Below are 244634 nucleotides of genomic sequence, written 5' to 3' on the forward strand. Positions count from 1 at the left end.
GAGAAATTGCAAGATGGAACCTGTTCCAGATATTTGGATCCAAATGATCCTGACAAATATGGAAAAATTGCTCACAATGAGAAGACAGCAGTTGAGTCGGTCTTTGCAGGTTCAAGCCAGTTTAGAGACTCTTTCCCATCAGATGGATGTGCGCAAGGAGCAATTGGAAGATGTGCAGAAACAAGCAGAAGATAAACAATATAAACAAGGGAGTGAGAAAGCGGAAAGGATGCTGGTGAGGAACGAAACCAGAAGATTGGACACAGGAAGAAGTGAACAGGATGGGGAAGAAGTGCAGATGGAGATCAAGATAGGTAAGATAAACAGAGTAACATGGGTGCACAAAATACAAAATTTGTTGGAACAAGAAGGAGAAAATATATTCCAGTTAACTGGAAGAATGAACACATCTTATATAAGAAAGTGTGAACCTATTAGATTTTGTTATAGAGATAAACAATTAAAGATATTACAGGACAAAAAATGGAAAGTAAGAAAGAAAAAGAAACTTGAGGGTTAACCTGAAGGTTAAAAGAAAATTGGAGGATCTTCTTTAGTCAACAATAATGATCAAAATCTATTTAAAAAAACATACAAAATTGATATATATGAATTAGAATGTATTAAAAAATAGTTGGAAATGTTAACGTGTAGATGAATTGTTTTATATGTGGCTATTATGTCAAAGAAAAAGTAATGTAATTAGATTGGAGAATTAGATTGGAGAATGGTAAAGAATATATTATAAGACCAACTATTATGGTTGGTCCCATAATAGTTTTGAAATTAGATTATTTTTATTTGATATTAATGAGTAACTGATAGAAAGTGAATATTTAAAAAATATATTATAGGGAATTAGGAAAAAATTATATATAAGAATATATAAATTAGAAGAGTTAGAAATAAATGGAAGAATTGTTTTATATGTTGTTATATTTTGCTAACTAGATTATTTTGTTTTAATATTAATGAGCAATTGAAGTTAGTTTATGCTTGATAGAAAGTGAATATTTAGAAAATATAGTATAGGGCATTAGGAAAAATTATATATCATATAAATAAATGGATAAATAAAAGCTAGAAGTAGATGAATAGTAGATTAGGAGATATGGTATGATTAATTAGTAATGGTATATGGTATTTAGCACTCCTAAATGCATATTATGTTTGTATGTCTGTGTGTGTGTGTGCGTGTGTGTGTGTATGTCAATTAAAATAAATAAATAAATAAATAAATAAATAAATAAATAAAAAGTGGCACATGGCATGCTGCAGATTGGCCACAGCTGGAATAAGCCATGGACATGTGGCAGTAGGGGTGCTGCCTTGCTGCACATGTTTTCAGAATTGTCCTTTGTTTTGTGACAATGGATTGGTAGTAAATGGAAGACAAGACAGGTTAAGCTCTTCACCCTTTGGGGTATTTCTAACATGAGGAAGAGCTGCTCGAAAACTACCAGAAGCTAAGTAGGCACAACCTGGGACGTGTTTGGAGGAAAGATCAGAAAAGTTGCTGATAAGCTGTCATGGTTCTCAGTGACAGAGAGGAGGCAAAGGTTGAGAATGTTGGTGACGAAAAGGATAACAGCTGGAAAACACTCCTGCCCACATAATCTGTGTGGCTTTCCTGCAAAAAGCACAGTGTTCCTGCAGCTAAGAGAAAGGTCACTGAACCATTGAAGGACAATAGCTGGAATACATAGAAAAACATTTCTAAAGACCCGGGCAGCCCAATCAGGCCTGCACTGTATCCAATGCAGGGTTGGGACTGCCTGCAGCGCAACTCAGAATAAGGGGAATCCGTTCCCTTTATCCCATGTCACGTGAGCTGCCCCAGTGAGGCTACTCGGTGGCACAGATCTGACCAGGTTGGTGTAAGGTTAGGATCTGGACTAAGTGCTGGAATCTGGCACCACCCCACTTTCAGGCCCAGTACATGCACCACCAACTCTCCCTTCCCCCCACCTTAGAGCACCTCCGTTCCACCCTCCCCCCCCTCCCCAGACCCCTGCATTGGCAGCCTGCTGCCGGCATGAACTTCCTTTTGGCTGGCACCGCAGAGGCTGGATTTGGCCTCTGGAGACTGGCACACATCCATGCACTGGCCTACTAGCTCCTGAGTCATCAGAGACATGCCTTATGGAACGTTTCCGACACCACCGGGCAAGCACAAGTCCTAAATGGGGGTTAGGATTGGGCCCTTATCGGATCTAGGAAGCCTGCCTTGAGCATTATTCAAAGCATTATCCAAAGACCACTCTGATGAGAAGGAAAGGCAGTATATAAACATAGTAATAAACAAACTTGTTTGTTGTTTTAAGGTTTAGAGTAGGCAGAATGACAGCTGCTCAAGCTTGAGCAAAAAAAATCAAGAGAGTTACTTTATTGATGACAAAAAGTGAAGCACTACTTCACTTTTAAGTGAAGATACCAGTTATTATATAGAAGTGTCCTTTAAATTCTTTTATCACCTTATATGAAAGGTCAGTTAGAAATCTCTTCATAGAATTTATTATGACAGGCTTGTTTCATTAGAAGAGCTTTTTTAGGGCCAGTCCACATGAGTTAGGCTGCAATCCTAAACTGTAATTTCAAAGACTTGCCTGTGGGCAAAAGCACAACTTGTGTGTCCACTGGGTCAAACCAATTGTGACACAGAAAGGTGCTGTCATACAAAAGTTCCCTTGGTCTTAACTTTTAGTCACATCAATCATAATTGTATAATCATAATAGACTTTTCCTCACACAATATTAATGTTCTCCTTTACTTCATAATATCTCAGTTGTGTCTAGTCAGTCTTGTCCAGAATGCTTCCTTTAACTTCTTCCTTCTGCCTCCAGCAATCTCCAGATTTTCAGCGTTACTGAGCTGTTTTTCTCTGTTGTCACAGCAAGGGATTGCTTTTTCCAAAGTTACTGAACTGCTCTCCATGCAGCTTTCCAGATTTCTTTTGTCAGTGCCTTCACAGCTGTACACACTTCAAAGCCCCAACCAACTCAAACATCTGACCATAACTCAAAAAGTCTGTAAAGTTGGGGGCCTTCTGTACACATTTACATGGGGTCTCAGTGGGGCTTATAGTTGAGTAGACATGCATAGGATTGCACTATAAGTAGCCATTGAATTAGACATTTAATATTAGAAACGTAGCCTCATACTAATAAAACATTTTTACAGACAATGAAGTGATAGCTACTAATACTGCATAAATAAAGTCATATGCATGGTCCAGAGTGACCGAATCCCTTTCCATACATGTGATATTTAAAATAGACTGATACAAACATTCTACAGTATTTTTTTCCTGCACTTATGAGATCCACACTGACAGGCAGTCTCTGCTTCAGGCATACTTCCAGCTTCATAACCATAATCCCATGTAAGTTCAGTTCCAGCTTTTACATGCCTATAAAGCAAACAGAAAGCAAACTCAGTAAATATAATAATAAGCAGCTCTGCTTACTTTTCATACCTGCTTTCTCATGGTTCTACAGCCCAATCCTGAGCTGCCTGGTACCCAGGGCTAAAGCAGTGCCAAAATGGCTGCTGCAGTATCCTGAGCATGCCAGGTAGCTACTAGCAGCTTCTCAGGGGAAGGGAACATTCATCCCCTTCCCCTGAGTAAGGGAAGTGGCACTGCAATGGGGTTACTTGATTCTGCGCTGGCTATTTAGAGAGTGCAGAGTAAAGTAGTTTAGTGAGAAGGGGGATGGTGAGGGAGGGAAAGGGGAGATAAAAGGAGACTTAGAGATGGTAGAGAAATTAAATGAGTTCTTTGTCACGGCAGAAGACCTCACGCAGATACCGCTGCCCAAACGGCTCCTCCTGACCGAGGAATTAAGTCAGATAGAGGTTAAAAGAGAAGATGTTTCAGATCTCATTGATAAATTAAAGATCAATAAGTCACCGGGCCCTGATGGTATCCACCCAAGGGTTATTAAGGAATTGAAGAATGAAGTTGCAGATCTCTTGACTAAGGTATGCAACTTGTCCCTCAAAATGGCCACGGTGCCAGAGGTTTGGAGGATAGCAAATGTCACACCGATCTTTAAAAAGGGAATGAGAGGGGACCCAGGAAACTATAGGCCAGTCAGCCTAATATCTATTCCAGGTAAGGTGGTGGAATGCCTCATCAAAGATAAAATCTCAAAACACATAGATGAACAAGCCTTGCTGAGGGAGAATCAACATCGCTTCTGTAAGGGTAAGTCTTGCCTCACAAACCTTATAGAATTCTTTGAAAACGTCAACAGGCATGTGGATGTGGGAGAAGCCGTGGACATTATATATCTGGACTTTCAGAAGGCGTCTGACATGGTTCCTAACCAAAGGCTACTGAAAAAATTCCATAGTCAGGGAATTAGAGGGCAGGTCCTCTCATGGATTGAGAACTGGTTGAAGACCAGGAAACAGAGAGTTGGTGTCAATGAGCAATTTTCACAATGGAGAGAGGTGAAAAGCGGTGTGCCCCAAGGATCTGTCCTGGGACCGGTGCTTTTCAACCTCTTCATAAATGACCTGGTGACAGGAGTGAGCAGTGAGGTGGCTAAGTTTGCAGACGACACCAAACTTTTCCGAGTGGTGAAGACCAGAAGTGATTGTGAGGAGCTCCAGAAGGATCTCTCCAAACTGGCAGAATGGGCAGCAAAATGGCAGATGCGTTTCAATGTAAGTAAGTGCAAAGTCATGCACATTGGGGCAAAAAATCAAAACTTCACATATAGGTTGATGGCTTCTGAGCTGTCTGTGAGTGATCAGGGGAGAGATCTTGGGGTGGTGGTGGACAGGTCGATGGAAGTGTCGACCCAATGTGCAGCGGCAGTGAAGAAGGCCAATTCTATGCTTGGATCATTAAAAAAGGTATTGAGAACAAAATAGCTAATATTGTAATGCCGTTGTACAAATTGATGGTAAGGCCACACCTGGATTATTGCATCCAGTTCTGGTTACCACATCTCAGAATGGACATAGTGGAAATGGAAAAGGTGCAAAAGAGAGCGACTAAGATGATTACTGGGCTGGGGCACCTTCCTTATGAGGAAAGGCTATGGCGTTTGGGCCTCTTCAGCATAAAAAAGACGCCTGAGGTGGGACATGATTGAGACATACAAAATTATGCATGGAAAGGATAGAGTGGATAGAGAGATGCTCTTTACACTCTCACATAACACCAGAACCAGGGGACATCCACTGAAATTGACTGTTGGGAGAGTTAGGACAGACAAATATTTATTTACTCAGCGTGTGCTTGGTCTGTGGAACTCCTTGCCACAGGATGTGGTGATGGCATCTGGCCTGGATGTCTTTAAAAGGGGATTGGACAAGTTTCTGGAGGAAAAATCCATTTCGGGTTACAAGCCCTGATGCATATGTGCAACCTCCTGATTTTGGAGGTGGGCTGTGTCAGAATGCCAGATGCAAGGGAGGGCACCAGGATGAGGTCTCTTGTTATCTGGTGTGCTCTCTGGGGCATTTGGTGGGCTGCTGTGAGATACAGGAAGCTGGACTAGATGGGCCTATGGCCTGATCCAGTGAGGCTGTTCTCATGTTCTTACCACTGTGTGTCTTGTCCTTGCATCTCAAAATGCCAAACGCCTTTCTTTATAGAAATGTAACCTCAAGTCTATCTTTTAAATCGGAGATTCCCAAACTGGGGCATTGAAAGCATTATTTCTGCCCCCTTAAGGGGCGGGATGATGACAATGGCAGCAACGTGATCACCATGATTGTGCCACTGCCAGGGATAACAGGGTTTTTTGGGGGGAGCATGTGAACCCCTCTTCAGGGCTCCCCAAGTCTCAGAATAGCTAAAAATAGCTATCACAATCCACTTCGCCTATTTTTAGCTGTTTTTAGCTGAGGCTTGGGGAGCCCTGCAGAGGGGTCCACAGGCTCCCTGCATCCCCTGAAAGGCCAGCACTGTCAGAGGTAAGTGGGGAAAAAAACCCTGTTGTCCCTGGCAGCAGAGTGATAGTGTTGTTGCCTTTGCCCCTCCCCTTCAAGCACTTACTCCCTGAGAGTCTGGAAACTGATGCTTTAAATAAACCATTCATATTACAGGCTTCTGTCTGTTGTCAGTACTGGCTCACATGAACTGGCTTCATCTGAATCTGGCCTTGCCACTCAAGTCTGCTACTGGACATTTTGTGTCTACCCACAATCTTGAGACTTGAGCACTGGAATTGGAAGCGGTCTCAGAGCCTTCAAGAGCTGGGAGTAGCTCAAAAGATTTCAGCTTTCCTTGTAGCTTGAGGATTGGCTGTAATCAGAGTGGTGGCAGCCTACTGAGGGGCTATAGGCCCTAAAAGAAACATGTGCTCATCTGGTAACAGGTGTTTGAGCCACCCAGGTGGATATGTGCTAAGAACTTAGTGATTGGTGTATTTGTTTAACAACTGTACCTTGCTGTCTCTGGTGTATTTAAGCCCTTGAGATAGCCAGGGACAACAGAAACAAAACTAAGAACAGTAGATTTCTCTCTCCAGCTAATTGTAAAAGCCCTGAGAGTACAGTTTACTTGAAAATGAATTAGGAACACGAACTCCTTACTTGCTTGGAGTATTTAGACAGTGGGCCAGGCATGCATAAGAACAGATTGGTCCTGGGAATGAGACGGACTCTGGACCATTGCAATGATATATGCAGAGTTTCAGATATTTGTTTAGACAATAAAGTTTTAGACTTGTGATGTATGATTTACGTGTGACATTTTTCTGTGATTAGTTGATTATCAGATATATGTCAAGTTGTATGGATGCCAAGTTACACTACCATCTGTGTCAAAAATCTTAACACACTGTACTGGAGTTTAAGGGCCAAATCCTATCCAATTTTCCAGCACTGGTGCAGCTGTGCCAACCAGACATGTAGGTGCATCCTGCAGTAAGGGAGTAGTCACAGAGGCCTTCTCCTGGTAAGGGAACAGGGCTACATAATGGCTGCACCGGCACTGGAAAGTTGGATAGGATTGGGCATAATGACCTGGTCACTGATGTCCAGGTACACTCAGCTAAGAGAGAGTCCATGAAATGTTCTCAATAATATCTTGCTTATTTGAAAACAGGTTCGGTAAAATTTTGATACTATACAAAAGCTTTGACCTCAATTTACAAATGTGCAAAACTGTGCATCTGGGTGAGATTACCATATCCATAGCACTTTTCAGGGAAATGTATTTCAGATTCAGACACCTTTATTAGGCATTATTAAGCATACAACAAAAAAAAAAATACAGAAGTGCACAAGCATAACATAGCAAACTACAAATAACACCTATAACCAAACACTTCAGAGAGTAGGGGCACGCTTCAGATTAGTCGCCACGAATATATTCATTAATATATTCATTAGAAATACTAATATTTTTAAGTACATTAGAAAAATAGTACTTAAAAACAACCCTAATATGCAACTGGAATGACAATTGAGGATTGAGGTGGAAGAATTAAGTTTTTAGTTATTGCTGCTAATAATAAAACAGATTTTAAAAGTGCTCTCAGTAAGGTAGGGAATAATTGCAATTTCCAATAGTTGATACTGAAAACCTAAAAACTAAGAAGCTGATTGGAAATATTATCCAGACTTTTTTTTAAAGACTAGATGCCGTTTAGATTAGCTCTAATTTTTAATGAAACTGAAACCATGGTTTCATTTGCTGCACAAGATTCCCTTGATGCCAATGAGCAACAAAATAGAGGAGTTTGGAGAAAGAGGGAAACTGCCTTAACATCTGCATCAAACACTTCAAATTGGTTTGTGGCCAATTTTTAACTATTCTGATAAAATACTTAATCATGGTGAGGGAAAACAGTATTTGAACATGGAAGACATAAAATTCTTCCATGTAAAAGTCTTCATACGAGTCCTTTGATGTTCACATTAAAGCATCAAGAAAGTTCAAAGATATGGTGGGAGTCACTTTACGCATAGTGATGCAGTATCTATGCTGCAAAAATGACACATCTATTTGTTTTGCCTTTTTAAATAAGAACACTTGCTGAAGTTTTAGTAGTACAATATTGTGCTGGTGCCAAAGGAGGCAAAACTTTTCTAACAACCTTTAGGATGGTCACCAGCAATGACCACCATCCTCTTTGCATTGAATCCTGTGCTCCAAAAATAAAACAATTGGGAGTCGAGCCTGACTTACTTGGCCATCTGTCACAAGATGAGGCATTTAGGCTCATTAAAGGGAGACTCCTGGACATTCATACTTCCAAAATTCTATCTGCTGCTAATAAAATACCAATACACTTTCACTTACCGGTTAAAGTAGGGGAAATCCCCAACTATTTATACATTTTGGAATGCCCAAAAATCAGAAGAGCCTTTTCTATGGCCCGTTGCAATTCTATTCCATCTGCTGTTCTCTGGGGCAGATTTAATGGTACTCCTCCCCAGGAAAGAATTTGTCCCTGCTCCCAGCGAGTGGTAGAAACGTTAGACCACCTCTTTTCCATTGTCCGCTCCACAATGAGGCCAGGAGGAAATGCTTAGTTCTTCAACCCCATCTTAATTCCCTTTCTGAGGACTCTGTCATACTGCAATACCTATTAGCTACCACTGACCCTAATACCATTTTTCAGATTGCTACATTCATCTCACAAATTGTGGCGTCCAACTTGAAGCGTGCCCCTATTTCTTGAAGTCCTTGGTTTCTAGGAGTTAATTGTAGCTTGGTATGTTTTTAGTAAATGAACCATTAGTTAGCTCTTTTAAGCTTTTTTTTTTTTTTGTTATGTATGAAAGTGTTCAATGTTTTTTGTAATTGTATGCCAATAAAGGTACTGAAACTGAAACTGAATCCTGTGCTCCACAATACAAGATCAGGGGTTACATTTGGTAAACTTTTCCTTATTGAGGAAATATGTTTTTTGTTATAAGAGTATTTATAATGATTCCAAAGCCAGAAAAATGTTTCAAACCTGTTTGTAAAGAATGCCACCCAAGGGAAATTTCTGTTGTGGGTCTCTACAAAGACACTCTGCACGAACAGATTTGGACAGCAGCTGTGCTATAAACAAATGAATGAAAGTTAAACACAGAAGGATTGACTTTTGCCTTATGCAAAATTATAAAACATTTAAATATATACTCCAGTTTGTGAATTGACATTTTCAGGAAATAGAACTCTGTTCTAATAAGATATTCTCTTTAATCTAAAAACAGGTATCTAATAGGAGGAACAGTATACAATACAAGAAGGAAAGGCACCATCACTGTCACATGATGTGGCATTATGGAATTACAAAAGTGCCAGGACAAAACAATTTCACTTTGTAGAAGCAACACTTCCTCTCCCAATATCAAGATACATAGAGTAACTTTACTTGAACACCCAAATCCAAGGAGTAAAGTAGGTGAATATCAGCTTTAGAAATCAGCCGATACCTTGATTATAAAGGCCAAGGGCTTGAGCTCCTCTTTCCATGCAAAGAGCCAACAGTATGCTGCAAGTCTGTGTTTGAACCACAAAACCCAATGCAAACAAAATATATTCATAGGAGATGGAAGATGGTATATGTGTCAAGCCTACCTGCCACCCTCTTAGCCCTTGGGCAGGCTGCAACCTCCACTGTCGCAGGGAGTGGTGAACTATAGACCATGCTCTAGGCCAATGTTTCTCAACATTTGTCCTCCACAGTACCACTTCACATGTCCTTCACAGTACCACTTCACTTCACCTATTCAAAGTACCACCAGAAGTAACTGGTGATGACATCGTCAGTTACTTCTGGAGTGGGAGGCCAGATGTGATGCAACCAACACCAATAAGAGGATCAGGGTGAAGAGGAGGGCTTTTTCAAGCATGGAAAAGCTTTGGAGCTCTGCCTGCCGAGCCAAGCCTCCTACCACCGTTTGTTGTGTCACATTCCTGGTCTTGCTGCAAGGTGGCCAGTGTCCAGGGGTCTTGCAAGTACCACCAGACACCAACTCAAGTACCACTGGTGGTACCTGCACCATTCGTTAAGAAACACTGTTCTAGGCACCAGTTCACTATTAAGTCTGGACTGCCTCCCAAGAATAAACTGGTGGTTTTCCCTTGACATGCTACAATCTCTTTTCAAAGTGGTTCTCTCTGGTGCAAGACAGAGGCAAGCCCAGCAGAAAGCAGCAGAGACTGTCAGCTGGTATGTCTCCACCACCCACAGGAAAGGAGCCCTTGTCTTAAACTGATGTGGTGGCTGAACAGGAGAAGGGCAGGAATCTTTCATTCTCCCCCATGAGAACATTGCTGCAACTAATATAGTGTCAATGTGACAGTTTGAATTGGAGTCAATGTTTCACTCTCTCTCACACACACCCCCACACACCCCTTCGAGTATTAAGGGCACAATTCTAACCAACTTTCCAGCACCAAGGTAAGGGCAATGCAGCTCCAAGGTGAAGGAACAAACATTTCCTTACCTTGAGGAGGCCTCCATGACTGCCACCCAACTGCAGATTGCAGCACATGCCCCACTGGCACAGCTGTGTCAGTGTGGGAAAGTTGGTTACGATGCTACCACAGTAGCATCAAGTCTAATATTAAAAACAAAATACTGAAATGAACGGGAACCCACCTGAAATGGGCTTGCGACCCACCTAGTGGGTCCCGGCCCACAGTTTGAGAAACACTGTCTTAAAGCATTAAAAAGTCACTTCTGATTTCCTGGAGAAACCATATGTGACATTTTTTCAGCAATAGGGGTCAGTCTGAGTCCGGCAGAGTCCATGGATGGACATCCACGGCCTCTGTTGGGCTTAGAGGACCCTCTGGAGGTGAGGGAAACAGAAGGGGCCATGGACCAGATCTACTGAATCCACAGATATGGAATCTGCAGATACCTGTGACCCCCTGTACTTATCCCCAGAGCTGACACACTCTGCAAACCACCACATGGCAAGATCATGCCCCAACTTAAAAAAAAAATGAAATGTGATTGTAACTTACATTAAGAAATCTGCCCACATTGCCTTCCCTACTGGCATCCAGCAAACAGAGATTCTCTTTATTAAAATTTCTTTGGCACGCCTCAGCAACATCTTCAGTCTTCTTAGAATGATCAAGTTCTTGTCTGCCCGTCCTGATATTGTCCTTGCATTGTTTTCTAGTCCATCTATCATCTTGAACTGATTTACTGGACAAAGTGGTTTTCTTTTCATGGTGGTTTGTATCAACTTCAGATGGTGCAGTGTTCACTAGTTCCTTGGGCTCTCTTTGTAGGCTTGGTTCTGTTGACAAATATTTCAAGAAAACACATGATACATGAGCATCAAGTTAAACTCATTCCCAGGGATTTTCCGATGCTCTCCACCTTGAATTTTCTGAACACTTCCCCATGCCAGCACTTGGAAAGAATACTCATGAATAGAGCCATGAGAATGCTCAAGAATAGAGGTCTAAGGGTGCAGTCCTAACCCCTTATGTCAGTGCTTTCCAGCACTGGCATAGCGGTGCCATTGGGACATGTGCTGCATCCTGCAGTTGGGGGTCACTCACGGAGGCCTCCTCAAAGTAAGGGAATGTTTGTTCCCCTACCTCAGAGCTGCATTGCCCTTATGTCAGTGCTAGAAAGCACTGACATAAGGGGTTAGGATTGCTCTCTAAAACTGTTTTATTTTTTCGTGGATGGCGGTGTTAGCCTAAAAAGGGGGGGTTTGAAAGCAGTGTTATAGCAGTGTTATGTGTTTTTTTTCCAAATCAATTTTTTAATCAATTTAAAAACATTTTTATCCAGTAAAATCACTATCATGTGGGTAGAGGCAGTCTAAAATGTTTTTATTTTGGGGGGTATTTCGGTGTTATAAAAAAAATAAAAATTACTGAAAGTGGTGTTGTGTTTTTATTCAAAAATTACATTTTAATCCATTTTAAAGGCACTTCTATCAATTCTAATCACTGTCATGTAGGTAGTATACTGTCAGCAGACATAGCCACAGGCATAACAAACATAAAATCCTCCCCCATCCAGAATAATGACACAAGACAGATGTGTAGGTAAAAAGGGCCTCTTTACTTAAGGTTCAAAGCAGCTGGCTAACCATTCTATAGTGACCAATTTCACGATATAGCATGCCAATTAAGCCTAACTTAAACAGAATTGAACATTGCATTGAATTGCTTAAAAAAAGGTTTTGAAGTACAGAGGAAAAAAAACCATAGCAATTTAAAGCAACAGAATTGAATATTGCATTGAATTGCTAAAAAAAAAAACAGGTTTGAAACTGCAGAGAAGCATTTGAATTTTTAGAAACCTTCCAAAACAGCAGCAAAACTCCAGAACCAGAGCTCAAAGAATCTCAGTTCTGGCTCTCCAGCTTTCCTCAACAGCCTTCCTGCTACTCCCACCCCAAACACCTTTACTTAGCCCAGTGGCAGAGGAGAGCTTCTTCCTCCTCTGTTGGCAGAGACCACATAGCAAATTTAAACTCTGGCATATCCACCTAATGCAACAGAACTGAACATAGTAGTGAATTGGTTTTGAAAGAAAAAAAACTGCAGACCAAAAAATTTGCACTTTAAGTACCTTCTAACATTAACACAGAACCACTGTAAACCAGCTTCTGTTCTGGTTCTGTTCTGTTCACTGCAGTCTAAGGTTTCAACAGGCTCCTCAGGTTTGGGAATTGATGAGCATGCTCACATGAGCATGCTGTGTAGGTAGCAGTACAGTTCCAGCAGCACAGTTTTGTGCTGCCCAGGAGTGACAGAGAAATGGAGAACAAAGTGTGTTAATTAGTTGCTGGAAAATTCCTGTAAGCACTCAAAATGCTCTGCAGATGCTTTGCAGAAGATTAGCAGGCACTTTAAAAAGTCAGTTTCAGGTTACCCTGTTTCGTGGCTTGAAGAGCTGAATTTTGCATTACATTGATGTATTTCGCAATAACCATTTTGGATTGCCCCTACTCATGAGTTACCATACATGATGCAAAATATATACATACACAGACAGGAGGAACTAACTGTGCGGTACAAAGATTGGGTAGTAACTTATAACAATACATTGGCATGAAATAGGGGGCAGGGAATGTGGCCAGGAGGTCGAACTGTCACTTTGCCTGAAAAAGCAAAGAACTGCTTGGAAGGTTACCAATTTTTGAAACACCATTGAAAAAATTGGGTTTATGTTCAGAAGATGGAACATGTCAAGCCTATATGTCACCCTCTTAGCCCTTGGTGGAGGGCTATAACCCTTGGAAAAGCTGTCTATGAGGCCTGTTGAATCCCTTTCCTTGGAGGTATTCAAGAGGCAGCAGGCTAGATGCCTATAAAGGATGTTTCAATATACTTGTCTCAGAGCAGGAAGGGTACATGATCCAATGGTACATGACCCATTGGGTAATTATTCACAGAATGCTTTGGGGGTCCAGATTCACTGGTCTGACAGTGGACCATTTTAATAGGTCCCTAACCCATTTAACCCAATACAAACACACCAGATCAAGAATATGCCTGCTGAATATACCAGTGGAAGCATGCCCATAGTTGTCATGGCAGTTCCAAGTCATATCAGATATGGGGGCCCTCACATGAATACTGAAGTGCCCAATAATAGGGACCAATATCTTCAATATCATCTCTGTTGACTGAAGCAAGAGACTCACCTGCTATAGTAACATAGTAGGTGGCATACCAAAAAAATCCTTATACAGTGAGCCTGTGTCACCTGCGGATTCTGAACCCACAGATCACTCTGACATGAACCCTTGGGAGGTAATGGGAGCTATGCTCCTGTCACCTCCGGACGGTGTTCTGAGGTCCCAGAGGGTGTTCCTGGGCCTCAGAAGCCTTATAAGAGACTAAAAGGTCACTTCCAGTTTTTCCCTGAAAACCAGAAGTGACCTTCTAAGGCCTCCTAAACAACTTAGAAGGTGTTCTGAGGGCCATGGAGGCTGCATGTGATCTCCACAGGCCTCAGAACACTCTCTGGAGACAATGGGTGCACTGTTTCTATCGCCTCCGGAGGATTAGAGGGCCTCAAGACCTGTAGATTTCATCATCCATGGGTTTCCTTATCTGCAAGGGGTTTTGGAACAGAACCTGCACAGATAATACGGGACACCTTGTATTGTCTTTAAAACCCAGCACCCAATACCAGATACACACCTGAACAGATCTGCTGAGCAGCAGTTGTGGAAAAGAAGATGAATCACAATTGTCATCTCCAGTGGTTTTAACTGCTCCCAGCAGACACAGCTGAGAGAAATTAATTGTACTCCCTTCATCCACCGCAACCACATTTCACCCCAAGCACACTGGACTGGCTTCTGTGTTTCAAGTAACAATGTCCAATACATTTTAGTGTAATCTCTATTCAATCAAATTATTATTGTCCTACGTTTACAGTCCTTCTATGTATCAATTAGGCTTTAACCCAGAGCTGCAAATTTACTTTCATCACCTTTCTTGGCTGCAGTGGTCACTCTTCTGGCCAACTTGCGGCATACAGAACTTTCCTTTCCCTCTGAGCTGGCATGAGAGATTACCTTAAAAGGAAAAAAAAAATCAATCTACATATTCGTCAAATGCTTCTACCTCTTCTAAATGAGTTCTTTCAATCTTCCCCTTAGGGCAGTGCTTCCCAAACCTACCTAGCTTGCGAAGCCCTTCACACTGCAGGTGCAGCACTCAGAACCCAGAAGTGAGTGGCGATGCTGCAAAATGCTTCATGCAATGATGTCTTGAGGTCTCCCCTATCTATCTCTGTGCCTATTGCCATTCAGCTGATGCAACTAATCTTCCCTTCCCACACATGGGTTGCAAGAAAAGATTCCATTACCTGCTGCTTCTGCCACTGTACTAGAAGCCCAATTCCATGACCAATTAGCCAGAAGCTTTAGGCATGTTCAATGTGAAACTGGGATGCAGTTCTCAAATATCAGCCACTCCCTTTCAGCCTCTGCTCCCCAGCTGCAATATGAGGGTGATGCTACTTACTCCACTGACTTGGTTGTTGTATACATGTTACCGCTTTGCATTTTTAAGTAATTCTTTGAGTATTTTAGGGTGGATCTAGTGCCAGTAGTAAAGTTAAAGCAACTAATACCCACCTAAATCAGTATACCTAGTGACCCTCTGGGTGCCACCATCAGGATTCTCCAAAGGGGAGTGATGTTACAATGTTTGAATAGCCTAACAAAGTACACAGGTTCATTCACTTTTTCTATCATGATACTGAGGCTAGTCAAAACAATGCAAGTTTCCTTTGCTACCTAAGGGTGCTGACACTGTTTGGTGGATAACCCTAGCCCTGTGAGAGGCAAATGCATCTCTTACCCTCTTAGTACCCTCTATTTCCTCCTAGGTCAAATGGCAATTATTTGCCTCTTTTCTCCTCAACAAGGGTTAACTGGAATATACAGGTATAACCTAATTATTCATGGATTTTTTGACTGCAGTCTTATCTCAATGCCATGGGAAGGGCACTTTAAATCAAAGGAAAAAATACATTTAACAATAGCCGCAATAATGGGGAAGAGGGCAGCCAGTGGACAATCCATGAATCACTCTCTCTCCAGGCACTTAGAACAGCCTGGATCAGAAGCAAGCAACCCCTCCCTAGCCCCTGAGTATGTGAAAGAATGCAAGTCATTATCACCTCCTCCATTCTTTTCCTGCACTGGGCTGGAAGGGGGGGAAGGGAGGGGTTGAAGACAGAATTTCTAAGAGCCTGGAGAGAGACTGATTGCCTCTGTGTGCACTACAAAAAGTCAGCAAGGCTGTTCTTAAATTGCTGAGGACATTGTTTTTTTAAATGGATTTGCTTTAGCTGGATTTTTGCCATCCGCCAGAGTTCTGTGAATGGAAACCTCCCAAATAACAATGCAACCTGTATTCTCTAACTGTTCTGTTGCCACTGTCTGTCTATAACAATTCTTCCCTGAGATCAGGACAGGAGTTGGATGGCTAGGCTGCAAAAGTGCTACAGAACTCATTACCATACAGCATACAGAGAGGAAGAGAGTAGAAGTAGCAGTCTGAAGGTTTTATGAACACTGAGTAGAGATTTAGGGTTCAATCCTATCTAATTTTCCAGCACTGATGCAGCCATGCCAATGGTGCGTGTGCAGCATCCTCTGGTGGTTGGTGGGGTAGCCATGGAGGCCTCCTCAAGCTAAGAGAATATTTGTTCCTTTACGTCATTGCTGCATCACCACTGGAAAGTTGAATAGGATTAGGACCTTAACTGTCTGTACCCTGCAATGAGAGAAGATATCACAGCTACAAGAATACAATTTCACCAAGTACGTACACATTGTACACGGGGTAAAAGAAGGAAGGGTGTATTATCTTTGTGCAAGCAACAGATTGACTTATACCCCAAATCTATTTGATACCAGATATATAGAATAGCTTTGAAGAAAAGAGGAATGTACACTGAAATTCAAAGATACAAAGTAGAACAAAAATTCTCAATTTTTACTGGTTGCTGATGACTCTGAAGGACAGGTGCTCTGGTTTCTGGCATCATGCTAGCTTGATTATTCCAACTTCTGTTATGACTGTAGCTTTGAATTCTGATAAGAAATGGAAAGAGGGATTTTATCCAACAATAACACCTTTTCTTAGAAGTGTTCTAATTTCTAAAGCACAGACATTTTATGAAGCTTTGCAAGGTCAAGACCCCAGAATTAAGCTGCCTATTTAAACCTGTGCTTTGCTGGAATTGAGAATTGCACTTACACTAAAATATTTTACAGCCCAAACCTATCCTTCCCCAGTTCCCAGGGCTGCAGCAGTGTGGATATGGCGACCGCTGCATCCAACAAAGCAGATAGTAATAATAATAACAGTAATAATACAGGTATTTATATACCACATTTCTTGGTCGTCAGATTTCTCCTCAGACTTTAATTCAAGGCAGTTTACAAAGGCAGGCTGTTCTAAATCCCCGTAGGGATTTTTACAATTGAAGAAGGTTCTGTCTTTCAAAAACCACATTTCAGATAGATCTTTTATGATCTGGTATCACATTCTGGACTCCAGTTTCCTCCCACGCAGGCTGACAAGCAGCTCCTTCATATCTCACTTGAAGGGCGGCCAAAGAGCAGGTGGAATAACTCAGCTAGGCTTGTCAGCTGCTTCAAGGTCTCGCCGTTCACGGTGCCGGTGGCCTCGAACTGGCGACTTTCGGATGTTATCTTCAGGCAAACAGAGGCTCTACCCTCTAGACCAGACCTCCTGCCCAGGTGAGCAGTGCCAGTTCTCCTTGGGGTAAGGGAACAAATGTTCCCTTACCCCATGTAGCAGCCAGGTGGCCCCAATGGGTCTCCTCAGATCTGCGCTCGCTACTGAGTGAGTGCAGAATTGAGGAAACCTGTGTCAGGTTTTCTGGTACAGGAGTGGGGTTAGGAATATGGTGGCAGAGCCTGCTGCCATCTCTGCCTCTTCCTGAGCCTGCTTCTTACCTCCCCCGTCCTCCCCCCATCCAGTTCTGCCCCTCCCCACCCTCCCCCAACCCGAAAAGACCTGCCACCGGCTGGTACTAGCGCTTACCACACGGAGCCCTCAGCGTTCTTCCTCTGGCATTGCAATGACTGCCACTGGGCCCAGCACTGATGGTGTGCCAGTAATGCTGTCATGAAAGTGTCTTATGGCAGCAGTGCCAGTGGAGCACCAGCACTGTGGCCCATAAGATTGGGCTCTTAATCTCTTTGGCTTTTTAAAAGCTTTTTGGGCTTTTTAAAAAATCATGCATAATTTGACCACAGATAAAAGAGGGGCTTACGACCAAGCCTTCTAAATACTTTCGATTTCAGAAAAATCCAAAGGATTAAAGAGGGTGTAAAATGAAACTATTTTCCATCAATTTTTGTTTTAAATACAAGTTAACCCAACATACCGTTTGGTTTCTTTTGCCTAGTTACTCAGGGGATGCCTCCTACTGGGAGACACAAGTGTGTGCTTGCATTTTTAATTGCTTGTTATCGAGAGTGTTGATAATATGGGAGGTATCTTGTAAGCCCTGCACTGCGACGTTATTTTCTGAGACTTCATTGGAGATCCAAAAGACTGTCTACAAAACTGGTCCAATGAAAGACAGAAGCATACAAATTGTGGACTATTGCTATTAGCATTTTCTTGTCAACAACAGGATGGAAACACATGTAGCACAGAAGCAATCCTGCCTCAGAGTGGTGATCATTATGTTAGACAAGACAGGAATGGTTACCGTGTGAGGGAATGATCTCTGCAGCAAAGAGCACACATCACTTCTGTGAGTGAAAAATTTGGGAAGAAGGAAGAAAAGAAAGATGCCACTGACAATAAAAATCACAGGAAATGCTGAAAAAGAAGAGTGCCCTGGGCTCATAGTATCTACTATGTTCATAGTATCTACTTAGTTCATCATTAATGAACTAAGCTGCCTATCGTTAATTTGTGTTCACAGGTCCTGGTGGAGCTTCAATGGTTCTGGTGAGCCTCTTCAAGAGTGGAGAAATTTTAACATTGTTACTATAACTGGTTACTTCTAACTTACACACTTGGTTGAGCTTCATTTTTTATAGGTAAAGATTTCCCTTTCCCGGGGGTACTGTCTTTATTGGTTTGGGTGAATTCAAAATCAGAACAGGTTGTGTCCACTTTTCTCTTCCTTGAATATAAAGTGCAACTTCTGTCACTATTGTTTTCAACCTCATAGTCATCATCATCAGTAAGCCTAGATTCATCTCTGCTCACCAGCCTGCCTAAAACAAAAAGCAGAATGTTAGTTTATCATTAGCAACCCCACAGCTGAATTTGTAAACTCCCACAGCTTATCACTGCAACCCAACAGCTTGTAAACTCCCAAGCAGAATTTTACTTTCAGTAAGTAAAGGTGGTAGGTGTGGCACAAGGTATTCCAAAATTCAGTACTGTACAATATTCTTTAGCAGGGGTGTCAAACTTATTCCACACCGAGGGCCGAACAGCATTCATGATGCCTGCTGAGGGCCAGAAGTGATATCATCAGGCAGGAAGTGATGTCATTAAACAGTTCATATCCAAAAATAAACACTTTTTCTCACTTAGGAACTCATTAGCTGCAAATAACAGAAGAGAAAATACACAAGTATTGATTATATTTCAAGATATAAGAGAGCCCAATTTTCATGTGGGTTGCCCTTGCAGCAGTAACACCTCAGCACTGCTCAGCAGCTGAGAGCCTGAGGTTCAGATAAAAAGCTTCCGTGGGTCGCATTTGGCCCCCGGGCCTTATGTTTAACACCCCTGCTTTAGAGGATTGTTTAACAAAATGTGCCAGTTAAGATAATATTCCCCTGACCCCAAGCTCATAACATGTAATTATGGAAGTGTAGAAACCCCTTGCTTCTGGGCAAGGTTCTGTAATTATGTAAGGATATGGTTTGCTAGACCTGCCCCTCTATGTGTGCTGCTACATGCAGCACAACGTGTAGAAAGATATGCAACTGACTACAGTAACTAACTAAAAAGGGAAGGAAGCAAGATGCATGAGGCCCACAGCAAGAAATGAACATAACAAGTTAAATGAAAACTGGATAATGTTCAGTTTATAAAGGAACATATGTGATGAAGTGCAACTCCCCCACCCCATTATCTTTACTATTATGTCACAGTATTGCAATTATGGTTTTTACTTTCTTAAATTTATAAAATTAAAGACACAAGTTTTCCACATTCTCTTTCAGGACGACTTTCCTAACCTGAATAAGTACAAACAAATGTTCCTTTGTCAATGTCATCAAGGCAACGAACACCCCAGCCCTTCTTTCCAGTGTGGAAGACCTGTAGCCGAACTTGAAGGCCATGCTGCACTAGTCTGTTCTGGCACATCATCTTGTCACAACTGCACGACAAGTTGCATTCATAAATTCTGCCACAGAGAAAAACATAATTTTATCAATTTAACTTTTAGAGGGCAAGAGAAGCTGACTGAAAAAAAGATGGCGAGACATCTGGAAACCAAGTACTTTGAAGAACCATTAAAAGAGCTTGGTATGTTTAGTGTGCGGAACATAAGGAGTGAATATGGTATAACAGCCACCTTCAAGTATCTGAAGGTTTGGTAGGCAACCTTCAGTCTCAAAAGACTATGGTATAAGCCTACAGCACCCGGTATTCCCAAGTGGTCTCCCATCCAAGTACTAACCAGGCCTGACCCTGCTTAGCTTCTGAGATCAGACAAGATTGGGCATGTGCAGGGTAACACTATCTGAAGGGCTCTCATGCAAAAGGTGGGGAGACTTGCTTTCTGTGGCGCCTGATGGCAGAACTAGAACCTAGGAGTTCTACAAGCAAGCAGACAACTTTGGAAACTGTCCAGCAGTTGGAAACAACTAGCTGTCCAGCACCAGAACAGTTTTTCTTGGGCAGATATAGAATCCCCCTCATTAAAGATCTTCAAGCAGAGGCTGGACAGTCACTTCCCAGGGATTCTGTAGTTGTTTGCATTGAACACTGTTGGACTAGATGACTTTCATAGAACCTTCCAAAACTAATATTCTATGATTTCATATTTCTAGGGGATCTTTCCCAAAAGTCAGCTATAGGGCACTTCCTCTGACAGAGTGTCTGGAATACCCTCTGGAAGCTAGATATTATTAGAAGAGTAGGCCAGGACTATGGCAATGCTGGACTAGATTGGTTTTTGTCCTGGTCCAGCAGGGCTTCTCTTTTTTTTTGTTTTTTGTATCAGCATTTAAAAAAAAATTTTTTTTAATTGATGTTTAATTTTAAAGTCAGCAGGACTTCTCTTATGACATACTGCAGGTCCAGAATGGCTTGAAACACTCCATTTTTCTTTTGAAAGTAAATAATACTAAGAAAACCTCAGAATGTCTCTGCAACAAGGAGACAGGCTTGATTTCTGACAGATGAGAGATGGTTCTCAAAATGCTTTGATGGACTCTAGGTATAACTATTTGAAAAAAACCTGTCCCTGAAACTTGACAAATTCCAGGACATATCTGCATCCAGAATTGATCAACTTCAAAAAAAGGAAGACAATAGTAGTACAGAAACTGCCTTGTCAGCATGATAGCTTATTGGACTGAAACTTTTGTTGCTGCTTCTGTCTGGGCTTGGAATGTCTGTGAAGAAGAATTGGAGAAGATCTAGAGCAGGGGTGCCCAAACCCCGGCCCGGGGGCCACTTGCGGCCCTCGAGGGAGCCTCCAGTCTCCAATGAGCCTCTGGCCCTCCTGAGATTTGTTGGAGCCCACACTGGCCCGATGCAACTGCTCTCAGCATGACGGCCAACTGTTCGACCTTTCACATGAGCTGTGGTATGAGGGCTCCCTCCATTGCTTGTTGTTTCACATCTGTGATGCAGCAGTGGCAGCAAAGGAAAGGCAAGCCTTGCTTTGTGCAAGGCCTTTTATAAGCCTTGAGCTATTGCAAGACCTTCATTCATTCATATAAGTTCATCTTTAATAAATTGATTTATGTAAACTTATGTAAATTTATTCAAATTTTAAATGTAAATTAATTCTTTTTTTCCCCCGGCCCCCGACACAGTGTCAGAGAGACGATGTGGCCCTCCTGCCAAAAACTTTGGACACCCCTGATCTAGAGCAATAAAAATCTTTTTGACTAATGGGATTAGGTAAGGTTTTTTTTTTCTTGTCTTTGGTCTCCATTGACAGCTTTCAGTGGATTTTTAAAGAGCTGCTTATTGAATTTAGCTTATGTCTCTATCCCTCCAAAGATTTCTTCTAGCTACAACACTAGATGCCATGAATGTGGTTTCCAAATGAAGGGCATAAAAGGAAACATCAGCCAGAAATCTGGAAAAAAGAAGACTTCCTTGAGTATGCCTCTAACCTCATTACAGATTAAGATTTCTTTGCCCTAAATGAGAACAGTGCTAGCTGTAGAAGTCTCCAGAAAACATTAGCTTCATGAAGTTGCAGATCTCTTCCTAGACAAGGCAGACAAGACTGTCTGCACCTCTTTGAGGGAAGTGGTGTGGAGATCAGGTTGACTGGTTGGCCACTTGGCAGGGCAGTAAGGAAAGCAGCAGCATTGACTATGAAGTAGCCTTCTTGCTGCCTATCCTGAGCAACCTTTGCAGATGTTCGGGTGTTATAGACAGATGGAGGAAAACATTCCTACTAGAAAAGCAGATTTTCATCTTGCCAAGGAGGGTTTTCCTTCAGCCTTGAACTTTGCTGATTAGAAAGGAACCTCAATAAAATCTTATATGAGGCCTAAAATGTAAAGAAACTCAAGGTTTCTTACCCACTGGAAATGGGTCCATCCAGTCTTTTATAACTATATCCATGAGGTGCTTCTTTCCCTGGGGACACAGACGCTTCATTGCAGTTTCTTTCAGTCAGACGTAAACATGCACATTTTGTCCTAGAAAGCATAGAGGAAATCTAGTGGAAATAAGGATATAAATAAAGCAACATACATCCCATTTACCCTGGATGCTGGGTTAGATCATGCATGTTCAAAAGAGGTGAATATCTTGTTCAATCACTTTCCCAAGCACTTATTTATGTTTCATGCGCATTATGAAAGTTATGGTGGATTACTGTTCAATTTAATAATAATGCTATTAAACACATACCATAATCCAGTTCCCCCCCCGACTGATAGGTAGCATGGCAAGCCTATTACCTCTGCCAGAGAGACAGCTTAAGAAACAGCTACATGGATTCTTATGGTCCCTCCCAAATACCAAAACAGACTCTTTGAATACACCCATTCCTTCCCCCAGATCTGAGTGATTCATGCATGCTGCAAGGAGGGTAAGATAATATAGGCAGTACACTGCATATGCTGGTAGAGTCCAAGAAAGTTTGTATTGGTCTAGGCAAGGAACCAGCAACCTTTTTCCACATAAGGGTCAGACATTGGGTCCATCAAGAACATATGTGTTTGATACACATGTGTACCTCCCAAATAGACCACAGAGCTACGAAAAAAAGATGAACACAGCACGGTGAGATGCATGTCCAGAAAGAGAATAATACTCAAGGACGCTTCTGCCATTGGACTGCTTACACTGTACACCTTACAGTGATAGCTTTACAAATTAGGACTACCACAGGTGAGGTGGATTTATCTTTTTGGGACTATGGGCTGGATGATTTCAGGTGACATGTCAGATCCAGCTGATGGATCACAGGTTGTCTACCACTGATCTAGGCTTTTTATAAAATCAAAGCCATTAGATATAATGGGTATCCTCCAGTTATCCATAGACACCACAAAGTGGCATCCATAGTTGTCCTGAAATAAGGGAAAATGTGCAGGCCACCCAATATACATTCTTCACTTTTAACAATGAAGATTGTGACTCACCCTTTGCAATCTCCAGACTGCGTCACCCTGCTTCAGCATTTAACAATCTAAGACTATACATTTTGAGGAATTTTCAGTGCTATACAATAAGGTGCAGTGCAATCCTATATTGTGCTGGAACAAGCAGGCCAGGAGGCCTGCACTGTATCCAGCACAAGATAGGGCCCCAAAGTGGCTCAGCCAAAGGTAAGGGAAAACTCTTCCCCTTATCCTCGCGTAAGCCACTGCACCTCCTATGGGTCTCCTCGGACTTGTGCCACCTCAAGAAGTGGCATAAGTTTGAGGAGAGTGGAGCAGCTTGAAGGTGCTCTGCGCTTGCTCAGGGAACAGGGTTGGGATCCAGCATTACTGCCAGGTCCCAGTCCTGCCTCCCACCCCCTGCCCACCTGCCTGCCCCTGGGGAACACCTACCTCCCACCTCTTTGCCACCTTCTCCCAGCCCACCCCAGAGCCTTGCATTGGCCGAGCTCAGCTTATGCAAGGCTGCCTCCCCATGTTGGCGCAGAGGCTGGATTCAGCCTCCACAGGCCAGCGCGCATCTGTGTGCCTGCCCAGCCAACTCCTGAGGAGGGACTTGAGCCAGTCCAGGGAGCTGATAGGATTACACTCTTAATTACCTGTCAGTGCAGCCATCTGTGCAACTGCATGAATCAAGAAACATGCCAGATAAATTGTTCAAGAAGTATCCGCGTGGCCAAGAAGTCTTTCGATATTTGAAGGAAGGCAGTTGATCATGATCTATGTCATTGCAGAAGGAAATTGGTCTAGTCTCGACTCCTTTACTAATATCAAAATCAAATACACACTCCTGATGACTAGGACTGTTTCTGAACACTTGTACGTAGGTATTGAAAGAAAAGTGATCCAAAAATAAAAAGTTGCACTTTGTTTGAAACAAATAATTTTGAACATCTAGGAAATTTCTCAAACTCCTTCCACAGGGCGCTTTGTAAAACACATCATGTGACTTTGATAGCAAGTTTGCTTTTGCATGCCGCCTCTGGAAGCTATATAATATTGGCAGATGAAGAGGGTTTTCATTTTTGTATGCATTCCATGGCCCTTTTGCAAGACACTCTTTAGAGCAGATATGGTTCCGGTATGGAAACTTGGAAGGTACCGCTGACATTTCTGCAGACTCTCCATTATTCCTTAAATTCATCATCTCCTTTATTGCCATTTTTCTGTTTAGAATCACAAACACAAGAATTAGGAACAAAAAATTGTCAGGCAACCAGGAACATGTGCATATGTAGGAACATAGTTAGGATTTAGTCAAAAATACAATTGTTTGTTCTCCCAAGTTTCAGGGTGCTTCTGTGGCCTTAACTATACAACATGACACACAAACAAGCAGTCTGATACTTTTCACTCTGCATCTAACCTCAGTCAAAATTAATGGGAGATTATGTGTGGCAATTGCCTACATTGGCAATGGCTGTTTTCCCTGTAAATATTCAACTGTGCATGAATAGGAATTCTGTTGGAAGAGGGAGAAGGGTTTCAACCAGCCTGTTCAAATTACTTCTACTTAAAAACTGTCCACATGTGCAAAATTTAATTCCAGGATGGGAAAAGGAAAGTATAAGGAAGATCTGAGCTATATTGGGAGTTGGAACCATATTGGGAGTTGGCTGAGAATAGGAAAGAGAGAGAGAGATATTTATTGGTGCCCTGCTTTTCTCTTCAGGTGGTTAAAAATGCCTCTAGATTTTGCCAGAGGTACAAGACTTTAAACACAAACTGATCTCAGGCTCCTATCTTTGAGCTAAGAGCCCTTTGACTCTTGCCATCAAGGTCCTTAGCTTGAAGATGGGAGCCTGAGATGAGCACCAAGCCTCTTCCCATCTGGATAACTGCAGAGGGCTCCGCCCATCAACCCTCTATTTGCAGAGTGGGGAAAGATGGATATGGAGAAGAATGCTGTGGCAACCCTGCAAAGTTCTATCTACCAGGACCCAAGCATTTCTCTAGGCTCACCTAAGGGCCCCACGAGTGGCGCCAGACAGAAACATCGGGAGCTTCTGCACTCACTGCAGCTTTTTTTGGGCATCTAAGCCCTTGCTGTCTCCAAATGTCCCAGTGAAAAAGGGTCATTTGCATTACTTGGGCTGTTGTGCTGAAAAAAAGAGGGCCATTTGCGTGATAACCCAGCAGTTATCACCAGCAAAGGGGCTGTGCAGGTGTACCCCAGAACCTGCCCCACTGGAGTCATCCACTGCTGTTCAGGAATCCCCAGCAATATGAAGAAATATTGTTGTGAGCTTTAGTTTGCCCAGTTCAAAGACCATTCATATATGCTTTCTTTTAGCTGGGGGTTTTCTGTACATAGGCTCTCACATCTGTATATCAATAAATCTTATTCTTTTCTATTCTCTTTAGCTACCTTCTGAACCTGGGAAAAGCATAATCTGGTTGGACCAGCCACTGGATTTTAAGACCACACTTTCACCCAAGGAGTCACTTGGTTATTGGGAGAAAACAAATACATATAATCATAGAGTTGGAAAGTACCTAGAAGGTCATCTAGTCCAACCGCCTGTACCAGGAAATTCTCCTAAATCAAGGTCGCTCAAATTGCAGCCTGGGGGCTGGATCCGGCATTTGGGCAGATCCGTCTGCCCAGTAAGCGGACCTTTTGGTTCTGCCCAGGCACCGTGCGAAGCCTCCTTCAAACAGGGATGCTCTGGGCAAGTCGTGTCTGCCTGGATGTCCTGTCGTGTGGCTTTCTGGGACACTGGGCAGACAACATGACTGCCCTATCCTCCAAATGAGGAGGACTTTGTGAGGCGCCTAGGTGGAACACTTGAATGCAGTCCACAAGGGAACCGTATTCCAAGTGCACAGTGGTTGCTAGTTTGAGCGCCACTGTCCTAGAGCATCTCCAGCAGCTGTTTGTCGAGCCTCTGCTTGAAGATTTCCAGTGAGGGAGCCCGAAAAGTGCTGGACATCCATGCACATACATGTTTCGCTACCAGTAGCACAACAGCCAAAGTAACGCAAATGGCCCTCTTTTTTTCAGAACAACATCCCAAGTAATGCAAATGACCCTCTTTTTCACTGGGACATTTGGGGACAGCAAGGGTTGAGATGCCCAAAAAAAGCTGCAGTGAGTGCAGAAGCTCCAGATGTTTCTGTGCTTCGTTACATATTACAGCAAGAAGGGTGCATGCAACACAACAGTGAATGTTTATGCCTGGGAACATGCATCCTGCTGCTCCCTATACTGATCTACTATAGCCTAGGTCAGTGGTTCTCAAACTGGTGGGTCACAACCCATCCGTTCGTGTAAAGGGTCCTCCGCTCCTTTAACGGGCAGGGGAAGGGGAGAAGCTGTGATGCGATCCCAAGGATCAGGGCACTAAGGGGGGTGGGGGTGCTTTCATTTACTTAGGCAGGGCTGCTGGAGGCTATAGGAGATGTGGGGAGCCCGCTGCAACCTTCTGCAAGGTACCCCAATGTTTGGAACACTGTGAAATAAGCTAGCACAAAGCACTTCCTAGTTGCGACACAAAGAGGAAGTGCTGTGCACTCTTATTTTGCAACATTCCAAGCATTTGGGAACCCTGCGGAGGGCTGCACAGGGCTCCCCGCACTTCCTGGAGCCTCAGCAGCCCTGCCAAAGTGAAAGCACTCCACCTTGCCCCTATTAGCAACACGATCCTAGGGATCGTGTTGCTGCCCCAGCCCCTCCGCTGCAAATACTTAGTTAGGGAGTAAATGTCCCTAAACATCTGAGAACCACTGGCCTAGATCCTGACACGTGTCCGTTTTTTTAAAGGCTCCCTTTCTAAGGCTGCAATCCTAACCTCACTTTCCTGGGAATAAGTCCCATTGAACACAATAGAACTTACTTCTGAGTAGACCTGGTTAGGATTGTACCCTAAGATAGCTGAAGACTAACATAAAAGCAACCAACACTATATTTTTTTCTTGAACCTGCATTATTTTATTCTGCCAGGCTATACAGGTTGAGACTAATTATACACATGGGTTCCATTGCAAGCATCCACACTTTTGTGGATGGCAAAAAATGCACTATAGCAAATCAATTTAAAAGACAAAGTTTCTTTGCTCGGGTGATTTAAAAACAGCCTTTCTGACCTTTTGACTCTAAGATAAGAGTAATTAAAAAGACAATCCATCAACCAGTCCTCCTCCAAGAACTTAGAAAGTTTCACTCAGCCCCTCCCTTCACCCATGCAAAGCCATCACCTTTCTTTCACCTTTCTCAGGGGGGGTCCTCTGGCGAGAGAAGGACTGATGGATTGTCAGACAGCTGCCCCCCACCTCATTACGGAGGCTGTTGTTAAAGGACTGTTCGGTTTTTTAAATTGATATTAAAGGGGTGCATTTTCCCCTTCTCCAGGGATCAGCACATTCCTTCTCATTTGCAGGGGCCATTCGTGTTGAGTCAAATCCGTGCACTAAAAAACCGTGTATAAATAAGCTAAACCTGTACAGGAATTTATTAAACTGCTAAATTCAATCTCTTATGCTGACCATGAAAAACTGACTGGTTAGCTAAAGGAGTCTACCATTTTATACTTTACATAGAAGTTGAATAACTTAAGAGACTTGGTGATCATGCTGAAGCAACAGCAACTGGCTGAGTTGCTGCCAATCTGCCAATATTGCAGAGCTGAGACAAGGCCAATTGCTATTAAAAATGCTGCTCATATCCTAGACAGGCAGGCCTGGCAAAAAAGAGGTGGCAGCAGGAAAGCATTGTGGGGATGAAGTGGGAGAAAGTCTAGCAAAGAAGGGCTGCAATTGAGAATGGTCCACAGATCAAGAGAAAGTCAGAGGGAAGACACACTGGAGATAGAAAGAGCAGCAAGGAAAGGAATGCATTGCCTGGAGCTACAGTTGAGGAAGGCAAACCAAATCTCTGATTTTTGTTTCATTGATTCTAACGTTTAGGTTAAGGGTCCAAACTATTGAGAGATAACAAAGGAAACAAAAAGATAGTCTAAACCTGTGGTTCCCAAACTTTTTAGAGGCCCTAAGGACTGCTGCCTGATTTATAAATGCCAAGGGATGTGGCTATAATGGTGATTGGGCAGCAGTGCTCCTCCCAAGAACAGTTTGTTTAACACTTGATGCACATAGCCTAATCTGCCCTTTCACAAACCCACCAAAAATTGGGTCACAACCTACTGGTGAGTCCCAGACCCACAGTTTGGGAACCACTGATCTAAACATTATTCACAGACTTCTACTCACAAAGAAAAACCGTCTCCAGTGTTTCCTGTAGTTTCACTTGATGCAGGAGGATGCAAATCGGGTTTGTATTTCTGCATTTCTCCCTCAACAGTAACATGATTTACTTTAAAGAGTAAAATACAAATTCTAGTAATGCACATTTAAAGTTACAATTAAGAATGATCACATTTAAGTTTTGAATTATCAACTTTGAATTCCACAATTGAAACCTATAACCCACAATCACTCTAATACAGGGGTGTCCAAACTTTTCAGCACAAGGGCCACATCACGTATCTGACACAATGTCAGGGGCCAGAAAATAAGTAATATATACATGGAGAACTGATGTCCTGAGAGTTTGATTGAATATAATAAGTAGGTAGGGGTGGAAGGAGAAGGGGAGCAGAGGGCAAAATTGTTTTGCACAGGAAAAGGGGAGATGGATTTTGAAAAAGCATCAAGCAACCTACAACACAGATCTCAAACTTTTGTCTCGGTTTCTGCTCCATTCTCAGTTTAACAAACATTATAATTATATTCCAGGTCTTTCAGCATCGGTATATATCTCATTCAGCCACTAGAGGTGCTGAATGTAATACAATGTAATGAAATAATTTCTTTCCATTACACTGCATTACATTCTGGACCTCTAGTGGCTAAATGTGGTATATACCCTGAAGTGCATCTTCTGAGTTATTTTTAGCCCTGAGAGGCTGGGCAACTGCCCGGCGGGACAAAAACCTCCCAAAGGCCAGATCTTCCTCCTGGGCTGGGGTTTGGACACCCCTGCTCTAATACATAAAAAATAAAATAATCACAGAATTCTTTTAATTTAAGCAAATGCTATTTTTAAGTTGGAGTTATGTAAAATTCCCCCATGTCTTGTGCCAGAAAAGGGGGAGAGAAGAGAGAGACACACACACAAGTGTCAATTTCACCCTGTATCATTTTAGAGGCTCATATGTGGAGTATGACAACAACAGAGTGCTGATCCAAAGGAATATTGGTGATTTTTGAACAAATTTTATTTATTTCTACCCTACTTTTCCTCTGCAGAAGCAGATGCCCAAGGCAGCTTACAGTTTTTAGCTAAAATATATATGATATACAATGGAATATAAATATACAGTATAAAAACAATAAAATCACAAAAGATAAAAAAATTGGAAAGGGCAAAAACTATTTATACTGAAGGAATTGCTACAGAGGTACAAGAGGCGAACAACGCATCACTCAAATGCCAACCGAAACAAAAATGTTTTAAGCCCTTGTCAAAATGCCATGAGAGGGGCAGCTCTTAATTCCTCTGGTAGGGAATTCCCCCCATGCTGCCATCCCCCTAATTTGGGAGAAAGGCAGCACTTGCAGAAAAGCCCCCTCAGATGACCTAAGAGGGTGGGGCAGAATATATAGGAGAAGGCGGTCCCTCAAATAATCTGGCCCCAAACCATGAAGGGCTTTAAGGTCAATACCAGCACCTTGAATTGGGCCCAGAAATGAATGAGCAACCAGTGCAGTTGCCGAAGCAGCAGTCCAACAGAATCAAAACGCCTAGCTCCAGTAATTACCCTGGCTGCCTAATTCTGCATTAGTTGCAGCTTTTGAATTGTCTTCAAGGGCAACCCCACACAGAGTACGTTACAGTAATCCAATCTTGAAGTCACTAGGACATGGACCACTGTGGTCAGGTCTGATCGACTGAATAAAACCACTACTTTTGTCAAAACTCAGGAACTAGTATGATGAGTCAGTATGATTATGAAAAAGATATTGCAGTGCCCCTCTTGACTTAAAGATGCCAATTAAGAATGGAAAGTAGTGGCTTTCTCCATCAAAGATCGCAAACTTGCTGACTTTCAACACTTCTAGAACTGGTTTGGATAATGCTGCCCACTTATTCTACCAGTCATTTTAGTAATATTTCAACAGCATGGTGAGGAGTGATTGGACATTCTGCTTCTCTCCAAATGATTATACAGAAGCTGGATGTTGTGCTGGTGAGAAGATGTGTGCATATACACACACTCCTTCTTAAGTGATGGATGGGCCAATTGGATGTATTGTCCGAACTGACCCCTAAAGTTTCAAGGTTAGGGCCAAAACAGATGCCAAGGATCTGTACCCAATGTATTGGCAAGTGCAAACTTTATCCTGTATAAATGAGATCCAATGCACAAAATTGCAGCTTTAGTCATTAAGGAAACATTTGCCACAAGCAGCTTTCTACAGCATGTGTTAAGATCTCTAGAGAACTGAGAATCACCAAACATGAGAAAAAATAGAGTCCTTATTTCTTTCTAACACAGGATTTCTCAACCTTTGTTCCATGTCGTACCACGTCTCATGTTCAAATTATCTTAAGTACCACCAGTACCTAAAATTCTGAAGGATATCAGGGGTAAGTCAGAGCCTGAGGGGGGACATGACTGAGACGTACAAAATTATGCATGGGATAGATAGAGTGATAGAGGGATGCTCTTTCCTCCCACAAAACACCAATACCAGGGGACATCCACTAAATTGAGAGTGGGGAGAGTTAGAACAAAGAAAATATTTCTTTTTACCCAGTGTGTGATTTCTTTACCCAGTGTGTGTGAACTCCCTGCCACAGGATGTGGTGATGGCGACTGGCCTAGATGTCTTTAAAAGGGGATTGGACAGATTTCTGGAGGAAAGGTCCATCACAGGTTACAAGCCATGACGAGCACATATGATTTGCATTGAGATCTTCCCATGTTTCCATCTTTACTCTTGAAATGTAAAGCTATAATGTAAAATGACCTGTTTGAGGTTGACTCCAAACTGCTCAGGGTGGTCAAGGCTGATCCAGGAGAATGGGAACAAAAGACAAAAGCACACATGAGGAGCAGGGCACGCAAGTGCACATTTGAGGATTCTGCCCATTTCAGCCAAGCAGCAAAAAAATTGCTGAGGCAAAAAAATTGCTGAGGCAAGTGCCAGCAAAGCATGTAGGAAAGACCTGAATGCAGTGGCAGTCACTGGGTTGGAAAGCCTGCCTCAATCAAACCAATCCAAATTCCACTTTGTTAGAAATTAGCTGCATTTTCTCCATCAAATGATGATTACTATTGGCTGGACAGGAATACAGCATGAAGTAATACAAATGCGAGTTTGATGCAGAAAACTCAGACAATTCCTTACAAACAAGGACTGCTATTGGTTGGTTGCTATTTTTCCGCCATCAGCTGTAGGGGAAAACGATGAGACTCTGTTCTGGCCAGCAAATGTTCAGGCATGGGAGCTCTCATCAATGACAGCAACATGATCCCCAGGATTGTGCCGCTGTTGGGGAAAGAAGGAGGGTATACTCGTTTTTACTCACAAAGTGAGCACTGGCCTCCAGGGAGGGGGTACAGGGAACACCGCAAAAGCCTCCACAGGAGGCTCCTGAAGCCTCAGATTAAGTAAAAATAGTGATTAGATATCACTTCCATTTTCACAATCAAAAAACAGAAGTGGTTTACAATTGCTATTTTTACTTAATCAGAGGCTTGGGGAGCCCTGCGCATGCTTCTGTGGTACTCTCTGCACTGTCTGGAGTCCAGTGCTCACTTTCATGAGTATAAAAAAGTATAAAAATACTCATAAAAATGAGTATTCTTTTGCCGGCAGTGGCACAATCCTGGAGATCATGTTGCTGTCATCCCCCCACTCCCGTAAAGACTTACAAAGTCTAAGTAGGACTTTGAGAACTGCTGCCTTAGACCAGTGTTTCTCGACCAGTAGTATGGGTGCCACCAGGGGTACTTGAGGTGATGTCTGATAGTACTTGCAGGACCCTTGCACATCTGTCTTCCAGCAGTGAGACCAGGAACATGATCAGGAAATTTGAATAGGTGGACCATGTGAAGTGGTATGGCAGAGGACAAACCTTGAAAAACACTGCCTTAGACCCATTTCCTCTGCCACTGCTTTTCTACACGCCTCCATCTCTTTTTAAGTTCAGTCCTTGTCTTTCAATCCATTGCCCACTGTGGTCCCTTCTTCAGCCAAACTACTGATGTGCTTCCTGCCTCATAATTCAGTTACATTCTTGGAACTATTCCTATTGACCTTTCTTCAGTATTCCCATCTTGCTCACAGAGCTTTTACCATCCTAAGACACATGCGAATGTTTCTCAGTCAAAGTGACCTCTATGGAAACTGCTGCAACTAACCTATTGCTTACAATACACCTATGGCTGATACACCAACCCCCACACAAACATTCTGTGGTACATTCAACTCGTGTGAGCCGGGGTGGCTTACATTACCCCAAGAAAAATCTTTCATTGTCTTACAATATAGGTAGAATAATCATACTTAATCTGTAAACTTTAAATGCAGCAACTGCCCTCTTTCCATTGTCTTACTGCTTTGATGGAAGTTAGCCAGAAATTATGATCCTCAAACGTCCTCTAAAAGTATAATGTCACTTCCCTTCAGCCGGGGTTCACAGACTAGAAAGAATAGCTAAGCAAATCAAGTAAATGCTGGGCAGCTTATGAGCTACAAGAGAAAACATTAGCAAGCATTCTATTTCATAGTATTCCCTTCATTCAAGACAGGATGCTGGCATAACCTACTAAGATACAATGTATCACATAGGTTTCATCATAGGGACTTATGCCCAAAGAGCTCAGCATGTGAAGATCTGATTCTCTTTAAAAATCAGAAAGAAACAATGGCAACAAATCAGGTCCCCACATAAAGGTGAATGTTGCAAATTGCACTGCATGAAAAGGTTGAGACGAGCATAAACCCAACCTTGAGCACCATTTCTGAACCACATTCCTGTAATATTTAGCAAGGGAAGAGCAACTGTCCTTCATTATCTTTTTAACTGTATATTATCTTTTTAAGTGACTGTTGCTGGTGTCTCTTCTGCATCTATTTTAGATCGTGAGCCCTTTTGAGAGAGAGAACCATTAATGAATGTATTTTTGCGATGTAAACCACTTTGTGAACTTTTTAAAAAATGATAAATATTCTTAATAAATACTATTGTAATTTTCTTGCTCAGCAAGAGGCTAAACACACCACAGCACAGAGTACAGAAGTTTCATACCATGTGTCAGTGATAGGAGGTCAGCCGTATCTACTTGATTCAGAAATGCCAAAGCTTGACAGCATTCTGTTAAAACAATTACAATAAGTAAAAAAGCTGTTTACAAATGATTATATTTAACAAAAATAAAATCACAACACACACACAACCAGGATATTAGAATTCACACACTGGTACTGCAGTCTTTCCTACAGACTTCAACAAAAGTTTCTACAAAGTACAAGCCAATCTGAGAATTGTGTTCCAAGATTAGTTACATAGATGTATGTGCTTTACACGTAAAAAAAAAAAAAATCAAAACTGTGAAAGTAACAAGCTCCTGTTCTATGCAATCTCCTCTTCAACGGCTTTTCCTAACGAAATGACAGTTCCAAGGCATCCTGGAACAAGTTCTCCCTACAAGTTCATTTTCTAGACACAACTCCGCTAGTTCTGGAGGCACAGTTACATCATAGTGTGTATGATGTACAGGTGTACATCATTTTAAGCTGTACAGACATCCCCCACTCATTTGGCAGGTTAGGAACCAGAGCAATGTTGAAAAGTGGAAATGGTTGAAAAGTAGGACCCAGTCTTTTTTTTAGTTTACAAATGTTGCTTCCAATACTTTTTTAGTTAGCAAACTGCAAATGCCTTTTTTATCTTGCAAATTCCTGCTGTCACACAAAGATTTCTGCAAATGGAATCTCATTAATGCCTTTGGGAATGGGAATAGACCCAGAGCTAAAGCACATTCTCTCTCTCTCATACAAGCCCACACAAATCAAAACAGTTTGAATAACCAGGTCATATGCAAATCAACTTGGGGAGGGTAATTTTACCCTTTAGAACAGCAAAGAGAAGTTGAAAGAGTAGAGTACGCAAAACTGACACATGTTGAAAGAGCAATTCATCAGAAAATGAACCATCAGAAAGCAGGGGATACCTAAAGACACTGGGCCAATTCAGACAATAAGGAACATGGCAATATACTGACAAGGCCCAGGGCCCTGACGGCAATCTGCTGCACCTTCCCATTGGCTGAGCTGCCACCCCCTCCCACCAGCTGAGCTGACACCCCCCCTGCCTCCCTTCCAGATGCCTAGGGAGGCTGTGCGCAACCTCCCCCACCCCTTGAAGTCCTTGTAAAACCCTAGGAGGAGGGCTGAAAATATCACTTTCGGTTTCAAAGAAACCCAAAAATGACGTTTAAGCCCTTAGAAAGCATTCAGAAGGTGTTCTAAGTGCTTAAAAATGTCTCTTCCGATTTCCTCTGTGAAATCAGAAGTGATTTTTTTTTGGCCCTCCTAGGGGTTTACAAGGTCTTTGGAGTGTCTGGGAGGCAGCACGTTGCTTCCCTAACCTTTAGAATGCCTCTGGGCCTCCTCAGAAAGCCCTCAGATGTGCCAACAGAGTGCCACGGGGGGCGGGGCGGATAGTGGTGTGGCAGTGCCACTCCCCCAAGCCTGGCGTCTGGGGCATTTGTCAGATGAGGCACTCATCTCTTTTTTTTTCCATCAAATTCAGGGAAAGTTAATGAAAGTAATTAATTGTTGCCTGTGACTGATGATGAATATGGTTGGGAACAAAAAAAAAAATCAAAGCTCAATCCAGACAGGACAGAGGTATGCATAGCTTGAAATGTTTTCCCACTCCTTTTTTCTACATAAACAGACTCTGGGTTTACAATAGTCCGCTTCTGAAAACATGAAGCTGCCGACTGAGTCAGACAATTGCTTCATTCAGCTCAGTACTGTTGATATGGACTGGCAGCAGTTCTCCAGGGTTGAGGGAGGAGTCTTTTCCAGCCACACCTGCAGATGCTGGGACTGAACTTGGAGCCTCCTGCATGCAAAACAGGTGCTTTAAACTGAGCTACACCCCTCCGAAATACTTGATGTGGCCCCTTCTCTTCTGGGGGGAGTGCCACTGCTTACCTCAAACGCTATACCTTACATCTTTCTTTAATCTCACCTCTATTTTCCACTACATAGCAAAAAGTTATGGGTTTATAAAACACTTCAGTTTGCTCATGTTATTATTTACTACCTCTGTGCTACTGCTCGTTACCACACTAATTCACCAGTTCATTTAGAATTAGAAGACAACCTGCATTACTGAAAGAAAAATCAGTGTTGCTAGAGGTGCCAATTTAATTTCACCAAAAGACTCTGCCCCGCTGATGTAGCATCACTATATTTGGATCTGATACACTGCAGGGGAATTAAAAACAGTAGTATCACCATGTTTCCTTTAAAAATATTGCCTCTCCTGCCCCATTGCCTTGGATTTAAGACACCAATGTCTTTCCTTTTAAACATCTCCACTAATTTAGTTAAATAGAATTTATCCTATTTTGATGAATGGTAGAAGGGCAGCAAGGAGAAACACAGTGCCAAAGAAGCATCAGCAGTGCCTGCCTCCATTTAAGGACTGTACAAAATGAGGCCTTGCTGCTGGTCAGCACAAGGACTACCAACCCTAGGTCCTGTTCCTCCTCTCCTTATTTTCAAATGGCTCACCAGGAAAAAATTTCTCCTGGAGAAACACAACTGGAGCAGAGGGGAAACCTCACTAACCCTCAGAAGAACTATCTGCATGCCTGGTGTTTATTATTGAGCCAGTTCCCACTCTTTGTGTTTAGGTGGCTCAGATTTGGTTCAGGTTCAAAACAAAGATTTGGGGGGGGGGAACCCCACTATATGAACCTGCTTTTGGATTCAGCTTTGAGTCTGGTTCAACTTCTTGTTTAAAAGGAAAACCAGTGGCCAACAAAAGTGACAAATTGTGCTTGTTTAGTCTAGATGCTGTGTGGGCTTGACCTTAGCCTGTTTCCACCATCTGAGATAACAAGAATTAATATCCAGGGGCTGTGAGCTCTTCCAATAGCATGTAAGGTAATCTCCTGGCACATTTGGAAGTAGAAAAAAAGAGCTGGTCACTAGAAAAATGTTATCGGTGCTGCCAAAATCACTGCCACCCATTAAAGTATAGAATATTTTTAAAAGGCAAATGCCTCACTAGAAAAGACTAACAGAACTTAGTCTTTTCTAAGCCAGTGCTACCCACACAGTAAAAGAATAGGATTTTTTTTAAAGCAAGAGAAAAGCCCTCCTGCCAAAAACAAGGGTAAGTACTCCTCTTCCCCAGCAGGCAACCAAGAATTTTTGCAGCGGCATAATTATAAGGCTATCATACTACATCATGCACATTTTATGTGTTTGGACAGATTAATTTACAACATTATATTTGCAACTCCATAAAAACGTTGGTATTTTGTTTGAATGCACTTCACTAATTTCTGACAATGAATTAGGAACAGATAAAAAGCAAAACTAGATTAGATTTTGGTTCTGACTGCTTGTAAACCATTACAGATTTCCAAACCTTCACTTGTTGCAGTTCCATTCTTGATCTTCTGCTTCAGAGACAACAGTATCTCCTGTAGGTGTTCAAATACCAAGTCCACTTGACTGTCTTCCATCTGCTTCCAGAAAATTTTTGCATTGTCTGTATGTGTGGGGAGAACATTTTTGTTTACAAAAGTTCTTCCTCTTTAGAAAAAGTGAGGTAGAGAAAGACACACTCACTCACCTACCCAGTACATAGTTGGGGAATAGATTTTAGATCTCCCTTTCAGTCCCTGTCTTTTAACAAAAGAATACATTAATACAGAATATTTATTTTTCTGTGGTTTTCTGTCCATGAGAAATCCCCACAGAAACAAAAATTTGATTGTGAACTTGTTTCCTCCAGTTATCTGGGCACAGCATCCACAAATGGTGCAACCAATGTCTGCACAAGCCTGCAGTGATGGCTTCTTTCTTTCTACTGCCCTGCCCTGCCCTGCAACAGCTCTGCCATGAAAACCCTGGGAGGACTCAAGTAAACTGCCCACAACAACTTCTCTGACCTGCAGCATGGGAGTAATTGAGTGCAGTCCAGCCCACGGAGTCATTGTGAGGATGACTGAGACACCAACACGGAGGAGGACGCCAGGCTGTGTCTGAGTGCCAAAGGAGTCCGATCCCACCCTGATCCCAGGAGTGCCAGGGCACACTCTTCTCCCAAACCTTCCCAAATACACAGTACTGGGCTAGGTGGATTGACAGACAGTGGGCCCAACGCTGACCAGGTCTACTCAGAAGTGCTATTTTGTTCAATGGGGCTTACTCTCAGGAAAGCGTGGTTAAGGACTGCAGCCCGACTCGTTCACACGTTCAATGCAAACGGAGCCAGGGGAGTCTTGGGACCAGAGCCACGCTGACAGCAGCACACCCGGGCTCGTGTCAAACGGGCGGTATTCCCACAACCCTCAGCCTGAGCCCCGCCACCGTGGGGTCTGGGGCGGGAAGACACGCTGCTTTGGAAGTCAAGACGCCCGAAGCCCTTCCCCGGAGGAAGCCTCCGGGCCGCCCCGATAAGGCCACGCTCCCCGCTCCAGGGCACGGGAAAGGGGCTGCCCGGCCGACGCCAGACTCCGCCGCCCCCCGAGAGGGCCAGGTCCCCTCCCCGCCTCGCCTCCGAAGACGCGCTGCGCTCCACCTTCGCTCACTCGCTGCTCGCCCATCACCAGGAGCTGCTCCGACGCGGCGCCCCCCAAGCGCGCGAGCGCAGATGCCGGCTTCGACGCGCAGACTCCCGGGCCGCCCACCCTGCGGGTCTCCACCCTGTCGAGGTGGAGCGCGCGCGCAAGGAAGCAGCCCGCCCCGTAGCAGAAGCGCCGAGCAGCTTCAGCCGGCGGGAGGCGGCGGCATCGCCCGCCCTGGAAGGGCCCCAGGGCGTGCCTGCGCCTTCTCCCGCGTTCAGGAGGAGAGCCTGGAAACAAACGCGGCTTCTCAGCGTGCAGCCCAAGAGGACAGGAGCGCGACTCAATCCTGGACTGGTGCCGAAGGGTCATTAAGTCCAATGCCTTTGCAGGGACCGGGGTTCTCCCACATTTAGCACCGGGACCCACTTTTTAGAAGGAGAATGTCAGGACCCACCGGAAGTGACATCATCAAGCAGGAACATTTTTCACAATCCTAGGCTGCGCAGGGTTTCCCCAGATGCAGTCACATCCCCTGGCAGCATCAAGCCTAATAAATTAGAAATAAAATATTGGAATGAATGAGGACCCGCCTGGAATGGGCTCACGACCCACAGTCTGAGAAACACTGGCATAGACCTTCTGCAGCACTGTACGTGTGGGATTTTGACTGAAAAGCCGAACTAGCAGCAGGCCTGCCTTGAACCTGCAACATCGACAGTGCAGAACTGTCAGCCGTCACCCCCCCAGGTGGAAATTACTGAATGAATTCACATTTTCAAATGTCTAGTATATCATGTTTGAAAACATTTAAAATCATATTTTTCATATGTCATAAGATTTAAGATTTTGTGCTCCTAACTTATCGCTGCTCTCTGCCTTTTGTTATGGTGGGCAACAGGAAGATGGCTGCCCAAATACAGCTAAATTCCTGGCTGTCTTCATTATTTCCTAAGAGCAGATCTCACGCCCGCAGGGGGTGCAGGTTTAAGGGAACTCAGAAGTTCCACACAATGGAATGAGTTACTCTAGTCATGCTCTAACTCTACAGTCTGTTCCCTAGGAAGAACAGGAGAAAAGAAAGAAAAAACTGAATCACACACATCTGGATCTTTTTGACACTTCTTCAACTTTGATAGAAGCAACAGCCACCAAGGGAAAAATCTAGAACCCCCCAATGATGCAGTAGTTTTTTTTCCATAAGTTGTGATTCTTCCCCCCTCCATACACACACAAATTATTTAAAAAGTTAGCTGCCAACAAAACTGCAGAGTCCATTGTCATTATTTGCATATTACCATGGATCCTGGGCTGCTGGCAATGCTCCCTTGAAGAGCAACTGAAGCAGGGACTGGCTGAGCTCACCAGCCATGACTCCAAAGCTGGTGGCAGCAGCACCACCTGATATAGCACCATCACTAGAACCTACTTTGCCACCAGCAGCAGCAGCAGCAGCACTTGGGTCTTGGGAAGGAGCTGGACGATGAACCCCCTTTCCTGCCACATTCCTAAGGCACTTGGCCATGCCTGCCACTTGCAGTTAGCCACCTTGTGGAGCCTCATACAGCAGGCTTGAGTGGTGAGTGGCCAACCTTGGCAGCAGGAAAAGAATGCATCACAGAAGGGGTATATCCAGCTGCTAGAGATGTTGGGGAGCAGTGAAGCAGATGTGCTTGTCATGGAGCAGCAGCAGGTTGACCTACTGGCAGCCATGACAGCAGTGTAGGCACTGGCACTGCTTCATTACATGAAGTGATGCCGGTTGCACCAGTGGCAGATTCAGGATATCAGATTCAGCCTTCAACCCTTCCTCTAGCTTGCTGTGGATTCAGCCTGCACTGATCCACTTTCCATCAGCTAAAAGCAAATGATAAGTGGATCACCTGCCTCCTTACCTTGCTCTAGGTACATTTTCTTCAAGCAGAGAAGTCAGTGGTGGTCCTGATGGTTCCCCCCATGCCTCCCATTCACTGCCCCAACCCGGAAGTAACTGTAGAGACATAATCATTACCACAATTACTTCTGTGCTGCTGACTCCTCCATTCCCTCTTTGAAAAAAGGGGGGAGGGAGGAGGTACTCCAGACTCCATCGGAGCCATATCGTGCTGCTGGAAAGTACCCAGGAGGTGAATGCCACCCACCTGGAAGCAGTGCTCTCCTCCTGGGTGCTACTTCTAGCAGAGCGAAAAAGCAAAATCAGAGGAGACGTGCAACCTTTCTGGTTGGTTACCCAGCAGTTCTGATGCCTGCCCTCTTCTGCTCCCCCTTTCTTTAAAGAGGAAGAGGGTGGCCCTCAGAAGCGGTCAGGTACTATGCATAATAATAATAATAATAATAATAATAATAAAACTTTATTTTTATCCCGCCCTTCTCCCTAACGGGACCCAGGGCGGCTAACAACATATTAAAAAACAATAGAATTTAAAAAACATTAATACAAAGTGGAATTTAAAAAACATTAATACAAACATTAATACAAATATGCATAGAGTGGTTGCAGGAGCGCAGCCATGCTAGGCGCAGTTCTCTGCAGATCTGAGGGCCACCTTCTTCGTCTCCCCTTTAAAGAAAGGGGGGTGGAGAAGAGGGCAGCCCTCAGATCGGTGTGGAACCATGCCAAGAGCGCAAACACTGTCCCAACTGCACAGAAAAACTGGTGGGGGGAGCAGGTCATGTTGCCGCCCTCTCAAGCACCTGAGGCATTTGTACCCCTTGCCCCCCTGTGTATGCCACTGACAGAAGTGCAGGGCTTCTGGCCTGATTTACAGAGACCATGCAAACAAAGGAACTCCTTCATTTGCATGATTCTGTCATGAAACTGTAAAATCAGATGGTGCCTGAGACAATATAGGAGCACTCAGGAATCCATCTTGGAAGAGAGAAGCTGCATCTCTCTGTACTAGGTGGATACTAAGAGCGCAATCCTAACCCATTTTTCAGCACCAACATAAAAGCAATGCAACTCCTAGGTAACAAACATTCCCTTACTTTGAGGAGGCCTCCATGAGTGCCCCCTAACTGCAGGATGCAGCATACATCCCATTGGCACAGCTGTGCCGGTGCTGGAAAGTGGGTTAGGATTTGGGCCTAAATAGGAATGCACTCTTGAGACAACACCTTGTTATCAGGCTATATCAAAATCCCAAGGCAAAGCAGGTAGTTGGGCCTGCTAATTAAAAATTGGCTGCACCTATGCGTTTAGGAAGGGAGGAGGCAAGTTGCTCCTGGATAGGCATTTTGTCATGTAGGCATTTTGTCTGTTCATTTAGAACAGGGGTGTCCAAACTTTTTGGCAGGAGGGTCACATCATCTCTCTGACACTGTGTTGGGGGCCAGAAAAAAAAATTAATTTACATTTCAAATTTACATACATGAATATATTAAAAGATGGAACTTATATGAATGAATGAAGAGCTTGCAACAGCTCAAGACCTATAAAAGGCCTTGTACAAAGCAAGGCTGGCCCTTCCTTCGCTGTCACTGCTGCATCACAGATGTGAAACAGCAAGCAGTGGAGGGAGTCCATGTCCCACAGCTCACATGAGATGTTGAACAGTCACCCTCACGCTGAGAGCAGTTGTATTGGGCCAGTGTGGGCTCCAACAAATCTCCAGAGGCTCCCCTCTTTGGGCTGGATTGGAAGTCTCGGAGGATTGCAAATGGCCCCCTGGGGGCCAGGATTTGACCACACCAATCTATAAGGTTCTGGGGTCCAAGGCCTGTGATATTCTCACCTTTCTCCCTTCCCAAACATATATTCAACCATATACTCTGCTTTTCACTTTATCAGAATATATTGCACATATATCTCATATGCACAGGTTAACAGCCCAATCCTATCCACACTTTCCTGGGAGTGAGCCCCATTGACTCTAATGGGACTTACTTCTGAATAGACATGCATAGGATTGGGCTGTAAATCATTTCCTGAGAGGGTGACTAGATACAATGAAGGAGAATAGCTTTAACCATTGCATAGAAGAGAGAATTTTGGCAGGTGCAGCTCAACATTGTTTAATATTGAAGCTGCACCTGCCAAAATTTCCTCTTCTATACAATGGTATAGGTACTCTGTCCCCCAATGTATCTGGTCACCCTGCTCCCTCTTCAATCTCTACTTGTGGTAGAATGAAGTGAGAAAAATACCAGTCACTGACCAAGAGCAAAACCACCCATTCACTCCACTCTCACTGAAGCCTGAGAAAAGGAACAGATGGGGGCAGCATGCCCTTATGCCTGCCCAAAGTGAATGGGGCTGCAATCCTAACCACAATTTCCTGAGAGTAAGCCCCATTGAACAAAATAGGACTTCTGAGTAGACCTGAGTAGGATTGTGCCCTCAGAGAAGTACAGTGGCGGTGGTGATTGTGTTCAAACTGGAAACGTTCAGGCAGAGGCAAGTCACAGAATTGCTCAGAGATAGCAAGGAAGCATGGAAAAGGAAAATATGAAATGACAGGTTCTTGGATGTCATAATTTAGCAAAACAGATTTAAAAAAATTGTTTGCCTAACAATTTAGCTTCAGTGTTTCCCTTATTGCCTTGCTTGCAAAAGGACAATTCAGGTTTCCCTGGTCAAGTGCATAAATCTCTCCTTTTCCTGACATGGATCCTCCAAAAGGTACTACTCAGATTGTGCTCACTCTGGCAGCCTGACCCTATTGGGCCTCAGCGCTGATATTGGGTGTTGCAGATGTGCCATAAGGCATGTTTGCAAGATCCCAGGAGTAAACTGCGCCAGAGAGGAGGCCTGTGGCACCCTGCCAATGCAGCAGAGGAACCCCTGGCCTCCTGTGAAGAGAAGGTGAGTGCTGTGGGAGAGGGTGTTGAGAAGGTGTTTCGGTGGGAGAGGGAGAGGCCTGGGAGGGGTGGGACCTGTGGAAGCCTCCTCCACTGAATCCTTGGCCAGCTTCCAAGTCCAACGTGAGCATTCTCAAGTCCGTGCCAGTGATTCAGAAGCCCCACTGAGCAGGCTGGGGCTTTACTTGGGGTGAAATATCCCCCCCCCCCGACCTGCAGCCTGCTTGGATTCAGAGCCACCGCTCCTGTGCTGGCCAGCACTGGCCCTCGATCTTCCTTCCAAGCAAAAGATGGGAAGAGGAGCAGGGCGAGCCTCTGTGTGTCTACTCAGGGCTGCGCTTGCTCCTTGGAACGTGCCCGGGATTGCGGCCTGCGGCCACCCTCCGCTCGTTCCTTTCATCTGCAACGGGTTTGCCTTCTGACATGATTTGCTGCACACAGGCCGGCCCGTCCACGAAGCTCAGACCGCTCCTCCTCGCACAACTGGACTGGAAGGGGAGGCGAGTGACAGGACCAGGAGCGCGGAAGCGCTGGCAGAGTTCTGGAGAGTGGGAGGCGCAGCGGCGGCCGCACCCCCCGGTGAGGAGGGGCCCGCTCTGGCCGCGCGGGAGGGGAAGCTCCTGAGCGGAGAGCTCCCAGCACGCCAGCTGCGGAGTCCACGGCCACGCTTCCTCTTTCGCTTTCTCCTTCCGCTCTCCTCCGCCCCTTCCCGGGCAGCCGAAGGGCGGAGTTTAGGGGAGGGCCGCCCTCTGCGGCGCAGACGCACTAAAGCTCTTCCATAAAACTGGTCGGCAGAGCCGCGAAGGCTTCTTCTTTTCCGCCCAACAGTAAGTACAGGGGGGGTGAGACCGTTGGGCCGCCTCTGCCGGGTGCTCCTCTGCTCCACCGGGCGCTCCTCTGGGCTTGGCGGCGGGCGCTGGTGGCCTCGTGCCCCGCTCCCCCGCGCCTGGAGGTCTTCGCGCCGCTCTGCCTCCCCCCGTATCCTGGCAGAGATTGGCGCTCTGCCCGCCGCCCCGCCCCGCGCCCTTGGGGCAGAACCCGGCGCGGTCTCCTCTCGCGGCCGCGGCTGCTTTGCACAGCCTCCGCGCTGGTGGCCGCCGCCGCCAGTCTGGGGCTCTGTACCCCAGAGCGAGGGGCCTCCTTGGCCCGCGTTCCGGCAGAGCAGCGCCTTCGCTTCAGGGGAGAAGTGGGAATGGCTGCTCTGCCTGCGGCCCACCACGTGCCTCAGGGAGCACACAAGACAACAAACACAACCTGCGTCCTAGTGCCCTCCCCTGCATTTGGCATTCCAGCGCATTTCTAAAACTAGGAGGTTGCACATGCACATAATGGATTTTTCTCCAGAAACTTGTCCAATCCCCTTTTAAAGGCATCCAGGCCAGATGCCTTCACCGCATTCTGTGGCAAGGAGTTCCACAGACCAACCGCACGCTGAGTTAAGAAATATTTCTTTTGTCTGTCCTAAACCTCCTAACACTCGATTTTAGTGGATGTCCCCTGGTTCTGGTGTTATGTGAGAGTGTAAAGAGCATCTCTCTATCTACTCTGTCCATCCCCTGCATAATTTTGTATGTTTCAATCATGTCCCCCCTCAGGCGCCTCTTTTCTAGGCGGAAGAGGCCCAAACGTAGCCTTTCCTCCTAAGGAAGGTGCCCCAGCCCAGTAATCATCTTAGTTGCTCTCTTTTGCACCTTTTTTCATTTCCACTATGTCTTTTTTGAGATGTGGTGACCAGAACTGGACACAATACTCCAGGTGTGGCCTTACCATCGATTTGTACAACAGCATTATAATATTAGCCATTTTATTCTCAATTCCTTTTCTAATGATGCCAAGCATAGAATTGGCCTTCTTCACTGCTGCCACATACTGGGTCGACACTTTCATCAACCTGTCCACCACCACCCCAAGATCTCCCTCCTGATCTGTCACAGACAGCTCAGAACCCATCAACCTATATGTGAAGTTTTGACTTTTTTGCCCCAATGTGCATGACTTTACACTTACTTACACTGAAATGCATCTGCCATTTTGCTGCCCATTCTGCCAGTTTGGAGAGATCCTTCTGGAGCTCCTCACTTTTAGATTGTTTAGAAATTTTTAGCTCTGCTTTACTTATAGTCAATAGTCTAGAATACATTGTGCTAATAAGGAATTTCAGATGTAAACTGATTCTTTGAAACTCTTATTTGTCTTCTAGTATCCCATTTAATATATCTTCTTTATATGACTGCTGGCAGCACTAGCCCTTCCATGCAGCCATCAGCAGGGGCAGACTGTGAGGATTTGGGGTGTCTTTCACGCACATCTGCTGTTGCCACCTTCTTCCAACGTGCTGCCAACAACAAACTGCATTGATCAGCTTCCCGCTCACTTGAATGGGAAGGACATTTGCTCTCCTTACACTGTTCCTTATGTGCTATCATGAAACTTGGAAGTGCATTTTGTCAAGTCATCATCTTGAACAGGGGTGGCCAACCTTTCAACTTGGAATTTCTTCGTTGTGCAGCACAATTCTACCTTGCATGGAACAAGCAGGCCAGGAGGACTGCACTGTATCAAGTGCAAGATTGGGGTCAGAAGTGGCTCAGCTGGAGGCAAGGGGAAACTCTTCCCCTTACCCCTTGGTAAGCCATCACAGCCCCAGTGGGTCTCCTCAGACTAGCACCACCTCAGGAGGTGGCATACGTCCAAGGAGAATGAAGCAACTTCATGCTGCTCGGGGAACAGGGTTGGGATCCAGCATAATACTGGGTCCCAGCCTTGCCTCCTGCTACCCACCCACCTGCCCCTGGGACTGCCCTCCCCCTGCCCTGGAACACCTCCCTCCCACCTCCTCCCCATACTGCTGCATTGGCCAAGTTAGGCTGATGCAACCCTCCCTTCCCAAGGTGGCACAGAGGTGGGATACAGCCTCTGTGGGCTGGTACACATCCCTACTCCGGTCAAGCCAATTCCCAAGGAGGAGCTAATGTTCTTTATGGCACAGGGACTTGCACAGGCCTAACCCTAGTGTATCAACTGGATACCCCTTAGTGTATCAAATTTATTATGCTATAATTGGCACATGTACTAGAATACACACATATGGTGTTAATTAATGAATTAGATTTGTGCTTGGAGTCAGTTTTGGGTAAGGGCAAACTGATGCTAAATACAGAAGATAGTGGTTAGGAAATTCCAGTGCTATGGGTGGAGGAGCCTGACCTGTTTTGGATATTGTGTTCTTCCTGAAAGAGCAAGTGTGTGACTTGGTGGGGGTATTGTTGGATCTGGCATTATCTTTGGGTGCCCGGATGTCTTCAAGTGAAGTAGATACAAGTGGAGCCTTCTATCTACTTCACTTGAAGACACCTAGGCATCCTTCTATCTACTTCAAATCTTTGAATTATTAGCAGATTCTGCCTTAGCATTGTTTAGCTCTTATTTACAAACTGAAACAGTATAACTTTCTCTTATATAGAGAGCTAATCAGCTTTCTTTTGGTAATATAGAGGTTGATAATTGCAAAACAGTGGAAGCTGTTAAGCAGAGCTCCACATTAAAAAGTGGTATCAAAGTCTGGGCTATAGTCTCAAATGGAAAAACTGTTGTGTTGCTTGTATGCCTCAGGTGATTTTTATTTTATATGGATGTTTTATTGAATTTATGAATGTCAGATTCTGCTATTCTACCCCAAGTACTCAAGTGTCAATCTGGAAAGATCTTCTGGGATAACTGCTGCTTTAAAGTAAGGTTGGATGCTTTAAAGTGAATTGGTGTAATTCATAACTAAGCAGAGATGCCATTATGAGTTAAATAAGCTTAATTCTTGACTTCCTGTTTTCTGTCGCTTTTAAACCAGGTATCATTAAAATTGCACCTTTAAATTACAATGTCATACACAAAGTCTAAATGCAGTGGCATTGCTAGGGTTGGTTTAACCCAGCTGTTTTCAAGGCAGCCTCAGGTGTCCTCAGGTGGGTCAGAGGACAGCAAGCAGCAGCCACTGGGCTGCTTTGGGCTGCTTTGACCCTCAGGCGGCAGCAAAAAAGGAGCAGCTGCTTTGCATCTCCTGCTGCTGAGCTAGAGGAAGGCTGCAACCCGATCCTCATTTACCTGGAAGTAAGCCCTGTTGACTATTATGGGGCTTACTTCTGAGTAGACAGGCATATGGATCCCTTGTCTGCCCTGTGTGCTGATTGGGCACACAGTTTGGAGGAGGTCTGGGGGGGGGTGTGAGTGAGTGAGGGAGCTAGGGGCAGGCAAACAGGTAGGAAGCCAGGGAGTCTGCTGAGGCCACCAACCTAAGAATGGGCTGGCTGAGGGTCCAAGAAAGTCCCTTTTCCTTGCCACAATTACCTTCAGCTCCCCAAAGCAACCCTTCCTGCCTTGCCTTTGCCTTTCAGAGGACAGTGTGGATAGGAAAGTGTGGATAGGATTGCGGCCCAGCACCTTTCAGAGGAAGGGTGCTGGGCCGCAATCCTATCCACACTTTCCTGGGAGTAAGCCCCATTGACTATAATGGGACTTATTTCTGAGTAGACATGCCTAGGATTGGGCTTTTGGTCACACTTTTTTCTGAAATAGGGGGCAGGCAATGGGGGGAGGGGAGAATGTGAGGCAAGTGATTCTGGACCTTTGGAAGGTGCAGACAAGTGAGGGGAGGGACAATAGGAGAGGTGCTAACTGCAATTATGAGATTGGGGGTGTGTGCCTGTGGGAGGGGGTGGGGTGGGGTGGGGGAGAGGAGGAGAGAGGAGTGCCAATTGCCTGCTCGTGTATTTGAGAAAAAAGAGTGCAACCAAAAACCCAATCCTAGGCATGTCTACTCAGAAGTAAGTCCCACAGGCACATTCCCCCCATGCCCCCCCAGACTTTGGTTGCAATCCTAACCACACTTTCCTGAGAGTAAGCCCCATTGAACAAAATAGGACTTACTTCTGAGTAGACCTGGTTAGGATTGTGCCCTTTGTCATGCAATGATTTAATTGTATTAATTATATTAATTAAAAATTAATTGTAATGTAGGAATTTAATGTAAGTAAAAAACTGGGAGTGTGCCATGACAATTTTAGTGGCTTGACAGTGAAAAAGGTTGAAAATGGCTGGTTTAACCCATATTCAATCCCCAAGGGGGTGAAAAGGGGTAAAATGTGTTTTCACAGATTCCTTGATATCTTTTAGGCCTGATGAGATATCAACTTGGTTTTTGCATAAAAAGGTTACCCATACAAATGCTTAAAAAGATAATTCAGGACTTTGCCCCAATAAACCCCTAAAGGGGTGAATCTAAATTTGGGGGTGAATTATAGAACCCTTTCTTTTACTTAGGCCTGGCTGACCCCCCCCCCCCGTGTTTCTGCCTGAGAGAGGCCTGTGGCCTACATGGCAACTGAGACCAGGTTGGCCCTTTTAACTTAACCCTTTTTAAGTTGGTATGGTAAGGTGTAGTAACTGTAAAATAACAGAATAAGTCATTTTAGTGTTTGCTCTGAATAGTAAAATGAAATGTAATTCTACATCAGTGTGAAGTTCTGCTACCCTAAGATTTTGACCAGCCTTTCTTCTGAGAGCTTGTGCTCTCACCAGCCCTTACTCTGCTTATCCCTTTTTTCCGTTGAGAGGAGAGTTGAGGAGGGGCACTGCTCAAGAATTGTGTGGTGCAATCTAGCTTCCCTCACGGGAGGCATTTTCTCTTGACTGTACTTGCTGTAAATAACAGCTGAGGATCCCTCAATTTTAGTCAGTATGGCAACTGAGTATTTAAATGTTGATGGGGGGATGGTGTCTCACACTATTGTTCCCATCACAGGAGACAGAGCCTGCCTTTTCCAGTCCCTCTCCTGTTTCATGTATGACACTCTGAGCTCATAGTGGGGCAAGTGGTGAACAACTGGGAGGAGTTCTCCATCATGTTCCGCAACAGTGAGGGCGACAACTATAACTACACCAACTCAGCTGAGTACTTTGCTTGCATGTCCAAACCCTTTACTTATGGTGGTTTATGCAAGCTGTTGGTGGCTGGGTGGGCAAATATTTGAGTTAGTCTTTGAGCTTTACCACAGTGGGGAACTCTGTGAGTACTGAAGGTCATCCAGTGAGGATGTTACACTTTATGCAGGACCAAAATGTAGGGACCATTTTGATTTGTATCTGCCATGTAAACCTGAAGAAGTGTTCACCACACCACCCCTCCTTCCTCCCGACTGCAGCTTGCACATCTCGCAGCCATATCCTCTTCCTGTCCCCAAGAAGGCTCCTGGCAAATGTTATGCCAGATATAACAATGCTAAAAGGAGGAAGCAACTTAAAGATGTGGCAAGGAAATATGCACAAAGTATTCCTGTGGTGCTGTGGTGGCCAAGGACCAGCAAAGTTACCCCAGGGTCCACAGAGTGGCAAAATCTTGGTATGAGTTTAGGAATTCAGACATGTGCTAAATTTCAGTTGTTTTTTGCAATCAAAGGAATGTTTATTGGAATCAAAGTGGATTTAAAGTAGTTAAATACTGTAACAAAGCACAGGTATTGCTCTAATGTTGAGATAAAGTTGCAATGCGTCTGCTATGTCTGAAACAGCTAGGCAGTAAACCTGAAGTTTGGGAAGGGAGGGATGAAGGAAAGAAAGGTCAGTATTGATCCCCAAGCAAATACATGAGTCATTTGAGGATCAAAGATGTGGATCAATCTGCACTCACCCACTGGTTTCTCTTAGTACAAACATACTGTCTGTATGCATCCTAATTTCTTAAGGTGTCCTGTCCACTGGTATTATTAAGTCAACATGAAAATCCTCTTAGGCCCACTGAGTTCATTAATAACATTTCTCATAAGTAGGCTGCTTGCTTTAATTGTCGTCATTGTCTGACAGAAGTGCCAAACTAAAACTACACTAACATCCTGAACCAGATTTGCAGATTCTCCCAGGAGTCTCGTTCATTGAAGATTGAAAATTCAGCTACACCAGGTTTCCCTGTATTTCAGTTGATGCTTCTGCTGTAGAAGTCAACCTTTTAAGGGACCAATCCTATCCAATTTTCCAGTGCCGGTGCTGTTGTGCCAATGGGGCATGTGCTGCATCTTGTAGTGGGGAGGCAGTCACAGAGGCCTCATCAAGGTAAGGGAATATTTGTTCCCTTACCTCAGGGCTGCATTGTGGCTGCACCGGTGCTGGAAAGTTGGATAGGATTGGGTCCTAAGTTAGCTATTTTGTTATAAGAGTTGTTTGTGGCCAAAAACAGAAATTCTGCCTTAAAATCTTAAAGAGACGCAAACAACAAACACCAATTTGGCTTTGAATATCTGATTTCCCTTCATGAGATGTGTCCCAGATATTCAGTACCAGCAAGTAGAGTTTGCCTCCTAAATTTTGTCTCATTATTTCTGGAAAACCATTTATATGATCCAGTAGGTTTGTTATCAGTGGTGTCACAGCTCACCATATGTTTGGACTGGGTCTTTCGGGTGCTCACTAGTTTTAATATATAGGTAACCTAGCACATCAGTAACTATCCAAAAACCTGTAACCAACTTGATGACACTAATACAACTGAATAAGAGTTCTAGTATTAACTCTGATACATGGAAATGAGAGCTGACTGATACACCTTATTGGTTCCCTGCTGTGTCATAATGGCACCTCATTGGCTCTTGGAACAATCAGTCTCATTGGTCAGTTTTTTGAAAAAATCTCTTTTTGTTACATAAGGCAGTTGAGTTTTTCTTTTCTGGTTTTTTTGCTATAACTTTTGATAGGATAGGGCTATTTCAGCATGGTTTGTTTCATTGCATTCTGCATTAAATTCCACATCTAATGATTTAATGGTATTGTTCAAAAATACCAAGATTTTACAATTTTGGCCAGCAGTGGTGTCATTTAATGCAGCCTTCAACCCCTCCCCCCATGACACCACTGTGGTGCATTCAGGCCTTGAGATAGCCAGGGACATTAGAAACAACTTTGTGAACAGTAGCCTTGTCTCTTTGGCTAATTACGAAAGACTTAAGAGATGGAATTACCTGAGCACCATTTGGGAACAAGCACCCTTGACTCACTGTGACTGTTCAGGCTGTGAGCTAGGGTGGAAGAACAGACTAGTCCAGGGGGACTTGGTAGGACTCCTGTGACTTTGACAACAACCTAAAACCAAGCTGACTTTAGGACTGCCTATTCTCATATCAGCTGTCCTGGCCACTGAGATCTGTTAACCACACCTTGCTCTCTGGACCATCATTAAAGATCCATTTGACACGTACCAATGGTACTACTTTTGAGAGTATACCCACAGTTGTGGAACTCCTTCCTAGGTATATTTGAGTGGCCCACTCTTTTGCTGTTTTTAAAAAGAACTTCATTTTCTCTCTTTATAAATAGTATTTTAGATATCTGTATCTTGAGCTGCTTGTCTCTGTTTTACTATTGGCTGTAATCTGCTTTTTGCAGTATTTCATCTTGTGTTAATAAGCTTATTGGGGTCAATGTTGACCAGTTATTGAGAACTTTGTTTAATCTAGAAGATCACTGCTTCCCAAACTCCTACAAGAGTGTTGGGAGCACTGTAAGTGTATGTGGGGGATGGCAACAATGAGATCCTCCAAATCAGGCTTCTGCCATGGATGGGAGCGGGGTTTTTTACTCATTGACCTCCAGCGCTAGAGTCCTAGGGGTTCGGGGGGGGGGGTTCCAGGGATGGTTCCTCCTCCTCCACAGGGCTTCCTGCATCTCCAAACATGTTAAAAATAGCAGATTCTAGTTTCACAACAAAAACTAGAAGTGCCAATTTTTTCCTATTTTTAACATGTTTGGAGGTGTGGGGAGCCCTGCGGGGTCTCCCCAGACCCCCCGTCCCCTGCCACGGAACCCTCAGGTCTCTGGCACTGGAGTCTGGTGAGTTAAAAAATAATGCCCATCCCCAGCAGCAGTGCGATCCTGGAGGTCATGTTGCTGCCTTCCCTGCTCCCCACCCCTTAAGGGGGCAGGGACAAGTGCTTCCGTGGCTGGTGGCTCATTACCCACCAGTTTGAGATCCACTGCTCTTGATCAGTGTTTCTTAATGTTTGTCCCCTACTGTACCACTTCACATGGTCCACCTATTCAAAGTGCTACCGAACATAACCGGAGATGACATCTCCAGTTACTTCTGGATTGGGAGACCAGATGCAATGCATTAAACACCAATAAGAGGCTCAGGGTGGACCAGAGGTGTTTTTCGAACATGGAAGAGCATGTTTTGGAACTTTGCCAACCAAGCTGAGCTTCTTGCCACTGTTTGTTGTTTCACCAACAGTCAGGATGTAATCAAGCCTCATATTTCTTAAAATTATTAGGGAAAAAATTATAAACATACATTTGTAGGAGACTCCTCTAACAATAGCTTCCCCAGCCATTAGTTTATAGAGAATAGTTGATTGTGACTTCTGCATCTGCTTCAAGATGTCAAGAATTAAATTGAGGTTCTTCCCATTGAACCTATGATAGATACTCATCTATAAGGCAAGAAATTTTTATCAAAAAACCAGCATACATAGTCTCCTTGTCCTATCTGTGGGTCACTCAGGTGTCAGGGCAGTTCAGGGATGTTGCAGCTGCCAGGAGAAGCCCAGAGGAGCAGCAGGCACAAGCTCACCCTGTGCAATTTCATGCTGTGGCTGGCCATGCTTTACCTCTCCCAATTGCTCCTTCCTGCAGTTCTTTGCAACTAGCAAGGTGTGACTCGGCAGGCAGGCTGCGGCAGGGTCTACTATCTACAAACACAGTACAACTGCAGATTGAAAAAATTCCCCTCACTTCCTCTCTCCTTTTTTCCTTCTCTCCCCCTTGATGCCAGCAAAGTTCACCCTGCACAGTTTCATACTCTGGCTGGCCATGCTTTCCTGTTTGTCTCTCCCAACAGCTTCCTCCTGCAGGGTGACACTTTGCAAACCAGCCAGCAGGTCAATCAGGCAGGCAGCTGCTGGGTCTTAGAGCCTGCCATGTACAACACAGTACTATGCCATTTTAGTATAGGGACCTGAGAACCTCTGTGTTTTGGTGTCAGTTGGGATTCCCAGAATTATAGTCAGACACCCCCCTAAGTTTTACCCCTGACTTATCTGAGGATCAAAACCTGCCCTTGACATCTGTGTTGATTGACTTATACTTGGGTATCTGGTGTGTTAAGCTGGCTTAGCTATTGGAATATAGTATTGAGAAATGAAATCTGCCATGCATTATGAACTTAAATAGAACTTAAAGCACCTTGTTTTCCTTGAACTTTCTTTTTTACAAAAAACACCCTTTTTGTTCTCTTACTAAGTTTAAAAGTTTAAGCCCATCAATCCTAATAGTTTCACAAAAATGTTGTCCCTCTGGATTTGGAGGTGTCCCGAGTTGTAAAATGGGCTCAGAAACTAGGGTGGTCAATGACTCTAGTATCTCTCTTCTTGTGGTGCATTTCCTGAAGGGAGATGTTGTCTGGGTTAGCTGTTTGAATTATGTTCACCTTCTGACATTTAAACTTTCATAGTGAGCATTTGTAGTGTATTAGATTTACCTTTATTTACTCCAACCAAAGTGCCATAATCTGGATGCATAGCTTAAGTTGCTAGCCATGTACGGCATCTCCTCTCATTTTTGGGCTATGTTTGTGGTTTGCTTTGTTTTTTTACATCAAAAACAACTTATATAACTGTCAGGTGAGGAGGGGAATTTTACACATTCCCTTCCAGTTTGCACTTGGGGAGCCAGTTAAACAAAGACAGCAAGGTAGGGAAATAATCCAAGGCATGGTTGCCTTCTCGTAAGTAAATGTGCCCATGTGGCTCAGTTTTGTTTTCCATAGGGCTCAATACACTTCCCTTGTTTGCTATTGGCTTGTCTGTTTTACGACCCACCAACTATTGAGTCTTAACACAGTGGATCACAGTTTGAGAAGCACTGTTTGGAAAAGACTGACCTAATAGGATGAGGAAAAAGTTGTGTGATGCAGTAAAACAGAATAAATAACATTATTTAGCATTAATAAAATGCTGAACAACTATCAACATGTTGCAAGAGTTCTAGCATTGGATAATGAGGTTTAGCCTGTCAAGCTTTACTTGCAAATTATGGACAACATTTCACCTGTTTTGCTGTTGCAAGGTGTTGATGCTGTGTCCGCAGCAAACTTCAAGCAAGTTCAAAATTGAGCTTCAAAAGCAAAGTTGAAAACAAACTCAAAATAGACTCTGTAAGCAAGCATGGTGATATTAGCAAGCTTTATTCATTGCCAGCAATGGGCTTCTCTTGGTGGTTCAAAATGGGAGCACAGAGAGCTGTGTTCCCTCAGTGTCTCCAGAGAAAAAGCAGCCTTTCAATAGGTGTCCATTGCTTAAATAGTATTTTGGCTCCTTTGTTTGAAAATCTCACATTGTAATTGGCTGGAATTATGACATCAGAGATCAAGAAAACAGAAATTTGCATTGAAACATGTGTCAATAGGTGGCACTGTTTACCCAATTATTACTGTCTTTGCCTATCTCTGCCTATTCCTTTATTGGCCTGACCTTGACTTTTATCTCCAACATTCTTTGTACCAGGCTTCATGGGGCTGTGTGCCAGCATTGTTTAAACTAAGTTTTCTCTTATATGTGTACTTTAGGGGATGTTAGTAAGGTATAGTAGTAAACATATATTCATTCTGTACAGGGAAACTTCTAAATAAAGATTTTCTTTTAGAACTCTTTTCTTATTTATTTTAATTAAATTCAACTTTCTATTAACTTTTAGAGGCTCTAATAAGGTTTTGCTGATCAGTGGACTTTTCCAGGAATGTTTGCCAATTAGACAATCTCATAGACAATTTATTACTCTGTCTAGCTGTTTTCTACTATCTGTCCAGTTAATTTGCAAGTGTCCTCATTAAAGTGTCTATGACCAGTACATGAACTCATAGTTATTCTCAAATAATTGGTGCAGGTGTTCTTCTATCTTTCTTGTTAGACAAGATTAGTGGCTGCCTAACCATGACTTACGCTTCTTGGTGCCAAGAGATAAGTTTTTCCCAATTATCCCGTATCCTGGCACTCCCTAGTATCTTTGATTCATGTTACTGAGCTGTCTTCCTGAAATATTATTGCAGGTGCATCTTTTGACCTTTCATTTTTTTTAAATCTCCCTATGAGTTGTGTTCCAATTAAAAACATCAGACAGGACTTCTGAGTCTACAGAGTTGGAATGTATTCCAATTAACTTCAGCCTTTTCAAGGTTACATTGGCTTTAAACCAGTGGCTTTTAAGTCAATTCTCACCTCTCTGTGTATTCTTATAATGTTACTAACTTTCAAACTATCAAAATTTACTCTAAACTACTATACCTGCATTAACTACACTTTAAAGAATAATTTTAATATTTATTATAGCTATTGGCATTTCTAAAAGCCTATTCTTTATTTCCACATAGAGGCTTAGCAGCAGGATGTGTGTTCTCCCTCTCTGACAGGTTGCCAGTGGCACATTCCCCTGCCATCTCAGTGAAAACTTCCTACATCAGACTAAGATCAGAGAAATGTCCTTCTTTATATTGTTTTAACCTAAATAGCCACAAACGTTTGGCTCAAAAGGGAAAACCTGTTGAATCACATTCTAACATGAAGCTTTTTGGTGTAGCTTAGCCTTTAAACAGATCTCCCATTGCATATTGTAGAAAGAAAAGCCTAAATGTTTAAAATGAAATTTCCTTTCTTTGTTCATTCATATATCATGTCAATTTAGCCAAGCAATTTGACATCCCAGCTCCTTTTGGCAGGTTGCCCAGACATTCTTTAAAACTGATTCACCACCTGCTTGAAGCAGGGACAGTGAAATAAAATGCTTAACATGTGAGACGAACATTTGATTTTGATATAACCAATAACTAATTTATTGGTGTATTTTGGTTCTAAGAAGCCTAAATGAATATTGCTTAAAACAACTTAAAAGTGGAGTTTTGTTTCTCTATTTAGAGACCATTAATTTGCTTCCACAGAAATTGGCAGAAGTTACTCCCTAACTAGACATTGGCTTCAAAGGGGCTTTCTAACAGCTCATTAAAAATATTCCCTGATTTACGACCTACTGGCCTGCAAGTCTGCTGGAAGCAAAAACAGAGACCAAGAATGCTTTTTGGTACTGAACATACAAGCATGGTAAACATATGAACATGGAATATTTTGGTTTCAGCATAATGGCTTCACATACATTATGACATGTGGCTTTCACTAGCTTCTGTCATTTCCACTTTTCCCATGTGTTCCTTTTCCCATTTTCTTCTGGACCCTTGTTCATAGTAATGCTGTCGAAACAGAGCAAAAAGATATTCCCTTTTACGGTGTAGGTAATGCATGTGCCTTAATAGCATGGGGACGCTACCCATCAGGCAGTGCATCTCTTTTCATCAGTACAGTTTGAGAGAAAATGTTGAGGTTCTATTGTTGAGGTTTTAAAAAAAGTTCTTAGTCCTCAGCGTGACATCAAGTCCTTTCCTGAGAGCTAACTGAACACTTTTTTCCAGATACGAATAGGTACCCTTATTTAGTGTATATTAGAATTTCAGGATTACATTCCAAACAACGATCAAGTCAAAGTGGTTGGCTCTCAGTAGTACAGTTCTGTTTTTTATACTTGTCCCATATTCATGGATATAACATCTGTCTGGTCCTGAACCATGCTTGGGCATTTATGGAACAATAAGCTGTCAAGATGCTTGTGTGGGACTTCATATATGCTGTTCATTTGCATACTCTTTTTCTTTCTCTAAGTTTCTGTACGTTTATGATTAGCATATTTGTAATTGAATTCGGTTCACTGAGGTATCAAGCAAAATTTTAAAACCATTTTTATGACATGCAGTATAGGCAGCTACTCTTCAGGGTCTCAGTCATGGATTTTTCCCAGCATTGCTTCTTGAGAACTGTTTAATCAGAGATGCCCATAAACGAACATAAGACCTCCTACAGGCAAAGCATGTTCCCAGTCTCTGAACTACAGCCCTTCCCTTGGTCTATGAAGCTCTCTTGTATTGAATCGGATCATTGAAGCAGACTACTTTTTAAACTGAGGGGGCTTTTAACATTTGTTAGCAATATGGCAGGAAGGTTAGGGTTTAAGAAGACTGTCAGTGGGCCTTTTGCAAATTTGACCCAAATTATGGGAAAGCTGAAACTGACCATTGCCTCAAAAATATAATGCAAGGATTTTCAAGTCACCGCAGCCACCCGAGCATAAGCAGCCCTCACAGATAAGCCAAGGGCAGGTTTTGAGCCAAAACAATGGAATTCTGTGACCCTCGTATAAGTCTGTAGGGTTTAAAAAAAAACCACGAAAACTTAGGGTGGTGTCTAACTATAGTTTTGTTTGATTTTACCAAAGGCCAGATCCTGGAAAATAATCTACCAGTAATTGTTACCTAAGAACAATTAACCTCTAATTAAAAATATAGATATTTAAGATAACATTTTTATTCATTAACGTTTAAAGTTCTGGTCTTCACAGCCTTTTTGTAAACACTATCAGAGTAAGTGCACTATAAACAACATACCAGCAGAATCATTAATCAAATCCTCCTTTGAGGTGCCTGCCAAAATATAACACATAACTGGGAGTGTGCAATTGAATTCACAGCAGAGAGACAAGCAACAAGGACGATCAGTGAGTAAGCACAGCTACATATAGTTGCAACCCGATTTACTCAGAAGTAGGCCCATTGCTTTCCATGGGTGTTATTCTTAAGTAATGGTGCACTGAATTGTAGCCTGGGACTTTGTTTCAGATGGAAATGAGGATTACATCCTGATGTTTTAAAACTGGACTTCAGCCAAACATTTGCAAAATGAAATGAGGGTGCAGAAGGGTTGGGTATGATCCTGCTGGAAAGAAGCAGGCTTGCTTGATTTAAATGGAAGTGTTGAACCTTGGCTTGCTTTTTTCTCAGATAGGACTGAAAGGGTTAACATGGGCTGCAGCTTGCAGAGGCTAATGACCTGGTTGTCCTGGAGAGTAATAGACCTTAATTATCTCTACACTGTCCTCTTGCTTTCCTCTGGTCTCCTGGCTGCCTGAACAGCCTTGACCCCTGAGTGACCCGCAGATAAGGGATGATTTACACTTGTTTTACTGGCAAAAATTTCTTGACATAGGCGACTATCTATGGTGAGCAAGATTTTACTGGTGAAATTTGAGCATGTTTTAGTTATTAATTTATTTAAACTGGTTGTTACCCTTGTGAAGCCAAAGGGATGTGTTGTGATAATCTTTAAAATCTCGTTCTAAGGTGACGTTGCTAAGCTGACTGTGATAATGGCGAAGATGGTAAGAAGACAATGTGCATTTTGCCCAGAGGATGAAGAGTGTGCCGTTATGTATGTTGCTGAAGGACAGAATCTTGCAGTTCATCCAGATTGTTTGGTGAGGTTTGCAATGGCATTCTAACTGAACACAATAATTGGTTGGCAAATTGGATAAGAGTCAAAGAGCTCTTTTAGGAAAATTTGTAACTATTGCATCTAATTGCAGACCATTGTGTGCACTATAGTTTCATGGTTAGAGATTTGAACATGGGGAACAAATAAAATACAACCTTGCTTCTGTTAGATTAATGATAAGATTAAATTATAAGAACTTTTATTGATGACTGATTCAATAAGGTGATCTAAGAGGCCACTCTGTTGCTACAACACTTTCACAGCTGTTGAAATGGTTTAGATCAATGGTTCTCAAACTGTGGGTCTGTTACCCACCAGTGAGTCACCACACAATTTTAGGTGGTTAGCAAAACTCAGAGAAGATTAGTCTATCAAAGGTTATCAATTTGCTACTTGGTAGTGGCACTGCTGCCCAATCACCATTATAGCCACAGGCTTGAGCGGCTGATAAAGTAAAACTTTTTCTTGATGCTAAAACGTTTGAGAACCACTGGTTTATAGACAGTTTATGTCATAGTGGGAGTTTTTCCAATGTCTCAGATTTCATTGTTAATCCCAAAATTACATCAGATATATACTCGGCAGTGAGAGATTTAAAAAGTTTTTCTTATAACTTTTATCTGTTGGGAAAAGGCACTTAAAGTGTGCTTGGCAACAGGGCAGTCTCTAAAAAATGGTAATTGCCTTAGTGCGGTGTTTCTCAACTCGTGGTACGGGTACCACCAGTGGTTCTTGTGGTGGTGTCTGATGGAATCTGTGGGACCCCTGGCAGCGAGACTAGGTCCAGTTAGGGTCCAAAAGAAGCATTGGAGAGTTGTGGGAAACGAAGCCTTTGTCTTGCCAACCTATAAGACTACAACTTAAATGTCTGATAAGATTTTGGGAGCTGGCAGGTGATAGCAGACACCAACATAAGAGTGTGGGGTAACTGACCAAAAGCATTTCAGCAATACTTGATTCCTGCAAGAAAAAATGATACTTTAATCTTGCCAGCTCTCCAAGAGTGAATTTTTTTCAGTCAACTTTAAATTACTTTTGTATAAAAGTATAACTATAGCAAAAAACCTTTTTCTGTAGGTTGACAGGGAAACTGTTTACTGTATATCTCACTGAGAAATAAATATCCATTGCACCAGTATAAATGATTACCTGAGGTGATTTTTGCACTAATTACCAAAGAGGTGATCACTCTTTGGTAAATTACCAAAGTGGTTTAGTTCACTTTTGATTCTCTCTTCTCAATCACATTTGCTTGCTACCTCTTCTCTTGACCTGTCCCTGTGTTGTGGGTGTGCAGTGTGTACATTCTGGTTGCTGTTGGTGAACTGTGATGGGAAGAGTTAGTTTGCCTTTTTCTAAGGATATCACTTGGAGATTGAGGGGTAAATGTGAACCAAATGGTACAGATGCTAGAACATGGCATCTGAAAAGTGGCTGATAGTACCCATTATGATGACATCCTCCTCTTCCTCTGAATGCTGTATTGTAACATCTTGACCATGCTCTGTCTTGACCTACTCTATTGTTGCTCTTTAGTAATTGATTGGTTTTTTCCTTTTTCTCTTCTATCCCACCCCCATTTACTGCTCCACAGCAGTGGACAAGCAGGGCTGTATGTACACGTGCACATGCATGCACCTTTGAAGTGGAGATCAAGGCAAATTTTATTGTTTTAACTTTTTTCCCTTTGACTGGGAACAGCCAAGTGAAGTGGTAGCAAATATTGTCAGTATCGTGATTGATGAGTTTGCCTTAGAGAGCCAGAAGCTCCTGCTCAAGTCTGAAAGGAGGAAAGATGCATGTAAATCCTGACCTGGTGGCCTTGAGCAGACTCATTCTCTCTAAGGCTAGAACAGAATCTGCCACAAATCAGGCTCTCATAACTATGCTACGTGATAACAGGTGAGTGAAAAATTCCTTGGATTCCTGCTTACCTTTTATTTAATGAATTTTTATCCCTCCTTTCTACCACCCAATGGGGCACACTAGGTGGTTTCTTTCCAGATTGCAACTTTGTTTATCCAGTTTCATAAAAGGTTTATTAGTCTCTTGGTCATTTATTTATTTAACTATAATAAACATAAAATAGAAAAACAAATACATACATAAACAAAATTCTAATAAAGCAGCCTGAGTGAAGCCAAAACATTCCCATACTTATAATCCGAATACATACAGTCCAAACATTAACAAATATTAATCTATACCACTACTACTTCAAAATCAATCTTCAAATCCAAAATACCTCAAATCCCCATCCTCTCTCTGATTCAAAAAATCAATAACTGGACTCCAATTCTTCAAAAAGTTTTCTGTTGAATTCTCCCTAAGCAAAATTGTTAATTTATTCATCTCTGCATAATCCATAAGTCTTATCCACCATTCCTCCACCGAAGGTATATTCATAGTCTTCCAATTTTGAGCATAAAGTATTCTGGCAGCGCTTATCATATACAAAAATAAAACTTCATTTTTTCTTTCCACATACTCATCTGTCATACCTAATAAAAATACTTCTGGCTTCAATTGTATATTTGTTTTTAAGATCAACTGTATCTGTGCATGAATTTGTGACCAATATTTTTTAACTTTTGAACACGTCCACCACATATGGTAAAATGTTCCCTCTTGTTTCTTACATTTCCAACATAGTTGGAAACCATTGGACATAGTTGGAAACCATAGTTGGAAACCATTGGACATAGTTTCATACATTTTGGCTAATTTACTTGGTGTCACATACCAAAAAAAAAGGTTTATTAGTCTCTTGGATTTAACATACTGTATAGAATATGTGTTCCCAAAATATATCAAGAGATTATATTTTGCATTGTTATTGAGTGCTCAGTTCAATCCATTTAGCACCCATTGAACAATATCCCATTCTTACATGCTGAATGTTGGGATAATTGTTTGTGGATCCACATTGTGGATTGCCCATTGACACCCACTCTCTGTTTCCTGGCCTTCATAAGAACAGCCCCACTGAAAATCTTCCTTAAACAGGGCGCTGTAAGCAGTTAACCTTACAGCATGATGCAATCCAGCTCCTAGCAGTGTGAATCCCTTGATTAAACTAACTGAAGCTAGACAGGAAAGGGTTAACTGCCACTTCCTGTGTAGCATCAGAGCTTATTTAAACAAGGATTCATGCTGCTTAGAGCTGGATTGCATCATACAGGTAGAGCCTATTTATACCTGCGATTTCCATTCCTATTAAGAAAAAAGACCCGATTAAGAAAGAATGCCTTGTGATAAATTCCATAGAGTTAAACAAATATGCTGCAGCCTGACACTTGGGGCTGGAAGGAAACTAAGGCAGCTGTTATCAATCCATCCCCCTCCTCTGATCCGTACTCAGCCCTGCCTGTTCTGCCCCTGCTTCTTTCACAGGTGGGATGCTGAGCTTCTAAGAGTCCAGTCCTATGCATTTCTACTCAGAAGTAAGCTCCATTGTAGTCAATGGGGCTTACTCTCAGGAAAGTGTGGATCGGATTGTAGCCTGAGAGCCCAGTCCTATGCTTGCTACTCAGAAGTAAGTCCCATTCTAGTCAATGCTTTGGCTTGCTGGGAAGACTTGCTTGCTGGGCTGTTTTGTTTCTGTAGGCAGGAGCATGGGGAGCCTTCGGTATCTCAGTCTGAAGGGGGGGAAATTCAGCAAACACTCCCTGGGTTTTTTAAAGGAATCCCCTCTGCTACTACTGCACCTGCCCTGTGTGTGTATGTGTGAGAGAGAGCGCGTGGGCGGGCGCCCCACCTTGCTGCACGTGTTCTGGTTACACAGGGTTTTCTTCCCCACCCTTCCCCTCTTCAGCCTTTTTGCTGGCTCAGGGGCTCCAAGAGTGTTACTGTTCCTTCGCAAGGAGAACCTCCTCCATGGCTGTTTCCCTGCCTGTGCCAGGTGAAGCCTTTTTGCAGTGTTTTGGGCTGCCTTGAAAAGGAGCAGAAGACTTCCATAGAAGGCAAAGGTGTGTGCAACTTTCAGTTCCCCCCACCCAATTGTCTTTAACTCACCACTAAGTTACTTGTGCAGCCATCCTGGTTTTTTGAGGTGTCTTCCCCTTTTTCATAGGAAATGTTTCTGAGTACATCTGTAGAAGCTGCTTCTTAAGGAGTTCCACCCATCTTGAACCCCTTTTAATTCATCAACCCATGGGATTCCACCTACCATTTCTCTGAGCTTGCTAAAATCTGCCTTCCTGAAATCAAGTGTACAGGTTTTACTGCGTATTCCGTTTGTTTCCTACAAGATTAAGAATTCCAGCAGTTCGTAATCACTTTGCCCTAAGTTTCCTCCTAATCAACCAATTCCTCCTTTTCGGTTAAGATCAGGATGGCCCCTTCCCTCATTCCTTCTTCCACTTCTTGGAAAATGAAGTTATCCTCCAGGCACAACAGGAAGTTATTGGAGTGCCCATGCTTGGCCAAATTAGTCTCCCAACAGATATCTGGATAGTTAAGTCTCCCATTACAACTACCTCATGCTTCCTTGCAATGTCTGCCAATTGTTTCAAGAAAACACTGTCCACACCCACCACAGTGTTGTGCTTGTTGTTGCTCTCCCCCCTCCTAACATTCACCCAGATGCTCTCCATGGGGGTGCCTGGACTGGTTTCTTGTATGTCTTCACTGTGCAAGAGGTGTGTGGCAAACAATTCATAATTCTCATATGGTTCTAAATGCATGTAATATATTTCTCATGTATATTATAAATAAACTATGTAAAATTCATTCATTCCTGTAAGTTCTGTCTCTAGTGTATTCATTTATGTGAATTTATTCAAATTCTTTTTTCCCAGCCCCCAACACAGTGTCAGAGAGATGTTATGACCCTTCTGCCAAAATGTTTGCCCATGCCTGATCTAGTTGTAACGCCTGCTTAGTACAGGCAACTAATGTTTTATAGCATGGTATGAAGTGGGCCTAGTTACCAAGAGTTGGGGGTGGGGCAAGAAAATCCTAGTACAGAAAATTGAAAAGTCTGTGTGCTTCTGGACCAAATACTGTAGCTACAAAATTGAATTTGGTAAACATGTTCATTAGAAAGTAGAGATGTGGCATTAATCTTGTAATTACTATTTTCCAAGATAGTTGACATGTGAATATGGAGATGTAAAAGTTCATTTTGGTGGCAATACATACTGATTAAGGAATGTCAAAAAAATAGTACTTCCAGGTATCCTATGTGTGCTATACTTGTGCAAATTCATACATACTGTATGGTGACAACAAAAAAGGAGAAAAGGTTTCCCCATTCACCAGGTATGCGCTCTTGAGTTAGCACGAGATGGAAGAATGAAACTATGCTGCTGCAGGTCTTGCCAGTAATGCCCCCAAGATCCATAGGAACCCTGCTACAGCCTGTTGTCCATGGAGCAGTGTCCTGATGCCAGTGTGATGTTGGTCTGACATCCAAAGAGCAGTTTGTGTCCACCTTGCCCAATGGTGGCCAGAGAGGCACCAGCAGTGTGAGCAGAGTAGGGGCTGGGGGCTGGCACAACCAAAGAGCAACCACTGGAACAATTAACCCCCCCTCCCGGCGGCCCTTGGGAATGAACAGGAGCAACAGTCAGCACCACAAACTATGGGAGATGCCCCAAGGAAACTACACTTAGTTGTGCATGTCTGCACACAGTTCCCCCCTCCCCCACAACGATGCTACAGTGCCCCTATCCTGTGTTAAGAAAGCTTGGAGCTTGCAAAGCCACAGAGACCTGATTAGAATGAGTAGGTCATCAACCTTGCTGAGCAGCAGGTAGTCTCGCACTGATCACTGCAAGCAGACGGGTTGTAAGCTTCCCTTGGGGTCTGTGGTATCTTTGGGGTACAGCTGCCTGTGGGAAGCAAGGAGAAGCACAAAGTAACAAGATCTTGACAACAGCATCAGTAGTGCATGTTCTCTGCATTGAGTTGCATATTTGATATTTGTTGTTGGCATCCTTCAGTCTCGGAAGACTATGGTGTCGCGCTCTGAATGATGGTTCTGGAACAGAGTGTCCTCTCCAGTGCGCGAAGCCTGGGTAAAGTAGGTATGGAGGATAGGCTGTTACCCATGCAGCAAATCCCCCCTCTCCACGTCGCTGAAATGGTCCAATGGAAAGGCAGAGGCCAATATGGTTTGTTCCAGCGGCGTCGCAGGAGTTTCCAGAATGTGACTGTGTTCAGCCATGAACTGCCTCAGGGACTCCGGCTCCGGATTTTACCTCGAGGTTGACTCCTGAAGCCTTTTCCATAATTGGATGTAGCCATAAGGCAGTGGAGGTTTGGGATCAGAGTTTTCCTTCTCTCAGATGAGCTGCCTTCCCAGGCTGACGAGTCCCATTAGTGCATGCTGATCTTCCTCATCTCTCGATCGGTAGGCTCAAATCCAGGAAGACTTCTCTGGCACTCGCACAACATCTGGGTCAGCTTCGTTTGTAGATCCTCATTTACCTAAGAGGCCACATGGTCCTGGTGGGCAGGATGTGCATCCACCACCTCTCTTGATATTTGTAAGGGAGAATGATACCACCAGAGTGTATATGCTGTTGGGGGCAAGCATATTGTGGCTTGGAAATGACCTTTCCTTCTCCTGGGAATGGGCTGCAATGGAACTTTGTGGAAAATAACTGTTCTGTCCCATGTGGCAGTGATGCAGTCCTGGAAAACAGGAGGGATTCAGTTGAGTGCTTGGTCAGCGGTACCAATGGCGGCAGCCTATGGCATTTACCAAGGGACAGAAAATACTCTCTGCTCTGCAAAAGGAAAGGATGAAAGGAAAGGATGGTTAGGCAACTCAGGACCCGATGTCCAGTGCTGATACAGGTGTGCACTGCATCCTGCAGTGGGGAAGCAGTCACAGAAGCCCTCTCCTTGAAGCTGCATTGCAGCTGTGTTGGCACTGGAAAGTTGGATAGGTTTGGGCCCACAGTTTGCATTGAAGTCATATTTAACAGTCCTGAATGTCAGTGGAGGGGAGATAGAGACATGGAACGGACATGCAGCATTAATACATTATGACATGGAATTTCCTCCCCTCCTTTACCTGTGTGGGGTGCATCATGCTGGCTTCCCCTGTTGAAATGGTGAGTTAGCAGTTCCACTTGATTGTTTGTGTTGAGACCTTCTGGGGTAGAATATCTACAATAAGAATTTTGAGAGGGCAAATGTTAACATTTTGCCATACATGTGAGGGACAGGAAGTTTTCTGGAAGAGAAAAAGGTGAAGGGCCAAAGAAGGGGGCACTGAAGAAAGACATGAAGCAGTGGAGGAAGGAGAAGATGAGGAGTGGGAAGGAAAAAAAGAGTGAAAGGAGAAAGAAACTTAGTAAGCTATCTTAGCTGGTGATGTGACATTTGCCAACAGGTCATGGGTATGCTCTGGGGCAGAGTGAAAAGATAATTGCAGCCTCCCTTCTCCCAGGAGGTTCACCCAGGCTCTAGAAATTCAGAGGGACTGGCAGGACCTCAGGCCAGCCTCAGGGTTTTTGTTGGGTCCAGAAACTCCCATCATCACTGTGCTCAATAAAGGGACAAAGGAACTCGCTCTGAAGGGGCTTCAGTGAAGTCACTAGGTACTCTTGTGAACTGTGGGAGGCTGGTGGGCTGAAGACACATTCAGATTCATCCATACCTGTCTATAATACAGATTTATTATTTATAGATAATATATTTATTTATATTTATAAATAATATAGATTTATTATTTATAGAGAAGATTTTGTTGGTTGAGACTGCAGTGGTCTCTTCCTTCTCTGGTGGTCCATGGGAGAGTATCTCCTGAGCAAGCATTGCCCCATGGACTACCAGAGATGGTGGAGAACAGACTGCCCACAGCTGACACTTCAGCCCTCTTTGATGATCCATGGGGGAATGCTAACTCAGTGAGAAACTGGAAGTGATCAAAGGTGATCTTGTTTTTCTGACCACAGGTTGGGAACCAGTGATGTAGACCCTGGGAAGAAGTGCAGCAGAAGTTGCCTGCTACAAGAATATGCCAGTGGCATACGCCACTGGTCCCCAAGCTTTTTCAACTGGCGGCTCCCTTGACCTACTGAGCGCCATGGACCATGGCCCCATGAGCCATTGGCCATGTATCCCCATTAGGGCTACAATCCTATATATCAGTGGTTCTCAAACTATGGATCGGGACCCACTTGGTGAGTTGCGATCTGATTTCTGGTGGGTTGTCGGAAGCTGACGGCAGCCATCTTGGAAGATGGCAAAAGACCTGGGCGGCGCCACTTTGGAAGTGGGCAAAGCCTGGGCATTGCCATTTTAAGCTTCCCGAAATGAGATGTAACTAAGAGCGGCTTGCACATGCGTAAAGAAAGCAGCGTGCCGCTTTTCCCCAGAAAGTGTGCTGCTGCCTTCCAGCTGGACCTCCCTCTGCACTCAGAGGCTTCCCTCAGGGGGGCCAATTGTGGAGTGCAGGCTTGCATTGCAGGCAAATAAGGACCTGGAGAGATGTGGACGAGCCAGCCAGGCTTCTCCCCACCAACCTTTGTCTGCTTGGCTGCCTTGATGGGATGGGCTGCCTTGGGGTTGCAAGATAGAGCAGCTCCCCCCCCCCCCATAGCTGGGCTGGGCTGGAGAGTGTAGGCAGAGACCTGAACACAGGCCTTGCATGAGTAGAGGCAGACCTGCGTGATCTCCCCTCTTGTGAGCCTGACTTGGAAGCAGCATCACCACCGCCACCGCCCCACTGCCGTTCTCGTCTTCTGCATCACAGTCTCTCTCCCTCTCTGAAATCACCTGGAAGCCACAATCCTTTCCTTCCCTGGCTAGCACGTCCTCTCTTTATATCTTAGCTGGGGTGAGGGGGGATTCCTGGTTCCCTGGTTGCCAAGAGAGCAGCCGGGAGGGGGGCAAACATGGCATGGGGGGAGCACCTAGGGAGAGTGCTGCTCCCCCAGCCGATTCTCTGATGTGCACACTTCCCCTCTTCTTACTTCTCTCTTAGGCTGCAATTCTGTCTACTCTTACCTGGGAGTAAGCCCCATTGCCAATAATGGGAGTCAATTCTGAGTAGATGTGCTTGGGCTAGGGGGAGATGAGGGGAAGCATCCCTGCTTGTCCTCCTTCTGAGGGGGATACTACTTTTTTATTTCCTTTATTTACAAAAACTCAAGCTACTTCTTGTATTGAGGTGCATGAGTAGGGTGCACTTGTTTCTGGCTAATGCTGTGCACAGTATCAATAGCCACATCAATGTTTGTTAGTTTCAAGCGCAATACAAGAAGTAGCCTGAGATTTGGAAATAAAGACAGAAATAAAAACTGTACTAAATAAATATACAAATATTTTGTTCCATATGTTTTATTTTTTGCTTGATAGCAATGGAAGGGAGAATTGGAAGAAGCTTCTGAGTTGGAATACTGTCTCTTGTCATTTACAGTTTGAGTTTCTAGGCAGGAACTTTCTGCTTGGTGACATCACTTTCGCCTCTGACACCACCGTGATGTCACTTCCTGTTTGATGATGTCATTTCTGGCTATGACATCACTTCCAGGTTGCTGACATCACTTCCGGTGGGCCCCAGACAGATTGGGTCCTGGGCTAAAAAGGGTGAGAACCACTGGACTAAGGGAATGAAGGAGTGTGCAACTGTGAATTGTAAAACTAGTTTTTTTAAAAAGCAAGTATCTAAAAACACGGACAAACTGTGAAATGTTAATACCCATCTACAATACAAACTTAACCAAGATATCAGTATAGTTTTTCCTAAAGATTCTATACTCTAAGCGAGCCTCCAAGGAAATTAAAAGCTACAGTAAAAGAACATCCAAGAAGGAATGCCTTTGTTGTATGGAATCTGTGCAGAGATGCTACAGCTAAAGAATGTAGTGGATGGAACTCAGAAGTAAGGGCAGTCCCTAAAGACTGCAGGGTGCAATGACCAACCCCAGAAAAGGGACGGATACTGATTCCTACCTAGGCCGTTTTGGTCCAGAAAAAAGGTCTCAGCCAGCATATATTCTGGGGCAGTGTTTCTCAAACTGTGGGTCAGGAGCAACTAGGTGGGTCGCAAACCAATTTCAGGTGGGTCCCCATTCATTTCAATATTTTATTTTTAGTATATTAGACTTGATGCTATCATGGGTATGGGACTGCATTTGGGGAAATGTTACAGACCTGAACATTTAATAAGCTACCGTATATGTTAACAATAATAGTAAATGGGACTTACTCCTGGGTAAGTGTGGGAAAAATTGCAGTCTAGGATTGTTAAAAGTCTTCCTGCTTGATGTCGCTTCTGGCCATGACATCACTTCCGGTGGGTCCTGACAGATTTTGACAGATAAAAAGTGGGCCCCAGTGCTAAATGTGTGAGAACCACTGCTATATATTGTAGGATGGCAGGTTTTTCAAGAGGATTCCACATCTCCCCTGGGAGCCACATCTCACAGTTTGGAAACCACTGGCATATGCCAACTCATCCTCATCCCTCCCATGTTGTGGCACAATTTCCTCCCCGTTCTGACTTCTATTAGTCAAGTTGTGCTGGCATCTAAGTTTTATCCAAGGCATCCAAGTTGGTGCTGCATCATGTTGCTGTTGTTGCTGGTGCATTCACCAGCAGTTGTCCTTCCTAGCTGGTGGGGCTGTTGTGTGGTGTACATGGAAATATACTGGTATCTCAAGGGTAAGATTGTACTGTAAGTCTATTGGTGTCTTATTTTTCTTCAGGATGGAAGCTTGGCACATTAATAACCTGTTAACTTGGGTTGGCCCGACCAACATGGCTGCAAGTGAGACCTGTTCAGCCCTCAAAGCCCCACCACAGCCACCTGCTTCAACAGCTTTTCAGTCTCCCTACCGCACTGTTCTGGCTTCTCCTGAAAGGAAAAACCCCTCTGCCTCCTGAACCTGCTGAGTGACTTTGACAGCTCAAAACCAGGAAATAATTGGCGATGATGTCATCACATCACCAACAATTACTTCCGCATTGGGGGTGATGCTGGGGTTGGACTGCACTGTGTTAACTACTAACAGGTATAAAGTAAGTAATTAAACATATTTATTTTTTTCAGGGTGACTTGCAGAAGAACCAAGCTGCTAAAAGGATGAAGAATCTGGAAGCATTTTTGACATGGAAAGGTTATTTTGTTGAATACAAGGCTTACAGATATTTTCAAGAAAAAATAGTGCATTTTATGTCATCAAACATAAGCAAATATATAATTGATGACTGAAAACAAATGAGAAAAGCAAAAGAAATAAGGCAGGAATACGTGTTTAACAGAATTGAAGTTTTTGAATGACAGAAAACATTTACTATTGGGTGCATAACATGGTATGAAAAGTATGCTATAAAGAAAATACTGGGTGCAACATGTGATCATGATACAGTTGCAATCATATGAGAAGCTAGAACTAGTGAACTCTTAAGTTATACATGTATATGTCAACCACATGTTCTTCACTTTGTGTAAAGCAACACAATTATTATCTACCATGTATCATATATATTATCATGATTATCATGATAATATATTATCATATATATGATACCATGTATCATATATATTATCTACCATTATTATCTACCATGTATCATATATAGCAAAACCAGAACAATTGATGAATATGCTCAGAAAAGGAAACTAAAAATGCTGGAATCTGGTCAGAGTATGGATAATATCTGTAGAAGCAATATTTTTAAAGAGCAGAGCCTTGCTGCATACAGACACTTAGCTGATTTGGTGTTGTAGCTTGGTAGCTTCACAGGACACATCCAAAGAACACTCTGCTGGCAGCAGCCACTCACCTTACTGAACCATATATAATCTAGTAGACTACAGCGAGTAAGAAATGGACAGTGTTCTGCCATCATCAAAATGCCTTACATCTTTACTAGAAGAATTAGTGACCATGTAGCATGCAAATCACAAAATCTTGTATGTAAATACAAGAAGTTCACAATAACTTGCTGCATTTTTATGTAAGTGAGAAAAGCTGTGTCACAATGCATCTTAAGTAGTCCACATTAACATGCTCCTATTCATAGTGGAATTGCTTTTAACTCTTGACCTCATTTCCAAATTTAATGCCTTAAGAGCCATTTACTGAAAAAGATTAAAACTCTGAATGAGAATCAGGAATGTAGCTAGGAACTAGCTGGAGCAAGCATGTGCCTTGAATTCTCTTTCAAACATAGAAATTCTGATTCCTTGAATTAGGACTAGCTTGTAATGGTTCTTAAAATCCTTAAGACTACAAAAGAAACAACAGCCTCAGGAGATGCTGGTCCCCTTGGAATTTGCTCATCTGCTGAAACACCTTCACAATTCTTCCTAAAAATGGATTATCAGCCAATGTATCTGGCACAATAGTAGGATCATAAAATCTCAGGATTTGGCACTGGTCAGTTATCATGACAGCCACATTTGCACTAAGTGCAGTTGCAGAACAGTCTTCAAGGGCAGCCCCACACTGAGTATAGAAATCAACATTCATTCTCTCAATAGTGCAATGCTTCAGAACTCTGGTGGCTAAACCTTCACATCAGACTCATTTACTGAACAGTTAATTAAACCAAACTCTTTATTTGACATGGTTTCCCTTAATCTTTGTTGTTTGCCTACCATTTCATCACAGGAATTTCAGAAAGATCAGCTTGGTTGTTCTCATTTAGTTATTTTGAGTTCCATTTCAGTCATTTCAATATGATGAGATGTACCTTTGTACACATGACATGTACATGTGACATGTACACAATTTCCTTGTCTTGTTCTTAAGTAAATTTTTTTGTGAAAGCTTCTTGTATTTTGTTGATGTAATCTAAATAAAAAATTTTTATATTTGCACTTACCAGGCTGTAATTTGTTGGTGGTTGTTTCTGGGTTCTATTTCTATTAATTATAAAATTGTGATTGTGGTTTTGGCCGTCTTTCTTTGGCATGTACATTTGGTTGCCAAAAGGAACTTTCTGTATACACTCATGGGTTCCTGTGCATCTGCCATTTTTGAAAAAGATAGCTACAGAATTAATGCCACACAATAAACATACCTGCTTATAGGTCAAGTTTGGTATCTTCCTGTTCCAGAAGCACACACGAATTTCTAAGTTATCCGTACAGCTATTTTGTAAATGAGACTTTTGGTGTGGGACCAGGATTAGTAATTGAACCATTTCATGTTACGTCATCTTAGTGAGTTAGCTGGTTCTTGGCATTACGCAAACCCACTAAGATTAAAATTGTGTGCCTGCAGTCATGCATTGTTCCCTATCTTCTCAACAGGAGATTCTACAGAGTGTCAGTGGGTCATACATTCTGTGACCCGCCTGGCTCATATGTCCTGTGACAGTCAATAGTCGGAATTGAGTGGGAAGGTGCTCTGCTTATAGGAGGGGCACAGGGAGCCAGCATGAGTTTTGTAGGGCAGTGTTTCTCAAACTTCGAGGGAGCTTTACTCCCTTAGTAAGTTCTTGCAGGGGAGAGGCTTAGGGTAACGACACGATGCCAAGGATCAAGTTGCCAAGGGGGGTACTTTCCACTTATTTTGTAGGGCTGCAGGAAGTGCAAGGAGCTCTGCACAGCCCTCCACAGCGCTCCCCGAAGCTTGGAATATTCAGTAATAGCGGTCGCAAAGCACCTCCTGCAAAATGGAAGTGCTGTGGGCCTGCTTTTATTGCAGATTCCAAGAGTTAGGGAGCACTGAGGAGGGCTGTGCAGGGCTCCCTGAACCTGCTGCAGCCCTACATGGTTCAAAGTAAGTGGAAAGCACCCCCTTTAGATTGCGTCACTGCCTCCCTCTCCTTCTCCAGTCCCTTAAAGGGGCAGAGGAAGCATTACACGAACTGGTGGGTGTTGACCCACCAGTTTGAGAACCACCGTTCTAGGGCATATAGAATGACTCATTTGGGTCTATGTGTGGTACATTAAATATAGGCTTATGTGGCTTCATAAATACAGCAAAGTGTTTCTCAAATGGTGGTACATTGAATGACATAACCTTGGGGATGGGTGGATTTTTTTTTAATGTAATATTGGAGTACTCCTGAAAGAATTTTGAAAAATACTGTGTACTTCCCTAAGCAGTATGAAATGTTAGGGGCACTTTATTTGTGAAGAAAGAGCACTGCAGGATAGGTTTCAGGAGAAATGGCATTTTCCCCTGTTGAAACTGTTTTCTCTCTCTCCACCCTCATTCAGCAGTACAAAAACTGTGCCTTCAGTTCCTTTCCCCTGTTAAGAAAGATGTGACAAATTTGAGAGGTTATATTAGTAGTCAAAGACCAAGTAAAGCAGGGGTGTCATTTCATACAGTGGGCCAAATAGCATTCATGGTGTTTGCTGATGGCCAGAAGTGAAATTGTTAAGAAGTGATGTCAGTAAGCAGAGGATGGTCAGAAATAAGCACTTTTTCCTCACATTGAAACTAGCTGCAAATGACAGAAGAGAAAGTGTGAAAATTTTGATTATATTTTCAAAATTTGAGAGAGCCCAATTATCATGCAGGCTGCCCTTTCAGCAGCGTCTCTTCTGCCACAATGTCAATTTGCAGCTCAGCAACTGGGAGAATCTGAAGTGATGAGGGGCAAAAGTGATGCTGCTGAAAGGGCAGCCTATGTAATGATAAGGCTCACCCAGCACCTTGGAGGCATCTCCTTTTCTCACCCCTCTTGGACTGCAACTTACCTTGTAGTGGTCCTTGACTTCTGAGGCCTCCTTCCATCTTTCTCTCTCAGAGCCTCAGCAGAAGAGGCACTGAAAGGGCAGCTCTGGGATAGTCTAATTAGAATGGAGGGGGGTTAAAGAGCTTCTGACCGCATCGGGCCTTATGTTTGACACCTCTGATTTAACCTATATTACATCACTTTATGCAAATAATGGGGATGGCGGTTTGCTAAACTAAAGAGCAAGCTTTTAATGAGATAACTAGTTAAAGTGACTCAGGCAAGGGGACAGGGCATTGTCTCTATCAGTAGTGATAGATGTGATAATGTACTAGCCAATAGATGCTAATGGTACTTTCATAACCAGTCTATGCAGTGGTAGTGAATGTGTTGAGTAAGGGCAAAATTGTATTTTCTCAGATATTCCTTAGAATCCCAGGACTATTTGAATCTGCCATATGGTTTTAAAAGAAAGGAAGGAAGGAGGGGCAGTGAGTTGCTGAAAGCAAATTGTTTACCCTTATCTTCCTATCATGCTCCGAGGAATAACTAAGAAAGGAGTCCAGAAAGGAATGACCAAATACAAGGTGGCTCCTCATACCCTTACATTGACAAACTAGATATAGGAGCTGGTTTGATGATTCTCTTCTGTTACCTTAGTTCTTCATGTTCAATTTTGAGTGGGTGGGTTCATGAATAAACTAGGGGCAATGAGCAGGCATGAGCTTAATATGGAACAATGGTTGTTGCATTTTATTTTTAAGACAGTGCATAATCTAGGGTGGTTATTTATGGCTCCGTAAACCTGCCAAAGAAATTTCTAACAGTGAATGTTGAGACTGCACTGAAATGAATCTCACTAATGCTGCTGTTCTTTTAGCACCACTGATTATTTTAATGTTTCTTATTTTTATTTCTAGTTATATTCCTCAGGATTTGTGGAATCTGAAGAAAATAATCCTGAGAATCTGGATATAAGGTTCGATGTGGCCTCAGTAGTGAGTGAAATAAAGAGAGGAAAGAGGCTGGTGAGACACCTGTTCTTAACCTTTTATAGTTAGATGTCCATAACAGCAGATTATATAGAATGAATAAAAATTATATTTAATGTTAAAGATCTTTTATTAAGAAACATGAAATAGTAATTATTCAGGGAAAAGAACACCTGAATATGTAACATTTTTCCAAAAATTAACATAAAAATGAATCTGCTAATTTTCCAGGAATGAAGTCTGAACCCTTTTGAACCTGTGTGTTCCCTTCTTGCCTTATCTTAGAACCAATGCAGGGCTGTGGATTTTGGGTGGCTTGTAAAATCTCACAAAGGCTTACCATTCTTAGAATATTGACATGGAGGCTAAATTCCATAGTACTCTAAAATAAATCTATATGGGATATAGTCAGTAAGAGAATTCAGTTAATTCAGCCTTGCCCCTGATTTGCCATCTACAGTGGTATGGGATGCCATGAAAACTGTAGTCAGAGGTTGTTTAAAGTATATAAATGCAACAAAACGAATAGAAATGAGGAGAAGTTGAACCAAGCATTTAGCTGACTTGGAACAACATAAAAAAATCTGGATGATAACTCCTCTGCTGTAAAATAAATAATTACTTGAATTAATATTTCCTCAATATATATAAAGCCCCAAAGGACTTTCTTTATACAAACGCAATACTTGTGAAGCCAGGATAAAAGTACTATAAAAGAAACGTAAGAAACAAAACAAGTATGGGGCTATATCTTTTCAGTCAAAGGCTATTCAAATTATACACTAGGTGCCTGAAGCAGTTAATAACCAATTCAGAAACTTCTGTTAAAAACCATATTCCTCAGACAAACTTTGTGTTGGACTGTTATCCTTTGTGCAGCAAAATGGCAGATGCGCTTCAATGTCAGTAAGTGTAAAGTCATGTACATTGGGGCAAAAAATCAAAACTTTAGATATAGGCTGATGGGTTCTGAGCTGTCTGTGACAGATCAGGAGAGAGATCTTGGGGTGGTGGTGGACATGTCGATGAAAGTGTCGACCCAATGTGCAGCGGCAGTGAAGAAGGCCAATTCTGTGCTTGGGATCATTAGGAAGGGTATTGAGAACAAAACAGCTAGTATTATAATGCCGTTGTACAAATTGATGGTAAGGCCACACCTGGAGTATTGTGTCCAGTTCTGGTCGCCGCATCTCAAAAAAGACATAGTGGAAATGGAAAAGGTGCAAAAGAGAGCGACTAAGATGATTACGGGGCTGGGGCACCTTCCTTATGAGGAAAGGCTATGGCGTTTGGGCCTCTTCAGCCTAGAAAAGAGACGCTTGAGGGGGGACATGATTGAGACATAAAAAATTATGCAGGGAATGGACAGAGTGGATAGGGAGATGCTCTTTACACTCTCACATAATACCAGAACCAGGGGACATCCACTAAAATTGAGTGTTGGGCGGGTTAGGACAGACAAAAGAAAATATTTCTTTACTCAGCGTGTGGTCGGTCTGTGGAACTCCTTGCCACAGGATGTGGTGCTGGCATCTAGCCTAGACGCCTTTAAAAGGGGATTGGACGAGTTTCTGGAGGAAAAATCCATTATGGGGTACAAGCCATGATGTGTATGCGCAACCTCCTGATTTTAGAAATGGGTTAAGTCAGAATGCCAGATGTAGGGGAGGGAACCAGGATGAGGTCTCTTGTTATCTGGTGTGCTCCCTGGGGCATTTGGTGGGCCGCTGTGAGATACAGGAAGCTGGACTAGATGGGCCTATGGCCTGATCCAGTGGGGCTGTTCTTATGTTCTTATCTTCTTATGTTATCGTGTGAAGTTCTTTGTTAGAAAAGTCTGTAACAGAAGAAGAGGTAAAATTAGTATTCTGAAATGTGTTGATTGGGGTCATTGGAAGAAGGTTTCAGGAGGGAGAAGGAAAAGTACACTCTCTCTCCCTTTCTACCTTCCTTGCATAAAGGGCTTTCAACCTGAAGGTTTCATATGATCGCCCGGGGGTGGGGGTGAGGGGCAGAATCCTCTTGTCATCCACTTTGTGTACCCAGTGTTCCAAGGGTATGTGATTGGAACAGAAGGCAAGCTGCCTCCTTTTCCCCCCCCTAATACCATTCTATAGCTTGCAAACATGTTGATTCAGCATATCTCTCTCTCCACTTGTGTACTCTAATCACTATTGATATGCTTTTCCTCCTAAGATAAATCCATGCACAAGAGAGAACATGAAATGTCTAGTAGTGTTTCAAATGATATTTGGGTTATTAACATCTGAGATTCAGCACCTATGCCAACTATCTAAGCTAAGGCGCTGTTGTCAGCATGACACAACATGCAGATAAAACTACTCAGAAGCATGACCTGCACCAGCAGTGGCCAAACTTGCCACTGTTGCACAACAGAAAAGGGGTCCCCATTTGGACTGCATCTTTATATTCCACCTGAGAGCCGTATGCAGTCCTCCACAGTCGGGGGACAGGGACATTCTGGGCAGTTTGCTGCCCAGCATCCCAGAAGGCTGCGCGACAGGACATCTGGGCAGACGTGATTGCCCAGAGCGTCCCTGTCCCCCTATCAAGGAGGTCTGCATGTGGCGCCCAGGTGGAACAGAAAGGTCCGCTCACTGGGTGGACGGATTCATCCAAACCCAAGATCCAGCCCCTGGGCTGGGGTTTGAGCAGCTCTGACCTACACTATAATTCATTTTTTAGTTCATCAGTTGCAGTTGTTGCTTTGCCATGATTCTCATGATGGAGGAGAAAGGTTGGCTATAGGGAGTGTTAGGTGAAATTGCTATTCCTTTTGAATTTCCGTCTGTGTTGTCTTTATTTCTGCCTTACTCTATTCTGAGAATACAGTGATTAAATTTTTCTTTGATTAGTAGTTTTACTTGTGTGTTCAACCATGCTGGCAGCACTGCTTCAGTTGAGTTTCTTGTCTGTAACTAAATGGTATGAAAATTTTCTTAAAGCCTCTGATTCCTTTTATTGCAGGTGTGCAGTTTCTGTCGAAAGAAAGGGGCTACTGTTGGCTGTGAGATAAAAACCTGTCGCAGAAGTTATCATTATTTCTGTGCGTTGTGTGACGATGCTGCAATAGAAACAAATGAAATTCAAGGCATTTACAGGTATTTTTATAAAAGTATTCTAAATTCTGTATTATCTTGGTTATTTTATCTGGGGAACCACCTTCTGTTTAACTGGTTTTTGGAATAATTGAATGTTTATTGAAAAATAGTCACTGCAGTGTGGTGGAACAAATCTGAACACCCACATATCTGGGTGGATAATTTCTGTGAATCTAAATGATCTCAAAAGGAAAACTGAGCTGAGAATCAGCAAAATAAAGTTTTGGTTGTCTTGTAGTTGTCTTGTAGTGGCTAACCACTTCTTGCCAAGTTTTATGCACTGTTCCCATTGACTGTAAAATCATGGATAAAAGATAGAAGAATCCAGGAGCTGGTACTGGCTTTGTAGTGTGGAAACAGCTGCTGAGATCTTAGCAGTGCTTATGATAAAATGACCAATTTAACCTAGGGTTAGAAATTGTAGGGAAATATGGTAGAGCTGGAAAAAAATTAGCTGAAGCAACCTGGGAAAAATGTTAATCCATGATATAGCTAGGTAACTTATAAATAAAACTTTGCAAATCCAGATCTTAGAATGTCCTCCGCTCATTTGGAGTCATTGGGATGGCTGTGGATACAAAGGCTGCTAATGGCCAATGCCAGTGTTCTGAAGTGGTAACCACAGTTACTTGTTGACTATATTCACCCAATAGGTCTTCATCTAGTATAGTACAGTGTTTTTCAAACTGTGGGTTGGGACACACTAAGTAGGTCCCCATTCGTTTCAATATGTATTTTATTTCTAATATATTTGACTTGACACTACTATGGTATGTGACTGCATTTGGGGAAATGTTACAGATCTGTACTTTTAAGAGGCTACTATGTATATGCTTTTAACAATGATTGTCAATGGGGATTACTCCTGGAATAATGTAGATAGGATTGCAGCCTTTGGGATGCTTGAGGAACTTTTTTAAAACAGATCAGCTTGGGAGGGTTAGGAGGATTCTTCTTTATTTTAAATAAATTTTTAAACTTATTGTAAACTTTTAATTTACTTGATTGATTGATTGATTTGCTATTGTTGAATTGGAGGGGTTGTTAAAAAAATTTCCTGCTTGATGATGTCACTTCTGACCATGACATCACTTCCTAGTTAATGGCATCACTTCCAGTGAGTCCCGACAGATTGTCATTCTGAAAAGTGGGTCTCAGTGCTTAAAAGTTCAAGAACCAGTGATCTAGCACAATGGAAAGGGTCAACAAAAGCACCCTCTCTTTCCCAAGCAGATCTTACCGTTCCACTGCTCTGCTACTTTGTTCTTCACCGATTTGAGCATAGACACGCTCTGGGCAGTTGCATCTATGGGCATCCTGGTGCAAAGCCTGCTGGGACGTCAGGCTATAGACACAACTGCCCAGAGCATCCCTATACCCACATGGGTGAAGAACAGAGCAGTGGAATGGTAAAAGCTGCTCACAGAGTGGAGGGATTTGGGCGAATGCTGGATCTGGCCTGTGGGCCAGGGTTTGGCAAACCCTGGTGTGGATGGTTGGATATAATTTTAGAACTCTTAAGCTAGTTTTCCTTGCTAGTCAACTTTGAACAAACTTATTCTTAGGAGAATTATGGTCCAATCCTAACCAACTTTCCAATGTCAATGTAACCTCAATCCAGCCCTGAGGTAAAAAAACAAACGTTTTCTTACCTTAAGGAGGTCTCTGTGACTGCCACAGTGCCACAGAATGCAGCACATACCCTGTTGGCTCGGCTGCATTGGCACTGGAGGGTTGGTTAGGATTGGGCTGATAGCTAGTGTGACAAAGATTTTGGAATAACTCAAAATATCTTGTACACAGGGGTGTCCCAACTATGCATTCTCTTTGCCAGCCATTAGAGGCAACAGTGTTGACACTGGACATAAAGAGGAGGATGGGGAGAACTTACCTCTCTCCCTCAGCATACAGCACCAGTGCTGCTGCTTCCTTTATTGGCCCTGGAGAGAATGCTGGACCATTAGAGGAGGAGGCAACACCAGTGGCCCTCAACACTAAGGGAGAGAGAGGTAAGCCCTTCCTGCTTTCCTCTCACATGCTGCATCTCAAAAAGAGAACTAGTTTGAACTCGATGGAAGCAGCAGGCTGGGGAATGCTGTGCACAGAATACTCCCATCAACTTGCTGCCTCTGCCAACTCACTGCTTGACACAAAATTCTCAATTTACATCGAAGTCAGGCTACCCCAGCAAGGGGCTTGCTGGTTTATACACGTTCAGGACTGCATGCTGCTCTCTACATTCTGTATCCCAACCTTATTTTGTGTTTCTTACACGAGGAAGTTCTCTCTTTATGTCTAATGAAGGGCATGGATGCATGTACTATCTCCATTAACCCCTATTTACATTATTTCTTTTGGAGAAAACTTCCCCTTTATTATTATTATTATTATTATTATTATTATTATTATTATTATTATTAACAGTATTTATATACCGCTTTTCAACTAAAAGTTCACAAAGCGGTTTACAGAGAAAAATCAAATAACTAAATAAACAACTTTACAAGTTGTTTTGCTATAAGTCCAAGCTTTGCAATCTCTAAACCACACTGGAAAGCTTGGACTTATAGCAAAATAACTTATAAATGGGAATTTTTCTCTTAAGAAAGGGACCTCCACTTAAGAACGGGACCTCCTGTAATAGAAATTTTAAATTCAATATTCACATTACTAGTCAAAATCTGATGTAGACTTTTGTAATGAATGAAGATCCTCAAGAGCAAAATGGTGGCAGTAGTCTGGACAATTTGTTAGTATGAACTGTTTCCTCCTTAGTCAACCACTCTTTCAGCTGTACCATATTGACCTTTATTTGTTTTATTAACAATGAATAGTTATGTTAATGCAATCATTTTTCCCCAAAATTTATTCAATATGCTAGAATATTCTGTCCAAATCATGACCCAGTCAAGAAGACAAGTCTTTATGGTGAGTTTCTTTATGGTTTTTTTATGGTGAGTTTCTTATGTTTATGTACATTTATTTCTAGTTGTAGCACTGAATCATTTGGATCAGTAACCTGGTATAAATAGTGTAGTTTTATAATTAAGAAACGTTTATATACAATTTTTCAACCAAAAAAAAAAGTTCACAAAGCAGTTTATAGAGAACAGTACTTAAATAGTGGTTCTCTGTTCCAAAAGGGCTCACAATCTTAAAAAAAATGCTGAAGAAACACCAACAAGGAGCCGCTAGAAAGATATTCTGCTGGGGTGAATAGGAACAGTTTCCCCTGCTAAAAAGTTTAAGGGCACAATCCTAACCCCTTATGTCAGTACTTTCCTGCACAGTGCTTTCCAGCAGTGACATAAGGGCAGTGCAGCTCTGAGGTAAGGGAACAAACATTCCCTTTGAGGAGGCCTCCGTGAGTGACATCCAACTGCAGGATGCAGCACACGTCCCGTTGGCTGGAAAGTACTGACATAAGGGTACATAACAAATTATGTTATAGACATCATAATTTTCCTTTGTAAAAGGTCAAAATTTTATCAGCATACACATGTCTGTTTTGTTCTGCATGTTCTTGAATCACATTTGCAACTTGGAATACACACATGTTTTTATAATTGTGTTATCACTTTCTCTGACCTCTTTTGCACCAACAAAATATTTCTGTGCAGAATTTTTGAATGTGAAGAGTTTTGGAATGACATTAATAGCCACAGGTTTTTATACTCCTTTGTCTTAATATCCACCCCATGCTTCAAGGCATGGAATGGCAAGGATTGGCTTACAACAAAATCTTAGTTATGTCTATTCAAGTAGCCCCAGTGAACACAATGGAATCTTACTCCAAGGAGCTTATGTAGAGTCTGCAGCATTAGGCTGCAATCCTATTCACACTTTCCTGAGAGTGACCCCCTTGAACACAGTAGGACTTACTTTTGAGTGGACGTGCATAGGATTGTGCCATTAGTTTTAAAGATGCTGATGAAAGGCATTCTGTATAGGTGGCATTAATTCCATGGTGTTGTAAACCTCCTACAGTGAATCTGATTGATGAACAGCAAGTTATGATTGACATACAAATTACATAAGAACAGCCCCACTGGATCAGGCCATAGGCCCATCTAGTCCAGCTTCCTGTATCTCACAGCGGCCCACCAAATGCCCCAGGGAGCACACCAGATAACAAGAGACCTTATCCTGGTGCCCTCCCTTGCATCTGGCATTCTGACATAGCCCATTTCTAAAATCAGGAGGTTGCACATACACATCATGGCTTGTAACCCATAATGGATTTTTCCTCCAGAAACTTGTCCAATTCCCTTTTAAAGGCATCCAGGCCAGATGCCATCACCACATCCTGTGGCAAGGAGTTCCACAGACCAACCACGCACTGAGTAAAGAAATATTTTCTTTTTTCTGTTCTAACTCTCCCAACACTTAATTTTAGTGGATGTCCCCTGGTTCTGGTGTTATGTGAGAGTGTAAAGAGCATCTCCCTATCCACTCTGTCCATCCCCGGCATAATTTTTTATGTCTCAATCATGTCCCCCCTCAGGCATCTCTTTTCTAGGCTGAAGAGACCCAAACGCCGTAGCCTTTCCTCATAAGGAAGGTGCCCCAGCTCAGTAATCATCTTAGTCGCTCTATTTTGTACCTTTTCAATTTCCACTATGTCTTTTTTGAGATGTGGTGACCAGAACTGGACACAATACTCCAGGTGTGGCTTTACCATCGATTTGTACAACGGCATTATAATATTAGCCGTTTTGTTTTCAATACCTTTTCTAATGATCCCAAGCTTTTTTATCTAGAATGAGTTCACTTTCTCCCAAATCCTCCAATAGATTATAGTCAGTACAGTAGTACTTTCCATGCTAAACCTTCTGTGGTTGTTGACATGGGAACTTATTTTACTTTCCTGTTGTTTGATAAACCCTCCTGAAATTTGTGAAGTGGTATTCTAATATGTTTTCTAGAATGCCTATGCTAACTTACTGAAGTATTTATAAGAAATGATCTTGTACAGTATAATCATGGTATTACCTTTTGACTTTGATTTCTAGATGAAGACAATAAGAGGGAAATTACCCCGATCATAATGAAATCTTCCTCCAGGAGAAAGAAAATGGTAATGTAGTGCTAAAACATTTCTGCATTTTAGGACCTTACTTCCCCAATAAGGCATCTCCAAGACTCTTACAGTACAATCCTATGCATGTCTACTCCGAAGGAAGTGTGTTCATTGTGTGGAACTTGCTCCCAGGTATACGTGTATAGGGCTGCAGCTTCAGACGGCTATGTTCTGCATCACTTTGTTCACTGCATGGAATGACCTCAAGTGTGAAAAATTCAGAGTTCTAAATTATGTTCTTAGGGTACCTAATATACAGGAGTGCCACTATATATGCGGGGGATCCGTTCTATAGACCCCCTGTGGATACAGGAACTGTGAATACAGGGGATGCTTGTATTAATGGTGGCCATTGCACGCTCATTAACATTGTTTGAAAGCTTACCAGGGCGAAGGTTTCTTGTTATAACACATTGCTATAAGCATTTAAGATTATTGCACCATGAGAGCAGGCTGCCGGCAGCCTATATACTTGATGAAACTAGAGCTAACACTAAATGGGAAGCTTAAGAATGTAAGAATAGCCCTGCTGGATCAGGCCATAGGCCCATCTAGTCCAGCTTCCTGTATCTAGCAGTGGCCCACCAAATGCCCCAGGGAGCACACAAGACAACAAGAGACCCACATTCCAGTGCCATCCCTTGCATCTGGCATACTGAGGTAACCTAAAATCAGGAGATTGCACCTACACACCATGGCTTGTAACCCTTGGTGGACTTTGTCCAGAAATTTGTCCATTCCCCTTTTAAAGGCATCTAGGCCATCACCACATCCTGTGGAAAGGAGTTCCGCAAACTAACTACTATTTAGTGTTGGATCTATTTTCATCAAGCATTCAGGCTTCCGGCAGCCTGCTCGCATGTTGCTATAAGCTTAAATTCAATCTGTTGTAACAAGAAAACCTCACCCTGGTAAGCTTTAACAGGTTATGTTCCAGGGAAAGAGAGAGTCTGGAACTTACAGCTCAATCCTGAGCTGTGTGGGGCTGCAGCAGCACAGAAAATGGCTGCTGCCACATCCTGCACCCTTAACCTAATTAATGGGTATGGGAAGGCATGTGGACCCCACCCCCAATCCTTAGATAACTAAATCCATGGATGCCAGGACCCATCTGTGGGCCCACCTATTTTATTGAATGTTATTTCTTGCTGTAAATCTGCTACTATTGGTTTGTATCATTTTATTAAAACACTAGCAATGAACTAAGTGCTGAATCTTTAGAAATAAAGAGTAGCAAACTATACCAATACTTCTTATGGCTGAGTTTGCACGCCCATGCTATCTGGCCCATGCTATCCGGCTTATCAGCGCCTGGTGGTGATCACACTCACACAGTGGGACTTAGGGACCACAAAGTGCTAGAAGATTCTTTGTTATTTTTACTGCAACAGACTAAGAGCCCAATTCTGAGCTCAGCATGCCGGCTTATTGCCGGCATGCACTGTCGCAAATGTGCCATAAGGCACAGGCCCTAGTGCCGGGCGAGTGTCGGTGGTAGCCCAGCTCAGCAGTCACATGGACCGCTGAGCAGCGGAGAGGTAAGTGGAGGTGTGGGGGGTGAGTGGAGGGTGGGGAGAGGGCAGGGAGGAGACATACCGGGGGCAGGGAGGGAAGGAGGCAGAATCAGTGGTGCTGGATCCAAACCCCAAAGTGTGGGGTTTACCACCTGACACAGAGGCACTTGATTCACTGCCAACCTTTTGGTTGGCGGTGAATCAAGTAGCCCCATTGCGGGGCTACTCAGTTTACCCAGGGGAAGGAGATGAAAGTCCCCTTCTCCCGAGGATCCCCCAGCGGCTGCTTGGAGTGCACAGGATGTGGCGGCAGCCATTTTCTGTGCCGCCACAGCCCTGTGCCCCAGGCAGCTCAGGATTGAGCTGTAAGTTCCAGACTCTCTCCCTGGAACTTTTTTCACTGGTGGAGCTTCAGCTGTTCCCCTTTAGCTTTCTATTCCTGAGCTGACACTCTCAGAAGTGTCAACCTCAAACTGAAAGGAGCTCCGTTTGCTCAACAATATTCAATTCTTAGCTTCCTTCCAATACGCTGGGGCAGGATGATTCAGTTAGGAGCAAATGCTGTCATCACCAAACATTACATGAAGAAGTGGGCACAACATTTCAATCATTATGTATATTGTTTATAGCCCTATGGGAATGGTGCCTCAGCCACAAGATTTCACCTGTAGCAATTCAAGTAGCAAGTCAGAGCAGCGTGAAATGACAGATAAGTCCTCAAGCAGAGCTGGAAATGTTGATCACTCACCTTGTCTAACCCCTGGGGGCTGGGGGATAAGAATAGGCCCTCAGTTCAGCTGTACTTGTCATAAGAGGTGACTAAACAGCCACTGGGTAGATGGGACTCGTCAGCCTGGGAAGGCAGCTCATCGGAGAGAAGGAAAACTCTGATCCCAAACCTCCACTGCCTTGTGGCTACATCCAGTTATGGAAAAGGCTCCAGGAGACAACCTCGAGGCAAAATCCAGAGCCGCAGTCCCTGAGGCAGTTCATGGCTGAACACAGTCACGTTCTGGCAACTCCTGCGACGCTGCTGGAACCAACCGTATTGGCATCTGCCTTTCCACTGGACCATTTCAGCGATGTGGAGAGGGAGGATTTGCAACGTGGAGAGCGACATGGAGAGGGAGGATTTGCTGCATGGGAAACAGTCTATCCTCCATATCTACTTTACCCAGGCTTCATGCACTGGAGAGGACACTCTGTTCCAGAAGCACCATTCAGAGCGCGATATCATAGTCTTCCGAGACTGAAGGATGCCAACACCTTGTCTAAGTTTTGCTACCTGTCTCCCGTTTTCAATTAATGGAGCTGTCTCCAGTTGTTCATGATAACTTTCCATAGTTTGTGAATGCCAACTACCAACTGTTCTGTATCAGGCAGACCAGGACTTGGAGAACACTTTGATGAAGTTAAGGATAGACCCGCATGTATTTCCCCTCTTTAAGATGCTGCCCATGTCATCCATAACATGTCATCCATAACAGTTGCATCCTTTCATAGTACCATGGTAGTCTTAGTAATCTTGGTTTGCCTGAATTTTAATGTGTGAATTGATACTTGATTCACTAAGCTAGAGACTTCCTCTAGCTTAGGGAAATTTCTTTTCTGTGCCTCCAGCTAGCATGGCATCTGGTTTCCTTAATTGCTGGACCTCCACTGCATTGCCCAAAAATTGACTCTGAAACACATGCAGGACCTTAGGAAAACTTCAGGAGTTTCTCCTTGGTGCCAAAAGTCCTCCCAGAGAGAATCCTTATGGTGAAATGTTTCTTTAAGGATTAGTATCCTGCATAAACAACCTTTATTTATTTGACAGGGATGGGCAAGTCAGGTGTAGTTTGACTCACACTCCCCCATGACTCAACTCAAAAACGAGTCGTAACAGGCATTTTCTGAGTCGACCTTTCACGACTCTAAGGGACTTGAGTTGAGTTGCCCCCTTTTAAAACCCAGCCATGGAAAAACAGGTCTACTGCCAAGGTGTGTGTGTGTATGTGTGTATCAGAGATCACTTTAAACACTCCCCTGATGTGCCTGCCCATCTATAAACAAGGCGGGAGGAGGTTTATGTTATAACCACCACTATTGTAGTTTATAGCAGCCATAACTACCTCCGCTACCTTTTCCAGGAGCAGAAAGTGAAATCTTTTCCCTTGAGGTGAGGGGGCTGGAGTGCCTGCTTCTTGACTCTGAGCACTAGAATGTTCTTGACATTTGCTCTCTGCAGGCACAGAGCATGTAATGGTACAAATGACCACTCATGAAACTGCCTTGCTTGCACTTGTCATGCTTTCTTTTCTTGTATCTATACTTTGGAGTTACGGGCCCAATCCTGTAGAATGTGCGCTGACTCACTGCCAGTGTTCACTGTTGCAAATGTGCTGTAAGGCACACTTGTGAATACAGGTTGAGACTAATTATTCTCATGGGTTCCATTCCAAGCACTCACATGGATGGCAAAAAACTATAGCAAATCAATTTAAAAAACAAAGTTTCCTTACTCCAGTGATTTAAAAACAGCCTTGCTGACCTTTGTGATGTAAGATAAGAGTCATTAAGAGGACAATCCAACAATCAGTCTCAAAGTGCTTAGAAGGGCTTCACTCCGACCCCTCCCTTCACCAATGCAAAGTATCTTTCTTTCAGGGGGAAGGGAGGGGTCAGCTGTAGAGAGAAGGATTGATGGATTGTCAGCCAGCTGCCCTCTCTCTCTCTCTCTCTCTCTCTCTCTCTCTCTCATTAAGGAGGCTATTGTTAAAGGACTGTTCAGTTTTTTAAACTGATTTTAAAGGGGTGCATTTTTCCCCTTCCCCAGGGATCAGCACATTCCTTCTCATTTGCAGGGGCCATTCGTGTTGAGTCAAATCCGTGTATAAATAGGCTGGACCTGTATTAATGCTGGCTGGCTTGAGTCTGCACTGGGCCACCGCTTGTCGGAGGCTGGCGGACCACCACCCTGTGAGAAGCACCGGGTAGCAAAAAAGTGAGTGGAGGTGTTCCGGGGCGGAGAGAGGCTGGAAAGACTGGATGAAGACGTGATGAGGGAAGCAGTGGGGCGGGCGGGGTGGACAGAACTCTGCTCTGCCGGATCCAGAGCTCCATGTCGGGCCTCACGGTCCAACACAAGGTGTCCTTACTCTGCGCCAGCTAAATAGCAGATGAAGAGTTGAGTACCCCCATTGTGGAGTTACTTTCTTTACCTGGGGGAAGTGGTTGAATGTCCCCCAAGGAGCTGCTGGTGGCTTCTGGTGCCATTTTTGGTGCTGCTGCAGCCTTTCGCACCATGTAGCTTAGGATTGGGCTGCCTGTCTTCCAAGTAATTTCTGCTTGCCCATTCTTTTGGTTGTGGAACTTGCTTCTGAATAAACATGCATAGGACTGGATTCTAAGTTCATTAAAAACAAAGACAGGTTTTGTGGCATTAGAGCTGGAAAACTTGAGCATTAGTATTCTGATCCTCCTCAGCCAAGTTGGGTGAATAATATTGAAAACATGCACACTTAAAAGAAAACTCTTTTTTACAGTATGATAAGGAGACACTTGCAGAAGAAAGCTTACAAGTCCTTAGAAGAAAACATGACCAACATAAAGGTATGATTTTATTAAACTTGATTGTTATCCTTTTCAGTAGCTATATATTAAGTTTTTTATTGTTGACAATGTCCCTTCCGTTAAAAAAAAGTTATCTCCTTTCCTTTACTAGTATGTTGTATGTAGAGCTTCTGGCTTAACACACCAGACACCTTAAAGGTGGATTTGATTCATGGTTCTCCTGCAGTGGTTCCCAACCTTTTTCACTTGCATATCCCTTGGCAGCCCGTTTACAAAATTGTACCCTTCAAATTAGCAAAATGTTTGTAATATTACAAGCCCTCATCTCCTCTCTATGAAAACCCAGACTTCCTGTATTCATCACATACTTTCTCTTTTTATCTGTTTGAAGAACAGAAGACTCTGCCTTTGCACTGTTTTGCACCAGAAGTGTCCTGAGAAATTTTGGGTGGTTGATCACTTTCCATATTATGTTTCAGCTTTTTTACTGTACTGGTACTGTACTGTACTGGTTTTCAATCACTGGTTCATAGATGAATTGATGACCAAAAACTAGCTATTGGTGGGGCTTTCACAGCTACCTTCCTTCCTGCCCTGCTGGCCCTGCAAAGCATTCTGGAGCACAACCTGCTTTTTTCTGCCATTATGCCATTCTTTTTCAAGTACCCCTAAAGGTCCTGTTGAGTGTCCCTGGGAGTACATGAATACCAGGTTGGGAACCACTGTTTTACTGGTATGTTGTTTACAGTGCACTTACTCTGATAGTGTTTACAAAAGGTGGTGAAAGTCAGAATTTAAAAAGAATAATATGATCTTTTACTGTGATTTTAATAAATTAGAGACTACAGTTCTTCGGTAACAATTAGTGGTAGGTTATTTTTCAGTATCTAGCCTCCGGTAAAATCAGACAAAATTATAGTCAGACACCCCCCTGTTTAATCCCCAACAGGGAACAGCTGAGGTAAAAAATGGCACCCACTGAGATAAAAAACTGAGCTGATGCTTGTGAGTGTTGGACAGGCTCTGGGCGCACTGATGAAGAGTCCTGCCTGATCACCCCTGAAAACTGCAAGAGTGCTGCATCGATTGAGCGGTCTGCCGCTTTCCATCAAACCTTCTGCCACCTCAGAGAGGCACAGATCAGGTGCTCCCAGCCAAACAACAAGTTCCCTCACAGTGGGAAAAGCTAGCGCAAGCGCTACCTTCCCGATAGGTGAAAAAAGTGTCAATTTTTGTACGGTGAAGATAGCAGGGATCTCAGCTGTGTCCACGAGCAGATAAATAAATGCTCCTTTCTCCACAAAACTCAATTAACCTGACTTGGCTAAGGAGGGTAGTTGAGACAGGCTGAAGAGAACAATTTTCCTTTCACTTTTGAAATCACTGAAGAGGAGCTCCAAAAGAGATGACCAAACTCCAGCAAGGCAGGGACTGTCTGGGGACTGGATCCCTGTGTTCGTGGACCTCTGCCCATGTTTCTGTTGGCCCTGCCTCCAGCAGTAGCGAGGGACAATCCCGCTCCTGCCTCCACCAGGGAAATGGAGGAGGGAGAATGGAGCAGAAAAGGAAGGGAAAGAGAATGGAGTGGAGGCCTAGAGCATCTTCCAGGAGACTGTTTTGACCACCACTCTCATCTCCTTAACACTTTTCCTCTGTTCTCTTCCTTTTCAAATGCAGTAAGCATGGGAGGAACATAGTGCATGCTGCTGCTGAGGAAGGGGAGGGCAGCAGGTGAGGCAATGGCAGTCCTGGAATGCAGGGATTTGGTGAGGATTTGGCAGTCCTGGAATGCAGGGAATTCCAAAGGTCTTGGAATGCTATTGCTGATGCTGACCGTGCAGTCTTCTCTGATGTGCTTTGCTTGACATTGGTTTCCATGTGGAAACAGCTGGAAAACAAATGTTTCAAATAAAAGTGTGTGCTTCTCTCTTAATAGTAAGAATAGACTTTGTGAGAAAGTGCAAGCAGGCTGGGCTCCTGGATGAAATTTTTCAGGAAATGCTAGACACTCTTCACCTGGCACAGGAGAAGCTGATGGATGACAACACTTCAGAAGCAGGTACAGTACTTCATTTAGCTGTGCTGTTTGTTGAAAGTCTCACCCTGGACTGCTTGGAACTGTTTACTGCAGAGAATGTATGTTGCTGAGCCAAACCTTATTGCATTTCAAGTAATATTCCCCCCCCCCCCGAACATTGGAGCACATTTATGCTGGTGGAGCATATTTATACTCGTGAGTTCCGTTCAGTGATCCTGCACTGGGTTGTGCTAAATTCTATAGAGTTACACAAATACGCTGCAGCCTGACACTTGGGGCTGGAAGGAAATTAAGGCAGCTGTTATCAATCTCCTCCCCTCTGCTCCTTCGCCTCCCCTGCTCTGTACTCAGCCCTCCCCATTGCCAGCTGTCCCCGCTTCTTTCACAGGTGGGATGCTGAGCTTTTAAGAATCCAGTCCTATGCATTTCTATTCAGAAGTAAGCCCCATTGTAGTCTCTCAGAAAAGTGTGGATCGGATTGTAGCCTGAGAGCCCAATCGTATGCTTGCCTACTCAGAAGTAAGTCCCATTCTAGTCAATGGGGGTTACTCCCAGGAAAGTGTGGATCGGATCATAGCCTAAATCTCATGCTTTGGCTTGCTGGGAAGACTTGCTTTCTTCCTGTTTTTTTTCCTTGGAGCAAGGAGAGCCTCCAGTATCTCAGTCTGAAGGGGAGGGGAATTCAGCAAACACTCCCTGGGTTTTTTAAAGCAATCCCCTCTGTTGCTACCGCACCTGCCTCTGTGTGTGTGTGTGTGTGTGTGTGTGTGTGAGAGAGAGAGAGTGTGCTCCACCTCTCTGCACGTGTTCTGGCTACAGAGGTTTTCCGTCTCCCCTTCTCCTCTTCAGTCTTGGCTGGCTGATATCTTATCTGCCTCAATCTGCTTCCCAGGTCCACTTGGACTTATGTCCTGGAGTAGTTGGTGCAGATCTGAGTAGACCCATGCAGGTAGTGGTTGCTTATCCCCAGGCAAGAGAACTAATGTTCCCTTACACAGAGGAGATCTCTCTTGAAACTCCCCTGTGGGATTCAGCACGTGCCTGAGGTCCCATTCTAGTCAAGTGTGGATCAGATTGTAGCCTAAATCTCATGCTTTGGCTTGCTGGGAAGACTTGCTTGCTGGGCTGTTTTGTTTTATGTAGGCTGGAGCACGGGGAGCCTGCACCATCTCAGTCTGAAGGGGGGGGGAAATGCACCAAACACTCCCTGGGTTTTTTTAAAGCAATCCCCTCTGTTACTACCTGCCCCTGTGTGTGTGTGTGTGTGAGAGAGAGAGAGAGAGAGAGAGAGCTCCACCTTGCTGCACATGTTCTGGTTACACAGGGTTTTCTGCCCCCCCCCTTCAGCCTCTTTGCTGACTCAGGGGCTCCAAGAGTGTTACTGTTCCTTCACAAGGGGAACCTCTTCCATGGCTCCAGGGCTATTTCCCTGCCTGTGCAAGCCTTTTTGCAGTGTTTTGGGCTGCCTTGAAACAGAGTGAGATACCAGCACAGGGCAAAGGAGGCAAAGGTGTGTCTGACTTTCAATCCTCCCCACCCCATTCAAATTGAGACAAATCCAAAGATAAAAAATCCGTGGATAAATAGGTTGCACCTGTAGTATGCTCCATGGCCCATTGTGCTCCAGTGTACACTTGCAGTGTAGAGAACCCAAAGACAAGACTTAGTACAACTGTAGACCCTGCTTACTGAGGGATGGAGTGGTGATTTTAGAAGCGTACATCTTCTCATATTTTGTTTTATAGAAAAACAGTTACTCTCTCTTGATCACAAGTTTTTAATCCACTTTCCAATCTTATTCAGAGTAACCATCACCACAAGGGCCTTTTCTGGAAATCTATTTAAACCATTGTTTCTCAACTAGTGGTACTAGTTCCACCGGGATACTTGAGGTGGTGTCCGTGGTATTAACAGGACCTACAAACCCCTGCTGCCTGTCAGCAAGACCAGCAATGCAACCTGACAAGCAGCTGTAGGAGGTTCTGCTTGGCAAGCAGAGCTGCAGTATGTGCTTATGAGCTCAGAAAAGCCCTCTCATCTGCCCTGGCCTCTTACTGGTGTTTGTCATGTTGCATCTGGCCTTCCAATCAGGAAGGAAATGGTGATTGCCAGTTACTTCTGGTGGTACTTCCAATAAGTACACCATGTGAAGTGGTATGGTTGGGGGACAAATTTTGAGAAACACTGATTTAAACAATATTTTAATAAACAAGAATGTTTGCTGATGGTATGTAGGACGGTTGGTGTTGTCACATTCTGGAATTTGGCTGTTCCACTAGATAGCAACTACTAATTTATAAGTAAACTTTCTGTTAATTTGTTGAACATTTTGGAACCTGAGGTAGAACCAAAGGATACTCCCCACCCAGTACTAAAATATTTAACAATCAACTGAACAGATGACAATGATATTTAAGACAACTAGCATTACTGAGTTGTCCATCAATGTGACACTGATGGTACAGCTTGTTGGTGCAGCAAGTCTTAAGACAAGGTCAGAGAGCATGCAGTTATACAGAAGTTGCAATATCAATCATCAATGCAGCTATACAGAAGTTACACAGCTATACAGAAGTTGCAAAAATCAATCATGCCTGCATTGGGGTGTGTATGGAGGGGCATGTTCTTGCAGACTGAAGGGATAGTTTAGCCACAGATGGGAAGCTGTCATGAGTTGGGTTGGGGTTACTTGAGGGCTACATTCAACCTCCGGAACTTATTTTGCCCAATTCTAGTATGTATTGTTTCCCTTTTATTGGCAACACAAAATCTGTGTTTGTGAAAAGGTACCAGCATTTTTCTGTTCACCCTTAGAATATGAAGAAACAGTAATATCACTTTTTGACTGCAACCTGTTTGAAAACATACTTACAACTGCTCGCTTTGGTATGTATTTTATTTATTTTAAAAATGTACACCCCACCTCCTCATTATTGGGCACCCAAATGGGCTTATAAAAAAATTATAATACAAAAAATTATAGAACATTAAAAACAGCAAGCACAGGATAATAAAACAAGCAGTATAACGCAGTGCAGTGCATTTATTCACAATTAAGCGTTTAAAGACCCTATAAAATCCACCACCAATAATTCAACCTACTAAACTGAATAACAAACCACAATATGGCTGGCAAAGAGAAATATAGCTGGATGTCATCCCGAATATTAGTGGCACCCAATTCAAAACCTTCAGATTATCTCTTCCAGTGGTTTCATGTATATGTTAAACAGCATTAGGGATACAGTACTGTGAAACCCCATGTACCAAAGGCCAGGGTGTGAAATGGGTGTCCCCCAGTAACAACTTCTGGGACCTGTTAGTCAGAAGGACCAGAGGAGAAGATCAAGCCTGGGAGGGGGGGCAGAGATGGCAGCAGAGTGTGCCACTGTATCCTGTTTTCCCTCCCTGGCCGGGAGGCCTGATATGGTGGTCCTCGAGTCTGCGCCCCCTCAGTAGCAGGCACAGATTCGAGGAGACCCATTGGGGCTGCGGCACTATTATCAAGGATAAGGGAACAAACATTCCCTTACCCTGAGACTCTGAGGATGCCTTGGTGCCCATCGGATACAGTGGCAGTCATTTCTGTGCCACTGTTCCTATGGGCACCGAGCACCATAGAATTGGGCTGCCCTTTAGCAAAGATTGTGTAATCACCCACTGCTTCTGTGAATCATCACTGTGCTTATCTTATATAGTTTAACCTTTACATATAGGTAATTGTTGCAATTATTTGCTTTTTGTCCTGATTTCTTAACTTTTTTTTGTAAAAAAAAAAGTCATACTTCATGCATTTGATGAAGTAGGCTTTGTTGCTTTTACTGTGAAAAGGAAGCTTTTGCTACAGTGTCTTTAATGTACTTCAACACTTTTTTGTGTCTTGATAGGGTTTTTTTCTTTGTCAACTCATGAATGGTATTTAGATAACTCTTGCTTTGCTATTGAGTTTTTTGAGAATATATTTGTTGCATTTGTAGTTTATACTAAATATCTGTGTTAATTTTTACAGACGCAGAGGAAAAGATTCAGAAACTACTGGACACAAGGAAAAAACTAGATACTCAGATTGAACTTCTAAAAAATTTGAAAGAAATAGTACTCCCTGCCCCAGAAGGTAGACCTAGTGCCTCTAAATAACCCGCATTCACTTGTTCAGTGGACTCTCATCAAATTCTTGTATAAAACTGTTTTGAGATAGAAAAGCAAAAATTTGTTGTCTTAATTGTTTCTATTCATTCTTTTATAATACATACTCTTTTTCTAATCATCACAGCCTTTGTTCCAGCCATGACACTTTTAACTTTTTGTTCCTTCAGTGATCATGGCAGGAAGGGAAAGCACAAAGCCATGTGTGACTTGAAGCCTATACCCATGATCTCCAGCATTACGGTTGGCATCTGTCCCATCTTTGCTAGAATTGAGTAGAACAGTGTTTCTCAAATTGTGGGTTGTGACTCACCCCCTGACTTTTTGGAGGATTGTGGGCCTGCCACAATCACTATGAAGCTGCTACTTTAAAATGGTGTGCAAACTGGAAGTGGCTTCTGGGTTGTGCTGGTGCACAACCTGCTTCATTGGCTGTGGTGTGCCACTTCCTGGTCCAAAAATTAGGTCGTGACTCTGCTGGTAGGTTGTGACAGTCTAAGAACTGTGGCATGCCCCAGAAGCAAATTCCTGGTTACATGCATTTTAGGTTGCATCCTCCTGGCCTCAGTGGACCACAGATCCTTCAGATGATGCAGTGGGTTATCCAAGATAAGGAGTTTGAGAACCCTGGAGTAAAAGAAACCTGATGATATCAAATATTCCCTCTTGAAGAAGGCATGCAACTTTGGGAAATGGTTTGTCCTGAATATTCTTCACGTTTGTAAAAGAATTTCCATTTCTGACACTTGCAACTGAGCCCTTGGCAAAATTACCAGATGATAGTTCTTTATAGTTGTCAGAATTTTAAACCAGTGGCTACACTTCATAAATGTTTGCTGCTTCAAGACCATTTTAAACTGATATGAATCATACTGGTTTAACTTTCCAAAAAGAACTTGGCAAACCCTGCACTTTCTACTTACAGTTTTATAGAATGGGCTTTATTGTGAGTAAATGTTCACATAGTTGTAACTGCATGGTAGAGCAGAAATCCCAAGATGTTGTCATCCTATGAAAATGTTTATTAAGAGAATCTGCTACAACTATAGGCACTTGTGTATTTATGATTACAGCCTGCTCACATCTTATTGGAGGGTTACATTTTGAGGTTGCTGCATAAAGCCAACATTGCATATACTGTAGTTGAAACTCCTTTAAAGCCAACAAATACATTTTATGTTCTTTAACATTCAAAATCACTGTACAAGAGACATAGGGGAAGTGGGAGAACTGAAGAAACAGCAGCTTCATTCTTTCATTCTCTCATTTCTAGGGCCCAAGTAAGTTGAATGGCAGGTGGAATTGCCTACACTACTTATTTTTCTCTTTTGGGAGGGCTGCTTTAATTTGCATGCAAGATGTATTGTATGCAAGATGAGGGCCAACTGTTTATTCACAATTGTTTGAATACTGAAGCATTTATTTACAGAATTGTAAAATGAATTTAATAAAAGGGTGTTTGTATACAATATGGTGACTTATGTATCCACTGACTTCAACAAGAGATGACGGCTCTGTGGAAGAGTGAAACTAAAAAGATAAGGTAAAAATATTTAGGTTTCTCTAGCATACTTCCTACTGTCTGGAACACATACCTGTCTGGATTTGGTCACAAATGGACCTAATCCAGTTATCAACAACTGCAGAGCCAATCTTGAGGGATCTGTGGTGAGGAGTTACAAACATCTAGTGCACAGATAAACTTTTTGATGGTCTCTCCAGTAGATCTTGATTCTCTCCAGTTCCAATTATGTCAGGTACTGGAACAGTAGATACAAACATGTGCACAGAATCCTCTTCCTTCCCTCATTTTGATAGCTGCTGACATTGATGCAGTTAATTTGTGCATTACAGGTCCTAAAGAAATGTTTCAGTATTATGTACTTCAGTGAAGATTTTCTCAATCCTATTTGGTGCTAGGTTGAAAGGCTGTACCGTACATACAGTACATGGATTTCTTGAGAATTTTTCCTACAGGTTGTATTCCTAGACCTTTGTTTATAGCTAGTATCAGTCACTGAATGGTTCTCATAAGAAAGGTGCTGTAGCATAGTTCAGTTGGGCCTTCACTGGTTCATAGTTTGCCTCAGCCATGAACTTGCCAGGTGGACTTGGGAGAGTCATGCCATGCCCTGCAACAGGGGAAATAATATCTTAAGGGCTGTTGTCACATTAAGTTAGTGCGTACGAAGTGCTATACAGCATGTTAAGTATTTTATGATCACTAGTATAATGCACTTTGAGCAGGACAACCTGGATTCAAATCACCATGAAGCTCCTTTGACCATGACTTAAATCTTCTTGAAGCCTAACTCGACGTCAGAGGATTGCTGTGAGGAGAAAATCAGATAAGCTATATCTGTGGAAGTCACCATGAACTCAAAGGAGAAAGGGTAGCATACAACAGTAACATATTTTGCAGCTGTAGTAATGGCCTCTATAATTGTTTTTAAAGAGGTTTTTGCTAGCCTTTTGGCAAGGCAAAGAAGTCAGATGTGTCCTTTTGCAAGTTAAGCTACTTACACTGGCACTGAATTCACCAAGCCGGACAAATACATAGTCTGAAAACTAACCCCCTCCATTTAAGTGAATAGGCACTCTCCTTTTGCTGTTTTTCCCTTTTGGCAGGCCTAATGAGGCTCTGTGAAGTCTAGAAAATGCTTAATCTGCCCCATGTGACAGTGATTCAACTGAGAACAGGAGGTAGTTGAGAGAGACAACTATTTTGCACCAGGGAACTCCAGCAGCAGTTTGAAACGCCAGATGTGAATACCCCCCCAAGACAGGCATAGTGATCACTGCTTCCACTGCAGGGGGTCTAGACAGGCTCAGTGCAATGTGGCCACCCCTCCCCATGCCTCTTCTGTCTGGACAAACAAATCAGACCTTGGCACAGTGGCACAAAGAATTTACTTGAGTCATTGAGATGGTTTATTTTACATTAACTGAGGTGAGGGTTCTCTGTTCCTTCACACTTTAACAGGAGTTACACCTTTCTTCCCACTGTGAGAGTTCCCCCAAGGGATTTGAATGGCTGTTGGTCACTGGCTTGGATGGGCTGTGCTAAAAGACTGGACAGAAGCTGCAGAAATGTTGTTCCTGGCCTTCCACATCTCAGGTACCTGGGCTTTGAGGCTTGGCCCTATTGCTCTGCAGCTGCTGCTACTGGACCTTTTACCATTTCGAGAGCCCTGTCAGTGATCTAGAGCTGGTGGGTGTGATGCCCAAGGCAGGCTGGCCAGGACCCTCTTCAAGGTGGCAGGTTCTCCCTCCTTTCCCTTGCTCTGTAAGTGACCACTCAGTTGGGTGCCTGTTCTAACCCATTTTAAAACAGTACAGTGTTACTGATTTTATTACTTCACTCCACTCCATTACTTTCTACAGGGGAAAAGAACTGTCAGAACAAACTGAGTAGTTGAGGATAGTATTGCCCAAACAGCTGTCTCCCTAAACACCAGTGGCGAGAGAAGTTATATACCATCCTGTCTATAACAACTGCAGCATTTGGCAATGGATAAAAAGACAAAGCACACACTTTGCAAAATCCATTTTATTATAATTTTAATTCAGAGTATTTTTAGACATTTGTTTCTAACAATTTTATTTACACTTCTCTCCGCATCATATAATTTGACAGTAAAGCAACAATTCCAATTAAAACTGTTCTTTGAGTCTTTTCTTTCTTTGTTTCATACTCCCATAGACTTGGTACATTTTTTCCCTCACACAGACTGATGTACAAGAGTCCTTGCCTGCTAGCTTGTGATGAAAGCTTCCATCAAAATATATATTTGAAATAGGTATAGTTACATATTTTTATACAAAAGCAAAGTATTTAAACTTTGTCCTTCTTTCATTCTACAAAGAATGAATGACGACAGCTGGCATTTAGTGCCAGCAAGTCTTAAACCTCCTAAAACCAGCGGACTGTTTTCTAACAAAAGATACTTGTGATGGGGGGGGGGGGGGAATGGTAGCATATGCAGGTTTTAATGATCTTCTTTCTTGGCAGCCCCCAAATGACATTCCATCCTATTCTGGAGTGGCACCAATCCTCAGAATTATATTCCCAAGAGATGAGGATTGAGATAAAACGCAGTAAAGCCAAGAGGTCTTACACTGATCATACCAGATAATAGGCCATTCCTGGGGAAATAACTTCTGCCATGAGAAGAATTCTGCCATTAGATTCTGCCTAATCTTTATCTAGGACTTTCCCCACTGGTATCCTTTTCCCTCCCACCATGTTCAATACAGTAGACGTGTCCAGTTATCTAGAGCTGTCAAATCCAAATTGATCTTCACTGCTCGATTTGGAACTCTTAACAGCACAACTATAGGACAAAATGTTTTTCTATGGTATGCAGTTTACCTCACTGACAAACATGAGCCAGAGATGCATGAAAACTTCACTTCAGCTATGGCTGCACCATCCAAAACAGACTGTTACATCCTTCAGTTCTTAAAGGCACCACATCTACTTGCTTTAGCAATGAACTCCTTTAGCAGAGAACCATCCATTTGCCAAAAGGCTGTAGTCTGGGTGGCTTCTGTCAAATGATTGACACAAAACTTAAAGCAGAATTCTTCTAAATCCTAGACACAAAACAAAAAGTCTTTTTGTTAGTTTCAAAGAAGGATCACCAATTGTGAAATCAAGACAGCATTGAAGTATACATATTGGATTAAATGATTAGTTTTCAATCATGCATATTGTTTCTTGCTCTGAATGCAAATCACCCAGTATGGGAATCATTTCCCATTGTTATATCATGAAAGCTTCCTTCACATATGTGCAAGTATGGCTAAGTTCCATTGGTGGAGTTGCATTTTTTCCACAAAGCCATATTATAAAGTTTACTTTATGACACCAAGTGATTATGGGACAATGTTTAACTTCAGATTCTATTTGATGCACAGTTTAGAGACCAATGTTAAATATTTAACAAGTTGAGCAGTAAATAAAACTACAGCAAACTTGTATTACAAATTATTTTATTCCAAGTTATAAGAGAAAAATACAGCAAATGAATGTCTAAGTATGAAACTAGTTTTGTTAATTCAGAATTCCAAAGGAAAACAAAGCCATATTTTAGAGATCAAGCACCACTCATGGTCTCCTGTAAAATAAACACCAAGTTGTCACCATCTCATAGTATGAAAATTGCTAAATTTGTCAAATAGTTGTTAAATTCTCCAAGACAGATACACCTGCATTAAAACACACCTTGCAAAAAAAGACACAAAGTCTACATGAAAAGGTTTGTTTTAGGTAATATTCTATGAGGGTACTTTAATCCCTTGGTCCAAAAGGGGAGGGGCATGGCAAGGTCCAATACTCCTGAGGTATATGGAGATGGGGATGTGCTAGTATGCTGCTTATCAAGTCACAAAAATCAGAGTTTCAACTTCTCTGCCTTGGCTTGGACTAACCCTGGCCTGGGGCCCAAGAATCAACCCCTAAGAATGCCTCTCCTGGGGGTCAGTCACTCACCCTTGGCAATTGAGATCCAGGTGGGGAACCCAAGCTGGTACAGGGGCCGGGGCCTGCAGAAGCTTAAGACCCCTTGAGAAGGGCTTTGGAGCCTCCAGTTTGCTTCAGGTGTTCCCATTTCTTTCATTTGGAGCCTTGTACCATTTAGCTTTTTCCACCTGCCTCCCCGTATGTCCCAGTATCCTCCTCTTCTTGCTCTCCTTTTCCATAGCCTCCACACTACTGCTTGCCAGCTCTCTTCTTCCCCTGTCCCCAGGCATATCTCTCTGTTCACACTCTGCATCTGCCTCCAGATTGCTCTCATCCATCCTTTCCTTCTCCTGTTTTTGTTTCCACCCTTACCCACCCATAACAAACTCTTGCCTCTCCATTTACACTTCCCTCTCTGCTAGTCTCATCTCAATCAGTACAAGCATTTTCTGTCCCAGCAATGACATTAGTGCTGGGCTAGGTACCAGGAAGCCCTGTTCTGCAATGGCACTCTGAAGGGCTGGGGGTCATAAATACAGTTAAGGTATCAGAGACCAGAGGTTCAAGAATTAGCCCTTCTACTCATACATTATTCATCCTGGCAACCCTATTTTCTTATTCTTTGTTCATTCTCCAGGACATCATTATATACTGTCAGTGGTGTAGCTACTGGTTGTCAGTGGCTAAGGAGTGCAAGGGGTAGCAGATGCAGCAGGCTACAGGCTTAGGGGGCAACACCTACACATGACTTTGGCCTGCGGTAGCCTTGCTGGTACACGGGGGGGGGGGAACAGTCGCTCGCTGACATTGCTGCACACAAGCCTGGCAGTTGTGGTGGCAGTAGCAGCAGAATCTCCATGGGGGCATGACCTTCACCCTAGCCAGGTGCTGGTCCAAGGTGGTGCCATAGGATGCTGATTCATCTGCTTGCTCCTCAGGGTCAGGAGTCACCCTCAGATGGGTGTAGTGAGTTGGGCAGTGCCAACACCAGGGACCATCACCAGCAGCAGTGCGTCTGGGGTAGGTAGCTCTCCCTGGCCACAGCCTGACAGCTGTGGCAGGGGATGGCGGGGAGGGCTGTCCGGGGAGTATGTGTCTGGCCCAGACAGGGAGGTCCTTCCTCAGCGCAACCACCCTGCCCAGGCTGGGGAACTGCGGGACTCAGCGCCACATGGGGTGGCGGCAGCAGCGAGGAGGAGGAATGGAGGAAGAAGGCTCCCCTGAGTGCCTCGTCTGGACTGCACGGAGGCAACATGTACACTCCTCTCAGGCCCCTGCCAGCCGCCATATGAGTCTCTTAGGCACCCTGGCCAGGCTCTGGGCATGAGTGGGGAGGGGGCGTGCTCGAGCAGGGGTATGTGAGCAAAGGGTGCCCTTGTCAGCCAGATGCCCTCCCCCTGTGGTGGCAGCAGCGGATGCGCAGTGCTTACCGTCTTCTGTGCGCCATGAAGGGGCTACGCTGTGGTGCACTGGGGCAAAGGGTACGCGCACCGGCACTGGGGTGGAGGTGGTGGCCCCTGGCTCTGCTGTGCCCAGGCTGGCTCCAAATGGCAACAGCTGGGAGCGAGCAGGGGGCTGAGGCTGGCGGGCAATGCTTGTCACTGCTCAGGGAGTCCTATATGCACTTTCCTAGAAGTAAGCCTCATTGAACACAATGGGACTTATTTCTAAGTAGACAGTCATAGGATTGGGTTCTAAATTACATATGCCTTTTAGATTTGTGGTCACTTATAGAAGTGGTGGTGGTATGAAAGAGAGCCCCTTCTGTTTCCTCCTTTTTTAGAAGCCTTTGTTCTTTGTGCTTTTTTAGAGCACAAAGAACATTTCTATTTCTATTCTATTTCTAAAATCAGCAGGCCCTCTGATTTTAGTCTTTAGCACCTGACACCTGCTGGTTTTATTGATGCTTTGATTATTTATTAATTATTATATTTTATGTGCTTGTGTGTTCATCCATTATACCACTGATTGATTGCTGCTTTTTAACACTGCATTTTGCAGTTTTATTCGCATATATATTTTTATTGTTGTAAGCCACTTTGGATGACCCTTAGGAGAAAAGTGGGATACAAAATTAAATAGGCAATTAAATAAATAAATAAATAAACACAACTTCATTTCAATTCATAGAACTTATGGCCCAATTCCAACAAGTGCTTGCTTTTTCAAAATATTAACGAACATTTCTAAATCACTTTAACAAATAAAGAGACTCAATTTAATTAATCAAATTTGATGTGATTGCGGGGGAGGGGCTACAAAATCTTTGCACCAGGTAACAAATGGCTTAGCTACGCCACTGCTGATTGTGCTTCATTTAGAACAATCCAAGAGCCACCGTCATTTTCCTTTTCATCATAAGACATAAGCAATGTTCATGAAAAATAAGTATATTAGCATTCAACGGTCATTATATCTAGCTTATAATTATGTGCAGGGGAAACAAGAGATGAGAACTTGGCACAATGCCAGTAGCCTAGTCAAAATCTTCTCCATTTGATGTTTTTTCCATCATCTACATCATTTATACCCAAATGTTCAGATTGTGCAAGTACTTCCAATGAAAGAATTCTTTTATCCATGAAGGAGGAGATTTTTACTGTTCCTAAAAGCATCCTTAAGGAAAAATAAAATACAATGCTACTCCCTAATCTTCAGTGAACAGGTTTAAGCTCTAGTTTACCTCTGCATCATAGCGGACTGCTGCAGAGAGCAAGGAGAACGCATTCTCCACAGTGATCCCTCTTTTGATGAGATGTTGACACAGTTTTTTCAATCTGTTTTCACAATATGACGTAGCCAAATCCAGAAGCCCTAAAAAAGATCTCACAATAAAATTCTCCATTTGTCTGCTCTTGTAACACCAAAGTGAAGATTGTTACACTAATCATGTTATGTATGAAGCTGACCTGCAAGACTAAAGGCTACAATATACTCATACATATGGATGTATAGTAGGGTTTTCTTCCAAGATAATGGTATTTTTGTTTGTTTTCCAAAAGCACTCTACATAGGAGCGGTTTTGATTGGCATAAAGATGCCGTGTCTTAATATATTGGCATGGAAATTCAGCAAAATCATGGTGTTGTAGTGTAAGATTTTTTCCCTTGCAGTCAAACTGACATTTTTCTAGCAAATTCCAATTGACATTTTTCTAGCAAAAACATTTTAAACAATGTATCAGAATGAAGCAAACTGATCTACTCCTGTCAACTAAAGTCAAATTCACCAGAGACCACTGGACTGAAAGGATTAATAAGACATCAGTAGCACCAAGACCTGCTAAGGTATTTGCAGTGTGCCTTGTTCTTCTTTCCAAACTAGCTTGTGAGACACAGTAAGTAAACCTTAAACATTTACAACTATGACATACGATTATAAAAGGCTTAACTATCCCCAGAGCAGACTGCCACTGAGAATCTGACCATACTTCTACTCCCTGTTCCCCTTCTCCGAGAAGAATTAATTCTCCAGGACACACCATTTAATTTGACCAAAGGCCCCGGCCTACCTATAGCATCTTCAGGTGGCAGATCAACACTGTCTGTATACAGGTACTCAAGAAAGGCACGATATACTGGATAGGAAAATTGGTCTATTTCTATCACCTCTTTCATGTCTTCATTCCAATATGACTGGAACATAGTGCGAAAATGCTCACATCTGGAACAAGAAAGCATGAAATATTTGGGAATGCTACATTCAAACTACTTCCCTCCAAATATACAACAAAACCACAGGAAGTTCATCAAGGGATGGCTATAAATTCATCTCTGTTAGGGGGGGGCGATATCAGCTTGCTTAAACTAGCCATTGTCTTAAATAGTTCTCCCTGGAGCCCACAGTACTGGAATCATTACTGGTCAGTCTCATACCTCAAGTGGTGGCATCCCAACTCCATGTTTCCTAGATGAAACTGATTATCTGGAGCCCTTTCAATGAGCTGAAAGCTCTGGCCACCCTGCTGTATAGATCTATGCTGGGGTCTGATCAGCAGCTGACACAAGGTTGCCCTTGATGGCTCTCCAGAAACTACAACTAGTGCAAATGTAGCTGCATGTGTAGTGACAAGGGTCAGGCAATATGACTCAAGGGCGCTAGACGTCAGTCTGTTTCTGGGTGCAATTCAAGGTGCTGTTGTTCACCTTTAAATTCCTTTGCAACTTGGAGTCAGATTACATGGAGGCCTACCTCCCCCATACCAGTGGTACTCAAACTGGTGGGTTGCGACACATCAGTTCATGTAACGATGCCCTGTTCCCTTTAAGAGGCGGGGGCAGGGTGAAGCAATGAAGCGATCCCTAGGATCCCGCCCCTGCAGGGGAAGGGGAGCTATTTTTAAACTAAACATACGTGCTCTCGGGGGTGTGCCAACTAAGCCAGAAGTGGAATTTCTGGTATCATCACGCTTGCGACGTTCACTATTTAGAAGCCATGTGGAACCCTGCAAGCGCTCCGCAGGGCTCCACACACCCTTCAGACTCCGAGAGCATGTATGCTTAGTTTTAAAAAGGCCCCCCTTCCCCCGCAGGGGCATGATCCTGGGGATTGCTTTGCTGCCCCATCCCTGCCCACACAAAGACTTATCCTGGGAGTAAAGCTCCCGGGAAGTTTGAGAACCACTGCCCTATACAAAAAGACCTGTCCTTGTGGGCGCCTTCACTATCTAAAGTTTGCCTGGCAGTGATACAAGAGAGTCAATCCTCTCCATGATTGGAAAAACTCCTTTCCTCCCTAGTTGAGGCTGACTCCATCTTTCCTGGCTTTCTGGAAGCACCTAGACTCCTTTGTTCCATTCTGCACCCACAAATATGGACTGTTTTTTTGTTTTGGTGATGGTTTTTGTTTTACAGTGTGTGTAATTTCTTTTAACATAGCATGTCACCTTAGGTATCTCTTCTCTTGAGGGAAAAAGTGGGGTATAGATAACTGAATAATTGCAAAAAGACAACCTGGGAAACATTTTTATATTTTAAGACAGTAATTTTCTATTCTCTCCATCTTACTAAATTTGTAATTGACTCATTAGTTAACTGCCATAAGCTGCAAAGTTAAAAATATAACTCTATTTGGTAGCAGTGGACAGCAGACACCATGTGGTATACTGACGAAGAAAGATAGAGCTAGGCAGAGAGGGAAAGGGGCAACAGTTTTAAGAGAATAAAACTGACTAACCAAGTTAATATGATGCTCTAAATGTTAGGTGAAGACTCATCCACAGGCTATTAGATACAAAGATTACCTGATTTTCAAAACAGCTTTATGTACATAAATGAATTTGCCATCTACTCTAAATTTTAGATCCGACGTTTCAGGATTATCGAACTCTCTCTTCAGAGACTCTGCCACTGTTAAGAAGTCCTCATGTTCTGCAAAGATTAAACACCATCCTCTTAAAAATAATAATGCTCTACAGCAGCACCCCTGAATTTAGCTTGTGCCCAACAAACTGAAAGGCAAATAAATGATTGAAATATGTATATAATGGGAGGAGAGAGGTGCTACAGTTTTACACCAAATGCTTCAAGGGAAGTAAACATAGCAGCAGCAGGATTTATATAATGCATTTCTCAATATGCAAAACACAATTTATTATTGGTATATCCCCCTGGAAGATGAACCATCTACAATCCTATGCATGTTTACTCAGAAGTAAGTTCCAAGTAAATTTTATTCAATGGAGCTTACTTCCAGGTAAGTGTGCTTAGGACTGCAGCCTGAGAGTATAGCTCAGGTTAGATTAGAGCTTCAGTTTTCAAACTCTCAGGGAGTTTGAAATCTGCAGTAAGTCTTGGCAGGGAGGCAGCAGGGGCAGGGAAGAAGCATCCCCAGGATTGCTCAGGGGGATGCAGGGGCTCTGCTTTCAGTACCTTTTGAGTTAATTTCTACAGGGCTTCTTCCTCTTTCAAAGGGAGAGAAGAACATGCACATTCATCTCTTCCGAGTGTCATGAATAAGACCAGCTCCCCAAGAATTAGTTGCAGCAACAGTTACCTCTCCTTTTCCATCATGATCTGTACTGGGCTTAGCTGATTGCTTTTGTTGCCAGTCCCCAGCTCCGGGAAAGTGAGAGTGGAGAGATCACACTCCGCTTCTGGTTTTGCTCTCACTTTCCCTGACCTGGGGAGCCCTGTAGGTGCTTGCGCCCGGCTCCCTGCAAGCAGAGACGGCTGCTGCAGGGACTGCAGGGTGCACCCAAGTCCCTGCAGTCCCATCAGAAGGGAAAGTGCAGCGATCATGCTCCACTTCCATGCTCCACAATCAGCCCGCTTTCACTTTCCTTGACCTGGGGAGCCCTGCCCGAAGGTCACGCAGGGCTCCCTGCACCCCCGGGAGGCTGCAGGAGGCTTGGGCAAGTGTACCCAAGCCCCTGCAGCCCCCCTGAGCAGCGCAATCCTGGGGATTGCGCCGCTGCCTCCGCCCCTTAAGGGGAAAGGGACCAGGGCCCTCAGGCTGGGGCGTCATGATGCCCCAGTTTGAATACCACTGGATTAGAGTCAGGAACAGCTTTCTAGGCTAAGACACAACTCTCAGTAACAACTGTTCTAATGTATATCCATGTCAAACATTTGGATTTTATGAACATGAACAATATAGTAAAAGGCAAATACATGATGGCAAAAGCAACAATAGGAACAAACTGAACTGTGTCATTCTGGCACCTGGGATCCTCACTCAGCGTTCTATTTTTTTTTTATCCTTTGGTAAACAGCTTGTTGTAAGAATGTGCTACAGCCACAAGAACTAGAAATCTGGTCTTATTATTTTGCACTAAATTTTTCTCACCTACTGAGAGGAGACGCCACATCACTGCAGGAGTGGAAAAGCAAGCAAACACATCATCGGTGCAAGAAAAGTGGGTGACGTGAGGAAGAACCACCGATTGCCCCCGGCACTGACCCCACATATACACCTGGCCACTCTGTGTCTTAGCAGCAGAAGTATGAGTAGAGTGGCAAGCAGCAATCTCTACAATCCTGGAAGGAAAGAATCACAAGTCAGTTGCCGACACCAGATATCTACAATGTACCATCTACAGATATCCCTACACAAATAATTAGATGCTCTATTTCTTGTACAGATCATGGAAAAAAAGGGAACTTTCATGGTGAATAGGCTCCTGTCTCACAGTGTCTGCCAGAGTTCTGAGGTCCACAAACTTGTGCAGGATTGGGGGAAGGAGAGGCAGGATGAAACCAGATTCAAAATAGAGACCAAGAGTAAATTGTGTGAGAATGATCCAGAGGTGTTCCTGGGGGTCCCTGCGCTCGGGGCAACCCCTAGTTTTTGGCCACCCACACCCTGTTTTGCCCCCCTTCTCCGCCCTCCCCCACACCTGACCCGGAAGTAATTGCGGTGACGTCATTGCCCCGTTTAACCCCCTCTAGGACTGCCAGTGGAATGATCATGGTGCCTCTGAGCATATGCTCCCAAATTTGTTTTGTGACAGAACTGAACACACAGCCTTTCACACACAAATTCTCTCCTGGTTTTCCCCAACGCAAGCTTGTTCCTCCCTGCCTCCTCCCAAAATTTTATGGTTATTCTGTATATTTTTTTACATTATCTGTATTTTCTCTCAACATAATATCCCACACACACAAATCTGCAAGGAGGGGTGAATGCTTCTTTTCCCCCCAAATTGTACATGGGTGGATGAAAGCTAATTTATTCAACTTTCATTCAAGAATAATTTGTCCTCGGAGCTTTCACTGGCAGTTGATTCCCAGGGTGACCAGATGTCCTCTTTTTTCTAGGACATGTCCTCTTTTTTAGCTTTGTGTCCTGGAAATGGACTTGAATGTCCTCCTTTTCCCTGTAAGCAGCCCTTGCAGGCAGCACATAACGTTCTTGTAATTAATAAATTTTATGTAATAAATTATATGTAATGTAGTTTTAAATTTAATAATAAGTAATATAGTGTTTAAAATAACCACATGAAATCAATATATCAGTGTTTTTAGCTTTTATTTTATCATGTCCATTTTTCTTCAATGTCCTTCACTTTGGGGTGCCTTGTCCTCTTTTGTAGTTATGACATCTGGTCACCCTGAGTGGTTCCAAAACATTCTGTATTGGTGGCTCCCTTGGGCCATTGGCCACAGCTCCCCAATAGGGCTATAATCCTGTACACTGTATAGGGTGGGTAGGTTTTTTGTGAAGATTCCACAGCTCCCCTGGCTAGTTTCCATGGCTCCCTGGGGAGCCACAGCTCAGTTTGGGAACCAATGCACTAAGGGATGGGGGGGCTTGGCTTGGGTTAAGAATGTGTTTGAACTCTGTCTCTTTAGGTGTGGATAGGAGGACTGTTACAAAAATTCCTAAGCCCCAGCAGGAATTTGTCACTGCACTAGAGAGAGAAAGACCTAGCCGGTCTGACCAGGAAAAAATGGTAAACAGTCTGAGCAGTTGAAACATAAAACAATATTTATTGTGCCAACTAAAACAAGGAACTAGGAGAAAGGCAAAAAGAAGATCAGAAAAGGTAGGTACATAGGAAAGTAATTTTAAAAACCCTTCCTTGACAGCAACAAACCTCCTCCTCCTCCCCAGGACCCAGTAACTCTCTCCCTGGTTGACCAACTGATTCTTCCAATTACTCTTTGAACATTCCAAAAGCAGCCCCCCTTTAGGAACATAATGGAATGAAGTTCTCTCCACTGTCAAAGCAACGGGGAGGAATTGGACTTGGATCAACTGTGTCAATGGCTGCACTTTGTCTGAACTTAATTCCCTATGCCAACAAATCTGCAACCTGCCATCTGCTACCAGCAATATTTCCTGATTGCAAAGAAATGTTACAAATGTTCCTGGTTACAAACCCAATGAACTCTGTCTCTTAATTTCCAATCCTACAGAACCCCAACTCCACCCCTGCCCCATTTCAGGCCAGCAGCATTTGCATGAGGACAAATGTGCAAGTTGAGAAAAGTATATAATCAAAACAATCATCACTTGAATGTTCAATGTGCTTTACAACTATTATCTTCTTGTAATCCTCCAACAATCCTGAAAGGTAAATATTACATCCAAAGCATAGCAGGGGAGCTGTCCTTATCCAGAAGCAGTCAGAATGGAGGGCAATGGCATGGATAGTTACCCCAAGCTACAGTGCGTGAGGGAGCATTTATCATTTGCTCCCAGTGCCAAAAGGCAGCAGCTGGGTCTGCCCTTTTACCATGTCTACTTTGTTTGCAAACCTGGAATGAAGAAGTGACTTCTTTAAGGAGTTTTATTCTCCCCCCCCCCATCTTTCTTTCTGTAGGGAGGACAGAGGGAAAAGCAAGTCAAAAGACCTAGTAAGAAAGGGGAAAAAAGAGCAGAGGCATGCTGATTGGAGGCTCTACTAAAGGAAAGCTACAGAGCTGTAAAGAAAAGAAAATGCCCATAATATTCTGCCAAAGACATGACAAGGGCTGAGAGGGAACCAGGAAAGCCAGAAGACATTTAAACTCTGCTTTCAGTACCTTTTGAGTTAATTTCTACAGGGCATCTTCCTCTTTCAAAGGGAGAGAAGAACATGCACATTCATCTCTTCCGAGTGTCATGAATAAGACCAGCTCCCCAAAAATTAGTTGCAGCAACAGTTACCTCTCCTTTTCCATCATGATCTGTACTGGGCTTAGCTGATTGCTTTTGTTGCCAGTCCCCAGCTGCCCATAAGTGTTGGCACCCCAGGCATAAAGCAAGCCTTCATCTGTTAGTGCGAGCGTGTGTGCATATCCACAGACAATCTGCAAGTAAGTTTACAATGAAAGAGACACATGTACATCATAACATTTCACTCCAGGATAGAAATGAAGGCAAGAAAAATTCCACACCTGGAATAAAAGCTTTGTTAATGGTTTTATATTCAGCAACTGAGAAATCTGTATATAAACTATGAAGGTTTTTTGCCTGTAAAGTATCAGTATGTAATTAATATATGCAACTACTACTTTTTCTCTTAGCTCCGTGAGCCACTAAATATTTGCTGCTGGATCCTTTGTGATGTTTGTTTACAGATTACACAGGCCTACAAAATTGAGGGTCAGAAAAGTTTTCCCAAACTTTATGGTGGTTTATATGAATTTGGATTCCAAAAATGGCATCCATTTTGCCCTATCACGTCTAGTTTTGGAGATATAGTATAGCCTCATTAGTGAATGGTTCAAGCAGCTTCCTTATGAGGAAGCCATGGTGTCGGCTTCCTCATGAGGAAGCAGCTTGAACCGTCCACTAAAGAGGCTATACTATATCTCCAAAACTAGACGTGATAGGGCAAAACGGATGCCATTTTTGGAATCAGCACCCCAAATATACCCAGGAATTGGTGTAACATTTAAGGAAGCAAAATGTGTGTCGGCCTGTATTATTTTATTCTACCCTGAATAATCTAGACACGTTGAAATCGAAAATACACAAAAATATTTCTTACTATTAAGCAAAACTCACTGAACAAAGGTTGCAGCCCACATTGGGGCCTACTCTGGATAAATCTTACTTCTCCACCACTGCTACCACAGCTCCACAGTTGCCCAAACCGCATGGGACAGCAGAGAGGTAAGTGAGGGCATGGGGAGGAGGCGTTCTGGGGTGGGGAGAGGCAGGAAGAGGGCAGGGAGGAGGCAGAACCAGAGGAGCTCTGCTTCTCCGCATCCAGAGCCTCTGAGTTGGGCTGCCAGCCCAACACGGAGGCTCTTGATTCTACGGCAGTCCAAGGGCTGGCCCAGAATCAAGTAGCCCCATTGTGGGGCTACTTGCCTTACCCAGGGGAAGGGGATGAAAGTTTTGGTGCCGCAGCAGTCCCGGCACAATGGGCAGCTCAGGATTGGGCTGTAAGTCATTCACATTCTTTTCTTTTTTTCTCCTCTTTAGGAACAGGGATTGTGGATATGACCCAGTTTTGTTATGGACTTTGTTCTGGCTGAGAATGCAGACAAGTGGCTGGAAAACATAACTTGTTCTCCTGATCAGCGCCTATCCTAGCTAATTAGAGATGAGGTGGCAGCAGTATTGGCAATTTGGATGGCAGAAATTACAAACAGAAGGTAAAGTACTATGTATTTTGAAGGTGGTAATAACAGAACTATTTTTAAAAACCCTCTTTGAAAGGAGATTTTCCCCCCCCTTAATTTCAGGATTCAGTGTGTTGTCAGCAGTTTCTCAGTTGAATACTTACAGAAAAAATTGTTTTTGTTTTAAATGTTTCATACCAGTATCTGAATTTTTCATTAATTTTTTAATCTTGGATTGAAACTGGAAATGCTTCCCACTGGCTGACAGGATCACGATATTCAGTTCTTCCAGGATTACGTACTACTGAAAGGTTTTGGATTCAAGTTTTTACATCCTTTTTCTCTCTGTAAATGTGCCTTATGTGTGTGTGATTTATAGCTCTGCTGTCACCTGCCAGGCACTGTTCCCTTTAAGCTGTGTGCAGCTCAAAGCCCTGGGAAGCCAAGCTCTATGCAGCTTGGAGCTTGGCATTCCTGGAAATACAGCGATGACATTTGACGTCAACACTCCATGTCTGAAAATGGTGCCAAGCCATCATGCAGTGGTGCAGACCCATTTGAGGGAAAATTGCTTCTGGGCCCAGGGCCTATGAGAGGAATTTTATTGGGGGGTATGAAGTTTCTTTTGGGCCCCTTCCCAAAGGGGGACAATGGGGGCAGACAGAATGGAGGAGGCAAAATAGGGCAGGGGGGGTGCTAACAGCCACAATAGTCTTTGGAGCCCAGGTCTACTAGGCTTCTTGATGCAGAGCCCAGGTCTACCCAACCATGCAACACTGGCAGCTAGATAAATATGTAAAACCAAACGCACTCCTAAGTCTCTCTAAAATCTTTGAAATATATAAAATCCATTGCAGAAAATTAGCATCATGGTATTTAGGCTCACACTAGAATGGACCAAAATGAACTTCTGCTGCAGCTGTAGCCCTGCAGCTGGGTCCCCGAGATCCTATATACTCCTTCATGGTTATGGGATCCGCAAGCCAAAGAGCTACTGAGGCAGGTTAGTTTCTTCCCAGATTTGACATTGTGTTAAGAAGGGTCATGGATGCATTCCTGAGCCCAATGTGTATGGCTTGCAGCAGCAGTTAACACGGCATGCACATGGTTGTGCCCCAGCATCATGCACTGGCAGCGAGTTCAGATGAGACAGGAAAATGTCAGATCCCAGGAACTTTCTGGGCCCCCTCCTTTGGCTCCTGGGCCCCCTTTCCGACCCTGGCCCCAGGTGCAAATTACCCCCTTTACCCCCCTCTCCTAGGCCCTGTCTAGGTCCCAAAGTCAGAACTTTTAAGGTGAACAAATTACTGTGTTTTAGGTTAAGCAGGAGGAAGACAGGGGCTCTGTTCTCCTTGAGCTACTGTGACTGAGCTGGGCACTGCTGCCTCTCTTATTGATAGGGATATCAACCAGACTAGGGATATTTCAACCTTGTATTTTGGCCCCTGCAAGAGTGCCAAAGACCACTTACAAACTCAATTAACACACAAGGCAAGAAACAATAATCCCCAACAGTCATCAATAAGCTACCATCTGTCAGGACCTGATCTAGCCCAAGCATTTGCAGACTAGGATTATATTGGAAGCTCATAACTGTTGCTTGTTGGTCAAGGGTAACAGTAAACCAAATAATCTTTACACTCACCTGCATTATGCACACACCCTGGAGTGCTGCCACTCGGCATGGAGTCAACTGATTGCCATTATTTCCCAGACCTAGCTGGCCATTGCCGTTATAACCCCAGCCATAAACCTTGATTTAAAAAAAAAAAAGCAGCATAATCTGGTTTTACACAACTGAGCAGTGAGAATGGAAGCTGATGAACTAGCAAAACTTCAAGAAGCTGAAAGTACACCGGGGGAGGCAGATGCAAGACAGCACATAACCCTAAATCAGACTTTCACCATGTCTTCCACCTCCATGCACATTTCTTGTGTTTGTACTTACATTTCAGAAGAGAGATCTTCTGTGCCTCTGTGGCCCTTTATTTTGTCAAGACACAGACATATATAGCTACATTTGAAATACTGCTTGCTGGTACAATCACCACCTCTCCAAAGGTAAAATTGCAGAACTGGAAAAGGTACAGAGGAGAGCAACCAAAACAGTTGGCTGCATGATTGTCCTTATGAGGAAAGCTTCACACATGTGGGGGGTTTTTCCATTTAAAAAAATAGACAAACTCAGGGGCGAGTGAGACAGAAGTTTGTAGAATTTTGCACAGTGTGGAGAGAGAATTTTACTTTCCCACAACACTAGAAGCAAGTGATATGTGCTGAAAAAGACTGTCAAGAGTTGAAATTACTTCACCCAACATAAAACTAATGTGTGGAATTTGCTACTACATGTCGAGGCAATGGCCACTAGCCATGGTTAGATCAGTGGTTCTCAAACTGGTGGGTCATGACTCAGCCTTGCGCAGCCCTCCCAGAGGCTTGGAATGTTCAGAAAAAGCACCTCCTGCAAAACATAAATGCTTTGCACCCGCTTTTTCTGAACATTGCAAGTCTCGGGGAGCGCTGCGGAGGGCTGCGCAGGGCTCCCCGCACCTCCTGCAGACTCCAGCAGTGCTATCTAGTTAAACGTAAGTACAAAGCACCCCCTCGCCCCCCCCCTTAGCAAAGCAATCCTGGGAATCGCTTCGCTGCCCTAGCCTCTCCCCCGCAAGGATTTACTGAAGACGTAAAGCTCTCTTGAAGTTTGAGGAATGCTGGTTTAGATGCCTCTAAGAGCGGATTAGATAAATTCCCAGAAGCCTATCTACAACTACTAGTCATAAATGGCTACATGCTATTTGTAGGTTCAGAGGATATATGCGTCTGAATATCAGCTACAGGGAAGCAACAGAGGGAGGTGGGTGCCTTCACCTCTTGCTTGTGAACTACCCAGAGGCATCTGGTTGGCTATTGTTGCAAGCCTCACTGGGAACAACCTTCAGGACTAAATGGGTCTTTGGACTGATCCAGCAGACCTTCTATGACCCGATTCATATTCATTTTCCAGATGTGCTTTATAATGGCAATATCACTATCAGACAATGCACTTTCCCCAGGAAGTGTGATGTCCCCTCACTCCCCCCTACCACGGCCAGTCTTAGTACCTACATAGGATAAAATCTGCATTAAGTTATTCCTTTTATCCTTCTAATCAAACTCTGGCTGAATAGGATACTGACAGCTGGCAAATATGTTTAGCTTCCCGCAGCTTCAAAGTTAGCAACACTAATGTTGCTTCCCATTTTCAACCGCTGGACCTTGAGATTTAAGTCTTGAAGAACTCTTTCCAAATGTTTTCACTTGATCATTACTGAAGCCTCAGACCATAAATTTCACTTATGTTTTGCATCACAAATAAGCTTTGCTCCCATAGATGCTCCAGTATCATTTCCAGAAATAAATTCGAGAAACTAAAGAGAGAATAATTGTGCCAGAACATATACTTTTTTTGTTTGTGAACATCAGCCATCTGCAATGAACAGCCAATAGATGTCTGGTTTATCACAGCTAGAGCAGTCAGTTTGACAGGGGGTTCTGGTGCATCTTCTAAGAACAGCATGTAACTATTTTTTGATGGAAAACAGATCCAAAATGCAGGTGGGCTACAGAATGCTTACCTCTCCATTGTCTACTACAGCTATGGAAGAGGTCTGACCACATGCAATGCTGACCACCACTTTAGTCTGTAAACAGTTAGAAACCTTGCGAGGAGTTGGCTGATTTGCTGTAGATCCCGAACCAACTTGGCCACAGTTGTTATAGCCCCAGGCATATACCTATCCACAAGAGAAGAAGATTGAAATAAAGACTTAATGCAATACACTTCAAACGTTTGGAAGAAGAACAACGAATTTTCCCAAAAAGTATCTACTGTCGATACTAACCTATAAGGCAAGAAATCTCTGCCAATAAATAAAGTGTAAATCATCTCCTCGCCTTATCTGCAAGTCACTCAGGAGTCAGGGCTGTTCAGGCACATTCCAAAAGCCAGGAGAAGTCCAGAAGAGAACAAGAGGACAATGCAGAGATAATTACAGGGCAGTTAATCTCCAGTGCAACGGACGTTGCAAGCTGCAACCAAAGTTAACCTTTTCACTCCTCCTGAGAAAAAAGTAGACAGTGCTCAACACTTCCATTTAAATCAAGCAAGCCTTGTTCTCTTCGGCAGGATCACATCTGACCCTTTTGCACCGTCGTTCCATTTTGTAAATGTTTAGCAGAAGTCTGATTTTTAATACACCAGGATATAATCCTCATTTCCATCTGAAATGAAGTCTGAGGCTATAATTCAGAGCACCATTACTCAAGAATAACACCCGTGGAAAGCAATGGATACAGTTCTGAGTAAATCAGGTTGCAGCTATGTGCGGCTGTGCTTGCTCACACTCATTCCTTGTTGTTTGCCTCTCCACTGTGAATTGAATTGCACATTCCCAGTTATGTGTTATAAGTTGTACGTTATATGTTGAGCCTCTGGCTTAGCACACCAGACACCAAGAATTTGATTAATGGTTCTACTGGTACATTGTTTATAGTGCACTTGCTCTGATAGGTTTTACAAAAAGTTTATGAAGACCAGAATTTAAAGGTTAATGAATAAAAATATATCATGATCTTTTACTATATTTTCAGACCTCTGCCAAACATTTGCAAAATGGAACGAGGGTGCAAAGGCTTCTCTTGGCTACCGAGATGTGCCTGAACAGTCTTGACCCAAGTGACCTGCAGATAAGGCGAGAGATTTACACTTGGTTTATTGGCAGAAATTTCTTGTCTTACAGGTGAGTATCTACGATACTTGCTTCAATTCATAGAACAAAAATAGATTTACTATACATTTTTTAGAAGTTCCAGGGTCTTTGACTCCTAAGAATAACTTCTTCTGGTAACGAGGCAGGGCCATCAACAGAAATACATGCCACAGAGAAGAGAGAGAGAGAGAGAGAGAGAGAGAGAGAGAGAGAGAGAGAGAGAGAGAGAGACTTCCTGTCAGCTCCCAGATGAACCCCAGAGTCAAAAAGCAAGACCCCTGACTGAAAACTACCATGTAAAAAGGACAGATACCACTCTGGTAACATTGTAAGGAAAAACACCCAAATAGAAATTAGGTAAGCCTACTAGATTGAATTATTCATACAATGGTGTGGTGTTCAAAAGCACCTCAAGAAAGAGGACCCCTGGTTTTTCCACCCATTTAATTTTAGAAAACATAGCTGAAGGGCTTGGAAGACTGTCCCACTCCAGAACCCCTGAGAAAGAAAAATTTGGAACTTTCCATAAACTTTCATTCTCTGGAGATTTCAGACAGTTTTGAACTCTTGAGACTTAGAGAAGAACTCAAAGGAAAGAGAAGAACTCTATGGAATGGAAAGACAAAACTTTAAACAGAAACTACCTTCCGCAGAACACATCTCTCAGAGAATGCATCTGCTAAGGAGAAAGCATCAATGCAGTAATGATGAGTAAAGGAGTGCAAACTGTTCTTGTGGTTGACTGACATACACAAGAAGAACAGAATACAGTGGTGCCTTGCATAACGAAATTAATCCGTTCCGCGAGTCCTTTCATTATGCGAGTTTTTTGTTTTGCAAAGCGCGTTTTCCCATAGGAATGCATTGAAATTTAATTAATGCGTTCCTATGGGCAAGAAGAGTCAGAACAAAGTCAAAGTTGGTTTACAAAGTGCTTATTAAGTGCTCTTTAAAGGCATACATACTGTACAGAGGATTTCAAAAAGGGGGGGATGCTGAGTGGGGAGCTTGAAGGCTGTAATCCTGTGCACACTTTCCTGGGAGTAAGCACAATGGGACTTACTTCTGAGGAGACACGCACAGGATTGTGCTCTAAGCTTGGGAGGACAGAGCAGCTGCACTCAATTGCTTGCTTTTGCCGTGATGGGGGGGGACGTGAAGGAAATGGGGCAGTGAGAGGGTGAATGAGCGATGGGGGGGATGCTGAGTGGGGAGTTTGAAGGCTGTAATCCTGTGCAAACTTTCCTGGGAACAAGCACAATGGGACTTACTTACATAAAGATCTGCCCCTTACTAGGGTGGACGGGATCATAAACTGACATGAAGATCCTCCCCTTACTAGGGTGAACGGGATCATAAACTGACATGAAGATCCGCCCCTTACTAGGGTGAACGGGATCATAAACTGACATGAAGATCCCCCCCTTACTAGGGTGAACGGGATCATAAACTGACATGAAGATCCCCCCCTTACTAGGGTGAACGGGATCATGAAGATCCCCCCTTAATTCAAACCAAAACAAAACAAAACAAAAATTCATCTTGCGAAGCACGGGTCATAAATATTCGTTCTGCAAGTTTTTCGCTGCGCGGGGCATTCGTTATGCGAGGTACCACTGTATTGGCTGCTGAGGTGGCAGAACCCTTGAGTGAATGAGAAAAAGAATGGCCTGTAGCTGTGCAGACCCAAAATATACAGCCTATACGGCCAGTGGTGGATTGTCATTAAGACAAACAGGGATTCTGATTTTCACAGCTCCTGAGGCACAGAAGTGTGGCATCCAATGGCTCCCTTAATGTCAAGGTATGCCACACTTTTTCGTTTGGGTTGACAGACTAGGGCAGAAGAAACACAGAATTCACCCTGAGGATGAACACAGAATCCAGCTTGAGGACCACTTTGTGGAGGGGGAAACTACCCTTGCTGACAGCTAGTGCATTTTATACAGAGGCTGATAACCAGAAATAATTCCAACCAGGAATATCGCCTTTTAAGAGCACTGGTTCTCAAAACTTTTCTAAGGCCCTTAAAAAAAATCCCAGGAGTCAAATTCAGCTCACAGCAAATCAACGGCACTCACCCACCCATACCAAAACCTGCAAGCAAACATCTGCTGGGTACTGTAAAATACATACTTCATAAATAATTTGTCCAGGGCAGTCCTCACCACTGGCCCCCACAGGCCGTTTCTAGAGCCCCTGACAGTCTTTGCCATGTCCTGAATCGGCTATTGCAGTGTGGCCTGGGCACAGCATTCCGCCAGAACAGCAACACAGTCGCTGCTGGACCTGCTGGGGCGAGTCCAGTCAGCTAACATGATTGGTGCACAACACGACAACCATCCCACCCTCTCCTCACTCCACTCTGCTGCAGAGTGGACAAGAATGTAGTAACCTTTTAATGGTTGGTGGGGATGCCTCAGGGCTGGTCCAAGACTTTCTGCTGCTGAAGCAAAGGATGAGATGACGCCCTTCTCCCACATACAAAGATGATATAAAATTGTGAATGACTGCATTGGTCTACAAGAAGAACTATCCACCAGTCAAAAAAGGATTATACTGCAAGTCCAAAATAACCTAGTTATCACATTAACTATTAGAGAGAGGCAAAACACCCTGGTGAATCCAGCGTTCCACTCTCCAAAACACAACCAAGGCTAGGAGAAGATCCACAGCCCTTGCCAAAAGTTCTGACACTTTCACACTGTGGTATTTTCAAGCATAAGTTGTTAGACTGCAAGGCTTTGCTTTGCATTCAGGCAAATTCATCTATGGCACTGCTAGCGCTCTGTGAAAGAGCTTCATATAATCACTTCTCTTAATCTGTTTTCCAGCTTAGAAATAGCTATTGACTTATCACCTTCCAACCAACGTATCTCCTTGAATTGGTCCAGTTTTAACTCCACTGCTTGCATGTGACACATTAATGATGTTTTCAAATACATTAATCACCTTATCAACTATTTAATCATATGCCTGCTGCTTTTGTAAATATGTTTGACTTACAGCTAGCATGTCCTTGTATGTTTCATTACTGGCAGCATCACATTCATCTTTTAAAGACGGCCTCCAAATATATAATTATTGCACAGGTGTGCCCCTGTATCCACAGGAGCTCTGTTACGGAACCCTGTATAGTTATGTGAAACCACTGATAAGGATGAACACTTCCCCCCATCCTCCAGAGATGAGGGGAGCTCTTACCTTTGGAGGGTCCTCTGAGCCCAGCAGCCTCTGCCAGGCTCAGATCGAGCCCAATACTAAAAAAAGTGATTTCCAGTTTCACTGAGAAACCAGAAGTGACTTTTTAATGCCTTATAAGGCATTAGGAGGCCTGGGGAAGCCCATGAGGGCTTCAAAGAAATCAGAAGTCGCTTTTTTTTTTTAGTGCAGGACTCAGAGGACCCTTCGGAGGCAGAGGTAGGGGGTGGGTTGCGGACCTGATCTGCGAATAAGTGAATCCATGGATATGGGATCCACAGATACTGGAGCCTCCCTGTTTTCAGCAAATATTAAGTAGTGCTTTTAAACAAGACACTCTCACAGCAATTTACATAGCAAAGGACTGATAAGATTGGGCTAAGGAACAAAGAGGCTCATAAGAACATTCTCAGCAGCAGGGGGCAGAGTTAACACTCAGTGAAGTAGCAGGGAACCTTGGAGGGCTCCAGGGGAAACTGCTAAATAGATGTGTTTTCCAAGGACCTCAACAATGAGATACTCTTCGTTGCCAAAAAGAAGGAACGAAGGCTGAGAGCTTGAATGGGGCAGTCTCTTGAAATGGCGTTTCAGAGATATTTCCCCGATTGTTCTGTGCTGAATCACATCGTATCCCAGACGCCATCTTCGGAGACGATTCGGACAGCTGAGGACTCCCCCCCCACGGCCTAGATAAAACATGAAAGCGAACAAAGCCTTTAACTGTGAGTAACCAGTTCATTAAAAGGCTATAAAAAGAATTGCAATCAAGAGATTGGAAGGAGGGAAAGACAACTTGAAGATTATTTATGTTGGCTTGCAGCCACCCAGAGGGGAAAAAGAGCGAATGTGGATTTAAAAAGGCCCTGCTGGAGCAGTTTTGTTTTTTTTCTTCTTATTTGTAACAAGGATGATTGGAAGAAAAGAGATAAAGGATCACCCTGTTGGAATGGTATGCATGAAAAAGAAATTAACAATTAATCTTTAAAGTATGGAACAATTTTCACTTTCGTTTTTGCCGCAAAAGGCTTGACTCAGACCTGAACAATTAAATGTATACTAACTTAATTTGACAGTGTTATTAACTTGAATTGGATTACTGACCTACCCCTTTTGGATATAAAAACTTAAAGACTATCTTTGACAAGAAGGGATGCAAGACAATAAGAATTGGATGACTCTTTAACTGTGGGAATCGGTTTGATTTGATACTGATAAGAATGATATCAAAAAATTTAAAGGATGTTAGCGAAAGCCAGACCTCATTAATGGAAATGTTGAGAGAATTCAGAAATGATCTGAAGCAAGAGGTTGGAAAACTATCTGAACAAATGAGGCAAATAAATTCTTCCCTGACAAACAGACAAACAAAGTATGGAGGGGATGGAAAAAGAATGGACCAAATGTCAGATGAAATGAAAGAATTGGAGATTTTTGTAACGAGACAGGAGATGGAAAAAGCAGCATTTATGATTAGAAGAATTTTCAGGAAGAAAAAAGAGGGAACTCTCAGAGAAAGAGAGCGCGTCCTTTCAAGAAGAAGAAGAAGAATTTTTGGATTAAATTCAAAAAGAATAAAATGGGGAAAACGGAAGAAAAGAGAGGGATCAAGAAATATAAGGGAGTTAAGAGGAAGAAGAAGGAGTGGAAGGAGCAGTGGGAGAAGCAAGAAGGAAAATATCAACAAGACAGAGGATAAAGAAAATACTAAGACAGGAAGGGGAAATGGCTGAACAACAAGTGGAAATTTTTTTTGTAGATATGTACCCTGGATCAAATATTTGTTAGATATGCAAAGAGAATGAGGGAACCAAATGTGTTGGTTATGTGGAAAGTAAAGAAATATTGGAAAATGATATATATTGTTACAAGAGATATTGAATTGTGTAGTACCATTCAAACCAGAAATATTCCTTTTAAATGTGATATCAGAAATTGAAGACCAATATAAGAAACATTTTATTGTACACATCAGTATAGCAGCAAGAATATTCTATGTGCAAAATTTGAAGCCTTTTTATGTTTGGATAAATAACTTTAGTTAAACAATAGTGATTGTTTAGTTAAATCATTAATTAGTATAATGACAAATAGGATAATTTTTGTATCAATGATTTTTTTTTTCAGTCGTTGTTGATTTCTTTTTTTGGATTAAGACATGTTGGAATCTATGGCCAATATCCTCATGTGTAACCTATGTAGTCCCAACCCTAAGTTTAACCCATTTTCCTTACTTGTATCTGTAATAAATAAATAAACTTTGCACCCAAAAAAAAGAACATTCTCAGCAGCAAAAGTTAACACCTGATTTTTAGAAAAAGGCAGACTTACATCTCCATCCGATGACAGTGCTATAGAGTGATGGGAGCCACAAGCTACTTCAATTATTTTCTTAATTAACAAGTTGGTACAGACTTGAATAGGTGTAACGCCTTGGTTGGTGGTCCCATTCCCAAGTTGGCTATATCCATTGTGTCCCCAGGCATAAACTTCACCATCTATACAGGAAACAAAAACCACAAATTCTGCCACTATTACATTTCTTTAAGAAGGCCTAAGATGCAGGTACCAGTTGAAAAACAGAACCAAAAGAGAGGAAGAGGGGGAAAAATATTAAGAAGAACACTTGAATACTCAGTTCTTCTCTTTAAGCCTCACTACCATGAAATAATGGCATGTGCCATCAGCGGTAGCCAAACTGCACTTGCCCCCCTCCTTAGTCCCTACTTCAGTCACACACTGGCAACATCTCTCGGGCCACCAGTGTTGGGTAGGTTGCCTGGGTAGGTTGCAATTTTGGCCTGGGTAAGTTACAATGATTGGCCCCTGACATGCCAGACTGCCACCTCATGTCTGGTGTACCTTGTCAGGGTTTCCATGGTCACTGGTGAAGCTACTAGGAAGGTTACGCCACCATCGAGTTGTTTGGGCTTGTTTCTCCCTCCTCCTTTGTGCTGACTTAGAATGACACTGATGTTGGGCCAATGTAGCAGCAACACCACAGCAACTTCAGCCAAGAACTGCATCACAAGTTTATTACACTGAGACTGGAGAAATGTTAGCCATTTCTACACTTTATTGGAAGCAATGTAATAAACCATTAACTACCAGCTTACAGTTCTTGCTGAAGCTTATCTGTGTTGCATGGTTTGTTTTTGTTGGGGCACACTTCTATATCTGAATTTTCAGAAGGTGTTTGACACAGTGCCTCACTGAAGGCTCCTCAGAAAACTCCACAGTCAGAGAATAAGAGGGGCACGATCTCTTATGAATCAGGAAGTGATTAAAGATCAAGAAGCAAAGAGTGAGTGTCAATGGACAATTCTCAAAATGGAGAGCTGAAAAACCCCAAGTGCTAGGCCCAAAGGGTTGGAAGGCCTCAATAGAGGGAATAAAATGAAATTCCTCTTGTGGGTAAGCGACTCAAGGTCCACTCCCAGTCTGAGAAATTGAGATAAAGTAAGAGAAACAATAGGGCACATCTTGCAATTTGTGCACATTCCACACAAAGTCACAAAACTGCTTAGCTGATAAGATAGCTAGGAGAAAGGTTCACACATCTATGTGACCAGCTCATGGAGAGAGAATGATAGAAAAATGCTCAGTGAACAGTGTTACCTTAGGTAAAGGGGCGTTACTTGCCCTGAGCTAACATGAGACCTTCATTCATTCATATGTTCCATTCTGATACATTCATTTATGTAAATTTATTCAAATTTGAAATGTAAATTAATTTTTTTCCCCAGCCCCCAACACATTATCAGAGAGATTATGTGGCCCTCCTGACAAAAAGTTTGGACACCCCTGTTCTAGACAGATGTATGTGCATAGCTGTTAGTATTCTCAAACCAAGAGAGCGGCAAATAGCACTCTTAAACCAAGAGAGATAAACTAGGTTATGTTTATGTGTTCAAAGCTGTTAAAACCTCTGGTCCTAAACCAGATGCTTTACAAAAAGTATTTGAGAACTGAAAGTAAAGTATTGTCTGATCTTTTACCTCAGTTTTACCCCAGCCTCCATTTTTACTCCTTATACACACCATTCTGTCTTAATAGCAAGCAGCCTGATGATAGTAGGTCATTTTGATTACAAGATGAGCTTTCTTCTCTCTGTGTAGCTCTGCTCTGCTTATTAACCACTCCAACAGTTCATAAATGACCTGGAGTTGAGGATAAACAGCAAAGTGGCCAAGTTTGCTGATGACACTAAACTTTCCCAGGTGGTAAAGTCCAGAAGGAATTGTGAAGAGCTCCAAAAGGATCTCTCTAAATTGGGGGAATGGGCAGTTAAGTAGCAGATGTGTTTCACTGTAAGTAAGTGAAAAGCTGATGCACATTAGGTCAAGAAATCAAAATTACAGATATATGATATCTGAGCTGTCTGTGACAGATCAGGAGAGAGATCTTGGGGTGGTGCTTTTTATCTTATCAGGCCTTTCTCTTAATCCTTTTTCAGAAATTTCAAGCTTGGGACTTCACTGGGGGCCAAATTTAGACCCTCTCTGGAAGACCCATCTGGGTTGTCAAATAGTTGAAAGTAGTACTTGGACAAGATGTTAGAAAGAAATCTAGGAGGCCAGGTAAGCTGGTGTGAACGATTTTATTAAGCAAAGTCAGACTAGATTACTAGTTTCAAAACTTGTTGGTCCTGTTACCTCCAGCTAACTATCACTCCAGCTGGAATCTCTTTAACCCTCTATCTCCTCCCCCCACCTCTAACTGGCTGGAGCCTGCAGAAATTCTGGCAGTCTGCTTCCCTTGTTGTCTGCCTCTCTGCTAAGGCAGCCTCCCTTTATAACTAGGCAGGCTTTGCACACTGCACCAAACTTTTGAAGATGGCCCACTAGCCTCTGCACATGGCCCTCTAAAAGTAGCAGTCTCCACTGCAGCCCTCTGGACTGAGCCCCAACCTTTTTGCACTCAACCTGGCTGAAGGTCATACAAAATTCAGCTTAAGGTTGTTACAATAAAAGGCTAAGGAAGAGACTGAGGGATAGCACTGAAAATAAACAAGGCATACAAGTTGAAGGTAAAAACACACTCCTAACATGGTGAACAGTTCAATGAAAGTGTTGACCCAGTGTGTGCGGTAGCTGTGAAGAAGGCCAAGTCCATGCTCGGAATAATTAAAAAATGGGTTGAGAATAAAATGGCCAATATTATGCCATTATACAAATGGATGGCAAGGTTGCCACATCTCAAAAATGGATATAGTGAAACTAGAAAAGGTGCAGAAAAGAATGACCAAAATGATTAGTGAGCTGGGGCACTTAACCAACAAGAACAGGCTATAGCATTTGGGGTTCTTCAGTCTAGAAATAAGGCATTTGAGAAGGGACCCGATTGAGACATATTAAGTTGTGCATGGGATGGAAAGAGTGGACAGAGGGAAGTTCTTTTCTCTCTTGCACAATACAATCCTATGCATGTGTTCAGTGGGGCTTAATCCCAGAAAATGTAATTAGAATTTCAGCCTAAGTCATTCTCGGATCCCATTTCTAACTATTTCTTCCTTAAACTGAGATAGTGCACAACGAGCATTGTTGAAGTACAAAGCATCTCCTACCTTCTGTATTAAGTATTACATGAGGTCCACTCCCATAACTGAGTTTGTGAATCTTTTTTCCGCATAAAATATCAAGTTTCTTTGGCACAATAGTACTTTGGTTATCTCCAGTCCCCAGACAATTACTACAGTTTAGTCCAAATACAAAAACCTAGAAAGAGAACAATCCACATTTTACATTTATGGGTATAGCCTTAAAAAAAATACAAAATCAGGGCAGACAAAAATAGTTTAAAATTTAATTTTCATATTTCAATGCTAATACCTCTATAAATATAACCTTGTTACAATTAAATCTAAATATAACAATGCTCAGTTTTTTGTGACTTATCATACATTTCTGCTCTCCAGATCGCAGAATGGAATTCAGATATCCTTTGGGATATCCACTCCAGTAAGAAATCAGGAGGCTGGACCACCTAAAATCTGATTCCCTCTTGGGAAGGGTTTCCCTAATTCCCCAGACAAACCTGGAAAAAAGCAGGATACCCTAACACGCATCATAGAAAACATGCTATGACAGTAAACACAGCACTCAGTGAAGAATGGATGCAAAATAATAATACACAACATTTGTATATCACTTTCCAAGTATGGAAAGTGCTTCACATGTATTGCCCTAATGTAGCAGATCTGAAACTGTGGGTGGTGACCCAAATTTTTGGTGGGAAGCGAACCTGACAAGCCAATAGCTGGCAAGGAAAATGTACTGAGCCCCATGGAAACTGAAATGGAGCAGCAGTGAACATTCACTTGTTAAGCATGCAAATTTGCCTTAGTCTCCATCAAAGGGCAGGTCGAAGGGAACACAATGCCACCAGAATGGTCCTGGTCTGATGAACACAGAGCACAACTCATTTTTGAGAAAGAAGTTCCCCCTCCAAGATGACAAGGAAAATGTACTGAGCCCTATAGAAAGCGAAAATGAGCCACACATGCCATTTACTCATGACTGTGTCTTGGCATGGCCAGGTAAAGGGTAATGCAAGGCCATCAGAATGATCCTGATGAGAAAAACACAGAGCTCAACAAACATCCCAGAAGGGAGTCCCCTCCCCACCATAGTAAAAAGGATAGAATGCAGGCTTGAGCAGCTGGTAAGGTGAAACTTTTTTTTTTAGTCTCATAGAGCTAGATAGGACCTGACAGATTGTCTTTTTCAAAAGTGGGTCCTGGTGATAAAAACTTTTGGAACCACTGCCCTAATGTAATCTTTACAACAATTCTGTGAGGCAAATATTATCCCCATATTGTAGGCTAGGGAGTGGCTTGCACAGTGGGTTCTTGGAAGAGAGGAGGTTTGAACTGAAAAGTGCCAATTCTGAGCCCAGTACCTTAGCAACAACATCCAGAAAACATTCCAGCATACCTGGAATGCAGCATACCTACATACCTCCTTGTGCGTTTGTCTTCTGAAGAACAACTGATCACACAAGATACACTGCTCAAGAACCGGAGTTCAAGATAAGTAAAACACTTATCTTGTAAAACACCCAGAGTATGCAAGAGAGAATTCACAGACATAGCAGTACACTTAATAGACAGGCAGACTGCAGGTTTCTTCTACAGCAGTGTCGCAAACTTAAGGGGGGTTTGGGGTGCTCAGAGTTCTTGGTTCTCGAACCCTAAAGCCCTCAAGGCCCCCTGTTCAGTAGTACTGCCACCACCCTGTACGTGCCAGTGTCTCAGTCCAGGGACACCGAGACTCTCTAGGCTTAATTCTATCCCTTGCAGGCACTGAGCGCTTTCTCCAAGTTCAAGCTTGGAGCGCTTTCTCCAAGCTTCAGTCCTCAAGTTACTAGACCTCAATGAGCACTTGGTAGCTTGCTGAACAGTTAGGCAGGATTCTGAACCTTTGTCCCCAACAGACAATGAAACAACTTAGTAAAATAGATTTTAGTTTATTAAGTACATAAGGCAGCAAATGCTAGAGGCATAAACATCTAGAAAACATATCAGCAATAAAATAATAAAGCTAGCTGGCTAGCTCTATTAATCCCTAACTCTCACCTGGGTCTTGTAGATCTACAAGATCTACTCTTGTAGATCTTTTAGCTCCAGGCTACCTGTGAGGCCAGATGCCCATGGTGGACAATGGCGCTCCCAGCATGTAGGATGTTGCACCCAAAACCTCTGTCCAAGAAGGGACCCGACATACCCCTTAGGCCTCATTATTATACTTCTTATGCAAATAGTACCGAGGTGACTTCATACTTAAGGAGCACTGGCGGCCATCTTGGACTTCCCCCCGCATCTGGGTTTAATAACCCAAGCACAGAGCATAAATCAGGACAATACTGGATATGAACTGCTCATGAAGCCAATGAACAAAGCATGAAGAAAAATGCAGGCAAAGACATACCTTTCCTTTACACACAATGAAGAGCGACTTCATACTTATTTAGACTGTCCAATCAGAACTTCTGAGGACAGAACACTTCTGAGGACAGAAGTGGGTCTGGTTGCTAGCCCTCTTAGTTCTTACCCCTCCCAACTGAAGATCCACAGCTGCATTTTATCAGCTTGATAAGGCACCGTTCTGTCTGCAAAGGTGCTACATTCCAATGGGTTGTAATTCTTGTTGTCTGTCCTTTCTGGCCAGCAGAGGAGAGACAACAATCTTTGTGTTTGTTTACTCACATTCTTGCAGCTAGGAACTGCTAGCAACTTCTCTGTTACTGACTTAGTTTGGTTCAGGCTCCACATGCTACCCAAGGCCTAACATGTACATATTCACAACAAGCAGGTTCTTCTACTGAGAAAGAACCTACTGCAGAACTCTCCAATGAAAGGCAGCATCATCAGTTAATAAACACACCTTACGGTATTTCATAATCATAATCACAATCACCTTACATTCACTTGAAGGAGAGCTATGCTGAAAGGTTGCAGTGGAAGCTGCTCTTTTGCAATGAATGTGTCATGATGCCTTCTATGCTAGCTTTATGGCCTCTGAGGGCCACCAAGAGAGTGAATATAGACACCTTCTGTCCCAGAGTTACTCCAGAAGGGAAATAAACAAGGTTTTTACTTTCCCAGTTTTCACCAAGCAAGATAAAAACAAAGAATCCTTTGAGTATCCAGCTTATGCCAATCCTTCTTCCAAAGGAAAACCAAAACAAGGAAAAACCACTTTCTGGAACTACGAGTATAAACATGCCAATCACCTGGATTATTTTTGTTTAATGCATTGATGATGACCATCTTTCTGGATAGTTAAATCATCTTACCTCATCATTATGGGTTATGTATATAGCTTCATTAGCAGAGGTTCCAAAGACGCATGCTTTTCGAATAGTTGCTATTTCTTGAGGTGAAAGCAGTGTAAATATTGGCCATTTTCCTACATCCACCATGACTCTGCTGCATTTCATACTAGCCCTATAAATATACTGGCATTTCATCTGCCATTTGAAACAAATTAATGGGAGCCAGCTGAAAGAGAAGAAAGCATTTTAGAAATTGACAATTAAGCAATCACATCTTTCCTTTCAGAATGAACCATCACTTACATCATGGTATTTAGGAATTTGAAAATACATTAACAGTGCAGTGTCTAGGTTTATCAAACTCAAGAGTGATGACTAGTTTAGTCAGAAGCCTCAGGCACATCATTCAAATTAAGCCCTATCAAAGACAGCTCCCTTATGAAAGCAACACAAGGACCATTTCTCTTCCCAAGAAGAGAAGAATGCAGGATCTTGTTCCTGAAGCAGCACTGTTTCTCTTCTCTTTTCAGGAAGGAATGAGAAGTAGTTCAACACACTACTTACAAAACTGCAAGGTAATCAAACACACTCAGATCTGCCTTGTCAAGAGGCAATTCTTATTCACCACTGCTTATTTTCAAGCTTGTTCTTGTGGTACTCAGTTTAGGGCGCAATCCTAACCCCTTGTGTCGATGCTTTCCAGCACCAACATAAGGGCAATGCAGTGCTGAGGTAAGGGAACAAACATTCCGTTACTTTGAGGAGGCTTCCGTGAGAACTGCACCCAACTGCAGGATGCAGCACATGTCCCACTGGCACCGCTATACCAGTGCTGGAAAGCACTGACATAAGGGGTTAGGATTGTGCCCTTAGAGATCCTCAAGACTTAGAACACAGGTTGAAGCTCTTCTGCATTTATTAATGGTATTTATATACCACTTTTCAACGAAAAGTTCACAAAGCAGTTTACAGAGAAAAATCAAATTACTTCAGGTCCAGCCTATTTATACACAGATTTTTATTCATGGATTTGACTCAACACGAATTGCCCCTGCAAATGAGAAAGAATGTGCTGATCCCTGGAGAAGGGGAAAAATGCATCCCTTTAAAATCAGTTTTAACGACTGAACAGTCCTTTAACAGCCTCCTTAATGAGAGAGAGAGAGAGAGGGCAGCAGGCTAACAATCCATCAATCCTTCTCTCTCCTTTGGACCCCTCCCTTCCCCAGCACATGAAAGAAAGGTGATCATTTTGCATTGGTGAAGGGAGGGGCTGAGTGAAGTGCTGATGGACTGTCTTCTTAATGACTCTTACCCTAGAGTGAAAAGGTCAGCAAGGCTGTTTTTTTAATCACCAGACCAAAGAAACTTTGTTTTTTAAATTGATTTGCTATAGTGCCTTGTTTTTTTTAATCCAAGTGAGTGCTTGGAACAGAACCCACACAAATTAGTCTCAACCTGTAATGGCTCAGCATTTAATGCAGTTGTGCGCTGTCTCTATTATTATTATTTGACATTACAAACAACAATATTCATCATGGAAGTACTTCCATGAAAGCTTCCAAATCTTAATAACACAAAATGCGACATTTTTATAACATGTGCTATTTAGAGTCACAACACCATTATACCTAACAGAGACATCCTCTGACAGCTAGCGCAAAACATGTAACTTTGAATTAATACTATAGTAAATAATAACCCACAAGAGCATCATTCTGTGTTTACTTGGAAATAAATGCAAAGGGACGTTCTCTCTAACAAGAGGGTATAAAGGCAGAGGTTCCCCAATTAGGTGTCACAAAGCATTCCAGGAGGCTTCTGGGACCCGTGCTGGCTGAGTCACTCAGCAGCATGAGCGTGATGTGGCATGCTAGAGCACTGTGTGGTAGTCCAGAGTGGTTGTTTGGGCTCTCTGTGGAGCTACAGAAGGATCCACCCACTCTCCTTGAACTGTTTCTGTTATTTTTCAGATTTTTTTTTCTGGTGCAACCTGGAAGTAAGTGTTGCTGATCACATCATGTGTGATGTGATCAATGAGGGCACTGCAGGCCAGGTGAGTTTTGGAACTACTAGTGTATAGGGTTACAGCACAAATTACTTTAACTGCTTCAACGTTGTTCTTAGTACTTCCCAAATTGAACTAGTGATTTTAACAAAAATAGTCTTGCAGCAAATACCACTCTGAAACTACCATGCAAAAAAAAACAAAACAAAGGCAAAGACAAAAAATCTGATCTCTGTATCAAACAAAGTGAAGAACTACTTCTTCATACAGTGGTGCCTCTGAAAGAAAGTAAAAAAAGATCGGGTCAGCAGCTGTGTTCACTGTCACCAAATACTGAGGAACAGTCTCTACTTCTTCAAAGTTCATTGTCTCATGATTGGACTAAGGACTAAGTGGCAACTCCAAATCAACACTATAAATAACTTAAAGAAGTTGTTTAATAGTGCCATCTCATGGCACTATTATAAATTTTTACTGTATGATAGCTATAATCCTAACTGGAGCTACAACTAGCAGACATCAAGATAGTGTAACCACTTGACCACACAACTGCCCTCACCATGCAACCACGGGAACCCCTATATACTGACTGCATGGCTGGAAAACTAAAGATGAGGCTCTTCTTATGGTGTTTCAACCTAGCACTAGACTGAAACTTCACAGCGAATCCTTTTTGTTTCTTCGATGACAGAACACCATCACAAGCTTGAAGGATTGTACTGCTACTGCACAGCTTGCCAACAACATATTATTAACAAGGGATCCTTTTTCTGGCAGCTAGGATGACATCTCCGAAATGGTCCAGGGACGCTAGTGCAAAAGGGCAAAAAACAAGGAGTCCTGCAAGTTCAGCTCCAATGACATGCAAACAAAGACAAGAGTGTTCACAAAAAAGCAAAAGGCAGACAAGCCAAAGATGATATAAATCCAACGTTTCAAATGCAAAACAGGGCAGAACAGATAAACAGTGCAATCCTAGGCATATGTATAGGATTGCAGCCAAAGTCACTTGTATTACACAAGCTTTACAACATAAAGCAATTTCTATACATTTTCCATTCAGGTCTCAGCACAGTATACTGAAATGGTAGGGTGTAAAGGAGAATATGAACTAGGAAAAGAGAAGGTAGCATACCTCCACATAAAGAAAGTGTAATGCTCAATAAGGTGGCAAACCTGGAACGGAGCTATTCCACTGTCTGCAGTCTGAAGGGGCTCACATGATTGAATACAGTACTCCTTCTTACAAGGAAAAGCACACCATCCATACCAGTAGTTCCCAACCTTTAGGAACCCAGTGATCACTGAGACAAAAATTGGAACTGGTGTGGACCACATGCAAACAGAGATTCAAGAGGAATTTTATCAGGGGGTACAATATTTGGGCCCCTTTCTGAAGAGAGAAGGGATGAAACAGAGTGAGGATGATGACAGGGGTGGGTGGAACAGGGGTGGGGACAGGGCGGAACAGGGCGAGTTCTTGGAGCCCAGGTTTACCATGCTTCCCAATGTGGAGCCCAGGTCTACCTGGCAACACAGTGTCAGCAGCTAGGTACAGTAATACAGAAAACCAAACACAATCCTAAGGAAGATTTTTTAAATACAGAAAATCACTGCAGAAAATTAGATCATCTTAGTTAGGCCCACACTAAAAACCAGTGTGAACCAAAACATACTTTTGCAGCAGCTGTAGTCCCACAGCTGTGTCCTTGATACACTCCTTCATGGTAACCAGATCCACAAACCAAAGAGCTACTGTAGCAGGCCAGTTTCCTCCCAAATTTGACAGTGTTCAGGAGTAAGGTATGCATTCCTTGGCCCAGCACATACTGCTTGTGACAGCTGCAGTGCACCTAGCATCCCACACAGGCAGCAAGTCCAGGTGAGACTGGAAAATATAAGATCCTAGGAAATTTCTGGGGGCCCTCATGGGTCCCCTTTTAGACCTGGGCCCAGGTACAAATTACCCCTGTACACGGACCCTGCATGTAAACATCACCCCATCATACAAAAAGAAAAACAATTAAAATTTGTAATAGAGAAGATTTATTAGAGATTTGTTAGATTATAAGTGAAGATTTGTGGGTTGCTGCTTTTATTGCTGGCTGCAGGCAGTTCATTCTCCACCCTCTATGGTGGTCCACTGGGGAGCACACTGGAAGTAATCAAAGAAAGGCAATCTATTTTTTTTCCTGAGACTTCATGGACCACTTCTCAGAGTCTCACGGACCACAGGTTGGGAACCAGTGATCTACACAGAAGATCAGATGTCACTGAGAAAGACACCAAACTTTACTCTAACGTATTCTTTTTTTAAATATACAAAAAGTAGCTAAGAGACTGAGCTGGAATCAGGACTTGCCTAGCTGAAACCTTGCCTCTGTCATAAGCTCACAATGACACCATGAAGGATAATTCTTAGACTCAGTCCAGCAATGCAACTGCTATGCAGAAAAAGGGACAATGTGGTAGGGGGAAGCACTATGCACATATTATCTTGATGTGGTCATTTATTTACTTATTTTCTCCTTTCCCCATGCTGAAGCAAATGCCCAAGGCATTTACTTACAGAATTGTTGCATGCAAGAACAAGTCTAAACAATGTTTCCTTGAGGTTAGGCATATTAATTATTATTATTATTATTATTATTCACAGCATATTTTGAATTTTTTAGTTGCATTACCATGTGCTATTTCCTTCTATTTCCATCACAGGAAACTACCTTGATTTAGAAAGGGGCAAGAACTGAGTGAGGAGAGCTAAAGGGAATTTAAGTCACATTGCAAAGATCCATGGAAATACACACTGGAAACATTCTGAACGATATCGAGGATGGGGTATGGAATAAGAAAGGAATAAAGGAAGGTTGAAAGAGGTGAAGGTGGTCATGGGGGTGCTGGCAGAAAGTGGCTGGAGAAGGATGGAAGAAAATGTCCACATGTCAGAGAATGTCAATATAGGAACATAGGTCCTCAGTCTTGAAAGATCCAAATCCAATATTCTGCCCACTGGTCCAAAATGGGTCTCTTCATTAGATTAACGAAGAGTCTTTAAAATCCTACCTTTCCACACAAGGCCCCCTCCCCAAAAATGAGAAACCACAAGAAATTTAATTTTTTTTCAGGATACTGAGGCATTTATTTACACAGAACTGGAAGAGATGTGAAACATTTCACAAGTACCACTGCAACAGAAAAACTACAAAAGATACTCCTAGCAGTCATTGTGGGCAGTTCAATTATGAAGAACTTCCAGGGTAAGTAACAGTGGAAAAAGTTAGCAGCATTCTAAAGTCATGACATCCCCCTTGAAAGTTACTTTACCGTTCAGTAGGGATGCCTTGAAATTCTTTACATTTCACAGTTCCCAGAAGATTTGTTGAGAGAACAAGATCGCATACTGACAGATGAGTACAAAATTGTCAGCCTGCCCATACACATACATGTACTTATATGCCTACTGTGGCTTTGAACAGTAGATCTGGCAAACCTACTTGTCTGAAAGAGTCACTTGCCCTAACTGCAAGGTTACCCACCAATATACCAGCAACTTACATAGAGATTCTAATTTGCATGCACATGTGATTTCAAGAACACACACATACACGCATGGATGCACCTACTGCTTTAACTTGCTTTAATCAATCTTAAAATCTCAGAACATACTACTTTAAAGGATGACTTCTCTGTCACAGCCTGACACACCAGTAATTTTCTGACAAGCAACAAAGGTTGCTCAGCTCTCTGCCAAGAATTCATGAAGACTACTTCAGTTCCAGCCTTCCATTTCTAAATCAAGGGCCCTGCAAACAAACACATCTGGCCTTGTAGATGGAACAAACACTGTGCCTACCATTTGCTTCAGGGCCAACATTAGCATGCTCAGAAGAATACTATACTGCTCATTTCTATGAAAATGGGTCTTCAACACCTTACAGGAAATATAATAAACATTGAGGGAGACATACCAGAGAAAAGAGAGTTCTAAATGCTTAAAGTAGGCAGACAAAAGTTTCTTAACACATTTACATTAAAAAAATACAGACAGAATGAACAAAAGCACTGAGCTTCTAAGCACATTAACTGTTAATCTCCTTTGATTTCTTACTTGCATATCAACACTGTGTTATAAAGGAAGGGTCTTGTTGAAAAATAGCCTGTTCCCTCCCCGTATCCGTAAGTTAGTAGTTTGTTATACAGAATGTTTCTGATAAGTGAACTTTGCCTTGGGAGCTAACTATGCCTTTACAAATAAGTTATTATTTGCTTTGTCAAGAGGAAAGCAAAGGGGTAAGATGGGGAGAGGAACGTAATGTTTGTTTTTTATCACTACAGCAGAACCGGAGGAAGCAGTAACTATAGGAAGAAATATATAGTCACACACAAAAGTTGTGCACATCACAGCACTACTTCCCTTATATATTGATTGCATCATCTATCATAAAGCTCCTAACTGCAGCAGGGTGCATTACTTGAAGGGCTGGGCTGGCCTAGCCATAAGGCTGACTGAAGCGGGTGTTTCAAGCAGTGGAGGAGCAGCAAACTGATATGGAGTGCCCCACATCCTGTTGCCCCCCCTTCAGTTTACTCTCCTATCTTCTTCCTCAGAGAATGGGAAAAGAATCAGGATAGCAGCTGCTGGAGGAAAAGAAAAACAACCTCACAGGCACTAAATGCTCAGGCTGCCACCTTCATTCACCCAGCTGCTTAGGAAAGCATTTGAGGGCAAGAAGGGGGTGGAGTGGGGAAGAGCCCTGCCTTACCTTCAGTTCCTGTACCACCTCCTCCTTTTTGCTTGTGTTTTTTGTCAAATATGAGCAGAGATTAAAGGAGAGGAGCATGCTAAAAGTGCACTGCCCCCCATGCTTTGCCCCCTACTTTTCTAAGCAGCCGAAGCAGTGATAGCAAGATGCTAGAGCTGAAGGCAAGGAGGAATCCACTGTGTACTACTTTGCCTGGCCCCCATGACTTGCCCCACGGCTGCTTTCCTGATCAGCAAGGCAAACAAGGAAGCAGTAGCAGCAACAGTGGTGGTTGGGCACTGGAGATGAAGTTAAGGGGGAGCTTCACCTAAACCCGCTTTGTCTCACTGCACCCCCCAGCTGTTTTCCCACCTTTCCTATACCTTGCTCAGTTTTGCTTTACCCACCCTCTCCTCACCCCACTTGGCTGCGGAGTGGGCAAGGTCATAGTGACTGTTTTACTGTTGGTGGGGATGCCTCAGGGCTGGCCCAAGACTGCTGAAGCAAAGGATGAGATGACACCCACATCCCTCATATAAAGATATAAAACTGTGAATAACTGCATTGGTCCACAACTATTCACCAGTCAAAGGAGGAGGATGCTTTCAGTTTATTCACAAAGAAGTGTCAAAGAGCAAGCTTTGGAATTCTGCAGAACTCTTCATCAAACAGAAGGTTAGCAAAAGAACAGGGAGAAAGCATGTTGTAGGATTCATGTCCACAGTTTGTAAAATATAAAGATATACCTTATATGCAGACATGCATCAGCCCTGATTATATGAAATGGTTTTCTTGTGTGCATGCACACGCGCACACACATGGCTATTTAGACAAAGAAATGAACCCAGAAACTGTTAAGCCTGTCCCTCACCTATCTGAAAATATAAACCCTCTAAGGGCCCAATCCTATCCAACATCCACTTCTGAGCAGCCACTTCTGAGTAGACATGCATAGGCTTCAGTGGTCAATCTAGTTTCCAGCCCAAACTTGAAATACACAAGTTCTCTCAAATGGGGGGCAGAACTAGAGTGATTTGAGGTGGGGCTGTGGCTAAGGAGAGGGCAAGGTTGGAGCAAAGGTTGGGGGCAGAAAATGTTGGAGGGAAGAAGGCAAGAGAGAAAAGGGATCAGGCAACACGGGGGGGGGGAGGACAAATGGGGAGATGAAAAAGGAAAGCAATGCTGGGACAATGGGGCTGAGATAAGAGGAAAGAATGCTACGTCTCAGCCCCACTGCTGCTTCCTCTTGGCTCTTCCCCAACTCAGCCCAGTTGTCCTCATACTACTGTTATAATGCCTCCCCCCCCCCAAGCTCCTTCCAGCACAAACCTCTTGAAAAAGACAGGAAGCGCAGACCAGGCCAACAGCTCCCAGAGTGCCCTGCACTTTCTGTGTTACTTAAAAGGATAACAAAGAAGGGGTCATGTAAAGTTTGCTTCACCATCATTTCTTCCTTGCACAGCGGCTAACCAATGCCCACCGTTTTTCAGCACTCCTCTCTCTTCTACCTCCTGGGTCTGACCACGAGGGGAAGGAAACGTGAGGACGGGGCAGTAAAGTGGACGGTCTGCTTCTTGCTTGCTTTTAGTGAGCAAAACGCAGATCAATACAGCCTGCATCTGTGCAGGGCGGGCTGGAGGAAGGTGGTGGCCAGCTCAGGGTAACAGCCCGAATCCACCACCCCTCACACCACCTGCACGGATGCCAGTCACACCCGCTTCAGCCGGCCCCGTGGTGCACGTGAGCAGGGTGGCAGAGCTGCCCATTTCAGGGAGCGGATCTGCCGAGGCCGCTCCGGATCAGCATGCGAAAGCCTCGCTGGCGGTCAAGGAGAAATACCCGCAGGGCACGAGGCAGAGCCCTCGAAGCCCCCGCTTGCCTCCCGGCGTCTGCGCACCCAGCCAGAGCACTGCGAATTCAGGGCTCGGAGGCTCTTCGTGCTGCAGGGCCGGCATTCAGGGCGAGGAGAGCCTGCCACCAGGCCCCGCTCCCGGGCGAGAGGCCGAGGAAGGACCAGCGCCGCAGGGCATCCCTTGCGGGGCGGGGCGCGGAGGGAAGGGCCGCCGGATATACGAACCTGGAGGCCCTCGCTGGGGGCTCGCTCGCCGCGTCCTTCCTTCCCTCCGCGCTGCTTCCCGCTGCACTCCCGGGACTGCCCGCGCCTGGCGCCCCCAAGGCCAACCGCCTTCCCCGCCGCCAGGCTACGCGCTCCGCTCCCTGCACCGGAGGGCTGATCTCGCGGGAAAGGCTTGCGGAGCCGGTGACTGCGCGGGGCCCGAAGGCCGAGCGCCGCTCCCTCTCCCCCGACGGCTCTGCTGCAGCCCGGCCGGCCCCTCGCCCGCACTGGAAGGAGCCTCCGGAGCAGCCGGGAACGCCCGCTGGAACGGGACGGGCTCCGGCCCCCGCGCCTGTCCTTTCGCCGTGCACTGCGCTCGCGTCAGTCGCCGGCGCCTTCCTCCGGGAGGCTTCGCGGCTGCAGAAAGCGGGGCTGCGAGGACGGCAGCCTCCGCGGGGGAGCAGCGGGACGTGCTTCCGAGGAGGCCGTGCAGGCTCGCGGGGCTGCCCTTCCGGAAGCTGCGAGGTTCGGAGACGGGGCCGGCCGCTCACTGGACTGTGCGCGTCAAGGGGCCCTGCGCATGTTCCTGGACGCCGGAGGGGGTCGGCTCCTGCTGTCGGGGGCCAGCCAGAAGCGCAGCCGGCCGCGCGTGGGAGCGGCCCTTTCTGCCGCCTCTGCTCCTTGCTGAAGCACTTGGACGCCTCTGTCGGGGGACTCTGTAGCAGAGGCTCCCATCTGGTTGCTGTGCGTGAAGTGCTTTCGCGCCGTAAGGGAGATGGTTCCTGACCCAAGAGCACCGGCCACTGGTTCGTGTAGCTTCCCACAGGCTCGCACTCTCACAGTGCCGCCCTGTGCGCGTTCGCTCGGAAATCTGTGTCCAGGAACTGTGCATGGGGGTTACGGTCCTTTTAACTGACTGACTCCTCCCTGGGGCATCAAAGCTGAGAGTGAAATAGCCACGCATTAGTTGACACTGGTGCTGAGCGCTGGAAAGGGTTTCCTTCTTAAAGTCAGTGACCAGTTGTTGGTCTATCAGGTTGAATGCTGTCTGTTGTTAAGTACTTCCACTTCTTCAAAGGGTGAAAAGTTCACCTTCCTCAAGGTGATGAGTTCTCATCATCCCGTTCTGATGAGTGCCTCATTCAAGCCCAGAATTAACTGTCTGACTCACTGGGAAAACATCAACTAGCCTGGGCTTCTTACAGCCAAACTACACAAAGGCATGCTATCCAGGTGTAGTGTACTTCAAGCAGATGTTCCTTTAAATGTACATTCAGACGCACACTCACATAAAGCTGCAAAGGGGTGATTGTGCAGTGCAGGTTGTTGGAACCAGGGTATTACAGAGGTTCATTCACACTCATTTGAGTCACAGTCACCCTTTGGCAGTGGGAATATACCCCTAAAGTAAATTTCCCTTTGCAAGTAAACAGCTGCTTCAGAGCATAACATGATTTAGGGCACAATCCTAACCAGGTCTACTCAGAAGTAAGTCCTATTTTGTTCAATGGGGCTTACTCTCAGGAAAGTGTGGTTAGGATTACAGCCTTATCCTAGGAGTGCAATCCTAATCCACTTTCCAGTATCTACATAAGGGCAAGCTCCTAGGTAAGGAAATAATCATTTCCTTACTTTGAGGAGAACTTTGTGAGTGCCCCCCAACTGCAGGATGCAACACACATCCCACTGACACAGCTATGCCAGTGCTGGAAAGTAGGTGAGGATTTGGGCCTTAAGCACACATTGCTTGAACCCTAACAAGAAATCTGCCTAATGGTCAGCCAAAAGCTGTATACCTACAAAATGCCAGCAAAATACTAATCATCCTCTTGGAGAGGCCTAATGCACCACTTTGTGATTCAGGCAATGGAGGCTGGGCTGTTCAGGGTCATGGGGCAGTCCACACCAAATCCTAACCCCTATCTCCTGCCAGTCAGTTTTTCTGCCCCAATGGGGCCCAATGCACTGGCATACAAACAGGAGGGCTGCAGAGCAGTAGAGGGCCCCTCTCCCAATGTGGCGGCTGCGACTGAGGGGGGTGACCTGGCTTCCGACTGCTGCTGGCTGCACCCTGCAGCTAAGCCTGCCCCACAGCATGCCACCGGATGATAGGAGGAAGCCAGTCACCTCCCTCCCTTGGCTCACCTCTCAGAAAAGCAGCGGGCGAGCCCAAGACTGAACCATCCTCCCTCTCCTCACTGCTGAGTGCATCACCGAGTGGGGGAAGAAGGGGATGGAGTCAATTAGCACTGAGCCTGATGCCCCCTCCCTGCTCAGCAGTGCGGGCCACTCTCCCTTGCCTCCCATGCACTTGCTAGGGGTCCCCAGGATCCCTGAACTGCTAATGGCCTTAACTTTTTCAAAAACTCCTCCACTGATCCTGCCTCCCTCCCTGCTGGGTCTTGCCACCAGGCTTGGGGGGGAGGGAAGATGCATTTACTCAGAAGTAAGTCCCATCATCATCTTTGGGGCTTACTAGTACGTGTGGAGAAAATGGCAGCCTTAGTTTTGTATAGTTCGCACCCAGTGGTGTAGCTAAAGGGGTAGTGGCTGCACCAGGCATCAAGATTTAGGGGGGCAACAAGCTGAGCTTGACACGAGTGACCAAATTTGGGGGGGCGCTACAAATCTTCTTTGACCCCAGATAGGTAGCAGATAGATGCCTTAGCTATACCACTGACTGAGGGGTGTGTCTTGCCACAGATCCTCCCCACTGGGCCTCATGCCCACTTAAGGCTGATTAGCTTCCCTTGTTAAACTCACAAGTGCAGCAAGCAAAAGTCAGAATCAAGTCCCAGTCCACAGATTCCAAGTAAGTCAGTCCAATCAGTTAAAGTTGCCAAACTTGGTCCAGAGCCAATAAACCGAGGTCAGTTGGTGGATCGGTCAGTCTCCTCCAACCTACACTCCTTCCACAACCCACACCCCCTAGTTCCTCCAGGTGCTGTTTATATACTTCTAGGTTCACTTTAGCCTCTAGTGGCTGCAGCTGTGCAGCACACCTCCAGCTACCACCTGAGCTTTAACCCTGCATTTACTTAGAGCAAGGGGCACTGTGGACACCACACCCTATCTCCACGGGTAGGGAGATATCCGTGATGTTGCTAAAGGGAGGCAGCAGAGCAAGTGGGTGGTGAGCTGCTGGGGGAGGAGGTGGGTTCCTCCCAATTTTCACTTTTTAAAAAGCCCGGTTGTGACATCACTTCCAGGATAACATTTTGAGCTTGGCACGGGGCTACGATCATTAGCTACGCCACTGTTTGCACCCATGCACCCATCCACCCCTTCCACTACCAACTGCAGGTATTGGCCAGCATCCCCCTTGCCCCTTCATTAACCTCTTTCTGATGGGCTTGGAGGAGGAGGAAACCTGCTTCTCCTTGCTGCTGTCAGAAGTGGTTTGGACTTGGAGGGAGAAGTTTTGTCTATGAGAAGCTTTTGTGTTCAGGCCAGCTAGGACACTTCATTCTCCTGCATCCCCTGAAGAAACCTCCTCACCCCCTCAGGGCACAACCCCACTGCCCCCCCTTCCCCTCCAGTGCCTGGAGGCATTATATAATGGCCTCAATCTGTTTGGGACAAAAGTACTGGGCTGAGACAGGCTGTGAAGTTCAGATTGCCTCCTAATTAAACCACCCATGCCACTCAGCCTGATTTTCCTGGGGGAGCCCTATGGTTTTTGTTTGTTTTTGTGCTTACCCCTTCCCAAGTTCTGATTTTTATAGCTGCCTGTTTGCACAATTACAGAATACCTGTCCAAAAATCATTTGTCACATGATGAGAGCGTGTGTGACTATACTTTATCAATCCATAATAATCAGCAAATGTCCTTTCACTGTACATTGTTTTCTATTTGATAATCTGTTGTGTTGCTTCCTGAAGCATTTGGGGAGGGGGGGCAAAATGACTGAAAACCTAGGTGCCCAGCCATGGTTAATGCAGCCTTATCTTTGACCCGAGCAGCCTTATACCAATTGCTCGGATTTGCACCCATAGGGGGTGGCTAAGGCACAACACAGGATAAGGGGAAATATATCCCCTTATCGAGTTGCCCTAAAGCCATCTCCTGCCAGTCAGCCTGACTGTTTCAGGTTAGGATTGGAATGTTAGATACTTGCACTACAGAGTGGTCAGTTCTAGCATATCATTTTCAACAGCTCTTTGGAAGGGGCTGGAAACCCTGAACCACAGTTTGACAGCTCTGAGGGATGGGAGAGAATAGCTGAAGCAATCCATGAAAGCCAGAGATGGTGTTAGCTGTTTTGGGGGATGGATCTGAATTGCTCTAGGTTGCACTCATTCCGAAGGAGTACAGTTGCAGCCTAGGACTACTCCTTGACTGGGGTGACTTTGAAAGCTGAGCTGGACATGGTAACAAGGAGTGCTTTTGCCAGCTTCAGCCATTGTTGAAAAGGCTGACCATTGATTTCATTTAGCTCTGATCACCTTCACATTAGACTGCTGTAATGTAATTATGAACACTTATCATGGGTACCCTAAACTTCAGCAACTGCAAATGACAGCTGCCTGGCACACTGGAAGCATGTTACTCAAGATGAATTAGCTCAGTGGTAGAGGACATGCTGTGTGAACATAAAAAGTCCCAGTTTAAATGCCTGGCATCTAAGGAGGACCAGGAGAAGCCCATATGAAGCCTGGAAGAGCCACTGCCAACCAGTGGGTAGGACTCCTGCTGAGATTTTATCTGTTGGTGCTGCTTTCACATTGTTACACTTAAAAACACACCCTGTACGTTTCTCACTAAGTGGCTCTAACATGACACTGCCAGTATTATAAACATGGTCAATGCAGGTAACAGAAGCAGTGCCTTGTGGCAAATGGTTTGCAGTATGTCAAATGTATGAGGGCCCATATTGCAGCATCTTAGGCCACCAAAAGAGGCTGTGCTCCTTGGAATGTCAGGGTACTCCTGTAGGAGTAGCCTATGAAGATGCTGCTGTTGATGATGCTGTTGTTGATGAAGGAAAAGAAAAGACAACCCTCCAGGCTTTAGTTCTTCCAACTTTTGTTCTTAATGTCGTGTTTCTCAAACTATGGGTTGGAACGCACTAGGTAGGTCGTGAGCCAATTTCAGGTGGGTCCCCATTCATTTCAATATTTTATTTTTAATAGATTTAATGCTACCATGGTCTGTGACTGCATTTGGGGAAATATTACAGAGCTGTACTTTTAACAGGCTACTATGTATATGCTTTTAACAATGATAGTAAATGGGACTTGCTCCAGAGTAAGTGTGGGTAGGATAGCAGCCTAGAATTGTTAAAAATTGATGATGGTGATGTCACTTCCAGTGGGTCCTGACAGATTCTCAATCTAAAAGTGGGTCCTGGTGCTAAACGTTTGAGAACTGCTGTTAATGTATACATTTGATCTGATTTTTTGTTTAACTTGTCTCACAATTTAAAAATTCAATAATGTTTAAAGTCAAGGGAAACTAAATAGTTGGGAGAAATTGAACATGTCAAGATAATTTTTTGGACCAACCAGGAGTACTTAATTGTTTTCAAGTTCTCAACATTGCCTCTGCCTACCCAAGGGATTTGTCAAGGGATACCCAAACACCACATAGAAAAAACAATAGCAAACACCAACAGACTTTTTCACAATACAATCCATGTTCACTGACAATGGAGGTGCTAGTGGGGTGTGGGGGGTGGTGATGCAGAGTAGTGACCAAAATAGCTAAAATTGCAATTTGTAGGAATACCACCATCATGTTATATACCATTTGATGCATAATTTACAACAGAATGCAATGAAAAAAAACCAGAGTGAAATATCTTTATTCAATCAAAAGTTATGGCCAAAAAACCAGAAAACAAAAATGCAACTGTCTTATGTAACAAAAAGGTACATTTCCTTAATTCAAAACAGATTAATGAGACTGATTGACGAGCCAATGTGAAGTTATTATGACACAGCATGGAACCAATAAGATTCCATGGGGAGGTGACACCTCTTGTGACCGAAATAATTAAAATCATAATTTGTAGGAATAATACCACCACGTTATATACCATCTGATGCATAATTTACAGCAGAATGCAATAAAAAACCACATTGAAATATCTGTGTTCTATCAAAAGGTATAGCCAAAAATCCAGCAGGGTGGGGCAATGGTACATCACCATGCCCACCACCTGGGTCACTGCCCTGCCCACTGCATGGAAGGAGGTCCATCATGGGGGTGATGCGCTGGCCTCCTGAACTGTGTTACAACAAACCCTAGTGATGCCACTGATCACAGATGATATGATCCCACCTCCCCAACACATCCCAAGGTTAGTAATCTGTCATGATGGCCTTATAGAACTTGCTAAAAATAAATCATTTCTTGCTAGCCTGGAGGCAATTCTTCCTTGCCTTAGGCAACTTGAAAAGTGCTCATTTAGAAGTCTGGAATTGTTGACTCTCTCCAATCTCTCCAGAGTGCATGGAGGCTGTTTAAAACAACAGTAACGGAGGCCCAGCAGAAGTGTATACTGCAAAGGAAGAAAGGCTCAACTAAATCCAGGAGGGTGCCCGCATGGCTAACCAGCCAAGTTAGAGAGGCCGTAAAGGGCAAGGAAGCTTCCTTCCGTAAATGGAAGTCTTGCCCTAATGAGGAGAATAAAAAGGAACATAAACTGTGGCAAAAGAAATGTAAGACGGTGATATGGGAGGCCAAGAGAGACTATGAGGAATACATGGCCAGCAATGTTAAGGGGAATAATAAAAGCTTCTTCAAATATGTTAGAATCAGGAAACCCGCCAGAGAAGCGGTTGGCCCTCTGGATGGTGAGGGAGGGAAAGGGGAGATAAAAGGAGACAAGAGATGGCAGAAAAATTAAATGAGTTTTTTGCATCTGTCTTCACGGCAGAAGACCTTGGGCAGATACCGCTGCCCGAACACCCCTCCTGACCGAGGAATTAAGTCAGATAGAGGTTAAAAGAGAAGATGTTTCAGACCTAATTGATAAGTTAAGGATCAATAAGTCACCGGGCCCTGATGGCATCCACCCAAGAGTTATTAAGGAATTGAACAATGAAGTTGCTGATCTCTTCACTAAAATATGCAACTTGTCCCTCAAAATGGCCACCGTGCCAGAGCATTGGAGAATAGCAAATGTTACACTGATCTTTAAAAAGGGAAGGAAAGGAGACCCAGGAAACTATAGGCCGGTCAGCCTGACATCTATACCTGGTAAGATGGTGGGATGCCTAATCAAAGATAGAATCTCAAACCACATAGATGAACAAGCCTTGCTGAGGGAGAATCAACATGGCTTCTGTAAGGGTAAGTCTTGCCGCACAAACCTTATAGAATTATTTGAAAATGTCAACAGGCATGTGGATGCGGGAGAACCCATGGACAATATATCTCTGGACTTTCAGAAGGCGTTTGACACGGTCCCTCACCAAAGGCTGCTGAGAAAACTCCACAGCAAGGGAATTAGAGGGCAGGTCCTCTCATGGATTGAGAACTGGTTGAAGACCAGAAAACAAAGAGTGGGTGTCAATGGGCAATTTTCACAATGGAGAGAGGTGAAAAGCAGTGTGCCCCAAGGATCTGTCCTGGGACCGGTGCTTTTCAACCTCTTCATAAATGACCTGGAGACAGGGGTGAGCAGTGAGGTGGCAAAGTTTGCAGATGACACCAAACTTTTCCGAGTGGTGAAAACCAGAAGTGATTGTGAGGAACTCCAGAAGGATCTCTCCAAACTGGCAGAATGGGCAGCAAAATGGCAGATGCGTTTCAATGTAAGTAAGTGTAAGGTCTTGCACATTGGGGCAAAAAAATCAAAACTTCACATATAGGCTGATGGGTTCTGAGCTGTCTGTGACAGATCAGGAGAGAGATCTTGGGGTGGTGGTGGATAGGTCAATGAAAGTGTTGACCCAATGTGTGGTGGCAGTAAAGAAGGCCAATTCTATGCTTGGGATCATTAGAAAAGGTATTGAGAACAAAACAGCTAATATTATAATGCCATTGTACAAATCGATGGTAAGGCCACACCTGGAGTACTGCGTCCAGTTCTGGTCACCACATCTCAAAAAGGACATAGTGGAAATGGAAAAGGTGCAAAAGAGAGCAACTAAGATGATTACTGGGCTGGGGCACCTTCCTTATGAGGAAAGGCTAAGGCGTTTGGGCCTCGTCAGCCTAGAAAAGAGGCACCTGAGGGGGGACATGGTTGAGACATACAAAAGTATGCACGGGAAGGATAAAGTGGATAGAGATGCCCTTCTTTCCACTCTCACATAACACCAGAACCAGGGAACATCCACTAAAATTGAGTGTTGGGAGAGTTAGGGCAGACAAAAGAAAATATTTCTTTACTCAGTGTGTGGTTGGTCTGTGGAACTCCTTGCCACAGGATATAGCATCTGGCCTGGACGCCTTTAAAAGGGGATTGGACAAGTTTCTGGAGGAAAAATCCATTACGGGTTACAAGCCATGATGCGTATGTGCAACCTCCTGATTTTAGAAATGGGCTATGTATCAGAATGCCAGATGCACGGGAGGGCACCAGGATGCAGGTCTCTTATTATCTGGTGTGCTCCCTGGGGCATTTGGTGGCCCACTGTGAGATACAGGAAGCTGGACTAGATGGGCCTATGGCCTGATCCAGGGGGGCTGTTCTTATATTCTTATGAAGTTGCACTGGGGGGAGGAAGAGTTATCTTTTTTAAAAAAAGGAATGAGAGAGAGAAAGAGTGTGTGTGTGTGCGCACGTGCCCAAGAAAGTGAGTGAGAGAGCACTTGAAGCAGTTAAGTCTTTTTCTGTTAAGTCTTGAAGCAGTTAAGTCTTTTTCTTTCCCTCTTTTTCTTCACCTCCCCCCTTCCTCTCCACACACCCCCTTATTGTATACAATCACATTCTCCACATTGATTCTTCAGGCGCTCCCTTGCAAAGGTTTTTGCAAATCTCCTTGCTAACCCCATTTTCCCACCAATGAAGTTGGACTGGAGGGGAAAAGCGTCTGCATTTGTGTGTGTGTGGGGGGGGGGGAAGCATCTGAGAGAGAGAGAGGCAATCTCCCTGTGTGGGGGTGTTCTTTTCAGTGGAAGAGTCCTGGAGACCTTGCAAAGATGAGAAACATGGACAAGGGAGAAAAGAAAAAGCAGAGAAACATTTCAAGTGGAATTCTTCTGCAGCAACAGGTATTTTAGCAGGAGATCTTGGCTGTATGGTGGCAGGAGCTATGAAGCAACTGCAACTGCTGTTTACTATGTTGTTGTTTTTTAAAGCAAGGTTTGGGGAGAGCATGCATACTTCTGCAATATCCCCAGGCAATCAGGCATTTATGCGACAAATTTTAGCTGCCTCTGAGATCCCACTGCAATACTCTGTGCCCATGCAGGAGCAACTGAAACCTTCCTGGGGGAGAAGTAAGGGGTTAATTGCCATCCCTGAGGTCCCCACCCCCTACTTGGGGGTGTGTGTGAATAATCTTATTGGCTTGCTCAATTGTACTTCACACTTTAGCCTTTTGCTAGGCTGTATTGTTGTAACCTTGCTAGTTGTCTGTTGTTTAATATGATATTTTAAATTAAATTCATATATGTGTGTTCCTGGAGGCTTTTGATGCTAAGTTACAGGTGGGGGTGTGTGAATAATCTTATGCCTGAGAAATTATCTCTTAGTAGTTTCTTGATGCTTACTAATAATACATTAAATCAGGAGTGTCAAACTCATTTCATACAGAGGGCCGAATAACATTCATCATACCTGTTGAGGGCCAGTAGTGATGTCATTAAGCAGGAAGTGATGTCATTAAACAGATAACAACAAAAAATAAGCACTTTTTCCTCATTTAGGAACTCATTAGCTGCAAATGACAGAAGAGAAAATATGCAAATCTTGATCATGTTTCAAGATATGGGAGAGCCCAATTTTCATGTGGGCTGCCCTTTCAGTAGTAACACCTCAGCAGTGCTCAGCAGCTGAGAGCCTGAGGGCCAGATAAAAAGCTTCTGCAGGCCGAATCCAGCCCCCAGGCTTGTGTTTGACACCCCTGCATTAAATTGTGAAAGGGTCATAAGAGAGAATAATTCCTTTAGGTGGAATAGGTGCGTTGATAGCTGCTAATTTTTGCCTTATTTCCAGTGGTCTTCCTTCACCTCACCCTCTTACACTAGTCAAAAGTGGAGATAACTGGACTAAATTGTGAGGTCAGAGCATGCTGAATTTCATAGCAAGAGATTGATAATGTATTAATGCTTCTTAATATATTTGAATTATTTAATTATATATTTTTATTTCATTGTATGGGGTGTGCCAAAAATTTATGGGCTCCAGGTACCAAATGACCTTTGTATGCAACTGAGTCAGGCTCCCCTCTAAGTTTAACCCCCAACTTATCCAAGGGTTATATAAAATTCTATCAAAACTTGCCCTCAACTTATCTTTGAGATCGACATACTTGAATATCTATAAGAATATAGAATATATCTATAAGCAGGGCTTTTTTTGTAATAGAACGCACCAGAACAGTGTTTCAGCACCTTTTTTTCCCCTTTCACTGAGGGAGGGATTCGAACCTCTGACCTTGTACTCCACAGCCCAGCACTCTCTCCATTGGGCTATAGGAAAGCCTGTAGTTAAAGTGCTCAGAACTAATATATAAGGTTTTGAGCCCAGCTGGTGGCCATCAGTTCCTGAAGTATTAGTTCCAAACACTTTGAGTCTAAGAGTTCCTATAGCTCAATTGTTAAAGTGCTGGTCTGTGGAGCCAGAGGCTAGGGGTTCAAATCCCTATGAGGAAGAAATTTTTTTTTTTTAGGAGGGGAGGTGCTCCATGGCTGCAAAATATAAAGATTGGTTGCCAGTTGCCAAAAGGGGGGCCAGTTGAGGCTGCAAAACTCCTCAAAGTTCAGTCTATAAATAAATAAATAATGTTGTGAGTTCCTGCACCTTTTTTTTTTTAAAACAAAAAAAGCACTGTCTATAAGAATATAAGAATATCTATAAAGAATATAAGAAAAGCCCTGCTGGAACAGGCCCGGGGCCCATCTACTTCCCATATCTCACAGTAGCCCACCAGATGCCTCAGAGAGCACACACAAGACCACAAGGTACTTGCATCTCGCTGCCACCTCCCTGCATCTAGCATTCTATTTACGCTTACCCTCCAGCTAAGACACCAGATTGCAATTGGGTTTAACTTGTGCTGCTTTATGAAACATAGTGACCAATTTTTAATGCATGAAACCTACTAAATATACCTTACCTCCATCACCAGTCTGGGGTAGGCAAAAAAACTGCTATCCAAACCGATTCAGATGACAGAAAAAAAATTCCTACCCAGTCCTCATAATGAGCAACCAGCTAATTTCAGACTGTACTTGGCTTGTAACCTGTGATGGAGTTTTCCTCCAGGAATCTGACCAATCCTGTTTTAAATGGCATCTAGGCTGGATGCCATTGTCACATTCTGTGGCAAGGAGTTCCACAGACTAATTACGCGCTGGGTAATTTTTTTGTCTGTTCTAACTCTCCCGACTAGTGGATATCCGGGTGTTGTGCGAAAGGGAAAAAGCATCCCTCTATCCAACCCCTGCATAATTTTGTATGTCTCAATCATATTCCACCCCTCAGGTGCCTCATTTCTAGATTGAAGAGCCTTTTCTCATAAGGGAGGTGCCCCAGTCCAGTAATCATTTTAGTCGCTCTTTCCTGCACTTTTTCTAGTTCCACAATGTCATTTTCAAGATGTGGTGACCAGAACTGAACACAATACTCTGGGTGTAGCCATATCATCGATTTGTACAATGGCATTATAATATTAGCAGTTTTATTCTCAATCCCTGTTCTAATGATCCCTAGCATGGAATTGGCCTTCCTCACTGTCACTGCACATTGGGTGACACTTTCATTGAGCTGTCCACCCTCACCCCAAGATCTCTATACATGGCTATAATAAATATACAACTCCAGAAAGTTGTCTTGAAAAAGCACAAATCTCCACTGGAACAGAGGTGCACATGCTACCCTTCTCCAATGAGTCTCAATGGAGGAGCACATTTTCCTCAAACAAGATGAAATCAGCCTTAAGTATGAGTTGGAAAAACAAAGTTTTGAGTAACTGGCTAACTAAATGGAGGGTGGATACATATCCTCTTTTATATGGGAAGTGTGCTGTCCAGGGAACACTTAAGCAATAGGCCTGAACATTTTTATTTATTAGATCAGTGTTCTTCAACCTGTGAGTTGTGACCCCAATAATGATACTGTCTTATCAAAACTGGATGGATTGGGTCCTGGGAGGGGGGACCCCAGTCTCATTATTTATTGGGGTTGTGACCCAAAAAAGGTTGAAGACCACTGTACCACGCGTAGATTAGTCAAGACTGTGCTATTGGTTTTAATTATAATAGAAATACCTATATAGCCACTGGAGTTTTGGGATAGAATTTGGCTCCTTAGAGTGTGTTTTTTTCTTTTGTTTATTCTTCTACCATCTTTAATTTTTATTGTTGAAATGTTTAAATTATTCATTTTCTGCACAGAATTATACAGCTGAGAATGCTATACAGATCATGCCTCATCCACTGGGGTTTTGTTGTAGAACCCCCAGTGGATTAAAAAAAAATTAGTGCATAACCGCATCAGTGAAAAAATACCTTTAAAGACCCACATCTGTGTTTCTTGCTTCTCTATTGTTGGCCCAGAATGCATTAGTATGGATGCTATACCACATTCAGCCATGATGGGGTGAATAATGGAATCTAGTGCAATGAAATTATAATTATTTATAATTATAGCACAAAGGTAGGAAATTGGATTTTGATGCTTTTTTCTTTGGTCCAAGACATTTAAAGGTGGACCTCAGTAACAGTGGAGAGTCAAATCAGTGGATACCAAGGTCCCACCTGTACATATATAGCTGGCACTTATCTGGGTACTTGAGGTGAGTGACTTATCAACATTCCATAATTACAAAGTCTTAAAATTCTGCTTATCATAATTTGTCCTATCAGAAGGGCACTTGACAGAGAGAACCTACTTTGTCAGGAGTATAATTTGACCGTATTTCAGAAAAGTTCATTATAATGTCCAAGCTACAGCAGTTTAAAAAGTTGACTGAACTACACAACAGGTTCACCCCCCCCCCCCAATAGCTTAAATTTCTCCTTTAGCTTTGATTTCCTCAAACATTCAAGGACAAACGGTCCTTCAGCTGACTTGGAGAAAATTCATTACGTACCCATAGGTTATCTTTAGAAGGCACAAGTCCAAGACAAAGAGGGTGTGTCAGCTCCTTCCAGAGGGGATGGCAACCAGCACAAGTCACATGTACCAGGTGCCACTCCCTCCCACCTCCAATACACCCCCAGCCCTCTTCCAACCCCATCCGATTCTCCCACCTCTGCTGCTTTTATGCCCACTCCCAACTTACTAGCATCAGCAAATTGTCCCCAGCACTGCCCTGAGGAAGGGAGAACATAAGAACATAAGAACAGCTCCACTGGATCAGGCCAAAGGCCCATCTAGTCCAGCTTCCTGTATCTCACAGCGGCCCACCAAATGCCCCAGGGAGCACACCAGATAACAAGAGACCTCATCCTGGTGCCCTCCCTTGCATCTGGCATTCTGACATAACCCATTTCTAGAATCAAGGAGGTTGCGCATACACATCATGGCTTGTACCCCGTAATGGATTTTTCCTCCAGAAACTTGTCCAATCCCCTTTTAAAGGCGTCCAGGCCAGTCACCATCACCACATCCTGTGGCAAAGAGTTCCACAGACCAACCACACGCTGAGTAAAGAAATATTTTCTTTTGTCTGTTCTAACTCTCCCAACATTCAATTTTAGTGGATGTCCCCTGGTTCTGGTGTTATGTGAGAGTGTAAAGAGCATCTCCCTATCCACTCTGTCCATCCCCTGCATAATTTTGTCTCAATCATATCCCCCTCTCTTTTCTAGGCTGAAGAGGCCCAAACACCGTAACCTTTCCTCATAAGGAAGGTGCCCCAGCCCAGTAATCATCTTAGTCACTCTCTTTTGCACCTTTTCCTTTTCCACTATGTCTTTTTTGAGATGCGGTGACCAGAACTGGACACAATACTCCAGGTGTGGCCTTACCATAGATTTGTACAACGGCATTATATTATTAGCCGTAGATTTATACAACGGCATTATAATATTAGCTGTAGATTTGTACAGCATTATAATAGGTGTGGCCTTACCATAGATTTGTACAACGGCGTTATATTAGCCGTAGATTTGTACCACGGCATTATAATATTAGCCGTTTTGTTCTCAATACCTTTTCTAATGATCCCAAGCATAGAATTGGCCTTCTTCACTGCTGCTGCACATTGGGTCGACTTTCATCAACCTGTCCACCACCCCCCCAAGATCTCTCTCCTGATCTGTCACAGACAGCTCAGAACCCATCAGCCTATATCTAAAGTTATTCTTTAGATGGAGGGGTTCTGAGTGGGTGTCTGGGTGTCCCCAGGGCTGCTCTGGAGGGCAAGCCCATAGCAGGCTGGGTGTGGATGAGGTGCTGAAGCGCTGGACTTTGCCCAAGTGCCAGGTGCGATGCTCTTCACTGCTGCTGCACACAGGGTCCCCCCTAAAGTCTTTGGGGGTGGCTGGAAGCATGTGGCTGTGTAAACAGTCAGCATTATAGAGCCACAACTAAATTATACATACTTCTCCCTTAAGAGAACTCATAAGGAAATTCTAGGATAACAAAATGTTTAGTTTAAAAGAAGAGTTAAGATAATTTCCCACATGACAGCACCTGGCGCATTCCATGCCATGTAAGAATGTTGAAAACACATTCTACAGTTTCACACACTGTACTTGCTTGCACCTTAAGGCTACGATCCTATCTGCACTTTCCTGGGAGTAGAATTGGACTCTAAGTCTCCATGCGCCCCCACTTGCATTTGGGGATATATGTCCTCAAAAGACAACACACAAATCAGCAAGACAGACAACTCCTTGTTTGCTCCATTTAAACTTAATTCTTCAGAATTTTCAAAGCCAAGCACAGCAAGCTTGAATATTTGGTTTTGCTTTCGATTTAAGATACACACAATTGGGCTCTACATCTTCAAAATTTACCGTGCCACAACCACAATAAATAAATCAAGTATGAGACTGGAGACCCACTGTTGGTCCTGTCCCCTCTCTGGGGGCCCTATACGCCTATTCCCTGCCCCCTGTCGCCACTCACTCCCTGTATACCCGTTACACCCTCCCAGCACTGTTCACTGTAACCAAATATTATCATTAGAGCAGAAAAAGTTACCACAAGCCTAGTGCTAGTGAAAGCTATTTTAGCACAATTGCTAAAAACCTGAGCAGGACTGGGACAATCTCCTGGTACCTGAAGGGGTACACCAGATGCCCCCCTTTCCCTGGTGGTACTCTAATCCAGTGGTCTTCAACCCTTTTCATTGCTATCACAACCCCACAACTGAGGCTTTGTGACCCCATTGGGGTCCTGACCCCAAGGTAGAAGAACACTGCTCTACAACTCAAGATAAACTATGCTCAAAGTTAGTTGTCAGAATTTAAGATTTAAAATTACCACTTACTTCAGCTTCAATTTTTCATTGCCTCCAACCTACAAAAGATGAGGTCTGGAACTGGAAGATGCCAGGTTACATGGAAGCTACAGCAGATAGTTGCCTATAAGGCGACCAATTTCTGCCAATAAATCAAGCATAGATAATCTTACTTTATCTGTGAGGTCACTACGGGTCAGGGCTGTTCCTGCAGCAGACATAATAACAGAGCAATCATAAGAACATAAGAACATAAGAACAGCCCCACTGGATCAGGCCATAGGCCCATCTAGTCCAGCTTCCTGTATCTCACAGCGGCCCACCAAATGCCCCAGGGAGCACACCAGACAACAAGAGACCTCATCCTGGTGCCCTCCCCTACATCTGGCATTCTGACTTAACCCATTTCTAAAATCAGGAGGTTGCGCATACACATCATGGCTTGTACCCCATAATGGATTTTTCCTCCAGAAACTTGTCCAATCCCCTTTTAAAGGCGTCTAGGCTAGACGCCAGCACCACATCCTGTGGCAAGGAGTTCCACAGACCGACCACACGCTGAGTAAAGAAATATTTTCTTTTGTCTGTCCTAACCCACCCAACACTCAATTTTAGTGGATGTCCCCTGGTTCTGGTATTATGTGAGAGTGTAAAGAGCATCTCCCTATCCACTCTGTCCATTCCCTGCATAATTTTGTATGTCTCAATCATGTCCCCCCTCAAGCGTCTCTTTTCTAGGCTGAAGAGGCCCAAACGCCCTAGCCTTTCCTCATAAGGAAGGTGCCTCAGCCCCGTAATCATCTTAGTCGCTCTCTTTTGCACCTTTTCCATTTCCACTATGTCTTTTTTGAGATGCGGCGACCAGAACTGGACACAATACTCCAGGTGTGGCCTTACCATCGATTTGTACAACGGCATTATAATACTAGCCCTTTTGTTCTCAATACCCTTCCTAATGATCCCAAGCATAGAATTGGCCTTCTTCACTGCCGCCGCACATTGGGTCGACACTTTCATCGACCTGTCCACCACCACTCCAAGATCTCTCTCCTGATCTGTCACAATCAATCTCCATACCGACATCTGTGAGATCAAGTACATCAAAATTCTGGATTTCTCCATTGATATTTATGGGCAGCCACTTGAGGGAAGAACACTGGAAATTGGTCCTCGCTATTAGTCTAGGGTGGGAGAACACAACTCAAATAGCTCTAAAGCTAACTTTTATATTTTTATAAACTCTAGCAAAAAACTTTGCTGCATATACTAGATGAGTGCACTGAAGGAAATCAGTTGCAGGCCTTTCCCTGATTTAGCACATGCAGGATGTCTTTTGCACAAAGGAGAATTCAAAAGTGTCTGCAGTCTGAAGTGATTCTCCATTTCAGTTCGGAATAGAGAGAAGTCCAGAATTCTGTCACTTTCCTCTGCAACATCTGTAGCTTGGGGCCTATGCAAGTTTGCTGAAGATGCAAGTCAGACTGTACTCCATGGTACTTATTTATGAACATTCCTGCATTGGGATTGGATTGTAATTTACTGCTTAAGATGCAGCAATTCTTAATTCACATTTGTTGTTACTGGGAGATGCCACTTCTTTTCAAAGAAGAGACTGTATATTTTTGGTGTTTTCTCACTGTATTGTGGAATCTTTCCAGAGAAGAAGATTACATTTGGTCTTATTTATGTTCACCAGAGAAAATGTTTGTTCTGCGATTCCAAGTAGTGAAGTGAATTTCAGTGCATGTTGAAATTAGAGCATTTTACCTTACCCAAGAATAAAAATCAAGGAATGTTGATTTTTGATGTTTGGTTTTCAGTATCGTGGGAGTTCAGGAAATTCACTTGAAATTTTGGTTTGCATTTTCTGCTGTAGAAGAAAACTTGTCGTTTTTGAAATCAGTAAAGTGCAGTTCAGATTCAGTTTGTAGTGTTGCCTACATAACTTGCATATTTGGTTCTTTACATTGAGCCTAGTGGCACTTCTGTTGAGGAAAGGCTGTCTGTCTGTTGCAAAATTATGTTAATTCCCCTTTTTTGAAATGTGACTTGTTTGGAAAGTCTTGACAGCACTGAACAAGGGATTCTAAAAGTTGTCCTTCACCTTTGTTACCACTCTTGTTCAGGAACTTGTAGGAAAGGACCTATACCTCTACTGAAACAAGCATGTTAAGGGAACTTTGATTGTGGTAGCACATTTACAGGGAAAGAAGAGGGTAGCACATTTACAGGGTAGGGAAAAGAAGAGAAACCAGAAGGTTCAGCTTACAATATGCAGTTTATTTAGGGCTTGTTTATGGCAAGAGGAGAGGGAGTTGTAATAGATGCAGTCCAAGGGGCAAAGTAAACAAGGCATAATCTCACTTATAAGCTGTGTATGCTTGTGTGTTTCAGCCCAGAAAATCTGCCAAAACTGACTTGATACTTGGAGTGGGGAGGAGGAGGAGGAGAAGACAGCTTAGTTTCTACAGAAGTCCCATGCTGAATGGGAGAGGTGCAAGTGTGTTAATTACTAAGAGATCATAAGTGGCATTTTTGGGGGGAAATTGTATCTAGGAGTGTGAATGAGAGAGGAAAAAAAAACTGGGTGTAAGGCACAAAGAAGCTGAGAGCCTGACCACAGCAGAAGGGCACATCAATGACTCAATGCATGCAATGAATTGCAAAGCAGAGACAAATAGGAAGAAGCCTAAGCTGAAATTGCCTCACTGCTCACTTGTGAGGGAACTGCTTCAGCACAATAAGGACTGTTAACTGATGTATCCATTGCTCTGAAATGGATGTTGAGAAGGAACCATGGTCTCCATTTCTGTGCAAACAAAGGCTGCTGAGCAGTTGCTTCTCAGAGGTCCTGGTAAATTGGTTAAGGGAGATCTAGATCTAAGGCATCTAAGGGAGATCTGTTCTAGAGAGATGCAAGGCTGATTCTTCAGGCTGTCATCTATGCTGGCTGAAAGAGAGATTTTGCTTCAGTAATGTATTGAGGAAGGTGGGCACAGCTTGCTCAAAAGAAGAGAGAGAAAGCAAGGACTGCAGTTAATTTTGTGGCAGGGTAATAAGACTTAGTGCTCTGAGGGAGAGGATGAAGAAGCAGAGGAGGAAGAAGAGGTAGTATGGGTGAAGGACAGTAGTTATCTTCCTGCTCACTGGGAGTGAATGTGCATTGTAGCATGGTAGGGTACTCCAACTAGATTGCACAATGGCATTAGAAATTGTTGCAATCTAGACAGATGTTTTATAAGGCTTTACCCCCCCCCATTGGTTAACATATACCATAATCCTTTATCTGAGGGTCATAAAAAATTCCATGATTTTTGGCTCAAAACCTGCCCTCAACTTATCTGTGTGATTGACTTATACTCTAGTACAGTGTTTCTCAAACTGTGGGTCAGGACCCACTAGGTGGGTCGTGAGCCCATTTCAGGTGGGTCCCATTCATTTCAATATTTTATTTTTAATTTATTAGACTTGATGCTACCATAGCATGTGACTGCATTTGGGGAAATGTTACAGACCTGTACTTTTAACAGACTATTATGTATGTGCTTTTAACAATGATAGTAAATAGAACTTACTCCTGGGTAAGTGTAGGTAGGATTGCAGCCTAGGATTGTTAAAAATTTCCCTGCTCAATGATGTCACTTCCAGTCATGACATCACTTCTGGTGGGTCCCGACAAGATTCTTTTTCTAAAAAGTGGGTCCTGATGCTAAATGTGTGAGAACCACTGCTCTAGTATCTACGATAAGCTGTGAATGAGCATGGTACACAGGACTGCAAAATGCGTTTACTACTTTTATGGTGCAAAAGTTAAGGTACACAGGTACTATAACTTCCTGTTTTCCTAATTTTTGGTGAATGAATTTGCCATAACCTCTCTCTGAAGTCAAAGGTTTTGTGATTCTAGCATAACTTCTAAATTCTAGCATAACCATAATTCACGTTAGCCTTTTCCTGATCGGTCAAGCTTATGAAATCTGAAGCTGATTTCACATCACCAAAGTTTCACTATCTTCAAAGTCAAAAATCTGCATGAAACAGGGGCCAGATTATGTGTATAGCTCAACACTGGAAAAGTTAAAGGATTTAGGGCACAATCCTAACCAGGTGTATTCAGAAGTAAGTCCTATTTTGTTCAATGGGGCTTACTCTCAGGAAAGTGTGGTTAGGATTGCAGCCTTAGAATCAAAAGTTAGAGTCATCTTGTCAAACTGACTTTTCTATCCTATGCTAGGATAACAAACCACTCATTCTTGACTCAGAGAAACAATTCTGTTAACCAACTTTTTGTCAAACATCTAGGAAGAAAATCTCACAATCTTCCAGGACTGGTTATTCTTAGCCCAAAGTTAGGGCAGTTGCCTCTTAACCTCAGTTGACAAGGTATACAGTGGTTCCCCATATTTTTTTCTGATCTTCCAAAAAACAAAATCAAAATTCTTCCCTACCCCACTGGAGACTGGAAGTAAAGTCTTGAGTAGGTATGGGGAAGCACCTGGGTTTGTGGTGGCTGCTAGAACCAAAGGAAGAGTGGACAGATCTTGCTGCCTAGAAAAGAGTCTCTCCTTTCAAATTTGTGATTACATGCATTTCCCTTGGTTCTGTCCTAGTCAACTGACTAGTAACATTTGCTAAACTGGTTTTCAAAGCAGTTTCTAGGCTAGTCAAATATGTGGCCAGGATATGCAATAATCTATCATATCAATAATTTCACATGCTTGCTGTTAGAGCTGAATTAGTTGTGCTGCGGAGAGTTTGGCTTTCCCAGAGTACTGCTGAAAGCACTACAGAAACCTGCAAAACCAAAGCCAACCAGAGTAATAGGGCAGGGGGGAAAATGAACCCCAAAGGTACCATTTCCAAGTTCTTTTAAAATTATAATGCATAGGGATCATTCTTAGAGATCTACAATTGTCACTCTAGGGTCCAACATTTTGACCAAATGGCTTCTTATCCAATGGCTTTCTAGTCAGTGGCAGTGGCCAGGGCGGGGGGAAAGACAGCATTTGGGATGTCATCTAAGGCAGTCTTAGACTAGTGCTATGTCACAATACAGACTGAGTCTTGGTATCTGCCAGGGTTTCATTCCCAGAACCCCTGTGGATGCCAAAAATCATTTTCAAGGAAATCCATTTAGAAAACAATGTCCCTTTGCTTGGTGATTTAAAAATAGCCTTGCTTACCTTTGTAATGCATGACAGAGACAGCAGGCAGGCAATATCTTTCTCTCTCCCTCTCTGCACTAAGAAAGGCTTCACTCCAAGGCAGTAACCCCTCCCTCCACCCAGAGCTTGGGGAAAGAATGCAAAGAGGAGGTGATTCTTTCATATGCTCTGGGGGAAGGGTGGGGTTACTTGCTGTTCTAAGTGCTTGGAGAAAAAGAGATTGATTGCCTCTGTTACAATGGTAAGTGAGGCTATTGTTAAAGGATGTTTTCCTTTAATTTAAAGGGCCCTTCTCATTGTGTTGAGATAAAACTGTGGGTAAAAAAATCCATGGATAATTAGGTTATAATTTTACTAGAAAGTCTTAACTGTTCAGTTCCATACTAGTAAACAAGGATTTGCTTTTTGTTCCATCTCACTACCCTGACAAACCAGGTTCACAAACCACTGGTGTATTTCCAATTATCTTCCATCTCAACACTTCTGCCTTTGTCTCTTTCAAATGCAAAACATTCCAGTTATATTCCATTACATGTTTTCCCATCAAATATGGAGAAGAACAAAATCATAATTACTACACTTTGATCAGTGTAGTAGTTATGAGTAGTAGTAATGATCAGTTAAGTAGTAGTTATGATCAGAATGGATCTTCCATTCTCATCTTACAGTAGAGCCAAAGCTGAAGCTTAAATAATTTGACAATCCTCATAAGAATTTCAGATTTTAGAATGTTGTTTAAAAGAAAAAAGAAAAAACCCGATTCATACTATGTATCCTTCAAATAGCACTCATGACAGAAACAAGGCATCAGACAAAGATGGGAGACATTCTTGTACTGATCATCAATTTGAATGGAAAATATGAAGCTTCCTATACGAACATTCAAAATGGAAGATAACTAAAATGTTAACTTTGGGAGGAGGGTAATAGTTTAATGCTCAGAAGACATACAACTGGTGGATATCTTTTAGCAAAAAAAGGATCAAAAGATAATAACCCTACAACCCCCTGAAGATTAAGCAGCTTTACTGTTTTCAAAGTAAGGTCTTACATTTTTATATTTGATAGCAGCTTTTTATTGGTTATAAAACCTAAGCCCATATAGAAAATTAGGAACACATTTAGATGCCTCTTTTGAAAGAACAATTTCATCTATTAACTGAGAATTTAAAAAATAAAAATGCAGTTTTTAAAACACTGTTCTGAAAACTTAAAAGTGCAGCAATATACTTTTGGCTTGGATCCAAAGATCCCACTCCACTGCAAAACTGGAAGAAAACCTCCCACCCCCCATATGAGTATAATCAGCAACCCACACAACTGAAAGTGTTTTCTGCTTGCATAGCAGGATCTTTGGGTCCAAATCTTTGCTTCTTTATTAACTGTGAAATGGTAATCCTAAATCAAGAGCTGATAGACAAAAAACACACATTACTGCTTTAAATCAATGTTCCTATGTTCGTCTCTATTTTGCAGAGAGTGCAAGAAAATCTCAGCTGTCATAGTAGTGGAAAATTGTAAACCTAAATGTTGCATGTAATCTCTAAGACAGAGAACACAGCCATAATATTTAAAAGGAGGAAGATTTGTTCACATCAACTGGATGCCGTGCTCTAAAATTCCAAAAACTGTGACCAAATCTGCTCCTGATTTTGTATAATCTAGTTTTTAGCAAACACAACACAGTTCAGGATTTTCGACTACAATGTAGGTATAGGGCACAGTAAGCAAATTAACTTGATGTCTGAGTAAAGAAAAAAGGCACAATGAACTTCAACTCAATTTTATGTGCACAAGAGTTGAAAAGTCTGAGCCACCTTAAAGAGAAATTGATTTTAAAATTTATAAAACCTATAAATAGAGGCCAAACCACTATATTAAAATGCATTATCTAGCAAGTAAAAATCTTGCAGTTTAAACACACATACTTGTATCCTTTTAAGATACAACTCGCTCTTTAAAGTGGCTCCACCTTGGCAGATATATTTAAATGAATGAACACCTGCAATGTCTTGCTCATCAGTGGAAAAACAGCTGATCAACAAAGCTCTGATGGCATCTGTCCTTATCTTCATCACAGTAAATACAACCCACACCCAATAAGTACATTAGTTTTACGTTTTTGTACCCCTTCACATCAAAGGCATTGGGAAAGTACATCCAGTGAACAGCAACAATACCAATTTGTGTGACAGCTTACATAGTTTAACTTCCATTTCCACTCCCAAATCCTCTGAAAATAGTAAGGCTGGACAGTTTCCCCACTATTAATTATCTCCCATGTTACCAGCTTATGTAAATTATTCAGTGTGAGCTGCACATTATGCTTAGCAGTAGCTTCCACAAAGCCTCACACAACTAGTATGTATCTTTAACTATGTGAATAGGTTTATAGGCTAAATTTTCTATTATTCTTCCAATACTCCAAGAATGAAGCTTTTATGATGCTTCTAAAATAGTTGCTAGTTTTTTGTCAACCACATAATAAGCACTGGTAAGTAAAAAATAGTTTAAGACTAAATTACAGTAAACATGAAAGCTCCACAGTTTAAACCAATATAAATCAACATTATTCAATTATAAAATTTAAACCAAAAACATATTGACTACTAAAACACGAAAGCAAGATTCTTAACAACCAATGCTCATTTGAGATAGCTTTGTTTCTCCGATGTGGGACTCTTGCTTTCAGCTTAAAACAAAGTTCAAGTCCATAACAGGTTGTAGCTCAGGTAAAATACCATGCACAGCATTTCATTGCTTCAAAACAGCAGGAACGCACAGGCTGAAGAGTGGTCAAGTACAGCTTGCTGTTCTCAAAAATTAAGTATAATGGCCACATTTTACTAGTCCAAATCTAAAGTTCATTCTTCAAACCCAAGCTTCTAAGGCAGTAATGAACACAATTACTGATAGTCTGTTTTTAAACTGTAATCAATTACCAAGTTCTTTAAGAAGTTTCTTTTATTTCAGTTTCACCAATGAAAATAATTTGACTTGTATTTTCTTATTTTTCCACATTAAATATACGAAAATATGTTTGTAGAGGACAATGGTGGAGGCTCAAAAAATAAACTGGGCCTCTCAAAAGTCTTCCAAAATTTAAGCATCATACTAAAGAGTCTTGATTCACAGCACACTATTTCCAAAGAAAGCTACTTTTCTGTGAAAATCCGATGTGCCACCACAAAGGGATACTCCTAAAATTGTAGACTGCGGTTGTCAGCATGTGGCACCAGGAGAAAAAGCAAAAACAGAAGAGAGAAGGTAGCAGGGACTGTTAAAAAAAAATTCTAAACAGTTTATGAGATCATGCATATGCATTTACAGTTCATGTGATAGTTACTTTTGGCAACTGCAAAGTGACCGATATATGACTTGCTTTAGAAGCATCAAACAAAGAGGCATATGCTTGGAGCCTTTTTTCAACAGTAGCCGTCTGGGTGGTATATCTTATTTGTGTGGGATAGACAAGCTGCATTGTACTCGACTTAAAAATTAAACTCTTTTGTTTGAAGATTGGCTGTTGGATCAAAGTTGTAAGTACCTCCTTGTGTTGTTTCAGGAATTAGGCTGGGGTCTTCATCAATCTATGAAGGCAAAAAATGCATATCACAGTAAATCCATTTTTTTCAGTTTATAAGGACACAAGTAAGCCCGCTTACACACCAAGTACTGTGTTCAACCTCAGCAAGATTTGAATGCAAGAGATATACCAATTCCTCAAATTAATATGTAAAAAAAATTCTTGAAATCATGTTGTAGCATTGGGACAGCTACAGTGATATTTTTTCTGGTTTTGCAAAAGCATATGGTTTTACATGCTATTTAGGAAAAAAAATCTTTAAAGAGACCAGTTTGGGAAGTAGTACAGAAAAGATGGAGGCAAAGGTTTTAAGCAAGAAGCAGTCTAACAAAATTGTCCTTTCTACTGAATACAGGTAGGACCGCGGTATCTACTGGGGTTCTGGAATGGAAATTATTCCATTATTCACCCTATCTAGTGGCTGAATGTGGTATAGCATCTATGCTGGTGCATTCTGGGGCAACAATGGAGGAGCAAAAAATCCCAAAGTGGGTCTTCAAAGTCATCTTTAAACCCGAGAAACTTGCAATTGGTGCAGTTTAATAGTGCAAAGGTAGGGAAAGATTTTGGTGCTTTTTTTCTTTGTTACAAGGCATTTAAAGGTGAACCCTAGTATCAGTGGTGATGCTGATGGATGTTGGATCAGTGGATACCAAGATCCCACCTATATTGTCTTGCCTTATATGCAGAGTGACCATAAGTCCCAGTTTGCCCAGGAAAGTCCTGGTTTCTGCCTGCTCTCCTGGCATCCCATCCAGTTTAGCATTTGTTCCGGATTTTTCATTGCTCAAGGAAGGCAGAGGTGTCAGTTGAGGCAGAGAGAAAAAGTGCTCTCTCTAGTGTAGCCTGCAAAGTGGAAGGATACTTGTCGGTCTGAGTGGCCATCAGGGAGGCTGCACCCTCTTTTGGGCAGCCTAAGCTGGCTGATGGCTGTGCACCTTTTGTCATTCTCCCTCTGTTTGTCTGACTGGCACTATTATGTCCCATACATCTTCCGCAGGGCACCAACTCCTCAATCAATCTAGAGCTACACAAGGGAAGAGTGGGATTTGCAGAAGCTTCGGTGCTTTACTCAGTCAGACCTCTGTTAACATTTCCTTTCACTCTCAAAAGTGTCCCAGTTTGGACAATAAATTGCATAGTCACCCTATTCAACATAGCTAGGGCTAGGGCAGTGGTTCCCAAACTGAGCCGTAGCTCCCTGGGAAGCCATGGAAACCAGTCAGGAAGCTGTGAAATTCTTGCAAAAACCTACTGCCCTATGCAATGTATAGGGCAATGCAGCTCCCTAATGGGGAGCCACAGCCAATGGCTCAGTAGGTCAAGGGAGCCACCAGTCAAAAAAAGTTTGGGAACCGCTGGGCTAGGGTGTTGCAAAAACAAGGAACCTTATTAATCGTGCATGCCCCTTGCTGTTGTGCATGTGCTGCCCCTCACACTAATAGTATTATTTGGTGCTTACTATACAGTGCACATGATTTAACTACAGAGTTGATCCTCTAGCCCAGTGGTTCCCAAATATTTTTGAATGGTAGCTCCCGTGACCTAATGGGCCACTGGCCATGGCTCCCCATTAGGGCTACAATCCTATACATTGTATAAGGCGGCGTGAGAGGATTCCACAGCTCCCCCAGCTGGTCTCCACAGCTCCCCAGGAAGCCATGGCTCACAGTTTGGGAACCACTGCTCTAGCACAATTACTGCTGCCTTTGAATGGGAGACAGCATAGACAACAGCAATACGTACACACAGGTGTGAGACAGTCCAGCATTACTACTCATGCCCACAAATTCAAGAGGCAATACATGCATATGCAAGTTTGTGCACTTGTTCTATAGTATTATGAAGCACCACAAATCTCACTTGTGGAGCTGCTTACTAACTGTGTGCTTGCATTTATGAGGGCACCTGACCCACTCCCCAAAAACACCCTAAAGGAACCTCACAAATGGCTGATGGCTGCTGTTTTAACTTGCAAATATGTTTTTTCTTTAACCAGTGGTATAGAATGCTTGCTACACTGCATACCAGACTGTAAGTTACACAATGGAAATTCAAGTATGCTCCAGAAGGGCAGGAAAAGGACGTGGTCTTACAACTGTTGAGGTCTCTAGTTCAGATGGCATGCAGCATTTGCACAGAGCACTTTGAACACAGCCACTTACTTCTGCTATATTTGTTTAGATTTTCACAGAGGTACTTACATCATCACCAGAGAAATACTGATCTATTATTTCAAATGCTAGCTTATAAATGTCTTCATTCTCATGTTGCTGCAATGCTTCAATTTTCTCTAACCCTGGTCAAAGAGATGCAAGAGAAAACATCATGAGAAAATTAAATTAACCACTTCTAAAATCTACCCCTGTTTAAGATGCTTCCGTGTGATGCATTAGAGTTCCAAGTCCTATGAAAACTAGCAACCAAAAAAAAAAAAAAAAGGAAAGTATGGAAGTTTAGATATTTAGCTATATTCATGTGATTAAGGTTCTATAGTCACAGTCCGAGGTACATTCATTCACCAGGTACCTGGCAGACCAACAATGGCTCAAGAGAACAATCCCTCACCTTCCCAGAGCATACATTCTACATGTGTTTCTTGAGGAAAGGCATAAGAGAAGGTAGTCAAGCCAGGAATTCATACTGTCAACTTCTGAAGAGACTAGCAATGGTCTAACAAGTCTCTTGCTATTTTGCCCTTTGTAACTTTTACTTTGGTATTATATTTTTAAATGTCATTGATGCTATGACAGAAATATATAGTAAAGAAGATGCTAAATGAACCATTATAAAGGAACGCAGTAAAAAAATCACACTAGTAAAATACACACAAAACTCAAGAGTGTTCATTTACAAATATGTAAATGTATGATTTAAGTGTGCAAAAACACAGATATATTAAAATCACAAAGAAAGCAATCACTATGATTAAAGCAATCCAATAACCTCAAAATATGTTTCAGAAATCCTATGTCAAATAATCCTATGGATACTTTCCATTTAACTATATAAATTGAACCAAGATGTAATGAACACAGGGTTGGTGATAACAGTAGGTGTTTCCCCCAACACCTGCTGGAAAAGGTACATTAAGAGGGTAACCAAAACTATCAGGGGGATGAAGCATCTTTCCTAGAAGGAAAGGTTGCAGTGCTTTGGGCTTTTTAGTTAAGAAAAAAGGCAACAAAGGGGGAATATGAGAAGCATTATAAAATTATGCATAATGGGTAGTGAGTGGATAAAGAGAAGCAGCAGCAGAGAAGCTTCCCCAGGTCTCAGAAGGCCTTATAATAGCCTAAAATATCACTTCCGGCCCCCTGCCAAAAACCAAAGTTACCTTCTGAGGCGTTTCCAAAGGAGGCCCGTGCACAGCTTCCACAGGCCTCAGAACAACCTTCAGAAACAATGGGAGCACAGCTCCCATTGCCTCCAGAGGGTTACAGGTGCCAAAGTCTGCAGATTTCATCATCTGCAGAGTTTGGAGAACACAACCCCCACAGATAACACAGGCTGTGTTAATGATTTTATTGAAAAATAATATAGAAAAAAATAATCACTATACTGTTGGATATCCACATTGGACCTCTTTATAAGCCCGGATCCTCACGTTTCCATCTACTACAGTGAAGTTTCAGATGCTTGTGAAACACTTGAAGATCTGCATGTTGCATATGAACCCCACTTAGACTCAGGTACGGGTCAGACAGATTTTCTAGTAAGATAGGAAAGCCACACTTCCAGGTGGAGCCATGGTTAGACTTTCCCTGCAGCCTGCAATTCTGCAAATCTTGCAGTATTGCCCCTGTATGCCACTCTCATCTCCCTGGCTTTGAGAAAGCAGAGAGCGGGGAGCAGATGAAAGTGTGGATCCAGAAGATGGTCTAGTCTAGTCTAGCTTTCCACTCCACTCCTCCACACTTCCTTCTTCTCTCTCTCTCTCTGTTTTCAAAATCAGGGTAATAAAAACAGCACCACTACCACTGCTATCAGGCTTATGTGCTCAAACAGGGGGAAGGAAAGTGGTTAGTGCAGTGTTTCTCAAAGTTTGTCCTCTGTCATACCACTTCACATGGCCCATCTATTCGAAGTACCACCAGGAGTACCTGGTGACGACACAATTGCCAGTTACTTCTGGGCTGGGAGGCCAGATACGAAACAACAAACACCAGTAATAGGCTCAGGGTAGATGAGAGGGCCTTTTTGAGGATGGAAAAGCATGCTTTGGAGCTCTGCCCACTAAGCTGAGCTTCCTACTGCTGACTGTGGCAATGTGTTCTTGGTCTTGCTGCCAGGTGGCAGCTGTTCAGTAGTCCTGTGAGTACCACCAGACACCACCTCAAGTACCACTGGTGGTACCTGTACTACTGGTTGAGAAACACTGGGTTAGTGAGAAGCTCTGTTCATCATGGGGAGTCACAGAGAAGCAGTAGCACACAGCATGTACTGTCAAAGGAAAGTAGCATATAGATGCAGTGGAAAATGGGAGCAGTACTTCACTGTGCCAATAGAGCCAGGCCTGGGTTGGTCTTCAAATACATGAACGGGAAATCAATTTCTTCCAAACCAACATATGCTTACATAACAGATTATGTAAAGATGATACAGCAAGTGTGCAATTCCAGGGCACTTGAGGTCCTAGGCTAAATAAAGCCCAAGTGCTATGAGTAAATCCCCCTCATTTTGTTTTTATTGCCGGTTATGCTGCTATGATCTCAAGCAATATTATTTCATATTTCATTATTTCATGCATACAATATGAATGGTTCTAGAATCTCTCTGCACAAGATGAACTCTAACATACAGGCCATGTTTCCAAAGACTCTGGTCAAGCTTCAGACTCTTGTTCGTACCAAGGGCTTTCCAAATTCCCACCAGTGGGCTTGATCCAGGGTTTGGGAAGACCCTCCACTCCGTGAGCGAAGCTTATTGTTCCACTTCCGTGCCACATGTATTCTCAGTAGATCTGGGCACTAGGACGCTCTGGGCAGTTTTGTCTGCCAGACATCCTGTTGCACAGCTTTCTGGGACATCAGGCAACAGATGCAGCTGCCCAGAACATTATGGTGCCCAGATCTACTGAGAATACATGCGGTATGGAGATGGAACAGTAAGCTCTGGACTGAACAGGGACCACTTTTTGACAGACAGCGGTAGCGAGTTTGGCAACCACTGCTCTACCCCATCTCCTCCCTAGTCACACATCCTGGAAGGAAAATGATAATCTCACTTTGTATCTCTAGGATAATGCAATTTGGTAATCCTATCATGCATCTTTTCATTGTATCTACAGGTTGTTTGCTCTTCTGAATGCAAGTCCAGTAACTTCTGTGTATTTTACCAAAACATTGGCTTATATTTGTATTTTACATTAATTTATGTAAATCTCATTTTTAAGTTGCTATACATCCTCTGGCACCAGAGTGCTAATCTGTATTTTAGCTGACACTGATAGCCCTGTTTATCTACATCCTGCTTGATTTAAAGGTCTTTCCTTCATTCATACCCAAGTTACCCATTGACATATAAAAAACAAACACCCCAAGTTACACATTTATCTCAAAACATTCTGCCACACATAAGCAGCTTTAAGCATACATAAGCCACACATAAGCAGGTCTGTCCATCACACTCCTTTCCATATGGCCAAAGTGGTGTCAGCCTGGCTAACCTTCATTTTTATTCATTATATATTATTCCTCAGTTTAAGTACAACATTGTTTCTTTGTAATTGTCACATTCATCTTTTATTCTGAATCATACCATTCTTTGATTACAAAAAAGATCCAAGTAAAACTTATTCATGTATTTAAATTTCATTTATTCATTTAATAAAACTGACATTTTTTGGCCTGTGAAAATGTGCAAAATATATGTTGTGGCCCTCATATCAAAAAGTTTGGAGACCCCCGTTATATACTAAGGAGGTTTGACTAGCAAATGGTCACTCTTCTGAATGTCCAAACACTGGTTGTCACTTGTGCTGTGTCAGTGTATGTGGCCATACACTGCTCACAGGAACTGCTGCTCATGGACAACTGGAAAGATAGCTATATCTTACACTTTGAACTCCTTCACTTACCTCACCCTGCCCCATTTCCCCCATCTTTAGTTAGCAGCTGGGGATGGAAAAACAGGGACCATTAAGAATCCTTCCCTACAAGCCATTTTTTTCTCTGATCTCTTTGGATACACCAAACACAGTCGCACTACACTACACTCACCACGATAGGACACTCTGGTTAGAGCATTATAATAGTTGTCTATTCTTTTCAATACCTATTTTGTATTATTTCTTAATAAAGCTACTCTCTGCTGGAAGATTTCTCTCAGCCTCTTTAAGGAAAGGGGATTATCTTTAGAATGCTGATTTGTTTATCCAGTTTTAAGGTCACATGTTTCATGTGTAATGATTCCCCTATAAAAACTGGCTCTTTTGATAACATGAGTGCCCAGCAAATTAAACTCTACATAGTATTTTTATTTATTGCTGATAAGTTGAGTAATACAGTTTTCCGGCTCAGGGCAGAGAGAGAGGGAGGTGCTACTGCCTGCTATACCTGTCTACAAGAAGATTATTGCTTAAGGGAAGGAGGGAAAACTGGTGCTATGGATACATTGATTGACAGAAGTGACTTCTTTTTTGGTGGGGCAGGGTTGTGAGTGTTTCAGGGTTCTGTGTGCGTGCAATCCTTTTAGCCACTGTGTGACTATAGCAAGGTGCTTGTAAAGGTAGGAGATATATTTTTAAAGATCACTTCAAGTTACTTCTTAGCTCTTTGGAGCACCTTGTACAAGTCACAAGTCACCATTATAATGGTTAACAACATGGATGGGTTTTCCAGGCTCTCTAAAGCAAGCAAGCATTAAGTGTGATTGTGATAATGGAAAATCCATCCTTTGAACCAAGAGAAAACTGAGTGAATAGTGCTCTGCAGGGTTGTGTAGTTACACAGATTTTAACCACAATTATTCTTGTTCTTGAAACAATAACATTTTTTAGATTGTCATGACATAGATTAAAAGTGATTTCACCACCACCCCCCCCCAAGTCCTAGGTGGGGTAGGGCAGTCACTGACCCCATCCTGGCTACAGTCTCGACTCAGGCTGCAATCCAACACAATCTAATATATTGCCTAACCTCACAAGGAACCTTTTTTTTGGGGGGGGGGGGAAGGGTTAATTACAGGTAAACTTGCTTTAGGGTAGGCCAAAAATTCCTTGTGGAGCCCACAGAAATGCAAATATTACACAGTAAGAACTGCTTGTATAAAACTGTTTTAAGGCTTTAATCCTAAAGATGCTTAAAAACCCCACTGAACATAGTACTCATTGTTAGCAATGTTTGGTTTTCTGGATGTGTAAAACCATAATGTCAGTTTGCAATTCTATTTTGTGGGTGTAACTGCAAGGATGTTTCAGCTCTCCCAGACTGCAAAAATAATTGGGGGGAGGAAGGCAGTTGGTCCTTAAGTCTTACATTGTGGCGGCCTATGCTGTTGGGATACAGGAGGTTAGCAGTATATTAATACTGACAGCATGCCTTTCAGTAACTGACAGCTGAGCTACAAGTACCACTGGCATAGCCCATTAAGTATAAGCTTTGTTGGAAAAAAAACTCAAATCCCATGCATTCTACATTTTACCAAAGAAAATCTTACCTCCACATTCTTCTATGATTTCTGCTATTGTGCTTGCCTCATCACCAGCCATTATTAGAATGTTTTTCAGCCCGTCTAGGACCACCTGCACCACTTGAGAATCTTTGACTGACAGCAAGTTACAGAAAGGTGGGATTACATTCTGCTGTACAAGGTACTCAACCTAAATAGCAGTAAGAGACACTAATTATATACTTTCCTTATAAATGGCTCTAAATTTTCAACTGATTAAAAAGTTCACACACCCACACCTATACACATACCTGATCTTTTCTTCCACTTATTGTTAAATTGCTAATTGCCCAAGCAGCTTCCTTTTGTGTGCCAAAGTCCCCCTGAGAAATATAAAAGAACATTTGCATTAGCAAGAGAATATCTATAGACTTATAGTAAACTTGTGCCAGCTTAACAAAATGGAGATAAACAGGCAACTCTGGCAATTTGACTGACCTTAGCTAGTTGGTGAATGATCATAGGGATAAGTCCGGCATCTATTACAGCTTGAACTTGTTGCTGATTTCCTGCAGTGATATTGGAAAGGAACCAAACTGCTTCCTATAATCAAAGCAAAATCTACCTTTAATTTCAAGTTGTAGCCAGACAGAAATATTGCAAACAAACACAATGAGATTTCAGCACCATTTTGCAGGGAGTTTGACCATGAAATTAGAGAGTATACTTTACAACAAAAACTGATCATGGATTCAGAAAGAAGGGTCAAGGGAGAACCAACAATCAGATAAAAGAATTTCTTAGTTCTCCTAGAAAATGTTCACTTCTACTTGCAGTGTGAGAAGAAGGATGAGAGACTGAAGTGTGCTCCCAGTTGCACAATGTCAGGGTGACGGAATGTCCACATAGCCCTCTGGAGATCAAAAGTAAACCTCATTGTATAAAAATACATTAGTCTTCACAATTAAAATCCCAATAACTTGATATGGGATGTTTAATATCCTGGACTGCTTGCAAAGCTACATGTGGGTAAAAGCTACAAATGAGTCTATGTATTTGGAGAAAGAACAGTAAAAAATAGAGAGAGCATTCTGTTACCTATTAAAGCACAGCCATACAAGTTAAAACACAGAAGGAAAAGTAATTCAGATAGTCACAAATGGTCTCAGCAAAGCACTGCCAGCTTGCTCAGCCAGCGCCGAGCGTTGCAAATGTGCCACAAGACATGTTCACAGCACCTGCTGAGTAAGGAGAGCCAGCAGGGAGGCCTAAACTACCCCATTAGCATTACTTAAGAGGCCCTGGTTGCTGGTGGCAGAAAGGGGAGTGCCAGGCAGCATGGGGATGTGGGGAGGGTGGCGGAAGGTGGGGTAGAATGCAAGGGTGGGACTGGCTCCAGCCAGACCCTATCCCCCATGTCAGGCTCAGAAGTCTGACACAGGGCTTATCAAGTCTGTGCCAGCGATGTAACTGGCACAGACTCAAGAAACTCTATTGAAGGGGCTAGGACTTTACTCAGGGCAAAGGGGTAGATGTTCCCTTCCCCCAAGGAGACCTCCATCAGCTTCTCAGTCCCCAAAGGATACAGCGGTGGCCATTTTGGCTGTAACCGGTGGCACCGGGAAGCGTGGGATTGGGCTGCCCAAGTAGTGACTAGACTTCTTAACACTGAAAAAGAATTGAATTGCTTATGCGGCCCTCTATCTAAACAGGCCAATCATTGTTGGAAACCAGGGCCTGGCTGCTGGCTATTAAATATTGATTGTGCCTATATTATAACTATGACCCTTGAAGCTTGCTAGATCTGATGTGTCTCGAACCCAATCAGTCCCTGATTACAGCTGTCCTGGAAAAGAAAATTAATTCCATCAGGTTGTCCTTTGAATGCTTAGGCTTGTTTCCATTCCAAGAGGCATTTCAGTGTATCAAATGTAGACTTCTGGACTTTGAAAGGCAGGATTTTTATAGGATGGCAAATAGACCATGTTCCCCATTAAGCTTGGAGATTCATAGCTTATGGTACAGTATCCTCACCTCTTTATTCATTGCACTGTTACCAAAAAAATGGAGAGCTTTCTCGCTAGATTTGATGTTTTCCCGCCTGCTGTTTTATTTGGAAAATTTCATAAGATAGTCCATGCTGACAGCAATGCCCTTGTGCAGGGCTTTTCAGACTGGGATGTCACGTTGCCCCAGCCTGTGGGCCCTGGCCTGTTTCCCCTTAAGGGGTGGGGGCAGCCAGGAGGCGGCAGCAGCACGATACCCATTATCGTGCCACTCAGGGGAGCTGCAGGGGCTTGGGTACACTTACCAGAGCCTCTTGCAGCCTCCCGGGGGTGCGGGGAGCCCTGCACAGCTGTCCGCAGGGCTCCCCGAAGCTTTACAAGTGAAAGTGGAGTGATCACGCTCCGCTTCCACTAAACTGGAAGCAGATCCAGAAGTGGATCCTGGGGATCACGCCAGTGCCTTCCCCCCACCCCTGCTTCCTCCCTCCGCCCCCACAGGAACTTACGGCTTTCAAACTCCCTGGGAGTTTGAAAACCACAGCCCTTGTGGGTTGGGTTGGGTTGTATTGAGACCACTATCCACTCTGTTCTTTATTGCCCCTTTTATACTGAGATCCATCAAAGATATCTGGACCCCATATTAAGGACAAAAGGAGGATTTACTGATGAGTCACCTAAAAAATAACATATTTTGGCCTCATCTGTTGAAATAACTGATATGGTGACAACCTTCCTGTATCAGCTTATTGAACTGCATAATTGAGAAGTTGATTTGCTTCCAGACTGACCTATTATATATAGTCTATAGCAGCCATTTTCAACCACTGTGCCATGGCACACTGGTGTACCGTGAATGGTCCCCAGGTTTGGTGGAGGGAAGTTTGGTGGAGGAAGTTTGGTGGAGGGTAATTAATAGGACCATTGGGTATATGAACCCCCCACCGACAGCAAGGTGTGCCTTGTCAATTGTCCAAAAACTGATGGTGTGTCTTGACAATTTAAGTACCTTGTCAGTGTGCCATGAGACGAAAAAGGTTGAAAATCACTGGTCTATAGATTTGTTTGTTATATATTCAAATAAAGGATTTTATTCTATTCACTGAAAAGAGTAATCACAATCCCTTTCAAAATTTACACTGAATGATTGGCAAGCTTCAGTCTCGAAAGACTATGGTATAAGCCTACAGCACCTGGTATTCCCAGGCAGTCTTCCATCCAAGTACTAACCACTGCTAGTGTCAAAAATGGATTATTTGACCAACTTACTGGGAGTCAACTTCCTGCAATAGTTAATTGCTTCCAATGACATCCGTATTTCACAATACGGATGTCAAAACCTCTCTCTTTTTCACAATGGGGAGAGGTGAAAAGCGGTGTGCCCCAAGGATCTTTCCTGGGACCGGTGCTTTTCAACCTCTGCATAAATGACCTGGAGACAGGGTTGAGCAGTGAAGTGGCTAAGTTTGCAGATGACACCAAACTTTTCCGAGTGGTGAAGACCAGAAGTGATTGTGAGGAGCTCCAGAAGGATCTCTCCAGACTGGCAGAATGGGCAGCAAAATGGCAGATGCGCTTCAATGTCAGTAAGTGTAAAGTCATGCACATTGGGGCAAAAAATCCAATAGGCTGATGGGTTCTGAGCTGTCTGTGACAGATTAGATCTTGGGGTGGTGGTGGACAGGTCGATGAAAGTGTCGACCCAATGTGCGGCGGCAGTGAAGAAGGCCAATTCTATGCTTGGGATCATTAGGAAGGGTATTGAGAACAAAACGGCTAGTATTATAATGCCGTTGTACAAATCTATGGTAAGGCCACACCTGGAGTATTATGTCCAGTTCTGGTCGCCGCATCTCAAAAAAGACATAGTGGAAATGGAGAAGGTGCAAAAGAGAGCGACTAAGATGATTACTGGGCTGGGGCACCTTCCTTATGAGGAAAGGCTATGGCGTTTGGGCCTCTTCAGCCTAGAAAAGAGACGCCTGAGGGGGGACATGATTGAGACATACAAAATTATGCAGGGGATGGATAGAGTGGATAGGGAGATTCTCTTTACACTCTCACATAATACCAGAACCAGGGGACATCCACTAAAATTGAGTGTTGGGCAGGTTAGGACAGACAAAAGAAAATATTTCTTTACTCAGCGTGTGGTCGGTCTGTGGACCCCCTTGCCACAGGATGTGGTGCTGGCGTCTACCCTAGACGCCTTTAAAAGGGGATTGGACAAGTTTCTGGAGGAAAAATCCATTACGGGGTACAAGCCATGATGCGTATGCGCAACCTCCTGATTTTAGAAATGGGTTATGTCAGAATGCCACATGCAAGGAAGGGCACCAGGATGAGGTCTCTTGTTATCTGGGGTGCTCCCTGGGGCATTTGGTGGGCCACTGTGAGATACAGGAAGCTGGACTAGATGGGCCTATGGCCTGATCCAGTGGGGCTGTTCTTATGTTCTTATTGTACATCACTTATTGTGCCTTTTTCAGTAACAAGACATTGACCTTGTTTCATAGGACAAAGGAAGAAGCTTTTTGTTCTTTAATCTAGAGAACATGATACAGGAAGATTTCAAATCACAAAACGAAAGCAAAAAAGATGAGCACTCACCTTGTTTATTTTTTCTTTTGGATGCGTCAGAAGATTTGGGAAATGAGATAATACATCACAGTTGAGAACAACTTGTGTCTGCTCATCAGTACCGGTTACTATGTTGCCAACTGCTCTTAGGGCTGCTGTCTATGTTTGAAGAAACAATATGATCAACATCCTCAATTGCTTTAAAGCATCTGTGCATCATTTCTTAGGTCAGTTTATACATGACACTGCAACGTAGGTTGTACACGTGCTGGGGCGCCAGAGTGAATCTCAGGCTTGCACACTCTTCCTCAGTCACATGTAGAATAGTGAATGTTAAATGGGCATGCGTATGTACTCATGACAGCTACCAATTTTTTTTTCAGCCCTGACAGCAAAAGCAGGTCTATTTGTGAAAGCTTTTATACACACAATCCTTGGTTCACTCTGAAGATTCTAGGCACAATGACTTCCCAATTCAGTCCCTCACCATTAGCACTGATGTGGGAAGAGAGAACCCTGAACTTACCACACTATGTTCTCTCCCTACAGTGGACAGAAGGTGTCCTTGGACAGGTTGGATCTCCTACACATACCAGAAAAACAAGGGCCAGGCAAATTACAAACTTTCCCAGTGACACCTGGGAGGCAGCTACTCCCATTTCAGTCATAACTACAGGTAGGAAAAAGGCATCCAGAAGAAAAATGGTCAAAAAACTAACTTGGGAAACTATGAACATTTTTAGCAGCTTGACAGCACTGCCAAAGACAAAGCAGAAGAAGATGGGCAAGCTAGTATCCCCAAGACCTGCTCTTTCAAATGAACCTTGGAGTCAAAAGTACTCCCTACAATCCTGCCAACTAAATAGAACACACACACACAATGAATACTGTCTGCCCACTGCAAAGAGAGAGAGAAAAAAATCAATCTATCATGGCCAATCCAATATTGTTTCTCAGACAAGTGGGATACTTGGATGAGATACTGAATAGAGGTGCCTAACCAGAAAGAGTGAGCAAGTGTCATACTTCTCATGTAAGTAAGTGCTCATCTCCTTTAATACCCGCCTTCCAAATGCAGCATCTGTGGAAGTGAAAATGCTGAGCTTGAAGCAGTGGATAAGAGGAAGAGTGAAAGATCATGCGGCTGACCAACGTATCTTGGCTAGTGGAGTGTTTAAAGGCTCCCAATATTGCAAGACAGAGCATGCTGTGATTTTTCTAGAAACCTTGAGGGCCAAAAATTTGCAAGTTAAGGAAATACTGCAGATACTTGAGTGCAAGCCAATCTTACAGATAAGTTGAGGGCAGGGTTTGAGCCAAAATCATGGAATTTTCTATGACCCTTGGATAGGTCAGGGTAGGGTTAAATTTAGGGGGGTGTCCGACTATAGTTTTTTTCTGATTTTACCCAAGGCCAGATCCTGAAAAATAACGTACCAGTAATTGTTACCTAACAACTGTACAGTCTCTAATTTATTAAAAATATTGTAAAAGATTGTGAGATATATTTTTATTCATTATCTTTTTAAATGTTGCTCTTCACAACCTTTTGGTAAACACTATCAAAGTAAGTGCACTCTAAACAACATACCAGTAGAACCATTGATCAAATCCTTCTGTAAGGTGCCCAATGTACTAAGCCAGAGGCTCTACATATAACATACAACATTTAACACATAACTGGGAGTATGCACAGTGGAGAGACAAGCAACAAGGAATGAGTGTGAGCAAGTGCAGCTACACATCGTTGCAACCCGATTTACTCAGATTTACCCATTGCTTTCCATGGTGTTATTCTTAAGCAATGGTGCAATGAATTGGGACTTTGGGCCTGGGACTTTTTTCAAATGGAAATGATGATTACATTCTGGTGTGTTAAAAACCAGACCTCTGTCAAACATTTGCAAAATGAGATGAGGGTGCAGAACAGTTTGCTCAAGAAAACGAAGCTTGCCCGATTTAAATGGAAGTCTCAGGAGCAGTGAAAAGGTGCAGTGAAAAGGTTAACTTTGGCTGCAGTTTGCCCTGGAGCCTGTTGCCATGGAGGCTGATTGCCCTGTCATCTGTTGCAGGAAGAGCCTTAACCCAAGTGACTGAAGACAAGGTGAGGAGATGATCTATGCTTGATTTATTGGCAGAAATTTCTCTCCTTATAGGCAAGTATCCACAGTACATGCTTTAATCAATTCTGGATGGAGAACTTCTGGAAATCTTTTCCCCAGAACAGCATAATAACAATAAAGAGTCAAGAGATGAAAAAAGGCCTGATATATTGTAAATATATTTTGGACACCCTTCACATGTCTGGAGTGTGCCATTCCTTTTTTCTGATATGGAAAAGGCAAAACCAAATCCTGAGAGTGATGACAGTGCTGACTGTGAGAAGTGTTGGGTCAGTGCACAGCATCATGCTGCCCTTCTGAAACCAGCACAATTCTTTGAAGACTGATGGTACTCCCTGTTCAGATAACTGCAGGCTGAGGTAATTGTTACAAGGATGAGTACAATCCAAGATTGTCATCTCACCTGTGACCTACTACAGGGCAGTTTTGTAAGTGCCCTTAAGGCTTTGTTCAACTTTCACGTGGGAGGAGGGAGTCCCTTGCAGGAAGCATTTCAAATGAAGATGAGTTGACAATGAAGCACCTATCCCAGGGGTCGGCAACCTTAAACACTCAAAGAGCCATTTGGACCCATTTTCTGGAGGAAAAAAAACCTCAGGAGCCACAAAACCCTTTTGACATCTAAAATGAAGATAATACTGCATATATAGTTTTTTATGCTCTTATAGGTCCCATTTTTATAATGTAGCCCCCTCTTGTAGCTTTTAGTTAGTTTTGTCATACATTCTTGTCCTGTGTTTTCAGACGCCTGGTCCTCTATGGTGTTTTGCCTGATTCCAAGGCCGTTCTCTGCCTGGAGAATTATGCCCACTTTAAGCAAATTAACTCCCCTTTTTCCCCCCAACAAATGACCCTGGTTCTGCCCTGCAGTCCTGCTGGACCCCACCTCCAGGGTAGCTTGCCTGTTCAACCTGCAGAGGTCCTCTCTCCTGCCAGCAGCCTCCCACCACTACAGCAGACCCTGGGTCCTCAGCAGGTCTTGGGCACAGCAGCCACACACCAAACTCCAGTGTCTCCAGCAGTCCATTAGTCACAAAGTCAGTCAGAGCATCCAGGGCAGAGTCCAAAGTCAATAAGCCAAGTCACAGCCCAAGATCAGATTCCAAAGTCAGTCAGTCAAATCAGTCAGAGTATCAAAGTCAATAAGCCAAGCCTCTCCTCTCCTACCTCCAACCTGCACTCCTACAACCCACACCCCCTTCCTCAGGTGTTCCTTATATCCTTGAGGGCCCTATTGCCTTCAAGTGGCTGCAGCTGTGCAGCACACTCTGCTGGATGCCCAGGCCTTACCCTTAAAGGGGCCACTGCTGACACCACATCTACCTCCTCACCAGATCTTCCAGGATTCCAATACAAATGGCGGTTATGACATCTGCTTATCTTACATGGATACTGAAGAACTCCCCCCACCTTCCAGAGGCACCCTGCTGGAAGGAAAAAGACACAGACTCCAGAGGTGGGAAAGAGAAGAAGCCAGAGCTGGGGGGGGGGGGACCACAGGCCAGCTTCTGCCCTGCCTGCCTGCCCTCCCTCACTCAGGCTGCAACCCTCTCCACACTATCCTGGGAGTAAGCCCCATTGGCTTACTGAGCAGGACTTCTGAGCAGACAAGTTGGTTGGAGCTCTCAGGCTGCAGTCCTCTCCACACCTTCCTGGGAGGAAGCCCCACTGACTACAGTGGGGCTTACTTGTGAGTAGACCTGCACAGGAGGAGGCTGAGGATACAGTCCTCCACACCTTCCTGGGAGTAGCCCAGGGACTACATGGGGGCTTACTCTGGAACAGACCTGCTCGGGCTCCCACTCACCCGTCCTTGCACTTGGCCTTGAGCAGGCTTCAAGGCTGCCATCCCAGGCACCCTTTCCTGGGAGTAAGCTTCATCCTCTGTAATGGGGCTTACAACTGAGTAGACATGCATAGGAGCAGGCTCCACGGCTGCAATCCCAGGCACCCTTTCCTGGGAGTAAGCTTCATCCACTGTAATGGGGCTTACTACTGAGTAGACACACAGATGTCTCCTCAGCTGTGGAGGAAAAGCCTCTCCTTGCACTGAGTGGGGACCTGCTCAGGGAAAGGTGGGCTCGCAATGGCTGAGGAGGGTGGCGGCTCAGGATTGGCTGGTGGTGAGCCAGTGAAGGGCCCTGAGCCATTCCAACAGAAAAAGCCAGGAGCCTGCTGTATGCTGACTGGCTGAGCCTGCTGGAGAGTTGGGGAAGGGAAAAACAGGGAGCTTAAGCCTGCAGAGCGGGCAAAATTGAAAAGGGAAACCAATGCGGGGCAGGTAGGGGTGAAGAGAGAGGAGGGCAGTGAGCTCAGGTGGTGGAGGGAAGCAGCCTGCACTCCCAACACAGGTGCCTCCTGTCACACTCTTTGCCACTTTCACCTGGAGGAGCCGCAGCAGACAGCTGAAAGAGCCACATGCGGCTCTAGAGCCGCAGGTTGCCGACCCCTGATCTATCCTCAAGGCTACTGAGAGGACTGCCCTTGGCACTTCACATCACTTCTGGTGCAAACTGTAATCCAGGTATTCCTGAAGAAAGGCCAGTAGAGTCCAGATGTCTACAGATAAGAGACACAGCTTTTTCTCTTTTACACCATTTCTTTGAATTGGGAGAAGGCCACGTGGCCTCATATATTCTTTCTGTGGATGGTTGCCCACAGGCCATTATGGCATCTAGAACCTTGGAAGAATAATCATGCATTTCTAATAATATCCACTTAAGTCTCCATACAGAGCATGAAGCGATTCAGGGTCTGAGAGAAGTACTGAGCTTGTTGAGAAGACTGAAGATGAGTAGAAGGGTTTATTAAGGTTTGGTGGACATCTGATGAGCTCTGAAAACCATGCTTGTCTGGGACATTTTGGAGCTACCCAGATGATTTCTAGTAACTCTATTCTGAATTTCAAGGACATGAATTAGCACAGTTAATCAGTGGAAAGGTATAACAGAACATTGTCAGCCAAACTGTTGTTAAGGTCTCTATGTCTTTTGCTCCCTTGTGAAGGGGCAGAGATAAGTGTTTCCCTGGTCACAACCCACTAGTTTGGGAACCACTGCCTTAGAGGAAAACACAGCAGGAACTGGGAGTGGCCTCCTTTTACTAGTTGCTGGGAAAAACTGCAGCTTGCACAGCCTTGTTTTTCAAGAGTAACTGTGAGGTGCAATTTGTTCAACAATATCCTCCTTCACTATGTGAACGCTATTTTGTTTCCTGTATCATTTGGCCTGCACTTTGCCTATGTTTTGGTGCTTCTTTTTCTGAATACCAGCTTTCAAATTTAGAAAGATGACTCTTGTTCAGGTAAACAGATATCTGTTACAAGCCCAGGCAGGAAAACCGTTCACATGTTAAATTTCTGCCCAGCCCACATTTGATCCCTGTTACGTATATGCAGCACTGGGCAGAAATGGCTTAATGCCCAAGCCACTGTCTTTTACCATGCCTATCTCAGACAGTGTGTGTATGTCACAAAAAATTCTAGAGAGAAATGTTTTGATTTTAGACTAGAAAATCTATTTATTTAGACTACAATAGTTAATTGAGTGTGTCAGTGAAGTGACTTCCTGGTAAGGGTGACTCAGTTTCTGTTTTCCCTCATGTGAGAGGCTTATTTCTTGTCTTAACCCAGGGGTCTCCAAACCCTGGCCCGGGGACCAAATGAGGCTCACAGTGAGCCCCTGGTCCCCTGAGAGCCTTTGGTCCAGTTGATCAAACACAAACTGAGCTGTGCTTGTGGGGTGGGGGAATGGGAATCTATTTAAGTGTGTGCTTTATTTCTGTGGTGTGTGTTGGTGCTTGGAGAAATCCCAGAGACTTGAGCCTATTAATTCATTTATTAATTCATCTGAGTTCCATCTCTAATATATTTATTTGAACTTTATATTCAAAATTTTTTCCCAGCCCTCAACACCATGCCAGATATTTGATGTTGCCCATTGGCTGAAAAGTCTGGAGACCCCTATCTTAACCTAAAGACAGACCTAGGGGCTTCCCTGGAAAAGAGAAGGACATCCAGGCTTCTAGTGAGGCAGGCCAAGCCTGCAGATTAAAGAAAAAATACCTTATGTGATCAAGGTAAATTTGGGGCATTTGGCTGAAAATATCTAAAGATGCTTGCATACATTCAAGAACATATATATTTCAATTTAATTTGTTCTTTGGCTTATAAATGCGTATAACATAACTCTGCTGCATGTTTATTTTGTAATCTCAAACACTTTTCAAATCCAGACACAATAATTTAATTACTGATTCAAATATCTCTTACACAGAGTTATCTTTAGTAACACCAGCAACCTGAGAGTGTTTAGACTACCATTTACAATTCTGTTATTAGTTTGTGTGACGAAATTCTAAGGTGTCAAACTATCACATGTTAAGTGCAAGTCAGCTCTTACCCACATGAAGAGAAGGGGAAGGCTTGTATTTGTCATGTTATTTCCAATCCAGTGGCAATGGCGCACACACTGGCTCCTATCCCCTCTGTTGAGGGGAACCTATCTCCTCTCCACTCCCTTCCTTTCAGCAGTCATATGTCACCAAAAGTAATGACACGTGTTTTCATGTGTGGCCCCAGGGCTTACCAGGAGGTAAGTATAAATGTTTTATACTTACCACCCAATTGCACTCAGGTCACTCACTCACACACACACACACAACATTCAGCATGCAATTTTTTGGTGCAGCTTCATCTGCGATGGGGGGGAGATAAGATTGGGTCCTTAACTTTCTTGAAGATCTTACTAGGCTGAAAGGTGAATTACAAAATTTAAAAACAAGCTGCCAATCAATTAAAAACTGGTCATAAGGTATTATCACAAATACAGCAATTAAAAAGTATTGTCCAACACAGGTAATATTAGGACATTGAACCATTAAACTCTTGGGTCCAATTCTGGTTCACCAACGTGTCTCGACTCTCTTGTCAAGCCACTTTAGTGGTTAAATAACTAATTTTGAACTGGTTTAGATACATTTAAGGTAGAATATCGATGTATTTTGCTTCTATAAAATGAATACAATGATAATGATACAATGATAATGATAACTGAAAAAAAATTCTTGTCTTAAGCTTACTTTTGAATTTTTTTAAAAAAGGTTTTTAAAAATAAAATACATAAAACAGGATAAAAACCAGAACATAAGCTGAATACTTGATTAGTGAACCAGTTACTACATTTTATGAGTTTGGTTCAAATTCAAAGCAACCAAGAAATAGCAGCTTTTCAATGAAAAGCAATCTGTTCTGGAGTTCAGATTTGGTTTGATTTCCTGAATAACACATGCACACCTGTGAATGAGTGGATTTAACATCTGAATTATTGTCTTCATCTTTCTATATATATCAACATTAAAAGCTGGGGTTAATGCAACATGCCAGTGACAATTTCAGTTATAATACAGATTATTTTTATACAATAAAAATGCTTACCTGAACTTTAACCTCTTGATGGCTCAGAAGGGGAACTAAAAATGGTACAACACCTGAATCTATCACCATTTGTATTTGTTCATTACCACCATCTGTTAGATAGGACAAAGCCCAAACAGTGTCCACAAGAATCTACAGAAGAGAGATATTTCATTGTCAACATAAAACTGTAGTAGACATTTGGATAGGAGCATTTTTTTTTTTTCAAACTCCACAGGTTATATATATGTTATATAATTCACTGAGATCTAGATGGCACTGTTGCTTGACTGATACAAGACACTTGTTCTGGCAATATAAGCACAAACAAACAACACTGGCAAAAGAAGAAGAGATGTTTAAGGGCCAAATCCTATCCAATTTTCCAGCGGTGGTATAGCCCTGCCAATGAGGTATGCACTGCATCCTGCATCCTGTTCCTGTAGGGGAACAGTCACAGAAGCCTCCTCCAGTTCAGGGAACATTTGTGCTCTTTCCTCAATGCTGCACTGCTATTGCACCGGCAATGAAAAGTTGGATAGGACTGAGCCCCAAGTCTACTGCAGCAGTGAGAGCACACTTTGTTAGATACAGAGTTGGATTATTCAAGAATGTTACCTTGACTTTGATTTAATAATGAAACCAAACTGAGCCAACAGTTTTGACAGGGATATGGCAGGCATTCCACCTGCCCACATATGTGAGCAAAAGATGCTCAGAAGAACTGAGCACTCAGAAGCACATAATTCAGAAGCACTGGATCAAGCAAGCAGCCATGTACAAGTAATGCAAAACACAGCAAAAGAAAAAAAAAGAAGAAAAAAAAGAAAAAGCAGGAAGGTCACCAGCACCAAAAATGTGGCCAAAAAATCAGAAGATTCTTCAAATAGCTAAAAAGACATTTTAATAGTATAGAATTAAGGACACATTTAATACTTGACCCAGTTTCATATGAAACTTGTTTGCAAACAATGGTTACAAAAAACTGAATTTTGAATGTCACAGCAACTTCTGATTTGTTCTAAACTAGGACAGAAAATTTACCACTTCCTTCACTCTTGCACAAGACAAGCAGGGAGAAAACAAGACCACTGCATGAAACCAGAATTAAACCATGATTGTGATGTCTGCACCAGGCCAACATATTTTTCTAACATTAAAAAGGCGTCAATAGAATGTATACCATGTTAAAATCAGTACTGTTATCAACAAGCTTTAAATGCCATCCCATGGGATTGCACAGACAGGGCTGGCTTGCCAATGAAGCAGGGTGAAGCTACCTCTTTGGGCAGTGAGGAGACACTAGCCTTCAGGAGGATTAATGAGAGGTTCCTATGGGCTGCTCACACTCTCAAGTTGAGAGGCAGCCAAGTTAAGAGCCAGCCAAATTGAGAGTGGTTACCAGTGCCTTCCCTACTGGGCCTTCAGATATCTGGGACCATGGGAAAATGAACAGCAGCTGGAGAATCAGCTTTTGGACTTCTTTAATCAATTATTAGGCCAAAAAGGGATGCAAGAATCATCCAATTCTCTAGCTAATGTGAAACACTTCCACTCTATTGTCTCTTCCTCTTCCACAGAAGCTAGAGAACCTGACAACATGAGTGAAGATTTATGACGCAAAAAACGCTCACGTTTGTCAGTGAGTGAAATGCATTATAAATTGCTCTACTATTGGTATTTAACAGTAGTCAGGTTTAAGAAAACAAAACTCAGAAAGATTTAAATACTATAAATGAACATTTTCCATTTATTGTGGGGATTTTACTACAAACATATTTGCTGGTCTCAAACACTGAGCATTATCTCTGAAATAACCAGTGTAAAAGCCTGAGACTTGTTCAGTGGATTATATTTTTGAATTATCCTGATATGAATCAGCAGTGGGTCTGTCGACTGCTTTTGTCAGTTGGTAAGTTAAGTTTGTACTAGCCTGGTATTAGAAATCGATAGCAATTCAATTCAACCCTTATGCAATTCAGCCCTTTCTGATCAAAAATTAGAAATTACTGAAATGAGTAAGTCAATGAATAAGGTCTACTGAAGACATGGATCCAGACTCCCAGGCAAACTGGGAGAATGATGGGCTTAATTTATTTCATATGAAATATATTAAATATATTGAAACAAAATATTTCAAGCATAATATTGAATTTAACCAGTGAAAAATGCTTTATTATATGTATACGATTCAATTTAATAACCAGTTTCTTTTTTTTAATAATTTCTTCTTTCAAAAAAAAAGTCAGATCATGATATTTCTTTTAAGTGCCTTTTGTGTAACAATTCAGCCAAACATTTTAACAGGACACACACTTCAGATATTAAAAGCAACTCCCAGACGAGAAACAAAATTCAGAATACAACAAAAATTAGCAATTCAGGATTTACTTACATTGATATCTGTATGATATATGAGAACACACAAGGCTGGTAAAATCTGGTGGAAGAAAAGTTTAATATAGTGGTAAATTAAAGGAAAAATACACTGTGAAAAGTGACAAGCAAAATAAAGAAATGGACAGATCAAAGTTTCCTATTGCAGTTACAGGAATTTCTTAACCAACTGATGTCCTAAGAAATACAGAGTTCAAATATTTTATCTTAATTTTACATAATCAGAAAATCAGCCTATAGCAATACAGAAAGTTAGAAGAGAAACTAATTTTCAAGCATAATTTAAAAATTCTATAATCCTGAATATCTACACATATCTTTCCAAATGGCCAGAAATTTTACTAGTTCACAATTGTTATTAATCATCTGCACACAAATCACTGTATTTTTAACAGTACTCACTTAAAATTTTTATTGTTCAGCTTCATAGTGTGTACTACTCTTGAAAACATGCATTTGGAACAGTGGAATAAAATAAATGTAGACCCTTACACACTGTCAGGTTCCCGATTTCTCAATACATTCAGTATAAATAAATTCTGGGAGCCTGGTATTAGTGTACAGACATCCACATTTAGATGTTGTACCATGGAACCACTACAGGGAGACATGATAACTGTGCCACAGGAGTAGCATATAGATCAGTTCATATATTGGATTAATCTCTGGGTCAAACTAGATTTGATGCAGAAGACATGTGCCCACAGTCTTTCCACACTGCTTTTATAACAATTGAAAATATAGTTGCAAGAGATTGGAAATTTATTCAGAACAACTTCAAGGATATTTGACCCTTTCCCCTATGGACTGTTTTTTTCTGATCAAAGTCACCATTTTTACTACCCCAGCTGCCTTCCAACCAGCAGGAAAAGAGATACAAATATCCTCATGTTGTCTCACTGTGGAGAGGAAAAACAATTTAGAGAGTGAATTTGATCATAAGAATTGTCACGGATAAGGGGTTAAGCCTGCAAGTACATACATTTCTGTTCTGAAAAAATCTGCAGTTCCTTTCTACTTTGTTTCAGTATATTAAGAAAAAAGATGAGAGTCTGCTTCCTCTCCTGTCTAGTTTAGAACTCAAAAATGATTAAATTACTTCACAACTCTTGCCTTTATTGCAAATCCTATCCATCCTTATGTGCGAGTACATCCCACCGACTCCAACAGGATTTGCATACGCACAGGATTGTTCCTGCTACATTTGTAGCACCAGTCTTCTGTTTAAATTAATAGACGGTCAATATCTCTGCAAGCTTTATTGGTCTAAAGATTAACTACATGCATTGTTAGCCTGTATTGTCTAAACTGGCATAATTATGACTCTGAGGTCAGAAAAAGTAGATCAAAACCTTGCATACTGCAATGATTAACAATAACTGAAATTGGGCACAAAATAAATATCCACTAAGGAAATATACCACACATAAGATATTATGGGAAAACAGAGCTACAGTACAACTGAGGCATAAGAGTAGACAGTTGTCGTTCTTTATTTACCTCCTGAACTGTCTCCATTGGTGGTGGAGGATCCTTATTTCTGCAGAGATTTACAATTACCCATGTGACATTTCGAAGAAAGGTGATGGGAATGGAGGGATTGATGAAGGATAGAAGAGGTTTGACAACTCCCAATGATATGACATAATCTCTACACTGAGGACCATCACCTACAGAAGTGAAAACATTTTAAAAATTTTATTTATGATATAAAAAAATTGAAAAGTATTCAAACACAATGCAGGGACACTGATGTTCTATGTATCCCCATCAGTAACTTATGAACACTACAGAAAATTGCCTTTCAATGAAAGGAGCATAGTTTTGTTCTATTTTTAATAGCAAGTTAAACCATGTTGCAAAAGTGAAGGTGCTTTCTTATTTAAAAACTAATAAGAATGTTCGGAGAAAACAGTCTTGTGAGATTATGCCAGCGTTTCAGATCAGATTTTAAAGCGTTCAGTGCTTGTTAATTTTTTAAGAAATAGTAGCTGATACTGACCGATGATATTTCCAAGGGCCCAAACAGCTTGTTCACAAACATTCTGATGTGGCGAATGAAGCAGTCTTAAAAAAAGAGGCACCGCATCTAAAACAGGAGAATACTGAACTCATTTAAATGAAATTAAACAACTGTAAAGATTATAGCATTTTATCATTTAAACAGAAGAGCAAAATACTTAAATTATTATCTGCTAGTTGAAATGTCCGGAAATTTCCCTGTTAATTCAAAATGAATTAGATATGCATCTTTGAATAACTATAAACAAGTTTGCCCTCCTAAAAGTTGCACTTTTTTGGAGGAAGCAAACAGATTCTGATGCTTACATTTGGAAATGAAAATTTAAGGTAAGAAGTTTGCTTAATTCAGCACTGAGGAAGCTAAAAGTGTGCTCTCACAACATAAAAGTATGTTATCTTGACAAACTAAGAGAGTACACTTTGCCAAAAATCAACATTCTGTTCCTGAGAATGAAAGAAGGCTGGTAACTGGCTTGAGAATGGAAGGAAAGGTAAAGCAGTAGTGTACAAAGGCTCATCATTTCCCCCTAACTGGGAGTGTGAATGGAAAAGTTGCAGTGTGTTTCATGTGCTTCATGACCACTGCTTGGAAGGATAATATCAAGTGTTGAAAACGTGCATGCACATGTGCATATCACCCAACCACCAGGAACTTGTTTCAGGTCAATTACCTCTCTCCTCTGTGTCAGCTTGCAAGGGTGAGAGCAATGAATTTGCAAAGCTTGTCCCCATCCCTCCACCCAACCAAGAAGATTATTTCAGGAGGCCAAGAGAAAGTAAATCCCATCCTTCCAAGCCCAGTTCCTTGAGCAAGGTGGTACAAGTAAAAATGTTCCTTATGTGCCAAGTAACAGCTCTCCAAGCTGGCTGAAGTTTTCATTTTAATGAGTTTGAGGCATGACTAGGCTTGCAAAGACTGGTGTATGCTTGCCCCTTGTTTCAACTATAGAGCAGCGTCAACATTAAGACAATATAGCCATTGCTAAGGCCACACCAATGTGCAGAGCAAAAGTCTCTTTCATCCAACGTGGCTATGCCCTATGTTCTTCAGGAATGGAACGGTGGTGAATAAAGTGGAGCGAGGTACAGAGGCCAAAGATGGGGATGGGGGAACAACGAGGATCACTGACAAAGGAAGTGCATGATGGGTGAGCAGACAAGTGGTTCTGGCCATGTCTGAAGATAGTTCCCAGAAGCCACAGAACACTGCTGGCCCATCCACATTCTAGTGAAAAGTGAAAAACTCCTTGTCCTCAACTTTACTTTCTTCCTAAAGGTGATCTTAACTGGTCTGAGTCCAGCTTAGACAAGCAATGGCTGGGAACAGCTCTAATACAATGCATGCCTATTCTGAGGCAACACTGAGAGCCTGAGGGGCTCCCCAACTTTTGCTTCCTTTTCTAAGGCACATTATGATAAGCATATGATTAGTCCAAATGAGCTTGTTTTCTTTCCTAAACAACAGCTACAAGAAGAGAACAATTTGGATCAAGACTGAAGTATGGGAGAAGAGTGAAAGAGAAAGAGTGAAAGTCTGCACTCTCTCAGACCTAGTGCAGATCTCTCCACCCCCCCCCCCCGATATACTATGGTGGAAACAAGCATGTTAAGTCAATAACAAACATAATGTAACATGGAGTTTGGCCTTGCTTTTCACAGCAAAACAGCCAGCAAGGTGCTCAATCCCACTTATTTCTGATTTAAACATGTGAATAGGGTCTCCAAGTTGCTTATCTTGAATAAGCAGCATGCTTACAAAATAAGCATCTTATACACCAGGGGTGTCCAAACTTTTTGGCAGGAAGGCCACATCATCTCTCTGACACTGTGTAGGGGGGCCGGGGAAAAAAAGAATTTCAAATTTGAATAAACTTACATAAATGAATATATTAGAGATGGAACTTATACAAGTGAATGAAGGTCTTGCAATAGCTCAAGGCCTATAAAAGGCCTAGCACAAAGCAAGGGCGGCCTTTCCTTTGCTGTTGCTGCTGCATCACAGACATGAAACAGCAAGCAGTGAAGGGAGCCCTCATCCCACAGCTCATGTTAGAGGACAAACAGTTGCTCTCACGCTGAGAGCAACTGCATCAGGCCAGCATGGGCTCCAGCAAGTCTCCTGAGGGCTAGTGGCTCATTGGAGACCAGGGGCTTCCCACGGGCCAGACTAGGAGTCACAGAGGGCCGCAAGTGGCCTCCGGGTCAGGGTTTGGGCACCCCTGCTATACACAGAAAAGTCTGAAAGAATTCTTTTTAAAGCTAATAAGCCACATAAAGTGGCAGTTACATACATACATATTTTCAACAACAAGTGTATGTACCCATCCCCAAAAGTAAAATGCTTAAACCACTTACTAGACTGTACAACAGCTTGCGTCTGTGCAGAAGTGCCTGATGCTATGTTAGTCAGGGCCCATGCAGCTTCAAACTGTAAGGAAGGGCTGTTTAAAAAAAAAATTAAAAATATAGTCGGAATAATATTTGCACTTTGCAGTTAATGCCAGCAGAGAAGTGTATGCTGAGACACCACTGAAGCATTTATTGCAATTATACTATTCCTCATGCACTTATCTTGAAAAATACATACAAAATGTAATCCAACATTTAATTATTGCTAATGAGAGAGCTATGAGGTGAACTGTTACACAGGCTTTTTCATGCTTTTTAAGGGTAACACCATTTTTGCAGAGCAGCTACAATGACAACATTTTTGCCATCAATGATTTTTGATAGCTCCTTCCTTCTCAGGATTTTAAAAAGCATATCTATATTATTTATTATTAAATATTTGTATAGTGCTTTCTGAGTGTGCAAAATGTTTCCCATGAATCCCTATATTGCATCTGAGGATGACAAATAGTAAACTTACAGTGAGTTCACAGCAGAAGTAAAATTCAAATAGGGGAATTCAGTTCATAAGAACAGTCCTGCTGAATCAGGCCGTAGCCCATCTAGTCCAGCTCCCTGTATCTCACAGTGGCCCAGAGAGCACACAAGATAACAAGAGACCTGCATCCTGGTGCTCTCCCATGCATCTGGCATTCTGACATAGCCCATTTCTAAAATCAGTAGGTTGCAATACACATCATGTTACGTGAAAATCCCCTTTTTCCTTTTAAGTTGTGGTTTTTATATCTGGTTATGTATTATGGACTAAAACTCATGCAGGCCAAACCTCAAAACACAGGACACACTTCCCCCAGCACACTTTTCCAAAAACCTTGGTCAAAACCACAAGCACATGGATTACACAACCCCCATTTCCCTGCTGGTCAATGTAAGCATTGTATTGTTTTAAGAGATATATGCAAAAGGGTCTTCTGATCCAATCACTGTTATGCAAACCCATTAAACCTCAACACACAGGACAATCAAGTCAAGTCAAGCTCACGGTGACCACATCCCCATCCCCTAGTCAAGGAGTCTGGAAGAGTAAATTGTTGTCTCAATCACTGTAAATCGTTGCTTATATGTCTCATTGTTGTAACTCAACCACTCTTAAGTACCGTATGCAAACTGCCTTCAGGGGTTGGTCAAGTTCCCCCCCAGGAGGCCAGCCATGGCTGATAGCTGACTTCCTGATCATCCTGTTTTGCATGCTCCACGTGCCCCACTGTGTGTAGTGAGCAAGCGCATCCAGATCAGCTCTAGGTCACATCCGGGTCATTCAGGTCAGCATCCAGGTCAGCAAAAATCCTTTTAAGAGAGGGAGCTTCACCACATGCTCTCTCTCTGGCTGCCCTTCCAAGGCAGAGGGTCCTCCATAGGACTCTCCACCCCTCCCCATCCAACTGCTTTTCAAGACAGGTAACTATATCTGCATCTGGAACCTTTTCCCTTTCCCCCCCTTCTGGGATGGGGGAGGCGCAGCTGCCCATCCTCCTACCAAGTTCCCCCCCACCCGGGTGCAAATGGCCCCCTCATCCCCTCTGTCTTCTGGGTGACTGCGGAGATAAGGCGAGGGGGGCGATTCTCCTGTGAGTTTGGAGCACAAATTTATTGCCGTATAGGCAAGTATCTGCAGTACGTATTGTCTTAGATTGTCTCACAGAATGAGAGTAGGAAGTGATCTTCAAGGCCATCAATCCCCTGCTTGAAGCAGGAAAATCTTTGGAGCATGACCAAATGATGCCTGTCAAGTCTCTGCCTGAAGACCTCCAGAAACGATCTGTTTGATCCATTTATCACAGAATTTCTTGAGGGAGCCCTCATTTAACTAGAATTGAGATGTTAAGACTGATGGCAAGGAAAGAATATGGAAGCATCTACCTGTGGGGTTTTGTAAGCACTTCATAATATTGCCAGAATGTTTCCAAAAAGTTTTCAGTTGGTGAGGTTACACCATTTTGCCAAAGCTATTCAAAGAATTTCTCACAGGAAATAAATGGAAGTTTGAACTGAGGAAAACCTGATGCCCCCCCTGTGTTGCTGTGAGAGCCCCCACTTGCCCTATGACTGGCCTCAGCAGTTCTAGGAGCCCTGTGAAGAATTCTGGGTGGAGTTAGTGATGTTTTTGTATAAATAGCTGTCTGGCATCAATGTGGTAGAGTGAGAAAAGAATGGTACATATTATAGGAGATCTCTTTGCAAAATGCTAACCCTAGCTAAAGTGAAACAATGCATGGGATGCATTTTCATGAAATGGAACACCACAAACCTTGATACAACTGAGTATTTGGACATTATTAAAGGAAAGAAATTCTGCACAAATGTCACACAATTTGTTTTGGTTCTTTCCATAATCAATTAACTGAAACCTTATTTCCAAGACTTCTCAAACACTTGTCAGGAGAAATCACCAGTGTGTGCTTACAGATATCTCTTCCTTGAATTTGCTGAACTTTAAAATCTTGTTGTTTTAGACTGGGAAGGTCACCTTCAGACAATGCCATTTATTCTTCCAGTCTCCTGTGAATGTTGCATCAATTATTATGGTGCATGCATGTTATGTTGAGAAAATGCAGTAACATGAAAACTATCTTCCATTTAATGATTTTTAATACCCCAATTTGAGTTCCAAAATGTGTGTCCCATCACTCTTTATATCTGCAGTTCACAAATTCCTTTCCCATTTTGCAAATGACTTATCTGCCTCCAATTGCAGCTCTCCTGTCGCTGTATCCTGTGTCTCACTGTCTCTGTGCTGTCTGCAAACACCAACAGGAAGCAGACAGGGCTGTAAACAACATGACATTAACAGGAAGCAGGATGGAGGTCGGCTTGCTTCCTCTCGCTGCCCATGTCCTGTTAGCGTTGCACTGTATCCAGCCCCCCAACCCGCTTCCTATTAGCATTTGCAGACAGCACAAAGACAGCAAGACATAGGAGACAGTAACAGATAAGGAAAGAGAGAGGAGCAAAGGCTGATAGGTTCCTACTGCTTCCGTGTATAACCCTAAACTGTGGACAGCAACAAATCCTACAAGAAGCAGTTCACAAATTCTCCCCATTGTGCAAATAACCTATCTCCTGCAGGTACAGGGGGACAACAATGTCTGCATATGAAATAATCACATCATAAAACTAGCCTTACAACCAAAAAAAGACAACAGCAGCCAGGGGAAAAGAAACTCAGCAGGATGATCAAAATAACAAACATGTTTTTGCCAGGCACCAAAAACCTAATAGGAAAGGGGCCATAGAGTCCTCCAGGGGCAGAAAATTGTAAAGCCTGGAGACTGTAACTTAAGCTTTGCCTCCATGTCAATCCCTCAAACTTATGACAGCAGAGGAACACAGAGCAGAGCATGAAATCATGGAGACATGGCGAGCAGAGCTGTATGGAAGGAGACAATCCCTTAACCTGATTTATGAGAAGTTTACACAAATCAAAACTTAGCAAAACTAAGCAGTTTTCAATTTCATTGCTCCTGATGTTAAATCTGAGTGACATGTAAAAAAAGCATCAAACATATAACTGAACCAATAAGACAGTATATTCCTTAATGGTAGCTCAAAAGATTTTGGCTATTAAAGGTCACAAATGCTGAAAAGAGAGTCCATGAAGTCATATAAGATGGCTGCGAATACAAACGAGGAGCTGCATTCAAGTGCAGGTCAAGGTTCATGAATCACATGAACAAAGAGGCAAACCTTACATTGCATGAGTGTAACAAGGTGTTGCTAATATTGCATAGCAATGTTGCTGATATATTGTATACTATTACATTTATTAACTTAAATTTGTATGGCTGCCTTTCTGTCCCATTTCAAGGCCATATCAATTTTGCTTGAAGTTATCTTAGCTGGTTCTTTAATGAAGTAAATGGAGTGAAAATGGACAACTTTGCTTTCTTTCGTTTTTTTTGTATTTTGACTTGCCTGTCATTTTGGAGTTCAGTGTAATTTGTGCAACTTTTTCATGAAATGCAAGAGTCTCTCTGAGCTTCATCAGACTGGGCATGTTGCTTAGTGATGAAACTGTGCAGCTTTGTTACACTCATGCAATGTAAGGTTTGCCTCTTTGTTCATGTGATTCATCGGCCTGGCCGATGCAAATACATCCAACAGATGGGAACATTTCAAGAATACCGTTTACAACACCGCCTTGTCCATATTCGGCAAGAAGACCAACAAGACGGCAGACTGGTTTGAAGCTCACTGAGGAGTTGACACCAGTCATTGAGGAAAAGAGGAGAGCTCTAGCAGCATACAAAGCCTGTCTCAGTGAGCGCAACCTGCAGGTCCTCCGAGCTGCTCGCAGCAAAGTCTAGCAGACTGCCAGGAGATGTGCTAACGACTACTGGCTCCAACTCTGTTCCCAGATACAGATAGCAGTTGACACGGGCAACATCAAGGGGATGTATGATGGTATCAAGCAGGCCCTAGGTCCAACACAGAAGAAATTTGCCCCTCTGAAGTCTGCCACAGGCGAGGTCATCCAGGACTAGGCACAGCAGACAGAACGCTGGGTGCAGCACTACTCTGAGCTATATTCCAGAGAAAATGTAGTCACCGAAGAAGCACTGAACAACATTGAGTACCTGCCTGTGTTGGAAGAGCTTGACAGTGAACCAACCCTAGAAGAACTTCACATGGCCCTGGACTCCCTTGCCTCTGGCAAGGCACCTGGGAAAGACAGCATCCCTGCTGAAGTCCTAAAGTGCTGCAAAGAGATCATCGCCACTGAGCTGCATGAAATCCTCTGCCTCTGATGGAGAGAAGGTGGAGTACCACAGGACATGAGGGATGCAAACATCACACTGTACAAGAACAAACGCGACAGGGGTGACTGCAATAACTACTGTGGAATCTCTCTCCTGAGCACTGTAGGGAAGCTGTTTGCCCAAGCTGCACTAAAGAGGCTTCAGGTACTTGCAGAGAGCGTCTATCCAGAATTGCAGTGTGGATTCTGAGCCAACAGGTCCACCACTGATATGGTATTCTCCCTTAGACAGCTGCAGAAGAAATGCAGGCAACAACGACAGCCACTCTTTATAGCCTTCATAGATCTCACAAAGGCTTTCGATCTGGTCAGCAGGGATGGCCTTTTCAAGATTCTCCCCAAGATCAGATGTCCACCCAGCCTCCTCAGTATCATCAGGTCTTTCCATGAGGACATGAAGAGCACGGTAGTCTTTGATAGTTCAACATCAGACCCCTTTGACATCCAAAGTGGAATGAAGCAGGGCTGTGTTCTTGAGCCGACCTTGTCTGGAATTTTCTTTGCTGTCCTGTTGAAGCATGCCTTTGGAACTGCAACAGAAGGCATCTATCTCTGGACCAGATCAGACAGAAAGCTCTTCAACCTCTACAGACTAAGAGCAAAGTTCAAAGTCCAGCTGAAATGTCTGTGTGACTTCCTCTTTGCCGATGATGCAGCTGTCACCACCCACTCTGCCAAAGATCTTCAGCTGTTCAAGAATCATTTTAGCAAGGCCTACCAAGACTTTGGACTGACAATCAGCCTGAAGAAAACACAGATCATGGTACAGAATATAGACTCACCTCCCTGCATTGCAATCTCTACGCATGAACTGGAGGTTGTCCATGATTTTGTGTACCTTGGCTCAACGATCTCTGGCACTCTTTCTCTCGATACCGAGCTAAACAAACGCATCGGTGAACAGCTACCACGTTTTCCAGACTTACGAAGAGAGTATGGTCCAAGAAGCTGAACATACCAAGATCCACGTCTACAGAGCTTGCGTCTTGAGTACACTTCTGTACTGCAGTGAGTCCTGGATTCTTCACACAGGACAGGAGAGGAAGCTGAACGCTTTCCACAAGCACTGCCTCCGACGCATCCTCAGTATTACCTGGCAGGACAAAGATCCAAGCAACATAGACCTGGAACGAACTGGAATCCCTAGCATGTATACTCTACTGAAACAGAGACGCCTGCATTGGTTTGGTTATGTTGTGAGAATGGACGATGTCCAGATCCCAAAGGATTTTCTCTATGGAGAACTCATGCAGGGAAAGCACCCTACAGGTAGACCACCGCTGCAATACAAGGATATCTGCAAGAGGGATCTGAAGGCCTTAGAAATGGACATCAATAGATGGGAAACCTTGGCCTCCGAGAGTCCCGCCTGGAGGTAGGCTATGCAGTATGAAGAGACACTTGCCCAACAGACTGAGGCAAAGAAGGAAGGCCTGTAGCCAAGGAGACAGACCAGGAACAGACTACATTTGCTCCCAGTGTGGAAGGGATTGTCACTCCCGAATCAGCCTTTTCAGCCACACTAGATGCTGTTCCAGAACCACCATTCAGAATGCGATACCATAGTCTTCCAAGACTGAAAGATGCCAATTAGGGGATACAAAATATCACAAGGGTTCAGAAAACAATGAACATCGTTTTGTACAACAAGAGGAGAATCACTTGCAGACATTTCAAGTTCCTTTGACTGCAAACAAGCAGTTCATTAAACTGTGATGCCTTCACAACAAAACTAGCGAAACATATTCTACTATGTTTACTAGAACTGGAAAGCATCACGAGAAGCATCTCAATATTAGAGATCACAAGATCTCATTCACAAGCACATTGCCTCTTCCAACATGCATTGGTTCCATGTCTGCAATTAAGCAGATAAGAAGCAGACATCTCATAAAGTATGAAAATGTGTGATAGTCAACAGTGCATGAGAATTGGCCAAACCCATGACACTACCAAGTACATCCCTCTATAAATCCTTGCCGGGGATCTAGGCTCTCTCAAATGTTTCATAGTGCTGACTATTCCTTCTGGATGCAATGTAATAAGTAAAATTGATTCCAAAATTGGTACAATGAAGGCTAGTTAGAAACATTCTTTCAGCAATTTGACAAAGGTAGCAATACTTCAGATTTGAACCTAAATAGGACAGGATATATGACACAAGGTGACTAACTCTGAAACTTTAGGAGGACAAATACAGAAGGTCCCCAACTTATAGATATTCAAGTTATGGATGCCTCACTTACAAACAGGCTTGGATGGCGCTTTGAAGCTGGCGCAACTGTGAAAACAGTGGGAAAAGCAACTAGGGAAGCTGCTTGGAGACAACTATAGCAGCTCAGTAACTTTGAAGATAGCAACCCCTTGCAGCAGCAATGGAGAAAAACAACTGCTCAACAACACTGGATAAAACTGAACATCTGGGGATTACTAGGGGCAGAAAGTCAGGAGAAGACGAAGGAAAGAGTCAGCATGGCCAAAGAAAACTGGGTACAAGGAGAGCTGAGATTTTGTGAGGCATACTGTATGAGAAAAAGTGGACCCTGAATGGAAATGACTCCAACAACAACAAAACACAGCCACCTTTTACCACTGTCTAGTAGGAAAAGAAGAGGGGGAGGGGGAAACTAGAATCTGATTAAGGCCCCCTACAGTTGCCATTTACTCTCCTTAAAAAGCAAGAACAGAGAAAAATCAAACAGCATAAATCTGATAATTTAACTAGAGTTAATATGATTAAAAATTAAGACAAAAGGAACATACTAAAGACAGCAACCTTCTGAGCTGTAATTGAGCTGGCCCAGTGGAGACTCAAGAGGCATACTTTTGCCCACAAGCAAGTATTTGGATTACACTGGCTCCCCAAGTTATGGAAAGCTGCACTGGCACTTTCAAACAGGTGCAGTACATGCTTTAGTGGTGCTTTTGCACAAGTGCAATAGTGTCAGGCTGGTAAGAACCAGATGTTTCAACTTAAGTTCAGACCACTGAAACCTAACCTGTACTTAAGTAGGGGACATAGTATAACAACTTTTCAGATCTCATTATTTCTGAACTCCCTAAATATTTCCCAGAAATATTTCCCAGAAATATTTCCCAGAAACCATTTCATAGTTCTGAGCACATTAGCTCTGTGATGACATCTAAAATGATGATTGTCATGTTTCCATCATAAGGAACTGATTGCCAAAACACGTGCTACACAAGGTGTTAAACTGGGAATATGTGGTTCAGATGCCAGAACAATACTTCTTCCCACATTGTTATACAATAATTTTCACTTTGTCTGAATAAACTAACCCAAATTACAGCCCAATCCTCAGCTCCCGTGGCACGCAGCTTCGGCAGCACCGAAAACGGCTGCCACTGGATGCTGCATGCCATGGGCTACCGCAGGTGGCACCTTTCGTCCCCTTCTCCCGGGTAAGGGAAGTAGCCCTGCAAAGGGGCTACTCAAGTTACTGCCGACCAGAAGGTCAGTAGTAAGGTAAAGGCGTTCATGTAGGGCACCGAGCCCCACATGAACACACAGGATCTGGTGAAGTAGAACTCCACCGAACCCACCTCACTCCCTCCCCCGGCACGTCTCCCGCCCACCCTCTCCACACCTCCCACCTCCCTGACACTTCTGCACCCCACCCACTCTCCGCCTGCCTCCCCCCTCCCCAGAATGCCTCCTCCCCACCCCTGCTTACCATGCCACAGCTTGGCAGTCCATGTGACCACCGAGCAGCAAAGGACAGGTGCCTGTCTGGCACTAGCCCAGCGCCGGCCAGTGTTGTGCTAGCATGGGCGCTGGTCTGGCAGTAAGCCTTGCAAACACTGTCGCAAACTGTTTGCGACAGTGCATGCTGGCAGGAAGCCAACGTGCCAAGCTCAGAATTGGGCTCTTACTTTAGTAACAAGCATACTGAAAAGTGTACTTGACTGCAGTCATTCAACTTACAACATACTTCCAGACATAACTCCAGTTTTTACGATACAAGAAGAACAAAGCAGTACTTACTTATCATCCCTTTCTAGACATTTGACCAAAATTGGTAAAATTCCAGATTTTATTAGGTCATCAATAGGAGGATTTCTGTCACTCGATAACAGTTTTCTGTGGAATTAAAATAAAGCAATGTAAAAAAAACAACCAGTAATTGTACTTTAGCCTTCCAAATAAAATCCAAAATAAATGCTTACCGTGCAGCTTGCACAGCACTTAGTTGGATAACAGGATTATCACTTGTAGCATTCTGCAGCAACACAGACTTCAGAAAGTTAAAAAGTCAAACAATAAACAAATTCATCTGAAAAAAACAATAGTTTAATAACTTACCTGCAGTATAGCTTCTAGTGTTACATTTTGCTTAAAACAAAAGAGAAATTGTTTGTTACAATTATAATTTCAAATCAAATATTCTTTGCATAATGAGGAACATATCATTTATTTTAAAATAATGATGCCATCTTTCAATTGAACTGGTTTTTCAACAAATGCCCAATTAAATTATTCAAAAGATAATTTAAAACAAAAAAACAGAGGTAATTATGGTTATGATTGGGATTTTTTAAAATTAAGTAACTTACTGCTTTGAAGTCAGCATCAACATCTGAATCTTCTAAACTTTCTTCTTGGGGCACATTTCTTTTTTTCAAAAGATGTTCATCTCTTTTGTTCTGAAAAGAAAGGGATCAAGATAGTGTCCATTAATACCCCTTCATATGGTCTAAAAAAGCAGATCCTTAAAATGTTACAGGCACAATACTATTATCCCTATAGAGCAGGGGTGCCCAAACCCCGGCCCTGGGGCCGCATGCGGCCCTCGAGGCCTCTCAATGCGGCCCTCAGGTAGCCCCCAGTCTCCAATGAGCCTCTGGCCCTCCAGAGATTTGTTGGAGCCCGCACTGGCCTGACGCAACTGCTCTCAGTGTGAGGGTGACTGTTTGACCTCTTGCGTGAGCTGTGGGATGAGGGCTTCCTCCACTGCTTGCTGTTTCATGTCTGTGATGCAGTAGCGGCAGCAAAGGAAAGGCCAGCATTGCTTTGTGCAAGGCCTTTTATAGGCCTTGAGCTATTGCAAGACCTTCATTCATTCATATAAGTTCACCTCTAGTATATTAATTTATGTAAACTTATGTAAATTTATTCAAATTTAAAATGTAAATTAATTCTTTTTTCCCCCGGCCCCAGACACCGTGTCAGAGAGATGATGTGGCCCTCCTGCCAAAAACTTTGGACACCCCTGCTATAGAGCACGAGTCTCCAAACCTCGGCCTCGGGGCCAGATGCAGCCTGTGGCCAGCCTCAATCCGGCCTGTGGCCAGTCTCTTGTCCTCTGAAAGCCTCTGGCCCACTTGGCCGAACGTGACTGGAACTGTGCTCTGGTTGCATCTGGAGAGTGTTCTAAGGACTTTGAATGAATGAGCCCATTCATTCATTTATTCACGCATCTAAGTTCAATCTCTAATTTATTTATATAAATTTTATATTTAAATTTTTTTTCCGGCCCTCAACACCATGCCAGATATTTGATGCGGCCCTCTGGTCAAAATGTTTGGAGACCCCTGCTATAGAGAAACTTGCAACTGTTAGATTACTTAATACAAATTAAAATGAATCTAAGTGAACAAAGTTCAATGGAGCCTGCATCTACTTATGCATAAGTAGGATTGCAGTCTTACAACCAGAACAAATGCTACTTTTAAATCACATGGTTTCAGGTGGTTATTATGGTTTTTTAAAAAAACTGTAATTCCATGTAGAAATTAAGATTCCTTCCCTCACCTCACCCCCAAACTGTGATGACAGTTCTTTTCACCTGATTCAAATAACATCTGATAGGGAATTCATATGGTAATTGTGTATGTTCTGAGGTAATTTCAAATATCTTTACAATTGATGCAAATAGAGGTGGAGCCTGACGGATATTTCCCACAAGTTAACCAAGCTCTGAATGTTTCAGTGCATTTTCAAGTGGAAAACAACCACTAAAACAAATCCTAAGTGAAGAAATTCCCACATAATAACTAAACATTTGTTCTGGCTTTTAGAATGATATGGGGAGGAGTCAAAATAGTCAGAAAGTATTTGGAAGTCAGAAGAGCAACATCTAGAATACAGCAGTATTTTTTTAAAGGGTTCAGTTTTTTAAAACATTAAATTTCTGGGACCATTCTGACCCTGAAACACCTCAAGAATATGCATGCAAAAATCTGGATTCCCCATGAATCCTGATTGAAAATGAATCCCAGAAAAGCTTTTGTAAACCCTGTTAGCAGAGTATGAGGGCCAAAACCTATCCAATTTTCTGGTGCCAGTGCAGCTGTACCCATGAGGTGTGCACTGCATCCTATGGTGGGGAGGCAGTCACAGAGGCATGTGTTCCCTTACCTCAGGGCTGCATTGAGACTGCACCAGTGCTTGAAAGTTGGATAGGATTGGGCCCTCAATTAGCTTGAAAAACTGCATGTGAGAAGTAGATTCTAACTCAGGGTGTCAAACATAAGGCCTGAGGGCCGGATGCAGCCCCTGGAAGCTTTTTATCCAGCCCTCAGGCTCTCAAGCTGCTGAGCAGTTCTGAGGTGTTACTGCTGAAACAGCAGCCCACATGAAAAATGGGCTTTCCCCTATCTTGAAATACAATCAAGAGTTGCATATTTTCTCTTCTGCCATTTGCAGTTAATAAGCTTCTATATGATAACAAAGTGCTGATTTCTGGCCATCAGCTGCTTAGTGTCACTTCGGGCCCTTAGCAGGTACCATGAATGCTAACTTCAGCCCTCTGTATGAAATGAGTTTGACACCCCTGTTCTAACTTATGCAAACTCAAGTCACAAAAAAAGGCAGATAGCCTTTCTGGTGCCACAAGATCCATGTGTCTTAGAAAATTTGTCATTCTTTTTTCAATTATTATAATATTTCTTGGATAGAGAATTTAAAAAGGCACACTACTGGGCAAAATTCTTTTCCCCCACATTTGGGGCTTTGTACCCAGAAAATATAAATATCATACAATAATCAAGTTTATTATATCATGATAATAGCCAAGTTTTAAATAAAAATAATATGCTTTCAGGAGAGAAGGGAAGTTTTAGAATTTTATTGGAAAAATTGTCAAAGTAGTAAAAAGTTGGGTGTGCTGTTGGGGACGATTAATTTTTCCTCTTTACGCTTATAATAGCATTTGCTTTAAAATACTTCAATTGAAAATTTAAGAACTAGATTGCTTTTAAGATCTCCCCTCCATTTTTTCTGATTCAGGTAAAGCCACAAGATGAGTTGTTCAAATCCCAAGATCTTTAAAAGCTCAATCTTATGCCTATCTGCTCAGTAATAAATCCCACTGTGTTCAATAGGGCTAACTCCTAGGAAAGGGTGCATAGCAGTGTTTTTCAACCTTTGTCCCCCAATATACCACTTCTCATGATTCAATTATCTTAAGTGCCACCAGAAGTAACTAGGGGTGGGTCCCCAGTCTCCTACTTTATTTTGGGGATTGTGGCATGAAAAAGGTTGAAGAACACTTCTCTACAGATCCTGAATCCTAGACACAATTATGCATACGCATCACAAAACACTAGCCAGTGTTTTGGCAACAACACAAAAGTGATCAATCAAATCCTGCATGGCCCTGAACTTTTCACACTTTAAACCCAAGCAAATGAAGTAATATACTCACCTTTCTAAGTTCAATTGTCACTTCATTTCTATGTCTTCGCATAGTCTGTAAAGGGAAAAAGGTTAGAGACATACAATACACAAATTAAACAGCAGTTCAGAGGACAGTAGTGTTTCAGTTTGAATAATGTGTTTTTTAAAAGCCACAACTGTGAGCCAGAGTTGACATAACAGTGTCACATCCCATGCATACAACATAAATTATGCTGATTCAGTGCATCAGCTGAATGGAAAGATCATTTAAAATCCAAGATGGCAGGAAGAGGTAACAAACTCTTCCTTAACCCTACCCTGCCACCTATACCCACCATTTTGATCCTAGAGGACCTCACAAGTCTAGATACAACCACAATAAGAAGGAAGTGCATTCTGAAAAAACACTTTCAAGGAGAAATCACAAGTGGGGGGGAATGAGATCTCAGCAATGCAACATAAATATATTGTTGGACAAATAGATTTGTTTGCACACAAAACAGGTAGGAAACTTGCAGCAGTACCACTATTTCCCATGTCTTGATATTGGTCTGATCTCTTGGTAAGACTACACACACAAAAAATCACACCTTATTCCTCAAAGATGGTGACAACTTAAAATCTACATTGTGTACGGGTAGCCACACATACAACACATTACAATAATCTAGAAGGAGCCAGGGTACAGGTAACTATAGCTAGATCAGACTGCTGTAGAAAAGGCTGCAGTTGACCAATCAGCAGAAGCTAATAAAGGTGTTCCTTCTCATTGGAACTAGCCAAGACCCTCAAGCTGTACCCTCGCTCTTTAAGAGGCAGTACAATCCCATCAAGGTCAAACACCATCTCCCAGATGGGTAGCATACTAAGTTTTATTGTTGTCGTTCAATCTTTAACTCGTGTCCAACTCTTTGTGACTCCACGGACCACAGCATGCCAGGCCTCCCTGTCTACCACTAACTTCTGGGGTTTGTCCAAATTCATGTTCACTGCCTCGGTGACACTATCTAACCATCTCATTCTCTGCCGCCCCCTTCTCCTCAATTTTTCTGAGCATCAGGGTTTTTTCTAAGGAGTCCTCCCTTTTCATGAGATGACCAAAATACAGTTGTACACCAGTTAATGATGGGCACTGGGACCGCGATCCCTGTTGTCAAGTGGCGCTTGATACTATCTGATCCTCCCCTCCGGAGGATTGTCTGAGCCTCCCAGAGGCCAGTGCACATCTGAGCACTGCCTCTACAAGGCTCAGACTGAGGGAAATTGTGCCTCTTGCGCAACTTCCGGTTTCATGGAGGAAGCTGGAAATCATGTGAGAGACACGATTTCCCTCAGTCTGAGCCCTGGCGAGGCAGCATGCAAACGTGCGCTGCCTCTGGGAGGTGAGATACCGTATCTATGGTATCTAAATTAAGGACAATTGCATGATTTTTTTTTTCAGTTTCTCCTCATTATGAGGAGAAAAAAGCCAAGCAGAGTACCAAGGCTCTGCTCTCTTACCACCAGGAATATTACTCAGCCACTCTTTTGTCTTTGATATTCAGCAGTCTTCATCCACAATCCTTCTACCCACATGCAAAGGATTTTTAAAAGAAAGCTGAAGTTCTCAGGATGACTAGCAATCAGTGGCAAATTCTGTGCTTTTTCTCCATCTGTATAGCATACATAAAGCCTAAGATACGGTTATTCCCCATTTAAGGCAAAAAAAGTGAATATAGTGAAAGTAGTAAAGACTGAATTAAAACTTTCACCAGAACTTTCTTAAAGTTCTCTTGAACTACAAGAACATTCCTGTGTAGTAAATCATGATTCATTTGCTTGATGAAAACCAAATTTCTATGTGAACATCACTGGACCAGTTTATTTACAGAGACTGCAATATTTTCATCACACACTGACTACTAGATCACATTTCCCAACTCAGCTAGTTAGAACGTCAGCTCCATTTGCCTTTGGTTGCAATTTCACACTCTAGCTCTTTGCTATCGCTACTCTCAATCTCAGTGCTTCTTCTGCTTACTCAGATTTATTTAGAAACAGATTTATTTATTCAGATTTATTCAGAAACCATGGACTGCCTAGTGCAGCTTTACAACTGGTAAGCCTTCCCTTTAGACATCCACAATTTCTCTTCCATTGTTTTCCCCAGATTACTTTATATCAAAGATCTTGTGAAAAAAGTAGATACATTCTTAGAACAAAGTATGGGGTATCTACATGCGTATTCCTGCAGTCGTGAAGCTTATTGGCTGACCTTGGGCTAGTCATTACTGTGTAACAAAATTTGAACAACTTGGTATTTATCTGAATATTTTGATGTTTATTAAATTTGGTGTGAGGATTTCAAAAATGCAGCTATTTTTGACATAGTATCAATAGTTTAGCCACAATTTCTACTATGCAATTGTATAATACAACATGTAATAATGCATTAGGCCAGCAGATCTCAAAGTGTTGGGACCAATGATGCTCTGTGTCTTGTGTTTGTATTTCTGGAAGTGATTGGCAATGACGACACTTTCAGTTACTTCCAGGTAGAGACATTGTGTGCCACTTCAAATAGCGGTAAGGAGATCAGGGAAGGTGGGAGGTATTTTTCTAGCATGCAGTTTTCGCACACCGGAACTCTTCCTACTGAACCAATCCTCCAACCACTGTTTGGAGCAACGGGGCACAGACTCCCTAGCAGGGCAGCAGGCAGCCCATGATGCCCCAGCAAGTGTCTTGCGACACTCTGAGGCAGAGCTATTCAAACAGGGGTGTCACGATGCCCCAGCCTGACACCCCTGGCCACTGCCTCCTTAAGGGGCAAGGGCAGGGGGAAGGCAGTGACAATCCCTAGGATCGCTCCGCTAAGGGGTGCTGGAGGGTCTGGGATGTACTCACCAGTCCCTGCAGCGGCCTGTCATAGGTGCGGGGAGCCCTGCGCGAGGGTCTGCAAGGCTCCCCGATGTTCCAAAAGTGAAAGTGGAGCATTCACGCTTCACTTCCACAAAACTGGACGTGGAGCGCGATCGCTCCGCTTTCACTTTTAGAAGGCTGGGGAGCCCTGCAGACGCGCCACAGGGCTCCCCATACCCCCGACAGGCTGCTGCAGGAACTAGTGAGTACATCCCAATCCCTGCAGCCCCCCTTAGCCTTCCCCCCACCCCTGCTGCCTTCCTCCCCTCCCCTACAAGGACTTATTGTGGTCCTCAAATTCTCTGAGAGTTTGAAAACCGCAGCCCTAAGGCATAGCAATGCACATAGCAATAGCTGCATTAGGCAACAGGATAGATAAAAACACCAAACTTAAGATAACATTTTGATTATATGAAAAAACTTAAGATTGCATTGCAATCAATGCCTCTGAATTGTGTAAGAACCACTAAAGAATCGACATATACAATTTTTGTGTTACATAGGATTATCTCTCAACTCCTTTACAATAGTATCTAAAACAGGAAATACATTGTAAAATTCTCTCTTTTCCTCAAATACAGTATTTATACAGAAAGAGAGATTGAGCAGTATTATTGCTCTCCTTAAAGCACTGGGAAAATTACTGCCACCACACATTTCTTTTGGGTGTGCTAATACACAAATCACAAAAGTGTCAGGGACTAGTACCTCCCAGATGCCTCTGTCACATATGACCACCTGCCTTGTCACTATCAGATGGATACAGTAAGAACAATATAGATGCAACCTATTTATCCACAAGTTTTTTATCTGCTGATTTATCTCAAATCAGCAGTGACTGAGGTGAAATCACCTCAAATCAAGGTTGGGGGAATTCAAAGTCAAACACACCTTTGCCTCCTTTGCCCCATGCTGGTGTCTCGCTCCATTTCAAGGCAGCCCAAAACACTGCAAAAAGGCTCCACCTCGCACAGGCAGGTAAACAGCCCTGGAGCCATGGAAGAGGTTCTGCTTACAAAGGAAGAGTAACACTCCTGGAGCCCCTGAGCCAGCTGAGGCTGAAGATGGGAGAACCTCTGTAGCCAGAACACGTGCGGCAAGGTGGAACACTCTCTCTCTCTCTCACTCACTCACTCACACACACACAGGGAAAGGTGCAGTAGTAACAGAGGGAATTGCTTTAAAAATCCAGAGAGTGTTTGCCGAATTCCCCCCTTTCAGACTGAGATGGTACAGGCTCACTGTGCTCTAGCCTAACCAACAAAACAGCCCAGCAAGCCTTTCCAGCAGGCCAAAGCATGAGATTTAGGCTACAATCCTCTCCACACACTTTCTTGGGAGTAAGCCCCATTGACTACAATGGGGCTTACTTCTGAGTAGAAATGCATAGGACTCTTAAAAGCTCAGCATCCCATCTGTGAAAGAAGCCAGACAGCTGGCAACAGGGAGGGGGAGGTGACTGAGAACCGCTGCCTTAGTTTCCTTCCATCCCCAAGTGTCAGGCTGTGCGGATTTGCGTAACTCTATGCAATTTGGGTAAAACGTGTCATTTCCAGGTCTGATTTAGCACAAATGCGTTTTTTCCTAATTGCGGCAGGTCATGTTTGTAATTAATATTGTTACAGCTATTTCAAATTGATATCTTGTAACTGTAAATAGCTAAATAATGGGATTAAAAAGTCAGTTTTCAACCACTTATCCATAACTGATAATACACATACTGAAAATTTTAAAATGATGGTCCTCTAGAAGTTTTTGAATGCTGAGAACCTGGACTGGAATTGAACCCCTAAACAGAAAAAGTGGGAACCAGTTCAAAAATAAATGATAAAGGATCTCAAGCGATCCATTGAAAGGGTAATTCAAGCTGCTTGATTGGCAGCCTCCTGGTATGTAAGAAGAGGTCTTGTCTGAAACACAATGTTGTCCTGTCACAAAGTCACAATGTGGAGGACTCCAGAATAGACTCCTAGATGCTTCTTGCATTTCACTGGCACTGCTTCCATTTTACCATTCATCCTAAACAGTGTAAAGATGCAATTTATTTTCTTTTTTGATCAGTTAGTACAGCTTTCTAGACAACGTATCACCACTTTAGGAATTGGGATGGAGAGGTGATATTTAAAAAGGAAGACCAAAGATGCCATTTGAATTCACATGCCAAAGTCCCAGAACTCAATTTAGCTACATCTCTTTAGAGATGCCTGTCAGGAACATGGCTGAATGGCACTTTCAGCTGCACCAGTACCAAGAGGACCACCTCTCCTGCCATCACTATTTTTGTTACCACTGCTCAAGGAAATCAACCAGGATGCAACCACATGGGTATGTGTGTGTGTGCCACCTGGTGGGTCTAGCTACCGGAGACTGGTAGTGAGCAGCAGTTGCACTGTTCTCAGTGCCAGTGTCTGGAGGTACCCTTGCTCTTTTGGGGGAGGTGTACCTCCCCATTCCCTTGATTTATCACTGGGAATAACAAAAAAGTAAGTAAGTAACTGGGAGTAACAGTGGCCCATCTCCCACTGGAACTCAAAGCTGGTTTTCTCTCTTAAGAATAGGATAGGTGGCTTTCCTCTCATGAGTTCTCTCCCCCCCCACCTTGTTCTCCCACTTATAGCCCAAACCTATGCATGCCTACTAAGAAGCATCATTATAGTCAAAGGGGTTTACTCCCAGGTCAGTGAGGACAGGATTGTCGCCTTAGACCTTCTTCTGCTCCATGCCTTCTTGTCCCTTCCTTTGTCTCCCTGGCTCTCCTTCCTTCCTTCTTCTGTGTCTCTTGTTAAATGCTGCCCTCTCCTTCTCCTCCTTCACCTTGCTGCCTCTTTCACAGCATCCTATGTGTTGATACCAGTTGGGAGGTTGCACCAAGTATCCCTCCTAGGATCAGCCCATGGTTTGGTGGCACTTCAGTGAGTGCTTCAAGTCACTACTGATTTGATCCCATTCTTTGCCAGTGACAGTTCAGTTACGGCAGGTCAGCTCCAAATGGACTTACTCCCATGGAATTATGCGCAAGATTGCCACCTAAATCAATTATGGGGTATTAATACTATATCGCATTGTAAACAACTTTTTAAAATTTGTGATTGAACTAGAAAGTAAAAAATATATAAGTGACCCAGAAGTAGTTCCCCCAGCACATTATTTGGTTTAATTTTAAATAATACTGACTTGCAAGGAGTAAAGAGATTTTTTTGAGACATTCCACATCAGCATTATCATTGACCAGTAAAAGGGCAGATACACTCTGTCCCTTTAAAACTTAGAGCAGAAGAATAGAGTAGATAGTCTTGCAATTTTTCCATTTTATCAGAAGACTTCAAAGGCAAACTAAGTTCCCTGTGGAATATCAGCTGACCCCACAGTTGCTAAAGCAGAGGCAAGATAAGTGTGTGGAGATGTCACCAATTGTTAGGCCACTTTGCAGGAGCAGCAGTCTGGTCCCTCAACCTGCCATCACCTCATAAACTAGCTGCTGATAGAGGTTATGAAAGTATAAGCTCAATACCTTTGCAAATTTCACTGAGTGTTTACACTGTTTTGAGTCCCGACTACATTTGGATTCACCGCCCTGCTACCCGATGTAGACCTACAGAGAGGCACTGAATAGCAAATGCTTCTTAGCTTGGGCATCCCTTTCCCTAATCCTACCATTTTCTGATTTCAATTCTGTTTCTGTACCAGAAACAGAAGCTACCGTTTCCACTGGCACTTGCAGTTAAACAGTGGCCACTCCAGGCATGCAACCCATTCAGCATACAACTACTTCACTTTATTCCCAGAAAGCCAATAGTGCCAGGCCTTCAAAACGAAGCTCCTTGAACTAGGCATTTAGTGGCAATCCTGTACTCGCTTTCTTGGAAGTAAGCCCCACTGGACACCGTGGGACTTACTTCTGAGTAAACACGCTGTGTAGACTGGGCTGTGAACGAAGTCATAGTTCAGGGGTTAATGCTGTCAGAAGCGAGAAGGGCAGCCACAGGGACCGGGGAGCGTGCAGTTGGAGTTGCAAGGAGAGACACACAACGCAGGTGACGGGACAAGCTTCCCGGGACATGCACCGGCCGTCACAAATCAGGACCCCACAGAAGCTGCGGTCGGAGCAGAGAAGCCGCCGCCGCCGCCGCAGCTCGGCAGAGACGCACAATGGCAGGAGAGCGACCGGGTCACTCGGGCCTCCGAGCACCTCGCCGGAGCCCCGAACAATGGCCGGAGGACAAAGAGGAGCGCCGGTGCCGAGCGCACGTCCAGGGGAAGGAAGGGCTCCCTCTGAAGAGCGCAACCCCGTCGCTGCGCGGACGGGACCGCCAGGAGCCCCGCGAATCAGGTCCACAGCCCTGGGCGCCGCTTCAGCCCCGGTGTGGGAAGGAGGAGCACAAAGGCTCTCCGGGTCGCCCGCTGCCTGCCGCCCACCCTGAGGGGGCCCAGCGCCGGTCGGGAGTCGGAGGGGGCGCGGGCCGGGCAGCAGGCGGGAGGAGGCCGCTGGGCACAGCGCGGTCTTCCCGCGCCGAAGAGGCAGGGGGACGGCGGCCGGCCGGGCGGCCACTCCCCCGCAAGGGACGAAGAGGCCCGCTAAGCCCACCCGAGTCGGCACCGACCTCCACGTCGCGGCCCTTGTTCTTGAAGCTCTTGAAGCGGTGGTTCTCCAGGCCGCCAGAGGCGGCGGCGGCGGCGTTGTCAGCCATGGCGGCAACGGCGGCGGCTCCGGACTGGGGCGGCGGCGGCGGCGGCGGCGTGCGCGCGAAGGGGGAGGAGGAGAGGGACGTTCAGTGACGACGGGAGGACGGGGCTGGCGAGTGCGCATGCGCCTTGCTCGCTCGGCGGACCGGAGGAGCAACAGCATAGAGACTGGACGGCCAGAGGGGACGCGGCCTGGGGACGCGTTTCCGGTTGCTTGGGACGCCCTCGAGCGGTCTCGCGCAGGGCGGATGCGAGAGCGACGCGCGGAAGGCGACGGGCAGCCCCGGCTGTGGTTGACAGAAGCGCCTCCCCGCCTCGCGCTGAGCCGAGGCACAGCAAGAGACTCGGGCTGCGGCTGCAACGCGCCGCAGAAGAGCCGGTACGGGAGGCGTGCAGGGGCCCAGCCCCTCCAACGGACCTCGTCCTACCCTAAGGAGGCCCCAGTGGCCGCCCCCGCACCGCAGGCTGCCGCACGCTCCCCGCTGGCACAGCCGCACCCGCCCTGCAAGAGCGCATAGGGCTGGGCCCCGGTCCTCATCCACTGCCCCGCACTGGCAGAGCGCTGCCTGTGGGGCATCCTGCAGGTGGGGGCACTCAGAGGCCTCCTCAAAGTAGGGGACTGTCTGTCCCCTTCCCTCGGAGCTGCAGTGCCCTGATGGCGCTGGAAAGCGGGTGAGGAGTGGGCCTGGCGTTGCACTGTCCTGCAGCATGACTGGGTTTTTCTGGTCTCTTTAACTTGAGGCCACTGCATCCGCAGGCAGGGCTGTGGTGGCAACGGCGGCACTCGGGAGAGGGTTAACCGCACTTCCCTCAGCACTGTCACCATGGATTCTAATTGCCACCCCCCCCCCCCCAGGACAGTTAAGCAGTGCAGGACAGTGGTGTAGAGCCTGCCCGCCCTGATACCTGGTCAACTGCTATCAGGTCCCAATAGGGGTTCACACCAGAATTGCCCCACAAACATTTATTAGGTTGCAGCGAAGACAAGATCACAGGAAGCAGCACTGTTAAGCCACCCTGTAGCTCAGTGGCAGAGCAATGCTGTCAGAGACTGGAGATGTGGAAAAATCATCTAAAATCTGGTAACACCTTTATTAAGACCAACCAAATAAGCCCGGAAACTAAAACTAGCTCTCATGATTTCCCAAAACTCTTTATCGGAAGCAAAGAAGGGAGGGGGTGGGAAGGACCTGATGTGAAACCCCTAAGGTTTGTGACTAAATGGGAGTCCTGAAATGGAGTACAGGAGTAATTAAGCAGACTCAGCTCCAATGCTGTCCAACTTTCCAGGGCCAGTGCAGCCCTGAGCTAAGGGGAAAAAAAATTCCCTTCCCTTGAGGAGGCCTCCATGACTGCCCCCCCACACACACTGCAGCGCACACCCCATTAGCATGGTTGCTTCAGGGGTGGAAAGTTGGATAGGATCAGGCTGCAATCCTATCCACGCTTATCTGGGAGTAAGCTCCATTTACTATCATGGAACTTACATTTGAATAGACCTACATAGGATTGGGTACGTTTTGATTTAATCGCACCAGATTCTAGACAGGATCGGTTTGAACCCAAGTCTGAACAAGGCAACAGTGTGTTGCCTTCATTAGGGGGAACAAGTTCTTACTCTGCTTTCTGTAGCTGTTTACATATGAGCATGTTATTCAGTTTTTTTGATGCACAGTAGTGTCATCTTTATGAAAATGTTTATGACATCCTGAACTCATGAGTAAAACATTCTAAAACATTCACAAAAAAAGAGATCACTTTGTACATTTTTATTATGTAATTTCTGGAAAAGAAAATTAAATAAAACATCCCCCTAAGATCTTATTAAGAGTTCTGAAATAAAGCTTTATCCAATTTATCCACTGTTGTTGGTTGATTGTTCAACTGACAATCATGTAAGATAGCCTTCATAATAAAATGGGCCAAGCCGGGTTTTTATGTTTGGATTGTGTGGCCTGGTCTGGCTTTTTACAATCAGTACCTTGCCCAAATTTTAACAAGAGCCATCAGAACTAAACATTAAATAGGAATTTTCAGCAGTTAAAAAAGAACTGCAAATATTGCAGTTGTGAGTTGCTGTGTACAAGACAGCTGTAATCCATAAAGCATTGGGAGTAGTTTCCCTGACTAGGTATGCACATAGAGTAGAAAGTACTGGAGAAGTCATGTTGGGACAACCATCGGACCTCAGTGGAAACACACCAACATGCGTAAGAACTACTGTATTGTACACAGTTATTGGAGCGCAAGTAACTGAATACTGTCAGCTCTATTCCTTGACATCAAATACAAGTACTGTCCACATCACAAAACAATAGTCAAATATAGCACTTGTAACATACTTCTCTGGTAATATATATATTTTTCCAAACAGAAGTACTTTACTAAATACAGGTGTGTATTCTGGGAATACATGATGCTTTGTGAGAACAGATTTCATAGCAAGTGTTGGGCAGTACATTCTCAGTGGGAACATTCAGAAAATCTGTTGTTCAAAGAGTATCTTTTCAAACCCCGTTGGAGGAGTATGATAAAATTCACTGAACTGACAATCCAAAATGGCACTGTCATCAACTGTAAGAAAAAAAAAGAAAATTGTGAAAAATATTTATACACATCCCTTGATACCATCACTGAAAACAAAGGTTAAACTGTTAAGAGTATCAGTAATGCTCACAAAATGCAGAATGTCAGTCATTGAAACATAGCCTTGCAAATTGGACAAAAAAAATTAAAAATCCACCAAAAAATATGGCATATCAACAAACTGAATAAAAGAACCTGCTGTCATCTAAATTACATTCTTACCTCTTCACCTGGAGACAGTTCTTAGGTGCCACAACCAGGTAGGCAAGTGGTTACAGACAAGCTTCATCTAACACAGGGGTGCCCAAACCCCAGCCCTGGGGCCACTTGTGGCCCTCAAGGACTCCAAATGTGGCCCTCAGGAAGTCCCCAGTCTCCAATGAGCCTCTGGCCCTCTGGAGACTTGCTGGAGCCCTCACCAGCCCAAAGCTCTCAGCGTGAGGGTGACTGTTTGACCTTTCCTGTGAGCTGTGGGATGAGGGCTCCCTCCACTGTTTGCTGTTTCACATCTGTGATGCAGTAGCGGCAGCAAAGGAAAGGCCAGCATTGCTTTGTGCAAGGCCTTTTATAGGTCTTGAGCTATTGCAAGACCTTCATTCATTTATAAGTTCATCTTTAATATATTCATTTATGTAAACTTGCGTAAATTTATTCAAATTTTAAATGTAAATTAATTCTTCTGACACAGTGTCAGAGAGATGATGTGGCCCTCTTGCCAAAAACTTTGGACACCCCTGATCTAACAGCAGCTTGAGCAGCAACTACTTGCTGTTAAAATGGGGAGAAAGGTGCTGTGGTCCAATTCCCAGATTAAACATTGTCTTTGGTCCATTCAGCAGAAAAATGGTAGGAGTTTTCCTTGGTTAGAGGACTGTGGGCCCAACCCTATCCAACTTTCCAGCACCAGTGCAACCACAATGTAGCCCTGAGATAACAGAACAAACATTCCCTTATCTTGAGGAGGTCTCCTTGACTGCCTTCCCCACCACAGGAAGCAGTGCACTCCCCATTGACAAGACTGCAGAAAATTGGATAGGATTGGGCCCAATGAGAGCAGCTACTGCTACCAGTACAAGCTCCTCATCAACAACTCCTACATTAGCTATAATAAGAAACTATTGTGCAGTTCTTCACCAGACCACCACTCTTTGTATCAAAACACACACAAACACTCCATGGGGAACAGCAGAACAAGCCCTACTAGAGCTATGAATACCATGTGTTTTATTTTTTATAAGCTGAATCATGACCAGTATGGAAAATCGAAATTTGTCTTGCCTGATCAAGGGAAAGTATTGGCAGTATGTAGTCTTGAGTTGTAAATGAACATAAAATGTGCACACTCAGAATATCTGTTCTGCTTATCTGATGTGAAAGTTAAGATGGGCATCTTACAGTACAATCCTAGGCATGTCTACTCAGAAGTAAGTCCCACTGTGGCTGAGGAGGCGGAGCCAACAGTGGACAAACAGACATGTCCCCAGGAGCTCCTGGGAGAGTTTGTTTTCCCCCAAATACTGCAGGTCTGAAGAGGACCTGAAGATCTTTGTTAGGAGAGACAAGATCTTCATCAGTGCAGATATCTGGGAAACTGAAAGCCCCACCGGAGGGGGGGGCGTTCTTCTCAGAGGAATCTAAATGTTTGTGACAGTATTGGGGGCACCACTGATCTGCAATCAAGCTGCTGGCTCCATGCTGAGATGCCATAAGAGAAAAAAGCGTGAGGTGTAAAGTTTAAGCTGGAAATTTAAGATAAGCAAGTGTTAATATTGTCCCTGGCTCTGATTGACTGATTTGGCTAAAAGCCCTGGATATATTGGAGGCGTTAATGAGAGACTTTTTAAGGAGATTGAAAGTGCTCTTTTTCTCTGTCATGGAATAAATTGGTGGTGGATTATAATTACAACTGTAACTTGGGTGTGAACTAAAACCCAGAATTATTCTTGGACATAATTGGATATAAATATAATTCTCATTAGATTTGAAAGAGCTTTGTTTTCTCTGCACCAGAGACGGTGAGACTGTTTTCTTTCGTTTTGTTTTTCTCTCCGTTAACCGCATTGGACTGTTATCTGCAAGAGGTATGTAAGGAATGTGGATGACAGAGTAGTAATGACATGCTGGAAGTGAGGAGAACAATATGTTGTGGATATCTAGTGGACTAGAGAGAAATTGCAAAATGGACTCTATTCCAGAAATGTGGATACAGAAAATCTTGATTAATATGGAGAGACTGCCTGTTATGGAACGACAACAGCTGAATTGGTCCTCGCAGATTCAAGCCAGTCTGGAGACTCTTTCCCAACAGATAGATGTCTGCAAGGAACAATTGGAAGATGTGAAGAAACAAGCAGAAGATAAACAAGGGAGTGAAAAAGGGGACAAGGAGGAAAATCAACAGGATGATCAACAGGACGAAGAAGAGGCGCTGATGGAGATCAAGAAAGATAAGATGGACAGAGTAACAGGAGTGCACAAATCACAAAATTTGTTGGAACAAGAAGGAGAAAATATATCCCAGTTAACTGGAAGAATGAAAACACCCAATATAAGAAAGTGTGGATTTATCAGATTCTGTTATAGAGATAAATTATTAAAGATATTACAGGAGAAAAAATGTAAAGTAAGAAAGAAAAAGAACCCTGAGGGGTAATCTGAGGGTTAAAGAAAATTGGAGGATTTATTCAGCTAATAACAATGGCCCAAATTTATTTGAAGGAAAAAAAGAATATGTATGAAATTGATAAATATGAATTGGAATGTATTAAAAAAATATAGCTGGAAATGTAAACATGTGGAAGAATTGTTTTATATGTGGTTATTATGTCAAAGAAAAAAGTGTAATTAGATTGGAGAATTAGATTGCGGTTGAAATAGCTGAGGTGATAATTTTGGTAATTAGATTATTTTGTTTTAATATTAATGAGCAATTGAAGTTAGTTTAAACTTGGTAGAAAGTGAATATTTAGAAAATATAGTATAGGGCATTAGGGAAAATTTATTGTATATTATATAAATAAATGGATAAATCAATAAGAGGTAGAAATAGATGAGTAAATAGATTAGGAGATATAGTATGATTAATTAGTAATGGTATATGGTATTTAGCACTCCTAAATGTATGTTATATGTTTGCATGTCTGTGTTAATAAAGAAATAAATAAAATAAAAGAAGTAAGTCCCACTGTGCTGAACAGGGCTTACTTTTACGAAAGTGCAAAATACTGTAGCCTTTGAAGTTGTAAAACTTGTAAACCACTTTGTGAACTTTTTTTTTGGCTGGGAATCAGTATATAAACATTCTTAACAATAATATGAATAACTTGCATGCTTTTTGTGCATGAGCAAATTTGCTAGCACTTTGAATTTTCTCTGATATTATTTATCCTAAAATATTTATGTTTTAAATACACTAAATCACAACTCCTGTAGTAGCACCAAGATTCCTGTTCCCTAAACACTAAAAAGAACAACATGCATTATAGCAATTGTTTGAGAAAGCTATACTTGTTGTATATCTACTACTGCACTCCAAACTGCTTATTTTCAGTACATCCATATGCCAAGCAATCATCCATCAGCGAGAAACTGAGTAGATGTGTATATATCATGTGACTGGGAAAGCTACACATGTTGCTGTGTTGAATTTCTGTCCAGAGATTTATTACATTTATATTCTTTGTAAAAGAGACAATTTGTATGAAGAATCTCTTGGAATCAGAGGAATCAGATAAAAATGTCTAGGTTATAGCAGTCTAAATACTTAAGGTGAATAGGCTCAGAAGAGCTACAAAGGAGTAAGGTAAGCAACAACTAAACCCTTTCCCAGAGTATATCCAAACCTGCACGTCAATATCCCACAGCAAAAAGTGGCTCTGAGGAAGAAAGATCTGTTCAAGGCATACCACCAGGGAAAGGTTTCAGTATTCTCACTTAAAGATTCAGTGATGCCAGTTGAAGGTTGTGCTTTCTACACATACCAAAGGCAAGCAGCAAACGACACCCTTAGAGTTATCCTTGGAAGACAACAAGGATGTCCTCATTCACCCAAAGTCTGAGATTTCTGCTTAATAGCACTAAAATACCATTTGATTGCTTGATTATATCCTATTCAATTTCTGACATATTTCTACAACTCTGTTGGAATATGTAGCTGGGGTTATGCAGTTGAGAACAACTATTAGCTAGGAGCCGGGACACCAGCGACCAGTCTCTTCCTTTTATATTTGTGGACATGCAATACGCAACTGAACACTTATACTGCATGAATTGACAAACACAAGTATAAAACAAGAACATTAGAGAAATTCATTGTTGAAAAAGTCTTCTTGGAAAGAATGTAATTTATATCTGGGTATTCTATTTGGAAATTTAACAAATCACAGGTTGGTATCATTCCTGGAACCCCAGCAGATACAAAAATCCACGGATAACTGAATCCATGAATTTTGGGCCCCTTAAACCTCTCAAGGTGACCAGAGCACAGCTCCGGTCACCTCTGGCAATTGTTCTGAGTCATGCAGAGGCTGCACGTGACTGCCGTGGCCTTTGCAGAGCTCAGAATGCCTGTATTAGGCATAAAAAAATATGCAACTTCCAGTTTCTCATGGAAACCAGAAGTGGCACTTATATTATTATCAACAATATTTATATACCTCCCCCAGTAAGTCAGGAGTCTTGGGGTGCAGAGGGACCCTGACAATTGTATTGAAGAAAATTATGTTGTTAGTGTTTTAACCGACTTCATCCAAACAGAAAAGGAAATAATTTCTAATCTCTGCTCATGATATCAAGTAAAATGGAAATTTTTACACTTAATTAAAAAACTATATCACGGATTTTCTTCAAACCCTAGCACAATACTAGATTTTTTGACCAGCCCAGGTCAACCTGCTTAGTAAAAACTTTAAGGTATGTTAATTATTAGCGAAAGAAAGAAAAAAAGAAAGGAAAACTTTCCCTCCTTTAACCCAAATATTTAAACTGCTGCAACTTATTTATTTTCATCAGATTTCTCTGAAATGTGGACAGCTTATATGCATCAAGAAGGAAATGCTCCATAGCCAATTTCGTATTGGTAAGACAAAATGTATGACCAGTAAGGAACAGAATTTATGCTTTAACACAATGAATGTACACCCCTACAAAACAGCTGAATTCTAACTGGGTGAAGTGGTCTTGAGACACTTGGTGGTTCTCTTAGGCCAAGATCAAACTGCATGTACATCTGTGAGTGTCAACCAAAATTTGCGATCGCACAATTTTATCTGCGGACAAAGCTGCACTAGCCCCTCCTCCAGCCCCTCCTCAATCATACCCTGGCTGCCTTTCTGTATCAGTACATACCCCAGAAGCGCTTGCTGAATAGGCTAGGAGATTCCACCTGAGGGCTGCACTTCTGAGGCAGTAAACCTTCCTCAGTACTCAGTCTAGGACACTGTAACACCATGTCTCAGGACCCAAAACCCACAGCTATCAGACAACCACAATACCTTCCAACCCATGGATTAAGAAGCAAAAAGGCCACTTTGCATATTCCATGGGGAAAAACTCATGGATAAAATGACTCATATGGGTTTTACAATCAACCATATGCTACATCTGTGGGAAATGCTGATTTCCACATAGGTTTTTGCATGTTTGGTCTGAGCCTTGTATTTTGCAGGGAGAGAACTACGGTTCATATTGGTTCCAGAATACTAGCCCCTTCAGAAGCTGTCTGCTGGTGTCTTCTCTTGTGTCTTAATTAAATTAATACTTCCCTTCTTGACACAGGGAACATCTCATATATTTTGTTATAGAAACTGATTTATGAAATATTTGTTGAAAAACCATATATGAATAGTAATAATAGGGTGGGCCATTTTCCCATGTAGCTTCATTTTCAATAAATGGGACACAAAGGGTTCACTACTCTTACTTGTTCACATATTAGGAAGAAAATTTGTGTAGAAAAGTAGACCATGTGATAACATCATTAGAAAGTGTTGTTTGCAAACTATTCATATTTGTAAAAAGTCTTGAGAGACACAACTTACCATATACCACAGGGAAGACAGTTCCTCTGATTCCCGAGGCTGGACAGTGCATATTTTTCCCATTTAGGTAAACATTTAATTCTACGTGGTCATATGTAATTCCCTATAAGAGAAAGGGAATTTCTTTCTTTATAAAGAAATCTTTATAAACCAGGGTCTCACTTTTGTAAGTATTCCCTTGTAATGAAGTTCAATATAATTATTTGCACTCTAGTACAATCAAATACTTCCAATAATATACTTCGCTTAATTGAGGGAAAATCAAGTGCTTTAGTGACAGAATTTAAAAATATGTAGGGCCCAATTCTATCCAACTTTCCAGTGCCAATGGAGCATGCACTGTATACTTGGGGGGGGGGCAGTCACCAAGGCTTCTCAAGGTAAGGGAATGTTTGTTCCTTTACCTTGGGACTGCACTGTGGTAGTATCAGTGCTGGAAAGCTGGATAGGATTGGGCCTTTAATGTGCAAATAAGGACATCTCATTCACGGCAAAAGCCCAAGGAAATAGTTCACTATTTCACAGACAGGCAACTTAAAGATGATTATTCATGGCTGATATGATATTACAAGCTAGGTTCAGGTCAATAGTTGTCACATTACTATGTGAAAAAAATGCTATAGGTGCCTTCAAATTTAACCAATCAGAAAACCGCAGTTATGGCACATAATGATTTCAACAAACATGAGTAAGCTGCAGTTGGACTCTTCAGTGCAAAAATATCAAACCACCACTCCCCAACATAAACATTTCAGTATTTTCCTATTATTAATTATAAAAATTTTTACCTGACTTTTTCATGTTAAAAAGCATGAGGCAACTCATGTAAAAATGGTAAAACAATAAAACCAGCAACAAAAAACCAAAACCAAAACTTTCAGAGAACCATCACAGTAATCTCTATTTAATCAAGGGCCTAATAAAATAACCAGGTCTTCTGAGTATACAAAAAGTAGGCAGATGGATTCAAGTCAAATCAACCAAGATCAAATTATTTGTGCAAGGGATCTGTACTGCTCTTTTCTACAACCCCCTAACATCTTCCTTGAAAAGGTGATCCTGAGGTTTTGGGGACCCTCTGCAAGCAGGTGAGATGGGATGCAAAGGGAAATCACCAAAAATTGGGTGCAAGCACCATCTGCAGTTTGAGTTCTGCTATCAAAAGGTTGCCACCAACTGATTTCCAAGGATTCTCACTCAAAGTCCCATTTCGTGCAATTCCCGACAATTGTCAACCTTCAAGTGGCTTTTGGAGGAAGAAGTGGCTCAAGGTCTGCTGTAAAGGAGGGTAGGGGAGGAAAAATCCTTTGCACAAGCACATTCCTTTCACACGTCTGGATCCAAACCATTGTCTTTCATATTTTAGATCCAAACCATTGTCTTTGAAGGGCAAGAGAGAAACATGTATGGAACATGACAAGAGTACTTTCAAACAAACCTTTTTCGGTCCTTTGCCAAACTCTGAAACCAGCCATTTAAGGCCAGCTTTCCATATACACCACCTGAATTGGGAAATATAAGAGGAGCTTGCAGGTCATCACCTGGGAACTCTACATACATCACCTTGAATTCCATGGTATAAGAAAATCAGGAAACAAAATAAATAGATAAATAAGAGGAATAGTGTGAAAGACCAGGCCTGCTTTGAAGTTTGCTTTGGCATAAAGAACGTCAGATCAATTTTGATCTGGTTCATGTAAGTGACATTAAAAGAAACTCACCACCACATCACCCTCCTGTGGAAGACTGTTTGCTGGCAACCTGTTCTTTTCTTCATTATTGTAATAAAGAGCTCCATCATTTCTCAGTACTAGACTATTCACATCACGCCCAAAAGGAATTTGATTCAAGTTGACTTTCTGAGTTGCAACTCCAATACCCCAGATTCCTGAAAAGGTAAGTTAAAAAAATGAAATTGCACAGCCATGAAATTTTAAAAAAGGGCATATGTAAAATTTTGAAAAGGGAAGTCTATGCTTCAGAGTCTTTTAAAGCTACAACGAACAAGGCAAAGTGAAACTTATGGCTGATCCTATCCTGACCTCTAGTCCTTCAAAGGTCACAGGCGGCCTCCCAGATGTAAGTGGAAGGCACTTCCAGTTTGCACCAGCAAATCAGAAGACCTTCCAGTCACATCTGGGAGGCTTTCTGAGCCTCTCCAGCCACAGGTTCAGCATCTGCAAATATTCAAATCTGCTGCTGCTGAGCCTGTGGATAAGGAGGGCCCACTTTATCCATAACTATCAGCCTGGCTTCCTATCCAAGCACTGATCTGTCCCATGCACTGCCCACACCAAATGCACATATCAACCACCCTCCTTCCAAAGAACTTCCAATACTCCTCCCCATAGAATCCAAACGGTCTCTCAAGCTTATTCTTACCCCAGCATTTCACAAACTGTCGGTCACAACAGGGTGCGGTGACCTGACACAGTGCTTCTGGTAGTAGTGGAATGTCTTTTTGGTGGGCCCCAGAAGCCTCTTCTAGGTCGCGTCAGGCTTGTGATGTACTCTATTGGCCTCCATGGGCCTCCAATAGGCCTGCGGAAGCAACCACAAGTGACCCTTGAGGCCCATGGAGGCCAATAGTGTGGGTTGTGGGCCCGACTAAACCTGGAAGAGGCTTCCAGAATATCCCAATAATGAGGCATTCTGCCACTACTAGGAGCATCACATCATGACCCACTGTGGAGGATGAAGTGGGTTGCGGCACTGAAAAGTTTGGAAACCACTGTGCTAGAAAGCTTTCCTCATGGAGAAAGTTTTAATATGACTACATCTGGCATCAAAATGGTTTCATATGGCTTTCATGGTTGACAGTTGTATAAATCAGACCCCAAAACTTGCTCCATTCCACAGTGCAGATCAAACTTATAATTAAACAAAGTAGTCCCAGAATGGTGCTGAATCAGTTATCAAACCTTTATTGGCCTGAACGAGAACACTTCCAGTTGCAGCCAAACCCAAACCAGAACAAAAGCAAAGGAAAAAAGTACATTTGACTTCTTGTACAATTCCTAATAACTTTCTACATTGCAATCAATTTAATACATTAAATTCAGTAAGTGTGGCAAAAACAGGTTGATTATAGAAGCATACTGCTAATGAATCGAGTACAATATGACACTCAGTGGCGTAGCTAGCTAGGAGTGGGGAGGCCATCCATCCAAGGTACCAGCCTTGGGGGGGTGACACCACAAGCGACCAAAAGCACTAAAATCGCAGTGGTTAGGAATAATGTCATCATGCTATATACCGTTGAATGCGGAATTTACCGTAGAATGCAATGAAAAAAACAGAGCAAAATATCTCCATTCTATTAAATGTTATGGCTGAGAAACCAGAAAACAAAAAATGCATGGAGCCCCATGGAAAGTGAAACGGAGCCATATTGCGTGTTTACTTGTACGTAGGTGAATTTGCCTGAGTCCATCGGAAAGGATGAATGCAGAATGGTCCTGATTCGATGAATGCTGCCCCGCAAAACACCCAAGAAAGTCTCTCCCTTCAAGCTGATGAATGTAATAAGACCTATGGAAAGTGAAACTAAGCATTTCTAAGCAAACTAAGCAAACATGCCTAGGCTCGTGGTCAGGTCAGGCAAAGGGGAATGTGAGGCCACTAGAATAGTCCCGATGTGATGAACATGGAGCTCAAAAAATGTTCGACAGCAGCCCCTCCCATAAAAGAATAAAACAGAGGCTTGAGCTGATAAAGTGAATGTTTTCTATTTTAGACTTGTAAAGCTAGGTGAGTCTTGCTAGCGATATGCTTGAAATATAAGAACTCAAATTGAACTGGGCACTGGGTAGGGTTGAAAATCTCATTGATTTTTTTTGTGGAGGGGTGTGTTATTGCAGGCTACAGAGAAAATTCACTTGGTGGAACAGGGCTGGCGTCCTCTTATTTAATTATTTGTTTTTCTTTAGTTGTTTATAATTATTTATTTTAATTTGCTTGATGATGTTACTTCCAGCCATGACATCACTTGAAAAATTGCCGTATGGGGTGACAAAAATTTATGGGCCCCAGGTATCAAATGACCTAACTACGCTTCTGATGAACCACAATTGCAAAACGTTGACTTTTTGACTGACCTGTAGACTGGATTTTAAACTCAAAGTAGCTCTTGTTCTGATGCAATGGAGCATTGGCTAAGCAGCCTCCTGAACCACATACTCTTCGTCCATTTTTTACGACAACAACGTCTGTTCCTGCAGGATTAGAAGGATCAACAAAATGAATGTGTTTTCAACTCCTATTTTTCAGTTCCTATTTAAGGCAAACAGTAACATTCCGGGAGACCAATCCCTCTCAGTGCCTGCTGAAACCGCAGAGCCGAAGTGGCTAACACTGTATCCAGCAGGCAACGGGAAGTTGCTGGGAGTCTCCTCAAAGGAAGACTTTTGTCCCCTTCCTCCAGAGAAAGCCCAAGTACCTCATTGGGGCTTCCCAAGTCTACACTGGCTATTTTGCTGGCACACACTTGAGACTTCATGTCCGGCTTTTCAGTCCAATACAGGAGTTCAGGGTATGGCGGAGCAGAGCTCTGCTGGTTCCACCCCCTTCTTGGCCTTGTTCCACCCTCCCCCACCCTTGTTCTACCTTCCCAGAAGTAGCACTGCTGCATGGTGATTTCATGGTGATTATCTCTGGGGGGAGCATGTCCTGCTGGTGCTGGGCCCAATGCCTGACTGGTGCGGGCCCAGCACCAGCACTCGCTATTCACCAGGGGCCATTAAACGTGCTTTACAACTAAATGCATTCCATTTCAATAAATAACCAAGCAGTAGTACTGCCAAAATCCAAAGTGACAGGAGCACCATCATTTTGCAGACAGGCTTCAATATTCCTAGGCATATATTCCACAGACCATATTCCCCAATACTGGCAGGCTTCAATATTTCCAGCACTTGCCACAACGGGGAATAGTTATTATGTGTCATGGAAAGGCAACCAACAAAACTTCCTGAGCAAGAATAAAATATATCCATTGCATCATTCCAAAAGTTGGCCAAACTGCTATTTTTAAAAGAGGAGTTCAAATTTTCTTCCAAGTCATATTGGATAGTTATCCTGGAACACTTGCCTTCAGGGAGTCTCATTTGCACAACTGAAGTCAAGTGTCCTTGAAGCACCTTTCATTGTTTGTGTTATTCCAGAGTTTCTCAACCAGAGGTACAGGCAGCACCAGTGGTACTTGAGGTGGTACTCAAGTGGGTACTCAGTGCACCTGCCACCCAACAGTGAGACCAATGACATGACATGACAAACAGAGGTAGGAGGCTTGGCATGGTGGGCAGAGCTGCCAAGTGTGCTTTTCACATGCTGGAAAAGGCCCTCCCATCCATCCTGAGCCTCTTACTGGTGTCTGTTGTATTGCACCTGGCCTCCCAACCTGGAAGTAACAATGACATCATCACCAGTTACTTCTGGTGGTACTTCCAGTAGGTGGTCCATGCAAACTGGTCCACCTACTGGGACAAATGTGGAGAAACTGGGCATTCTATTTCGGTCTTATAGGGCAGAAAACGGCCTTTCTCAGGAGCAGCGTCCTCGCAGCAGGCACTACCTTTTCTGGTTGAAGCAGCAGTGCAGGCGGCACAGCTGCCCTAGCAGGAACACTCCCAGGCCCAGTTCGCTTCTGCCCCAAGCAAAGCTGCTGGGCGGGAGCCTGCAGCTCCAGCGCTCGTGTGGACGCGGCCCAGGGAGATGCGGGTCAGATCCAGGCTGCACCATCAGCTCCCCGCGAGTCGGACTAAGCAGCGCCTCGCAGCCCAGCTCCATTTTCAGGGGCCGGCTCCTTTCGCCAGGCAGGGCAGCTGCGGGCAGGAGAGACGGGCGGCCCCCCGTTCACAAGCCGAAGGTGGGCAGCCCCGGGCCTCTGCCTCCCCGGAGAGCCTGCAGTGTGGCGGAGACGGCTGGCTCCCCCTTACCCATCCGCTGCGTGTCCAGCTGCACGGCCGGCATCTCCTTGAGGGGGATGTGCCCGGCGCCGCCGTCTCCGAAGCAGGCCCAGCGCAGGCAGCACCACAGCGAGCCGGAGGCCCCGGCCGTCGCCATGGCTGGCTCAGCGCCCTCCTCTTCCTTCCGCCTCCAAGGGGTGCGGGCTCGGCGCTTCCCAGGCGGCACTTCGGCGCTCCGTTCCGAGCGGCGGCAGCCTCCATGTGCGGGGCGAGAAGGCGCGCGGGGAAGGGCCGTCTCCCAGGCGGAGCCGCCCGTGCCCGTCACCCGAGAGGCGGAGCCGCCAGGGGAGGCTTCCCAGGCGGAGGCGGAACCTGCTGGGCCTCTGCAGAGCTAGAGGGAGACTCGCAGCTCCCGCGTGTCCCACGTCCGTCGCACTCAGGCTGTAGCACACGTGGAGGCGGCTCACAGCCCAATCGCGCCACACTTTCCCAGGAGTGAGCCCCGTTGGTTTTAATGGGACTTCCTTCTGAGTAGACAGGCCCTGAAGAATTCCCATCCTGGAGGGAGCCCGCCAGTTTCAAAAGCTTACATCCCACTCTGCTCCCGGGACGTTTCTCCAGACTCTGCCCCCGCAGGAACACACGCACGTCGTTGTCCTCTGCTTCAGCCTGCTAAGGCTGCCATCTTCTAAGATCACTTCTCCACCAGGAAAGCCTGTCCCGCAATGTTCTTGCGGGACAACTCAGCGTGTGGTTGGTCTGTGGAACTCCTTGCCACAGGGTGTGGTGATGGCATCTGGCCTGGACTCCTTTAAAAGGGGATCGGACAAGTTTCTGGAGGAAAAATCCATTACTGGTTACAAGCCATGATGTGCATGTACAACCTCCTCATTTTAGAAATGGGCTATGTCAGAATGCCAGATGCAAGGGAGGGCACCAGAATGCAGGTCTCTTGTGTGCTTCCTGGGGCATTTGGTGGGGCTATTGTGAGATACAGGAAGCTGGACTAGATGGGCCTATGGCCTGATCCAGTGGGGCTGTTCTTATGTTCTTATGCAATCATAAAGCCTGCCTGGTGCCACAAGGCTGCTCGCTGTTTGGCTGTACTCAGCCACTTCTGCGCTACGTTGCCCTACACAACAGGGATCAAATCCTATGCCTGTGGATTGGGCAACAATGGGCTAAGCATGGACACCCCACCCCGGGGAAGTGCCATCCCCTTCCTGGCATATTCGATAATCCAAAGCCGGACTGCAGTGTTACTTTAAACTTTAAACGCTGTCAGTTACCAGCCATTTTCACCCACTGTGCTGTGGCACACTGCTGTGCAGCAGGTGGCCTGTAGTTGCACCACAGGAGATTGGGGGAGGATCATTTGTTAGTAGGCTCCCTGGGGATGCCAGCCCCTGCAGTCAGTGCAGTGGGCCTTGTCCATTGTCCAAAACCAATGGTGTGCCTTGACTATTTCAGTGCCTTGTCAGCGTTCCATGAGATGAAAAAGGTTGAAAATCACTTAGGGCGCAATCCTAACCCCTTATGTCAGTGCTTTCCAGCACTGGCATAGCAGTGCCAATGGGGTATGTGCTGCATCCTAAAGTTGGGTGGCACTTACAGAGGCCTCCTCAAAGTAAGGGAATGTTTGTTCCCTTGCCTCAGAGCTGCATAGCCCTTATGTCAGTGGTGGACACCACTGACATAAGGGGTTAGGATTGCACCCTGAGTTAGACAGTGAATTGAGAAACACAGGAACAACACTTAACAACTGCTCATATCTACTCAGAAGTAAGTCTCAATGGTTTCAATAGCAGTTATTCACATCCCATATAAGTATTCTAGGATTGCATCAAGAGTTTTCCAGAACATTTATGCCTTGTAATTATTTTTCTATTTAAAAAAGCTAATTAATTTCCTAGATTAAATTGTCAATTTTTTGCTTCTTTCCTCTCACAATGCCAAAGATTATTCCCTTTTTTACTTGTTACAACTCCCAGAGTTCTAATGAGAGGAAATAAGTGTATCCAGTGACCTCAAAAAGTAAGGAAAAATCATGTTTCTTTCAAAGCAGTGCAGCCTACAGTTGTTAAAAATTTTCCTGCTTGATAATCACTTCCAGAGGGTCCTGACAGATTCCCATTCTAAAAAGTGGGTCCCAGTGCTAAATGTGTGAGAACGACTGCTCTAAAAGAAAATAGTAGATCATTGCCTACTGGCTGATGATGATAGATCAAACTGGATGCAAGGAACCCCACACAAACTAAAGCTAGTCTGAAGCTATCTGGCTGCTAACTAAATACTTTTTGGAAACGCTGTGCAAAACAACCCTTGAGTAAAAAGAAAAGCAACCCCTGAGAAGAATAGAACAACCCTTCCCTGAGTAGAATAAGAAGCACTCCCCCCCCCGCCCCAAAAGAAAGGCACTGCTGCTGCTTTAGAAGTTATATTTTGACAACAAAGAAGATATTTAGAAGATATTTTGACAACACCCTGCCCTGCCTGCCTAACCTAGCCAAAAAAACTGAGGAAGGCTGCCTGCCTGGATGGAAGCTAAGCTGGGAACATGAAGGAATGCTCATGAGAGAACTGCTTGCTGTGACTGTGAGCCAGGTAATGAGTATGTGAGCATTGGGTGGCTCTTTTTCTGTTGCCCCAAGAACAACCTTCCCCCAGCTTCCACAGCCTCCTCTAGCCTCTCCTTCTGCTTGCAAAACCCACTTGTCCTTATGGGAAAAAATGGCTCCTCCTGTCCCCTTCCCTCACACATCATCCATCGAATGGATAGTCTGGGGGAGAAGAAGAAGTGCCTCCCTCCTCCCGGTTTTATACAGGTGAAGGACGGTCATGTGGATTACTGAGCCAGCTAAGCCAGCTAAAACTGATACTTCTGCAAAAATTGTTACAAGCTCTGCATCAGGAGACTTTGCAAGTTTTAATCCCAAACAAAAAAAAGTTAACCATTTCACTCCACCCCCCAGCCCGTCTCTGAACATAGTGTACCCTTCTGCAGATGCTGTTGCTACTGCTGCTGCTGCTCGTGTACAGAAAGCCTGGCTTCTGGATCAATGCAAGAGGTTTTCCGGTGAGTCTGAGGTGGCAAAACTCCTAGCTATTTGTGAGTGACTTGAGTTGCCCAAGCAGATGGCATGAGTCAGGAGCGCCTGCCTCAAGTGTTTTGCCAAGTCAACAACAAAGATGACTCCACAAGTCAGTGAAAAAAATGAATTTTCATGACTCTGACTTGAGTCACCTGACTCGAGTTCCCATCCTTGGTATTTTGTATGTGGGGTTTTGATTGGAAATAATTTCAGTCTTAATTCCACCGATAATATTTGCAGTATTAACAGTGGACTACACTACATTGCAGGACTGTTGCAAACTCTTTCTAGCCTGACCCCCCCCAACCTAAAATGTGCAAATAACATGAACTATTAAAATGTGCAACCTTAGGCTACTTTGCAGGGTTGTTGTATGATACTCTCTCAGTAGGGGCCACAGTGGGAGATAGGTTCGTGTCCGCTAAGGATACCCAGGGAGGAGGAGAATCCATGATGTGTGGAGTGGCATAACGGAGGGAAGTCAAATTTCCCTCCACCTGAAGAAGTGTCGGCATCACAACAACTTGAGTCCTCTCAGCAGCCTCTCTTGGCTCCATGCCAACAGGATTGTAGGTACCTCTACAACCAGAACAGCCCTTGTATAGTTTATATAATATAGTGTTTATATAATATAGTTTATATAATATAGTGTATATATAGGTTTATATATACTTATATATAAGTGTATAATAACACTTGATTACATTGTAATGTTAATAGTGAACTATATTGCAATATTGTTGTAAACCAGCTGAGGGCTGTGTGACCCCTATTCTGTGAATCTATTTACCTACACTTGTTTTATATCTTTATGTAAATCACTGTTGCTGCATTGAAACAAAATAACCATATCATTTTAGACTGTTTTCTAAATATTTATTGACAGGTTTCAAGGCATGTTGTGGTCTTTTGACTCTTAACTGTTCCTACGCACCCAATAGCCACTCTTTTTGGGAGGGATGACTGGCTCCCACATCAGGGTGGACTCCTGGATAGTCACACCTTGACCTTTTTCTTTCCTTAAAGGTGAATCAACACATGCAGTAGTAACCTGTCCACTGGTTGTTGTCCCACCCCTCTAGCACACTGGTTTCTGGTTGCAGTCTGGAGAAGATAAGAAACAAGGGGTGAAATTCTTGCTATTTCTTATGTTCTCCAGTGTGAGAGAAATCCCTGCTTCTCCCTAAAGCTTTGTGCATACAGGCCTGAGGAGGGGGAGGCAGGGGGTGCAAAATTCCTCCCTGGAAGGCTGGGCCATGACAAAACATACAGTACAAAACAAATTTATTCAGGGTTGCATTTCCACTAGTTTTAATCCACTTCCAAAGCACTTCTATTACCCCAATGCATTCTGGAGACTGTTAAGGGTAGCTCTAACAGCTCTCAGATAACTTAACAGTCCCCCCCAGAATGCATGAGGGCAGGGTGTTAGGAAAGAGTTCATGCAGTAACTGTCAATCAACCCCTGACCAGACTGAAGGCTAATAGTGCAATCCTATGCATGACTACTCAGAAGTAAGTCACAGTTTTTTCCATGGGGCTTACTCCCAGGAAAGTGTGTATAGGACTGCAGCCTCAGTTTCTCAAGTCCAGCAAGAAGGCACTGCATGCCAGAGGATTTGGGGGTTGAAAGTAGAGTTGGTATTGTTGTGGACAAAAGGCCCATTTAAAGTTCATGTGACTGACTGCAAGAAAATAGCGCCAGCAAGCAACATTATTAACTATTGAAGGAGTAGCAGGGACCAATCAGCAAGCTAACTCTTCCATATTTCATGTCAGCAAATATGTATATACTTTTCAGCTCAGGCAAAGATGATTCAGCAAATACTAGCAAACAAGACTTCTAGCTGTATTCTATTCAGTAACATCAGTTATCAGCCAGAAACTTCTTATTCCACCCTGTTCATTCACCCTGTACCTGCTCTTCCATCTGCCCACCACCCTTAGCATACTAAGGGCCCAATCCTATCCAGTTTTCCAGTGCTGGTGCAGCCATGCCAAGTGGGGCACATGCTGCATCCTGTAGTGGGGAGGCAGTAATGGGGGCCTCATCAAGGCAAGGGATCATTTGTTCCCTTACCTCAGGCCTGCATTGTGGCTACACAGGTGCTAGAAAGTTGGATAGGATTGGGCCCTAAGGGTGTTTACTAGTTTACTCATTCCAGGCTTATCATAAGGAACAGCTTGGCGAGAGGTTGAGCCTTCCTAACTGAACATTCTATAATTCATAAATACCAGTTTAATTTCTCTCAGGGGGGAGAGAAAGGGGGGGTATCAAGGGGGGAAAGTCTGGCTAGTAAGCCTTACCATTTGTAGACTCCTTCATGTCATGTCTACTATAAAACATGACAGTTCAACGAATGTGAATTTGTAGAGTTGACTGGCATGCACTGTATGGTGCAAAGCAATAAATGTCGAGTTACCCACTTAGAAAGTTTTTTTTTATTTTTTTTAACATCAGTTTGTCTGTTTAGAACTCCCTGAGCATAGTTCCCATGAAACATACTGCCCCAAGCTAGATCAGGGCATTTAGCCATAGGGAACTGTAAGGAATAATCTGATCTCCAGGTTGCTAAGACTATTTTGCTATATTTTGCTGTACTTCTTCCAATATTGTCATAGGGGACAATCCTAACCCACTTTCCAGCACTGACATAAGGGCAATGCAGCTCCTAGGTAAGGAAACAAACATTCCTTGACTTTGAGGAGGACTCCATGACTGAGGATGCAGCACACATCCCATTGGCACAGCTAAACCAGTGCTGGAAAGTGGGTGAGAATTTGGGCCATAGAATGTTTCAAAGTAAGCAAGATAACATTCATGGTTGAAAAGTTCTGCTGTAACTCAGACTTCCATATCCCAGCAGAGATAGGTCATAACCTACCAATTATTGTATCTATTTTTCCAAAGATTCGTGATAAGCACTGCCAGCTTTGCTTACAATAATTTCTGAACCCAGACACAATGTTCTGTTTTATTAGAAGAAAAACATCTTTCACTTGTAAAATACAAGTTACAAAATCAGAATAGAAATAGTTACTCACAACATAAGCTCATTCTAAAGATATGGAACATTTCCAGAGGAAGCTTAATGAATGGGCCTATGTGGAAAGCAGCTGAGAGCTTCACTGCCATCCTAAGAACAGCAGGTTTAGGCTGCACATACTCATCAAGGATTTGAATTGATCTGATGCTAGAACTTCTTGTAGACTACTAATGAAAATAAATAGATGTAAGGCTGCAATGCTATACACACTTCCCTGGCAGTCAGCCCCATACATGAGTAGACCTGCATAGGCTGCCCAGTGTCCATATACTGCAGTGTTTCTCAACCAGTGGTATGAGTACCACCAGTGGTACTTGAGGTGGTGTCTGGTGGTACTTGTGGGACCTTGGGACCAAGACCAGAAACACTACACAACAAACAGTGGCAGGGGGCTCTGAAGCATACTTTTCTGCACTAGAAAAGCCCTCCCGTCCACCCTGACCCTCTTCCTGGCGTTGGTCGCGTTGCATCTGGCCTCCCAACCCAGAAGTGACTGGAAATGATGTCATCCCCAGTGGTACTTCAAACAGGTGGGCCGTGTGAAGTGGTACAGCAGAGGACAAACGTTGGGAATCACTGATAGACTGTATGTGTGTTGAGCGCGTTCCTCCCCCCCTTCTGCGATCTGGAAGCCCAGCTGAGGGAGAGGGGCGCAGCTGGAGAACTGGGGAACTGGGGTGCAGGAAAGCAGGCACCCTGCTCTGGGGCAGCCCAATCCTGCGCACGTCTACTCGGAAGGAATCCGCAGCGTGTTCAGCGAGACTTGCTCCCAGGAGACAGGCCAAGGCTGCAGCCTCAGCCTCAGCCCCGCCCACAGCTGTCGGCATCCCTGCGGGCAGCAGGCCACGCACAGCGCTTGCCTGCCTTAGCAACGCGAAGCCCAAAGGGCGGGCGGGGCGGCCCCCACTGCTGGAAGAGGCGGAGGCAGCTCGCTCTGAGGCCCGCCCAGGGAGGCGGGGGAGGCCGTCAGCGTCTGCAGGGAGAGGACTGTGGGCAGCCGTCGCGAGGCTTCTCTGGGTCAGCAGCTTGGAAAAAGGGCGGCAGGTGAGCCCCCGCGGCACCTGTGGGGAGGGCCACGTGCGCGGCGGCAGCGACAGGGGCCGCTTGGGGTGGAGTGACGTCACTGCTCGCTGAGGCTGTGACGTCAGGCGATTGTTCTGTCCTGGAACTGCACCTGTAGACTCGCGTGGGCCGCGCGCTCCTGCGCTCTCTCTCCCCGTCCTCCGAGTCGAGAGTGCAGCCTGCTGACGGGAGGCGAGGCCGCGGGAGCGCCCCTGAGCAGAAGGCGCAGCCCCGAAGCGCAGCAGCCTGAGCGAGCTCCGCAGTTGCGGCAGCGGCCCTCGTGGAGCGGAGCTGCGGAGGCCTGAGAGGTGTTTGTGCGCTTTTTGACGAGGCCCTCCGGGTAGCTCCAGCCGCTCTTGGGCCTGGAAGACGAGCAGTGTGCCTGTGACGAGCTGCAGCCTGCCCTGTGAGGAGCAGGACGCTGGCAGGACAGCAGAAGGCGCTGGCAGAACGAAGGCCCAGTCCACACACCAGGGCTGGTTCGCTGCCGCCTTTTGTTTCCTATGAACGTGCTGCTGGCCGGTCACGCCGGGGACAAGCACCGTCACCTGGCAGGATGGTCTTCTTGCTCTTCACAGGCACATACAGCTGTACGGAGCCACAACCTGTGGCTTGCTTGCTACAACCCCTGACTAAAATCCCGGGTTTCTCAGTGGTTTTCCTCGGTTTGCTTTTCATTTTTGCTCCAGGGAAGACAGTTCAAATAGAGACTGGAGAAATCCAGAAGTTCTGTCTCTAGGCCAGTGGTTCCCAAACTTTTTAGCAGGAACACCCACTTTTTAAAATGGCAGTCTGTTGGGACCCACAGAGCTTTATGAGACAAAAAAAAAAAAGTTGCACTTTACCGGCTGCTCAAGCCTCTGTTTTTATCTTTTCTACTGTGGTAATGGTGGTGGGGACACTGCCTTCTGGAATGTTTGTTGAGTTCCACATTCATCCTGATTCAGGATCAGATTTACATTCCACATTCATCCAGATTCCACATTCAGATCAGATCAGGACAAATCTGGTGGTGTTACATTCCCCTTGGCCTTCCCCTTAGAAGCGGACTGAGGCGCATTCACCTACTCACAGGAAGATGCACATGTGCCTCAGCTTCCGTACATTTTCCTTTTTAGCTGTCAGCTTCTCACTTTTGATCCACCAAAAAATTGGGTTGCAACCCACAGTTTGGGAATCACTGCCCTAATCAATGTGGTATATTGGTCTTGTCTCTTTCTGCCTTTAAAGGTTTTGCTGCAAAGGGGTTAGGTGGGTCAGGCACCAACAGAAGGCCCAAATTCAGCAGAGGTACACATGCATTGTCTCAGGTTCCTGAGCAAGCTGGAGCTGATACTGAACCCTGGGAAATTTGACAAATGTAGTAAACTGATTTCTATTATCTGGGAGTTCTTTGACACAGCTTATTTTCTTCTTATGAAAGACAATGGAGAATTGTGATCCCCCCCCCCATAGAAGCAGAGACAGGAATTCACGCTCTTTCAAACTCAGCTTATATTGTATGGGGGGAAATGTTTAGGTTTTTGCAGTTTTTAAGGCATGTTGCCCCTGCAAAGTCAATAAAAGCTAGAGTTGTTATCCCTATACTTAATGTTGGAACTGGGGTACAGCTGTAACTGCGAGTGGGTTGTAATAGCCTTGTAGTGTGGTTCAGCATTTTCCCATAGTTGGGGGAGTGTCAGGTGGTCTGAGAGAGAGAGAATATTTTTACAGCAGTCCTTAGTTTAGCTACCTTTCTCCCCTTCTTGAACAATCTAGTTTTAATTGTATGTTAGGAATATTCAATACGTCACAAACAGCCTTTTATTTATTTATTTGACTTGTATCCCACTTTTCTCCCAGAAGGGCACTCAAAGTGGATCAGATAACTATTAAAAATATAGAGTATAACTAAAAACTATGTAATACAAAGTAAATAAAAAATGAATATCAGATACAATGCAACTATTAAAAGAATAGCCAACAACAGTCAGTCCCAAAAATAATAACACATAAATACAATACAGGTGGGTGTCACTTAAGATCAGGGATATGTTTTCCAATCCCTGTTTTTGTGTGATTAGGTTGTTAAGCAAACATTCAGCCCAATCTAGTGCTCTGTTGTGTGAACAGACACTCCTTGGCAGGCGCTAGATGACTGCACAAGCTACTGGAGATAGATTGCTTAGTCATTAAGAGTCTCTTGGTTGTGTAGACACTCTGCTGCAGGCTATGAGAGACCTGACTGCCTCATTAAGAGCCTCTTTGTTGTGCTTTGACCACCATCATATATGTGGTCCTAGGCACACACGCCTGTAATACTTTTGTATTTTAAAATACTGCAGTAGAAGTTGACTCTCAGACTGTTTCTTCCCATGTGGTCAGTTTATATTGGTAACTGTTTTGGATTTCCAGCAAAATACATCCCTCACAAAAAGTACCATCTGTTGCAAGGCAAAGATAAATCTAGTTCACATGCCCCCACAACACCCAAGCCAATGCTAATCTGAATGCAGCCACAATTGTACTTCATTTAGTTTCATTCAAACATGATTTTATAGCAGGGATCTCCAAACGTTTTGGCCAGAGGGCTGCATCAAATATCTGGCGTGGTGTGGAGGGCTGGAAAAAAATTTAAATATAACATTTATATAAATAAATTAGAGATGGAACTTAGACAAGTGAATAAATGAATGAATGAGCTCATTCATTCATTCATGAGCTCATTCATTCAACCTCTCTGGCTCTCAGAACACCCTCCAGACACAATCAGAGCACAGTTCTGGTCATGTTCAGTTGAGTGGGCCAGAGGCTTTCAGGGGACAAGAGGTTGGCCACGGGCTGGAAAGAGGCTTGCTGTGGGCAGGATCTGGCCCCCGAGCCGGGGTTTGGAGACCCCTGTTTTATAGGGATAAAAACTTGTGTGAAATAGATATTCCAAATTAACTTAAAGCCATGTATGTCTGTCATTGCCCTGGATAGTGATTGAGTGGTGCAAGCTGAAAGGGTCTGTGTGCAGCACAGTGTGCTTCTGCATTCAGTTGAGGGCTGGTTTTGGGTGGAGATAAGACATATCTCCAATCCGGCCCGTGGAGAGCCGCCAGTCTCCAATGAGCCTCTGGCCCTCCATTGACTTGCTGGAGCCCGTGAGATGCCCATGCAGAATTGACAATAGGAAATGGATGTATTGGATGGCACCAGTTTTTTTTTACTTTTCCATTAATTAACTGTTTTTTCTCTCACCAAGAGAGTGAGCAAAGCAGGATGTGTTAAAGTACATTGTATATGTATTTGCTTTAGTGCAACCAGGAAACTGTAGTTATGGTATCAGCTGTGTTTGCAACATGATATGCATTCACCAAGAACAGTGGGCTGTTTTCAGGTATGGGGGGCTCAGTATTGAAAAGCAATTTTTAAAAATTCTGTATTTACAACACCTTCTGCTTTAGCTGGATGATTTCTTAATTCAGTGATTAAAGTCCAATCACTGTCCAATCACTGTACCCATACCCTGGTATCATGGCAACCTCTGGATTAGATTTCTGCAGTATAATGTATGCAGGACTGCATTTGACTCTTGGAAACTTTTGTCCATCCAAAATACTGCTGCTAGGTTATTAACCAGAATTGTCTATAAAGAGCATGCCTTCTATCGCATAAGCCTGTCCAAACCCTATTTTCATGTAAGGCAGCTTTGTCCACTACCACCGGTTTTGTTGTAATGCCCTGTACCTGGAATGCTCTTCCCAAAGAGAAAGTGCCAATTCTGATGGCCTTTCAACATCTGGCAGGTGCCAGATGTTCCTTCCAGCATATGGATTAGTTATTTTATGGCTCTGCTGGTTTTATGATAGCTGCGACCTCTCAGGTTCTATTGATTGTATTGTTTTCTTTTTGAATCATGTGCCTTACCAGAGCTTATGCTGGAGGGAAGCTAATAAATATGGTTCTACTAACCAACTAAATAAATATGGTTCTCTCAACTGTTGTCTCCTTTTATTATAGACTGCAATGGAGCTCCTTGAAGAAGATCTTACCTGCCCCATTTGTTGTAGCTTGTTTGATGATCCACGAGCATTACCTTGTTCACATAATTTCTGCAAAAAATGTTTGGAAGGGATCCTAGATGGAAATGCCCGGAATGTTATTTGGAAACAGAATCTCTTTAAATGCCCCACCTGCCGAAAGGAAACTACTGTTGCAGGAGTCAACAGCCTTCAGGTCAACTATTCCCTAAAAGGGATTGTGGAGAAGTATAACAAGATTAAGGTAACAACAAAAATGCCTGCATGTAAGGTACACAGTGGTCAGCCCCTCAACATTTTTTGCCAGACAGACACGCAGTTGATTTGTGGTATCTGTGCAACTCGTGGAGACCATATAAAGCATGTGTTTTGTTCTGTTGAAGATGCTTACTTTCAGGAGAAGCATGCTTTTGAGAAATTATTTCAGGGATTTGAAATGTGGAGTTGTGAGGACGTACGTTCTCGACTGGATACTCTGGAAAATAGCAAACGGAAGGCCCTCCAGATACTGACAAAGGACTATGACAGAGTAGAAGATTTTTTTAAGAAATTGCAGTATACATTGGAACAAAAAAAGAATGAAATACTTTCAGACTTTGAGACAATGAAGCTTGCAGTTATGCAGACATATGACCCAGAAATCAATAAACTGAACACAATCATACGAGAACAACAAATGGCTTTTAAAATTGCAGAAGCCTTTAAGGATGTGTCTGAACCCATCATATTTTTGCAACAGATGCAAGAGTTTCGAGAGAAAATTTATGTGATCAAAGAAACGAGATTACCTTGTCCTACAATAGAGATCAAATCCACAATCAAAGACTTTGATATTAGCCAGTGGGAGCAATATAAGCTTGCAGACGTGGACAAGCTTTCTTTACCTCAGGAAAAAAACTCTTTTAACCGGACAATTCTTGCATTCTTTTCACACATGCTTATTGTGACTGGTTTGCTTTGCTTGTTTATCATTGCTGCAGCCCAGATATCCTGTATGGACTCTCTAGCTGGCACTTTCCAGCATTGGAAAACTTTTATCTCAGAATTTGGCTTGAGGCATCTGACAGACACAGCAGAGATGACAGATTATGCTCTCTTCTGTTGGGAGAAAATGACTGATAGTGCTTCGGTCCTAAGTGAAAAATGTGTAAACTATACACTTGTGGTGTTGGATAATGTAGCACAGTTTGTGTGCAAATATAAACTTTTGTAACTACTGCACAAGAAACTAACTCAGGAAGTGATTGCTTCAGAGTTTAAAAGACAAGTACTGTGGACATTGGAATTCATTCTAATGGAATTTGGAAATAATCTTTTTTTCTTCAAGAACTGGTGCTGTTTTCTGAGGTTCATGTATCCATTTGCTGAAATTGGCACATTATGATTCTGAAAGAATCTGACTTTTAAAAATGAAACTATTATGCCCCTTGTTATCTCTCTTGCTTTTCTCAAAATTAAAGATTCGTTGTATGTATAATGTGTATGTATGTACAAGTAAGATATGTGGAAAAAAATAATAAATGACTCTCATGGAATCATGGAATGTTAGAGTTGGAAGGAATTTGAGGTCATCTAGTCCAACATCTGCTTATTGCAGATGACATCTCTGTCAACTGGCCATCCAGCCTCTGTTTAAAAATCTTCAATTTGGCAGGCTGTTCCAGTGCTGAAAGACTCTTTCAGATAGGAAATTCCTCACATCTCACCTAAATAATCTTCCCTATAGTTTTGACCCACTGGTTCTAGACCTGCCCTCAAGAGCCACAGAGAACAAGTTTGAGAGCTCTTCAGAAATTTTAAGGCCTTATCATATCTCCCCTCAGAATGCTTCTCCAGGCCAAGTACACCAAACTCTTTTACCCGTTCCCAGATTACTCTATTTCCATGCAGCTCATCATCTAAGGCTGCAATCCTAACCACTTTCCTGAGAGTTAGCCCCATTGAACAAAATAGGACTTACTTCTGAGTAGACCTGGTTAGGATTGTGCCCTTAGTTGCCCTCCTTTGAACCCGCTCCAGCTTATCAATGTGCTTCTTCAAAATGTGGTACCCAAAACGATACAGTATTCTAAATGAGGCCTGACTAGTGCAGAATACAGGCAATTATTTGTTGTGATTACGCATCAGTTTTTTAAACAGGGATTTTTTTAAAAATTGGCCCTACCTTTAGACCTGAAATTTGCCCTGTGAACAATACAGGGGTAGACCTTTTCAGAGCCACAGTTGGTTTGACTGTTCATTCATGTCATCTTGTAAGAAAAGGGCAGAAATTTGTGTTTTGGGGGGTTTCTTATAGTTCTGTTCATTCATTCCCCCCCCCCCAAACTAAAATGAAAACTGCAATTTTGGCTTCATATGGTAGGGTAGAGTCTAAGTTTTGTCACTGAGTCAAATTTAAAGCTTTCAGGTACAAATAAGCACCTATAATTATGTTTTGAATAATTGATGCGCAAACACATCTAATGTCATTTTCCTGTCTATTCTTTTCCAAGCTGTTCTCCTTTGTTTTTTCTAGGCTGTCTTTTTACCTTGATGGATAAACAGGGTTCAAAGAGTGGGGGTGGGTTGGGAGTTCTGCCCTGTTTCATATCAGAGGTCTCCATCCAGTAATTAAATGTTAATTTAATTAAATTAAATTAAATGTTATTGACAAGCAAACAAAGGTCAAGAAGAGTAATGAAGAATTCTGTCTCTAGCTCATTTCAGCCTGCTGTACAGCCTGCTCCTTATCTTTCATGCCCTGTAATGAGCTAGCAAAGCTCCTAATTAGCTATTGCTGCCATCAAAGCAAAGAAAAAATTAGAATAGAATACTTTATTGTCACTGTACAAGTACAATGAAATTTCTCCAACCAAGGACTTCTTACTCCAGAAAACTCAAGCTGAGGACTTGGACCTGAAGGTCCTGGACCAGTTAACTTTGTACTCAGTGAAACCATGGGTTTTGTTTTTGTTTTTAAACAAAACAGGCTGAGGTAGACTTTTTCAGGATCTCCATAGGAATTGAGAGTCAGCACCTTGGATAGTGCCAAAAAAAGAGAGACCTGTGTGTTTGTCTATGCATTTCAAATTTGAAATCAACACCTTGAAATTGTTCCAAAGACATATGTCCCCTTTGTGGAGGTCCCCTGAACATGTCGTAAACGTGCAACTTCATAAAGTTGTGCAAATGCAGCTTTAGTAGAAAATGGGTTAACTCAGCTGTTAATGGGTAGTCCAGCAATGTATTTACGTTTTTGCAGCTACATCACACTTATTTACAAGTGGTGCTGCCAAACTAGGTCTCCTATCCTATATTTGTGCTTCCAATATAAAAAATAATTCTGCAGGACTTTACATGTGTGTCAGTTGAATTTCATCTTGGTATGGACCAAATGATCAAGCCTGTCAATAATTTTGAATCCTGATTTGGTCTTCCAGGGTATTAGCCATCCCTCCCCACTTCCTGTCTGCACATTTGATAAGTATTCCCAGCACAGGACTCAAGACACCCTTGTGGCACTCCACTTGTTACCTCTTTCCAGACTGATATGGAATCATTTATTAGCACTCGTTGGGGACAGTTGTTCAACCAGCTTTGACCCACCTGTTAGTACAGTAGCCTGTTTCAGTACAGTAGCCCAAATCCACAAGTTTGGAACCTGTGGATTTGACCCAATGCAGGTTCCAAACTTGCAGCGGGAGGCCCCACAGAGGACATTCCAGATGCAATTGGAGATTGCGTCCAGGAGGTCTTCTGAAGCACGTGGAGGCCGCCTATGGCTGTCCCATGATTCAGAATGCCTGCCAGAACCTAGTTGAGCGAAAAACCAGAAGTGCCTGTTAGAAGGCTCCAGCAGGCATTCTGAGGTGCGGAGAGGTCACATGCAACCTCTCTGTGCCTCAGAACATTAGGTCTGACTTCGGATCTCATTATCAGCTGTTTTTTGCATTCATGGGCGTTCTGAGAATGAAACCCCCCTGGATGCTAAGGGTGGACATGTCCGAGCATTTATTTAGCCCATATCGTATCATTTTTTTCACATGAGAGATTTTGTAAAAGGCTTTGTTGCAATCTAGGTATGCTATGTCGGCAGTATTCCCATGATCTGCCATATTAGTTGCTCTAATTTAAAAAGGGGATGAGATAATAATTTCATATAGTTTGTTTTGGTTTCCTTCTAGTTACAGGATTAAAACATTCCACATCAATATTCTATGCCAAAGTTGCACCAACATTGCTGCTGTGTGAGTGTAACAGGTAACACCATGCTGGTGCAACCCTTCCAGTAACTCTGCCAGCACCCATAGTAACTCTAAGAATAGCCCACCAATCATGAGTAGTATGTCTGATGTCAGCCCAGTGTTGGTCTGGCATTGGCTCAACATGCAAAAAACCAATCACTACAACTTACTCATTCCCAATGCCAGCAAGCAGAAAAGTGCCACTAGGATGAACCTGGTGGGGCAGTGGCAGGCACAAGTCCACTGAACGGTCACTACTGGGACAGGATTCCTCAGCAGCCCACAGGAATGGATAACAGCTACAGCACTAGTCCTTGCAGGAGTTACTGAGTTGCAGATAGCAAAAGCAGAGACCTGTTAGGAATTTTAGCACCCAAGGTTCAAATTCCCATATGCCAGCGGTTCCCAAACTGTGGGTCCTGGATCTACCAGTGGGTTGCAGGAATGGGCAAATCCAGCACAGCTTGACTTGAGTTGAGTTATGAGTCTCCACCTGCAGCTAAACTTGAAAATGAGTGCACTTCACAAGGGCACTTTCCAAACCTTGAAAAATCTCAAGTTTCAAGTTGTTCCTTTTAAAAACCCAGCCGTAGAAAAAAACGGGACTGCTGCTGGGGGGTGAGGGTGGGACAGACCACATGAGAGCAGGGAAGGAAGCAGCAAGAGGGAGGAGGTTTATGTGTAGTTGCTGGGAGGTTTACCCGGTTGACCACTCAGCAACCAAATGCCAGACAGAATAAGTGTGTTCAAGTATGGTCTCAGTGGGCACACAGGCTAAACTGGGTGAATGCACTTATAGCAACTGCTGCTACCTGGTTCTCCAGAGAGAGCTGAAAGTCCAGGAGAACTCTCAGGCTGCACACCCATTCTTGTAAGGGGAGTGCAACTCCTTTCAAAGTGGGTAGGTGATTCAGTGCCTACATGGAGGATTTCTTGACCAGGAGAACCTCTGTCTTTTTAGGATTTAATTTCAGTTCATTTGCTTTCATCCAGTCCCTAATGGCATCCAGACAGCACCCCAGGACTTGCACAGCTTCCTGAGAGCGGGATGGCAAAGAGAGATCGAGTTGGGTGTTATTCTCATATTGGTGGCACCCCACTCCAGATCCTCAGATTATCTCTTCTAGTGGTTTCATGTAGATGTTGAAAAGCATGGAGAATAGGATAGATCCCTGTGGCACTCCTGTAACACCCCAAACAGTAAAGGCCAGGGTGCTGAGCGAGCGTCTCCCAGCATAACCATCTGGGACCAGTTAGACATGAAACAGTGGAACCATTGCAGAGAGTGCCGCCAACTCCCATTTTGGCCAGCTGATCCAGGAGGATACAGTGGTAGATGGTGTCCAAAGCCGCTGAAAAGTCCAGCAGAACCAACAGAGATGCACTACCCCTCAGTGGCATCACTAGGGTTCGCGTCACCCGGCATGGGAGGCCAGCACATCGCCCCCATGCAGTGGACTGGGTGACACCCCGGGGTGATAGGCATGGTGGGGCATTGCCCCACCCCCTCTGGTTTTTTGGCTGTACCTTTTGATAGAACACAAATATTTCAACATGGTTTGTTTCATTGCATTCTGCATGAAATTACACATTGATTGTTATACAACATGATGGTATTATTCCTCCAAACTGTGATTTTAGTGATTTTGGTCACTAGTGGTGTCACCCCCCCCCCCAGGGTGTCAACTTATTAACACCTTATTGCAGCAGTTCTCAAACTTTTAGCACTGGGACTCACTTTTTAGAATGACAATCTGTCCAGGACCCACCAAAGTAATGTCATGGCCAGAAGTAGCAACATCAACCAAATTAAAATAATTATAACTAATTAAGGTAAAACAAATAAATAAGGGGAAGCCAGCCCCACCAAATGAATTTTCTCTGTAGCCTGCCTGCAATACCCCCACCACTACCCCCAAAATCAGTAAGGTTTTCAACTCTACCCAATGCCCAGTTCAATTTAACTTCTTGTGTTTAAACCATATTACTGTCAGGATCTACCTGGCTTTGCAAGTCTAAAAAAGAAAAAAGTTCACCTTATCAGCTGAAGCCTCCGTTTTTACAGGTCCAACCTTGTTATAAACAGATTTTTTATACACGGATTTGACTCAACACAAATGGCCACTGCAAATGAGAAGGAATGTGCTGATCCCTGGAGAAGGGAAAAAAGGCACCCCTTTAAAATCAATTTTAAAAACTGCTTGTTACTATTGTAGGGAGACAGTCACGCAAGTGATTACAGGTATAACCTAATTATCCACAGATTTTTCTATCTGATGAGAAGTACCCTTTAAATTAAAGGAAAACAGTCCTTTAACAATAGAAGGTAGCTGGTTGACAATCCATCAATCATTTTCTCTCCAGCTTCACTCCTCCCTTCCCCCTAAGCACATGAAAGAAAGCTTAATGGCAGTGATTATCACCTTCTCCATTCTTTCTCGATCACTGCAGCTCCTGGGGAAGGGAGGGATTTCTGCCTCCTAGTGAAGCCCAGAGAGAGACTGATTGCCTCTGTGTGCATTTGAAAAGGTCAGCAAGGCTGTTTTTAAATCACCAGAGCAAAAGGACTTTGTTTTTTAAATTGATTTGCTTTAGTGCATTTTTTGCCATCCAGGTGAGTCCTGGGAACGGAACCCTTGCGAATAATGAGACTCAACCTGTATTCTTTTTAGTGGGGGGGGGGGGGCTGCCTTCTGGAGCATTTGTTGAACTCACTTTCATCAGATGGGGACCATTCTAGTGACCTCAGCTTCCCCTTTGCCTGACCTGAACACGATCCAAGGCACGTTTGATCACTCACGAGTAAACGCAACTGCGTGGCTTAGTTTCGCTTTCCATAGGGCTCAATACATACGCCAGCTTGGAGGGAGGGACCTCCTTCTCGGGTGTTTGGGGGGGGGGCTGTGTTCATTGAATCAGGACCATTCTGGTGTCGTGTTGGATTCCTCTCAGCCTGTCCTTTTTGATGGACTAAGGCAAATTCATCTACCTGCAAGTAAACATGTGATAGAGCTCAGTTTCACTTTCCATAGGGCTCCATGCTTTTTTGTTTTCTGGGTTTTGGGCCATAACTTTTGATGGAAAGGAGATATTTTAGTTTCTGGGTTTGTTTTTTTTCCATTGCATTCTGCTGTAAATTCTGCATCCAACTATATATGACAAGATTGTATTATTCCTAACCACCACGATTTTAGCGCATCACCCCCCCTGTGCACATCAACCGGTGCGGCCTGTACCTCCCGCATCCTCTAGTGACACCACTACTACCCCTATCCAATTCATGAAGAAGGTTCTGTATCAGAGCGACCATGGCTGTCTCTGTTCCTAAACCTGGCTTGGAGCTGGAGTGGAAAGGGTCCAGATAGTCCGGGAACCCCTGGAACTGGGATGCTCAATCACCTTCACCAAGAAAGGAAGATCGGAAACTCATCGATAGTTGTTTAAATTGGTGGAATCCAGATATGGATTTTTAAGGAGGGTGTGCACAATTTCAGTCTTCAGGATGTCGGCATCACTCCCTCCCACAAGGATGAATGAGTTCCAACCAATCAGTCCTGCCTGTGCATCTCCTACTAGCCAAGGGTCAAGCTGGCAAGATGATGGTGTCAAGTTCCCAAGAATCTTATCCATATTCTCAGACTGTATAAGTTGAAAAGAGTCCCTAATGGTGAGGTTGGCAGATATCGTAAGGACTGCTACCAGAATAGTAAACCAAGGAGCCATCTTGGCTCAGCGACAAGGCTGAGGCCATTCAGGAGCAATCTGATCCAAGGATCTAGCTGACTCTTCATACAAGAGCATCAGATGAGTCATCAGTCCATGCAACAGGAAAATTCCCCAGAGCCCTTAGGACAGGGGTGCTCACACTTTTTTGGCTCGAGAGCTACTTTGAAACCCAGCAAGGCCCGGAGATCTACCAGAGTTTTTTTTACAATGTTCGCACCATCATAACATATAACATTTATGTGTACAATGTATGTTGGTGTACCTTGAGCCCCACTGAGTATAACAGGACTTACTCCTGAGTAGACATGTCTAGGATTAGGCTGTGAGGCTGCAATCCTAGCCACACTTACCTGGGAGTAAGCCCCATTGAGTACAATGGGCCTTACTCCCAGCATTTCCTCCCAGAAGCACCTGAAGGGGGGGTCGGCACTCCGCGATCTACTCATTTTGCCTTGCGATCTACCGGTAGATCACGATCCACCTATTGAGCACCCCTGCCTTAGGAAATCATTCGGATCCATCAGTCTATGTGTTTGACCTGTTTTCCTGGGGTGATTAACTGATGCCAGTCTAAAGCTCATCAAATAGTGATCTGACCATGATAAAGAAGGGATTTTAGGGCCTAATCCAATTTTGCAGCACCAGTGCAGTCACAATACAGCCCTGAGGTAAGGGAAAAATGTTCCGTTATCTTGAGGAGCTTTCTGAGACTATCTCTCCACAACAGCATGAAGCGTATGCCTCATTGGCATGGTTGCACCAGCACCACTGGCACGCACTGTCGCAAACATGCCAAAAGGCACGTTTGCAGGCCCTAGCACCAGGGCTCTCGCTTTTATTAGTGGTACGACATGACCAAACTGCTTGGGTGCTGCCAGCTGCAGGGGGAGGCAACAGATTAGCCCATCACTGCACCCTTGCGTGACTTACATTTGGCTGCTGGTGGGGCTTGCAGCCTAATCTAAGTCACGGGTGTGCACATGGCAATGGCAGCAGGTGACTGTTGCCCACCCCGTAGTCTCCTGTGTGCCTGGTAGGGCTGCAGCAGCCCAATGTTGCCCCCCCAGCCCATAGCCCAGTGCAGCAGTTACCCCCTGAACCCCCTTAGTTACACCACTGGCGCTGTTTGACAACTAACTTTAAGTAGTTTTCTAATTTTCTGCTGCCCCCCTCTTCTCTCTCTGTCTGCTCTTGTCTTGTCTTACAATCTCCAAGCAGACTGTCAGTTGTTATGGGAACAAGAAGGGAAAAGAAAACAACTCCAGGTTCTCTAGTTAGGCTGTTTTCATCTCTCTCTCTTCCTCTCTCTCAATCAATCAATCTCTCTCTCCTGCAGTGCCACTGCTAGTGGGGGTGCAGAAGACACCGGGTGATGCACTCAGACTTGGGTGGGTGAGTTATTGCATTATTGTTTATATTGTGGTGTTTGTTTTTATTTAAAGTTTAAAATTTTAAGCCGCCTTGGGCATCAGTTGTGGGCAGAGAGGCAGGGTATGTATAAATAAATAAAGTTATTGGGGTTAACCCAAGCCTAGTGATGACATTGCATTTATGACATTGCATATGATATTGTACCATCTACCACCGGGTAGATGGAAGTCTGGGAAGGCAGCTCATCTGAGAGAAGGAAAACTCTGATCCCAAACCTCCACTGCCTTGTGGCTACATCCAGTTATGGAAAAGGCTTCAGGAGTCAACCTCGAGCCAAAATCCAGAGCCGGAGTCCCTGAGGCAGTTCATGGCTGAACACAGTCACGTTCTGGCAACCCCTGCAACGCCGCTGGAACCAACCGTATTGACCTCTGCCTTTCCATTGGACCATTTCAGCAACATGGAGAGGGGGGATTTGCTGCATGGGTAACAGTCTCTCCTCCATAATTACTTTTACCCAGGCTTCACGCACTGGAGAGGACACTCTGTTCCAGAACCACCATTCAGAGCGCGATACCATAGTCTTCCAAGACTGAAGGATGCCAACATGGATGATATTGTAATTTATTCTGTATAGTCTGGTATGGGAGGAAGTTCATCATGGGGGTGATACAATGAACTCTCGCACAGGTGATGTAAACCCCAGTGATGCCTCTACTCTGCTGAGTATTTAATTTTAAAATAGGCTGAGATAATTTTTGTATAATTATGTTCACCCACATAAGTGTCATTTTTTGTAGTTATTAACAACCTTATCACTGCATTTTTAAAAATTCTGTATAAATGTCCTACCCAGGATCATAGTGTACCCTAGGTTTGGATGGTATTCTTGGCTTTCAGGATCCAGGATATGTCCAGGTAGCTGGGCTTTCATCAGTAAACAAACAAACAAAACAGTATCTTTATGATTTGGTAACCAAGTGATCAGCCTTATATACAAAACGCTATAATGTGTGTTCATGGTACTTGTTGCCAAGGAATCGTACACCTGCCCAGCTCTTTTCTCCCACAACACAAAACACACAAAAGTGTATTTGCAAGCAGGATTTGCTCCTAGCTCTTGTAGTTTTAAGATATATCAGTTGGCAATTCTGTTTCTCTGTGGGAACAAGAAAAATGAACAATCAGGATGTGGTCATATTGAATGTGGGTGGACTGAAATTCACAACTTGGCCTTCGACATTACAGCAATTCCCAGAATCTAGGTTGGCAAGGATGCTGAGAGGCAATGACCATGAATTTAAGCTGGTTAATGGCCAGTTCTTTGTGGACCGTGATGGGGTTTTGTTCAGCTACATTTTGGACTTCTTAAGAACACTTCAGATTTCCTTGCCTAGTGACTTCTCAGACTACCAGAGATTGCAGAGAGAGGCTGCCTTCTATGAACTTTACTCAATATCTAACCTTTTGAGCCAGAAAAGTTTGTTGAGGCCAAAGTCGGAGATCTTAGAAATACAATTCCTGCTTCAAGGATCTCAGACTTTCTTTCGTTTGTTTGGTTCATGCAGCATAACTATTGATGCACTGGCTGGGCGGATTACTGTCTTTTCAGAACAGCTTGGAGGAACAACTTGGCAAAGAGATCATGTCCCTTTACAGAAGTCACTGATACCCCTTTCTTTGGAGAGGCCCTCCCATCATGATCTTATTTTCCAGTGTGGCACTGACTACAGCAATCAGTCTGTAGCAAGGTATTTTTTACATCATTTCTAGGTATTAAGTTAAATATAAATTGCATGCATACTGTTATTTCTGAAATTACTTGGACTCTTGAATTAAAAGTAAAAAGAGTATGTTTCAAAAATGAGTGTGATCTGATCACTGCACTCATCTACAGCTCTATATTCTATGTACTTTTAAGATCTGTGTTTCTAACCCTACTTCTTGCTGACTGTTTTCCATTATATTGCTTTCTGCTTAGATTCACTTGTGTAAATCAGCTTATGTTGCTTTCTGCTTAGATTCACCCTCTTCCTAATAATGACAGTGCATTTATAAGCACCAAATAGTCATATACACAACTAGTTGTTTTGCCAGATTCCAAGGCCAAGCTCCGCTTAGAGCAGTGTTTCTCAAAAGGTGGGTCAGGACCCACTAGGTGGGTCACAAGTGAATTTCAAATGGGTCCCCATTTATTTCAATATATTAAACTTGATGCTATCCTGGTGGGTGACTGCATTTGGGGAAATGTTACAGACCTGTACTTTTTAATGAGCTATGTATATTCTTTTAACAATGATAGTCAATGGGACTTACTCCTGGGTAGGTGTGGGTAGGATTTCAGTTTAGGATTGTTAAAAATGTTCTTGCTTGATGACATCACTTCCAGTCATGACATCACTTCCAGTGGGTCCTGACAGATTCTAAAAAGTGGGTCCTGGTGCTAAATATGTGAAAACCACTGGCTTAGAGAATTATGCCCACTTTCAGCTAATTAGCTCCCCTTCTTTCCCCAAGAATGACCCTAGTTCTGCCCTGCAGCACTGCTGGACCCCACCACCAGGGTAGCTCACCTGTTTAACCTGCAGAGGTCCTCCTTCCTCCCTCTCTTGCCAGCAGCTCCTACCACCACTATAGCAGCACTTTGGCCCTCAGCAGGGCTTGGGCATGGCAGCCAGACAGCAATCTCAGTGTCTCCAGCAGTCTCTAAAGTCCATTCCCCAATCAGTCCAGCTGCTGCAGCCAGTTCCATTAGCCATGTCTCCAGTCTGTCCTTCCTCAAGCTTTCCTTCTGCTACCCACACCACACTCTCTCTTCATCAGGTGTTTTTATGCCTGAGGGCCCTTTTGCCTTCAAGTGGCTGCAGCTGTGCAGCACACTCTCTCTGCTGAATGCCCAGGCCTTACCTTAAAGGGGCCACTGCTGACACCACATCCTACCTCCTCACCAGATCTTCAGCGATTCCAATACACTAGTTTCGCCTACTACCAGTGCAATCAAAATGATCAGTAACCAGCTTGTCATAATTGTGATATTTACCAAAAGGTGAAGCTCAAAATGACAGGGCATAATCCTAACCTAATCCCCTGGGAGCTGGGGATAAGAATAGGCCCTCAGTTTGGCTGTACTTGTCGTAAGAGGCGACTAAACAGCCACCGGGTAGATGGGACTCATCAGCCTGGGAAGGCAGCTCATCTGAGAGAAGGAAAACTCTGATCCCAAACCTCCACTACCTTGTGGCTACATCCAGTTATGGAAAAGGCTTCAGGAGTCAACCTCGAGGCAAAATCCGGAGCCGGAGTCCCTGAGGCAGTTCATGGCTGAACACAGTCACGTTCTGGCAACTCCTGCGACGCCGCTGGAACCAACCGTATTGACCTCTGCCTTTCCATTGGACCATTTCAGCGACGTGGAGAGGGGGGATTTGCTGCATGGGTAACAGCCTATCCTCCATACCTACTTTACCCAGGCTTCACGCACT

At 43.4% G+C, this 244634-nt stretch overlaps 7 protein-coding genes across 16 annotated transcripts in view; 3 read left to right on the forward strand and 4 right to left on the reverse strand.

Annotated features, from left to right (window-relative positions):
- Positions 1-2422: 2422 nt before the first annotated feature.
- SETDB2 (SET domain bifurcated histone lysine methyltransferase 2) lies at positions 2423-38140 on the reverse strand. 2 transcript variants are annotated; one of them, XM_066637675.1, is made up of 13 exons: positions 38061-38140; positions 36903-37025; positions 33537-33602; positions 28487-28589; positions 23878-24444; positions 22190-22309; positions 19655-19824; positions 18469-18676; positions 16411-16504; positions 14389-14473; positions 10938-11218; positions 8929-9017; positions 2423-3410 (listed from the first exon to the last, which is right to left on the reverse strand). In XM_066637675.1, the coding sequence occupies exons 1-13, from the start codon at positions 38083-38085 to the stop codon at positions 3293-3295; spliced, it is 2049 nt and encodes a 682-aa protein (XP_066493772.1). In that variant the 5' UTR covers positions 38086-38140; the 3' UTR covers positions 2423-3292. The 2 variants fall into 2 exon arrangements, with proteins under 2 accessions (XP_066493772.1, XP_066493779.1); XM_066637682.1 differs by having other exon boundaries at positions 3298-3410; positions 8929-9012.
- A 5425-nt stretch (positions 38141-43565) lies between these two features.
- Positions 43566-94759, forward strand: PHF11 (PHD finger protein 11). The gene is made up of 10 exons (XM_066633294.1): positions 43566-43670; positions 58091-58224; positions 73764-73871; positions 76824-76957; positions 79839-79885; positions 81970-82034; positions 87079-87145; positions 89043-89165; positions 91959-92030; positions 93154-94759. Exons 2-10 carry the CDS (start codon positions 58117-58119, stop codon positions 93279-93281), a joined length of 852 nt encoding a protein of 283 aa, XP_066489391.1. The 5' UTR covers positions 43566-43670; positions 58091-58116; the 3' UTR covers positions 93282-94759.
- Positions 94760-96822: 2063 nt separating this feature from the next.
- On the reverse strand, positions 96823-135653 carry RCBTB1 (RCC1 and BTB domain containing protein 1). 8 transcript variants are annotated; one of them, XM_066633601.1, is made up of 12 exons: positions 135300-135381; positions 126494-126698; positions 123264-123414; positions 120029-120195; positions 113366-113524; positions 111397-111504; positions 108346-108488; positions 105541-105731; positions 103997-104123; positions 102266-102417; positions 101438-101568; positions 96823-97886 (listed from the first exon to the last, which is right to left on the reverse strand). In XM_066633601.1, exons 2-12 carry the CDS (start codon positions 126665-126667, stop codon positions 97746-97748), a joined length of 1644 nt encoding a protein of 547 aa, XP_066489698.1. In that variant the 5' UTR covers positions 126668-126698; positions 135300-135381; the 3' UTR covers positions 96823-97745. The 8 variants fall into 8 exon arrangements, with proteins under 8 accessions (XP_066489698.1, XP_066489528.1, XP_066489781.1 ...); XM_066633431.1 differs by lacking the exon at positions 135300-135381 and adding an exon at positions 135062-135269; XM_066633684.1 differs by lacking the exon at positions 135300-135381 and adding an exon at positions 135120-135206.
- A 21373-nt stretch (positions 135654-157026) lies between these two features.
- On the reverse strand, positions 157027-206133 carry KPNA3 (karyopherin subunit alpha 3). Of its 2 annotated transcripts, none has more exons than XM_066634228.1 (17): positions 206016-206133; positions 198542-198586; positions 195450-195539; positions 195199-195228; positions 195063-195115; positions 194881-194976; positions 186065-186150; positions 183690-183776; positions 183188-183357; positions 181686-181730; positions 179312-179443; positions 171785-171913; positions 167670-167774; positions 167483-167554; positions 167220-167382; positions 161765-161859; positions 157027-159564 (listed from the first exon to the last, which is right to left on the reverse strand). In XM_066634228.1, the coding sequence occupies exons 1-17, from the start codon at positions 206100-206102 to the stop codon at positions 159466-159468; spliced, it is 1584 nt and encodes a 527-aa protein (XP_066490325.1). In that variant the 5' UTR covers positions 206103-206133; the 3' UTR covers positions 157027-159465. The 2 variants fall into 2 exon arrangements, with proteins under 2 accessions (XP_066490325.1, XP_066490238.1); XM_066634141.1 differs by having other exon boundaries at positions 195063-195130.
- A 1718-nt stretch (positions 206134-207851) lies between these two features.
- On the reverse strand, positions 207852-220876 carry SPRYD7 (SPRY domain containing 7). The gene is made up of 5 exons (XM_066637718.1): positions 220658-220876; positions 218819-218935; positions 216443-216609; positions 214722-214824; positions 207852-208671 (listed from the first exon to the last, which is right to left on the reverse strand). Exons 1-5 carry the CDS (start codon positions 220782-220784, stop codon positions 208574-208576), a joined length of 612 nt encoding a protein of 203 aa, XP_066493815.1. The 5' UTR covers positions 220785-220876; the 3' UTR covers positions 207852-208573.
- A 6782-nt stretch (positions 220877-227658) lies between these two features.
- On the forward strand, positions 227659-233352 carry TRIM13 (tripartite motif containing 13). The gene is made up of 2 exons (XM_066637731.1): positions 227659-227810; positions 231813-233352. The coding sequence occupies exon 2, from the start codon at positions 231819-231821 to the stop codon at positions 233043-233045; it is 1227 nt and encodes a 408-aa protein (XP_066493828.1). The 5' UTR covers positions 227659-227810; positions 231813-231818; the 3' UTR covers positions 233046-233352.
- An 8976-nt stretch (positions 233353-242328) lies between these two features.
- The window catches only part of KCNRG (potassium channel regulator), a 3952-nt gene continuing 1646 nt past the window's right edge, over positions 242329-244634 (forward strand). The window contains exon 1 of the mRNA XM_066622207.1: positions 242329-242903. Within this exon, the coding sequence (XP_066478304.1) occupies positions 242329-242903 (575 nt within the window). The remainder of the gene's footprint in view (positions 242904-244634) is intronic.

The sequence above is a fragment of the Tiliqua scincoides genome, chromosome 1 (assembly GCF_035046505.1).
Source record: "Tiliqua scincoides isolate rTilSci1 chromosome 1, rTilSci1.hap2, whole genome shotgun sequence".
In the NCBI taxonomy this organism is placed as follows: domain Eukaryota; kingdom Metazoa; phylum Chordata; class Lepidosauria; order Squamata; family Scincidae; genus Tiliqua; species Tiliqua scincoides.

Excerpts from the sequence above, each read along its gene's own strand:
- SETDB2 (XM_066637675.1), bottom strand. The coding sequence starts at position 38,085 with ATGGGCGAGCAGCGAGTGAGCGAAG. Across the intron at positions 28,590-33,536 it reads CCTCCTATCACTGACACATG|TAAATCATGTTACTGTTGAG; the intron begins GTATGAAACTTC and ends TACTCTTTAAAG. Across the intron at positions 18,677-19,654 it reads ATTTGTTTGTACTTATTCAG|GCAGGCTGGTGAGCAGAGAT; the intron begins GTTAGGAAAGTC and ends TTTTTGTTTTAG.
- PHF11 (XM_066633294.1), top strand. The coding sequence starts at position 58,117 with ATGGCGAAGATGGTAAGAAGACAATGTGCATTTTGCCCAGAGGATGAA. Across the intron at positions 73,872-76,823 it reads TAAAGAGAGGAAAGAGGCTG|GTGTGCAGTTTCTGTCGAAA; the intron begins GTGAGACACCTG and ends CTTTTATTGCAG. Across the intron at positions 79,886-81,969 it reads CAAGAAGACAAGTCTTTATG|ATGAAGACAATAAGAGGGAA; the intron begins GTGAGTTTCTTT and ends TTTGATTTCTAG.
- RCBTB1 (XM_066633431.1), bottom strand. The coding sequence starts at position 135,177 with ATGCCGGCCCTGCAGCACGAAGAGCCTCCGAGCCCTGAATTCGCAGTG. Across the intron at positions 111,505-113,365 it reads CTGTAGTAGACAATGGAGAG|GTTTATGGCTGGGGTTATAA; the intron begins GTAAGCATTCTG and ends TTTTAAATCAAG. Across the intron at positions 102,418-103,996 it reads AAAGCTGTTTTGAAAATCAG|ATGTGAGCATTTTCGCACTA; the intron begins GTAATCTTTGTA and ends TTCTTGTTCCAG.
- KPNA3 (XM_066634141.1), bottom strand. The coding sequence starts at position 206,102 with ATGGCTGACAACGCCGCCGCCGCCGCCTCTGGCGGCCTGGAGAACCAC. Across the intron at positions 194,977-195,062 it reads AGTGCTGTGCAAGCTGCACG|AAAACTGTTATCGAGTGACA; the intron begins GTAAGCATTTAT and ends TTAATTCCACAG. Across the intron at positions 186,151-194,880 it reads TGTCTAGAAAGGGATGATAA|CCCTTCCTTACAGTTTGAAG; the intron begins GTAAGTACTGCT and ends TTTTTTAAACAG.
- SPRYD7 (XM_066637718.1), bottom strand. The coding sequence starts at position 220,784 with ATGGCGACGGCCGGGGCCTCCGGCTCGCTGTGGTGCTGCCTGCGCTGG. Across the intron at positions 214,825-216,442 it reads CACAGGAGGGTGATGTGGTG|GGAATTACATATGACCACGT; the intron begins GTGAGTTTCTTT and ends TTTCTCTTATAG. Across the intron at positions 208,672-214,721 it reads TGTCTTCCCTGTGGTATATG|TTGATGACAGTGCCATTTTG; the intron begins GTAAGTTGTGTC and ends TTTTTCTTACAG.
- TRIM13 (XM_066637731.1), top strand. The coding sequence starts at position 231,819 with ATGGAGCTCCTTGAAGAAGATCTTACCTGCCCCATTTGTTGTAGCTTG.